This window comes from Lissotriton helveticus, chromosome 4_1 (assembly GCF_964261635.1).
Source record: "Lissotriton helveticus chromosome 4_1, aLisHel1.1, whole genome shotgun sequence".
Classification (NCBI taxonomy): domain Eukaryota; kingdom Metazoa; phylum Chordata; class Amphibia; order Caudata; family Salamandridae; genus Lissotriton; species Lissotriton helveticus.
In genome coordinates, this window is record NC_136063.1 from 1145985263 (window position 1) to 1146273620 (window position 288358).

Below are 288358 nucleotides of genomic sequence, written 5' to 3' on the forward strand. Positions count from 1 at the left end.
AGACAAACATTTTCAAGATGCACACTTCTTTTTGGATAGTGAGTGTTCAACATGTTTGTTTTTAGAATGTCTGTACTTTCAGGGTCAAATTCTGTAAGGTATTTAATTTCTAGAAAATACTTTAACACTCTGTTTCGCGTGCATGCTAGGCCTCGACCCCCCAAACAATTCCTCTTGACTTAGAGTATGAACTAGCTGAACTCAACCGATCACAGCACTCATGGTATCCAATTGCCCTGTGTGAAAGCATCTTTAAACTGAAGCTGTACAATTTCTTTGTTAAAAACTTTTCAGCAGAATTCTCTTTCTGAATTCTTTCATCTCCGTCTTCTCAGATTTTGTTATGTATGAAGTTCCATAATGGGCAACAACTATAGAGTTGTCTGCCTCAAATTAAATAGCCATATTAGCATTCTACATTTTAAGAATGAAAGTATTGTAGACATTAATATATTTCAAAGGCTCATGTTCTTTTCTGGTTGTATGTGTGTTTGGGTGCTTTTCGAGTAAGTGTATGTCTCACTACAAATAAAAAATAGTTGTCCCTTTTGTAATAACTGGTCTTGGAAATCCAAAATCACATTTTGTGTAAAATGTTCATTTTGCTCTGTATTTCAGCCCACTGTACTTCCCACATCTATGTGACTAAAAACGCAGAAATTTCTGTTTCAGGAATTTTTCCACCCTTCCCTTGGGATGCTGCATGTAAAATACTATTCTATGAAAGAAAGTACATCTCTCTCCGCTCCTAATTTTGGTGTATCTTTTATACAAACAATATATAAATATGAGGAGCACCTCTTGCTTGGTACTTTTTACACCAGAAGAAATCAGTAACTACTCTAAGACGTGGATTCTTTTGTTGCAGATGAAGGACAGTCTGGCTTGAAATCTGTACCTGCAACATTTGCAGAATACAAAGAGCAAAGTTCTCCTGGTGTCTTCAAACAATACCATTAATGGTAGAGTTTGCTTCTCTCAAAAAGTCATGTAAGTCATCCCATGCACTCTCTGCACCACTGAGGGTCACAAACTAAGTTGGTGCACCTAAATTTCATAACATATATTTCAGTTCACAATGACAATGATACTAATACTCGAAGGTTCCACGTTGACATGCAATCAGATTCATCAAATTGTAGTCCAACTATATATTTTGTAGATTAACTTCTATCTTAAGAATATGGTTCACAGCGTATGATAGTCTAGAGAAATCCCTTTCAAATAACAGATGGAATGTATATGGAATACTTTGTCATAATCTAGAGTCCTCAAAATATAATTGTATTGATCTATACACAGCTGTTGGAATTTGCACTGGGCAGTCATCATCATAATGTAAGCTTATGCCGTTAGAAATAGTTGTGGAAAACAGCGAGTCTCTAAACCTTTCTACCACACACTCATTGGAGCTCATTTAGCTTGTTACATCTGATACAGTTCAATGGCATCCACCAAAGCCTCTTTTGAATGCAGCGGATGGATACTGTAGTGCCTATATAGTTCAGATCTACGTCTATCCACTTTTTAATTCGTCCATTGAAGGCTGCATTTCTTCCACCATACAACTTCCTTGTGTAACAACATCCAGGGGCATATGTATCACGCCCTTTTCCCACTTGCAAACAGGACGATTTTCAGAATCAGCACGTTTGCGAACGGGAAAAGTCTTTTGGGATGTATCATCCCAAAAGGGCATCGCAAAATAGGAAATCGCTAAATTTGTGATTCCCTATTTTGCGATTGCATTTAAGGAATCACAAATTGCAATCCCTTAAATGTGATGCAGGCTGCACCCAAGTTGTGTGATTTTGGCATAAGAAATCGCAAATTACCACCTACTTCAAGTTGGTGGCAATTTACGATTTCCTGGAAAAATGCAACTTGTCGCATTTTTCAAAGTGGCATGTGGTGAACATACATGCCCTTAGGCATGTATGTGCCCCACATGGCACTGTGCATGTGTGCATATGTGTTTGTGGCACACATACATGCCCTTAGGGCCCTTAGAACATGTATGAGTGCCACATATGCACACATGCACATTTCAGGGTTGCAACAGGGTATCATTTTGGAATCCTTGAAATTGTATGGGCACCTATTGGGTACTCGCAAATTGCGCAAGCAATTCTCATTCATTCCCATTGGCCTCGTGGCCCATAGAAATTAATGGGAAGCCATTCCTTAATAGTAACTCGCAATTTGTGAGTCGCAATTTGTTTTCGTTCTTCCCCTGGTCTTTAAAAATTGATCTCCCCAGGACCTCAACCAGCCTTCGCTCGTCCCTGTCCCCGCCCACCCACCTGGTCTCTTTCCCTGCTTACTTTCCTAGACAGCTGAGACCTAGCTACTTTTGTATGATGCCCGGTGGAGCTACCTCGCGAGCTAGAGGGGAGATGGACTTTGGACTCCCTCCTTTGACTATCACCTACCCAGCCGGACTTCGGGCAAACTCTCCCACATCTTTCCTGACCTTATCTTCTCCCTCTCCCTCTCCCTTGCCCCAACCCTCACCCCTCTCTGCTCCTACGCTTTCCAGCTTTTGTCCTCTGCCCTCACCTGCCCTTGCCCTTTGTCCCCACCCTGTTGGTCTGTAAACTTCTTCCCTCCCCACTTGAAACCGAACTATTTTGTCTGATGCCCGATGGAGCTACCTGGTTTAGCTACAGGGGAGATAGCCCGTGGATTCCCTCCTTGGTCGTCACCTATCCAGTCGGTCTTTAGACAGACTTCCTTTCGTCTCTACTGTTGTTTCTTCCCTTATCCTCACTCTCTCACCACCCCTACCCCCCACTACTTTTCTCTCTCCTTTCTCTCCTCTCCTAATGTATTGCTGATTGTTAGATGTAATGTGCAACTGTTGATCTTTTTCTGTTATATTGTTGAACCACATTGTTGCACTTCCTTTCGTCTCTCCTGTCCTCTCCTCCCGCATCCTCCCTCTATTTATGTCTCTCCTTCTCTCCTCTCTCAATGTATTGAGACTGAACTATTTTGTCTGATTGCCCGATGGAGCTACCTGGTTTAGCTATAGGGGAGATGGGCCGTGGATTCCCTCCTTGGTCGTCACCTACACAGTTAGTCTTTAGACAGACTTCCTTTCGTCTCTCCTTGTTGTCTCTTCCCTTATCCTGCCTTTCTCAACTTCCCGCCCCCTTCCCTACTTTTCTATCTCCTTTCGCTCCTTTCCTAATCGTATTGCCTATTTTTTTGATGCATTGTGTAATTGCTGAACTTTTTCTGTTACATTGTTGATTCTCATGTAAAGCGCTCTGATACCTTTGGGTCTAGCCAGCGCTATTTAAAACTCTTTAAATAAATAAAATAAATAAGGAATGTCAAGGAATTGCAAAATATTTGCTGTCTTTTAATTACATCTCGTTTTGCGATTCTCAAATAGCGAGTCTCTTAAAATTGCTATTTGAGAATAGCAAAACCATTCATTGATACATATGCCCCCTAGTTCTTTGAAATATATATATGATTCTATTCACACCCATTAGTTCCTGTCACATCTTTTCGATTTTTGTGGGCACACTATTGACTGGAATAGTAAGTGGTTCTTCTACATCTCTCTCTACCCCCGCAGTATCAATATTGCATTTAAAATTAAAAGGGAAGTATAAAACTCTACCTTGAAGACTTTTTGTAGCTCAGTTGGTGGCAGTTTCCCTCTCTATACAAACTATTGCTTGAAAAGTATAATTACATTGTATCAATATTCAGCCAGATTCATCAAGCTCAATTGCGCTCGCAAAGGGCCAGATTCTGAGAATCTGGCCCTTTGCGAGTGCAATTTTTGCATTTGGGATTCATCATCCCAAATGCAAAATTCGCTAATAAAGAATTCACACATTTGCGAGGAATTAAATTTAAGGAATCTCTATTTGAGATTCCTTAAATGGAATTCATTACCCATTTTTACATTGCGAATTCGCAATTTTTGGTCGCTATTTACCACGAAGTCTGACTTCGTGGTAAATAGCGAAAAAAATAGAAAAAAGCACTTTAGTGCATTTTTCTCATTTGCATGTTACACACACACATGTCCTTTGGACATGTGTGTGAGCAACACCTATGTAAATTTGCATATCAGGGGTGCTACAGGGTGTCCTTTGGACACCCCTGGCACCCTTGAATTCGCATCCTTATTTGCGATTAGCTAATTGCTAATCGCAAATAAGGAATAACTCCCCTTTCATTCCTATGGGCCTGTAGGCCCATAGGAATGAATGGGAAGTTATTCCTTATTTGCGATTAGCAATTAGCTAATCGCAAATAAGGAAGCTGTAGGAATCGCAATAAATATTGCAATTCCTACATGAATCCCGTTTTGCGAGTCTGTAATAGCGATTCCTTATGAATTGCCATTACAGACTCGCAAAATGGTTCTTTGATGAATCTAGCAGATTGTTTCATAAACACTTTGGGTCTGATTCTGATGCGGGTTGGAAATGCTTCCCTACTGAATCGGGTTGGAAATGGTTTCCAACCCACTCGGATTGGGACAGTCCGACCGATGGAGTACATTGCATCCGGATGCTCCCGGATACGATTTGGTTGGACTACTATTGACTTCAATGGGAGCATATGTTCCTAACCGCATCATATTTGGGCCCTGGGTCATTCCCGATCCAATTTGGAAGGAGCAAATGCCATTAGGAGGCTTCCTAACCGCATCAGAATCAGGCCCCAGGTGGGAAAGCTTTCCAACCCGCATCAGAATCAGGCCCTTAGGTATTGAAGTTACTCTGGGAGTTGAACTAATTCTAATTTATTATGTATTGCTCATGCAGGCACTTTGTTGTCCTCTAATTTATCATAACAATACTTTTGTACAATCTGCTGTGTTGACAAATTGAACCCTTCCTCAACACAGCCAAATTCTAACCACTTATCTCTGTTTTCTTGCTCAGTTTTTAAAAACAATTCAAAGTTTTGAATTCAGCCTACGTAGATGAGTGTGTTACGTCATATTAAAACATAGTTTGGTTTCTCTGTAGAAACTGCATTCAACCTTGCTATTTCTTCTGGCAAAGTTATCGGTACTAATATCTGTGTTTTGTTCCCCTACACCTGGACAATACAATTCCTAAATTTCTCCAGACTCTTCTTCAGGACCAAAGAAACGTTAGTGAATATCTTCACAAACTTTTTCAACCTCTGATACTGTACCATACAAAAAGTGCTTTGTTCTTTTCTCCTAAACACAAAGCTGAACTTTTTAAGAAGTAAAGTCTTCTAACTAAATTTTGCATTTTTGAATGGTGAACTGCAAACATTTGGAAACGATGAAAGGTGCTTGTGAAAACTTTCCTGGACAGGCACGCCAGAGAATGTCCTTGTAAATTGGGATATTTCCTCACTTTGCCCGGATCTGATCCTTGCAACATTGCAATTTTCCGCTTCACATTTTTACCTGGGAATTCACGAAGACAAGTTCTCTAATATATCAGTTGATTCCTGAAAACACTACAAATACTGCTGCTGGCCCATTTATATACAAGGGCATGTCTATGCCTTCCTTATACCTCTTCAACCATCTCTTCCTCTACATTTCTAGGACTCATCCCCTCTATTCCAATTGGAGTAACATCTTTTACCTCATAGCATCCACCACTTGGTTCAACTGCATGCGCTAACGTGTTCTCTTGTAAGTAGCTTTCATTCAATTGAAGAAAGGCTCAGTAATAGACATTTGCTTCCATTCCCCTCTGAAAACTTTACAAAAAATATTTTTATTATGATATCTTTTTTTGGCTTTTTCTTTTCAAAGACAACACTGTTTTATCCAGTGTTCTCATTCTCTTCAATATCAAAATAAGCAGTCTGCTTCACAACAAATGCTTTATCAACTACACTCTCAGTTTACTGCCACTTTGACTTAGCATTTAAAACGACTAGAAAAGCCTTAAAACTCCCCCTTTATTACACATAGGTCACCCAAAGGTAGGCCAAAGGTAGGCCCTGTTATGTTATGTTATTGTTATGTTATTGTAATTTTTATTGCGCACAGATGCTCCAGCTAAGGAGTAGCTGTAACCCTGGGTAGCTCTAAGGGCAGGGTGCTATGTAATTAAAAGATAGGACATGTTCGTTTAAGCTTTGCATGTCCTGGTAGTAAAAAACAGCTACAATAAAGCATTTATTACTGTCAGACCTACTCCTCTCATAGGCTAGCATTGAGAACTCCTTAAAACACATTTCAGCTGTAATTCCTGCTTAGAAAGGAGTAGTTACATCATGTTTCATATCTGTGGAATGACTTTCCTCAGTGTGCCTGCAGCTTGTCTCCAATACACATCTAGGCTGGTTGACATCTGCACTTTGTGCATTCCCTGTAGACAGCTACAAACACAGGAAGGGTAGGTGTGACAGAGGACTTATTTGCATTCATCTGCATTATGATAGACTTCCTTTTAGGAAGGGAGAAAGGGAGTTCACACTTACATCTATATATGCTGTTTCCTGTTCTCACACAAAGGACTAACTACCCCCATAGATAACCTGGCAGACAGAGCTGGGATAAAATTTGACCTGATCCGAAGGTACAGGAGGAGTCCCATATTGGAGGACAGAGAGACCAGCCGAAACCGCATTAACGCAAGCCCCTGCACAGAGAACGTGGCTCTTCAATGAGCACACATTAAAGCACTTATGAGAGAATAGAACAACCTGATGAAGAGACATGCAGCATGCCAACACCAGATGATCAACCATATCAGTGTGTAGAGTCTGAGAAAACCCTCGACTGGAGGTTGTAGGTTGGAGCTAGATACAAACCCTATGATTTATACGTTCAGGAGAGAAACACAGTTCTAGAGTGCGAAAAAGCTCATGCAGAGTACATATTTATGGACAGTTTTAAAGGATGCACACCAGAGATCATCTCTTTGAGTATACTGAGACACTTTGAATCTTCCTGCTGCCTTGTCCTACTCACCGGACTGATTGTTGCTGCCCTGCTGGTTAACGCTGCCTCAGGTGGGGGATTACAGTAGCTTCTTGCGGCCGCTGCCGTTTTCGCTGCCATCAATGCACCACAGAGGGGGACTACACATCACAGAAGCCTTTAGTGGCACAGGAACAGCGCGTCACTGTTCAGCGCCAGGAGGCACTCAAAATCGCCGGAGGCCCCACGCAGCGCGGGACGCGCACGGGCGTGCCCGGGCCAGGGGCGGGCCCGTTCGTGCCCGTCAGCGGCAGGAAGAGGCTGGGCTAGGTCACCCCTCCAAAATTTTCTTTTTGGACTTGAAGTAAGCTGAGCAATCAACTTTGACTTTGGAATTAATGGGGCATTGTTCACACTCTATTGTGCTGGAAAGAGAGTTATTGCTGAAAGACCAAGTTGTGTTAGCTAGTGAGTAACTTTTGCAAATTTGTTAGATTACACCTTAGCCAAGTATATATCCACCGTCATGAGCAAAAACAGACATAGGGGGAGACTGGGGCAGGACTAGTGGGGACCTGAGACGCATTCCTCTCACGGGCCGAATCCATGTTAATACACAAGATTAAGCTCACTGAGCGGAGGCTTTCCTTAGATCCACTAAACCCACTTGCAAAGCATGCTCCTGTGCCAGAGTCCACTGCTATTGTAGTTACGAACCCCCAAACTCCTCAAAGGATTACATCTAATCCACAGGAGGGTACCTCCCCAATCTCCACAAATGGTTAATTTGTCTTGTCCAACCCCACTTTCTTCTCCGCCAACTACTCGCACCAGGGACCTAAGGTCTTCACAAGCCCTTAAAGGCAAAGAACAGTCTAAGAAAAGGAAAGCGCGTAGTGCCCCCAAAACTAGTCATCAGATCTCAAAGCAGGCAAAGAATAAGAATATAGCCCACGGGCTGGGAGGGCCTACGGATATACCGACTGATCTTGACAGTAATAAAGGGGTAGAGGTTAGCGATAAGCGATCTGTAGCAGCGATGGGTCACAACTCTCCTTGGGACCAATCAGATTTTATAAAACAGCTGGAAGAAAGATTATTAGTTCTGTTTAACCCTGTACTGGTGAAACTTGAAGTAATCAACCAAAGATTAAGTAAATTAGAACAGCACATATTCAAAGATCAATCTGTTAATCCTGGGAACAGACATGTCGAAGATCCAGCCGCTAGAGAGACGAAAATCTCATCTAAAACACTGCGCATTGGCACCGCGTGCCCCTTGTCACCATCAATAACAATCCCTCTGAACCCCTCCACACTGTCTGAACCCAAAGGCAGGGAAGGGCCAAAGGGCCCAGTAGGGAGATTACAGGGTTTGGGAAATGCTATGCCCGCAGGAGCATTCTTACATCTTCCACCCGAGGCGAGCTCGTACACCATTATTTTAGCAAATGTCCGAAACTCCAAAACCAAGAAGAGGAGCATTGGTCCTCACTTAGGAACAAGGCACTCCACTCCTTGAATAATAAAACAGGGCTTGGGAACCATCTTTTTAGGGAGTTTAAGATGGTGAGAAGGGTTGCTTGGGTTGGCCATTCTCAAAAAAGCTTGGATGGAGATTGTGTTGTGTTAAGTTTCAGGTCATATGGTTTGGTGTATTTTGGACCAGGCAGCCCCCCCTAGGATCAGTACTGAGGTTATCAGTGTTCTCCCGTTGAGATATTTATAACGATCTGACACACATCAAAGGGCAATAAGGGGGAGGCCAATATGGAACTGGCCAGGATTTACTAACAGTCCAATCCCGATGGCTAATAGATTTGAGGTGCTCAGCACACTGGACGTAAATAGACCGCAAAATCTTAGGGGTGAGTACACCCCAGGGTTTTAGTGAGAACAAAGTAATAAGGACTAACCAGAGATATGAGGTCACTATGTCACCGACAATCGGCGCACCCAAGGGTAATTATAATAATAATAGGGTAGATTATATAGGGGCGTTAAATAGTCCAAATACAGTTCTAAGGCCTGTTGCATCCCCAGTTCCAGGTTTAACTGTCCTAAATGTAACCCCTGGTGCAAGTGCAATGTTGTAATCTCAGTTTTGGCTGTACAGAATCATCATTGGTCTCATGGAACATCGCAGGGTTAAGAAGTAAACTAACATCTCACGACTGGCTTACATTTATAGATAAAAATAATTTCATATTATTTCAGGAAACATGGCTAGTTGAACCGAAGTATAGACAAGGTTATCAATTTTTTTTTAAGCCAGCTACTCTTAGTTTGCGGGGTAGACCAATGGGGGGTTTAACCTGGGTGAGACAGGAAGACAGTTATAAAGTCAAACAGTTGGACTCTGAGAGTAGCGTTATCCTAATAATTAAAATTCAAAGTCTATAGTCTAAGGATCTTTTTATTTTTAATATTTATGCAAGGGGTAAGCCTGGGGGTAAAGCCTCGGACACCATTGCTTTGTTAGATTTGTATCTTAACTTCTATAATGGAAAGGGGAACATTTTAGTAGCGGGAGATTTTAATTGCTGTTTTGAACCGTTAGATAGCAATGACATAGACATCACCCTGGAGGAAGACTGCTCTTGGAACATCCCACAATTGTCCCTACCTCCAATTAAGAAGTGGTCAGAGGCTGCACTCCAGCTTAAAGTCTTATGCCTGGAACAGGGGTTAAGGGCTGTGAATGGAAGAACAGAATCTGATAAGCAGGGAGCTCCCACTTTTAATAACGGATTGCGTAGTAGTTGTATAGACTACATCCTCTTTAATAAAGAAAATGTGTTCTATATTAAGGACATGGTTGTACTGGAAAGAGTTGAAAGCGACCATAATCCGCTTGTATTATCCTTCCAGTTGTTTGGATGTCAGCCTCCAGAAGCCTGTTTAGAGGGAATTGATACTTTCCTCACCAATGATACAAGGAGAGTAAAATTGTCAAACTGCCTCCTTAAAGAGGATCATTTAGTAGAAATGAGGGAGCTGGCCATTGAGGCGACAGCAGACCTCCAGAAATGTGTCACACAGTAGGATATGGTATCTAAAGTTATTCCCATCCATACAAATTTTTTTAACAATCTCAGGGCTTTTTTTTTATAACAAATGTACAAAACTTGAAGAAAAGGCCTAAAACTAGGGAGGAAACATGGTATGGGAAACCATGCAAGGATGCTTACAAAGCCTTGCCTAAGGCTATAAGAACCAAAGATAGGGACAGGATTAAAAATGCCAGGGTGGCGTACAAGAAAGTGCAACACGATGCAAAACGGGCTTCGGATGAACATCACTGGATGGATTTGATTCATGCCAGTAGAGACAGGAATATGGGTACATTTTGGGTTTGGTTAAATGGGGTAAGGGGCATCCTAGGGAACAACCCCTTAATCACGTTTCACCAGATCTGTGGGTATCGCACTTCACGACCCAGTTCGCCCCTCCGGCTCTTGATATACAGCTGTGCCCTGACCTCCCGAACATCCCCAAAGATATTATACCCCTACACTTCAGCAAAACGGAGGTAGAAAGAACACTCAAAAGTGTCCCGAAGGGTAGAGTGCCCGCGTTGGACTGTGTACCAGCTGACTTGTTCTTACATGAGAGGGAAGTGTGGGTGTTTTATATTCTGTCCCTTGCCAATGCTATTGCAAAAGGCTCTCCCATACCAGATACATGGATAGGTGCTGAGATTATCCCGATTCATAAGAAGGGGGTTTGTTCAGACCCAGGAAATTATAGGCCTATAAGCTTAATCGATTGCATCCAGAAGGTGATAGCTAGGCTAGTTTTGACCAGAATCCAAGGTTGGATTGAGGAGGAGGACATTCTGTCTCCTCTCCAGGCTGGGTTCCGCTCACATACGAGCACTATTGATCAAGTTTTTACATTCGTTTTAATTTATTGGCGGGTGGTAATACTTAGTGGAGGCACGCTTTTTGCGGCATTTGCCGACCTTAAGTCGGCATTTGACTTAGTGCCGCGTGCTAAGAAGTGGAGTGTCTTTGCTGAACAGGGTATGCCACTGGATGTACCTGCCTTTTTAAATAAACTTCATGACACAAACTTTGCCCAAGTTCACTGGGGACAGCAAGGAAAATTAACGGATAGGTTTCCCATCTCCAGGGGGGTACGACAAGGGTGTGTACTAGCACCAACACTCTTCTCGCTGTATATTAACAGGGTGATCCAGTATTTTAAGAATCATCCTACTAACGCCCCCAAACGGGATGGCAAGCTGATCACTCTGCTAATGTTTGCAGATGACACCTTGTTAATTTCCAAAACGCGGCAAGGCCTTGAGAAGGCTATAGTGCGTTTCAAGGTGTTCTGCAAGGACTGCGGTCTTACCATTAATGTGAGCAAGACAAAGTTTATGGTGCTGCACAAGCACAAGCTTGTAAGAGGCAGGGTGGTTATGAATGGTGTTATGCTAGAACAGACCCAAGTCTTTTCCTACCTTGATATAACTTTGGGTTCTAAACTAGATTGGAAACCTCATAATAATCAGCTGGCTATCAAACATGCACAGCTAGCTGGTGCCCTAACAAAGGAACTCTGCCTCTCAGCTACAAAACCTATTGCCACAGCGCTCAAAATTTACAGTACTAAAATCAGCGCGTCAGTCCTTTATGGGCAGAACTATTGGGGTTTAGCAATTTAGCATCACTAACGAGCTCCCAAAACAAGTTTGTGAGGGGAATAACTGGCCTTCCACCATCTACTCTTCCGCGCTATTGTTTTTGTTTTTAGTGGGGACATTGACGCAGGCCTCCTCTCTTTCTTCTTTCTCACTGTAGAAAGTCACCGCGTGAAGTACACCCGCGCCACCCTCACCGAAGGGGCATGTTAATGTCCCGCTTTTTGTGAGTAATTCAGAATCCCAATGAAATACAGCATTCTCACTATTTTTCTGCGAGGCAGAGGTTCAGAGCCCTGGAGTTATGTATTACTTACATGACTTTTAAAAGCGGAATATTTAATCCATCACTCGACTGTAATTATTAATATAGGACGAATCAGCCATATGTATAAGGCAAGTCTGGCTTAAATTAAAAGCAGGAAATACATGCGATTTGCCCCGCAATTTACTGGCAGAATTGGCCGGACATGTTGTGATCTGTTTCATAATTTTGAAACATTTTGCACCCATTCACACAAATGAAAATACACTGCACCGTCTTACATGGATGGGCTGTGTTTCCTGTGTGATACACAATAAGTCAGCTCCATTAATGCAGCTTCTCCTTATGTATTGGACCAAAATTTGAGATCCAATTATGTGTCACTGTTTGTCTTTTTCTTCACAGGTTGCTATGATTGTTTCTGCAAATGGCATGAGATGACATGGTTACTGATGTGTGATGATTTTTTCACACATTTTTACATTTAATTTGTTTTTCACATTTAGAGCCTCTCGGGAGGGTACGCCTTAGCGCGCGCACACCACCGGAGGACTAGTTATTAGGTCCTGAAGAATGCTGAGCAAAAAGCAATAAAAAACAGCAGAAACATGTCGACCGATTTTTAGGACTCGGGTTCCCTAACTCAGAACCTTGTTTAGTCCACTCACAATTTTTTAACCAATGCGGGTTGACCATCATTAAAAGTTTTTGACCTGGTTACAACCTACGCATTTTTTAAACTGCACTAACACCACACGTTTAGTCACTTTTAATTTGGGCACTGTTCCACTCACCACATCCTGCTCCGCTGTAGTCAGGCGTTGTAGCACGCTAGGGTGATACTCGGTCACCCTAGCGGGGACCCGATGATGAAGCATGTCACCAATTAGTGGTGAGTGAGGGTCCTTCTAAATGAATAGAGCTCCTCCACTGCAGATTGCTTCCTCTAGAGGGCGAGCTGCGTACCAGATGGTATACTAATGGAACAGGCAGTACCATTTTATCTAAGATGAAGACACAGCACACAAAAGGGGGGTTAATCTATTTAACCATCACCACACATTAAGGGAATCGTGGTTGTTTTTTTAGGTTCTTGTGCCAAGTCACTCCTCTGTTGTTTTTGTACTTCCACCATCTACGCCATTACTGCCCCTCTTTTATGATTTGGGATGCCAGAGACTAGAGGACGTAGCACGTTTTAGACCCGTGGCTTACTGGAGGAGACTGTGGGTCACCCCAGAGCTCAGAAAAACCAAAGGGGATGATGGACGGAGTGTTGACAATACAAACACTCACCCCCAGTCAACTGATCTGGGTTTAATCCATCACCATTCTTTAGTTCACTCAGCCACCCCAGTTCAGACATGGCTATATGCAAATCAGTCTGACCCTGTGCCTTGTGGGAACAGTCCAGCCCGAACTGCCAAGCCATGTCTTCCCTGGACCGGAAACAAGCATCCTGGGACCGGTTTCGGATTCATAATCCTCATCAGCCAGGCTATCTTGAATCCAGTGGCCAAGTGAACAAGGGACTCACGTCTGAGCATACCCTGCCACACTTAGGGCGAACAAAGAAAAACCAAAGGGGATGATGGACGGAGCGTTGACAATACAAACACTCACCCCCAGTCAACTGATCTGGGTTTAATCCATCACCATTCTTTAGTTCACTCAGCCACCCCAGTTCAGACATGGCTATATGCAAATCAGTCTGACCCTGTGCCTTGTGGGAACAGTCCAGCCCGAACTGCCAAGCCATGTCTTCCCTGGACCGGAAACAAGCATCCTGGGACCGGTTTCGGATTCATAATCCTCATCAGCCAGGCTATCTTGAATCCAGTGGCCAAGTGAACAAGGGACTCACGTCTGAGCATACCCTGCCACACTTAGGGCGAACAAAGAAAAACCAAAGGGGATGATGGACGGAGCGTTGACAATACAAACACTCACCCCCAGTCAACTGATCTGGGTTTAATCCATCACCATTCTTTAGTTCACTCAGCCACCCCAGTTCAGACATGGCTATATGCAAATCAGTCTGACCCTCTGCCTTGTGGGAACAGTCCAGCCCGAACTGCCAAGCCATGTCTTCCCTGGACCGGAAACAAGCATCCTGGGACCGGTTTCGGATTCATAATCCTCATCAGCCAGGCTATCTTGAATCCAGTGGCCAAGTGAACAAGGGACTCACGTCTGAGCATACCCTGCCACACTTAGGGCGAACAAAGAAAAACCAAAGGGGATGATGGACGGAGCGTTGACAATACAAACACTCACCCCCAGTCAACTGATCTGGGTTTAATCCATCACCATTCTTTAGTTCACTCAGCCACCCCAGTTCAGACATGGCTATATGCAAATCAGTCTGACCCTGTGCCTTGTGGGAACAGTCCAGCCCGAACTGCCAAGCCATGTCTTCCCTGGACCGGAAACAAGCATCCTGGGACCGGTTTCGGATTCATAATCCTCATCAGCCAGGCTATCTTGAATCCAGTGGCCAAGTGAACAAGGGACTCACGTCTGAGCATACCCTGCCACACTTAGGGCGAACAAAGAAAAACCAAAGGGGATGATGGACGGAGCGTTGACAATACAAACACTCACCCCCAGTCAACTGATCTGGGTTTAATCCATCACCATTCTTTAGTTCACTCAGCCACCCCAGTTCAGACATGGCTATATGCAAATCAGTCTGACCCTGTGCCTTGTGGGAACAGTCCAGCCCGAACTGCCAAGCCATGTCTTCCCTGGACCGGAAACAAGCATCCTGGGACCGGTTTCGGATTCATAATCCTCATCAGCCAGGCTATCTTGAATCCAGTGGCCAAGTGAACAAGGGACTCACGTCTGAGCATACCCTGCCACACTTAGGGCGAACAAAGAAAAACCAAAGGGGATGATGGACGGAGCGTTGACAATACAAACACTCACCCCCAGTCAACTGATCTGGGTTTAATCCATCACCATTCTTTAGTTCACTCAGCCACCCCAGTTCAGACATGGCTATATGCAAATCAGTCTGACCCTGTGCCTTGTGGGAACAGTCCAGCCCGAACTGCCAAGCCATGTCTTCCCTGGACCGGAAACAAGCATCCTGGGACCGGTTTCGGATTCATAATCCTCATCAGCCAGGCTATCTTGAATCCAGTGGCCAAGTGAACAAGGGACTCACGTCTGAGCATACCCTGCCACACTTAGGGCGAACAAAGAAAAACCAAAGGGGATGATGGACGGAGCGTTGACAATACAAACACTCACCCCCAGTCAACTGATCTGGGTTTAATCCATCACCATTCTTTAGTTCACTCAGCCACCCCAGTTCAGACATGGCTATATGCAAATCAGTCTGACCCTGTGCCTTGTGGGAACAGTCCAGCCCGAACTGCCAAGCCATGTCTTCCCTGGACCGGAAACAAGCATCCTGGGACCGGTTTCGGATTCATAATCCTCATCAGCCAGGCTATCTTGAATCCAGTGGCCAAGTGAACAAGGGACTCACGTCTGAGCATACCCTGCCACACTTAGGGCGAACAAAGAAAAACCAAAGGGGATGATGGACGGAGCGTTGACAATACAAACACTCACCCCCAGTCAACTGATCTGGGTTTAATCCATCACCATTCTTTAGTTCACTCAGCCACCCCAGTTCAGACATGGCTATATGCAAATCAGTCTGACCCTGTGCCTTGTGGGAACAGTCCAGCCCGAACTGCCAAGCCATGTCTTCCCTGGACCGGAAACAAGCATCCTGGGACCGGTTTCGGATTCATAATCCTCATCAGCCAGGCTATCTTGAATCCAGTGGCCAAGTGAACAAGGGACTCACGTCTGAGCATACCCTGCCACACTTAGGGCGAACAAAGAAAAACCAAAGGGGATGATGGACGGAGCGTTGACAATACAAACACTCACCCCCAGTCAACTGATCTGGGTTTAATCCATCACCATTCTTTAGTTCACTCAGCCACCCCAGTTCAGACATGGCTATATGCAAATCAGTCTGACCCTGTGCCTTGTGGGAACAGTCCAGCCCGAACTGCCAAGCCATGTCTTCCCTGGACCGGAAACAAGCATCCTGGGACCGGTTTCGGATTCATAATCCTCATCAGCCAGGCTATCTTGAATCCAGTGGCCAAGTGAACAAGGGACTCACGTCTGAACATACCCTGCCACACTTAGGGCGAACAAAGAAAAACCAAAGGGGATGATGGACGGAGCGTTGACAATACAAACACTCACCCCCAGTCAACTGATCTGGGTTTAATCCATCACCATTCTTTAGTTCACTCAGCCACCCCAGTTCAGACATGGCTATATGCAAATCAGTCTGACCCTGTGCCTTGTGGGAACAGTCCAGCCCGAACTGCCAAGCCATGTCTTCCCTGGACCGGAAACAAGCATCCTGGGACCGGTTTCGGATTCATAATCCTCATCAGCCAGGCTATCTTGAATCCAGTGGCCAAGTGAACAAGGGACTCACGTCTGAGCATACCCTGCCACACTTAGGGCGAACAAAGAAAAACCAAAGGGGATGATGGACGGAGCGTTGACAATACAAACACTCACCCCCAGTCAACTGATCTGGGTTTAATCCATCACCATTCTTTAGTTCACTCAGCCACCCCAGTTCAGACATGGCTATATGCAAATCAGTCTGACCCTGTGCCTTGTGGGAACAGTCCAGCCCGAACTGCCAAGCCATGTCTTCCCTGGACCGGAAACAAGCATCCTGGGACCGGTTTCGGATTCATAATCCTCATCAGCCAGGCTATCTTGAATCCAGTGGCCAAGTGAACAAGGGACTCACGTCTGAGCATACCCTGCCACACTTAGGGCGAACAAAGAAAAACCAAAGGGGATGATGGACGGAGCGTTGACAATACAAACACTCACCCCCAGTCAACTGATCTGGGTTTAATCCATCACCATTCTTTAGTTCACTCAGCCACCCCAGTTCAGACATGGCTATATGCAAATCAGTCTGACCCTGTGCCTTGTGGGAACAGTCCAGCCCGAACTGCCAAGCCATGTCTTCCCTGGACCGGAAACAAGCATCCTGGGACCGGTTTCGGATTCATAATCCTCATCAGCCAGGCTATCTTGAATCCAGTGGCCAAGTGAACAAGGGACTCACGTCTGAGCATACCCTGCCACACTTAGGGCGAACAAAGAAAAACCAAAGGGGATGATGGACGGAGCGTTGACAATACAAACACTCACCCCCAGTCAACTGATCTGGGTTTAATCCATCACCATTCTTTAGTTCACTCAGCCACCCCAGTTCAGACATGGCTATATGCAAATCAGTCTGACCCTGTGCCTTGTGGGAACAGTCCAGCCCGAACTGCCAAGCCATGTCTTCCCTGGACCGGAAACAAGCATCCTGGGACCGGTTTCGGATTCATAATCCTCATCAGCCAGGCTATCTTGAATCCAGTGGCCAAGTGAACAAGGGACTCACGTCTGAGCATACCCTGCCACACTTAGGGCGAACAAAGAAAAACCAAAGGGGATGATGGACGGAGCGTTGACAATACAAACACTCACCCCCAGTCAACTGATCTGGGTTTAATCCATCACCATTCTTTAGTTCACTCAGCCACCCCAGTTCAGACATGGCTATATGCAAATCAGTCTGACCCTGTGCCTTGTGGGAACAGTCCAGCCCGAACTGCCAAGCCATGTCTTCCCTGGACCGGAAACAAGCATCCTGGGACCGGTTTCGGATTCATAATCCTCATCAGCCAGGCTATCTTGAATCCAGTGGCCAAGTGAACAAGGGACTCACGTCTGAGCATACCCTGCCACACTTAGGGCGAACAAAGAAAAACCAAAGGGGATGATGGACGGAGCGTTGACAATACAAACACTCACCCCCAGTCAACTGATCTGGGTTTAATCCATCACCATTCTTTAGTTCACTCAGCCACCCCAGTTCAGACATGGCTATATGCAAATCAGTCTGACCCTGTGCCTTGTGGGAACAGTCCAGCCCGAACTGCCAAGCCATGTCTTCCCTGGACCGGAAACAAGCATCCTGGGACCGGTTTCGGATTCATAATCCTCATCAGCCAGGCTATCTTGAATCCAGTGGCCAAGTGAACAAGGGACTCACGTCTGAGCATACCCTGCCACACTTAGGGCGAACAAAGAAAAACCAAAGGGGATGATGGACGGAGCGTTGACAATACAAACACTCACCCCCAGTCAACTGATCTGGGTTTAATCCATCACCATTCTTTAGTTCACTCAGCCACCCCAGTTCAGACATGGCTATATGCAAATCAGTCTGACCCTGTGCCTTGTGGGAACAGTCCAGCCCGAACAGCCAAGCCATGTCTTCCCTGGACCGGAAACAAGCATCCTGGGACCGGTTTCGGATTCATAATCCTCATCAGCCAGGCTATCTTGAATCCAGTGGCCAAGTGAACAAGGGACTCACGTCTGAGCATACCCTGCCACACTTAGGGCGAACAAAGAAAAACCAAAGGGGATGATGGACGGAGCGTTGACAATACAAACACTCACCCCCAGTCAACTGATCTGGGTTTAATCCATCACCATTCTTTAGTTCACTCAGCCACCCCAGTTCAGACATGGCTATATGCAAATCAGTCTGACCCTGTGCCTTGTGGGAACAGTCCAGCCCGAACTGCCAAGCCATGTCTTCCCTGGACCGGAAACAAGCATCCTGGGACCGGTTTCGGATTCATAATCCTCATCAGCCAGGCTATCTTGAATCCAGTGGCCAAGTGAACAAGGGACTCACGTCTGAGCATACCCTGCCACACTTAGGGCGAACAAAGAAAAACCAAAGGGGATGATGGACGGAGCGTTGACAATACAAACACTCACCCCCAGTCAACTGATCTGGGTTTAATCCATCACCATTCTTTAGTTCACTCAGCCACCCCAGTTCAGACATGGCTATATGCAAATCAGTCTGACCCTGTGCCTTGTGGGAACAGTCCAGCCCGAACTGCCAAGCCATGTCTTCCCTGGACCGGAAACAAGCATCCTGGGACCGGTTTCGGATTCATAATCCTCATCAGCCAGGCTATCTTGAATCCAGTGGCCAAGTGAACAAGGGACTCACGTCTGAGCATACCCTGCCACACTTAGGGCGAACAAAGAAAAACCAAAGGGGATGATGGACGGAGCGTTGACAATACAAACACTCACCCCCAGTCAACTGATCTGGGTTTAATCCATCACCATTCTTTAGTTCACTCAGCCACCCCAGTTCAGACATGGCTATATGCAAATCAGTCTGACCCTGTGCCTTGTGGGAACAGTCCAGCCCGAACTGCCAAGCCATGTCTTCCCTGGACCGGAAACAAGCATCCTGGGACCGGTTTCGGATTCATAATCCTCATCAGCCAGGCTATCTTGAATCCAGTGGCCAAGTGAACAAGGGACTCACGTCTGAGCATACCCTGCCACACTTAGGGCGAACAAAGAAAAACCAAAGGGGATGATGGACGGAGCGTTGACAATACAAACACTCACCCCCAGTCAACTGATCTGGGTTTAATCCATCACCATTCTTTAGTTCACTCAGCCACCCCAGTTCAGACATGGCTATATGCAAATCAGTCTGACCCTGTGCCTTGTGGGAACAGTCCAGCCCGAACTGCCAAGCCATGTCTTCCCTGGACCGGAAACAAGCATCCTGGGACCGGTTTCGGATTCATAATCCTCATCAGCCAGGCTATCTTGAATCCAGTGGCCAAGTGAACAAGGGACTCACGTCTGAGCATACCCTGCCACACTTAGGGCGAACAAAGAAAAACCAAAGGGGATGATGGACGGAGCGTTGACAATACAAACACTCACCCCCAGTCAACTGATCTGGGTTTAATCCATCACCATTCTTTAGTTCACTCAGCCACCCCAGTTCAGACATGGCTATATGCAAATCAGTCTGACCCTGTGCCTTGTGGGAACAGTCCAGCCCGAACTGCCAAGCCATGTCTTCCCTGGACCGGAAACAAGCATCCTGGGACCGGTTTCGGATTCATAATCCTCATCAGCCAGGCTATCTTGAATCCAGTGGCCAAGTGAACAAGGGACTCACGTCTGAGCATACCCTGCCACACTTAGGGCGAACAAAGAAAAACCAAAGGGGATGATGGACGGAGCGTTGACAATACAAACACTCACCCCCAGTCAACTGATCTGGGTTTAATCCATCACCATTCTTTAGTTCACTCAGCCACCCCAGTTCAGACATGGCTATATGCAAATCAGTCTGACCCTGTGCCTTGTGGGAACAGTCCAGCCCGAACTGCCAAGCCATGTCTTCCCTGGACCGGAAACAAGCATCCTGGGACCGGTTTCGGATTCATAATCCTCATCAGCCAGGCTATCTTGAATCCAGTGGCCAAGTGAACAAGGGACTCACGTCTGAGGAAGGACATGGCTTTTGTAGTTCGGACTGGACTGTTCCCATGGGGCAACAGGGTCAGAGCTGATTTGCATATCGCCATTGTCTAACCCAGGGTGGTGTGGAGTGCAAAAAAACGATGGATTTGGGCCCAGATCTTTTGACTGGGGGAGTGTGTGACATTGATCCACATTCAGTCCATCACTTGTTGTTTTTGCAATTGCCTCCCTAAGTGCGCTGGGGATGCCCAGACGTGGGTCCCAGGCACTCCACACCACTTGGAGTCAAGCTAGCCGGGCTGAAGAGAGGTGTTACCTCGAAACCGGTCCGGTCCTCGGATGCTTGATTCCGTTCTGGGAAGGACATGGCTTTTGTAGTTCGGACTGGACTGTTCCCATGGGGCAACAGGGTCAGAGCTGATTTGCATATCGCCATTGTCTAACCCAGGGTGGTGTGGAGTGCAAAAAAACGATGGATTTGGGCCCAGATCTTTTGACTGGGGGAGTGTGTGACATTGATCCACATTCAGTCCATCACTTGTTGTTTTTGCAATTGCCGCCCTAAGTGCGCTGGGGATGCCCAGACGTGGGTCCCAGGCACTCCACACCACTTGGAGTCAAGCTAGCCGGGCTGAAGAGAGGTGTTACCTCGAAACCGGTCCGGTCCTCGGATGCTTGATTCCGTTCTGGGAAGGACATGGCTTTTGTAGTTCGGACTGGACTGTTCCCATGGGGCAACAGGGTCAGAGCTGATTTGCATATCGCCATTGTCTAACCCAGGGTGGTGTGGAGTGCAAAAAAACGATGGATTTGGGCCCAGATCTTTTGACTGGGGGAGTGTGTGACATTGATCCACATTCAGTCCATCACTTGTTGTTTTTGCAATTGCCGCCCTAAGTGCGCTGGGGATGCCCAGACGTGGGTCCCAGGCACTCCACACCACTTGGAGTCAAGCTAGCCGGGCTGAAGAGAGGTTTTACCTCGAAACCGGTCCGGTCCTCGGATGCTTGATTCCGTTCTGGGAAGGACATGGCTTTTGTAGTTCGGACTGGACTGTTCCCATGGGGCAACAGGGTCAGAGCTGATTTGCATATCGCCATTGTCTAACCCAGGGTGGTGTGGAGTGCAAAAAAACGATGGATTTGGGCCCAGATCTTTTGACTGGGGGAGTGTGTGACATTGATCCACATTCAGTCCATCACTTGTTGTTTTTGCAATCACCCCAGAGCTCTCCCAGTACGCTCAGGCTTTCCTCAAAGTTAGAGATGCTGATAGCACCCGCAGAATTCCTTGGATGAGAGAGGCCAGGGCCGTTTATACTGCCATGGGCTTGAGTTCATTGTGGGAGAATCCTACTGTTAATCCTTTTCTGCCTAGAAAGGCTTTTAGGGAGCTATTCTGGACGATGGTCTCTATGAGAAGTTTTAGGTCTTGTACTAGTCCATCACTCACAAGAGACTTCCTGGAGCTAAAACATGAAACTGCATACGAAGGGTACTGGGATTTCATCACACTTCGTGGAGATAGGAAACGGTACCACCAATTTAGGGTGGGAATGCTTCCCGTCAACTCTTTCACCGGAAAATGGCATGCTAAAACCAATACAAGTTGTCCATTTTGTCTATCTCAGCCGGAAAGCATAGCACATATTCCGTTTATCTGCCCTGAGTACAAATATCCCAGGCATACGTGGTTGAAGCCCATTAGTCTGCTGAAGGGCATTACAACTGGTTGTGAGGCATTAAGGATACTTAAAACAGATTGTTCAGAACCCACTGTTATTGCTGTTGCTAAATTCTTACATTGGATGTGGGTAATCTGTGCGCGTAAGTTAAGCCAGAACTAAAACAGTTTTAATATATTTATATATATTTATTGCAAAATCAACTCTGTGATGCTTATTGTATTTTGGCCTTGGACTTTTTTTCTATGCTTTTATAGTCTTTCTTTTTACTCTGTTTTTAGATAAATTACTGTGCGTTGGATGGATTAACTTGACTATCAAATCTTTCTGTAGTGCTGCTCTGTCACTCATATGAGAATGGAATGTTTACGTTTTTTTAATATGTACAGTCTTTTATGATATGTATATCAAAATAAAGACTCTTCTGAATTTGAATTTGACCTGTGCACTTCATGAATCAGCTTGGAAGTTACCTCCCACTTCAAATGCACATTTTGGTATAAGTACTGTGTCTCTGACCGCACCAAATTAGTACACCACAGGACCTGAGAAGAACGAGAGCAAAGACTGCTGTGCTGTAAGTATTAACAATTTGCCTTGAATGACTGTTCTGAGAAACTGCTTCTCTGTTTTGCTGAGCTGCCCTGCTGCCTGCTGATCTCTGTCCTGCTAGGGACAAGGAATGGACCCTGAAACTCCAAGAACTTGCTGGCTTGCTGGCTTGCCTCCTGTTTTCTGAAATCTCAGGGATACGAAAGACTTCCAGAAATTCTGCTGGTGCTGTTGGACTCTGTCTTCTGTGAGTCCTACCCTTGTCTGAGGGGCCCCCTCCAGACCTGGGCTTCACACGTAGGTTCTGCAGCTGTTTTGCTACAAAACCAATGCATCATCACCACTGCTCCAGTCTGAACCTACACATCGCCCTTTGATGCAGACCGAGAGGCTGTTTTTAACCCCTTCAGTGCTAATGACAAGGGTAACTCGTCATGGAGTTTCCATTGATTTCAATGGAAATTTAGTGTAAATCATGAGCATGCCTTAGCATCCAAGTGGTTAAAACAGGGGGTACCGCAGCCAGCGTAGCCGCATGACGACGCATTGCCTGCATTTCAACAGAGCTCAACAACGATGCAGTGAACCGAATTTGTGGACAAGATCAATGTATCGTGCCCTCAACATCAACACTGTGCTCCATCCAAGGCACTTCTTTAGCGGGACCAGCGTGAGTCTCGCAAGTGGCCTGCCCACGATTGTGAATGGCCTGACCTTTGAATTTACCGCAGTCCCTCGCGACCTCAAGTAACCTTTTAGCGCTATTGACTTCTAAGCATTGTTTTTGCATTTATTCTTTAAAAGTTCATGTCTCGTCAACTACTAATTGGATTTTTGTCATTTTGTATTTACTATACTCAGATAAATATTCCCTATTGTTCTAAACCTGTGTGGAGTCTTTTTGTGGTGTTTTCATTGAGTTACTGTGTGTTTGTGTGTGTTGCACAAATACTTCACACATTACCCCTGCCTGCTGTGTGCCAAGCTACCAGATGGTGAGCACAGGTTGATTTAAAGTGTGTATCTAGATTTCCATGACTAGGATTGTGGTCACTACTTGGACAGGGTGCAATCTTCTGCCCACTGTAGACCTAATTTCTGACATTCAGCATTGTAAATCTTTCTTTGTAAATACAAGTAGATGTCTGATAAGCAAATAAACAATAGATTTTGATCTACATTGCATCCCATTAAATTACATACTGTAGGCAATTACGTAACTACATAAGTTGTTATGTCAGTATGTAACAGGCTGTGTAAGTCTGTCACTTTGGAAGTAAAAATGTGTTTATGAGTTAGTGTATGGGTGAGTGACTTGGTTGTGTCAGTACTTGCGTACATATCTGAGTGAGTGTATCATTGCTTCTGTGGTACTGTCATTAAATATATGAGTAACTATGTTGGTAAGTGACTGTCTGTCTTAGTATTACCATGGGTCTCTAAATGGGTATGTAAGTACCTTTATGGATTGCTTACTGGCTGTGTTAGTGAGTATTGGGGTATGTAACTGTGTGTGCAAGTGGCTCTGTTGGATACATAAGTGTTGCGCGGGTCTGTGGGTGAATGTGCAAGTGTCTCCTTTGCTGTTGGACTGGATGTGTGAGTGTCTCCATGCTTTTGAAAATAGGTATATGAGTTGCATTATAGTTGGGAGACTGTATGTATAACTGGGTGTATGGGTGATTAAGTGTATGTGTCACTCACTGAAACTTAAAAGTACAAGTCTTACCTTTTAAGTACATGCCACCCTGCCCTATAGGCTACCTATGACCCACTTTAGGGGTGACTTATATGTAGTAAAATGGGAGTTTCAAGCTTGGCAAGGGGTTTTGAATGCCAAGTTTATCTGGCAGTAAAACCGCAGACACAGGCTCTGCAGTAGCAGGTCTGAGACATGTTTAAAGGGCTCCTTGTCTGGATGAGTGACTAGGTGTCTCGGTACTTGAGTACATATCTAAGTAAGTGTATCAGTCCCTCTGTAGGTTATCAATGGATATGTAAGTAACTATGACAGTATATTACTGGATCTCTACCTACACGTCTTCTTTTAGCCTGTACACACTCATAACTTTTTTTTACATCTACTTCTTAAAAGTACGCCCTAATTGACATACCTGTGAAATCTCTTTGCTGTTCTCAGATTTTTATCTAGGTATCACTTAGAATCTCTTGTCAGTGAAAATCTCAAGTCCACTCTGTACAAAAGTACTAATAAAGGCTCCTCTTCCCACCATGCTTTCGCTGATAGCCCTGTACTAAGCAAATTAAAACTTTCCTTTGATATTTTATTTTTGCTATACTAATATTAAATGGTCAATGTTCTTTAAATCCTGTCTAAGACTCCTGTTAAGGTAGTGTTTTTGGGCGGATCTGTGGATCCATTGTGGCTCTCAGCATGGCTTCTTGTGTAAATTTGCAGCAGATCCGCAAATCCACACGGAACCCCATAAAAGCTTTTAATATTGTGCAGTTAATGCTTTGCGTCTATTTTTCACTTTGAAAAAATACATTTCTCTATTACAAAATAGGCACACCCTAATAACCAATGTTTGTACACCACTCTAGTTTTGAGTTTCACAGTGCAGTTTTTTCTGTTCCCTTCCCGTCACCTACTTTTAGCTCCATTTCCATGGTGACTGTGGTTGCAACATTCTCAAGCTACAACTAGGTCAAAAGATCACATTAGTTTCAGTAAGCAGCATAGAAACTTCAAATTAAACCATAGAAGGTGTGGTTGACTGCTTGCAGTTTCAAGCATATCCCTTAACACCATAACCTTTTTTATTCAAAGCCAATCACAGAGTTTGTTGTATTTCTATCTAGGACCCTAATTCAATATTCCTAATTTATGCCCTTGTATGGCTATAATAAATAATATCCTTATAAAGGCATAAGAATCATATCCATATTTAGTTGTAGCCCATGCTGTCAAATTAAGCAAGGCTACTTCCCCAGAGTCCTAGAGAGTACAACGCATTCTTTAAACAAAGCAAACCTCCAGCAACCTGGGAAATCCCCATGCTTCTGTTTTGATTTGTCCTAGAACTCCGGTGAGCACTGAAAGAACGGCCAGTTCTTAGTGACATCTTTATTGACGTCTTATGTCCAACCTTACGTCAAACCCGGCACCTTTCAGGTATAAATATACCAACGTTGCCTTAAGCAAACACACAGTGGTTTGGAGCAGAGCGGCTATCTACTTGCCTGAGAGCCCAGCTGATGCGAGAGCCCACGGACGCCGCCCCTCCCCTTTGACACACTGAGAGAGACGCTGTCTTTTTCTCCAGCCGAGAAAATCCAGCTCCGGTGTTTTCAGCCGCCCTTGCGGGTTGCTAGGATATTGAGTCCTGAGAGAGAGATACCAGACCTCCTTCATTGTATTACCCAGGTACGGAGCTGACTAAACCCTTAAAGAGAATTCTTGACTCAGATTCTTGGCAAAACCAACTTAACCTAAACTGCTACTTATTTACTCCTTCCCACGTATTAGGCTTAGGTCAGGTACACCGGGGTAGGCGTATTTAGAAGCACCAGGTGAGTACGTTAGTCAATGTATTTATGTATGTATATATTTTATCCATTTTAAAGTATCATATGGCTAAGAAACCATATCAATGCTTTTACAGTATTATTTTATAATACTCCTTTTACTGTACGCACTTTACTTTATTTTAAGTATTGCAATTGTGGTAATTCATTTCTCTTGCATGAGAAAGAAGACTGCTCAATAAATAACACCTTTTATTGAAAACGCCCGTCTCTCTATTTCTCTGCACTCTGGTGAAACTAAGTACGCACGATTGACTGAGTGAAATAATTGTCTATTGTTTTCACACGACTCTAGAGATACACTCTTATTCTGAGGGAGCAAAGTTGTCATGTTTTATGGTTGTCAGAAGCTAATCCCTTCTTGTCTATCCAGGGAAGTTGAACTCCTCCTTGTTTATTCGAGAAAGTTTCTAGTGACCTCTGAGCTAGCTGGCAAAACTAATCAAGTCTAATATAGTCAGTGGAGACCTAGTCAACCCTAGTCCTACGTCTACACTGCTGTTTATATTATTCCAATGCGCAGAGCCTATTGGGAATATAGGAATTACACTACATGGCGCCCAACGTTTGGTAAGGCGATAATCTAACGCAAGACATTAGAGTAACTCAGTCGTGCTTTTTCACTCACACCCTTTTTCCCGTAAATACTCCAAAAGACATCTGGAGTGGGTAAAAGGTTAAAATCCGCCGGAACTTGGTAGGATGAGAATCCTATGTATAGTTTTTGGTTTAGTCAACGTTGAAGGATACAGTGTTCCAAAATATTGTGCACCTAATCTTTGTTTCCCTTGAAACTTGATCTGCAACAAAAAACTTTCTGTTAGTAAAAATGACGGAAAGTGAAGACGAAAGGGAGGCAGCTAGAATAGCAGCTCAACTCCTAGCGGATGACACAAGTCTCCAAGAAAATGACCCGAATGTTATAATCATTCCGGTAAATGTAAGGAAAACTATAACTATTAAACTTATAGAAAATGGACTGACATCACGAGGTGGTACAGTCATATTCGTGGTAGAGGCCCATGAATATCGGCAGACAGAGGTATTCTACTCATGGATAAACTTTCCTGCAGCAAACGTTGTAACACACGCATTCCACTATTATAAAATAGAGGAACCTCTGGATGAATACACTCCTTTCGAGGAGGTTGAAATCCCACTAAATTACCAAGAGCACCTGCTCTGGTTTAAAGGCGCCCTAAAACATCAAAATCACATCACCAGGCTCGGTCCACTAGGTAGACCAGGAGCCACGTGGCCGGTTCTAGCCAGCTACACACCACATCCAGACATTGATAAAATGTCAGACTGGGAACTTTTAGCTCAGCTAAAAATACTAATTAAAATACATAGACAATTAGTCCAATATGTAATGCGGACTTCAACGGTCCAACCAGCAATCAACATTCCACAGCTGACCCCTCATCAAGGGAACACAAACAAAATTACACCACAGAACATACAATCATGTCTTGGTAAAGTACCTACAAAACGGGAACAAATTCCATTCTGGTTAGCTCATAAAATCACTCAAATAGAGGCAGTATTTCCTGATACTACGCCTATGAGAAACACAGAATTCTGACTATCTGTCTTCCAATGGGGATCGCACCACATGTGGAGGACTGTGACACTTGGGGGACAGTCTTTGCTTCGATTTACACAAAAACACATGGTGTTCCATCTATGGCGGTAATACCAGATGTGCTAAGACAGATTCAAAATGAATACCGTCCAGTACCTGCTTTAACTCTGGGCATGAAATTACTAAAAGACTTCAAGCAGGTCTCGGCTCTATTGTTAGCCAACATAAAAGGAGAAGCAGCATCTGTGGTGATCCGCCAGAAATTGAAAGAAACAGATATAGCAGAACAACCTTTTGAACTTGCCAGAATCATAGAAAATTCCTATGAAGAACTAGGTAGAGATAGTTTGGGTGGGAAACCAGTAAAACCCCAACTACTTGAAAATCCTGAAAAAATATTCATTAAAAATAATATAAACACTCCAAAAAGGAGTTGGGATGGAAATAAACAATCCACTCCCAAAGAAAAATGGTTCCAATCCAGAGGAAGGTCTCCTCAACGAAGAGATAGATCTCCAGAACGAGGTGACAAGTCTCCCCAGAGGGAGCCCTCTGAGAAAAGATACAACCTTAGAAATAGGGATAAATTGAGAAAACCTGACAGATATCAAGATATTGATACACGTCCCTCTCGATCTTTTCAGACTTCCTCACAGAAATCGGAAAGAAGAGGACGGTCGGAACACAAAGAAGAGCAAGTCAAGTCCAAAGACAAGGAACCTGCTCATCAAAGTAAAAAATTACAATTTCCAAGAAAGAAGGTAGCTAGTATGAAAATAATAAAACATGCCGAGGATACTGAGGACACAACTGAAAAATGGAGAGTGGGCCCAGACAATGCTAGACAGCGCAGCAGAAGTGACCATAGCTCGCAAGATCATGATGAATCTTCTGGAGACAGTGGACACGAATGAATACATTCATGGGGAAACTGCAGATACCAGAGTTAGCAAACCTCATAAAATATATGAAATAACATTGCGTATAGAGGGGGACAAGACTAGGAAAGTAAGGGGTCTCTTTTGGGATAACCTTTCAAAAGGCTATGACATCCTGTTAGCTGAGAAAGACTGGCCACCAGAGTTTGTCAGGGAGTGCCCTCACGGCGAAGAAATGATTATGCCTGCCTTCTCATATCATATTTCAACATATAAAAAATCCATATATGCAAGAAAATGGGCAGTGGCCCAAGCCCCTGCATTATATAAAAATCATTTAGGATGGGATGAGGACTCTCCTCCTCACAAAATCCAGTTAAAATGTCAACCCACTGCACAAAGGCAGTACCCAGTTAAACAAGAAGCTAAAAAGCAAGTCAGGGAGATCTTAGATCAACTTGAATATCAGGGGATGATTGAAACATGCACCTCACAAATGAACAATCCTTTGTTTACTGTCTCCAAGCCAGACGATTCATATCGTCTAGTTTTGGACTACAGACACCTTAACTCATGTTGCAAAACTTTTGCAGTACAAAACTCACACAGTGCAGCACTAATGAATAACATCGTGCACAAAAAATATAAAACAACATTAGACATCTCTAATGGATTCTTTTGTCAAAACATTGCACCTGAAAGCAGGTATTTGACCGCTTTCTCAATAATGGGGTCACAAAACCACTTCTGTCGACTCCCACAGGGATTCAAGAATAGCCCAGGATTATTCTCAGCAAGAGTAACAGAGTTACTACAAATATATGATGATGAGGCATTATCCTTTGTCAATGACATCTATTTCACAGATGATGACCTGGAGACTCACTTGAAAAGAGTGAACACCATAATACTTGGTTTCGCAGCTGAGGGTTACAAATTCAACTTTAAAAAGTCACGAATTGCCCATCTAACTGTCCTATTTTTAGGATATGAATTATCAAGTGAAGGCAAGAGCCTAGCAGACAACTTCTTAGAGAAGTGCTCTGTACTCCAAGCACCAAAAACGCTGAAGAACTTACAAACAATACTAGGTTTCCTGAATTTCGGAAGAACATACATTCTAAATTATGCAGAGAGGGTTAAACCTCTCTATGAATTAATAAAACCTGATTTCAAACCAATCAATTGGACTCAGAAACATACAGAAATTTTAAGATCATTGCAAACAGACATAATAGCTAAAACAAAATTGCAAACACGCGAAAACATAAGCAACCTTGTAATCCGAGTCATCCCAGGAAGATGCGGATTCACGTACCTAACCTCTAATGAGGGAGAAACGGTACCAATAGCTTACAAATCACACTTGTACACACAAGCTGAAATGAAATTCAGTTCTACTGGAAAAATTCTAACTGCGGTTCAAACTGCTGTAGCAAAAGAAAGAGCCCAAGCCAAAGGCAAAAGAATAACTGTTTTAACAGCAGAATCAGCCCTTGAGGCATTAACAAGCCCACGCAATTTGACTGCCGTGGCAGTAGATCCAAAATGGATACAATGGGAAAATTCTCTTGCTGCAGAAGATGTGAAATACTATTTTGACCCGAAAATGAAAAAACTAGAAAATCTAGAATATGAAGAAGAATATCCTCTGCCAATTGAAATTCTGCCTCTCGAACAATACACATGTGTAATCTACATAGACAGATTTGCACAACACTTCGATGTAGAGAAGAAATCCTACAACGCAGCGTGTGCGATTGTTAAAGGTCGCTGGCACTTTGGTAAATTCAGACCATTAATTACCAAAACTGAATCATTCAGAAAATACTCAACTCAGCGAGCTGAAATAAGATCTTTAAAGATGGCGCTTGAAAATGCCGATCGTGAATTCCCGACACTAATAGTGCGCGATTCGCATTACTGCGTCAAGTCTTACAATAATGACATGCAGACCTGGATTCAAAACAGTTACAAAGATGACACAGGTGCTACAATAAAGCTTAAAAAGCTCTGGGAACAAGTAGCTCTTTTACAGAAAGAACTACAAAAGACTCACGTGATACATACACTGAGTCATCGACGTGATGGCGTTCACGTTGCAGGGAATTCATTGGCTCTCAGAGCCACAGCGGAAGCAGTTCAACCGGCTTCCGTAGCCACAAAAAAGCGTTCTAAAAAATACATAGACGGAGAAACAATGCTGGCGGTAAAAGCGTCTTTAAAAGGCGACTATGCAGCATTACCTCTGAACTATCTACTCAGTTATACATACATAATTGATGCAAACTCCGTTCCTTTTGCTCAAATCCCTGGAGTGGGGGATAGAGTAATTCCAAACACGAACAGGAGAGTCTTTTTAATAGCAGACGCACATATGGGATTGGGTCTAAGACACCAGGAGATTGCGAAATCTCTAAAAGAATTACAATCAGAATACTGGTGGCCGGGGATGAACTTGCAACATTACAAATTTGCAAAGGATTGTCCAGACTGCAACCGAGATCGCAGTCATGAACCGACCGGATTATCGCTAGGACCCCTTTGTTAGAAAGCATAAATCTATCTATATGCAGACATCCAGCAGGAGAAATGCTTCCCCATAAACATTTAAGACTAGATTCACTTAAAATGCAGACACCAGCGCTCGGCTGACGCCAGAACTGTTATAAAAGATTTGTGAGTCTTTATCGGCACATACGCAATTGGCATAATACATTCTGACCAGGGTCCTGCTTTTAGCTCTCTGGCTTATAAGGAGGCCATGACCAGCATGGGCATTGCATTGCGGTACTCTTGTCCATTCCATCCTGAGGGAAATGCGGTAGTGGAAAGAAAAAACCGGGACATATAGCAATCTATAACGGCGAGGGTATTAGGTTCGGGTGATGGGTGGGTCCAACATTTAACAAGTGTCCAACGTAGTCTTAATAATCTGCCAAGAAATTCTCTAAAAGGTCTCAGTCCGTACGAACTATTGTTCGGTACTAGAATGCACATTCAGGACCTTGATAGTCACACTTCAGTGGTAGAAGAAAAATGCTTTGATATCAAAGACCGTTTGGCTATCTTACAGGACTTAAATGAAACAAGACGAAACCTGAGCAACATAAAGTTAAAGCAACAGCCAACAGCCACTGAAGAAAAACCACCTGTCCCAGCAAGACCTGTCTGGATTCCAAAGATTGGGGATCTGGTCAGAGAGAAGACCGCGGTATAGAAGGAATTTGGGCCTTCTTACAGAAAAGCAGTACCTGTCTTAGCTGTCAGCGGAACAAGATCAGTTGTACTACCGCCCCTTGCTGGTAAAAAGGAGAACCGAGTTGTATCCATCGACCTGGTAAAACCACAATCATGTGGCCAATAATAAGTAGTAGGCCCAGTGGACTCCCAAGAAATAGCAGACTACCAAAATTTGCTACAATCCAAGAGGTTCAAACTGAGAGACTAATCACATTTGATAAACCTGCAGTGAATAAAAAAGGACTATGCAACAAAGACATGGAACTTATGCCTCTTGAAACCCAAATTGCAACAGTTCGTCAAGAAACACCGGTCTACAACGATGTAGCCTCAGACTATGCTAGTGAAACAAAGAAAAATCCAAAAGAAAATGAAAATCCGGAAGCAATTCCAACAATTGACAGAACTACATCTGGCTACTTCATCAATTTGGATGACTTTTCTGATGATCTAAGTGAACATGAAGAAACGCCAGCAACAAAAACTTTCAAAGATAAAGTAACTGAACTCTTTCATCAACTCAAAGAAACATTTCTGATTTCACCATGGATTGAATTTTGGATTGTGTTACGTGCACTTTTCCTCCTGCTTTGGCTCATCATGGTTTTATGTTTGGGTAGATTCATTGATGGAACATATAGTACAATGGACACAGCAAGTCAGAACATCAACTTGGTCCTAAAGCCTCACACATCCTCTCACATCACAAAAAGAGAACTATCACCAGCGAACATCACAGTCAATCAAATACCCGGTGGGGTAGCATGGGACAAAACGGATTATGAAATGTATGGCCCGATTGAGCTCTTGAAATATCCACATCAGTTCAAGGTTTCATTAAGTGACTTTGTAACACCAAGTACTTTTTCTGATGATTGGGACTTTGAAAATATTAATAATATGATGTCAGATTTAGTAATGTCAGCCAAATTCACATAACATGATTATTTACAGGGTTCTTCAAATTATGAAGAAATGTATTGCTACAATCATTTTCCTCATCACTATTGGCATAAATCTGCTCAACCTAGAAATGTTGTTAATTCTAATCAATGGGAACATTGTACAACACCACCTAAAAGCAGCTCAAAAACGTTTTATGAGAAATTCCCATACTACTCAGGGTTTAACACAAGTGATGCAGAAACGTTTTTTTTTAAAATGTTAAATAAGACAGGAATGAAAACAATGCTGACAAATACTAAATTGATCTATTCTGAAACATTTTATGAAAAAATGATTACATTTGGTTTTGAATTCTGGAAAAAAAACATTGAAACAAAAACCATCTGGGGTACAAAAGAATGGCAGGTCCAAGGTTTAGAAGCATTGTTTAGAGCCTGCATGATCCCAGAACAAATAATATTCTTGAATGACACCATTCAACAGACAACCTGTCTTGGCCTAGCCAACATTAAAGACTTAAACAAACCGTCTATTCCGAAGCCCATACCTGATAGTAATAGCACTACAGATGTGGAGATAGACGTATCCCATATTTTATACCAAAACAGAACACATCCTGATTGGAAGAAATGGTTGATCTGGCCCACAGACACAAAAAACTGTCAAGATAGATTCCTGAACAAAGTACAGGTGTTCAAAATGACCAGGCCAGACCCAAGATACTCCCAGAGACAACATCCAGGGATAGTTACAACATACAGTGTAGGGAAACAATGCCTCGAATGGCTACAAAAATCCACACTGGCAGAAATTAAGCAACACTTGACTTTACTTAAAGACGGTGCTGACTTGCGTGATTTAATTCTGGGACCACGCAAACAGCGTCAAAAACATTTCATAGTGGCCGGTATATACGCTGCATACAAGGAAGCTTGGAAAGTAATGCAAATTGAAACAACAGAAAAAATACAAGAAATTGATCGTATTAATTTGGAAAAATCACTTTCTGTTGTGGACAATGGGTTAACGACTCTGTCCTCCAGAATATATTCACTGGACAGTATTGTATCATCTGCTATTGATATAATAGAGCAGGACCTACTAATGTTACAACATGGTCAGTCCCAATTACGTTCTATTGTACAGCTTGGCTAGACGTTGCAAAATCTGCGTTCAGGCTACGTACCATGGCGTTTAATCAACACAACGTCATTATTCTCTATCTTTAACCTTACTGATAAACAAATTAGTTTGGCACAAAAAGGAGCAGACTATACGATTCTGAGCATTGAAAAACTTGAGAGATTACCATTGACAATGTCAGAAAGACCGTTCATTGAATGGATAATACACGGAATAATTACAATCCCGATAACAACTTTCCAATTTAAATATTGCCAAGAGTGTATACCAGCGGGCCAGTATGAAAGGTTGGGTAAAGGGTACATCAAGTCATCATGGAAATTACCTTATACACACACATGTTACAGTGAAAAGAAAAAGGATGTATTTCTTAGTGGTAAAAATTTTAAAAAATCACTAAGCGGTACACTTCTGTGTCAAGGTATTAACTTGCATGGAGCCTGCGAAGGGTCTTCTAATAACCTTTCAGGGCACCTGCACGGCACTCCTGCAACACAGATAGAGCCATTCTTTAGACAGCTTTCTAAAGGGAGCTATATTCTAATAAATGACCACAGCTGTTGTGGCATGGTGCCAGGGAAAGCCTATCTCGTAAGCGTTAGTTCCATGGTCACTTGCTGTATGCAAGTATTGTATCCAAACAGCACTCCAGACATGGAGGCGGCAATATGGCCTTATTTGAATATCTCTTCTATTCGAATTGATACTTTAAGCAGAATGAAGTCTATTCTTTTACAGACAACTGTGCCTTTGACCTCGTCTAAAGAAACGTATGATCTGCAAGTCGCAAGGACAACAGCAGAGATACATTCCTTATTATCAACAAATTGCCTTGTGCATTTCGTAGAAATGTTAAGCCAAATCCTAAACATGTCAGATACCAGTGGCATCGCACATGTATTTAAGACAATTTTTTTGGGACTGTTAACACCCTTTGAAACAGTTCTGGGCTTTTTTCCCAATTTTGTCCATTCTGTCTTTGGCGGCCTACCTCTACTTTTGGGACTCGTGGCAGGAATTTTATTTTTGATCCTTCTGCTCCGATATGGCAAGCCAAGCCGCAGACAAGACTCCAGCAACGATAGAAGAAACGATCCTAGCAATACGCTACCGGGACCGCATAACTAAAGTCCTTGGATTAGCCTGGCTAAGAGATCTGAATATGACCTGGTTTCTTTCATTCAGACCAATCTGGCAAAATTGCATCTTACCTGTGCTTCGATGTATGCTATGCGGAGAAGAATGCGTGTTGGACGTCTGTCTCACACTACCATCAGCAGTACCATTGGATACAGATACCTTGCTAGGTCCTGTAACGGCTCATGCATTGTGTTGTCCCCAGCGGCTACCTATTCTGATGACGGCATTCGTTGAGACTTCACCACTACGAGTATGTGGCAGTGGAGTACGAGATGAGAGCAGCATCACACAGGTACAACCTTCTGTGAGCATTGCTGATCCTGACATCGATGATAGCAATCATTCTCACACATGCACTGTTTCGGCATTTTCAAACTTGGTCGAACTTTCACCTGATGTCGTATACCAATTTTTTGCGAGTCTGTCTGAAATGATGTTCTCCCCTGAACAGAAAGAATAACTTTTTAAGCAAAAAGCACACAGCGTTCCCTGAACTCTGAATTCGGCCCTCAGCTTTGATAAACAAAAGCTACTGAAAACATTTGGAACTATTTTTTCCCTTGAGAGCGAAATTATTTTTTTCACTTCCAAAATATTTACCTTTTTCTGGCACATGTACTCTGCTTAAAGTAGAACTATTCTTAGAGAACAGAGCTTCTATTTTTCGGAACTCTAGAGACAATATTTTACCTCAGCCTCTAGCACATGTACAGCATTTGTATTAATATGTGATGGAATGGTCTCGACCTTCTTTTCTGTATTCAGAGCCATTTCATGTGTAATTTTCGCATATCGTTCAGCTGATATATATTTTCATTTTAACTGAATGATACCACTGCTTGAAAAGCCTACAGTACCAATACTCATTTTCGTGTATTTACCATATACCATTTCAAATGCAAAGTATGTATTTTAGGGTGGGTTGGAAAACACATGCACCAATATATGTTTACTATTGCTTTGTTTTACAAATGAGGGACATTAGATTGTGGAGTGTGTGTTGTATTTCTATCTAGGACCCTAATTCAGTATTCCTAATTTATGCCCTTGTATGGCTATAATAAATAATATCCATATAAAGGCATAAGAATCATATCCATATTTAGTTGTAGCCCATGCAGTCAAATTAAGCAAGGCTACTTCCCCAGACTCCTAGAGAGTACAACGCGTTCTTTAAACAAAGAAAACCTCCAGCAACCTGCGAAATCCCCATGCTTCTGTTTTGATTTGTCCTAGAACTCCTGTGAGCACTGAAAGAACGGCCAGTTCTTAGTGACATCTTTATTGACGTCTTATGTCCAACCTTACGTCAAACCCGGCACCTTTCAGGTATAAATATACCAACGTTGCCTTAAGCAAACACACGGTGGTTTGGAGCAGAGCGGCTATCTACTTGCCCGAGAGCCCAGCTGATGCGAGAGCCCAGCTGATGCGAGAGCCCACGGACGCAGCCCCTCCCCTTTGACGCACTGAAAGAGACGCTGTCTTTTTCTCCAACTGAGAAAATCCAGCTCCGGTGTTTTCAGCCGCCCTTGCGGGTTGCTGGGATATCGAGTCCTGAGAGAGAGATACCAGACCTCCTTCATTCTATTACCCAGGTACGGAGCTGACTAAACCCTTAAAGAGAATTCTTGACTCAGATTCTTGGCAAAACCAACTTAACTTAAACTGCTACTTATTTACTCCTTCCCACGTATTAGGCTTAGGTCAGGTACACCGGGGTAGGCGTATTTAGAAGCACAGTTGAGTACGTTAGTCAATGTATTTATGTATGTATATATTTGATCCATTTTAAAGTATCATATGGTTAAGAAACCATATCAATGCTTTTACAGTATTATTTTATAATACTCCTTTTACTGTACGCACTTTACTTTATGTTAAGTATTGCAATTGTGGCAATTCATTTCTCTTGCATGAGAAAGAAGACTGCTCAATAAATAACACCTTTTATTGAAAACGCCCGTCTCTCAATTTCTCTGCACTCTGGTGAAACTAAGTACGCACGATTGACTGAGTGAAATAATTGTCTATTGTTTTCACACGACTCTAGAGATACACTCTTATTCTGAGGGAGCAAAGTTGTCATGTTTTATGGTTGTCAGAAGCTAATCCCTTCTTGTCTATCCAGGGAAGTTAAACTCCTCCTTGTTTATTCGAGAAAGTTTCTAGTGACCTCTGAGCTAGCTGGCAAAACTAATTAAGTCTAATATAGTCAGTAGAGACCTAGTCGACCTCAGTCCTACATCTACACTGCTGTTTATATTATTCCAATGCGCAGAGCCTATTGGGAATAAAGGAACCACACTACAAGTTAATTATTTTAATTCTTCCACTCACTGCCTAATTTTAGTTCTCTGCACATCTCTATCATCCAATGAAATATGTTTTTTTATTAGGTACTGTCATCCATTTTAACTGCCTTTCATCTTCAAAGCTGCCTCATTCAGCTGCAGCCTTCTCCTTTATGTTCCTTTATGTTACTATCACGTCCCTCCAAAATAGTCAGAGTGTGGGTTTGAAGTCATAGGTTTGTGTTTTGGGCCAAAGAGAGTGCTAAAAAGAGGAGCAATGAAACGGACTTTGGTTAACGTAAAGTAGACTTTATTTAGTGTGGCCAGCAAGGGCTAAAGTGGCATCAATTGCTGTTTTTGGTTGAAAGCCTTGCGGATTGCAAACATCCAGACTTCATTATCGTGCACTGTGGTGGCAATGACCTAGGTACAATACTGTAGGACTGGAAATCCTAATGAGGGATACCTTTAGTAAATTTATGGCACTTTTCCAACACACTGCCTTGGTGTTCTCCAACATTGGCCAAAGGCAGAAGGGGAAGTAGTCAAACATATTTTGTCCATATGTAGACAAATCCAGGAAACATATCAATAAAACTGTTTCTGCTGTGCTCAGAGACCACAACAAGGGCTATATACAACAACAATGTACGCTTCCATATGGATGTGATATGTAGAAATGATTGAGACATTTCACAGAGAAAGGCAACAGGGTGTTTCTCAAACTCTTGAAAGACTGCATCCTGTTTCGTGTTTAGTTATCATCTACACACCGTAAATAGAAAAGGCCTTTTAGCAAACACTGGTTCATTTTCTTTTCAAATCCTTATTTAAAATGTATTACTTCAATTCGCACAGCCTTTGTGAATCCATGGACCAAAAACATATTTTCAATACAAGGCACCACCTTTAGAATTTGCGACTGAGCTGTGACTCATTCCGAACCAAAAGCAATCCTTTAAAAAAACAATACATTTAATACAATGGGCATTTGTGTGGTTCTATGGGTCTGTGAGTAGATGTATGACATGTTTTGTGGGTTTGTTGACTAAAGGTTTGAGTGTTTCAATGGGTGTGTGAGTGGGTTCGTGAGTACCTGTGTAGGTTTGTGAGTCAGTGTGTAAGTAGTTGTATGGGTGTGTGAGTGGGTGTGTGGGTCACTGGGTATGTCTGTGCTTGTATGTGTGTGAGTGGGTGTCGCAACAGCTGTATGGATCTGTGACTGGGTGTGTCAGTGGCAGTATGGGACTGTATGTGGGTATGTGAGTGGTGTAATAGGGTTATGAGTGGGTGTGTGAGAGGCTGTTTAGATGAGTGAGTGGGTGTAGGAGTGGTTGCATGGGTGTGTGTGTGGCTGTATGGGGGTGTGAGTAGATTTATCAGTGGCTCTATGAGTCTGTGAATGGGTGTGTAGGTGGCTCTATGGGTTGGTGAGTGGGTGTGTGAGTGTAGTAGTGAGTCGGTAAATGGGTGTGTAGATCTGTTAGTGTGTGTGTGTGTGTGAGTACCTGTGTGGGTCTTTGAGTGAGTGTGTGAGTGTGTGTGGGTCTGTGAGTAGGCATGTGGGTCTGTGAGTAGGTCTGGGAGTATCTGTGAGTGGATGTGTGAGTGTCTGTGTAGGTCGGTCAGTGGGTATGGAAGTGTCTTTTTAGTTCCATGAATGGGTGTGTGAGTGTGTGTGGGGGTCTATGAGTGGGTATGTAAGTTTCTTAGTGGGTCTGTGAGTGGGTGTGTGGTTGTCTTAGCAGGAATGTGAGTGGGTGCGTGAGTGTCTGTATGGGTGTGTGAGTGTCTGTATGGGTCTATGAGTGTGTGTGTTAGTGTGTGGGAGTCTGTGAATGTGTGTGAATGTCTGTATGGGTCTATTAAGTAGGTGTGTGAGTGTCTTAGTGGGTCTGTCAGTGGGTGTGCGAACGCCTATGTGGGCCTGTCAATGGGTGTATTAGTGACAGTGTGAATCTGTGAGTGCACATGGGAGCCTCTCTAAATGGGTGTGTGAGTGTCTTACAGGTCTGTCAGTGTGTGTGCAAATGTGTATGTTGGTCTGTCAGTGAGTGTGTGAGCCTGTCAGTGGGTAGGTAATTGCTTGTGTGAGTCTGTGAGTGTGTATGTGTTTTATGTAATAGCAAGAGGGTTTACGGATCTATTGCAGATTCACACGATGGGCCCACTGAGCATCGCAGCAGATCCCCACACATGGAAAAAACAAAATTTTAAGGTAATTGCATCACTTTCATGGGTTCCTCTGTGACCAAGCTAACAAACCCATGAGGTCAGTGTACTACTTCCCAAACCCCTTCAATCACAGCACTCTTAAAGATTGAGGCCCTGAGACCATCCACCAACGCTTGAAATGGTGGCTGTAACTTTTCTGTCATGTTGCGGCCAACCAATCATCTCATTGTTGGTGACACATGGATACGCTGGTCTACCGCGATGGATCCATGATGGATCCACATACCTAGATATCCATATTTGTTTTTTCTTAAATAACTCCAAAACCATTGAAGGGATTTACACCAAAATACAAAAAGGGCTCTTTCTGCACCAAGAGCTAGCTTTCTGCTTTTTGCTAAATTTGGCATCATTCCATCAAGCGGTCCGGGCTGTAGTCATGTCTAAAGTCCCTACTGGAAAGTGCATAGGGAAACATTTTCTTGGTACCCCACTCTTTCTCAGCTCCCACTTGATGAATCACCCCAAAACTTTCCAGGCAGCATCTGAACTTAGGAGCATACTAGTTTGGAAAATGTCATGAAACTTTGTCAAACAGCGCAAAAGTTATTAGCACAACAAAAAACGCTCTTCCGATGGAAACTAAGACCTAACTTTAACTACCTACTGGTGACCGCAAGTAGGTAATATATTAAAGAATATATATATATATATTGCTCCACAACAACCGCCACCTTCCAACGGTCCAGTCACATTTTCCCAGCAATAACGGCACAGGAGATGTTGGTAAATTCAATCTCTTGATTTACCTTTTTATTTGCATTTTGTCATACAGGAACACCCAACATAGGACTCCTATGTGTTTTGGCTTACGCCTTCAACCGGCCAACCCTATTGCCACAACCACTGTGGTTTTTAAAGGAAGTTATCTTTGTCACATGATCCTCCCTCATATCCCTTCAGGAACAACTAGACTCACCAGTGAAAGTTTCAGATCACATCTTGGCCCCCATATTGAAGTCCCCTTCCATCATACAGCCCTATACATCTGCAACCCTTTTATTTTTCCAATTTCCTAATTCAATATGAGATGTAAAATGCAATTGAAACATGATGGCTAAGCTGTTCTTCATATACACACCTTTGGTTTTAGCCCCAATTCTTAAACAATATTACACACTTGCTTTAAAGTACAAGTGCCTCTGTAAACAACCTTCCCCTCTGGTGTATCCACTCTGTAGCAATTAGCACATATTTATAAACTTAATTACACAATTGTGTTTAAAAAAAAAATGTATTTATTTGTCAACAGTAGGATACATAGCAGAAATAAGTTAGCAAATTAGATACTTAGGAGTTTCCATAATGAGCAAAAAGAAGAAAATCAAACAAGTACCATAATGTATATCAATTGAAGCATATTTGCCTCTTAAAATAAATATATGTCAATTAATAAACAGATTTCCATATTGCATTACATCTAGTTAAAGAATGAATTCCCTTTGTTTTAGCCAGTGCTTGTTCCGTATAATATGTTTGTCTGACTATCTGCCACCAATCAGTGACAGAAGGAGGTTTTGGGTTTATCCAGACCCTGGCGATTGCAAATCTTGCAGAGGCCATTAAAATAGAGAATATACCATTTAACTTATAGCTCAAGTTTTTACTACCCAGCATTGTTTACCTAGTTGTTAGAGGTAATTCGATCCCCAGCTTCTGCGATATCACATGACCGACCCTTTGCCAGGATTTCGATAGTACTGGGCATGTTATAAACATATGCAAAATATTCGCAGAATATAGATCGCATCTTGGTCATTTTGTCCGATCAGTAATTAGGTTATTAGATGACCATTTAGCAATTCTTTCAGGCATGTGGTATAATAAGCAAATCGCACTATGTTGTTGCAACCGTAGCTTAGTAGAATACAGTAATTTATCTACCATATTAAGAGCTTGCGAGATCGAAGTAGCCGTAACTGGCTCCCCCAGAATCTTACTCCAGCGATCTGCCAATATCTCTGAATCATCTGATCTAAAAGTAATGAAACATTTGTATGCTCTGCTAATCAAAGACCTGATATTTGCAGCATGTAGACATTCTCATATGTCAGAGCGGGAGACATTCGTCAATTTCAGATATCGGGTAAAATAGTCTCGAATCTGAAGGTATTTAAACTGCATGTTTTCAACGAGTTTATATTGTGCCTTAAGTGCACCAAAAGAAATAAAACCCCGACCATCATAGAGATCCGATACACATGTGACACCACACCTAGCCCAGCCTTTACCGATGGTATCATGGAACACTTCCGGCAGACTTGGATTGTTCCATAGAGGATACTTATCGTGAAAGAATGATATATTACACCTGAGCATGATAGCCCACCAGATAAAAATGCTATCTCGTACGGTACGGTCTTAAATTTGATCCTTTTAAATTAGTTTGAGTCATTAGTTTTATGTTATGTTATGTTATGTTAAAACGGATCTTTTATAGCGCACGGCTACTCCGAGGAGTGTTCCGGCGCTTTGACAAAAAACCCGAGAAAGAAAGTCCAGGGCAGATGCAGGGGCGAGCAGGAAAATTACTGGGTGAAAAGCCATGTCTTCAGCTCCTTCCTAAAAGCCAGCAGGTTGCTGATTTTCCTTAGAGAGACAGGGAGAGAGTTCCAGCATCGAGGTGCCAAGTAACGAAAGGAGCGACCTCCAATTCTAGCCCGCCTGATGGAAGGAACAGAAGCCATAGCCAAAGAAGCCGATCTCAGAGTTCTAAAAGGCACATAGAAGGCCAGACGCTTCCTAATGTATCTGGCCCCTACATGGTGGAGCGCCTTAAAGGCGAGGAACATATTACTTTCCTCACCTAACATTAACCTATGACAAAAAGTAGTAAAGTCAGGGTTAAAAAGACTACGGAAACGCCCGATGAAAGTCGACCAGAAATACATTTTAAAATCTGGAAACTCCAGGCCGCCCTGGCTAAAGGGAAGTTCTATTGCCCTTCGTGATTTTCTATACACCCTATATTAAGCGGCTCATTATGCCCTCTAAATGTTTAAAAAGCAAATTAGGAACTTGTATTGGAATAGAACTAAATAAATAAAGAAACTTTGGCAACATTTTCATTTTTATAATATTGATCCGGCCAATAATACCTAAAGATAAGTTATGCCAGTTTTTTTTTAATGATTTAGCTGTCTCTGTCAATAGTACCTCATAGTTAAGGGAAAAGATCCTTTCTATCTGTGCTGACAACTTGACTCCAAGATAAGTAACAACTGAACAAACCCCCTAGATTGAAACTAAGGGTTTGAAATTAAGAAGAATTTGTGTCTTGGTGGTGTTTAGTTGATATCCCGAGATTAAGCCAAATTCAGCGGCTTCTTTCTCTATTACTTTCAATGCGCCCCAGGATACATAGAGAAAACAGCAATATTGTCAGCAAATGCATTGGCCTACAAAGCATGCATACCTGACACGAACGGCTTAATCACCTGATTATTTTGCAAAATTGACAGAAAAGGCTCTATATATAACGGAAATAACAGGGGTGAAAGGGGACATCCCTGCCATGTACCATAGAAAATTGGGAATGTAGCAGATAGTAGGCCAGAATATATTAATTTGGCACAAGGCCTATCATATAGGGCTTGTACCCACATCTTAAATTGACCACTGATTCCAGCGGCCAAAAGCATAGCCATTAAAAAGGCCCACCCCACTCGGTTGAATGCTTTTTCTGTGTCCAGTAAAATCATACCAAGTGGAATTGACCGTACTTTTCCAGCATCAAATGCAGCTATTGCCATATTAACATGGGCAGTAGTGTCTCTCCCTTGAATGAACCCATGCTGGCGTGGAGATACAAGACTAGGCATAATTGGAGCAAGACGATTCGATAATATCTTTGCAAATATTTTAGCATCTCCGTTAATAAGCAAAATTGGCCGATATGACCCACATTTGTCTGCTGGATTTCCCTTTTTCAGAAAGAAAACAATTTGTGTCATATTCCAGGATTCAGGAACTTTACCATTTGACCTAATATATTCTATAGCCTGACAGAACGGTACCAGCAAGACATCTTTCAAAACTTTATAAAGCTCGAGAGGTATGCAATTTGATGCCAAAGCACTAATTGCTAGTTCTATTTCTTCATTTGAAACGCCTCTTGCCATAGATTCAGATGTTTCACCATCCATGCTAGCTATCGAGCGATTCTGAATATAATTATTTATATCATTCTGTTTTGGTTGGGTTAATGGGGTGTATAGCTTTTGATAGTATGTTGCAAATTGCTCAAGATTTGTTGTGGGTGCTTGTACGATAAGCCATTAGGCCCTTAAACAGTTTTAATATAGGTCTTGGCTTTATCATCTGCTACCTTAAAAGCAAGTATTTTGCCTACTTTCCCCCATATCCATAATGGGTTAAGCGGTATTTCTCAGATCTTACCACAATTTTCTCCCTAAATGTTTTCTTTAGTGCTGACCTTAAGTCAATCAATGTAAGCCCTAGTTGCTCGATATTATCAGTGTCCCGCAGGACTGACTCCCCATGTTGGTCTTCTACAGCACAAATTGCTAAGATAGTCTTTTTTATTTTTACTTTACCATCTTTATTCTGTCTCCAAATATATTGTTGCCTACAGCCCCTAATAATTGCGTTAGATGTATCCTAAACCACTGCAGTTGATGCCGTCCCTATATTCTCTGTAAAAAATGTATAAAGTTGTTCCATGATCATAGCAACATACTTCTCATCCTGAAGTAGGTACCTAGGGAATGTAAAAAGTCTGGCTACCTTATTTTCAATAGGGGTCTGAAAAGTATGAAGAATAGGGCTGTGGTCCGAAGTGACTTTTGGGCAAATTTCCATATCTGCAGACCATAATATTTGATCTGATGCCCACGCTTGATCTATTCCGGAATACGACTTATGTGGGGCAGAGTAATATGTATATCTGGTTTATTGGGCTAGAGCTTTCTCCATACGTCTCAAATCGCCTATAATCGACCCAACTCCCTTATCGCAGCCCGTGTCTTCTGCATCCTATGAGTGGCTCTCTGGTTTCTTGTATCTACCCCGTAATCCATAACACAATTAAAATCTCCCATCACCACCCTCTCCCCATCCCAGTTCAATGGCTCCATATTTATTGTATTGATAGTGGTAGAATCATCTACTTTAGGACCATATAGGGAACAGAAGACAAATATCTTTCCCATTATCACCATCTATACTATAGCCCATCTGCTGCTTTTATCAGATATTGTCTTATCTATAGTACATATAAATCGTTTTTGTTTCAATATAGCCACTCCTCATATGGATACAGATTGTGCTGTACAGACTAGAACCTCAAGCCCTAATTGTTTTAATAGTCCACGATCCTTATAAGAAAGATGTGTCTCTGTAAGCATGATTATCTGAGGATTGTACATTTTTAATTCTTCGGCAACTAATTGCCTCTTAATTCTGCTATTTAGGCCTGCTACTTTCCACTCAAGACATCTAACCCACTCCATTTTGGGAGCTCTTTAGTCCTGTCTTTTTATTCTCCAATTTACTTAATACAGTACAGCTTAGATCTATTCCATTTATACTTTTACTTCCTAGTGTTATCTTATTTTCCCCCAAAACCACCCACACCCCAAACCTCCATTGCAGGCTGACCCACCCCCCTGCTTCTAGACATAGGAATCATCCTCTTTCCCACAGCTGCTGTTGGTTTTGGCAGCTAAATGAGACCTAAACACCTCGACAGCTCCTGAGGCTTACCCACCCCATATTATTTTCAGAATTAGAGAGAGAGAGAAAAAGAAAAAGAAAGAATGTTTACAGAAAAGAGAAAATAAAGGAAAAAACAGGACGTTTTGTGATATCAGCAAATATAATATTAGACAGCAAATACTGAAGCATCCATTCTCCACTGTTATGGCTCCCCCCATTCTGCCAGCTATAGAGTGCTTCCATTGCTTCTATTTAAGACTGGAAAAAGTATGATTCCCCCCCCGTAATGCCTTCAGACGTGCTGGTTCTTGCAAGTATGCTTGTGCCCCAGTAGCTTTTAATGGTTCAGTCAGTTGTTTGAGCTGCCAGCATCTGTCCATTGTCGCCTTACAGTAATCTGATCTAAAAAAAAAGTAAGAATCAATAGCCACCGGTGACCTAAGACTAGCCTTCAGATAAACAGCTTGTCGCAACAAAAAAATGCCAAAATATATCAAAAAGGGCAGAGGGAATTGATTATCCTGTCTATGTTGCACAAATGGTAATCTATGGTAAGCATGGGCGGATCTAGCGGATCTCGCGTACGCGAATTTGCGGATTAACGGATTCGCAATCCGCGACAATACGCGAACTCTTGCGGATTTGCGGATTTTCCTGTTTTTTGTGTTGGCGAGCGTTCGCGCGGATTTTGGGACAATTTCGCAATTGCGAACTTACTTTTCGGCTCGCAACGGCCGCGACTATGTTGTTTCTACGTCTGGTTTATCATCACAGGTTCACAGCACCCTCTGTTTCACCACTGCCACCCTCTGGGACACCCATGCCACCCTCTGGTACATCCTCACTGCCACCCATTAGGTTTGTTTATCACTGTAGTTTATTGGGGTTGAAAAAAGCAAGCACACCTCCCCTACTTCAACTGCCATGAATTAATTTGGGGTTGATTAATGTGTCAGTTATTTTGAAAGTTCCAGTCTGGCTGGCACCTGCTTCCTTCCTTATCTGTAATTTGCTTTCTGTTGCAGTGCAATTTTTTTTCACAGGACCTTTATGGTCTACTTGTAGCTATTCTATGAGCCTGCTGTTTGGGTCATAGCAGGGTCATAGAATAGTTGCAAACTCTGGAGGGGCCCCTCAGGAAGCACTAGAGTGAATGTTACTAATGTTAAGTTTGAACTTTTGCACCTGCTCATTGCTTTCAGTTTTGTTCTGCCGCTGCGTCACAAAAGTCACGCAACAATGGAGGAAAATGAGCCGCAAGGGACTTCTAAATCAGCCCCAACAGACTGAAGTCTAGTCCTTCCTTTAGACACATGGCTATAAGAAGAAATAGTGGTGGTGGTCGGTGGATTGATAGTTTGAGTATTCACTGATCTGCAAGCAGGATGGACTTTGTCTGTCACTTCGCGTGCTGCGGACTGCTGCCTGCCAGGCCTAGGCAAACCTCTTTAGTAGTCTGTTTATTGAGTTACATAGGAACTTTCTAAGTCAACGGTCCGCAAATCAGGCAATACGAATAACGTAGTATACCACATGAGATAGATCCCGTGGAATAGTTGTCTATCTATTTGCTATTTCTCCAAAATATTTTGTTATTGTTCTTTTGAAATGTTTGATTTGGTTGACAAATCTCATCCATGTTTTCTGGTCTTTCTTTCTTTCATGTTGTACATCAGCTCCCCCCAAGGGCAAGAGGAGTCGGACACAGGAGGAGGAGGAGGAGGGTGCTGTTCAGGAGGATGCAGGCCAGGATCGGGCAGGCGAGGGCTCCTTTGCTGGCCCCAGTAAGTTTAAATTTTAATAAAGAGTACCTATTTTTTCCTAGAGTTCCTCATTCGATTTTTTCTAAATCGTCTTTGATCTTCTTGTAGACTGGATATAAATTCTTATCCTGCCTCAAATATGACTCCCTGTGGTATTACTAGATTATTCTTATTAGTCTGTCTGTGTAGCTAACTAAGATTGGACATTTGGCAATTCCATTGGACTCCCATTCTATTCAGCAAGAGCTCTATGCACTGTCTCCTACTGACTAGATAGTGTGGCAGAGTCATTTAGCTTCCGAAGTCACCGATGATTGATCCCCAATGATCTTTAGATTATCCTACGCAGGACAAGAGTACGGAGTCACAGTCAAGAAGTGTCAGAGGCACTCATGCTTGCAAAAATTCCAAAACCTTTAGCTCATCCACTCTAGTCTGGAGGACCAAAAACCACAGAGTCTATTTAAGTTTAAAAGCTTTATTAAAAGTAAACACATTTATTAAAATCAACTTTGTCATAAAACTATTTAACTGAAAACGGAAAAGTGCTTAGTGCTGACGATTAATTGGACACATTTCTTGTGGTCGAGCCGAGCTCTCACCTGGTTTGAACTTGATCCTGGTCGTGTTCTTAGAAGTCAAGCTTCTGTCTGTTAGGAGAAAAAGTGGTGCGTGTTAAAAATAAAAAGCAAGCATTCATCAGTTGTGCATAAAAGTGCAGCAAGACAACAGCCTTCCCTGGAAAAAGGGACATTTTTACTTTAGAGTAGACAGTCACAAATTATTACATTGTATTCTGTTTTTTTAACATTTCTTTATTACTCCTAGACCAAATATTATATAGTAGTGAGTGGTGTATTCTAACATTCTTAAATGTACTTTGTAGGTGGAACATCTGGTGGCGGGGCCAGCGTGGAGGTGGCGGTGTTGGGCGAGGACTCGGAGGACTCTGGGGAGGATGCGGTGCAAGAGCCGGCGGACGGTCCTGTGGGGGTTCGCACGGTGGTGGCGGGAACAGGTAAGCTATATATTCCTTACTTATTGAGATTGAAGACTGCATAGTGTGCTTTCTGCACGGGTGTATTACAAATCAACCAGGTAGTAGCCTCCTCGAAATGTACTCCGACTTAGCTGTGAAGTTTTTGGTGAGAAGAATCCCAATAAGATCTTAGATGAACGTGATGGATGGGATGAACGAAAAGCGAAAGAAGGGTGTAAGTAAGTGGGACGCGAAATTTTATGATGGCTGGCAAAGAAGAACGATATGTGTTTGCTTGGCCCCCGAGGTGGCTGGGAAGGAAAGAATATGGTATGGTGCATGGCTGGGTCAATGATGAAGCAAGGATGGGTGGAAGGACAGCAGCCTGGGTGGGTGAAACAGAAACTGTATGTGTGCGTATACTTTGAATGAATGGATGCCTGGAGCATGGTATTCTCCGACTCTTAGATAGCACATGTGTATCTAGAGAGAGTAGACTGTCGCTGGATGAACTAAGTGTTACCTTGAAGAGCATGTACCACCGCACCCGCACGTCCGTTCCAGTGTAGGGAAGGCAAGGAAAAGAAATTGTAAATGTGTCCAATACTACCATGAATAGTAGCAGTACTTTGTATTGCAACTGCAAGCACAGCATATATCCGGTTATTACGGTGGACACTCCGTACCTCTCTTAATAACTTTAGTTTAGTTGTAGTACGTCATTCATGTGTGGGTGTATCACTGTTCACTCAATATTAAGCAAAGCACCTAAAGTCATCCCATATGTCATCAAATACGTCCCATGTGAAGTGATAGATAATCAAATTATTTAGCTTCTTCATTTTACTTTTCTAGTACTCATTTGCACTGTAGGGTCAAAAGTAAATTAATTAAGCAGTAGCCCTTGTAACAGAGTATTCTCAGTGCCACCCGTAATAGAAAAGTAATAGCTTCACCACCTGCATCTACTGGACCGGTACAGTAACGCCAGTCTGTCTCACTCATCATGGTGTGCAACTGTTTTTCTCGGGTGCAAGTTCACTGTGCTGCCATTCTGCCGGCTTGCATAAGATAACGTACCAATTTTCTTAAACAAGAGAGAAGAAGAAGAATAAGACTGGTGTACTGTCATAGTCGACTGTAATGTAAGTCCATAGTGGTCGTAGAATTTGTTCATTAAACTACCACTAATGTTAGAGCAAGGATGCAGAAGTGGGAGGTTACATAGATACTGTCCTCAATAGTTATGTACTGTGCTTTCAATTTGCTACTTGTACTGTGACCCAACTTTCGGCTCAATCACTTTGTGTTATTAATGCTAAGGAGCATTGGTTACAGACTATGTCTTTCTTTCTTCATATAGTTGCTCCTTCCAAATCGACATCACGGAGGGAGCAGGCTCGAATGGCCCGGCAACGGAGGCTGGATGCCACTGTCGCCGAATATCGGCGGCTGGTGGCCCTGGAGGAGGAGGAGGACACGCAGTCGACCGGTGCAACCACAACATCCTCGACTGGGACAGCTGCATCCTCCTCCGTGACCCCACGGGCCGCCAGCATGCGCAGTGCTCCAGCGGTACGGAGCCGGGCTAACAAAGCCAACCGCCACCGCCAAGCAGCAGAAAGACCAGCTGCCCCCCACAGGAGCTGCAAGGCACGCCAACGCCGCCTAGGAGTCCGAATGTCCTACCTGGAGCAGGAGGTCCATAACTATAAGAACTTGGTGGAGGGCCTCCGCTTCAAGCTTGCCACCCTCCGCAAGGAGTATGATGCCCATGCCGCAAAATGCACCAGCACCCTCCAGTAGTGGAGTGTCCCTTGCCCTTTTTTTAGAGACTTTTGAAGGGTGGGATTTGGGAGTTGGGTTCTTTTTGGGACTTTTCAAAGACAATCGTTGGGGTTAGGGAGGGTCTTGAGGGAGATTATTTTGTTAGGGCTACATAAATATACATTTTTAAACTTTATCTGACCATACCTGTTTTTTACTGCTTTTCAGTCTGGTGGGTGGGGGACGGGGGTGTAACAGTAAGTTTGTTTTCCTGAACAGTCGTAGGACTTTAGTAGTACTACCGTCAATCTCTCGTCTAGTCCTAATACTCCATTATACTACCTCCCACCAAACGCTTATCTTACCTGTAATTTGTGTTAGAAATTAGGGCTAGGCCCAGGGCTGGCTCCACGTGAAATGGGGATTAACGTTGGCAATCCTGGGCGGGTGAAATTTCCTCATTGCGGTGGTACTAGTGGTGTGACACAGTGGCAGTTGCATGCCTATGGAAAAAAAGAAAACGTTTCCTGGTTTGTCCTTACTGTAGCATTACAACGGTTACGGTACGATCGAGAATATAGCAGGTGACAGTACACTAGAACAGTGCCATAATGTAGCCTAACAAATGGTAAAGTATTTGCTTGCAAGTATAACTAGTACTTGCATTGAATTTATTTGACATTGGCTCCTACTACTAGAAGAAATAGTACTGAAGCTGAGTAAGTCTAGAAGATATCCTCGTATTCCTTCACCAGCCTGTTGCTATGACCTTATCCTCCCCAGCAAGTGTGTGGAATTATTGATGTCATTTTAGTCAGACATCAAGCAAAACAACACAGCCCGGGGGAAGAGGGTTAGGGTTTGGAAAATGGATGGGAATGGGGGTTTCTTTTTGGGTAGGTTTTGTTGAGAGAAGAAACAAAATGCACAGCCTGGACAAACAATAATTGAAGATAAAGAAATCTTTGGGTACAAACTAAAGCTAAGCACATGCAGTCACACTCATAGAAGAAAACAATGGATACTGTATCTGTATTCTGTATGTTGTTGGAGTTGTCCTGTTGAATTTGGTAAGTAAGTTGCATGCAGCAAACAATTCCTCTTATTAGCGGCACTCCTCCATTCCAGCTGACGCTTCGTCCATCAATGTTGGTGACCACTGACAGAAGACACCCTGTCCACTGCCTGCCTGGCGGATGTTGACTGAAACCCGGCCTGTAATTATTGAACGGAAAACAGGAAGTGCTATTACAATACCACTGATAAATAAATATAAGGTATGTACGCTGTGTGGTGCAAAAAGTCACACTTTGATTTCCCTAATAGACAGTACAATATTTTTGAAATTGCGTGCTCTGTCTGAGTCACCTTTTTAAGGATAAATAAGTATGGCCAAAATATTATAGCGGATCTTTCCCCTCAAGGTAGGTGTACTGTAAACTGTGTTTTAGAACAAAATTTGACCTTCCCAGCAATGCTCCCACCAAGACCCTTACTAAAGCCAGTCGCAAAAATGTAGAAGACCCCCAATCAGATCTCCAAAAACGATGCCTAGCAGAAAAATGGTGACAAAACGTACTTTGAAAGTAACAGTAGGCCCAAATACACCCTTACCGACCGTGGATTGTATTCAAACCACTTGCAAGCAAGCAAAAGTATCCATAGCCAGCATCGCTCCAAGAGTGCTCTAAAACCCCAGAACTGCGTTGCAATAGAACACCCGAAACACATGCAATCCTGCTGCTAGGGCTAACCCTAACGAACCCTAACTTACAAAAAGTGCCAAAAGGTTTTTCCTTATGGATTTTGTCCAAAACACTTCTATCCGGTATTAGACCTTCCCAGGAATGCCCGAAGACCCGCCAACCCACCCGCAAAAAAGCACGCGACAACACCCCCAAACAGCAAAAAAGCTAAATCTCATACTTACAATATCTCTCGGCCTTCGGTCCAAACGCGCTGTGCAGCTAGGTCATCATCATAACTCCTGTTTTCCACCATGGATTTCCTGAAAAGCAAATGCAATCAAGATTAGACTGTCGCAGCAGTGCTTCGACAGAGACCCCGCAACCCACCCACGAACAGCAGGAAGCCCCCCAAAACGCTACATTGAGCAAGATGTCAGAAGAAATAGCAAAAAAAAGGCTTTTCCTTAAGGATTTTGTCCAAAACACTTCTATCCGGTATTAGACCTTCCCAGGAATGCCCCAGCCAAGACCCGCCAACCCACCCGCAAAAAAGCACGCGACAACACCCCCAAACAACGAAAAAGCTAAATCTCATACTTACAATATCTCTCGGCCTTCGGTCCAAACGCGCTGTGCAGCTAGGTCATCATCATAACTCCTGTTTTCCACCACGGATTTCCTGAAAAGCAAATGCAATCAAGATTAGACTGTCGCAGCAGTGCTCCCAGACCCCAAAACTCACCCACAAACACCCGGAACCCCGCCAAAGAGCACCTCAAAGGCAAGCAAGTCAGCAAAAACGGCAAGAAATTTCCACCTCATATTTGGTCCAAAACACTTTTATCCATTATTAGAGCTTCACAGCAATGGGCCCAAAGCCGTCAACTCACCCGCAAAGAAGTAGAACACCCCCACAAGTGCTGAGTCTTTCTTCATTGGGCGTAATCCAGCACTCTGCTTTGAGGGAAATCGCAGTCTGGAGGAGGAGGATAGAGGAGCATGTTCTTCAGAACTTGTGAACCTGAGGAATGTAGACTGCGGCACCTTCAAATCAATAAGCAAACAAGTGAAGACAGTTCTGCTGATGGTCTTGTTTTTGGGATTAGGTGATTAAAGTTTGAATTAAATTAACTGTGCAAAACAAAGAAAGACAGACACACAGGAATAAAAGTGAATAAGGACGAAAAATAAAGTTATTGATTCATTGTCTCATTTTCAGGGCTCGGTGTCAGGGAATAAGAAGAAGATTTCGTCATCATACTCTGCGAATTCAGGCAGGATGAGGTCAGTGCCACCGAACAGAGAACAAATCCCCTCATCTACGTTGCCGTCCTCCTCGTCTTCATGCGGCGTGCTTTCTCGTACTTTGTAATCTGGTGGTATGAGGTGCTGATTCATCTTGATCATTGTCAGCCGCTCCACATTTTTGGGCGAGAGGCGGCTCCGTTTGGGAGTTACAATGCCACCAGCAGCACTGAAAACACGTTCAGAAGACACACTTGCGAGTGGGCAAGACAAATAGTTTATAGCCAGGTTGGAGAGCTGTGGCCACAATTGCTTTTTGCCATGCCAATACTGCAATGGCTCATCATTAAGAAAGACCTCTGTTGAGTCATTCAGATAGTCCTGCACCATCGACTCAAGGTCATCAACGGTTCCTCCACTTTGCTTACTTTTTGCTGTGCCTGTGACATTTTTTCGAGAACCATCCCAAGCAAACTTAGCCAATCCTCCACAGCAGCCACTGTTACTGTTGTGTGTGGTGCAGATGATCCAGTTGCCGGTGTCTTTAACTGCTGAGAGGTCACTTGTGCCCCAGCCACAGGTGAAGAAGTGGATTCTTGTGACTGGGGATGGCCTGCTGATGCTGATGCTGATGTACTGCCTTCTCCTTCAATAACCTGCCGTTCTTTTTCAAACCTCTTGGCTGACCAGGCTAGCCAATGTTTGTACTTTTGAACATCTTCATCAGCAAAAGGAAAGAATGCTTCGCCTGCCAGCGCCTTTTTGTAGCGTGGATCCAGAATAGTAGCACAAATGTAATGCTGTTCTGACTTGATCTTTTGAAGACGTTCATCACCACGTAGGCGCTCTAATAATTTCTCAGACAAAATAAAAGGGTCTTTTTTTTTTTACATCTTTTTCAAACTCAGAAGACACCGCCATCAGTTGGTGCTCCAGCATGCACAACAATGGGATAGCTTTTCCCAAATTACAGTCCTCCTGGCTGACTGCACGCGTGAAGAACTCAAAAGGACGAAGCATGTCTGTCAGGCTTTTAACTATGTCCCATTGCGCCGCACCCATCCGCAGGTCCTCCTTCTGAGATGTACCCTCTGTTAAGAAATAGTGATTGAGTACCGTATACTGCTCATACAGACGCTCAGGCATGTAGAAGGTTGAGTTCCAACGTGTTGCCACCTCCTGGATGAGTGCTTTCACTGGTATTCGACTTTGAAGTAGCAGCCTCCTCAGATGCTTCCGGGCCTTAAAAGAATGGCTGAAATGGTTGCACATTTTGCGGCAGGTGGCCATTACCGCGAATGCTGCACTGTCTCTATCACTCAAGAATTTTTGAACTACCAGGTTGATACAGTGCGCCAAACACGGCACTCTGAAATAGCCACCCAGCGACATGGCCTTAACTACATTGGCGCCATTATCCGTGGAAACATAACCAATCTGGCGTTTTTTTGGGGATAGCATTTTCAAGACCTTTTTGTTAAACTCGTCCAAAATGTTTTGGGATGTGTGACTTTTCTCCAAGCCAAACATGGCTAGTGTTGCATGTTTCCGAGCAGCTTTAAAAACTTGGTCCGGGTCAACACCTGCGTTTAGCTTTGCTTTAACACCTGAAAAAGAGACCCAGTGTGCAGTGATGCACATGTAATCAGCGCCTGCGCCACTGGTCCACATGTCTGTTGTCAGATGTATTGTGTGAACAGCACTCTTCTGCAAAGCTGCCCCAATCGCCTCCAGCACATCTTCATGTAGTGCTGGAACCGCAACTCTGGCAAAATAGAACCGGCTAGGAACCTTCCATTTAGGGCAGAGCGTTGCCACTAATTCTAGAAAACCTACCGCTTCTACAAAAGAAAAAGGGAGAAGGTCCACAGCTAGCATTTTAGCCAGCTTAGTGTTATACAGACGCGTCAGTGGGTGGTTGCGTTCATATGGCACGTCTGAAGAAAACATGGTTCTAATGTTGCCCTGGACCAAGCATTTACGGGATGATAATGACTTCGTTGACCCAATTTTGCTCGCTGGTGAACTTTTGCGCGTTGGTGTCTCACTCGCTCCAACACTCTTAGTGTGCCTCACATTGGGTGTGCTGCTGACAGGGGTACTGGGTGTAAGGGAAGTGTTTGACACGTCTTCTTCCTCCTCGTCATCATCAGATGCAACATCAACGTTTTCTTGACTTCCAATTCGGGCTTCCTTGATCGCATCTAGGTGCGCAAACCATTTGACAGTGTGCTTTCTCTCAAGATGACCTCTCTGGCCTCCGGTACCATAGTTGGTACCTGACTTACCACGACTAACTGCAAGCTTACAAAGGGTACAAATGGCAAACTTTGGACTTTTTTGGCAAACAGTAAAGAAGTCCCAAACTGGGGACTTGAAGTGTCTGTGGGGCCTGGAGGAGGCGGCGATACTGGTGGTGGTGGTCATGATGCTAATGCCAGATGAAGTGGAGGATCTGGATTGCCCAACTTTTGTACGTTGTGCACTTTCACCGCCACTAATTAAGGTCGAGGTGGATAGAGGTCCCTTCTTGCCAGAAAGAAATATGGAAGCGGTACGAGTTGGTGTACTACTTAACTCCAATGATTGTGGTGGTGTTTCCACTGCCTCCTCGTCGACAACATCATCATCATCACGCTCAGCAGCTTTTCGGGCTAGGGTCAAAATGTCTGTTTGCTGCATGCCCGCTGGAGCTGCAGTGACCTTTATGATGACTGGGTCGTTGTTGTCAGAGTCTTCATCCGCAGCAGTATCCGCCACTTCTTGTTGAGCCTCATCATCACACTCCATAACTCTGAGACTTTGGACGAGCTTCCTTTTACGCTTAACTACCTTTGTCAGATCATGGTGTGCCTCACTCTCAGGCAGTGGTGCTGGTTCCCAATTTTGATCCGTATCATCAGAAGGAGGTGTGCTTGAAGAAGATGTAGACACCACCCTTGATCTATTCCTTGCTAGGGGTGTGGAAGACAATGAATGATCATCAGGAGGAGTGTCTTCCTCAAATGATACCTCGCCTTGATTGTTGATTTCCTGATGTGCCCCTACTTCGGGAGGAACAACTATTGTGGGCACTTGTGACCCTCCATGCACCTCTGCTTGCGCATCTCCTTGCGCTGCCTCTCCTTCCACATGTACTTGGGCTTGTACTTGCACATGTGATTGTTGTTGCGGCTGTGGTTGTTCAACACTCGTCAGATGAGCTACAACAACCTGTGTTGATTGAGGGACATTGCTGCTGCTTTCTTGCGATGAGCCAACATCACTGGTCGATGGTGATTGAACAACTATACTGGCTGCCTCTGCAGCACTCAAGGGCTTGGACTTAAGTTGGCGTGGTGGTGGTGGTGGCACTGAGCCCAATGGAGCGGGGGTGCTGCTGCCAGCTTGGTCCCCAGCAGATCCCGCTGCTGCTGCAGGCATACTTTTTTTTTTACTCCCAAAAAAAGGGGCGGGCGGCACACCAGTCTCCTTGGTAACTTGCTTCTTCTGCTCCTTACTGGCACCTTTCTTGCTAGAGGAGCTACGGGTAACTTTTTTTGGGGCCATCTTCTTCAGAGCAGGTCAGAACAGCAGGCAGCAGTTGCACGAGTTGCAGAGTTGTCTGTGTCCAGACGTGACGTCGCGTGACGTTATGCTGCACACACACACCGCTGCAGGACTTCTTCCTGGCACTGGTGGTTCTCTTGAGTCTTGTGCACCTAAAAGCAATGGAAGACAGAGGAACATCAGTTCAGTTATACACCCCAAAAAATCGACAAAACACAGAAAAATCAGCACAATCCCATGCCATCCATGATGTTTACATTGAAGGCACCCCACCGAAAGACTAGGGCCATGCAAGTATGCAACACTCACTACCCCTGGGCATAATGGATGAAAAGTAGGCAAAATAAGTGCAGGCCTCAGACACTGCCTCTCTTCAAAATGGCCCCTTACACCCCAAGCCAGTCCACATCAACAGTACACCCCAAAAAAACAGAAAAACAGCCAAAAATCACCACAATCCAATGCCATCCAGGATGTTTACATTAAAGAGAGTGAGACCACACTACAGGCACACTCAGTCCATGCACCACTACCCCTGGGCAAAGGGCCCCACCAGCAGCCCCAAAAAAACGACAAAAAACAATAAAATCAGCACAATCCCAGCCCATCCATGGCCTCAATGGTGTTGAAATTCAAGAAGACACCCCTCAAAAACACTAGGCCCATGCAACACTCACTACCCCTGGGCATAATGGATGAAAGGTAGGCAAAATAAGTGCAGGCCTCAGACACTGCCTCTCTTCAAAATGGCCCCTTGCACCCCAAGCACATGTTGCCTGTACCAGCCAGCACTCAAGATGGCCACCACCACCACCCACATGGCCAGTCCACATCAACAGTACACCCCAAAAAACAGAAAAACAGCCAAAAATCACCACAAGCCAATGCCATCCAGGATGTTTACATTAAAGAGAGTGAGACCACACTACAGGCACACTCAGTCCATGCACCACTACCTCTTGGCAAAAGGCCACACCAGCAGCCCAAAAAAACCGACAAAAAACAGCACAATCCCAGCCCATCCATGGCCTCAATGGTGTTTAAATTCAAGAAGACACCCCACAGAAAGACTAGGCTCATGCAACACTCACTACCCCTGGGCATAATGGATGAAAAGTAGGCAAAATAAGTGCAGGCCTCAGACACTGCCTCTCTTCAAAATGGCCCCTTACACCCCAAGCCAGTCCACATCAACAGTACACCCCAAAAAAACAGAAAAACAGCCAAAAATCACCACAATCCAATGCCATCCAGGATGTTTACATTAAAGAGAGTGAGACCACACTACAGGCACACTCAGTCCATGCACCACTACCCCTGGGCAAAAGGCCACACCAGCAGCCCAAAAAAAAACGACAAAAAACACAAAAAACAGCACAATCCCAGCCCATCCATGGCCTCAATGGTGTTTAAATTCAAGAAGACACCCCACAGAAAGACTAGGCCCATGCAACACTCACTACCCCTGGGCATAATGGATGAAAAGTAGGCAAAATAAGTGCAGGCCTCAGACACTGCCTCTCTTCAAAATGGCCCCTTACACCCCAAGCCAGTCCACATCAACAGTACACCCCAAAAAACAGAAAAACAGCCACAAATCACCACAATCCAATGCCATCCAGGATGTTTACATTAAAGAGAGTGAGACCACACTACAGGCACACTCAGTCCATGCACCACTACCCCTGGGCAAAAGGCCACACCAGCAGCCCCAAAAAAACGACAAAAAACACAAAAAACAGCACAATCCCAGCCCATCCATGGCCTCAATGGTGTTTAAATTCAAGAAGACACCCCACAGAAAGACTAGGCCCATGCAACACTCACTACCCCTGGGTATAATGGATGAAAAGTAGGCAAAATAAGTGCAGGCCTCAGACACTGCCTCTCTTCAAAATGGCCCCTTACACCCCAAGCCAGTCCACATCAACAGTACACCCCAAAAAAACAGAAAAACGACAAAAATCACCACAATCCAATGCCATCCAGGATGTTTACATTAAAGAGAGTGAGACCACACTACAGGCACACTCAGTCCATGCACCACTACCTCTTGGCAAAAGGCCACACCAGCAGCCCAAAAAAACCGACAAAAAACAGCACAATCCCAGCCCATCCATGGCCTCAATGGTGTTTAAATTCAAGAAGACACCCCACAGAAAGACTAGGCTCATGCAACACTCACTACCCCTGGGCATAATGGATGAAAAATAAGTGCAGGCCTCAGACACTGCCTCTCTTCAAAATGGCCCCTTACACCCCAAGCCAGTCCACATCAACAGTACACCCCAAAAAAACAGAAAAACAGCCAAAAATCACCACAATCCAATGCCATCCAGGGTGTTTACATTAAAGAGAGTGAGACCACACTACAGGCACACTCAGTCCATGCACCACTACCCCTGGGCAAAAGGCCACACCAGCAGCCCAAAAAAACCGACAAAAAACACAAAAAACAGCACAATCCCAGCCCATCCATGGCCTCAATGGTGTTTAAATTCAAGAAGACACCCCACAGAAAGACTAGGCCCATGCAACACTCACTACCCCTGGGCATAATGGATGAAAAGTAGGCAAAATAAGTGCAGGCCTCAGACACTGCCTCTCTTCAAAATGGCCCCTTACACCCCAAGCCAGTCCACATCAACAGTACACCCCAAAAAAACAGAAAAACGACAAAAATCACCACAATCCAATGCCATCCAGGATGTTTACATTAAAGAGAGTGAGACCACACTACAGGCACACTCAGTCCATGCACCACTACCCCTGGGCAAAAGGCCACACCAGCAGCCCCAAAAAAACGACAAAAACAACATAAAACAGCACAATCCCAGCCCATCCATGGCCTCAATGTTGTTTAAATTCAAGAGGACACCCCACAGAAAGACTAGGCCCATGCAACACTCACCACCCCTAGGCAAAGGGCCCCACCAGCAGCCCCAAAAAAACGACAAAAAACAATAAAATCAGCACAATCCCAGCCCATCCATGGCCTCAATGGTGTTTAAATTCAAGAAGACACCCCTCAGAAACACTAGGCCCATGCAACACTCACTACCCCTGGGCATAATGGATGAAAAGTAGGCAAAATAAGTGCAGGCCTCAGACACTGCCTCTCTTCAAAATGGCCCCTTACACCCCAAGCACATGTTGCCTGTACCAGCCAGCACTCAAGATGGCCACCACCACCACCCACATGGCCAGTCCACATCAACAGTACACCCCCAAAAAACAGAAAACCAGCCAGAAATCACCACAATCCAATGCCATCCATGATGTTTACATTAAAGAGAGTGAGACCACACCACAGGCACACTCAGTACATGCACCACCACCCCTGGGCAAAAGGCCACACCAGCAGCCCCAAAAAAACGACAAAAAACAATAAAATAAGCACAATCCCAGCCCATCCATGGCCTCAATGATGTTTAAATTCAAGAAGACACCCCACAGAAAGACTAGGCCCATGCAACACTCACCACCCCTGGGCAAAGGGCCCCACCAGCAGGCCCAAAAAAACGACAAAAATCAGCACAATCCCAGCCCATCCATGGCCTCAATGGTGTTTAAATTCAACAAAACTGTTGTATCATGCACCCATAACCAACCCTGGTCCTACTGGATACTGTGGCTACCCACAATATAATTTATTTAATGTTCTGAAAAAGTTCCAAAATTGTAGTTGCAGCAACTGTAATGCCCCAAACAAACTTACTTGTGAAAGTTGATTTCTAATCCAAAAGTGATCCAAAGACAGTCAAAAAGGCCTCAAATCCAATTATCCAGCAGCACCCACAAAAAGTAATCCTTCCAGCTCCAGATCCAAATGAAAGTGACCAGGAGATGGACAAAGCACTGGCCGGAGCCTGCTGGACAGGAACAGGAAGTTGGAGACTGTGGGGCACTTCCTTCCTCCCCCCCCCCAAAAATGGACTCCTTGCAAAAAAAAAGGCCATGCAAATGTCAATTTGAGGAGTGATTCTGATAAAAATCATAATTTTCTGAAGGTTTATCCTGTTTGCTGGTGATTTCCTTGTGCAGAATTGCAAAATCTCTATTTCGCGAGTGCGAGATTGTTCCTTTCCGCCGCAACTACGTGTTCGCAATTGCGAACTCTCGCGAGGTGTGCTGTGCAAGGTGGCAAGCCGCGATTACGTATTCGCGGGCGCCAAACGCCCGCGGGATCACGCAGCAAGATCCAAAATGGCGCGGCACTCGCAAAATATGATCGAGAAAAACAACTCGGCAAATGCTTAATGACGGAAAGTGAACGCCGTGCACCACGCCGCGCGCCGCAACCAAGCAAAAAATCCGCCGCGAGCGGATTCACGGATTTTCGACAAATTCGCGAGAGTTCGCGGATTGCGAATTTGCCGAAAATCCGAAAAATCCGCGATCGGAGCGGATTTTACGCCCATGCTTAATCTATGGGCCCTTTGTATCTGGCAGTCCCAATCCCAGTCGCCAAGACTGGGATTGGTATTGGGACTGGTGCTCTGTTGTCTTCCTTCCCACCCTGTTCTGATGCGGCAGTTAGTGCCGTTGAGCGTAGGGTGTGGAAGGTTGAGGCTAGTCCTTCTGCCTTCCTAGGGAGCTAGGTTAGCGGTCTAGTCTTGGGAGGAGTTGTGTCTACATTTTGCGCCTGCCAGAGTCAGCGGCGAGGTCAGCTTGTGAGAGAAGCTGCCAGTCCTGTTTGTGTGCAGTACGGTGATTCATATATTTTAACTTGTGCACTTTCACTTTGACTCTCATTCACTCTTTTTAATAATTTAGCCTTCTCAGCCTGCCTTACTGTTTTCATTACCCTCACCCTTTTCCTTTTGGTTCCTATTACCTTTTGGGGGGCAAAAATGTTTGGACTTTCTCCTGCGGGTACTGGTGGTCTGTTGTCTTCCTTCCCGCCCCGGTCAGACACGGCAGCTAGTGCCGTTGAGCAGAGTGCATGGAAGGTTGAGCCTAGTACTTTCACATTCCTAGGGAGCTAGGTTAGTGGTCTAGTCTGGGGGAGGTGTGGCTACATATTGCGCATGCCAGAGCGGACGCGTGCCGAATGTGTGCCAAAGGCAAGCCCTTCTGCGCCCATCTGCGATCTGCTCGGACCCGGGGCCAGAACCCCTGCCCGGATGGGATCAGCTTGTAGGTACATCTGATCATTTTGTGGTCCCCTTTAGGGTCACACTGCCCCAGTCTGATGTATCGACAAAAATGGGTACCACGAAACCGCAGAGGAAATGGGCCAAATTTTCAATGCCTAGTTTTAATTTGGCCCTACAAAAGGGTGGGCCACCTGGGGGTACAGATATCAATTCTGCATGTGATGCAATTGATAAACGTATACTGGAGGCATTAGATAGTCTTGCTCCTTGGTCCTTGAGAGCATCGGGTAGGCAGCTTAAAATCACACCATGGTTCAACACTGAACTTAGAATAGCTAAATCAGCCTGCAAGTGTCTCAAAAGAGCTTGGAGGAGAAATTTAGATGAGTCTAGGAAAACTGAATATAAATCTACTTTAAAAAAGTATCATGCTCTGATCAGCAAAGCAAGGGTCACTTACTATAGTGACAGGATTGAGACAGCTGAGAACTCTTCGAAGGAACTTTTTACTATCTTGTCACTAGCAAGAGTGACAGCTCCTGACACCAGCTCTGCTGACTCCTGTAATAGGTTAGTGGACTTCTTCGCGGAGAATGTTGGAAAAGAACTATTCTACCTTCCCTGACTCCGCACAACATGGATGTGCGGATAGCGAGAAGACATCCAATATATCAGAGGCGGAATGCCTCTGTGGATTTGTAGCCCCCAGTGGGGACGTACTTAAAGACGTAGCCCTAAGTATTAAGTCAGACTCACATAGAGATCCGGCCACCCCTAAGGTCTTTAAAGGGAGTCTAGTTGTACGAGAGCCTTATATCAGACACCTTCTTGAGCTCTCGTTAACCTCTGGAACTGCCCCTAAAAAATGGAAAGAGGCTATCATGATTCCCCTAAAAAAGAAACCGAACATTAGCATGAGCCTGAAGGAAAATGTACGCCCTATTTCACTGCTGCCTTACTTTGCTAAATTAGCAGAGAAGGTAGTAAACACCCAATTGACAGTTCACATTAATCACCATAACCTACTTCACCCTACTCAATCAGGTTTCCGTGCCACATACACTACCAAATCGGCACTGCTTTTATCTACTGAAACCGTCTGTAGACATGTAGAAGAGGGACCAATGGTTGCTAAAGTCCGTTTAGACCTCTTTGCCGCATTTGATACTGTTGCCCATCATACACTACTTCAGCGCCTAAGGGAAGGAGGTATGGCTGGTAGGGCGTTGGAATGGTTAAGGTCCTTCTTACATGACCGCAGTTTTCAGGTGTCGCAGGAACCCTTCTATTCCAAAAGCGTCAAGCTGGACCAAGGGGTCTCTCAAGGCTCCATACTCAGCCCCACCCTCTTTAATTTATTTATTTATTTATTTATTTAATGGTTTTATAAAGCGCGTAGTAACTCAGAGAGCATCCCAGCGCTGACCTAATTCTCCGAGGGTTTCAGCTGTCTGAAAAGCTTATGTTTGCGGGAAAAGGAGGGTCTTTAAGGTTTTTCTGAACTGGAGGTAGTTCGGTTCTATCCTAAGTTTCCGTGGTAACTGGTTCCAGTGTTTTGCCGTGTGAACCGAAAAGCGACGGCCACCGGTCTTGGCCTTTCTGACTCTCGGGACTACGATAAGATTTTCTGCTCCGGACCGGAGGTCTCTCTCCGCTTTGTATGGGATTAGGAGTTCTTTAAGGAGGGGGGGGCCGTTATTATTGATGGTTTTGTGGGCTAGGCATAGGGCCTTGAAGACGACCCTTTCTCTGACTGGAAGCCAGTGAAGGGATTTAAGGGCCGGCCTGGCGGAAGATCTTCCTGGAGTGCTCGTGAGTAGGCGGGCTGCGGCGTTTTGGGCTTTTTGTAGTGAGTTCAAGGTGGCTTCGGGGGCTCCCAGGTAAATGGAATTACAGTAGTCTAACCTTGCCAGGATTAGGCCCTGAATGAGGAGCCTCCTTGCCGTCTCCGGGAGCAGGGGGAAGACCTTCCTGCAGGCCCTGAGTAGCCCAAAACATGTCCCTGCTGTTTTTTTAGCCTGGGTTTTGAAGCTCATATCCTTCTCAATCCACACACCAAGGCTTTTGACCTCTTCCTTAGGTGTCGGAGGGTCACCTAGGCAACTAGGCCAGAGGTGAGATGGTAAAGAGAGCCCCTTGTGGCCCATCAAGAGGATCTCGGTCTTGGACCCATTCAGCTTAAGTGAGGAGAGGTTCATCCATCGGTGGACCTCGGAGAGGCAGCTGTGGAGATCCGATGGGGCGTGGTGGGGGTGTGAGAGGGTTACGACCAATTGAGTATCGTCGGCGTAGTTGATAATTGATACGCCAAACGAACTGACCCTCTTCTCCAGTGGGGCCATGTATACGTTAAACAGCGTAGGGCTCAAAGATGAGCCCTGTGGTACTCCGCACCGGAGGGGGAAGGTGGAAGAGCAGCTGTCATTTTCCCGCACCTGAAAGGATCGTCCTGATAAAAAGGATTCTAACCATTTCAGGGCTGTGCCCTTTAGTCCGATCTTTCCCAGTCGATGGATTAGGGTTGGGTGATCTACAGTGTCGAAGGCCGCACTGAGGTCCAGGAGGATCACTGCCACTGATCCTCCTGTGTCCAGAATGCTTCTGGCCTTCTCTACCGCTGCCAGGAGGGCGATGTCCGTGCCCTGACCTGGACGGAACCCTGTCTGGGAGACCGCTAAGAGGTTGTTGCTTTCTAGGTAAGATGACAATTGTTTGTTTACCAGCTTCTCTGCGATCTTGCTGTTTCCAGGAAGGAGGGATATGGGCCTGTAGTTGGTGAGGTCCAGCGGGTCTAAGGAAGGTTTTTTTAATAGACCTTTGACAGCTGCCATTTTCCAGCTGGAGGGGACTATGCCCTCCGTGAAAGAGGAGTTGATCAAGGCCGTAAGGGTGGGGATGATGGTGCTCGACACTTTTTTTAGGAAACGGAAGGGTGCAGGGTCGAGAGGGGAACCACTTTTGATTGAAGCCAATGTTGCTCCTACTTCTTCCGTTGTTACGGGGCCAAAGGCATCCAGGAAGGGTTGGGGGTGATCTAGTGACAGAGGATGATGGGTAGCGGTGGTAGTGAGATCCTGCTCTGTGTGGGTTTGATCGGGGGGAGGTATGGTGAGAAGAATTTTTTGAATCTTTTCATCAAAGAAGGTGGCTAAGTTGTTGCATTTAGTTTCAGCTTCTTTGGGGTCAAGGTATTTGAGTGGGGGGTCAGGGGCGTGGATGAGTTCTTTAAGAACCGAATAAGTTTCATGGGCCGAGCAAGCGGCGTTTTTAATTCTGTTCTCATAGAAACTAGTTTTGGTGTTACGGAGCTCTTTTTTATAAGTTTTTATAGAGGAACGGAATGACTCTTTTTGCTCCATGGTTTTTTCCTTCCTCCAGATACGTTCATTCCTTTTGCAAGTCTTGCGAAGAAGGTTGAGTTCCGGGGTGTACCAGGGTGAGGGATTGATTCTCTTGATGTATTTCAGAGAGTGAGTTTTGGGCAGAATGGCATCGAGCGAGTGGGTAATCCAGGTCCTGAATTCTTTGTCCCCTGCTAAGGTGTCATGGGGGGGAGGCGGGGCGCTTTCCCTGAGTTTGGCTGCCCACACGTCTGGTTCCAGTCTCTGCCAGCGTCTGGTGTAAGTTCTGGTTTTGGAGGGTGGAGGAGGCGGAGTGAGGATGTCCCATACTAGGGAGACCAGAAAGTGGTCCGTCCAGGGAAGGGGGATATGGTCGAGCATTCTCAAATTGGGGATATTCGAAAGAATCGGATCAAGCAGTTGCCCTCTTTCATGAGTGGCCCGTGGGTTTTTGAGATCCAGGCCCATTGAGGTGAAGTCCTGGAGTAAATCACTGGCCTGCTTGTCATCGGGGTCCAGGAAATGTACATTCAGATCTCCTAGTAATAGGTAGTTAGTGGTGGTAGTACATTTGATGGACGTCTGGTCGATAATTTTGTTTGAAAAGTCTCCTAGATTGCCTGGTGGACGGTATATCAGTGTCCCTGACAGCGAGGTAACTGGGGATATTTGTATTGTATAATGGCAGCTTTCGTATCCCTTGATGTTGCCGTCAGATGTTTTGCAGGTAAGAGTATCTTTAAGAATTATCGCTAGTCCACCTCCCCTTCCTTCAGGTCTGTTTAGTGAGTACATGACGTATCCGGGGGGGAGTGCTAGAACGATATCTGGGCCACTGCTGGGGGTAAGCCAGGTTTCAGTTAAAAACAGAATGTCTAGGTCATTGTTTATAATTAAAAGGTTCACTTCGTGTGCGTGTTTTACGAGTGACCTGCAGTTAAGTAGGCCAAGGTGCAAACCCTTGGGTGCCGAGTGTTGTTTGGCCGGGTCGCAGGTGTCACAGCCAGTGAAATAGGTGTCTTCCTTCATGATGTGTGAGCAGGCGGGCTGTTTGTTGGGATTTAAGGATAATAAGTCCGCGCGAGTGTAGGACCGGTTGTTGCGGGCCGATAAGAACAGAGTGCCTGGGCCTGTGGCCGGCAGGGCCCGGACGGGCCCAGACGGGCTTGCCTTTGGCGCGCCTTCGGCGCGCTGACGGCGCGCCCGCTGCGCCCGTCCGCTGCGCTCCCTATGCTGGCACATATTTTATGGGGCGTTTGATGGGCGTGGGAGGGGTGGGCGTGGCCAACAGGAGTGGGCGTGTCCCGTGGCTCCTCGAGGTGAGGGATGGCGGCGAGCAAGCGTTTCCTGCACCTAACAGCGCTTAGATCGGCTGATTGGGTTTAGCAGGTAAGCGTCAGGGAGTGAGGGCTAAGTGATTTTAAAAGCACAAAATACAATTTTTAAAAGTTTACAAATTCAATTTTTCCAGCACACAGAACTCCCGGCTTCCGCCTCAGGAGGATTAGGTACAATGCAGCTTCTAGCAGTCAGACGCGCTTTAGTACTGGTGAGGGGTGGGCGTGGCCAACAGGAGTGGGCGTGTCCCGTGGCTCGTGGCTCCTCGAGGTGAGGGATGGCGGCGAGCAAGCGTTTCCTGCACCTAACAGCGCTTAGATCGGCTGATTGGGTTTAGCAGGTAAGCGTCAGGGAGTGAGGGCTAAGTGATTTTAAAAGCACAAAATACAATTTTTAAAAGTTTACAAATTCAATTTTTCCAGCACACAGAACTCCCGGCTTCCGCCTCAGGAGGATTAGGTACAATGCAGCTTCTAGCAGTCAGACGCGCTTTAGTACTGGTGAGGGGTGGGCGTGGCCAACAGGAGTGGGCGTGTCCCGTGGCTCCTCGAGGTGAGGGATGGCGGCGAGCAAGCGTTTCCTGCACCTAACAGCGCTTAGATCGGCTGATTGGGTCTAGCAGGTAAGCGTCAGGGAGTGAGGGCTAAGTGATTTTAAAAGCACAAAATACAATTTTTAAAAGTTTACAAATTCAATTTTTCCAGCACACAGAACTCCCGGCTTCCGCCTCAGGAGGATTAGGTACAATGCCACCTAATCCTACTGGCAGAGATAATAGGGAAGTTTGGTGTCAGTGTGGTGTCATATGCTGACGACAAACAACTGGTGGTGACATTAACTCAAGATTATAATGAGGCAGCCATCAATTTTTCAACGTGTTCACAAGAACTGCCATGATGGATGGCATATAATTGCCTTAAACACAAAGGCAATAAAACATGTGCTAGTGATAGGTAAGGCTTCCTCGATCTGGTCCTCTGCATGGTGGCCTCAGACATTGGGACCAACCCCTCCCCCTAGGAATCAGGTAAAAAACCTGGGGATGTGGTTGAATACCAAACTATCTTTTGAAACTCACACCAGGGGGGTGGCGGGAAACTGTTTTGGGGTCCTGCGTAGTCTCCGGAAGACCTTAGATGTACTCATTATTTCAGCAAGGAAAACTATGGTCCATGCTCTTGTGACATCACGTCTGTACTACAGGAATGTTCTTTACCTAGGAGAAAATATTGAATGTGTACAGAGACTACAATGCATTCAGAATGCTACAGCACATCTCGTTTTAATGCTCCCAAGGAGATCCTCATTCAACAAGGCCCTGGTTTCCCTTCATTGGTTCCCGGTGAGGGAGCAAGTTCTTTTTAAAGCTATGTGCGTCAGCCACCGCATCCTGCAGAAGAAGGGGCCCTCCAATCTGTGTGACCTTCTTACCACGCATGTTCCCATCCGCCGTCTGATATCAAGTGGGACGGGTCAGGTTAGCATCCTGACCATCAAAAGAGCTAGGATGGACGGTCGCTCCTTTTGCTTTTTAGCTGCCACACATTTGAATAAACTCCTGCGGCTGGAATCCTTGGGGAATTTTTTCCGGAAAAAGCTCAAATCGTGGCTTTTCTCGTCTGTTAATCTTCCTGTTTGATCCCTTCTGCTTTACCTTACTGCCTGGAACTGGTTCTAGTCGCAGCGCGGGGACACACTAGCTAGTGTAGCCTGGCGCTTTATAAGCTTGTTTATTATTATTATTATTATTATTATTATTATTATTATTATTCCTATTCTTCTTCTTCTTATTATTATTATTATTATTATTAAGACCCGGAAAAGCCTTCTGTAATATTTGAGCTTTAAAGGCTATGGGGTCTGAACCTTCTTGTCCTTCTGGTATGCCGATTATTTTCAGATTTTGTCTCCTCTGGCGATTCTCTAAATCTTTGATTTTAAGTTGCATTGCCAGAAGCAGGTTATTATGCTTCTGAGCCATGCCAGTTACTTTTACGGTAGCTTCTTCCGTATCAACAACTCTTTGCTGAAGTTCCACTATTTCATCTATCAGTGTCCCGACTTTTGAAGTTACTTCTTTTAAAGACTGTTGCATGTCATGATTGTCCGATCAATCTTGAGCAAAAAGTTCTCTTGTTTCCTCTCTTTGATCTTTAAGGTTTTGTAGAATCAGTGAGAGCATCAAAGTTTCATTTCCTCGTACCTCATTACCTTGAACATTTCCAGATACACGCAAAATATGAGGCACTGGATGATGACCTAATTCCTCAGGCAGTGCTGTTGCAGCCGGCTCCAGACCAGAGTCCATATCGTCTGCCACAACAACTGGCAGCCTGAGTACACCACGAGCTTCATCTGCTAGGCCAACATCTGATAGCGTAGATATTAGGGATTTAACCCCACCTTTTGATTGAACCCACCGCCGTATGGGACTATCCTTTGCTGTTGCTTTTTTAAATTGTGTTGACCGCTCATTACCAGGTGTTTGGTCCACCCGACATAAAACTTTTTCAAATCCTTCATGGTTTTAGATTTAAGATTTTTCTTTCTGATACCTGCAGAGTGTGGAGTTTGTTTTTGCCTTGCCCCAGCTGAATGTTGCAATGTAGAGGGACTTTAACCCTGTTTCTGTGCCTGGTCCATAGCAGGTCCCCCAAAACTAGAAGATGAAATATTAAGAATACCCAATGTTGAATCATTACCGGAAGTAGTAGGGGTTGTAGGGGTAACGGTCTCCTCAGGTGTACTGAAAATACTTTGTTCCATACTATTAGCATTGCCACCTGCCACCCTTGTTTCGACAACACTCATAAGATCCAGACGCAACTACTGATCCAGTTAAATCAGCAGTGAGCATTGGCATTTCCTTTAACGCATCTGATAATAGCCCCTCATTTTTCCCTTTGTTGACAGATTCAGGTTCAGATTCAATAGACACTGCAGCTTGATCCACTATGTTTAACAAGGTACTTGGGCTTCCTCCCTGACTCTAGTAGTTATTAGAAGCCTCTCTCCCGGTAGACTCAGAAGTCATGATGAGGTTTACAATATGGTACAAAAGGGGGTGGTGATGGACGGAGCATCTGAATCAATCAAACACTCACACCCAGTCAAAAGCTCTGGGTTTAATCCATCACCGTTCTTTAGCCCACTCTGCCACCCCAGTTCAGACATGGCTATATGCAAATCAGTCTGACCCTGTGCCTCATGGGAACAGTCCAGCCCGAACTGCGAAGCCATGTCTTCCCTGGAACGGAAACAAGCTTCCGAGGACCAGTTTCTGGCATTCCAGCCATCTTCAGCCCGGCTTGCTTGAATCAAGTGGCAAAGTGAGCAAGGGACTCACGTCTGAGCATACCCTGCCACACTTATGGCGGCCAAAAGCGGTACAAAAGGGGGTGGTGATGGATGGAGCATCTGAATCAATCAAACACTCACACCCAGTCATAAGATCTGGGTTTAATCCATCACCGTTCTTTAGCCCACTCTGCCACCCCAGTTCAGACATGGCTATATGCAAATCAGTCTGACCCTGTGCCTCATGGGAACAGTCCAGCCCGAACTGCGAAGCCATGTCTTCCCTGGAACGGAAACAAGCTTCCGAGGACCGGTTTCTGGCATTCCAGCCGTCTTCAGCCCGGCTTGCTTGAATCCAGTGGCAAAGTGAGCAAGGGACTCACGTCTGAGCATACCCTGCCACACTTATGGCGGCCAAAAGCGGTACAAAAGAGGGTGGTGATGGACGGAGCATCTGAATCAATCAAACACTCCGCCACCCAGTCAAAAGATCTGGGTTTAATCCATCACCGTTCTTTAGCCCACTATGCCACCCCAGTTCAGACATGGCTATATGCAAATCAGTCTGACCCTGTGCCTCATGGGAACAGTCCAGCCCGAACTGCAAAGCCATGTCTTCCCTGGAACAGAAACAAGCTTCCGAGGATCGGTTTCTGCCATTCCAGCCGTCTTCAGCCCTGCTTGCTTGAATCCAGTGGCAAAGTGAGCAAGGGACTCACGTCTGAGCATACCCTGCCACACTTATGGCGGCCAAAAGCGGTACAAAAGGGCGTGGTGATGGACGGAGCATCTGAATCAATCAAACACTCACACCCAGTCAAAAGATCTGGGTTTGATCCATCACCGTTCTTTAGCCCACTCTGCCACCCCAGTTCAGACATGGCTATATGCAAATCAGTCTGACCCTGTGCCTCATGGGAACAGTCCAGCCCGAACTGCCAAGCCATGCCTTCCCTGGACCGGAAACAAGCTTCCGAGGACCGGTTTCTGGCATTCCAGCCGTCTTCAGCCCGGCTTGCTTGAATCCAGTGGCAAAGTGAGCAAGGGACTCACGTCTGAGCATACCCTGCCACACTTATGGCGGCCAAAAGCGGTACAAAAGGGGGTGGTGATGGACGGAGCATCTGAATCAATCAAACACTCACACCCAGTCAAAAGATCTGGGTTTGATCCATAACCGTTCTTTAGCCCACTCTGCCACCCCAGTTCAGACATGGCTATATGCAAATCAGTCTGACCCTGTGCTTCATGGGAACAGTCCAGCCCGAACTGCCAAGCCATGTCTTCCCTGGACCGGAAACAAGCATCCTGGGACCGGTTTCTGGCTAATCAGCCGTCTTCAGCCCGGCTTGCTTGAATCCAGTGGCAAAGTGAGCAAGGGACTCACGTCTGGTCATACCCTGCCAACTCAAGGCAAACAAAGCAAAACCAAAGGGGATGATGGATGCAGTGTTGAACATTGCAAGCACTCACCCCCAGTCAACTGATCTGGGTTTAATCCATCATCATTCTTTAGCTCACTGCGCCACCCCAGTTCAGACATGGCCATATGCAAATCAGTCTGTCCCTGTGCCTCATGGGAACAGTCCAGCCTGAACTGCCAAGCCATGTCTTCCCTGGACCGGAAACAAGAATCCTAAGACCGGTTTCTGGCTAATCAGTCGTCATGAGCCAGGCTAGCTTGAAGACGGTGGCAAAGTGAGCAAGGGACCCACGTTCTGGTCATACCCTGCCAACTTAGGGCGAACAAAGCAAAAACAAAAGGGGATGATGGATGGAGTGTTGAACATTGCAAGCACTCACCCCCTGTCAACTGATCTGGGTTTAATCCATCATCATTCTTTAGCTCACTCCGCCACCCCAGTTCAGACATGGCCATATATACACTTACCTGCATTATACTTTCATTTTTGTTGTAAAGTCATGAATGGTAAAAAACAATTGCATGGTAAAAGAAATGTGTGGTAAAGACAGTGTGTAAAGGCTTATGTGTGGTAATGGATGCATGGTAAAGGCAGTGCATGCTAATAACCACATTGTAATCATGGTTTCCCAGAAGTAATAACTTAAAAACCAAAACTTTGACCTGCTGACCTGATTTAGAGTTTGACTGATGATTTACAGTATCACAGATGTGACGGATAGCCTGTCCATCCTATTACAAGCACATGGCATTTACAAAAAGGGAGACAGGAAATCCGTCGTATTTGTGATGGAGCACCCTTTCACCAAACTCTAATTCAGGCCCTCTGTAAAGAAGTATCACCTTGCTGTAGGACAATATTACCTAAATTGCTCAATTAACTGTAAGGCAACATTAATCATATAAAACACACAAAATACAGTGTTCATGATCTCAGCCTTGATATGACAGACGCAGGGAGCCCTGCTTAGACACACCTGGGGGATAGCTTGTTGCTCGCGGCACCATCAGCGCAACTTGCCGCCACCACCGAGAGTCAGAAAGCCTTACCGCCAGCGCCGCCATCACGGAACTACAACTCCCGGCAGCCCCAGCGGCGGTGCGCACTGCACAAGACCGAGGCAGCGCCAGGAGGCGCATATAATCTGCGCAGGGCTCCGGTGGAGCTGGAGCCCTGCTGGGACACACCTGGGGGATAGCTTGTTGCTCGCTGCACCATCAGCGCAACTTGCCGCCACCGCCGAGAGTCAGGGAGCCTTACCGCCAGCGCCGCCAGCGCCCCCAGCGACGCCATCACGCCATCACGGGACTCCAACTCCCGGCATCCCCAGAGGCAGCGCGTACTGCACACGATGGAGGCAGCGCCATGAGGTGCATATAATCTGCGCAGGACTCCCGCGTCGCGGGACGCGCGTGGGAGAAGCCCGGGACAAGGGCGGGACTGTCTTAGGCCGTCAGAGGCCGTCAGAGGCCATCAGAGGCCGGGCTGGGCCACCCCCTAAAAACTTTGAATCGGACTGGTTGCGGACATTGAAAAGCACTGAAGATGTGGTGCTGGGGTAAGGCCTGTTAACTGTTAACTGTATCATTGCTGCCTCAGGTCTATACAACCCAGGTTTTTTTTTTTGCCAAGTTTTTATATTGTGGATTGAGAACTGTTCATCCCCTATAATGGGAAGGAGACTTGCAAAACCACTGATGGAAAATACGTGTAATACTATGGATACATACCTAGTAAAAGCAGTTAGTGCCCTTACTGAGGAAATTGATCATACTGAGAGATGCCTAACCAGGGGGTCAAGCCTCGGTCAGCATAAGCGAAGTGCCTATTTTTTCTAGCGAAGACAGACTGAACAGTACCGTGCTAGCTGACACTTTTACAGAAGTAACTAGTTTAACTGATGGTGCGATTAACATCGAAGAAGAGCATTCCTGCATTTCTAACACACCTAGATTATGGGTGTATAACGGTACAATGCGGTATAAAACACCGCAGACCATCACAACGCAGGTTTTACAACGCAAGTCGTTACCACGACTTGCGCTGTAGGGTGCTGGACTTAGGAATAGTAAGATTTACTATTCCAACACCAGCCTACGTACAGTAGGGAAGGTGCTGGAATAGTAAATCTACTACTTAGCCTAGAGCGCCCTCCAGCGTTGTAATGGCACTGCGGTGTCATTACCGCATTGTAAAGGATGTTCCCCCTAGATGATCTATCCTGGCCCTTTCCCCCCACTCTTCACCTGTCTCCCTAACTAAAATAAAGGGACACAAAAAAAAACAAGATGAGGGAAACCTAAAGGCAAAAAAAGATAAAAGAACTCCTACACGGGGGGAATATGGTAACCACAAGATCTAAACAAAACCTAGATGCAGCCCATGGTACACTAAATATAGAAGGTATCTTTGACAAATTAACTGAGCTGCTCAGGCCACTCCATGACAGGGTTGATAATTTAGCTAGAGAAGTCCATAAGCTAAGTGGTAATCTTGAAAAAATCAGCCTGAGGACTCAGTAAGGCATGCCCAGGACAGACGCAAACAGTGATAAAAACAGCGAGGTAATTACCCTGGATAATAGAAACACCCCATCGGTACCTAAAACGATTAACACTCACATAGAGAAGCCATCAATAGAACATCTAGGTCCCAGAGTAATACTAAAGAACACTCTATGTTAAATAGAATAACGCCTATCACTGAACCTAACTTTGCCTTGAATCAAAGGGAGAAATTAACCCCAATGGAAGCTACGAAATCAGGCTATTTGTACCCTATGCCCCTCACTATAAATAAGATACCAGCATTTATTAACCTGCCACCCGAATGTGGTGCCTATGTAGCGGTCCTTGTGAATGTGCCAAAACTACGGAAAGACCAAACGGAAAATTACGAAACACTTAAGAATAAAACTCTGCATTGGCTGTCTAACAACTGTGGCTTCCCAATGGGTGGGGCAAATCAGGTACTGTTAACTCAAAGGGTGGGGTGGATTGATCCCCTCGAGAAAAGTTTTGAGGGTGACTGTATAATCATTAACTTTAGAACTCTGGGGTGGGCACGGAATACTCAAGTGCCTCTTCCCCGTCACGATGGGAGTACAATACGACCCTTCTGCCCATAGGGTATTTTTACAGACACCTGATGGCGACTAATAACTATGAATGCTCAAATTGCAACTCTAATTTTAACTCTAACAAAATGTCATCGCTATTAACACCCCCACCTTGTATCACTGTCCCAATTTATAACAGATTCCAGGCACTAAATTCCCTAGAAGACAATGATTGACTTATGTTAGGCCATGGTACAGCTCAGAAATATAATACATCAGGGATCTTGCAGAAGGATGCTGAAGGGGTAGCAGCAGAGTTTTTACCATCTTTTCCCCTAACGTTACAAGACTGTAGGAATTCCTACATAGAACTAGCCACTACCATTACTAGTGAAAGAAATAGTACATTCACAAGGGGGGCAACAAAAACCCCGATACTAAAAACTGGGGAAACGCTTGATATTTCCCATAAGGAGAGCTCAGTTACCCCCCTATGCAAGCCTGTAATTGACAACTCAATGAAGGTTACACCATTGTAACATGGAATATTGCAGGCCTCAGAAAGAAATTAGATACACCATTCTGGAGGGATTTTATCACCTCAGACTATGATATCATCTGCCTGCAGGAAACCTGGTGCAGAGAATCGATTTTCGTAAAGGGTTATACCTCGCACTGGTTAAATGCTGTTAGAGCAAAGGACAGCCTTCTGCTTCTTGTATCCAATAAACTAACTGCATGTAAAATTAAAAGTTGCACAACATTGGATACTCATAGCCAGGTGATGCGGCTCGACTTTCATAGGAGTAAAGACTTGGTTTTAGTTAATTACTACAATAGTATTTTTGACAACAGTAGGGGGTTTACTGTGGAGGCTCTAGGAAAAGAAATTGAAAGGGTGTTGGCACTGTCAAGTAAGCAAGCCATCACCCTTTGGGTCGGCGATTTTAATATCCAAGCATGCCCACTGGCCCAAACTAAGACATGTGGATTTATGAAGGGTTCTGACGTTGATGATAACATCGATCACATGCATTTCCCCCACTGTGAATATGACACAGCTCTAAACACCTTAATTGCGGAACTAGATCTTGAACTATTAAGCTGCACCACGAGAAGGGGAAATATTAAATGCCCACCCTTCACTGGTAGGAATGCCGCTACCAACATTTACCACATCCTGATTTCTTGTAACAGTGATTATTCCAACTTATGGATTACAGAACAGGCCGTAAGTGATCATAGCAGTATCTCTATATCACTGTTATGCTGGAGAAACAAACAACCCAATAATAGTGTTCGCATCTCCAATATTGCCCCTATAAGACCTAATGGCATGAGGATAAAATGGGCTGGTGTTGACCCCCAAAAGATACAAAGAGATGTGGTAATACAATGTAGTAGAGAAATAGATCACTGTCTTAGTGATGAGGCTAATTCAAACACATTGATTTCTAGCTTTTTTAAGATAAACAAAACAATAGAAGGTTTATTAACTAAAAGCTATAGTGTAACAAAACAGGCGCATACCGGATGGTTTGACAAAAATTGTACTCAAGCCTTACGCAGTCTGAAACAGGCCCTAGGCACCAAACCACGAAATATAATACACATTCAAGACTTACGTTATACCTATAAATTAACTATCGAGTCCCGAAAAAAAGAACTTTTTGGGAGACTATAAATAGCCCCTTTTTAAAGAATGATTGCGTACCAGAACTAACTTTGTATGTAAATTGTAATGCATGGATCTAACATTTTACAAATATTTTTCATCCAGATATGGGGGTTTTGGATTTATTACTAACTAATGATTCTACATGGCCTACCCTACCCTTACTAATTAATGTAGAAGAAGTGTATGAAGGGCTATCCAATAGTAAGGGGGGCAAAGCACTGGGCCCTGATGGGGTGCCGGTTGATTTGTACAAAAGTGAAATGAATTTATGGGCCCCGATTTTAGCTAGGATTTTTAACGCCGCAGCACTGGGTCAATTTCTGTCGTCCAGGGGCCAGTCACTAATTATCCCTCTTTTTAAAAAAGGTTTGAAATCAGAAGCACGTAATTACCGTCCAATATCACTGTTGGATTCGTCTATCAAGGTTATGAGCAGGATTCTGTTAAAAAGATTGGAAACCTGGGCTTCAGATAATGATATCCTATCGCAAGCACAATATGGGTTTAGAAAGGGCCTAGGAACCCTGGAGCAGTGCGTCAATATTGACCTCCTCTTTAATAAGTTCACATCAGTGAAAGAGGGCAACATGTTTTTATGCTTTGCAGATTTGAGTAGTGCGTTTGACCTCGTGGACCACTCAATTTTGTGGACTACATTACTTGACTCAGGTGCCCCTAAGAAAATTGCTTACTTTTTAGCAAGAGTTTATGAGAGGTTATGTAGCAGAGTGCGATACGGGCCTGCTGGCGAATGTACCCCTCTTTTTAATGTAAAGAGAGGCATCCACCAGGGTTGCGTTTTGGCCCCACTTTTGTTTTCACTATTTATTAACCAAGTTGACACAACACTAAGACAGATACCTGCGGATGCCCCATTGATAGACGGAAAAGTTGTACCAATTTTGTTATATGCAGATGATGCTGTTTTATTATCACGTACCCCAATTGGCCTCCAGCGACTTATCAATAATTTTGTATTGTTGATTAATGGGAGAAAACTTTTAATTAACAAATAGAAGACCTTTGTTATGACATGTGGGAAGAAAGCCAAGTCAACTAGGACTTTTTATGTATATAACACTAAAGTGCAATCGGTCAAAATGTTTTGCTACTTGGGTGAAACATTCACAGGGAACGGGAAATGGTCACATGAACATGAAGATGTGCGCTATAAAATGAGCACTAACAGTATTTTTAGATTTTCTACAACACTGGGGGATATGGTGGCCATTTACAAATCTAGGTGTGTATCCTCTGCATTATATGGGGCAGGAGTTTGGGGTCATTATTGTGAAAAAACACGTTTGCTGAGTGTACCAACATCGGCTTCCACTGAATTAATACATCAGAAAGTGGGAATCAACTACATTTCAGACTTAGTTGCCCTACCCCCCCTTGCTATTATGGCGATCTATTTGGTCCAAAAACGAAACCCTATTTACGAAGACTATTATCAAATATTGCCTAAAATTGGACCATTGTCCCCGTATCCCCTGGCTAAGATTCATCCACGTACAGTCTTTTGTTTAATTGAATGCAGCCTCAATACCAAAAAAGGAGCTAAAAGTAATTTTCTTTGCTCATAAAAGGGAGGCTCGAGGGAGACTGATTGGGGAACAACCCACCCTTGTATTTTACCAGCAATTAAATCTTAGAAACGGCTTTCAGGCATACTTAACTGAAGTGACAAGAACTTCCCATCGCTTCGCACTGACACGACTTAGGTTAGGAATTGTTCACCACCTTGTGGCTTTTCCAACTATGAAAAAAAGCACTAATTCTGTATGTCCATGTGATAACACATCCAAACAAAGCTGCTGTCATTTTTTAATGTTTTGTAAATGTTATTCTTTTATAAGGAAGTTTCATCTGAAACCTATCTTTTTAAAATATAATGTTCGATCCACTAAAAATGCTATGAAGTTAATGTTTTCTCTGGAAGGCCCAGATATTTGCTTTTATGTTGCATCTTACATTCTAAAATGCACTGATAGGAAATTTATCGTCCTCTAAGTTTATACATTATCTTGCCTTGATTAGACCAATTAAGATAGCACGTTAGCACTTTATAAACTTTTGGTGAAAGTCTTTGTTTATGTGTCTTACACTTAATAACTCATATGGTAAACATATGTTATAATGTTTTAATTTTACTAAATTTAGTATCAGTAGCACATGGCACCTTGTGCAAAATTTGCACGAAATGCATATTGTTCGCATATGGCACTTTAACGAGAAATTTGCACATAATGTATCAATTGTTAGCACATGTCACTTTGGAAAATTTGTACGAAATGTAAATTAACTATACAAGGTACTGTATTGCGACATTTGCACATTATGTAATATAGAGAGCACATGGCACTTATTTGCGACTTTGCACAAATTCTATTTACCTATGTTGTATATAAAGCCACTCAGGTTGTTTAGAAATATTTGTGAATTTAATGTGGGAGGACAACAATAGTATTGTATTTTAATGATTGCTTATATGGTTGTGCTTTACAAACTGAATAAAGCTTTGAAACTGAACTGACAGACGCAATGAAAAATAATGAAACAATCTTTACATGTGAGATTAAATATAAAATACATAGCATCTTTGTGATGACAATTTTGTAAGGAGGTTGGTGGGACATGGACAGACGTTAGACACAGGTAACTGAGTGTTGGTGAATTTTAGATCTGCCACTACTGTGGGGTCTTTTTGATAGACAAAGTCATCCCTTTATTGACCTGAGTAAGATCATAGCAGTTCCAGTGGGTTCTTTTTTATAGATTGGAGGATGTTAAGCAATTTGCTCATGCCAACACAACCAGGAGGGGACTGAAGGATTCAGGCCCGTTTTATGACATCTTAATCTTCAATAGCTTTGCCCCTTTTGATTCAGTAGACGAGAGTGATTGATTCTATTATAGACAGTGAATTTTCTCGGAAACTACACGGTTTAAAGCTGGTGGCCCAATATTCATTCACTGAAATATTGTCTTTGACCGTGTCTGCGTACTATGAGAGGGAGAAATGTACTATGGTAGGGGCTGCTATTGTCCAGGAGAAAAATCTATTTGGGTTCTTGGAATGGTTTCTTGGAATGTAGAAGGGATTATTGGTGAACTGGGTAACAAAGACTGGATACTTTTTTCAAAAGGAACAGTTTCCACTGCTTTCAAATGACATGGACTGTGGATACTTTTCATGTTGATACGTATTTAACATTTTACTCACCTGCAATTCCCTCAAACGCTAGTAGGGCTAAAGGAAAGCTCTCACTTTTGGTCTCACTTCTGTTTCCTAAGAAAATTTTGAGGGTTTGGTCAGATTCACCGCACTATTAAATGTCGGAGCTAGAGTTCATTGGATAATAACATTCACAAGTTTTTGATCTTTTGTCAGACCTGCACACCTTCCTGAATTTGTCCTTTGAGGAAACACATGACAATAATGTCCTGGAGCTGGGCAGCCACCGTCATGCGGAAAATGGAACATTATTTTCAGGTGGCTACTTTGATTTCATGGGTTTTAAATGCAGATTACATCACATGGCGTTTGTGTGTATTTCGATGTACTTATAATGTCTGCTTGAGTGCCACCCATGTGTGCTTCACAAGCCAATGCCAGGAGGTGCTGCAGTTTTCCTAGCTTCTGTAGAAGCTCCTCCTGGAAAGTAAATTATTATAATGCAATGACCTCTGATTACAGCAGTATGTGTACTGTCATATGCAGTCTTCCTGTATGATATTAGGTGAGTGCTGAAAAAATCAAAGATTTCACCTGAATTTTGGTTCATAGGGTAGAAAACGTAGCGCTCATAATCAACATTTTTCTGAGTGGTTTCCTCCTCTTCCGTCTTCCTGGATGCTGCCTTGCACAGGAGAGACTGCTTCTTTCTTCCAGAAGGAAAAAAAACAGGAAGACCAGGACTCTGAGTAATCAGATTACTGGTAAGTAACTGTGGCATTACAAAACAGTAGTCTACCCTCAGTTTGTCAGAGCAACTTCCTCCTCCGGGAGTTCACAATAATGTCTTTGATCTCAGGAGTGCATCAGGACTCTCCTAACCTGTTCTTCCTCTTAGGCTCACATGACTCCCAAAAAACATGTTAACTTCGTTTATCCATCGGTCCCTTCTGTCCTCTCGATTTATGAATCTGAATAGATGCATGTGATGATGTTTGCGTGTTTGCCTGTGTGCGTCTCTACATCCTATCTTCCTCCTACCCCTTTACCATATCCCCTTACCCTTCCTTGCTCCATTCACCTTGTCCCCTATGTTCTTTAAATGCTTTTCTTGATACTTATGTAACTTTTAATTGATGTAAATTGCAACATTATTGTCCCTCATGTAAGGCGATCTGATTCCCTTGGGTCTAGCCAGCGCTATATCAATCAATCAATCAAGCCATTTGTATAGCGCACTACTCACCCGGGAGGGTCTCAAGGCGCTTGGGGAGAGGGGTATGCTACTGCTCGAACAGCCAGGTCTTGAGTTGTTTCCTGAAGGCGAGATGGTCCTGGGTCAGCCGAAGGTGGATGGGGAGGGAGTTCCAAGTTTTGGCAGCCAGGTAAGAGAAGGATCTTCCTCCGGCGGTGGCTCTTCGGATGCGTGGTACGGCTGCGAGGGTGAGGCTGGTGGACCGTAGCTGGCGGGTGGGCGTGTAGAAGGTCAGGCGGTCGTTGAGGTACTTGGGGCCCAGGTCGTGGAGAGACTTGTGTGCGTGGGTGAGGAGCCGGAACGTGATCCTCTTGTCGACGGGGAGCCAGTGCAGGTTCCTCAGGTGGCTGGAGATGTGGCAGCGTCGGGGGACATCCAGGATGAGTCGGGCGGAGGCGTTCTGGATGCGCTGGAGTCTTTTCTGTAGCTTGGCTGTGGTTCCGGCGTAGAGGGCGTTTCCGTAGTCCAGTCGGCTGATGACGAGTGCCTGGGTGACAGTCTTCCTTGTCTCGGTCGGGATCCAGCGGAAGATCTTGTGAAGCATACGCAGGGTGTTGAAGCACGATGAGGAGACGGCGTTGACTTGTCTGGTCATCGAGAGGGAGGGGTCCAGGATGAAGCCCAGGTTGCGTGCGTGGTCGGTTGGCTTGGGTGCGGTGCCCAGGGCTGGGGGCCACCAGGAGTCGTCCCAGGCGGAGGGCGACGATCCCAGGATGAGGACTTCCGTCTTGTCCGAGTTCAGTTTCAGGCGGCTGTCCTTCATCCACTCGGCGACGTCTTTCATCCCTTCGTGTAGGCAGGTTCTGGCGGTGTCGGGGTCTCTGGTGAGGGAGAGGATCAGCTGGGTGTCGTCGGCGTAAGAGATGATGTTGAGGTTGTGCTGGCGTGCGATGGCTGCGAGAGGTTTCATGTAGATGTTGAAGAGGGTGGGGCTGAGTGAAGATCCTTGCGGGACGCCACAGATGACTTCGGTGGCCTCGGAGCGAAACGGGGGGAGGCGGACTCTTTGTGTTCTTCCGGCGAGGAACGAGATGGTCCACTCCAGTGCCTTCTCTTGGATACCGATGTTGCTGAGGCGCTGGACAAGGGTGCGGTGGCAGACCGTGTCGAACGCAGCGGAGAGGTCCAGGAGGATGAGGGCCACTGTTTCCCCCTTGTCGAGCAGGGTCCGGATGTCGTCGGTGGCTGCGATGAGGGCGGTCTCGGTGCTGTGGGTGGCTCTGAAGCCGGACTGCGAGGGGTCGAGGGATCCGTTCGTCTCGAGGAAGCCCGTCAGCTGTCTGTTGACGATCTTCTCGATGACTTTAGCAGGAAAAGGGAGGAGCGAGATGGGGCGGAAGTTTTTGAGATCGGTGGGGTCCGCTGTAGGTTTCTTCAGGAGGGCGCTGATCTCGGCATGCTTCCAGCTCTCCGGGAAGGTGGCGGTGTTGAAGGAGGCGTTGATGATGTTCCGGAGTTGGGGTGCGATGGTGGAGTCGGCCTTGTTGAAGACGTGGTGTGGGCAGGGGTCGGTCGGTGATCCGGAGTGGATGGTGTTCATCGTGCGGGCTGTGTCTTCAGTGGTCACCGTGGTCCAGGTGCGAAGGGTGGCGGTGGGGGGCATTGGTTCGACGGTTGGGTGCGTGGGTGGGGCGCCGAAGCTGTTGTGGATGTCGGCGAGGCGAGGGAGCCGCAGAGGTCTTGTGACGGAGTAATGTCGTTGGTGCCGGTGCTGGGGTTGGAGAACTCCTTGACGATAGTGAAGAGCTCTTTGCTGTCGTGGGCGTTGTTGTCCAGTCGTAACTTCAGGGATTTCTTCTTGGTGGTGCGGATGAGCTGGTGGTGCTTGCGGGTAGCGTGTTTGAGGGCGGTCATGTTGTTGGTGGTCCGGTCGAGGAGCCAGGCTTTCTCGAGGGTGCGGCAGGTCTTCTTGGAGTCCTTGAGGTCGTCGGTGAACCAGGATGCCTTCTTGCTTCTGGGTCTGTTGGGAGGGTTCTTTAGTGGCGCGAGGTCGTCAGCGCAGGCGGTTAGCCACTGTGTGAAGTAACACTTTAATTAAATTTGTTCCCATTTAGTACTCTTTCTCTCTTTGTCTACCTTCCTAGCTCCTATCCCCTCTCCCCTGAATCTCTCATCTTGCTTGCTAGTCTGCCTAGCCCCCTATCCTTTGTGCCCTTTGACTAAGCGCTCCTTCTCCACTTGTTGGGGAAAGATCCAATATTTATACTCTGGAGTCTCAGCGAACCCGCTGAGAGGGTCCACTGCGCCCAGGGAGCCACTCACAGCTGAGGTATGGTATGGCACCCCTTGCCAAAGAACTCCCTCTCCCCTTTTTGGGGAAGGATCCAGAATGTTGGCCTTGGAGAATCAGAGACCCCTCTGAGAGAGTCCACTGTGTAAAGGGAGCCTCCCGCAACTGAGATAGGAAAGTGACTCCACTTCCCCTGGGATCACAGCTTACTGGACTTTGGACGTTGCTTTGACTCGTCTACCGGTTTGTGTTCCCCGTCGCCCTTCCCCTCCTCTTTCCATGCGGTGTCCTTCACCCTCCCCTCCACTTTCCCGCCTTCATTACCTGTCTACTTCCCCATCTCCTTCCCCCTCCCCTTATTCTTTCCCCCTGCCTGCTTTTCCCTTTACGTATTTGTGCTTATTGTTTATCTCGACCATACAAGTAACTATGTTGCCATGCTCTAATACCTTTGTAACTTTTGTAACAATGTAACCTGTAACTGTGATCTGATGCTCATGTAAAGCAATCTGATACCTCCAGGTCTACCCAGTGCTATAAAAAAACTTTTAAAATAAATAAATAGACCCCAAGCTTACGATGAAACACCAAGCTAAAAAAAAATCTGCAAGCTGCCTTGGCATCATGAGATTACGGAGGAAAGTTCTCAAGCTCCTCCCCTTTATAGCCAGGAGAATAATTGTCCTGGTGATGGTGCTGGCACGTCTGGACTACGAAAATGCTTAACTCTTTGGCTCACCATGCTATGTTGGTAAAAGATTGCAGACTGCACAGAATGTGGCAGCTTGGCTGCTCACAGACACACCTAAATATCAGTCAGCCACTAAGGCCCTCATGGATCTCCTCTGACTGCCGGTGGAGAGCAGGGTCCAGTTTAAGTCACTATATTTACTACACGGGATGATAAACAGGAGACTCCCCCCATTGTTAAGATCACTAGCCTCTCTCTTTGTGTCCAATAGGCCTCTTAGATAAGTGTCTGCCCATCTACTCAAGGTCTGTGAACTGACAATGAATTGGGATCAGTAAACTGGGAGAATTAATTCCTGGCAAAAGTATTATATCGAAGATATTCTAATGGATGATAATATACACAGTGAAAATAATTATGAAAACAATGAGCTGAACAAAAGAATTTGAATCCAAAGATCTTGGCATGAAAAAACGTTATTAAATTGTTGTAGTGAACAAGACGTTTGCAGTCTATCACAGCGGTGCACAGAGGAGCCTTCTCCAACGTTGGGGCAGCCTTGTAATGGTCTTTGCAATATTCGACGCTGTAAGGATCAGACAGCGATTCCTCTGTAGCACGCTACAGATCATTAAGTACCGATTAAAGAGATCCACCGGCTAGTGCAAGTCCTACACACATTCATTGTCAGTTCACAGATTCTGTCCACAGGACTTGGCACGCCACAGTTTACACAATGAATTATGATTCGATCACCAACATGACTGACCTCAAGGCGGACACGTTCACCTTTACCACGGATGACGCCAGCAAAATCTATGGAATGATCCAAGAAGATATTGCACCTGCTGCGAATACGTGCAGCGCTGAAAGCAACATTAAACAACTACTCTACTTATTAAAGAAAGAGTCCAATCAGAAATTACATGCGAGTACCCTCGTCAGGTACCATCGGGCCCAGCGGATCCCCAGAGGCCTACGGGTCCCACTAAAACCACTTTTATGCAAGAACAACGTGAGATTTGTTGAGCGATGGTACGCCATCCTCAACAAATGCTCATTAGATTTAATCCTTCTCATAATAGTGGAACTTTCCAAAACTCTGGATGAACTAGCCACAGATATCAAAAATACACGTACTGAACTGACCAATACCATGGAAGCCACAGAACTAACGAGAATGTTAGAAGACATAAACAATCAATTGGACAAGCACACCAGAGAAACGCAAGAGCGCAAGATCCGGAAATTCAAGCAAGACACCATCGATTATAAGCTCGGCGAGGTGTACACTTGGGCAGAAGTGTACGCCCGCCGATGCCCAAACCGATCTTACAATCCATATTCGGAGAATGAAACGTCATCATCGGAAGGAGAGACCAGAACCCAACCCAAAGAGCGGACATCCCGTCCGGAACAGCAACCACCCAGCACATCTAACACTGCGGTTCATTTTTTGGAGCAAGGCCAGGCACAACAATCCGACCCAGGCGGGGCAAAACCCGCAGAGGTGGAAAAAACACCAGCAGAACCCGAAAAAAAGAAGGGCAGCCGCAAGAAATAATGGAACAGAATAATTTGGTGATAAATATTTCATCGTACCAACTGACTGAGGAAGAAACACGCACCTTACAAAAAGGACAGTCATTCGTCCCAACCACCAGGACAAATACATTGGAACTGGAGGTTAGCGCCTTTAAGTTGTTACGCAATATTTGTTTGCGTCATTATTTTCAGAACGTGGTGCCCACACCTATGCAAGAAGAAGACATATTACGAGGTCTCCGACCCCATAGCACATTTATGGCCCCTCAAAGCCACAAGATAATTAACACGTTTGAAAATTTGATCAAACATGAGATAACAACTCTTCCGTTTCAACAATCTATCAAACATGGTAACCTCACCAAGAAAGAAAAAAACACCGTGCAGCAACTAGCGAATAACACATCCATTGTGTGCCAAACGGCTGATAAAGGGGGAGCACTGGTGATTATGGACGCGGCATACTATCAGGAACAGATTTTGGAACACACTGCAGACAGGAACACATATGCTCCACTCCAAAAGGATACAACCAGTGCATACTCTACCATCCTTCACGGGATCGTGAAACAAGCTTTTGACAATGGCACCATCAATGATAAAACTAGACGTTATCTAGCACCAAATAAGCCATCTGCACCAGTCTTCTACATGGTGCCAAAGGTGCACAAACATCCCACGAGACCTCCTCTCCGACCTATAGTGTCTACAAAAGGAAGCATCCATGAGACAATAGGCAAATTTATCGACAAATATTTGCAACCATTCGTTCTTGCCACTTCATCATAGATCAGGGACACCACCCATTTTTTGGTAAAACTCAACGCTTGTACAAACCAGTTGGAGAACCAAGATCTGTTGTTATGTACGGTAGACGTGTGCTCTCTGTTCACGTCAATACCCCATGATCTCGGCATAGAGGCAGTAGAACAAGTACTCTCAAGATCCGCTTTGGACGCAGATTTACAAGTATTACTGATGGAACTAATGATATTCACATTGTACCACAGTTACTTCACCGTCAATGACAACTGGTTTCACCAATTATGCGGAACTTCCATGGGCAATTGTGCAGCACCTTCCTATGCGAACATTTTTATGAAGATATTTGAGGAGACACATGCGTTGAGCCATCCATCCTGGCAGAATCATGGTAAACTATACCTCAGGTTCATCGATGATATATTCATTTTATGGTCACGTACCAGCACGACTCTACTAGAGTTCCTTGACAACTGGAACAAAATCAATGATCTTATTCAAGTCACCTGGAACTATGACAGAAAGAGCATCCACTTCTTGGATGTAGAAATACAAAGGCAAGACGGCAAAATGTCCATCACGATCTTTCGTAAACCGACGGATCGCAATTCCATTTTACATTTTAAAAGCTTTCATCGACCAGGACTCAAACATAACTTACCCTATTTGCAATTATTGAGGGTTAAACGTATAGTATCCTCCAACACGGAAAGTCAGAAGGAACAAAACTTGATGTTGGAACGATTCAAGGCCCGAGGATATCCACAAGAGATTCTTGACAAAGCAGCAGCTCGCTGTGAGAAGGTGAACCGAGAAGATTTACTTCGAGTTAAACCTAAATATGAGGACACACGAATGGTGGTAGTATCCAAGTATTCTATCACAAGCAATCAGTTCAAGAGAATTATTTCCAAGCATTGGCCATTGTTGAGTATGGAACCTGACTTTCAAGGCGCTTTCGCCCAATTACCAATATTTGCGTATACTAGAGGACGGAACCTCAAAGAAATTCTCACAAAATCCAGTGAACAATCACAAACCGTCATATATAAAGGACTTTTGCCATGCTACAATTGCAGCAGTTGTCATAATACTATACCTGGGAACTATACCAACCATCCGATGAAAGACCACAAAATCAAATTGAAAGTTAATGCTACATGCAACTCATTAAATGTCATTTACATGCTGAAGTGCCGATGTGGTTTCGAGCTACATAGGGCACACAGAAAGGAAGATACGCGAGCGTATATCAGAACACAAGAGCAACATTCGCACCAAAAACATTAGATCTACCGTAGCAGCACACTTCCTGGAGAAAAATCATACAGTGGCCCAGTTGAAATATTTGATTTTGGAACAAATTAAACCCGCTAGAGCCAACAAAAATACCCTCTTGAAAAGAGAGAATTATTGGATTCGCTACATGGCCACGATGCAGCCCCACGGGATGAATGACCGGATGGAATTCCTTTGTTACCTTTAACTTGACATCATACACGTTCTATTCAGCAAGCAGTCAAGTTGTTGTATTACATCATGCATATTGTGTATTATTTATGTTACAACTATCATCATTTTTGTTAATTTTATGTTGTACACATTCTCCATTATCAGCATTCCACTCACCATTTGTTAGCTTGCACCGATTATTCACCTCTATTCTGAGACTATTCCATATGTTTCACCACTTTAAGATGGCCTCCATAGAGCTGTAAAGTAACCCATCCGTTTTTAGTGTTTACTAACGTCGACACACCAGCATTAATATCACGCTGCTTAGGCGGCACACAACACCACGGTTTCACAGAGACCACTGCGCGGAATTTACGCTAAGCCACTTCTGTGACAAAGTAAGTACCTCTCCTAAGGACTGCTTTAGCATTTAAACGCAGTAGCATAGTTCACTTGTAATAAAAGCCACACACCATTATGTCTTTCCAGGTAAAGCAGCTGGTTAGATCTTCATTCACGTGAGCCTAATTTCGAAGTTTTTAATTGTTAAATCCCTAGTAAATCCGCCATATCTCTTTATGGTTACACGCCCAAGTAATAGCACGCATCGCATTAATGTTATGTTATTTGTATTTTTATAAGCACATTTATTAAAAGCACATTTTAACTACACGTGCACAACGTTTTAAGAGTCTTTCGTTTTTCGTATTTCGTTTTTTCACCCCAGTCCTTATAGATATGCATGGCACGTTGCACACAAGCAGTTTAAAAGCATGGCACCACATGAAGTTACTGGTTGTTTGACAACGCAATATTTAAGTTAACAGCACTTGCTGTATGAGTTCATGAACGCTGAGATATGTACTGATAGGCACCCACTTTCTTTATTTTGTAGAGTTATCCCCTGATGAAGGGCTGAGGAATAGCCCGAAATGCATTGGGATCAGTAAACTGGGAGGATTAATTCCTGGCAAATGTATTATATCGAAGATATTCTAATGGATGATAATATACACAGTGAAAATAATTATGAAAACAATGAGCTGAACAAAAGAATTTGAATCCAAAATTCTTGGTATGAAAAAAACTTTATTAAATTGTTGTAGTGAACAAGACGTTTGCAGTCTATCACAGCGGTGCACAGAGGAGCTTTCTCCAACGTTGGGGCAGCCTTGTAATAGTCTTTGCATCTACTCAAGGTCCCCAGGACCCGGAGATCGCGCTGGGGTGTACGCTCTATGGGCCTCATTTATGAAAAGTGACGCATCGCTGCGTGAAAACAGCGATGCGTCACTTTTCACTGCGCTCTCCCTGCGACATGATTGATGCGTCATATTTATAATATGACGCATTATGTCGCAAGGAGTTACAGATACGTCAGTATTTCTGACGTATCTGTAGGCGCAAAAGTGACGCATTGCTGGAGTGTGTCACAAAAGTGACGCAACTCCAGCAATGCTTCCTTTCACATGGGGAAAGCCCCATGTGAAAGTGCTTGCGTCAGTCTTACGCCTGCTGTGAGGCAGGCGCAAGATTTTGACGCAACAGCATCCTAAAAGTAACGCAGTGAAATCTCATAGATTTCACTGCATCACTATTACGAGGCTTTTTGCGGGTGAACGCCCCCTCTGCATACATTATACCTGACGCAGGTATAATGTAGCGCAGGGGTTTACAAAGTGACGCATCTGCTTAGATGCGTCACTTTGTAAATAGTGCGCATCAGGAGGCATGTTTTACGCCGCCGATGCGTCACAAAAAGTGACGCATCGGAAGCGCAAAACTCACGCACGGCCTCATAAATGAGGCCCTATGTCTTTTTCTGGCAACCAATTTCTGGAATTCTCTCCCTCTTGAACCACATCTTCTAGAGCAAGAACTTCTTTTCTACAAAGCCTTGAGGACCTGGCTATTTAAGGAATAATGTCATACCTGGGCTGTTCTACAGTAGCTGTGAAAGCACAGGGAGGCCTGCGGATAGGCATGTGCTGTACAAAAACTGCAGAATAGACTAGAATAGAATTTCACATCTCAATTAAATGGACACTAGTTCATTGTGAGCACCACGTCGATTGCAAGTAACGTTTGGAATTAATATACTTTCATAAGGGGAAGCAGCCTTAATAACGAAGCCTTAACAACGACTGACCTGAGCTACGAATCCAAAACAACGACCTTTCTGTGAACCACGACATCATTATCCACGAATAACACGAACAACGACTTTCCTAAACCACAAATAAAATGATCTTCTAACTGGCCAATAGATGGCACTATTGTTATGTGTGTTTTGTTATTATTATTCATAACCATGGGAATCCCAAAAGGAACGATGGAGCCTGGTGCATTCCGTCAAGCCTGACATAAGATAAAGCAAAATTAAGGATAAGACTTTCCCCAAGGGGTGACACTGATAGAGGAAAAGAAATTGAAATAAAAGCAGTACGTTGTACAAATTCGGCACCATGCCCACTGGACATAGAAATCTGGGGAACATAAGGAAAAAGCAAACAAACAAGGGTTTTGTAAAATCATCTCCTTTAAGAAACGATTTAGATGTGTATGCCCTGATGCACTGCCTGTAATCTCTCAGAAGTGTTCATTAGTTACATATATGTATATAGAGAGTCTCTACAGAGAAAATATAAAATCTCTGGCCCATGTCTCCTCAAAAAGAAATATGTGCAACATATGTGTATTTATTTAAATACATGGCGTTGAAAGTCTCTGCTTTGCACTTCTTTGAAGACGATGGGTTATGTTAAAAGTTTCTCCTTGCATCGTTGTTGTCAAAGGCTGTCAGCAAAATAAGACACAACACCGGGGAGAGATAGGATACAAAAACACAAGTAGGTGCGGGCATTTGATTTTCAGTCCTTTCTGTTTCCGAGCAAAAGGCTGCATTTGAGCGAGGATTTTAAATCACTTTAAAATAACACAGCTGTGAATTATTTGCACAGCGTTCCTCTGTTCAAAGTGTTGTATCTGGTGTAATTGGATGGTTTCGTTTTAAAATGAACTGTGAATGGTATTTTAAGGAAATTAGCAAATAGAATAATTCTCGTTGTTTAGGAATTCGTTGTTAAGAATGTAGTGGTTGGGAAATGTTCGTGGTTTATCATTCGTGGTTTAGGAATTCGTTGTTAAAGTAGTAGTTGTTAAATCATACATCCTTTCATAAGATCAAAATATAAATTATATTTATACAAACTGATTAGGTTGCAACTGTATGAGCCTCTGCCTCTTATCTGGTACCTATATAAAATAAACCACCAGGCCCCATTTCCTCTTGCATTGAAAAAATTTTCCACGAAAAACAGTCAGTTTAAACTACTCTTCATGTGTTTGTTAGATTGAATACAAATTGATTAGGATTCAGGGTAAATTGAAAGTGTTAATAGCATATTTGGTAAAGTTGTGTGCAGTGCATTTGCACGAGGCTAATGCTGAAGCATAACCATAATGTGTTCCCACATTTAATTAGAACATTAGGGCCTGTTTAGTCTTGAAATTGATGGATTACGTTTTTAAAATGTATAATATGAAACATTTTCTCCACAAGCTTTCACATAATTAAGCCTGCTTTCCTTTGAGGGCTATAAGATTTGCTTGACTTTCACCTTATTTGCTTACATTAAAATTATTCAGACAAACAGCAGCATTTTGGTGTGGTTTGATTACAACACATTATAAATAATGAACCATGCTATTAATAAAAAACCATCTTCTGCACACATAGCACTCGGTATTTACCATACAGGAGCTTGCTCACAACTTGCGATATCGGAGCTAATGCTATGGTCTTGGGTTTTAAAGCAAAAGCAAATACAATAAATCATCTAAATAGAGAAAATCGTGGACCTTTTCCATGAAAATGAAATGTGCATCCTGAAAATATTGTGCCACAAACAGTCAGAATGGCATACAACCCATCATTTTAAAATGACTTGACACTATAGGTAACTTCATCTGAATCTCTTGTTGGCTAGTTGTTGACACTTAGAACCGTTCATAAAAAAGCATCCTATATATTTAGGGTTACTCGTTTATAATTCTATGTATCCTTTTTTAACTCAACGCTATAAAGATCAATTATTGACACTTCGCTGATGAAACAAGGTTAACAAGTATATTTTGTCATCAACACAATGTTATTCCCTTGTACATGCGATTACAATTTTTATAAGCACAATCCTTGACCACCGTAGTGCACATAGACTTGGGTTGCACAATAAAAATGAATATAGAAATAATGTGTTTATGTGCAAGGACGTGGCGATCCTTTCTTAGTAACACAGTTCCAAACAACATTTTAATGGAGCACTAGTATTATTTAGATTTTTATTGTACCATTTACTCCTGTTCAAAGATATCATTAACTATTTAGAATTATGTGAAGGGAACAGAATCCGTACCCAGACTATTGAAGATGTGTTGACTATTGTGGGAAAATAATAAACCCAACTGTCTCACGTGTTTCCTCCTTGAAAGGTCAACATGTTTTAACCTTCATTTTTAGAGTTGGATGTGGACTTTTTCAGGACAAATGGTGTGGTGAGAGTCTTGGTAATTCCAAAATGTTACACCTATATGATGAAATTATAAGCCTCAATTGTGTAGTGTAACATTGATGTGATGGTGCTCTGACTACCCCTGCTATTTTTTCCCACTGGTAAGTGTTAATTTATTCACTTTACTTCGTTGTGATCATATAGGGGCTGAATCTAAGGCAGCAAAGAAAATATATGAAATTCCTGGGTCAGACTAAAAATGTGTCTGCCAGGCTCAAGAAGGGTAAGCACCTTCTTTTTACTGGCTGTCTCACTTGTTTCTTCAATTCCCTGATTGCTCAGGCAGTGTAAACTGCTAGGAAATATGTTTTATAACCTTCCATCTTTTCCATTCTCTATTGGTTTCCACTTCGGTTTGTGAGGGTTACAGTGCAGAGGCGTTGGAACTAGGGTGCGATAGGTACTGCAGCTACCTCAGATAATCTGCAAGAACTTTAACTCCAACGTCGTGTCCCAAGAAGACTCTGAAATTTTCTTTATCTTGTAGAAATTGCTATTTGTTCAGCTACGGAGGGTCAAGTGTTGGCCTTCTTCCTAAAATAATCTGGTGCAGATAGTTCAAGCATGAAAATATTTGTTTGCCTTTCCTTTCTTTGACTGCAAAGTGAACACATTTTAAAACTTGAACCAATGGATGCTCTTGCTGTGGTACAAAAGAGTGTAAAATAAGAAAGCTTCAGTATAGAAACATTGGGGCATATGTACAAGGAAATGTCGGAACGTGGAGCAGCGCCAAATTTTGCAGCGCCACACTCTGACTTTTCCAAAATGCAGGAATGCCCCGTATTTACAACAATACGGCACACCCCTGTGTACCCCTGTGAAAGGGTACCATATTTGCAAAGCAGCGTTAAGCAACAAAAAGCAGCTTAACACCACTTTGTAAATATGGAGCAGGGCATTGAGCCACAAGAATGTTGTTAAATGTGACCTTCCTGTGGTGCAATACCCTTGTAAATATGCTTCACTGGCACAAATTTACAATGAAATGTCAGAGAGCGGAGCTGCACCAAATTTGGCAGGCCACACTCTGACATTTCCAAAATGCAGGGATGCACCATATTTACAACAATATGGCACACCCCTGTGTTTTACCTAGTGCCGGTGTGAAATTAGCTTCCTAACACCAGAGCACGCCCACTTGCACTATAATGCAAGGGTGCTTGAATTGCAGGGAATGATTGTTTATGTGCCCATAACATTCCATATTGGCTATTTGGTACTTCTATGTGTGCTGTAGAATGCATCACACATAGAAGTAGCAAATCATCATTATTTAATGATTGTTTTTGTACAGAAAGAGACACCTTCCTGCACAAAAACAATCATTAATGGTGTTTTGCTCTTACTATGTGTGCTGCATAATGCAGCTCACAAAGAAAAAGCAAAAATGAGGAGAAATAAAAGTATTTCTCCTTATTTCACCATTCTAAAGCCTGCTTCTGCATGGCATTAGTTATTGGCCCTTTAAATGTACACATCCTTGTAAATCTGGGCCAGCATCAAAAAGCAATGGGTGGTGTGGTGGAATGACACAGCAACACCCATTGCATGCCCCTTTGAAACTAAGCGATGCTTGTAAAGGAGCCGTGTTTACAAGGCAGCATTAAACCACAAAAAGTGAATTATTACCACTTTGTAAATATGGAGAAAGACATAGCACCTCTAAAAATGATGTACTGGTGGAGCTATCCCCTTGTAAATTAACCCCTTTGTCTTCCCTCACATGCAATAATTGCTTACTTTGCCTTCTTCAAAGTATATCAACACATGGTAAGTACAAAGGAAGCACACATCATGATTTTTCAATTTTAGTTATTTCCTATTTTGAAATCAACTATAGAAAACCCAAAATATCACTGCATAATGTATTATTGATAGCACGGCCGTTATCATACATGTTGCCACTTATTTAGAGCAACACAGAAAACGTAACTTCAACAGATATAACTGTGCTTCTTACATAAATTTAGTGGTATGCTCGACTTTGAGATGCAGTATTACTGCAGCTGGTGAAATTGCACTATAAAAAACACTACCAATGTCACATTCCACAAGCAAAAATCTGGAGCCTAAATCTCATAAAGCAGCGGCATTCTGTAATTAGTTTTTATCATTTTCTTCCAAACTAGAGGTTGATGTCTAAAATAAACTACTAGTCTCATGCCATCTTTCCAACAATTAGAAACCTGAGTACCCTAATAATGGGGCATGGCATCGGCAACACAACTACATATTTGACACTGGGCTTCGACACTTCATACAACATGCTTGTTCTTTGATTACTATTACACGAGGCAGAGTACCGTGGTACATTATTGAGGGCTCTTATTTCATTTCACGAGGAATTTTATTTCTCAAGGGCATGTGGCACTTGTGATTGCATAATTTATTTAACACGAGTGTATCTGTGGTTTATTATTTTACAAAACTGCACTGTATTCTTCAAGGCCTTACCTCTTCTGGAACATAACTTTTTTTTTTTTAAACTTTATTTTTCAGTTTTAATACACAATGATCAGGGAATCAATATTAGAGCAGTACATTGTTAGGCGCTTCATCATACAACAATGGTATACTGTGACATGCATAACATAATATTTGGCAACAGTAGATAGATCCTGTCTGCAGGGCAGCGTAGGTTAACAAACTGCCAGTCCCGAATTTCGTAGCGCGCGCTGCATCGCATTTTGCGATGCATGGTGCGCTACGAAATTCGTTTTATTTATTAAATTGTTTACTTACCTGCAATTATCCATATTCCGGTGTTTATCACTGTCCACCCTGCCCCTCCCCCGCACCGCCTACCTGCCCTACCGAACTCCCTCCACAGACCGCAGCTGCTGGTCAGCGATGTTGTGAACTGTAGCAACTCTGTGTATTGTAACAGTTACACAATCCGCAATCAGATGTCTCCCCAGAGATAAGCGTGGTGCAGAAATGTGAGTACAGAGTACATTACTTAACAGGATCTTCACGCCTATATGATGTCATCTCAGCCCACCCCTTCTGGCACAATGCCGCTTTCCACTTGTGTATCAGAGTCCCTGTTTTCTCAGCGATATACGCCCTGTAAGGACCCCATATATCTTTAGGGCGTGAGGTGCTTGGCATTAGGGACGCGTAGACTTCACAATTTGCACTAAAATACGCTAAGCTTCGCAGCCAGGCCTGCAGCGTGGGTGCTGTTTTCTTGCCCCACATTAGTGCTATCTCTCACTTAGCCAGCAGAAACCCAAGGGCCGCAAACATCCTTACTTTCTTGGGGAAGTTAATCTTCTGTAACATTATTTATGATGTTTAATATGTCTGGTGTATCTCAGTGCTTCAGACTGACCTAATTTACAACTCCAGAAGAACTATGTCATTTATCACATTGCAAAGAGGGAAAGCACACGAGAGAGAGAAAGAGAGAGGCCCTTCACTGAGACACAATCCATTTTCTGATTGTTGCAAGCTATTGAGGAAGGTTTTCATAAGAGATCCACATGATTGTAAGAGGTGAAGAAGAGGACTAGCTGTAGGGTGAAACATTTTTCGTTAAACATATTTGCATTAACATGGAGCAGGGGCTGGTAGAAATAATACCTTTTGACTAGGAGGTGGAAGCTCCATAGCGTGGGCCATTTCAATTTTAGACATTACAGTTCCCCAAGTCTGTCATCAACAGGGGCATAGGGAGCCCTCCACTTTAGTAGCTTCAAAGGGGGTTGCCACTGGGTTCCATGGGCTGAGAAATGGTTCCCACTGAACATTAAGTGCTGTTTTTGGGACTGCTCTGTCTACAGATCTAGCGACATTGTGATCATAAAAATTGCATTTAATAATAAATAACACAGGGGTGTAGGAGGTGGCAGACAGGCAAAGGAAAGAGAGAAAGACAAAAGAGGAAATCTCTAAAATAGGGAGAACATAGAGTTACAAATCGAGCATGAGAGAAAGGTCAAAAAAGTAATAGATGAGCGACAAACGAAAGGCAAATAGAAGGAGGAAAGAAAGAATGGGAAGACAAACGGAGAGTGAAAGTAAGGGAAGGACGTAAGGAAGAAGATGGGAAATGTCGGGAGGAAGGATAAACAGACTGATCGATGGAAGGGTGTGAGGATGGATGAATAAGCAGAAGGATCGATAGGTTATACCGTGAATGAGTGGAAGGATGAGAAATGGAAAGATGGAAAACATTGTAAAGATACAAGAGTGAAAGTATGGATATGTGGACACATTGATGGGTGAAGGCATGAAAGGGTAGAAGTTTATATGGACTAATCGATGATTAACTGGTAAGAGGGTCTGCTTGCTTCATGTGCTTGGTGTGAGTATTGTTGTGGTTCAGTTGGGGGTATTTTAATTTTCTTGCCACTCCCTTGGTCATTAATGTGTACCACATAGATTTTGAAAAGATATTACGAGCTTGCTGTTCGACAAATAAAACTGAGTCGGTGGTCGTCAATTGTTTATAGTGATGTAATTTCACAAATAGTTTTTTCACTTAACAATTTCCTCTCTGTAAGCCACAATATCCTATCCCACCACACCATAGCAATATATTGTAGATATGTGCTCCAAGATGCACCATTGAGCACCACTATTGCGCCAAACTAGCCTGCAGCTATTCTTTGGATCATTTGATACACTTTGTCTTCATGGAATACTTCACTTAATCATAGTCCTTATGGCTTCAGTGAGATGATATGATGGCCAACAACCCCATTTAGAAAAGTGTTCGAGCAACACTTATACATTGAGTCAAACCTTGCAATGTGAATGCAATTTATTAAGCTATCAATGGCTTCTGTTGACCTATGGGAACCGTTTTGAAACAGACCAGAGATGAAATAGATGAGCCTTACTTCTCCAGAGAGCTGAGAGAAATGCACGGAAAATGAGAGAATACAATCTTACTTTTTGCCCATATGTGGCTAATGCACAGCCTTGCAGACTCCAGTACTGCACCAAAGAGACAAAATTAAATCTGTACAACGGTTATACACCAATCAAGAAAACCCAGTGGATCATTGGATAAATTACATGTATAACTACCTGTATAGGATATCTCTAGTACATAGAAGTTCTGAAATAGGTTCCTTGCAAGAGTTTTAGACTTGGCCCTTTCTACAGGGTCATCGCCAACGTTTTTGCCTATACCCTCCTGTTTTCTGAACCTGTTTTTGTTGGCTTTAAGGACTCTGCACACTTTACCACCGTTAACCAGTGCTAAAGTGCTTGTTCTCTCACTTTCAAACATGGTAAAATTGGCTTACAACCAATTGGCACATTTAATTTACTTGTAAGACCCTATTAAAGTGGTACTATATGTACCCAGGCCCTGTAAATTAAGTGCTAAAGGTATGTCTGCTTCACGTATTGTGCCACCTGCATAAGTAGCCTTTCAAACATTTCTCAAGCCTGCCTTTGCAACCTGTGTGTGCAGTTTTAAACAGCCACTTCGAACTGGCAAAATTAAAAATGTTACAGGTCTGAACCTTCTGTTTTAATATATATACATCACCCCAGAACAGGCTGTACACAGCTCATACAACAGTGTGCAGTGTATTTAAAAAGTTGGACATTTATTTTTTCCTTTACATGGTCTAGTATCAGAAAACTCTTAAATACATTTGAGTAAGGGTTTGGCCTTTTCAAACCGTTACTTTGGTCAGACATATCATGTTCTTTGTTTAATCATAGTGCTGGATGGGATTATCACACTGGTACTTATCCTGCTGAATGTCTACTGGTAGGCGCTTTTGGGGCATCATTCACTTTTATGTGTACTTGGATCGGCTTATTGTTGGAAGAACTTTTCAAGAATGATGTTTTGGCACAAACATTAGTTGACAATTATGTCAGTGCAATTGTTTTTAGTCTTGAAAAAGTCCTGTGGACGAAACACGTGTCAGCTGCCTTTATTCTAAAAATTGTATATACCATATACAGGATTGGGGTGCAAAAAAATAGAAGAATTTGAAATCTACCTGCCCTCATATTGACTTTTTTACCAAGGAAACTCTAAGAAACAGTAGAGTGTGTGCTTCGGTGCTTTGTGGTCAAGTATTCCGGACTGTTGAACAGCACGACTACATGCACCCCAGGTGTCTGGGTGCTGTCACTGTATGAGCACCACAGAACAGGGGTCTCTCTTGTTATGTTTTGGAAATCTGACATTGCTTTGAACTAGCCCAGATAATCAAGTAGATGTGCAAGCATTTAGCAGAGCCGCCCCTTTTGTTTAATTAAGACACGTCACAAGTGCTAACCAGTGCTAAAGTGCTTGTCCTCTATCTTTCAAACATGGTAAAATTGGCTTACACCCAATTATCACATTTAATTTGCTTGTGCAACCCTAGTAAAGTGGTACTTCATGTACCCAGGCCCTGTAAATTAAATCTACTAGTGGATCTGCAGCACTTATTGTGCCACCCAATTTGGTAGCCTTTTAAACATGTCACAGGCCTGCCATTGCAGCCTTTGTGTGCAGTTTTAAACTGCCACTTTGACCCGGCAAAATAAACATTTTGACAGGTCTAAACTTTCCTTTTAACATATATATGTCACCACTAGAGCAGGCTGTAAACAGCAGAGTGCGGTGTGTTGAAAAACTTTGACACTTACTTTTACTTTTACATGGCCTTGTGGCTGAAATGTCTTAAATTAGTTTTTAACTAGTGCAAGGCCTACCTTTCTCCTTACTACATTAAGTAAGTGCTAACCTTCATTTGGGGTCGAGTTTGGGGTTTAGATAATTGTAATTTAAAACACTCTTTCCTAGAAAATGTCAGATTTTAAGTCATAATTCTGAAAAAGCCACTTTTGGAAAGTTAAAAAACCACAACAAATTGCCAGTACTGACTTATCTTTTTCACACACTAATTTAGTGTTGTGACCACTGTAATCACTAGTAGTAATCACCATGTATTTATTTAATCAGAAACATTTTGTTTAGTTTCATACAAAAAAATCATCAAACAGAAAAGAACAACCAGCACATATCCCAATAATGGAATTTCATTATATCCTCCCAACATCACTATTACACCAAAAATTGGACGCAAACATTGTCAATGTAAAAACAATCCACAAAACACAATACTCAAGACACTTATGTCAGTTCTGAATTTTTTGATTGCCCAATAAGGAGATCATTATTTACAAAATAAGCAAAAATTGTTTCTCTTTTATCAAAGGGGCAGAGCAGCCTAACAACCAAGCAATGGAAAAACATGGGGTGTTGATAACTTATTATATAGAATCCTTTCACCCATCTTTAGAGTGCTTATTTTTGAGTGCTTGTTGGTTGCGCAAGGGGTTAGCGCGTTTTGGACCCCTTACTTATTATGTGTGCTCCCCTCAGGACTCAGAACTGTAAAAAAGGAAGAAAAACAAACAATTTATCTACCTACAAATGGGGGTGGGGTCGCACACTACTCACACACCGGCGGTGTCGCCCCTAAGGACTCTGGTCAATGTAGTAAAGTGTTCGCGAATCGCGATGCATCATCTTTCGATCTTCTGCTATCTTCGCTGTCTTCGCCATCCCTGGACACGTGTTTGGGGGTATTACCCCTCATCAGCAGGGATAGGCCGTGTACTGGGGTTGCCGATGGCTGCCAATATCTGCCAGGTAAAGTACCACTCAGGCGCGTAGGTGCGGGATCCCAGGCTCGTGAGCCCGCTGCTCAAGGGAGCTTTAAAGTTACAAATGGGGGTGGGGTCGCACACTACTCACACACCGGCGGTGTCGCCCCTAAGGACTCTGGTCAATGTAGTAAAGTGTTCGCGATGCATCATCTTTTGATCTTCTGCTATCTTCGCTGTCTTCGCCATCCCTGGACATGTGTTTCGGGGTATTACCCCTCATCAGCAGGGATAGGCCGTGTACTGGGGTTGCCGATGGCTGCCAATATCTGCCAGGTATAGTACCACTCAGGCGCGTAGGTGCGGGATCCCAGGCTCGTCAGCCCGCTGCTCAAGGAAGCTTTAAAGTTACAAATGGGGGTGGGGTCGCACACTACTCACACACCGGCGGTGTCGCCCCTAAGGACTCTGGTCAGTGTAGTAAAGTGTTCGCGATCCATCATCTTTCGATCTTCTGCTATCTTCGCTGTCTTCGCCATCCCTGGACACGTGTTTCGGGGTATTACCCCTCATCAGCAGGGATAGGCCGTGTACTGGGGTTGCCGATGGCTGCCAATATCTGCCAGGTATAGTACCACTCAGGCGCGTAGGTGCGGGATCCCAGGCTCGTCAGCCCGCTGCTCAAGGGAGCTTTAAAGTTACAAATGGGGGTGGGGTCGCACACTACTCACACACCGGCGGTGTCGCCCCTAAGGATCTGGTCAATGTAGTAAAGTGTTCGCGATGCATCATCTTTCGATCTTCTGCTATCTTCGCTGTCTTCGCCATCCCTGGACACGTGTTTCGGGGTATTTTCCCCTCATAAGCAGGGATAGGCCGTGTACTGGGGTTGCCGATGGCTGCAAATATCTGGCCAGGTATAGTACCACTCAGGCGCGTAGGTGCGGGATCCCAGGCTCGTCAGCCCGCTGCTCAAGGGAGCTTTAAAGTTACAAATGGGGGTGGGGTCGCACACTACTCACACACCGGCGGTGTCGCCCCTAAGGACTCTGGTCAATGTAGTAAAGTGTTCGCAATGCATCATCTTTCGATCTTCTGCTATCTTCGCTGTCTTCGCCATCCCTGGACACGTGTTTCGGGGTATTACCCCTCATCAGCAGGGATAGGCCGTGTACTGGGGTTGCCGATGGCTGCCAATATCTGCCAGGTATAGTACCACTCAGGCGCGTAGGTGCGGGATCCCAGGCTCGTCAGCCTGCTGCTCAAGGGAGCTTTAAAGTTACAAATGGGGGTGGGGTCGCACACTACTCACACACCGGCGGTGTCGCCCCTAAGGACTCTGGTCAATGTAGTAAAGTGTTCGCGATGCATCATCTTTCGATATTCTGCTATCTTCGCTGTCTTCGCCATCCCTGGACACGTGTTTCGGGGTATTAACCCTCATCAGCAGGGATAGGCCGTGTACTGGGGTTGCCGATGGCTGCCAATATCTGCCAGGTATAGTACCACTCAGGCGCGTAGGTGCGGGATCCCAGGCTCGTCAGCCCGCTGCTCAAGGGAGCTTTAAAGTTACAAATAGGGGTGGGGTCGCACACTACTCACACACCGGCGGTGTCGCCCCTAAGGACTCTGGTCAATGTAGTAAAGTGTTAGCGATGCATCATCTTTCCATCTTCTGCTATCTTTGCTGTCTTCGCCATCCCTGGACACGTATTTCAGGGTATTACCCCTCATCAGCAGGGATAGGCCGTGTACTGGGGTTGCCGATGGCTGCCAATATCTGCCAGTTATAGTACCACTCAGGCGCATAGGTGCGGGATCCCAGGCTCGTCAGCCCGCTGCTCAAGGGAGCTTTAAAGTTACAAATGGGGGTGGGGTCGCACACTACTCACACACCGGCGGTGTCGCCCTTAAGGACTCTGGTCAATGTAGTAAAGTGTTCGCGATGCATCATCTTTCGATCTTCTGCTATCTTCGCTGTCTTCGCCATCCCTGGACACGTGTTTCGGGGTATTACCCCTCAACAGCAGGGATAGGCCGTGTACTGGGGTTGCCGATGGCTGCCAATATCTGCCAGGTATAGTACCACTCGGGCGCGTAGGTGCGGGATCCCAGGCTCGTCAGCCCGCTGCTCAAGGGAGCTTTAAAGTTACAAATGGGGGTGGGGTCGCACACTACTCACACACCGGCGGTGTCGCCCCTAAGGATTCTGGTCAATGTAGTAAAGTGTTCGCGATGCATCATCTTTCGATCTTCTGCTATCTTCGCTGTCTTCGCCATCCCTGGACACGTGTTTCGGGGTATTACCCCTCATCAGCAGGGATAGGCCGTGTACTGGGGTTGCCGATGGCTGCCAATATCTGCCAGGTATAGTACCACTCAGGCGCATAGGTGCGGTATCCCAGGCTCGTCAGCCCGCTGCTCAAGGGAGCTTTAAAGTTACAAATGGGGGTGGGGTCGCACACTACTCACACACCGGCGGTGTCGCCCCTAAGGACTCTGGTCAATGTAGTAAAGTGTTCGCGATGCATCATCTTTCGATCTTCTGCTATCTTCGCTGTCTTCGCCATCCCTGGACACGTGTTTCGGGGTATTACCCCTCATCAGCAGGGATAGGCCGTGTACTGGGGTTGCCGATGGCTGCCAATATCTGCCAGGTATAGTACCACTCAGGCGCGTAGGTGCGGGATCCCAGGCTCGTCAGCCCGCTGCTCAAGGAAGCTTTAAAGTTACAAATGGGGGTGGGGTCGCACACTACTCACACACCGGCGGTGTCGCCCCTAAGGACTCTGGTCAATGTAGTAAAGTGTTCGCGATGCATCATCTTTCGATCTTCTGCTATCTTCGCTGTCTTCGCCATCCCTGGACACGTGTTTCGGGGTATTACCCCTCATCAGCAGGGATAGGCCGTGTACTGGGGTTGCCGATGGCTGCCAATATCTGCCAGGTATAGTACCACTCAGGCGCGTAGGTGCGGGATCCCAGGCTCGTCAGCCCGCTGCTCAAGGGAACTTTAAAGTTACAAATGGGGGTGGGGTCGCACACTACTCACACACCGGCGGTGTCGCCCCTAAGGACTCTGGTCAATGTAGTAAAGTGTTCGCGATGCATCATCTTTCGATCTTCTGCTATCTTCGCTGTCTTCGCCATCCCTGGACACGTGTTTCGGGGTATTACCCCTCATCAGCAGGGATAGGCCGTGTACTGGGTTTGCCGATGGCTGCCAATATCTGCCAGGTATAGTACCACTCAGGCGCGTAGGTGCAGGATCCCAGGCTCGTCAGCCCGCTGCTCAAGGGAGCTTTAAAGTTACAAATGGGGGTGGGGTCGCACACTACTCACACACCGGCGGTGTCGCCCCTAAGGACTGTGGTAAGTGTAGTTTGTGTTCCGCGATGCATCTTCTTTCGATTCTCTGCTATCTTCGCCATCCCTGGACACGTGTTTCGGGGTATTTACCCCTCATCATCACTGAAAATCGCATACCTCTCTGGTCTGTTCTCCAGACCTACAAAAAAGCCATCCTTGAGGCCAAGACAGCTTTTTATTCTAACAGGATATTAGCGGCCGAGTCCCAGTCTAAAGAAATCTTTGCCATGGTGCACGAATTAGCTTGATCCAACAGATCCACGGCCACGATCCCCCCTTCCCAACATCTATGCAACTCGCTCAATGAATTCTTTCTTGAGAAGGTTGCAAAAATTAAAATTAACATACCCCCTCCCTCACCAACATTCGTCAACCCCTCTCCCCCTCCCACTGCTTCTAAACTGACCATTATTCCTCCACTGACCTTGGACTCCCTTCCCCCATTGCTCCAACGGGTAAAATCTGGATCTCCTCTGGACTTCGGCCCTGCTCACATTCTTAGAGAGATCTACCTAAATTGCCCTGTCCCTCCCCTCACACTCCTTAACGACTCGCTTAGCAACGGTGTTGTTCCCAATTTCCACAAAGCAGCGGTCGTTATTCCAATCCTGAAAAAGCCTGGTGTTGACCCTTCATCCCCTTCCAATTACCGCCCCATTTCCCTGCTACCCTATCTGGGAAAGGTTTTGGAAACTCACGTCACCACCACCCTAAGTGCTCACGTGGAAGCAAATCACTGTCTCTCCCCCCGCCAGGCAGGCTTCCGACCGCTACACTCCACGGAGAAGGTAGTGATTTCGGTAATGGATGGACTTCGCGAGGGCATTGACACCAATCTCCCGCAGGCCCTCATCCTTCTGGACCTGTCCGCCGCCTTTGATACGGTGGACCACTCCACCCTTCTCTCCCGTGTCAAGGCGGCGGGCATAGAGGGCTTAGCCCTTTCATGGCTTGAGTCCTTCCTATGTGATAGGGCTCAAGCGGTCCACCTTGCTGACTTCACTGCCGCCTCCCGCAAGGTGGAGTGTGGCGTCCCCCAGGGTTCATCACTTTCCCCCCTCTTGTTTAATTTATACATTTTCCCCCTCATTTTTATGTTGCAGCAGCTGGAGGTCACGGTGTTCAACTACGCCGACGACCTCCAGCTAATCTTCAATCTTTCCCATTCCCCCTCGTCCGCCCAGAACGTTCAAACCGTTATGCTATTTATTCAGGACTGGATGAACTGCAACCACCTCAAGCTCAATCCAGACAAGACTGAGTTAGTCTTGACTGGAGGTGGTTGCAGTCCATGGTCCCCGTCATTTTGGCCCCCTTCACTTGGTGTTCCCCCACTCCCGGTCCCCAAAGTCAAGACCCTTGGGATTGTGCTAAATTCACAACTTTCGGTGCACTCCCAAGTTAGTTCGGTGGTATCCTCCTGTTTCCTCTCCCTTAGGATAATTAGGAAAATATCCCGTTTTTTTTCTCTCCCGGCGTTAAGGGTCATTATTATGGCTATGGTGCTTTCGCGCCTTGATTATGGTAACATAATCTACAACGGCGCGCTGGCCTACGCCATACACCGCTTGCAGCTAGTGCAGAACCAGGCTGCCCGCCTGATTCATGGATTGCCCAAATACCATCGAGCCACTCCACTGCTGAAGGCACTGCACTGGCTGCCCGTGAGAGAACGATCCCTATTTAAACTAGGCTGCCTCACTTTCCAGGCCAGGATGGGCACTGCCCCCGAGTTCATCAGCTCAGCTATCAGTCCCTACTTACCGGGCAGAGAACTCCGCTCAACCCACATGGCACTTCTGACCATCCCCCGCTTCAAGAAAAAGAAAGCTGGCGGTGCTAAATTTGCGACCCTTGCACCCGTGTTCTGGAACTCCCTGCCCTTGGCCCTTCGTACTTCATCCTCTTATTTAGAGTTCCGGAAAAATGTGAAAACTTTTCTCTTTTCTAGCGCCTTTTCTACTTGACATGAATAACTTCTTCTGCTGCTATCTGCTGGTCGTAATCCTTAAAGCGCCATGAAACCGCTTGGTAAAAGCGCGCTCAATAAATGTTTTTAAATTCAAAATTAAATTCAAATTCAATAAATGTAAAGTCAAGTAAGAAAAACTAAATGGATGCATGATGAAGGTTTATTAATTACTTGATGGTTAATAATAAGTGGTAATTACTTAACTACTACTACACAATTCAAAGGAAGTATTTCTTATATATGATATGAATATGACTTTTGCCTAGGCTGTATGTCCTCTGAGAAACCGTAATACCTGATGTAGCGGGCTGAAAGCTAGCAAAGAAAATTAAGAGATAGTTTAAGTGAACAATCAATTACCAAACACAAGCGTAAAATAAATGAAGAGGAAAAAGGAATCAAAGGAAAATATGAAAATGATACTAAAGTTAATGTATTATCCAGGGCCAAATGTGTAGTGTTATCTCGTCATTCATCCTTGTCCTCCCTTCCATGGACACTGTGACTGATTATATCATTCTTGTGCGCCTCTGGCTGGATGATGATGAGGAGGATTGGTAAGGTAAGTGTGAGTTGTTGATCCACGTATAATAGCGCTGGGTGAAAGGCCGGCCTGTAAGTGTTGATGAAAGAAGAAATGGGGTATTACAAAATAGGTTAACTGAATGAAAACATAAAAATAAATTACGGTGTAGTGCAAAAAAGACAAGACTCGTGAACGAGAAGATTTTCAGACTGAGGCTGCTTGGATACATTGATTAACTCTACTCTTCTAGTTGCACAGCAGTCATCGAAAAGAACAACAAGATAGGAGCCAGCACAGAGCAGTTACAGGGCCACACCACAACACCGGGCCGTGAGTCTGTGGCCCAAACTCCATTTACCTACATTTTTCACAATTTCAGACAAAAGGCTCATACATCAACATAGCATTTTCCAAAATAAAAGTGATTAAATCAATGCGCCAATGTCATTCAATCATACCACTATTCTATTCCACCACTGCACACACATGTAGCCTAGGTCTGCTGTGGTTCTTGTTGATTGGTTATGTGTTTACCTTGTATTCCACTTCCTGAACATATTCCATCAATCATCTCTGATCAAACTGACTGACAGCATGCAAAGATGGTATGGTGGTCATCATCATCATCATCCGGTGTGGCACGTGTATGTGTTCTCCAACAGACCACCAACAGCAACTCAGTCTGTAGTGAGTGACTACGATTAAGTCCAGACTGCACCTGCAGTAGTAGGAGTACAATTGGATACATATTATTAAACAACATGGAAACATTGACCATCACTTGAGACACAAGTCCTTTGTTATTATATTAAACTACTAGTATATTTCTACTTCATGCACATTTGCTCTGAGTCAGCAAGCAGCCAATGCAATGTATGGCATCATTCATTTCATATACCTGTCTTTCTCTTCTTTGTGGCTGTCAGATCACAGATGCAGCATAGTCTTCTGAAAGTGATGACGAGTTTACTGCTCAAGTTCTGACATTGAAGAGTTGTGTATGCCTGCAGACAGAGGTGTAGCCTTAAGACAGTGATGCATTTAAGATTGGAAACAAAACAGAAGATGGCTATAGTCACGTACGTTTCACTTGTTCTGGAGGGACTGTTAGAGGCTACATTATTGCACTATTGTCCATCTCCATCCAATGTATGGCAAGATGGAAATGTATTTAGGGTGAGTCAGGAAGATGGAGCAGGACTCTGATGAGTGGAGTGCACAGTAAATGCTCAGATGTGCAACTCCAATAGGTAATTAAAAGAGAAAGGAAGATGGTGTTGGTTTTGAAGTTTGAGTCAGAAAGACAGATACACACAAATAAGGAAGGGAGAAATAAAGGAAGGGAGAATGTAACAATTTCAAAGCCTAGTTGTCAGGGAAGAGGAGCTCGTCCTCAAACCCTGGTGGTTCTTCTGACAGAAGTAGGTCCTGTAACCCACTAGTTATGTCTTCCGACTCGCTCTCCTCTTCCAGCTCTGATTCACGTATTTTGTAGTCTGGTGGTATGAAGTGTTGATTCATTTTGATCATGGTTAACCTCTCCATGCTTTTGGGTGAGAGACTGGTCCTTTTCACAGTCACAATGGCACCAGCAGCACTGAAAACACGCTCAGAAGAGACACTTGCAACAGGACAAGCTAGATACTTTATCGCCAGCCTGCTGAGCAGTGGCCATTGACTTCTTGTCCTTTACCAATACACCAATGGGCTTTGCTCCGTGAACTCCTCTGTTGTGTCATCCAGATAGGCCTGGACCAACAGCTCAATGTTCATTGGTGCTCGGGTTTGCTCGTCCTCTTTTTGCTTTGCGACAGCAACGGACTTACCCATCCCTTTCTGTAGAAACCAAGCAGCTATTTTTTGCTTGTGTCTGATGAATCAGATCCTGTTGGTGCGGTTGTTGTTATTGTTTGTGTTGGTGACTGCTGGGAAGCAAACGCACTGCTCGCATGCTGTGAAGAAGAACTTGACTCTGTAGGATGCTCAGTAGTACTTGCACTGTATTTGGCTGGCACTGGCAGGCCTCTAATTGAGAGCCGTTCGTTTTCTAATTCAGTGGCTTCCTCGGCTATTACAGTTTTGTACTTGGAAACATCCCCTTCTGAAAAAGGAATTACTGCATTACTGTTCACAAATAATTTGTACCGTGGATCCAAAATTGTGACAGTAATGTAATGTTGATGTGACACAATCTTATTTTGAATCCTTGTATTCTCAGATAAGCGTCCGGCTAAGGACTTCGCCAAATTACATGCTTCAAGTTTTCCTTCAACACATTCGTATGTTTCAGACACCTCCTTCAGCTCTTGCTAAAGCATGTACAACAATGGGATAGCTTGGCCCATAGTACAGTCCTCCCTGCTGACTGCACGTGTGAAGACCTCAAAAGGAAGTAGCATCTCTGTCAGGCATTTAATGAGGTCCCATTGCGACATCTCAACTATCATGGCTTTAATAACAGTTGGATCCCCTGATCTTCTTGACATTGTCATGACATAAGCATTAAGTGGTATGTACTGCTCAAACAGCCGATCAAGCATGTAATAAGTAGAGTTCCAACGTGTTGGTACCTCCTGGATGAGTGCTTTGACTGGCATTTTATACTCACGTTGAATGACCCGTAGCTGCTTCCGGGCTTTAAAAGAATTATTGAAATGCGTGCAGATTCATCTGCAAATGGTCAGTAAGTTGCTGACTTTGCTTTCATTTTTCAGAAAGTCTTGAACCACAATGTTAATGCAGTGTGCCAAACACGGGACCCTGAAATAGCGACCATCTTCCATGGCCTTAACTACATTACTGCCATTGTCGGTGGCAACAAAACCAATGTTGAGGCCTCTTGGTCGCAGCCATTCAAAGACCTTGCTGTTGAACTCATCCAAAATGTTTGCAGCAGTATGCGATTTCTCCATAGCTAACATGGCTATAGTAGCATGTCTGCGAGTATCATTAAAAATCTCAGTAGTGTCAATGCCTGTAGATATCTTGTCTCTAACACCTGAAAAAGAAATCCAGTGTGCAGTGATGCACATGTAATCAGTGGCTTGGCAACTGGTCCACATGTCTGTTGTCAGGTGGATACTATGCACAGCACTCTGCTGCAAGGCTTTTCCAAGCAATTCCAGCACGTCGTGGTGTAGTGCTGGAACAGCAACTCTGGCAAAATAGTAGCGGCTGGGAACATTCCATTTTGGGCAGAGGGTTGTCACAACTTCCAGGAAACCCACCCCTTCAACAAAAGAAAAAGGGAGAAGGTCCAGAGCTAACATTTTAGCAAGCTTAGCATTGTACAAACGTGCTATTGGGTGGTTGCGCTTGTACTTTCCCTCCTGCCTAAATATGCTAACAATGGTACGCTGCTTGGTATTTCGTTCAGTTATGCCCGATGCAGTACTTCGCGTCGCAGACTTCACACCCGTACTCCTTGGTGTCTCCGGGTTACTCTTACTCTGGTGCCACTGAGATGTTGCTGATGCGGAGGATGTGGGATCTACCACTGCAGTGCTGGGGAGTCGGACAGGGGTACTTAGTGTACCACTACCAGATAGAATGTCTCCCTCTTCTTCCTGTTTGACCCGTGGACCTTATACTGCTCCCCCACCAACATTCCAACATTAATGGTTCCTGCTTTTATGAGACGTAGGTGGTCCTCCCACTTGATTGCGTGGTGTTATTTCATATGGGTCATTTGGCCTCCGGTACCATAGTTTGTACCAAGCTTACCACGACTAACAGAGGAATGACAAATGGAGCATATAGCAATGTTCTCCTCTTTTGGGCTAACTGTAAAGAAGTCCCACACTGGGGAGCCTAACTTTTGTCTCCTGCTAGAGGTGCCACTTCCAATGCCAGATGAACTGGAGGTTGTGTGTTTAATTTCACTATGTGGCTGCGCAGTAGTACCACTACCTACTTCTGCTGAGGTGGAACTTGTGCTGGATGTAGGACGCTGCCGGCTCTGTGCAAATGTAAAAATGGAAGCTGGAGGTAGTTTTGGTGTGGCCTGTGTTGGTGGTATGCGTGCTACATCCCTAGTCGCAGCCATTCTCGCTAGGGTTAAAATGTTGGTCTCCATGTCCTCAGGGCCAGGAGTAATGCTTGTGATGACTGGGTCTGACTCGTCATCTACATCATTATCCGGCTGTTCAACATCGCACTCCATAAGTGGTAGGCTTCCTGGAACCTTCCTTTTCCCTAGCCTGGTCTTCTTGGGATGTCTCTCCCTCTCATGCTCAGATTGTTGTGGCTCCCAATTGAGATCAAGATCATCAGAAGGGATGCTTGGCGAAGAACTTGATGGACTAACCCTCCTTTTCCTTGGTGGGGATTTGGAAAACAATAGATCTCCTGCATGAGGTGCTGCCTCTTCTTGCTCTGCATCAGGCTCAATTTCCTGAACTGCCCCGACTTCGGGAGGAACAACAACTACTATTGCCGGTGGTGGTTCTTGAACAACAACTATTGCAGGCGGTGGTTGTGGTTGTTGTTTTCGTTGAACATCTACTATTGCGGGCGGTGGTTGTGGAACAACTACTATTGCAGGCGGTGGTTGTGGTTGTTCTTTTCGTTGAGCATCTACTATTGCGGGCGGTGGTTGTTTAACAACTACTATTGCGGGCAGTTGCTGAGGTTGAACATCTACTATTGCGGGCGGTGGTTGTTGTTCACCACATTTCTGCTGTGTTCCCTCTTGCGTGGAAAGTGTACTACTTTGAGATAGCGATAAGTTCAGGTCAAGCTCAGTATAACTGCTTTCCACCATTAGGCTGGCTACCTCTTCCCCACTCATCTGCCTGGGCCTGGGTTGGTGGCTTGGGCCCACTGATGCAGAGGTGCTGGCACCAGCTTGGACCCCGGTCACTGCTGCTGCAGGCGTACTTTTTTTTTTCCCAAAAAAGGTTTTCGGGTCAACACCAGACTTAAGTGTCACTTCCTTCTTCTGTTCTTCCTTCTTCTTCTCAGCAACTTTCTTGGTCTTGGAGGACCTGGTACCTGCTTTCTTTGAGCTCATCTTCTTCAGATGTCAGCAGCAGCACTCAGTTGCACAAGTTGTTGAGAATGATGTCTGGTCAGGTTAGTCACACCACACGTGACGTAGTACAGAAGGACGTCCGTCTGGCAGTAGAACAGGCGATGAATGATGACAGACACCTCCTCTTCAGTCTTTTGTGCACCTACAAGCAAAGAAGGCAGAACAACATCAGTCAAATGTGGATATTTGTTAGCTTTAATTTTATTTTAATTACTACTAGAAGTATTAGTACACTCAGTAAGAGTAAGAATAGCAAAGAACTAAAATGCAAATTTAGTGGAAGTGGAACTTGTTTGTCCTTAATTTGTGCATCATTTCGATGGATGCAGCATCAGTGACCTGCAACAGATAGCAATGGGGATGTGAACAGTAGTAAGCCAAGAGGAACAATGGCAAGACACAGACCAATTTGACAAAAACAAAACAGCACACTACTACTACAACCACAGCTCCACATGGGCACTCTCATCACAGGTACATGGGTAAAGGCCAGAAAACAATAAACTCAAGCAGGACTATATCCCTCCCTATATGGCCAGAAAAAGGAGGATGCCTGTTACACATCACAGCTTAAAGCAAAAAAGAAAATCCCCATGGCTAAAAGAATTCAAAGTTACACAACAACACAAACAACAAAGGCATTTACAGTTTACACCCAAACAGTTAACTACACCCCAAACACCACATTTGAAAATTCAATAATACATTGCCACCCATGTCCTAAATGATTTTAAATTCAACAGACAAATTGGAAACCGCTACATCAAGCATCCCCGCTGACTACCTCTGGGACTCTAGGCCTACTGGCAGAAAAAATGAAAAGTTTGTAGGCCTGCGGCAAAAAAACTAAAGCAGGATAGAAGGTCACACAAAATGGCCGCCCCCACATGGCCTGGCCACCCCCAAAAACATGAAAAGAAAGAGAAGACAGACAATACATTCCTATGGCAAAAGGACAATGCTTGGCTTCACAAAATGGCCGCCAAGCCGCCCACATGGTCAGGCCACCCTCAAACAACAAAGTACAAAGAGGACAGAAACAGTAAGACAACCTGAGGAGTTTCTTTAGCAAAATGAACAGCATCTACATTTTCGGGAAGGTTTTAGGCAACTCGAGAGATATTGCTCGCGAGAATGCAAATTCGGAATGTTCGGCAGCGCGAACTGTACAAAACGTCGTTATCGCGTTCCCGAGCAAGCACATTGAGCGCGCGAAGAAGACAAAAACTGTAAGGTCGCGTTGTAGCACTGTGCAAAGTTACCAAAACTACGCGAGCTGGATTCTAGGGTTACCTAGTGCGCAGAAAAAGCCATATTATTCAACACCCACCCAAAACCTGCAATTCAACACCAAAAACACATTTTGCTAATCAATCCAAAGCCATCCATGACCTACATGATGTTACACTTAGAACTTAAACACCCCAATAACAGTTGAACAACTTTCATGCATCCATGATGAGGACTCTAGTAGTACCCTTGGGCCTACTGGCAGAGTAGGCCACAAGCTTGGAGGCCTATGGCAAAAACACAGTGGCTACAAACACAAAATGGCTGCCACCACCTGGCCAAGCCACCCACAGAAAGTAAATGAACTCAAGCAGGCCTACACTAACTACACGGACTACTAGGGTTACCTAATTTTACACAAAAAAAAAAATTCCACTACAACAGAGTATGCAATTAAATCCAATGCCATCCATGATGTTTTACAGACACCACAGAAACATGGGTGGACCCTTGGGTACCTCTAGGCCTACTGGATGAAATTTCAAACACATACAACTTGGCCCCTCATGAAAGTACAGGCCTCCCTCAATAATCATTTTTAAGAAAGATTGAGAAGCACAGAAAACTGTAGTTAAAAAAAAACCAAACCAAACAAAGATTTACAGTACACCAATTCTCAATTCTCAAACTTACTTGTAAAAGAAAAGTTCAAATCCAAAATTCCTCAATAAATCCAATTAAATGCTATGATGCAGCAGAGATACACAAATAGTGATCCTTCCAGCTCCAAATCCAAAATGAAAGTGAACACCACATGGACAAAGCACTGGGAGGAGCCTGGTGGACATTAACAGGAAGTTGGAGACTATGGGGCACTTCCTTTCTCTTGAAAAAATGATAGAAACAAAAAGAGGACTACTAGCCCAAAATAATATAGCCAAATCACAATCTGAGGGGTTAAATGAGCATTTTTGAGAAGATTTTAACATGCTCGAGAGATATTCTGTGCCAGATTGCAGTTTCTGCATGTTCGGAAACGCGATCTTTCCACCATGGCGCTGCAAGGAGGATCGCGCGTCCTAATGACATGTTCGCGTGTCCGAATGGCGTTATCGCGTTCTCACAGTCGCATGGGATTGTGCGGCCGGATTTGAAACATCGAAGGGAACACGACCGGGAGAGAAAAGCGAGAAAGCGAACGCAGAAACACGGTAAGTCATTACCGCGCACGCGAGAATGCTATTGAGCGCGCGAGGAAGAAAAACTACTACGCTACGCTGTAGATTGCGAAGTAGTCGACAACTTCGCGCTCGCAGCAAAGTGCGAAGCTGTCAAAAATTCGCAAACTCCGCGAACGGAGCGTAGTTCTACGCCCAGGGTTAATTTTTTTCTTCCTCCAGCACAATATTTATTTCAAATTTTACTAGAGATTGGTCTGAGAAAGAATTGGCCAAAATCTCAGTGTTCAAGCAGCTCAAAGAGAATGACACAAGAAAGAAATCGATCCGTGAAGCGGACTTAAATTGACTAGAGTAATAGGCAAACTCTTTAGCTTCACCATGGACCCTTCGCCAAGGATCAACAAGTTGATGATCCTATTTCATGACATCTATCAACATTTGGGTCCCGGGCTTCATCTGCTTTTTTGCTTTATTTGATGTGTCTAGTTGGAGATCTTATATAAAATTAAAATCCCCCGTAAAATAATTGGGCCCATTGCTGTTCTGGCTTTATCATTAATGCTATTAAGAGCCACAAAATCATTTACCACTGGTGCATAATAATCCACAAAATTCAGCGAAAATGCCATTCATCTTTGCTACAATCCAAATCCATCTGCCATATGGATCTCTTTGCAATTGAGCGATGTCCCAGTTTATCCTTAGTCTGAAATAAATAACAACCCCCCTTATTGCTGCCTGAGCTGAAGCAAGATAGGCCTTAGAGAAAGCTTTGGGGATAAACAAATTAGGCTGATTAGTTTTAAGATGAGTTTCCTGCTGAAACAAAATTTGAGGTGAGAATGCCGCCAACCATCTTATTAATCCACTATATTTTCGCTTGTTCAAGATGCCATTTACATTGATCGATATAATGCAGAGATTATTGTGCATTATTAACACTTTTGCTTTGATCCTGAACATCAGTAAACATACCCTTCCTTCTAGTATAATATTTTAAATAATTCTGCTCATTTTCTTGGGCAAAAGTTTGGAACTCAGAGGACCTATTATTCTCAAGGGAGATCCTTAGGGATTGTATGAACCTTGAAAATGATTTGGCTATCCCCTGGCTCCATTTTGTTAAAGATAATCTTAATAAGATCGGCCTGGGGCATTATTATGATAACCCTGCTAGCATTCATTCCAACATCGAACTGATCATAAAAGATGCATATCATGCTGAATTGAGTCCGTCCACATGCCATTACGGAAAGCGAGGCCACTTAGATTGGCACCCAAACCAACAGCAATTTTATTTGTCTTTTACTACTAATATTCAATTGTGTTTCCTTGTGACTAGATTCCGTATTTGCACGTTGCACTTTCTTCTGGCTTTTCCTAAACAGGCAAGCTGGTGTGAGAAACTGATTGCCTGGCCTTGCAACAATTTAGCCCTACAAAGCATCTTGCACTTTATGCTGTTTTTAAACTCTATAAAGACCCAAGGGCACGTTTTATTAAACCTGTTCTGAGAGAAATTTGCCCCTATTCTTATCAGGAGGGATTTAATTACTTACGATCATTATCTACTGATGCTATCTGTACTGCTAAGCTTAACTTCATTAGAATTGCTTTTTTATTTAGGAAACATTATGAACTGTAAGAAGGAGATGGAGTTTTAAGTGATTTTATTCTTTTTATACATTTTTGTATAGATATGTTGGAAAATGATAGGATGTATTAAAATTCAGCAACCCAGAGTCTGACCTGGGGGAGCTAGTGACCTGGAGGTGGCCATGTTTATTAAGCTAGGCAAAGTACACATTGTTAAAAAAAAAATAACTTTGAGTTCATATTTTGTTCTTTAATTCTAACTATTGTATAGTCTTCTTATGAAAATTCAATTATTCCAATATGTATGTCAAACTTTTATGGTCCGAATGAACCAAATAAAGTTATTTGACTTGACTTGAGTGTGTATGAGTGTTTTTTGTGTGTAAGTATGCATGTCACCCTCTGTATGCATACTTGAGCATGCACACATTAAAGTGTGTGTGTGTGTGCAGGGGAGTGTGCACTTGAGTGTGTGCATGAGTGTGTACCTGAGTGTGTGTATGTACATGATTGTGTGTATGTGTGTATATCAGAGTGCATGAGCGTGTGAGTCTGTGTGCAGAAATCTGTGAGGAAACCTTGCTCAACCCACTCAGCCTTTCATGCATTTGAGGTTAATAAGATGGGTGCCACTGAGTTTGGTAAGAATTAGCATCTAGTATTGAGAACCAAGATACTCCAGGGAGTGGATGTGCACTTCTGCGAATACATGTTATGTGTGTGTGGGTGTGCCAAGAATTTGTGAATGTCAGTGAACATGAGTGTGTATGCGCACTGGCATGTGTGTAAGTTCCTCTCTCTGTCACCGTTGCTTTTGCAGTACCCAGCAGTTCAGAATTGAGTGCATTAGCAAAACTCTTAGTGTGCGAGTCATTAATAGCTGTGTGAATAGCTTTGCCAGGTAACGGGCTGGATGCTTTTGTCCCTGTGTGCCTGTTTATTTATCATTCATGACTTGAATAGTATGAGGCATTACACATCTAAAGGCTTTTTGTAAAGCTCACATGAGTAACCAGGGCATGGAATGCAGTTCTGGCCAATAGGGTTGTTTGTCTCACTGCAATGACAAAAGCAGGAACAACATTATTATTATTATTATTATTATGTGTTCTTATATAGCGCTCGATTACCCGTAGGCATCTCGGCGCTTGCCTTGGGAACCCGTCCTGGCTTCCCCAAGGTGAAAGCCAGGCATCCCGCCGCGGGGGGGGCATAGTGGAGATTAAGCAGGCTAATGCCCAGAGCTGCAGAGTGTGAACCCGTGATTCGAGTAGGCACCGAAACGAGAATTATCAAGTCCGTGGATATTTGGGCTCAAGACCCTGCCGCGTCGGGAATTGAACCCTGGTCCCGGGTCTGACCTCTGCTTCAGGGTCTGCCTCCTCTAACCAGTGAGCCACACTTCTCCCTAACCAGTGAGCCACACTTCATGAGTCACCAAGTCATGAATCCAGAGACACCTTCTCACTGCACCTTACACCATGGAGACTTAGTATACTGCCTGAATAAAGGAAGGTCATGTAAGTGAAACTGATCCAGTGGTCAAGGTAATACATTAGATCTAGAGTAGTTACTGTGTCTGTAGAATTTTCTCTGCTGCATCAGCAAAAGAACCTTTGAGTGCTATTCAGATTTTGGTGGATGCAAAGCATTTTCCAACATTTTTTTTTTTGTAGAGTTTTATATAGCGCGAACTAGACCCGAACCGAATCAGGTATCAGAGCGCTTTACATAGCACAAGTTACATTTTTACATGAGGACACAGACTTTCATTTTTAGGCACGGGGAGATTAAGTGATTTGCCCAGAATCACAGGAGGTTTTGGCGTCATTACCGAGACTCGAACCCAGATCCCCAGGTCCGAGGTCGAGCGCCTTAGCCGTTAGGCCAACTCCTCTCCCCATTGGCTGATGGGCTGATGTACCGCCCTCCCTCTTTAAGTGAATACAAATACATTTAGAATAATTACATTTGTATGCTCCCAAATAGAGAGGACAGGACATCTGTCCATTGTTGGCAAATGTACCCCATCCCCCAAACTGTAAACAACCCCTTTGTTCTTCCTTTAGAACTCTGTGCACATTACCCATGCTAGCCAGGAGTAAAGTGCCAGTGCCACCTACCCATAGTTAAATAAGCTTATGTGATATGGCACATTTAACTTGTGTGTACGTCCTAGTATATGGTGTGGAGAGGGAACCCATGGCTTACAAGTTTAATGCCACTTGTGGACTTGAACAACTATTGTACCATCCAATACATTAGCAGTGCAAACATATTTACACACCTATCCTGTGTAACCTCACTGCTGCAGTGTAAAACCTGAAGGGCAGCATGTCAAAACATCCCTTTTTGACAGGTAAAGACCACCCTTTTAAATATTGTAGTCCACAAGGCAGGGCGGATGGTATTCAAAAGTGGGACATTTACGAAATTTGATGTAGAAAATCAGAGTACAACTTAAAATAATAATAGTGTATCTAAAAAATGGGACCAGTACAAAATATATTAAACCACTGTTTATAGTGCAACAAAATATTCAAGGTGGGACAGGTGGGCATCCTGGTGGCACAACAGTGTGAGGTCTTGCTTAAAATATCTGTTTGATCGACATTTAACACTGTGGTGCACTAAAAGGGGAAACACAGGCAGCCAGGACCATTCTTGTGTATTCCCTGTTTGGGAGCTGTGAGACCCTGGCTTTTTGTTTACCAGACTTCTTTTTCCTAGTTTGTTGTGGGTACAGGGCCTGCGTCTACCTGGAATTTACTATTATATGTGAGAGGCTGCTGTGTACTACCATAGTGCAATCCCCTACACGTCCACAACCCTAAGAGCCTATGTTTAGTGTATTTGATGACTTTATCCTTCTTGAAAATAACCTGTCATATATAATTTGGAGCATGTGTGCAGTAAAACAACAAGGAAATACTGAGACAGTGGGTAGGTTTGCTCCAAGAACCTTTACACTATTAGTTAGGGAGAGTCGAAGAGTCAAATCCACCCACGAGCTACTGCCAGGCATACATGTGGCATCCTAAGATAACCCATTAGAAAAGGTTCTGGACCTGTGGAACAACAGAAGAAGAGTGGGCCTGCTGTATGTAACCTGAGAGGAGCACTGAAAGACCTACTGTCTCTTGTACCCTGGACAAAGAAGTGGACTTTAAAAGTCTGTTGACTGAATTTCTATGTGGCTACAGTGGCAGAACAAGCTTCAAGAATCCTTTTTTCCCCTAAAGTGACTTAGGAGTGTTCCCTTCAGGTTGTTTGGGCACCTGGACAAAGTTTAGAAGTTCTGAAAAACATTTGCTCCATATCCTAAGGTGTACTTGCTGCAAAATGTATCCAGAATGGCAGTTTCATGGCACTGAGTTGAACTATAGCTCTGTCTTGCACAAAGATCTTCACACCACCATTAAAAATAATACCCTTTCTGTGCTGGGACTTATAAGATTTTTTTACTAAAAATTGAAAAAAAGACCATCAGTGGACCAATCTGCTTCAAGTATCTGACCCGAAATCCTCACTGGTAGCCACAATTTCAGCTTAAAACTGAATGGAAAGTATTTTCAATGTAAAAAAGTGACGTCTTATTTTAAATTTTAAAGCTTGAAAAAAATGTATTTGTTATAATTTTTAACTAAGTCATTTTTTTCAAGCTTGAACTTTCATACTTGTAATGGGGAATACTCCACTTGTTGTACCCAACCAGAATTCCTTTGCAGTCTGCCTCAAATCGTGTCTAGATCCAGGTCTACTATGAGCATTGACTATCATTAGCACTTGTGCTCTTTTATGCTATTTCTACTTTAAGAAAAATTTAAAGCATATCTCTGGTTCCTCCTGTTTGATTTTTGTCATTTTTATGTCATTCTGTTTATTTTTGGGGATTTTTATTGCTTGATGTTCTGAATTTATTTCTGTTGTGATACTGCATGTATTTTATACACACTGCCTTTATTGAAGTCTGTCTGCTCTGTGCCATAGCTACTAGGGGGTGGGGCTCTGGTTAATTTAGTGACTAGGAGGATTCACCCTGATAAGAGTTGTGCTTATTCCTTGAGGTGGAAGTCATCCGCCAAAAATCATAATCCAATTTCTTACGCCCCTAAATAGTTCCCTACACTTAGCCATAGTCCTCATAGCTGCCTCCAGCATGCTTGGCATAATGCCTAGGTATTGAGATTTTGCTCATGGAGGACGTTGAGACTTCATGAAGAAACATAGGATTTTGTAACGACTTTAGAAGTGTAGAAAGTACTAATCTAGAAATCCCCTTCCAGACCTAAAAAAATTGATTTATGATCCTAATCAAGAGATTTATGATTCCTTTCTGTTGCCTTAGAAGACACTGAACTTATCCATGTTGGTATAATAAACCCCTGAAGCCTCACACAAAAATATTTGTTTGGCAAGAATCATTTGCCAAACAATGACCAACCTATCAGTGTCTAGAAACAACCAGTAAATTGGGACTGCTAGACTCAGGGTTCACATAAGCCAGACCCTTTGAAAATGTGAATTGTTAACCAGCCCTTTCAAGCTATTGGCCTTGAATTCCAACTGATATAAAATACAGGATAAGATGGAATGTTCCATTTACATTGCACTCACCCTGCAAAAAGAAGGGGGCTGGTTACCTGCAAAGGTTACCCTCCTTTTATCTAACAACCATGAACTGCAGCAGATATGATACCCTAACAATCAGTCAATCAATGCCGCAAAAACATGGGTCCATATTAGTCAAGAGTATAGGGCTCTGAGATGTTCTTGAACTGTCCCTAAGAGGGAAGCCATACTGATCTGCTCTTCGAGAATTCTTTTTAGACCCATGGTTCAAATAAGATTTCGCTGGTATCGAACAAAACAGACCACAGTCAGGGTGCCCTCTCACTCTGTTGTGGGGGCCGCACGCTGGTAATGAAAATGTTCACATTTTGCTACCACACATATAATTACTGCAGATGAAAGCTGGTATTTCAGGACAAAGCTGTGGTTTTTTAATTAAAATAGTAAACGATTGTTTTGGGGAAATTAGTTTATTTCACCAAAATAAAAAGATTACATTTGATAACAAAATATGTATCTTTTAATAAATTAAACAGCTTATGTTTAGGAGTAAAATGACTGTGCTAGTGCTGTCTGAAAACCTAATCTCTCAAGTTAGGGTAACCTGTCTGTTTAATGAACCTATAAATTCTCTTAACGTGATCGATAAGTGCCTACCGGGGCTCTGTGGGCCCATTGTAGTGCCTGAGATTGCAAGATGTTTGTATTTTTTTTCAGCCCTTCCAGGAAGATTCTCGGCTTCAAATTGTGATTACAAATCTACTTGGGAGGGCAGGAAAGGAAGTGAAAGGTAGACATGTAGTGAGATGCTAAGGTAAATAATACACTATATTTGCATTTTATGTACGCCATCTATGCGCTATTTCGTTCTAGAAACTGCTGAAAATGCACCATTATAACAAAAACGTTACGCAGTTTTCTTGGGGTGAGCGAATCTGCAACATTTTAGGGACAATCGGGCATACTGGTAGATTGTGTTGCTCACTGTCTAGAGACTGTTAATATGGGAAAAAGTGGTGTACCAGTGGTGCAAGGGGCTTGTAAATATGCCCCCAGTGACAACTTGATTTACTGCAAGCGTCCACCCTCTTGTGATACCTAATAGCAGCCTTTGAAACTACAATCCTATGCTGCTCACTTTCTTGACACCTAGCATTTGGCAAAGTCAATAGGTCGGGCTTCAATGTGCTAATGGACGGTAAATTCATTTTTTCATGGATTTGCCCACCAGCTTTAACACACTAACGCAAAATCTATACTGGATGCCAATACTTTTTTCCCCAGTCTTGCAACGACCTTGTGTTTTAAAAAAAATCTGTTCTTGCAACCACCTTGTGTTCTTAATAATACCGGCAGAAGAATGGAGTAGGGAACCTGTACCAAAGAAGACATTCGGTCAGCTAGTTGCAAGGACGTTGAACGAAAACCCGTGGCACGGCGAAGTGATTCCGCCTGAAGATATTAGTCAGTGTATTTCAAAGTAATCATGCTGAAATGAAGTCGTTCTTCTCTGCATAATATTCGACTGTAAACATATGGGCTTACAAAAAATCTATTGCTGCCATTGGGGTGTTGATTATTGCGGACGACAGAAGGCGCAGGCCTTCGGGTATCCAATTATTTTCCCTACCTGCACGTTCAAGAGAAACAGTTCCTTTAAATCACACTAGTTACAGTGACAGTATATCCTAATATTATTTGTGTTCCGAATTTAATTATGCTCCTCCGTTAATTATGCCTAACACTCATCTTAAAATACACAATAACGTTTATTTACTTTGACTGCAGTGCCCTTTGTTGTTACCAATGTCTATGAATTTATGTTTCCGCAGCAATTGCTTTTGGATGGCAGAGCTGTGAAGCACTGCCGAGTCTTTCAACTGCTTAATTCACCAGCTGGTGCAGCAGTATGCAATTGTAGCCTCTTCACTAGGTGATGGCCAGGGGTGATATCACTGCGCCAGAGCAGATTAGACGGGCTGATTCGAGGACCTCAGATATTGCGCTTTAGAGAAGACAAAATTGCTGTACTTGCAAAAAGCACTTATCACAATACACATCTTCTTGCAGCTCTGCATTAGAGATTTCCTTGCCACGGTACGAGTTAGCTTTGTTGCCGTCTTCTACTTTTTTTAATATTTAAGACAGATTAAGTTGCCCTGTCCCAGGCAGTTTATTTTATTTTCCGGATGAAATTCATTTCCTTAACGTCTTACCTGATTGTTAGGCCGGCGAGCGCTTTTTCCTGGTACCTGATTTCATTTACAGAGTAAAGCACTTTTTAATGAGAAGCATATTTCATAGAGACGACGGCCTGCTCTGTGGAACACTGTGTTTTGTTCAGGCAAAATTAAATATTTCACTTTTTCAATCAGTTTTAAGGATGTGATTATCTATTGATGCTGTTATCTGAAAAGAATGGAATACCATACCAAGTATGGGATGTGGGGTTTCTGGAAAAAAATGCTACCAATGAAATTCTATGCAATCAAAGTATAGTTTAAAAACGAGACTGTTAGGTCTAACGACATACACGGCGCAAAATGAAAAACAGCACAGTAATACTGCACACCTCTGTGCAACTTACATATTGTACAATTCTGTATAACCCAAATGTAGGGTTCACATTAAAAATAGGAACTCCCTTTCTCGAAGGAAATATATTCAAGGTCTCCACACATATGTTTATAAGACTTGTCTTGCTACATTCTTCTTGTTGTATTATGTAGAAAAGTTCTAAGTAGATTATTTCTTTTCTTTCAGAGATACAAGAGGCTTTGCTGGTCATCAAATTTACTTATGTATTTTGACATGTACTTCACATGATGTAGGAAGAAATTCACTTCATCCCTAAAGGATGGCAGTACGTTCTTCATAACTGCCTCAACTTCACTTATGTTAGGTTCCATCCCCTCTTTAGAAGTAGTATGGCCTATGTAATCAACAGACCCAACACTGACTTGACACTTCACTATTTCAATAGTCAAGCCTACCTCCTTGAGTTTGGCGAGGACTTTCTTTAAAGTTAATTTAATTGTCAGTTTGTGATGCTTCATAAATCAGGAAGGCATCTTGGGAGCACAGGTAATTACTGTGATTTCCCAGATCCTGATACATAATTCTTTGGGAATACAGCTGCTTTGATTCCGGTGGGAGGATATCTACCTACAGAAATATTAGCATTCAACACTTTGCTGCTAGGCCTGGCCACCACCCCCTACAATTCCAATGCTAAGTCTTATTTTGGTATTTGGGATAGCTCGGGGTAAGCCTCCATAACTTTTTGTCCACATAAGCTATCCATGTCCCGTTTGCGTCCTTTTTTCCAGCATCTTGGGTATTCTAAAGGTACCCAGGGTTTGAGGAATCCCCTGGAGTGGACCGATAAAAATAGTTAAAATATAGCTACATTTTAAGTTTTTGGGGAAAAACTGATCTGGATGAAAGTGTCTGTTTTTTCATGTAAATGTCATCAATGAATGATTTGCTGTGCTAAAGTAGCTATCTTCCCAGCCTTCAGTAACATGCAGAGCTGAATAAAAAAAATCAACATTTTTTACAACAATCTTGGCATTTTTCAAAGAGGTAGTCCATTTTTCCTATTTTGTGGTGCTTTTAACCTACTTTGTGATACAAACTAGTGTGAAACTCATGAGTGATCCAGGACAGCTATGTATTTCTTAAAAGTAGACAACGTTCTAAATTCAGCAAGGGGTTATATGAGTAGATCGCTTATGCTTTTCCTCACAGTTTTTCCAAAGAAACCAATTATTGAAATAAATAAATATTGAAAAATAGTGGGGAAAAAGCACCAATTTATGACAATGATTTTATCTGTAACTTTAGTCGTGATGGCTGATTTACAAAAGTAATATACCATTTCATGTGTTAGACCCTAATGGTTGTGGGGATATACAGGGTTTGTAGGTTCTCCAAAAACCAGTGGAACCCAGAGCCAACAACTGAGCTGCTCCGTACAATGATTTCTTATTGTGTACTCAGCATTGACCAATTCATATGGTGAAATATATAGAGTGAAAAATAGTATTAAGGCAACCTATATATTTCTGAAATAGACACATGATTTTGAGTTTAGGAGCATTGGTTATTTGTATCTGAATTTGTGGGTACCTGTACGAGCATATGATTTAAAGGGTGATTTTAAATAGGTCTTCTTTTTTGCACACTGCCTTACATTTGGATGGCACAAATGCATGAAAATCTAACAGGTAATAATAAATATCCTACTATTCAATGCTTCAACATGTCTTTTGATAGAAATTAGACCTTACTTGTATGGGTTGGACTAGTGCCTGAGACATGAATCGGCAAAAAACACAACATTGATGCGTTACATTTGTCCACTGAAAACTGACCTGTTTTTTGCAAAGTGGGTAGCTGAGGATTTTGGGCTCCAGCTCAGTCAGGGAAACCTAGCAAACCTGTATATTTTCCAAAAACAGACACCTAGGGGAATCAAGGATGGAGTGACTTGGGTGGCTCTCACCAGGTTGTTTTACTCAGAATCCCTTGAAAATCTCAAACTTTGACTATAAAAACACATTTTCCTCACATTTCTTTAATGAAAAGTACTAGCATCAGCAGGGAACCCCAAACATCCTTCAACCCAGCATTTTCCTAAGCGTTCTGATATAAATGGTGCCTCTCTTATGTGGGTTGGCCTATAGACCTCAAAAGGTCAAAAAACGCAACCTGGATACTTCACATGTTTTCAATCAAAACTGATCCGTTTTTTTACAAAGTAGGTAGCTGTGGAATTGGGCCCTAGTACAGCTGACACCTATGGAAACCTAGCATGTGCATTTTTAAAAGTAGGCACCTAGGAGAAGCCAGGATAGGGTGACTAGCATGGCTCTCACAAGGATGGGTTTCTCCAGAATCCCTTGTAAACCTCAAACTTGACAAAGAGTTTCCTCACATTTCTGTCATGGAAAACTTCTGGAATCTGCGGGGAGCCGTAACTAATTTTCCACCCAGCATTCCCCTAAATCTTTTCATAAAAATAGTGCCTAACTTGTGTGGGTAGGCCTAGTGTTAGCAGATATTAACATTTCCTGTCACAAGTGTTTTGACGAGGAAAAGGAGATAGCTGCAATTTTTTGGCTGGGTTCCGATGGCCAACCAGGGAAACCTGCCAAACCCAGACATTTCTGAAAACTAGACACCCACGGTAGTCCAGGATGGTATGTCTCACATAGCTCCCACAACGTTTTCTAACCCACAATGCCATTCAAACCATAAAATGCACATTTTCCTTGCATTTCTGTGACGTAAACTTCCAGAATCAGCAGGAATCCACAAAATACATACTAGCCAATGTTCCTCCACTTGTCTCAATAGGAACAAATTAAACCAGAGTCAAAGATAGTGACCCATTGACACTGGTTTGATGCTTGCCTGTCGATGACTTCATGTGCTATGAACTCATTGAGCTCGTCCATTAACAGTTCATTCATCATGTGTAGGGATACCTTTCCCTGTTGCACTTAGGCATATCAACGCCTTGCAACCCATGAAGAGAGGAAGACAGCACACTGTACTACGAAATCACCAATCCCAGGGGAACTGTGTGCATTTATTTGTTGCATAGGATAGACTATGCCTAATGAATTTTACATCTTTTGTTTTTAGCATAATTTTGTGTTGGAAGTTGATTAGAAGGCATAATTGCAGTGAGAAACGTTCAGGTAATTCCTCGCACAATTCTCTTCCAGTGAATGATCCCTCCATCAAAAGAACCTGTGTAGAGTTGTTGGGATTCAGTTATTTTCCCAGTTCTTTCTTATTCTTTCATCCAACTGAATTAGATCCATGGTTAGCTATTTACAACTTCCCCATGGTACATCATCTATTAAAGGAAATAAGCATGTTGACCAACCCTTCCAATAAAACGCTTCCTGAAAAGGGTTGTTGTTGTCTGTCAGGGTAAAAGGTGAGAATGAATCAGCAAAGATAATATTCACTCGCCATTCAAGATTAATCGATGAGATAGCTGACTGGAAAATTCTTGCGGACAACATATTGTCCAGAGTAGGAGAGGATGAAAACAGAGTTGGAGGTAACCAGGACTGCGCCCTGCACAGCCCAATCAATGTCCGTGTACCCGTGAAGAAATGTCACACACTGATAAAAGGTGAGAGTCTAGGTTTTTTCCAATATGCAACTTGGTTCCTCCACTCTCACTATCTCAACCTTCTATCTCTTCACAGGTGCCACACACCAGCACTCTAAATGGCAATTCATGAGAACACTTAACATCATGTCTGCCTAAATGTATCTGATCAATTTGAGTAGTTTCTTTTTCAACAGATCTTCATATATGAGTTCCCATAGCCAGAAACCAGTGGAATACTGCAACTCCTTTGTAGACCTTTCTAGAATAAGAGGCGGTACAGGGATATTTATAGCCCTGCCTTCCATGTTTCAAAAGCACTTAGAAAAACCTAAATGTCCTAATGAAATGTTCCCAAAGACCACTGATATCGAGGTATATCCAGCTGAGGATTAAATATTGAGGTCACTGATGTGCCATAGAGAGTTTCCAACACTTCAAATAATTCGAACACCTGGTCAGAGGTCATATCTATAGGATACAACCCCTGGAAACACATGCATCATTGTTTTGCTACTGCCTTAATGGTAAGACATAGCCAGTCAATTAACTGGTTAACTTCTGGAATAAGCTTTCACCACCAAGGTGAAACTTTGGCCACCGGTGCAGGCAGATTCTAAGGAGCTCACAATGCTGCTTTCCATTGGGTGGCATGGGGACTATGAAATCCCAAAATATCTAGATATGTGCCCCATGTGAAAAGCCTTTCAGTAGGTCTCCAAGTCAAATATAATGGTGTGACAGACAAACTTTCCAGAACCTGCATTGTACTCTAGCATGGACAGGTGCTTAATGAGGGTAAATTTCTCCTTATTAAACCTGTGTGCCTAGATACAATCAAGGATAGTTCTTACTTTTCACTATTCTGCAGACACTTAATATGACACCCACACATCATTGCACTGCATTGTAGGAGTTGCATATATTAATGTATTTTGAAAACTGTTGGTTGTATTTTTTTAATGCAACGAGGTGCACCAAGATAGAACAACCAGAGATATACAGTAGTACATTGAAATCTGTGAGACAGTAGAGTCCAGTGGAGTGAAGTAGATATTATCATCCAGCATTCTTTAGTCAAAACATGGAGGAAGGCTTCTGGCAAAGTGTTTCTTAGAAAGTTTATTTTAAGTTTTCAAAGTCAGAAATGTAATTTGGTTACAGCTGTTAATTGCCATCCATAATGTTTGCAGTTTAGGGCTGAGCATGTCCAAAGGTGGTTGGCAGTGTCTCCGGAGTGAAGGGTCACTGTGAGATCAGATACAGTGATGCTGATTGGAAGTTCCTGTTGACAAAGTCATTTGAAGGCAAATGTAAATATGCCAGCGTTTTGTTCTTCTAGGTCTGAAGGACATTGCATGGGGTTGTGGATGAGAATTTTACCCTAGCAACACCTGTAAGTGAGAGGAAAACATTCAGCGCTGGTTAGCATGCTCCAACGTTTTTCAATTTGAAGTACATCTTGGTGGATTGATTGTGGATTCTTAGAATTTAGTACTTTATAACCCTGTTGTGGCCTTCAAGCAATGTTTGTACGTTTGGGTAAGAGATCATTGTTTTTTTTATAGCTTGTAGAGTGTTCTTCCATAGTGTGGCCAGTGGGGTAAGCATTAAGGGGCATATTTTCAAGAAATTGGTGGAGAGCGGTTTTACTCCAAAATTGTTAATGCCGCTCTCTGACAGTTTCAAAATGCAGGGATGCACCGTATTCACAAAACAGTGGGGCACCTCTGTGTTACCCCTAGCGCTAGAAAAGCTGACTAGATGGCACCCTAGTGCCATTTTGCTAGGGTGCGTGTGCTGAAGGGGCAATTGTTGATGTGCAAGTAGGTGTCCCTTCCTGCACATAAACAATCTTTACAGGTGATTTCAGAATCAAGCACACATGGCAAGAGCAAAATACGAGGAGAAATAAACCATTTCTCCTTGTTTCGCCTGCTTAAGACCAGGTATTCCCTAGCAGTATTTTTGGCACTGCCCTATACTTTGTAAATATTGGGCAGCATCAAAATGCAGTGGCTGTTGCAGTGGAACATCCACTGCAACACCATTGCACTCCGCTTCTACGCTAAGTGCTGCTTGAATAGGGTCATTATTTACAAAAACATGCAAATAAGGCGTAGGAGTAACACCACCTGAACATTGGAAAAAGTAACTTTCTGGTAGCGTTAACTCCTTGTAAATATGCCCCTAGGTGTCTTACAAAGGGGCCAAAACTATGCTTCAGTAATGTTTCTGCACATCTGGTCATGGTCTCATGGATGAAATGAGACGAAAGTTGTAAGACAGAGCAGCTCTCGCAGATCAATACAATTTTCACCCTGACTGACTGTGGGATATGTGTTTGGGATTTACCACATCTCTAATGATATTGGATGCCAAAGGGGTTGTGGAGGATCCATAATTTAGCCTGGGATGATGTTTGGAGCTTGAACATTTGCACAGAGAAAAAAATACTTCCAATTAAGGATTTTCTGAAACAATGGGTGGTTATGAACTGTGACAGTCTTTGATAGTAGATCTTAAGAGTGAATTGAAAGAAGATACACCCAGTTTCAGAGAGACTTAAGTGAGATACATCTACCAAAAAATGGAAAGTGACTGAAGGTCCTAAATCCATGTATAGTTGCATTAATTGCAGCCAAGTTCTGGATACACTAGGTCTTCGAAGTAAGTACTGATGGGCCACAATGTGTTGTCCATTGGCATTGCCTAGTTGTGATAGAATCAAGAAATGGTGACATATATTCTTTGAAAGAATCCAAAAATGGAAAGATGCAGAGTACATATCACATCTGAAAGTAAGTGAATTACTCTCTGGGGCGAAGATGTTGACCCACCTCAAGGAATAATAAAATGAATGTGTCAAGGTGAACCCCAAAGTCATAAAATTAACCTGAACACAACCTCCTTGTAGCTATGGCACACAGCAGACAGGCTTAATGTAGGGCATTGTGTAAACTATTTATGCAGTGCAAAACAGTAATAAAGTCAAAACCCCAAATAATAAAAATCCCAAACCTGTTTAGAAAAACAAGAGTAAATTGAACAAAATGAAATGTACAAATTTACACCAAAATGACAAAAATTAGAACAGGGGTAACTGGCAATATGATTTTTAAAACTTTTAAGTAAAAATATCACAAAGAAGTACTAAGCACATCGGCCCACTGCTCACTGTGCAACTGGAACCAAGCTACACTACACTGATGAGCCCCAATCATAGCAAATTCAGTCTTTGGCTGTTTGTGTTCATGTTCAGGGAGGACCTGGCCTGTCACTTCGGGCTGGACTGTCCCTATTAGACCATGGTCAACACTGATTTGCATATGGCAGAGTTGAAACTGAGATGGTGTGGTGGGCAAAAGAAAAATGGATCAATATCCTACCCAGATAGATTGCCAGTGGTTAGACTTACTGCAAACACTCCTCTCATCACCATTTATATGTTTGATGCATACCCAGAGGTGAGGCCAGGAAGTGAGCAGTCTATTCTTCTTTGTTCACTCCAAAACAGTTATGGAGTAGCTTCCCTCACACTGTGTTCAGAGTCAGCCTGACTAGCATGGACCTTGGTAACAAAGACTTTCCCTTCTTGAGGTTTCTCCTTACACTAAACTCTGAATAAGCAGGTCTCACCTCTGTCCCTTTCAAGTTATTACAAAAAGGGGGATGATGGACGGAGCATTTGAGCAAATCAAACACTCACCCCAAGTCAACTGATCTGGGTTTAATTAATCACCATTCTTTAGCTCACTCCGCCACCCCAGTTCAAACATGGCCATATGCAAATCAGTCTGACCCTGTGCCTCATGGGATCAGCTAGTCAGCAGCAAACTGAATCTTGGAGGAAACTAGCTGCAGACAAAAACATTTCTGCCCTTTGAGACGCAAATATTCTGCACTTAGTTCTTTCGTTAATCCCTTTGACCCCTGTTCTGACTAAATCACAGATAACACTTTGAATATCCTCTGCTTTCTGATCATTTGTTGGAGGTGGACAAGGGGTTGCCACCAATCTCCCAAGTGGATGGGCACTAGGTTTGGTTTTCGTCGCTTTCTCTGTAGACTCGGATTCCTGTTGTGGTTCTCTGGTTTCTGGTATTTTTTGCTGAATTTTTTCAGGCTTTTTCATTTTATATGCCTTGTAGCTCTTGTTGTTATAATGATAAAACATTTGACCCTCTTCACCCATCAGTTTCAATCTTTTGTGAAATTTGTCTTGCAGTATTTCTTCTCAAATTCTCTTCTGTCCAGCCGCAGTTGATGTTACTTTTCTTTCGGATTAGTTTGGCATATCACACATTTTTCTTTGTTGAAGGAGTCCTCAGGATTTGTAGTTAGCAATACTCTGTCAGGAGGTAAAGGGCCTCTGCTACCACCAGCTTTGCTCATGTTTACTAATTTAAATCAACAGAAAAGCTGAAACAAAACCAATATTAAAATAAATTACCAATATGATGGCTAAAAAACATCATTATAGAGCCGCCAATTTGGAAAATGGGGCAAAGATTGCTCTGAGGAGTTATTTTCTGTCTCTATAAAATTACTTGCACCTCATACCCTATGTTTTGACCCCAAAATGAAGGATATATAGGTCTCATGGTTCTTATAATATATACATCCTCACTGCAACACATCCGCCATTTTTGAAAATGTTACCTAGAAATATTTGACCTAGTTTAGCAATGTTTACCCAGGTTAAATTACTTCTCTAATGATACAAAAAGACACATCAAAAATGAAAATCTCTTGACAACATTTTTTTCACTGAGTTTTATCAAGGGGATAGTACTAATAGTAGGTGTGACCTGAGATATCTGGAGTAAAAGACATAAACCACCATGGTTGGGCTCAGTGATTCCTGCCTGCATTGTGTTCCTCTGAAATGGGTTGACATAAGGATTTATATAATCCATTGTGAATTTGCCTCTTGAGCGATTTTAGTGTTCTGAAGAGATTATAACCAAATTAATACTGAATGTTGAGTTTCCCCAAAGTTTGGAAGGAACAACGAAATGTTGACCTTACTAAGATTGAAAGAAAATAGGGGCATCTAATTTTCAAGAGCATCCAGGTACAAGTTCAGAATTAGTATGCTGTCCATGGCATCCCCATCAGGTAGAACTTTGTTGCATTTATGTATTTATAGATGGCCGTATTCTATCCTAATTTCACTGGGTCTGATTATCCAGGTCTAGGTTAGCAAGTATGGTGACCTCTCAGAATTTGGGTCACTCAGAAGGAGTCGTTGTGGGCCTGCATAACTCTATTTTTATGAATCATGCTCTTTTGAAGTTTGAAATGCTGACCATTCACAATGGTTAATCTAAAGTCTATTCATGTGCATAGTTCAGAGGGCAGTGCCTAACAACTGACTTTAGCAAACAGCCCTCAAAGATCTAGGAGAACCAGAATACATAGGGTTTCATGAAAGGCAACATTGCTTCCCATGGTTATGTCTCTTAAACTTAGTGCTGTGAAAGTGGAGTATTAGATACACAGTGAGTAAATGTAATTTGTCAAGAAGTGAAATGGATCCCAAATTTGCTCAATGGCAAATTGTGAATTATCCCAATTATGCAAAGAGATTTTCCCTGAGAAGATGGCAAAATCATTTCTTTGCATTAAACAATTGCTTGCCTAACAAAAATTACCTACTAAAAATAATTAACTCTTCTCAAAGAGCAAGTGAGGGTTTAAAAAGTAAATTGCTAAAAATACAAGATATTTGGAACAAAATCAATTCACTGGAAAAAGATTAGTGTGTGATTTAGTAATCTAAATCTAGCAGATGATGTCACCTAATTCGTATTTTGGTGATTTTAAGACGTATTCATTCATGGAAAACAGCTTTAGTCAAAAATGCAGAGAGAACTTGCAGCCCACATGGGAACTCTACAAGTTCCATTTCTAACAGATGACACTCAGCCCATGATTTACGACCATTTTGCTTCATGGTTGCATCACTTTCTTGTGCAGATACAACACAAAATGTTAATTGTGATTTCTAAAGTCACGCATATCAGATTTGCATTGCCTTTGAGGGGGACTTTTCCCAAAAAGTAATGCAAGGCAGCGCATAGCTATACTTTACATCAGGAAAGCATTCCATGGGAACAGCAGGGGCATTCCCAGACATCCACTTATGGATTTTGATGCAATCCCAGATTTATTAAGGTCAGTAATGCTGGAATTGTGCCAAAATGCCACGCCTCCCTGAACCAGGTGTAACAAGAAGAAATATATATATTTCTCAACATTATCTCATATTTATATGAGTGCTGCATTCTGCAGCACACAAATAAAGAGGATTAATAAGGATTGTTTGTGTGCAGGAAGGCATCCCTGTTTGCACAAAAACAATTCTGCCTGTACTGCAGTCACCGTTGCACCATGGTGCAATTGTGCCTACTCAGTTTTAGTAGATAAGGTACATTTCTGCTGTGTCACTTTCACTCTATGCAGCACAGCCAGTTTGCTTTCTGTCATGCATTGCCTGAAAAATGTATAATATCCCCCTCCACTTTGCTAATTACCCAGCAATTTGCCTAGCCTACACCCCAAATAGGACACATATTTGTGTCTCTTCCCCATAGGTCTCTAAGGCGCATATTTCCTAACAATTTCCTCAGACAGGTGCCGTTCAAAGTGGCACTCTGGCATGCAAACAGACACTAATGAGCAACTTTGCATTGCGGAGTACCAACCCTCCAAGCCTCCATAAGGTATGGAAAGGGGTCATAATGCAATAAGTGCATATTTTGTGCACGCACAGCCCATGACATCACGGGTGTTTGTGCCACTCTTGGTAATACAGTTCGCTCAATTCCTTACTATTCACGGAGATCAACACTGCAGAATTTGACAGTCTTGTGTGATTTTTAGTAAATCTAGACCCATATAATTTACTAAACAAATATCATTGTCGGTTATTAACTGTCATGCCGCCATTGATGCTTGGCACGTGAATTGTTGTTTTTCTTCTTTATTGTCAAGGAAGTGGCATCTCCTTTAGCCAGAATAGTTTATGTTTGTCTTTCTTTACAAGTGCACATCCCAACTTTCTTAGTTCCAATAGCTTATGTTGTGACAGTTGTTGATGTCTCTATCATGTTTCGACAAGCAGGTTGAATAATGAAGGGCTGCTTTTTTAACAGTCAGCGAAGCGTGTGCTTAGAGGAACAAAGTACAATTTTGTAATCTGGCAAGACATCACAGGAGAGAAGAAAATGTATTTTTCGAATAGAGGCTGTGTACATTTTTGAGCTATCGGAAATGTAACTAAGGATTAAAAATCCATTCCAGTAAAGTTATCTGTAAGTTTTAAAATATGAGCCTAGAGCAAGCAAGGATTCTCTGTGTTCCAGCTGTAACATATTTAATATCGGTACACGTTTTCTAAAAACACTAGATGGTGCTAGAATAAAATCAGATTTTTCATGGAGGTTCTATTCAATTTGTAATCTTGCTAAATATATGTAAATTACACATTCCTCCATATTCAAATAAATATGGTTATTGTGATTTTTCGGGGTTCATTCATTGTCGAGATGACAATTTATTTTAGCGCTTAATTTGTATGAACTGTCTTTAGCCTTTGTCTTTTTATGACAATCAGTTTGAAATTGGGTATATATTTATTAATATAATAATGCTTGCACCACACGGTCAGAATTCTTTAAACTGTTGCAGGGATTTCCAACCCTATAATTGAAGAATCACCTTATCATTTTTGCTAATATTTTGTTTAACGGCTAATGCTAAATTTGTGTATTAATACTTTTGTTATTCGTTAATACTGGTGTTTTCGAAGCGATTTCCAGCGTTAGCTTAATTTAAAATTCCATTCAATTGACAGTGAGGGTAAATTGGAAATGGTTTAAAATAATAACTCTGCCATCAAATATGTAGAAGGGAGGGCTGTCGCAGAATGAAATTGCAGCATATGTTTATTTGAAACAAGAATGAGACAGACAAGGAAGTGTTTATGTATATTATGTCACCAGTAGATAGAGTTAGTGTTAGACCTGACACCTTTTGGCGTGGTTCTGCCCCCATCTTTTTGCCTCTGACTCATGTGTTTCGATGCTGTGCTGGATTTCGTTTTGCTGATTAAGATGCTTTGGACACTCTGCCACCGCTGATCAGTGTCAGAGTGTAAGTGCTCCTTCTGTAAATTGTGATATTGATTGGCATATTTGTACCACCACGAAGTCCCTAGTAAAGTGCGCTGTGTGTGCCAGGGCTGGTGATGACAGATGCTACTAGTGGGCCTGCAGCGCAGATTGCGCCACCCACATGAGTAGCTTTAAAATGGTGACTCAGGCCTGCCAGCGCAGGGCCTGTGTGCAGTCAGCGACTGCCATGTCCCCCTGGCCAGTGTCCACACTGGCTAGGCCTAACCCTTCCCTGTCTGTGCACATCAGTCACCCCTATGGAAGGCTCAAGGTACCCCCCTGGGCAGGGTGCAGTGTATGGCTAAGGTAGAGCATGTACTAGTGCAGGTAATATGCTCTGGTAGTGGGCTGCAGCCATTTTATGTGCTCACTGCTGAAAGGCTATCTTGCTCCATAGAGTAACATGGAGGAGGCTGGGCCCATGTGATACCAGCCTATCTTCCCATAGGAACAAGATGGGACATAAGTGAAAGATATCCCTGAACTCAAAATTTAATGACACATCTTTTAGTGAAGGGTGTTTTTAAATCCTGTGTTGGAGAATAGCACTTTTAGAAAGTTGCTGTTCTCTTGTCTAAACCTTTCTGTGTGCCTGGGTTTGTGGAATGCCTGCCTGGTTTGGATGTGACAGGGGGGGCTGCAGAGCCCCCGAGGAGAGGGTCGGAGCCAGCCCGGGGATGAAAGGGCACATCTGCCTGCCTGGGAGGTGGGAGGAAGGAATGCCTGATAAGTACTGGGCTGTGCCGGCCTACCTCCCCCATGTTATCTCCCTCCTGGTGGTCAACTGACACCTCTGGCCCTGAAGCTGACAGGAAGAAGAAAACCAGAGACACCTCAGTGCTCCGCAACCCCCAGAACTGGTTTAGACTGGACCAAGGGCCTCCATGCACAAAGACTTCAAAGGACTTCAAAGACATTGAGGGGTATAAGGAAAGGACCCCTGACTACAGAAGTTTAGATTCTGAAATTCTACAATCAAGAAGGAACCTCTGCTGGAAGGAAGACAGCTAGGGAACTAAAGGAAGACTGCCTTGCTGTGTGCTCTAAGGGCTGACCTGTTCTGCTGTCTAACTGGAAGCTGAGGAGGAGAAAGGGACTTGGCTGTGTGCTGTGACCCTACCTGCTTGAAACTGCCAAGACTTTGCTGTGTGCTGTGTCTGCAACTTGAATCTCCAAGGGCCTGAGAAGAGCTGGCCCCCTGTCTGCAACCCAGGGACATAAAGGTTGCCCAAGGACTGCAAGACTCTGCCGTGCCCCCTGAAGCTGCTGTGTGGCAAGGAGATCGTGAAACTTTGCCGGTTGCCTGCTTAGCGCCCGGGCTGCTCTCTAATCTGCTTGAGAGCGCCGCGCTGACCCAGCCTGTTGAGTGGCCAAGATCGGCGTGTTCATCGACACGCGGGTGTGGGGCTGGCCGGAGACTTGTGGGCCTTCCCAGTGCTAGGCGCACTGAAAATAATTGCCCGCCGTGTCACCGCCGCGGCCCGGGGACCAGGAATACCCCCCCCAAGATCGCCGATCGTTGGGGGAGCTGAAGCGGCGAAGAACGAAGCCGCCGCGCTCCCATTGGTGGAGGGAGCCGAGCCCCCTCACTAACGCCGCGACGGGATTGGCCCGTGCGGCGCAGCGTCATCAGTGGTGGTGGGCCGTGATTGGCCAAGGAGCGGAGCGTCACGGCTTGACTGTCCCGGGAGCCGCTCTGCCATTGGCTGACTCCCGGGTGCACCAGAGGCTCGCCCAGACGCCGCGACCGGATTGGTCCCCGTCCTCGGGACCCAGGGAAGCGTTGCGCGATCACCGCCGGACCCGGGAAGAAGTGATCTGCCCTCGCCGAGGGATTTCCCCGAGTGTCTTCCGCCCCGGACTGCCGTCCCAGCCTTGAGCGCCTCGCCCGCTCCCCGCCGCTCGTTGGATTGTCGAGAGCAGGCGGGGGAGCAGGAGGGACCGGCCGGGACCGGAAGCGAGTGGGTTCTGGTGCCTGGGGGCACACAGAGGAGCGAGGTGGAACCCGGGGAAGAGAAGAGTCCCCGGGCCTCGCGAGGAAGCGCACTTGCAGCGCTTAAAGGCCAAAAGTAAGATTACACGTGGCATTGTTTTCCTTGCTCGTTTTTAGAGCGGATCGAATAGAAATCAGGGGCATTATTTTTAGACCCCTGATTTGAGAGACTTGAGACTATTTCCTTTTTCTGTTCTGAGAACTGCCTATTGACAAGTGCAACCATTAAGAATTAAGTGCAACCCTTAAGATAAAATGCTACGTTTGCTAAAGAAGTGATTATCATGCAACTGCTTCATTTACATGCTGAAACTAGATAAAGCTATATATTTTTATAAAATATACTTACCTGTGTGGTCTCAGTTTGTGGTGGATTGGGGATTATTGTTGTGTTAAGTGCAAATGTTATCCACATTGCCTCTGTTTAGCCTAGACTGCTCGCGCCATGCTACCTAGACGGGTGAGCAGGGGTTATCTCAGAGGGTTATTCCTTCACCCTGACTAGAAGCAAGGGTCCCTACTTGGTCTAAGGTACTTACCTCTACCAACCAGAGACCCCCAGTTCTAACATTGTTGGACAGCGGTGCGGATTTTGAACTAATGATTGCACTTGACCTGCAGTGATTTCTTGTACATCACTAGTCTAGTTTAGCAGAACAGGTTGCGCAAGATTTTTTTTTCTTTGTGGTGAAACCTTTTTATTTGAAAAGGTTAGGAAGCATCATGTCTCAGAAAGCGCCAAGCGTGAGTACAGAAGTGGAAGTGGAATTCGAGATCCAGGAGTTGTTCCTCTATAAAAAGGAGCAACTGAGAAAATTCTGCAAACGGCTTGAATGCTCAGTAAGGAGCAGCGCAAACAAGGAAGAGCTAAGGAAAGCTCTGAGGGCCTGGTGGGAGGCCAAACATGGTGATCCAGAAGCTACTACTGGAGGGGGAGGCACACAGGAGAATGCGTTTGTGTCCAGTGGGGAAGCCAGCGTCTAGGGCCGGCAGCACCCACTCCAGTAGGATTATTTCTCCAGAGGAAGCGGAGGAGAATCAGAGAGCTAGGGCCCATGAGATTGAGCTTTTGAAGCTCAGAGCGGAAGCCGATGAGAAGAGACTGCGTCTGGAAGTTGAGAAAGAGGCGCAGGAGAGAGCGGCGCAGGAGAGAAGACATACTCTCGCTTTGGAGGAAAAGAAGCTTCAATTGGCTCATGAGAGGAGCATGAAGGAGTTGGACATCAAATATAAAGAGAGGGTGTCCAGTTCTAATGGTGGCAGCGCACAACCGGTACAGGCGGGTAAGGTATACATACCAAAGGATCTGGTACAGAATTATCAGAGGGGTGAGGATATTTATGCGTGGTTCAGAGCGTATGAACTTGCCTTAAAGATGAATGAGGTGCCTGAGAAGAATTGGGGAGCAGGATTGTGGAAGCATTTTGAGGCCTCTGGGAGGGATGTTTTAGCACCCTTAGAAGCAAAGGATGCTTTATCCTACTCCGCCATGAAGGAGGCTTTGTGCCTCAGGTATGGGCTCACTGCTGAACAGTACCGCCAGAAGTTTAGGAACTTCAAGAAGCTTGATTCAAGTACTTGGGTGGAGTGTGTGAGTATGTACACGCGTGCACTGGAAGGATGGATGAAGGGCAGCAAAGTTACTGATTATGTGGGGTTGTGTCACTTGATTAGTAGGGAGCACTTAAGTAGTTTATGTGTCCCAGAGCTGCGCCAGCATCTTTTGGATAGCAAGTTAACTGATCCCAATGAGCTTGCTAAAGAGGCGGACCGGTGGACTAGCACCAGGGTCCACAAGGGGGTGGTAAGTACCCCAGCCAAAGGTGGACAGGGTCCCCAGCAGAAGAGTGGGGGGGACACGGGTAATCAAAAGGAGTCTTCTAAAGGGCCCCAAAGTAGTTCCCAGGAGAAGGTGTCTCAACCCCCCAAACCTAAGAAGTCCTGGCCCCATAAGGGCCCGCAGGACAAGAAGACCCTTACTTGCTATGCATGTAGGGAGGTGGGGCACATTGCTCCAAACTGTCCAAAGAAGAAATCTGCACCCACTGGTGCTCCAGCTCCAGCTCCGGCGTTAGCCAGTGTAGCTTTGGGAGGGGATTTGATTTCTAGTGGGGAGGAGGGCTTAGCCTTGATGACCCTTGTCTCTCTAGGAGACCAAGAGATGGCCCAGGAAACCTTGCTGCCCCAAAACACTAAGAAATACGGGCAGAAGGTGACCATCAATGGACAGGAGGTGGAGGCTCTGAGAGACACAGGGGCCAGCGTGACATCTGTCAGGTGTCGGTGGGTGTCTGAAGAGCAAATTGTTCCCAAGCTACTCCGGCCTGTGGTGGCAGCTGACAGTTCAGTGCGCTACTGCAAGTTGGCAAAAGTTCCATTTGAATGGGGAGGAGTCTCCGGTATTTTGGAGATGGTTGTAAGTGATGCCTTGCCTGTAGATTGTCTATTAGGTAATGACCTGGAGAGCTCCCCCTGGAAAGAGGTGGAGCACAGGACTCACTTGGAGATGTTGGGTTTGCCTGCGTGGATCTGTGTGTCCACCCGTGCAATGACAGCCAGAGAGGGCGGTCTAGCAGCACTGGAGCCTGGAACAATGGCCCAGGAACCTGCCAAGAGAAGAAGGGGTAGAGGGCGCGGGAAACCAGCCCCCACTGTTCCCACGGTCCAGGAGGAGGCAGACCCAGAGGGGGATGCCCTGAAACCTACAGGGGAGCAGGTGGCCGAACTAGGGGAATTGCCTGAGCTGTCCCAGTGGCAGCAAGAGGGTGGTCCCTCCAGGGAGGAATTCTGCCAGGCTCAGAAGGAGTGCCCTTCTCTCATTGGTGTGCGGCAGCAGGCTGCCGACCAGGCCGCAGGCCTGGGGTCCAAGGAGCATTTGATCTACTGGGAGGATGACTTACTTTATAGTGAGCCTAAGTTCGCTGAGCCCGGTGCAGCCCGTGTGCTGGTGGTACCGGAGCGCTTCAGGAACTTCCTACTGGGTCTGGCTCATGACGTGCCTCTCGCAGGACATCTGGGGCAAGACAAGACCTATCACAGGCTTGTCACCCATTTCTACTGGCCCCAGATGAAGACACACATCTCTGCCTTTTGTAAATCTTGCCAGACTTGTCAGGCTAGTGGCAAGAGCGGAGGGAAGCGCGTGGCCCCCCTCCAACCCTTTCCCGTGGTGAGCACCCCTTTTGAGCGGGTGGGCATTGACATTGTGGGGCCCCTGGATCCCAAGACAGCCCTAGGCAACAGGTTTATCCTGGTCTTGGTAGACCATGCCACTCGGTACCCGGAAGCCCTCCCGCTCAGGACAGTCACCGCCCCAGTGGTGGGCCGTGCCCTGATGGGGATCTTTTCCCGTGTGGGATTTCCCAGGGAGGTCGTCTCAGACAGAGGGACAAACTTCATTTCTAAGTATATGAAGTCCCTGTGGAGTGAGTGTGGGGTGACATACAAATTCACCACTCCGTACCACCCTCAAGGAAATGGTCTGGTTGAGAGATTCAACCGCACCTTGAAGGGCATGATTATGGGCCTGGAAGAGCCCATGAGGCGGAAATGGGATGTCTTGTTGCCATGCCTGTTGTTTGCCTACAGGGAGGTGCCTCAGAAATCCTTAGGGTTCAGTCCCTTTGAGTTGCTGTATGGCCACCCTGTCAGAGGGCCTCTGGCTCTGGTGAAGGAGGGGTGGGAGAAATCCCGTGGGAAAACCCCTCAGGATGTGTTCAGCTATGTGCTGGCCATTCGCAACCAGACCAAGCGCTTCAGGAAGCTCGCTCAAGAGAACCTGGAGGCTAGCCAGGAGGAAATGAAGAGGTGGTATGACCAGAACACTTCTCTGGTTGAGTTCCACCCTGGTCAGAAAGTGTGGGTGATGGCTCCAGTGGAGCCTTGTGCGCTCCGTGACAAGTGGTCTGGGCCCTATGAGGTGGTGGAGCGCAAGAGCGAGGTTACCTATTTGGTTAACCTGAAGACTCCAAGGCAGCCCCTGAGAGTGCTACATGTGAACCGCCTCAAACCCCACTTTGAGAGGACTGAAGTAACTATGCTCATGGCTACAGATGTTGGAGGGGAGGAGGATAGTGATCCTCTCCCTGACCTCCTGTCAGTCAAGGAGCAAGATGGGTCAGTGGATGGTGTGGTCCTCTTCCCCACCCTGACCCCAGAACAGCAGGAGGACTGTCGCCAAGTCTTGGGTCAGTTCGCCCCACTGTTCTCCCTGACCCCAGGTGTCACCAAGTGGTGCATCCACGACGTGGACACTGGAGACAGTCTGCCTGTGAAACAGAAGTTTTACAGAGTGGCTGACAAGGTCAGAGCCAGCATTAAGGAAGAAGTTTCCAAGATGTTGACGCTAGGGGTTATTGAGCCATCCAGCAGCCCCTGGGCTAGCCCAGTGGTCTTAGTGCCTAAGAAAGCTGCTACCCCAGATGGTACCCCAGAACTCCGGTTCTGTGTGGACTACCGGGGGCTCAATGCGGTCACCAAGACTGACGCGCACCCCATCCCCAGAGCTGATGAGCTGGTGGATCGGTTGGGAGCTGCCCAGTACCTGAGTACTTTTGATTTGACTTCAGGGTACTGGCAGATTGCCTTAACTGACGGGGCCAAGGAGAGGTCAGCATTTTCAACGCCAGAAGGACACTTCCAGTTCCGTGTCATGCCCTTTGGGTTGAAAAATGCCCCCGCCACATTTCAGAGATTGGTCAACCAGGTACTGGCAGGACTGGAGCAATTCAGCGCAGCCTACCTGGATGACATTGCTGTGTTCAGCTCCACTTGGGAGGAACACCTGCAACACCTCACTGAAGTGTTGAAGGCTCTGCAGAAGGCAGGCCTCACTATCAAGGCCAGTAAATGCCAGATAGGGCAGGGATCTGTGGTGTACCTAGGACACCAGGTGGGGAGCGGCAAGGTGGCGCCCCTACAGGCAAAAATTGATACCATTCTGGCTTGGGAACCCCCCAAGACCCAGACTGAGGTGAGAGCCTTTCTAGGTCTCACCGGGTATTACAGACGGTTTGTCAAAGGCTATGGCACCATTGTGGCCCCTTTGACAGAGCTGACATCTAGGAATCAGCCCAGGAAAGTGAATTGGACTGAGGCCTGTCAAACTGCTTTTGACACCCTCAAAACTGCCATGTGCACAGCACCGGTGCTTAAGGCACCTGACTTTTCCAGTGAGTTCATTGTGCAAACTGACGCTTCAGAGCAAGGCGTGGGAGCAGTACTCTCACAGATCAATGATGAGGGAGGAGATCAACCGGTGGCTTTCATTAGCCGGAGGCTAATTCCCAGGGAACAGAAATGGAGTGCCATTGAAAGAGATGCTTTCTCTGTGGTCTGGGCTCTGAAGAAGCTGAGGCCCTACCTGTTTGGGACTCACTTCCGTGTTCAGATCGACCACAGGCCCCTCAGATGGTTAATGCAGATGAGGGGTGAGAATCCGAAATTGTTGAGGTGGTCCATTTCCCTACAGGGGATGGACTTTACGGTGGAGCACCGCCCTGGTACAGAACACGCCAATGCTGACGGTCTGTCCAGATTCTTCCGCCTTAGTGATGAGGACTCCCAAGAGGTTGGGTAGTTCTCCCCACTTTCAGCTGGAGGGGACACATGTTAGACCTGACACCTTTTGGCGTGGTTCTTCCCCCATCTTTTTGCCTCTGACTCATGTGTTTCGATGCTGTGCTGGATTTCGTTTTGCTGATTAAGATGCTTTGGACACTCTGCCACCGCTGATCAGTGTCAGATTGTAAGTGCTCCTTCTGTAAATTGTGATATTGATTGGCATATTTGTATCACCACGAAGTCCCTAGTAAAGTGCGCTGTGTGTGCCAGGGCTGGTGATGACAGATGCTACTAGTGGGCCTGCAGCGCAGATTGCGCCACCCACATGAGTAGCTTTAAAATGGTGACCCAGGCCTGCCAGCGCAGGGCCTGTGTGCAGTCAGTGACTGCCATGTCCCCCTGGCCAGTGTCCACACTGGCTAGGCCTAACCCTTCCTTGTCTGTGCATATCAGTCACCCCTATGGAAGGCTCAAGGTACCCCCCTGGGCAGGGTGCAGTGTATGGCTAAGGTAGAGCATGTACTAGTGCAGGTAATATGCTCTGGTAGTGGGCTGCAGCCATTTTATGTGCTCACTGCTGAAAGGCTATCTTGCTCCATAGAGTAACATGGATGAGGCTGGGCCATGTGATACCAGCCTATCTTCCCATAGGAACAAGATGGGACATAAGTGAAAGATATCCCTGAACTCAGAATTTAATGACACATCTTTTAGTGAAGGGTGTTTTTAAATCCTGTGTTGGAGAATAGCACTTTTAGAAAGTGGCTGTTCTCTTGTCTAAACCTTTCTGTGTGCCTGGGTTTGTGGAATGCCTGCCTGGTTTGGATGTGACAGGGGGGGCTGCAGAGCCCCCGAGGAGAGGGTCGGAGCCAGCCCGGGGATGAAAGGGCACATCTGCCTGCCTGGGAGGTGGGAGGAAGGAATGCCTGATAAGTACTGGGCTGTGCCGGCCTACCTCCCCCATGTTAGCTCCCTCCTGGTGGTCAACTGACACCTCTGGCCCTGAAGCTGACAGGAAGAAGAAAACCAGAGACACCTCAGTGCTCCGCAACCCCCAGAACTGGTTTAGACTGGACCAAGGGCCTCCATGCACAAAGACCTCAAAGGACTTCAAAGACATTGAGGGGTATAAGGAAAGGACCCCTGACTACAGAAGTTTAGATTCTGAAATTCTACAATCAAGAAGGAACCTCTGCTGGAAGGAAGACAGCTAGGGAACTAAAGGAAGACTGCCTTGCTGTGTGCTCTAAGGGCTGACCTGTTCTGCTGTCTAACTGGAAGCTGAGGAGGAGAAAGGGACTTGGCTGTGTGCTGTGACCCTACCTGCTTGAAACTGCCAAGACTTTGCTGTGTGCTGTGTCTGCAACTTGAATCTCCAAGGGCCTGAGAAGAGCTGGCCCCCTGTCTGCAACCCAGGGACATAAAGGTTGCACAAGGACTGCAAGACTCTGCCGTGCCCCCTGAAGCTGCTGTGTGGCAAGGAGATCGTGAAACTTTGCCGGTTGCCTGCTTAGCGCCCGGGCTGCTCTCTAATCTGCTTGAGAGCGCCGCGCTGACCCAGCCTGCTGAGTGGCCAAGATCGGCGTGTTCATCGACACACGGGTGTGGGGCTGGCCGGAGACTTGTGGGCCTTCCCAGTGCTAGGCGCACTGAAAACAATTGCCCGCCGTGTCACCGCCGCGGCCCGGGGACCAGGAATACCCCCCCCAAGATCGCCGATCGTTGGGGGAGCTGAAGCAGCGAAGAACGAAGCCGCCGCGCTCCCATTGGTGGAGGGAGCCGAGCCCCCTCACTAACGCCGCGACGGGATTGGCCCGTGCGGCGCAGCGTCATCAGTGGTGGTGGGCCGTGATTGGCCGAAGGAGCAGAGCGTCACGGCTTGACTGTCCCGGGAGCCGCTCTGCCATTGGCTGACTCCCGGGTGCACCAGAGGCTCGCCCAGACGCCGCGACCGGATTGGTCCCCGTCCTCGGGACCCAGGGAAGCATTGCGCGATCACCGCCGGACCCGGGAAGAAGTGTCCTGCCCTCGCCGAGGGATTTCCCCGAGTGTCTTCCGCCCCGGCCTGCCGTCCCAGGCTTGAGCGCCTCGCCCGCTCCCCGCCGCTCGTTGGATTGTCGAGAGCAGGCGGGGGAGCAGGAGGGACCGGCCGGGACCGGAAGCGAGTGGGTTCTGGTGGGCGCAGGGCGCCTGGGGGCACACAGAGGAGCGAGGTGGAACCCGGGGAAGAGAAGAGCCCCCGGGCCTCGCGAGGACGCGCACTTGCAGCGCTTAAAGGCCAAAAGTAAGATTACACGTGGCATTGTTTTCCTTGCTCGTTTTTAGAGCGGATCGAATAGAAATCAGGGGCATTATTTTTAGACCCCTGATTTGAGAGACTTGAGACTATTTCCTTTTTCTGTTCTGAGAACTGCCTATTGACAAGTGCAACCATTAAGAATTAAGTGCAACCCTTAAGATAAAATGCTACGTTTGCTAAAGAAGTGATTATCATGCAACTGCTTCATTTACATGCTGAAACTAGATAAAGCTATATATTTTTATAAAATATACTTACCTGTGTGGTCTCAGTTTGTGGTGGATTGGGGATTATTGTTGTGTTAAGTGCAAATGTTATCCACATTGCCTCTGTTTAGCCTAGACTGCTCGCGCCATGCTACCTAGAGGGTGAGCAGGGGTTATCTCAGAGGGTTATTCCTTCACCCTGACTAGAAGCAAGGGTCCCTACTTGGTCTAAGGTACTTACCTCTACCAACCAGAGACCCCCAGTTCTAACAGTTAGGATGTAGTTTCCATAGGGAGAGTGTTTTTTCATTTGGCAAGATCTTTGTTGTCGCTTGACGAATACTCGCAAAAATGTAAACCTAGTTTGCCACTCACTTCAACTGCTGTCATTTAAGGTTTTGGGGTGATCTGTCAAGCGGGGGCCGAGAAAAAGGGGGTCTCAAAACGTGTTTTCCCCATGTTGTTTCCCATAGGAACTTCAGTCATGCCTACAGCTGAACTGCTGAACCGAATTACACCAAATTTGGCAGGAAGGTAGCTCTTGGGCAAGAAAACAAACTTTTTGTGAATTGGTGTAAATCTCTTCTGTTGTTGCCCAATTAGTAAAATACATTTCCAATTGTATATAAAAGGACACGGAGAATTGCCAACCCCTCCCAATCTTGTTCTGAGATCTGATTGGCTGCGAACACTTCAAATCAGGAAGTGTTGGCAGCCATCTTGACGGTTTTAGTCCAGTCCTAGACAAAACATTTAATTCTCTGAATTGAAATGAATTTTGTTTGTTAAAATATAATTGAAGGTAAAAAAAAATGATAACACAGTAAATATTTGTTTTGTGAACTGTGTACATTGGATCAAGTACAAGTACTTGATTGTATGATTTTGTTTTGACTCTAAAGCATTCTAGACACCATGCCTCCCAGTGTAGCACAAAAAGGTTAAAGAAGACTAACATATAAATATTAAATTACAGGTTGAGTGCTCCACAAAATAGGTTTTGTTTAATATCCCCCTGGGACCCCACAGGGCTAAAATGCATTTTTTAAAAAAAACATTTTGGCGGATCCATGGATCCCACCGAAATGTAAAAAAAAAGCAAAGTGGGACTCCCATACTTCATTAGTAATTGACCCACGGGAGAGCTAGGTCCCGGGGGAATTTTGATAATAAGAGGGGGCACACAAGTCCCCTCTCCTGTGGCTTAATGATGTCCCTTTTGACCAACACCTCCCAAGGGGCTTATTTGTTTTAAAATGGGGGTTCTCTTGGACCGACCTGAGGGACCATCACCTCCCTGGGGCCACATGTCAAAAACAAAATCGGGGAGCCTCTTGGATCCCCCTCGTGCCCCAGGGACCACCACCTCCCCAGGGCTATTTCGTTGTTATTGGGGGGCCTCTTGGACGCCCCTAGCCCCGGGGACAACCACCTCCCTGGGGCCTAGAACGCTAGGCTGGTGGCAGCTACATGGCTCTCTTGGAACCCTGTGAAAGCAATCTTACTAACGTGCAGTTAAGGGTAGACATTGTTGGTGCTCTGGCGCGATTAAGGCGCCAGCGCGTCTGGAATATTTTAAAGCTGATTTTAAAAGCCAAATTTACTGTTTGAATTTACCTACCTATATGCACTGATTTTCTTCTGTATCCCGCCCTGTTCCATCGCGGCTGGTGCCGTTTGTGTGGAGGGTGAGGCGAGCCGCCATCTTGGGTGGGGCTGGACCGGATTCAGCGGTCTAGTCCTTCCGGGACTGAGGCTACAAAACATCCTTGGGCACAGAGCTCGCGGAGAACGCTAGGCTGGTGGCAGCTACCTGGCTCTCCTGGAACCCTGTGAAAGCAATCTTACTAACGTGCAGTTAAGGGTAGACATTGTTGGTGCTCTGGCGCGATTAAGGCGCCAGTGCGTTTGGAATATTTTAAAGCTGATTTTAAAAGCCAAATTTACTGTTTGAATTTACCTACCTATATGCACTGATTTTCTTCTGTATCCCGCCCTGTTCCATCGCGGCTGGTGCCGTTTGCGTGGAGGTTGAGGCGAGCCGCCATCTTGGGTGGGGCTGGACCGGATTCAGCGGTCTAGTCCTTCCGGGACTCAGGCTACAAAACATCCTTGGGCACAGAGCTCACGGAGAACGCTAGGCTGGTGGCAGCTACCTGGCTCTCCTGGAACCCTGTGAAAGCAATCTTACTAACGAGCAGTTAAGGGTAGACATTGTTGGTGCTCTGGCGCGATTAAGGCGCCAGCGCGTCTGGAATATTTTAAAGCTGATTTTAAAAGCCAAATTTACTGTTTGAATTTACCTACCTATATGCACTGATTTTCTTCTGTATCCCGCCCTGTTCCATCGCGGCTGGTGCCGTTTGCGTGGAGGGTGAGGCGAGCCGCCATCTTGGGTGGGGCTGGACCGGATTCAGCGGTCTAGTCCTTCCGGGACTGAGGCTACAAAACCAATGTGTTTACCGGAGCGCAGCGGATGAGCGCAGCGGGCGCGACGAATGCACGCCGAAGTCGCGCACAAGTCAAGCCCGTCTGCGCCCGTCCGCGGCAGACCGGGTCCCGGGGCCAGAACCCCTGGTCAAACCTACACTTATTCTTCCTCAGATTTGCTATTACTTAGACCCTCAGACAGCGCGGGGCCCGCCTTACCCGCGCATGTCCTAAAGCGCGTCGCTACCTATGGGATCCTGAACCCCGAGCTCATGGCTGATTTACCCACGCGCCCAAATCCTTTCACTCCTCCTTTATCCCTGCCCGGATCCGAGACGATTCTTAAATGTTATTATTTAAATACCAGGTTCATGGTAAAACACCATACGGACATATTTCTTTTGCTTCAGGCTGAGCAACCTGATATTTTACTCCTTACAGAGACCTGGCTTAACGCGCACTTCTTGCCTGACATCTTGGCAGCGGTCCCTTCCAACTACTATATTCTGCACGTGGACAGACCCGCTGACAAAAGGGGTGGGGGAGTTGCTGCGATTATTCACGAGACTCATAAATTCTCTCTTCTACCGTCTCTTGATCTTACAGGATCCGATAGCATGACCCTTAGAATGGACACGAACGGCGGATCTTTACTTTTGGTCCTTATTTACCGTCCTCCTCAAAATATGCCCACTTTCGCGGCATCCTTAGCAGAACATCTCGCCCCCTTAATAATTAGTTACAAGAAAATTGTGCTGCTGGGCGATTTTAATCTCTGGCTGAACTCTACCGAGTTGGACGCTCAGGCAGCTGCACTGAAGGAGACTCTCTTAGACATGAATCTCATTCAACAGATACACCTCCCCACTCATGAAAAAGGGCACAGCCTTGATCAAATTTGGTCACAGAACGTCCCTCTAGCTATTGACTCCATCACCCCCTGCATCTGGTCAGACCATTATCTGATTCATTTTTCTATTACCATCGCTAAGAGCAGAAAACAGCCGTTTCAGAAAGGAGGGAAGGTCAGAATTTGGAAGAAGGCCGACATTTCTGCCTTTCTTGACACCTTAACCTCCACCCTTCCCCTATTAGATCAGGATATTGAAGGGATTGAAGAAGTCTTCTCTAGCTGGCTACGTCAGGCCGCTGATGTACACGCCCCCTGCTCTAACTTCCCCCGCTCCCGCACCTATGACGCTCACAGGTGGTTTACTCCTCACCTGAAAGCTCTAAAGCTTCAAGTTCGTCAAAAGGAGCGGAAGTGGCGAACAGCGTATTCAGAATTGGACAAAGCCAATTATTGCAGGGCGCGAAAGGAATACCAGAAACTCATTCAGAAACACAAAATTGATTACTTTTCAGAAAAAATCCTTCACTCATGCAACAAGTCTAGAGAATTGTTTAATATCGTGGAGAGTCTCAGTGGTAGTGACAGAACCTCCCCATCTGTGTCCCCCACCCAGGATCTCTGCAACACATTAAACACTTTTTTCTTTAATAAAATTTGCACCATAAAACAAAGCATCTCCACCAACTTGCCTCCTTCCCTTCTGGTCGATACCTATTACAATCCTTCTACTTTGGAATTTTTCCCCCCTATTGATGTTGCCTGTTTATCTAAACTTTTCACCAAGGTCAAATCTGGCTCCCCTGATGATATCTGTCCCCCATACATCTTGAGAGAAGTGGGAACCACCATCCCTGAGTGCTTGCTTCCCTTGATGAATAGATCTCTCTCACAGGGTAAAGTTCCTAATAACTTCAAAAAAGCCCTCCTTATTCCCCTGCTAAAAAAAGTTGGAGCCAACCCGCTGGACCCACTTAACTATAGGCCCATATCTTTGCTGCCTTATTGCGCCAAATTACTGGAGGCCCATGTCTGTGACAGCATTTCCCAATTCATAGAAGAATCTAAATACCTTGCGCCCAATCAGGCTGGCTTCCGCCCTTGTCATTCAACTGAGGCTGTCATTCTCTCGGTGCAGAATACTTTGAGGCGGAATGCCGATGAGGGGATCCACCAGGCTCTGGTGCTACTGGACCTCTCGGCAGAGTTCGACACGGTTGACTATACCATCTTGGTCAGCCGTGTCGAGCAGGCAGGTCTCAGGGGCCCCGCGCTGAGCTGGATTCCCCTCATTTATCACCGGCCGCACTCAATCTGTCAGACTGGGTTCTTTCACAGCCCCCACGATTCCTACCATCTGCGGAGTTCCTCAGGGCTCATCTCTATCACCTCTGCTTTTCAATCTATACTTACGTCCCCTTCTGTACTCTCTCAGGAAGGCTAGAGTGACCATCTTCAACTACGCAGATGACTTGCAGCTCATCTTTCCTTTAAACATCAAAGACTCAGTGGTTGAGTTTCAAAACACCATGTCTCACATCCTGAGCTGGATGAGCTGCAGTCATCTGAAACTCAACCCGGGCAAGACTGAACTGGTCTTGCCTGGGCAGAGTGCACTTAGCTGGAACCCTAGTTTTTGGCCAGCTAGCCTGGGAGCCCCTCCGTCTAAGTCATCCTCAGTCAAAAGCTTGGGAATTTTTCTCAGCGAGGATCTCTCCCTGAAAAGGCAGGTTGGCGCAGTGGTGTCCTCTAGCTTTTTCCAGCTGAAGAAAATTAAGAAAATTGCCTGCTTTTTTTCCGCGGAGGCCCTTATACAGATCGTCATTTCCCTGGTTCTGTCCAGATTGGATTTTTCCAACAGCCTCTACCTCGGGCTCCAGGCTGGTGAGCTAAAGCGCCTCCAGCTTGTTCAGAACCAGGCAGCCAGGCTCATTCTTAACCTACCTAAAAGGCAGTCTGTCAGATCAGGGCTAAAACAGCTACACTGGCTGCCTGTCCAGCAACGGGTTGCTTTCAAAACCGGGTGTATTTTATTCAAGTCTCTACATGACTCTGGCCCTCTATTTGTCAGAGACATGTTTAACAGATACAACCCTCCCCGCAATCTCCGTTCCATGCATAAATCCCTTCTCACTGTTCCCTTTTACAAGAGGAAGCGTCTCGGAGGTTGCTGCTTTGACCATCTTGCAGCCACCTTTTGGAACTCTCTCCCCCTTCATCTAAAACTATGCGATAATATCCTTAGTTTTAGACATTCCCTTAAAACTTGGCTTTTTTCCCAGGCGTTCTGCTGAGCCGTCTTATCTCTGCTCTTAATTGGCATGCTGTGTTCCTGTCTATAGCGCCATGAAGCCCCCGGGCGTACGAGCGCTTAATAAATACATATCAATATCAATATCAATATCAATGATTAGTTGGTGGTGGGAGGCCTCAGGTACCCCCTTGAGTGCAGGGGCCACCACCTCCATGGGGCAACGTTTTTGGTGAAGATGGAAGGGGCCCCTCTCCCGGGTTGTTCTGATCTATGGGGACTGCCACCTCTCTGGGGGAAAGCACACCATCAAGAAAGGAGTGGGCATGTGCACCCCTCCTGGGGCCGTAGATGGCCGTGGTGGCCACTACCACCCAGGGACGGCTCCTGCTATATCTCAGGATGCCCACCCCCGGGACATAGCTGTTAGCTGTGGCTTGGCGGGAGCATCACTTGGCAGGAGCCTTACCGCTCCCGCCAAGCCACAGCAAATGCTCTGCTTCCAGCAAGCAAGAGAATTAAAAATGCTCTTGCTTACTGGAAGCAAAACAAAATTGTTGTAGACACAGGGAGCTGCCTTTTCAGCAGCTCCTTATGTCTAAAAGTAATGCCGGGTCCTGCAGGAGGCAAGCAACCAGTAGGGACCAAGGGGGCCTTCAGGGTCCCTCCGCAGTTCCCACTGAAAGTGACTGGATACCCTGGGTGGGAAAAGGGGTACAAAAGGGGGTGGTAAAAAAGGGGGTGGTGATGGACGGAGCATCTGAATCAATCAAACATTCACACCCAGTCAAAAGATCTGGGTTTAATCCATCACCGTTCTTTAGCCCACTCTACCACCCCAGTTCAGACATGGCTATATGCAAATCAGTCTGACCCTGTGCCTCATGGGAACAGTCCAGCCCGAACTGCCAAGCCATGCCTTCCCTGGACCGGAAACAAGCTTCCAAGGACCGGTTTCTGGCATTCCAGCCGTCTTCAGCCCGGCTTGCTTGAATCCAGTGGCAAAGTGAGCAAGGGACTCACGTCTGAGCATACCCTGCCACACTTATGGTGGCCAAAAGCGGTACAAAAGGGGGTGGTGATGGACGGAGCATCTGAACCAATCAAACACTCACACCCAGTCAAAAGATCTGGGTTTAATCCATCACCGTTCTTTAGCCCACTCTGCCACCCCAGTTCAGGCATGGCTATATGCAAATCAGTCAGACCCTGTGCCTCATGGGAACAGTCCAGCCCGAACTGCCATGCCATGCCTTCCCTGGACCGGAAACAAGCTTCCAAGGACCGGTTTCTGGCATTCCAGCCGTCTTCAGCCAGGCTTGCTTGAATCCAGTGGCAAAGTGAGCAAGGGACTCACGTCTGAGCATACCCTGCCACACTTATGGCGGGAAAAGAGCAAGAAGAAAAGAGGCTGGGCCATAGGGGATAGAGTCCCTCGGGCCAAAATCGGCCTGGGGGCTTGTCCCCCTCTCTTAATTGAAGGAAAAAAGTATGGGACCAAGTTGTTGGGGTTGGTAGGGCCAACATTGGGCACGTGGCCACCCACCCCTAATAAAACTGAAGAAAAAAAAGCCAGCGACAAGTTGCGATAGGTCCCACACTCTTTCAACCTCCTGGTGCACTATTAATTGGGAGATGAACTCCCAATGATTCCTAAGGGTCCTTGATGGCCAACTATCCCTCCTGTTACCTCCAGTAAGTCCCACACAGTGGGATTGCTGAGAGGTCAATGGAGGCCCACCCCCTTCTCCACCACTCTAAAAATGTGCCTGCTGGGGCACTATTATTTGGCGGATGAAGTCCCCTTGACGCTGAGGGTCCGTGGGGGCCAACTACCACTCCTGTTTTCTCCAGTAAGTCCCACACAGCAGGATTGATGACAGGTCATCTGAGACCCCGCCCCATTTCCCCACCATTCTGAAAACACACTACCTGATTCATTACTGCTTAGGTAATATAGTCCCCTTGGCTGCTGAGGGTTCTTGGGGGCCAGGGACCCCTCCTGTTATGCTACCTCTAGTAAGTTCCACACTGCTGGATTGCTGACAGGTCTCCAGAGGCCATGCCCCATTTCTCCAGCACTCTGCAAACACAACTCCTGATGAACTACTGGTTGGGAGATGAGTCCCCTTGGCTGCTGAGGGTTCGTTGGGGGCAGCAATCCCTCCTGTTACCTCCTGTAAGTATGACACAGCAGGATTCCTGAGACCTGATCAGAGGCCCCTTCGCCTTTCTCCACCACTCTGCAAACGCAGCTACTAGTTAAAAAACATATATACTCTCTTAAACCAAAGGTTACAGGTATGCTATAATTAGGGAATAGAATTTGAAAAACCTGAAGAATTCACTTTAAAAAACAGAGGTTACAGGAATGTTATAGTTAGGAAATAGAACTTTAAAATACCTTAGAAATTCACTGAAAAAACAGAAGGCTGAGCTAACTATAACTTATGCCCGCAATGCAATGCTGAAGACCTCACATAATGCATCACTCATGACATAGTCAGTGACATCACTGATGACATCTCAAATGTCAGCACTGATGATATCTCTTTTGACATCATCCACAGAACTACACACACCACCATATAGTATATCATATGCCCACTCACATACCCACAAAACCACTCACATACCTATTCACAGACTCACACCAATCTTTACATACCCACTCACTCCTCCATAGAGCTACTCACACAGCAACTTATTCACTTATACAGCCACTCACACAACCATTCACTCACCCATACAGCCACTCATATCACTCAGAATTCCATGAACTCCTCCCCAGTTGTTGTACCCCAGTTCTACATGGCAAAAGCTGGACCTGGCACCTCACGGGTACCAGAACAATGAACCAATCGATATATGACTAGCACTGCACTACATGGTAAACAGAAAGAATTGCAATCCAACCTACTGTATCCAAATGTACTTTGTTATTGTGAACGGAAAAAATGCCAATAAAAATATGTTTTAAAAAAAAGTCACTCACGCACACAGCCTCTCATACAGCCACACACTCACCCATATAGCTACTCGAACACAGACTTATTCACCTACACAGCTACTCACGCACCCATATAGCCTCTCAACACAGCCATTCACTCACCCATACAAGAATTTACAGACTCACTCACACAACCAATTACATACCCATTCACTAACCCATACAAGCACTCAAACATCCACTCACTCACCCATACAACCATTCACACAGACATTTACTATTTATTACAACCACTCACACACCAACTCACTTAACCAAACACTGTCTCAAATAGACATTTACTCACCCATATACCCACTTATACACCCAGTCTCTCACTGATACTGCCATTCAGACACACGCTCACTCACCCATACAATCAATACACCCTCTTAACCACCCACAAAGTCACTTACACCACCACTCACCTATCCATACAGCAACTGACACTCCCACTCAATCACCAATACAGCCACTCACACAACATCTCACTCAACCACACATCTACTCTCACACTCTCTTATACAACCATACAGCTACTAACACTCCCATACGGACACGTACAGTCACACAGCCACTCACATAATGAATGTTAGAAGTAGTATCACTTAGTAGTAGTGCACCTAGTATAATAATTTAACTTTTGTAGTAGGTTAGTATATATGTTTAACACCCATAAACTCTTAGACTCAAAGGGCCATATGTAGGTAAATATATTTTACCGATTCCTAAGTAACGGATTTTACCGATTCGGTATTCCGGAACCGGTAAATGTGAAGTAGAAAAAAATTTGGTAACATTTACCGATTCGGAAAATATCGAAAACATTTTCGGAATCATTATTTACCGAAGCGGAAAATACAGAATCAGAGATTCAAAATTCAAGCAATTGAGGATTCAACCAAACATGTGCAACCACCCCACCCCACAACCAGCAAGTGGCCACACCCATGCAGGTGCAGACAATCAGAACCTTCTGGAGAGCTATGAGCAACTGAGCCACTGGTTGAACTCTGCTGAGAAGAACTGCAGAATGGCAACCCAAGAATCAGAGAGGGAAGGAGCAGACAGAAAAAGGAAGATGAAGTTCAGTACAAGTGAGCTTCAGGTGCTTGTGGAGGAGGTGGTGAAACACCACACTCAGCTTTTTGGAAAACAGTCCCTGCAGGTAGCAGAGGCTGTGAAAAGGAAGACCTGGCTGGCAATCCAGGCGAAGGTGAACGCCATTGGGGTGAGCCCACGTCACATTGATGACCTCAAAAAAAGGTGGTATGATCTCCAGATCATTACCAAGAAGAAGATGGCTGCACAGAGGAAAGAATCCAGTGTCACAGGGGAGGAAGGAGCTGGGCACCTGCCCTCACTTGCCTGGAGCAGCTGGTGGAGTCGACCCTGGAGTCCGAGAGTGTATCTGGGATCAGGGATGCAGACAGCTTAGCCAGAGCTGCCACAAAACAAGGTAAGAAGCATGCACAGCAATCCTCCCCCCTTCCCTATCCCCCTTCCCCAATGTGGCTGTGTGACTCACACTCCAGTACAGGTTTTGGTATACACCACCAATGCATCATGGGAGATGTAGTCAGTGAAACACCCATCATGACAGTCATCATCACACCAAACAACACGGCATGCCACACACACATCTGTCAGAAGCAGTAGAGGACATTGAGATAGTGTGACAGGATTGTAATTTAATACTGAAATACAGGGTTGCAGGACCACTGAGCTAATGTCCATATCTGTCCACAGGAGAGTCATCGCGCAGGACAGTGCAGGAGAAGGAGGGAAGGGCACCCCGTAAGGGAAGGACTGAGGATGCCAGCACAAGTGCAGGTCACAGCACTCAACCACCATCGGCACCAACACTACAGGCAGCTGCACCACCAGAGCCAGCCACAACAGCAGTGCCAGCAGCGATACTACTGATTGATTCTCCACCACAGCAGGCCTCACAAGAACAGTCAGCCTCACCAGCTTCAACATCACCCGTACTGGTAAGGCCCAGGAGGCATACTGTAGCCACTCTCCATGTCATGGAGTTGTCCTCTGAGGACACAAGGGAGGGTGATGTGTAAGTATGGGCACATTTTGCGGATCTGCGGTTCACGAATTCGCGCAAAATTGCAAAAACAGTCCGCAAATTCGCAGATTTTCCAGCGAAATCGCAGATTTTTTTGCGATTTCCATCTACTCAACTGGAGTACTTTCTACTGGCTAATCAGTAAGTGCTACCTCGTTGGGTAAATGTATAGTGCTTTTCCTACACTGCAGCTGCGTAAAGGGCCAGAGGATTTGTCTCCACTGACCATGTGTGCCTTTAACTTTTCCACCGCGCCAAAAGGCGCCGAGGTCCCTTGATTGAGCTGTCCATCATAGTTGGGAAAGGGCGGGAAGATGTTTGATACCGCTAGTGTGTGGTGTGGGGCTTCTATGTGTGTCAACATGCCTCTTGTGTATAAAGGGTCAGAGAGCGAGCAGGGCAGCAGGTGAGGAGAAAGCAGCCTCCTGGTCACAGGAACAGGGATTGCGCTCGAGAAACTCAGGGATGCAAAGACCTCCCTCGGGTATTGAAGCTAATTTTCGACGGCAGATATGGATTTAAAGCACACTTGCCCATCCTCGACCGTGCTCACTAATGCTTTTGGGCTGATTAAAACGTTACTGAATTTGAGCTTCAACTCGAGCACCTGCTTTATTTATATCTGTAAGTGCTTCCTGTAGAGGTTTAATTTTTGTGACAGGAGCCTCGTGCCAGAATGAATCCTGCCCTGCATAGTTATCCACAAAGATGCCACCGTTTTGTGCAATATCTCTACTCAACTGGAGTACTACAGGCTAATCCAGTAAGTGCTATCTCGTTGGGTAAATGATATTGCTTTTCCTACACTGCAGCTGCGTAGGGCCAGAAGATTTGTCTCCACTGACCATGTGTGCCTGCAACTTTGCCACAGCGCCAAAAGGCGCCGAGGTCCCTTGAGTGAGCTGTCCATCATAGTTGGGAAAGGGCGGGAAGACGTTTGATACCGCTAGTGTGTGGTGCGGGGCTTCTATGCGTGTCATCAACATGCCTCTTGTGTATAAAAGGTCAGAGAGCGAGCAGGGCAGCAGTTGAGGAGAAAGCAGCCTGCTGGTCACAGGAACGGCGATTGCGCTCCAGAATCTCAGGGATGCAAAGACCTCCCTCGGGTATTACAGATAATTTTCGATCGCAGATATGGGGTTAAAGCACACTTGCCCAGCCTCGACCGTGCTCACTAATGTTTTGGGCTGATTAAAACGTTACTGAATTTGAGCTTGAACTCGGACAGCTGCTTTCTTTATTTATATCTGTAAGTGATTCCTGTTGAGTTTTAATTTCTGGCCCACAGGAAGCACTTACAGAGTTAAGGCAGGTGCCCCAGTTGAAGCTAACTTTGTAACCATTTTAGAATGGCGCCAGCAAGCACTCTGGCAGCTTGCCGTCGCCATTCTAAAATGGTTACAAAGTTTGCTTCAACTAGAGCACCTGCCTTAGCTGTGCTTCCTGGGGCCAAAAAAAAAAATCAGCCGCGCGCGAATTCGTGAATTTTTCGGCAATTTCACGAGATTCGCGGATCGGGAAATTGACCGAAATTTTTAAATTTCGCGAGCGCAGTGGATTTTGCACCCATACTTAGTGATATGCCAACTGCTCCACTGGAGGAAACCAATGCTGGGCTGCAGTCCACCACCGAGGGTGTGCACACAGGTGCGAGAAGCCGCAGGTTCCAGGAGCTCAGCACAACTCGGCAGGGTGACGGGGTCTTCGGAGGGCTGGAGGCCAGTATGGTTAAAGTGCAGCGCCTGCAGGGGAAGGCCATACAATCATTGCAAACCAAATGCGGCACTTAAACCAAAACATAGGCAATAATTACAGGGGCATCAGCTCCATGGCGGAGGGCATCAAGGAGATGGCAGAGGGAATGCGGGACATGTCCCAGTCCTTGATGATACTATGTGACAAACTGGATGAGGACAGGGCAAGAAGGCGCAAGGAGATGCAATACATGAATCAGCACACCAAAGCGGTAAATCGTCTGTCAACTGCCACTTCCCTGCTCTGCAGGTGCTCCATGGCAATGCAGGAGGGGCTTGTGCACTGCTGCACTGATGTCACCAGGGGGATGGGGAAGGTGACAACCGCACTGGAAGTGCTTCTTACCACCCAGGCAGCCAACGCTGGTGCATTAGTTGTGGGGGAGAGTAACGAAACCACCATCAGGAGCAGCATTACCCCCCTGTCCCAGACACACAGAGAAGCAGCGGGCAGCATGCTGCGGGCCCTGGCTCAGCAGACAGTGGGAAAGGGCAGCTGCAGGCATCCAGCACTGTTGTGCGTGGGCGCAGATGTTACTGCTGCCCACACCTTTATGTACATATTTAGGGTGAAGTAACCCATGACTACCTTTTAAGGTTATCTGCATTTGAATTAGCATGCTGTGTCATTTGTTCTTTGTCGTAGTGGCAAGTTATTAAACTACATCATGAACATACAACGCCTGGCTGTGTCTCCTTACTTACTTAGAAATAGTTGCGGGTGATCTCTGCCCGTCTCTGTCTCCCATCTGTTGCTGGCGCCACTCCTACTGTGTTGGGCTCAGGCTGTGCATCTTCATCATCATTTTCCTCAATATCTGTTAAATCTACTGCTGTTCCTTTCCTAGTGGCAAGGTTGTGCAGCATTGCGCAAGTTGCAAATATTTTACAGCAGATGAGGGGTGAGTACTGACTTGCGCCTCTGCCTTTGTGGAGGCAGCGGAACCTGCTTTTTAATAGCCCAAAGGTGCGCTCCACGACATTGCGAGTAGATTTGTGTGCGGCGTTGTATCGTCTCTCACTCGGGGTTGATGGGTTCAGGTAGGGTGTCAGATTGAACGAGCGGACAGCATATGCACTATCGCCTATGTGGAAAGGAGAGAGCCATTAGTCACATGCACACCAACACCTACATCTGCAGCATCTATCAGGGTGTGTAACAGTGTTTTACCTAGCAGGTATCCTTCTCCAAATTCCCCCGCCGTCAGGCGTGTGTAGATCCCACTGTTCTAGAAGATGTAGGAGTCGTGGGTCCTTCCTGGGAATTTGGCCACGATGTCTGTGATTATGTTGGCAGCATCACAGATTACCTGCACATTTATTGAGTGTGTGGACTTTCTGTTCCTGTAGATGTACTCTGTGGCTGCATGTGGGCAGATTGGGACGTGTGTGCCATCAATGCAGCCGATCACATGTGGGAACTGTGCCATTTGGTAAAAGTCAGTCTTTGTCTTCAGCAGTACCGCATGTGTGTAAGGGAAGCTTATGTAATGATGAATTCTCTGCATCATGGCGTCCAGGAACTTCCTGAAGAAACGGGACAGGCAGCTCTGGGACCCCCCACCTACCGCAGCTTTCACCCCCTGGTAACTGCCAGATGCAAGCAGGTGTAGGCTACGGAGCACCTGCACATGTGGTGGCATGGCGTGTGCCCTTGGTGTTGGGTGCTCCAGGAGTGGGTGCAGGTCCCTTATCAAGTCCAGGATGGTGTGGGGGTGTAGCCTATACCTTTCATGGATCTCTGCCTCAGTAAGTTGGAAGAGTGTGATCCGCTCTCTGTAGACTTGCTCCTCCCGTCTCCAGTGCCTCTCTCCTGCTGCCTGTAGCCATAGCCGCCTTGCTATGACATAGAATGCCGCCATTCTGGTCACACTGTTGATTTTGGGGCCTATTTTATGGCCTGCACCTGGTTACCACCTGCTTTCACTCCATGGTAATTACCGACTCTTAAATACCGAATTTCATGAAATTCGGTATTTTAGAAGTTACCTTCATCTCTAATATCATTTTTACCGTTTCTTATTTACCGATTCGGTAAATAAGGATTCGGTAAATACTGATTTGGTAATTTAGAATTCGGTAATGATGAATCGGTATTTACCGATTCATATTTACCGAATCCTTACTTTTGGCCTCCTACATCACAAATGCCTAAATACTGGTCAGTAACGGCAAAATTACAGAATTTTGGCCGTTACCGACCGGTATTGGGCTACCTACATATGGCCCAAAATCACTTGATGATGTCATCAGTGATGTTGTTTAAGATTCATCAGTGATGACACAGACCATGTCATAAGTGGCACTCACAGACCCACACAGTCACTCACACACCCACTCAAAAACTCACACTGACAGTCACATACATACCCAGACACTCATACAAACACTCACTGGCCCACTTACACACCCACTCACAGACCTATATACTCACTCACTCATACAGCCACCCATAGACCCTCAGACCAGATGGTCACATATCCACTCACAGATACACACAGTTAAACACCATCTCCAAGACCCATAGTGCCCCTCACACACGTACTTACATACCCATAGCACCACTCACACACCCATACAGCCACTCACACAGCAACTCATGCACCCTTACTACCACTCACACAGCCATTGATACACCCATTAACACACTCACTCAACCATTCTTATACCTATCAAGTCTATGACAAACCTACTCGCACACTGACACAGCCAGTCAAACACCGACTCACTCACCCAATCACACTCTCACAAACTCATTTAATGACCCATACTGCCACTCAAACACCAAATTAGAGACCTATACAGCCTCTTATGCACCCACTCACACAACATCACAACCACTGACACACCTTCCAACAGACCCATAGAGGAACTCTCACATTATCTTAGATACCTAGGTAGTCGGTTATACACCTACGGTATTGAATGTGTTGATGTTTCGCATAAATGATTTTGATTAATGAAAACCCCTTGCTCTTATATGTTGAAGGTGTAATTTTGATTTGGGATCCGTGATGCTCAAAACACTAAAATATGACCCATAATTCACACTATGCCAATTTTGGACGGAAGGAAGAGTAGCACAGAGGAGAAGGCTGCTGTAGAATGAGGCAGTGTAGAAGATCAAAGGGAGCAAAAACAGTAGACGGCAAATAGAATCAAAAAGAACATATTTAAAGGGATGGTGGATATGTGCATGGAACTAAAAGTAGATAGTGATTTGGATGAAAAAGTAACTACATCTTTGATTGGTTTTGAAAAAACAATAGGAATATGTTGTTAGGGATATGCTTGAAATTGCAACCAGTCAACCACACCTGTTGCAGTTTAATATGGAGCTGGTATGCTGCTTACAGAAAGTAATGTGTACTTTTGGCCTATTGGTAGGTGGAGAGTGCTGCTAACATGGTCACAATGGAAATGGAGCTCGAAGAATGTGGGGGATGGGAATACAAAGGACTGCACTGTGAAATTCAAAACCAGTGGTGTGGTAACATTGGTAATTAGGAGTGTTAGGCTTTTAGTTGAGTAGCTTTTACAAAGTAAATCATAAATCTAAACTTTTAAAAGCAGATTGTTCTATGAGCTAACGTGTGGATCCGCAGATCAACCACAAAGTTGCACAAGGGGCAGCGCTGAGCGCCGCAATAGATCCATGGAAAAAACAATCAAATTGGGATTCTTCCCAGGAAACTTGTAAAGGGTTAAAGGAATAGAAGTGGTATAACAAAAATAAAAGATGAAAGGAAGTCTGTGATTTGTTAACGAATGGAGTATAAGTAAGTGCATTTGGTAAGGGGTAGCCGGTTTAGCTGCTTTTGTACTGAGAGTGGAGAAGGATTGCCACTGCCTAACTAGATAGTTCCCCAAAAAACAGATTTGAACATAAATAGGAATTAAAGTTGGAGAACAGCAAAAGGCTTTTACAGATATGTTAACTAGATTGTAGTATTAAAAGGTATATTTAGATATAAACACTGTTAGTGTATGTAGGGTGAAAGAAAATGTGTATCTTCTAGACACTACACTAGTGAGGAAAACAGAAGGTAGCTTCGATGAGAGCATTAACTAAATATAGAGTGAGTAGGAAAGGTAAAAGAGCACTTGGCATACTATAAATATAGTGATTTTATTAAGCCAATATAAATAAATCTGTTTGGAATTAGATGTGGATGTTTGCTTAAAGTAAGAAATGTAATAGTATATAATGTTTACCCACTCACACAGTCAGGCAGGCATTTACACACCCAGTTACAGTTCCATAAAACACTTATGTTTCCACCAATCACACAGCCAGACAGTGACTGCCACACTCAGTCAAACGTCTATAAAATCATTCACACACCCATTTACTCACCTATACATACACTTATCAAATTAGTGTCACACTCATACAGGCATTGGCTTACCTACTCACATGCCTGTACAGGCATTCATGTACCCAGCACTCAGACAGTCATTTACACATGCACTTATACACCAATACACCCAGTCACCCACTCATACAGCTACTTACATACCTATATACAAAACCAGGCAGCCACTCATACATCCAGTGAAAGAGCAACAAAGGCATTTACACATACATTCATAACCCCACACAGCACATATCTATCCAGTAGTAACCAACCTAGTTGCACCCACAGTTGCATATTCAAAAAATCTCTAACACAACCATCAAGCAATCCATACAGCAACTTATATACAAATCTACGGACCTACATACTTACTGAGAGAGCCAGTCATGTAGCGACATCGGGGCATATTACCAACAAATAGCAAAATGTATCTCTAAATGCGCTTAGCACATTTTTTTTATCGCTCTCTATCGCCAGATATTATCGCAGAGATAACATGCTATTAGCAACGTTTATCTCTAATGCGATAAAATATCTGGCGATAGCGGCTCAATGCGTGAATATCGCTGGAAATCCAGCGGTATTCAGGCATTAACACGAATGAGGACTTAACCTGAATATCCACTTCCCATTGGATATACAGCTTAAGTCATGGTCTGAGCAGGCGTTAGGTTCTGGTGATAATCACACTTAGCGTGACTTTTTTAGTCGCTCAGCCTGCCTTGCTAATAGGCGATAGCTGTGTTAGCGACTGCTTTCAGTCACTAACAGGTTGGGTACCCCCACTTTGCATGTCATTAGCGATAAATATTGCTGACATGCAAAGTGGGCCCCAAACCGGTCGCTATCGCCTAAAAGCTGTTGCTAACTGCTGTTAGCGACAGTTTGCTAATAGGGCAATAAAATTATCGCCGCTTTAGTGGGAAAAAGTCCAGCTAAAGCGGCGATAGTGCCCTTGCTATTATGCCCCCCAGTTGCCTACATATCCAGTGACAATCCTACATAGGATCTGATAGAGATATGTTCTCAAGTACTGACACTCCTAATCACCCATCCAGACAAGAACCCCTTCAAACATGTCTCTGGCATGCTACTTCAGAGCCTGTGTGTGTAGTTTTACTGCCATGTTGACCTGGCATTTAACACCTCTTGCCAAGATTTTAACTCTCCTTCTAGTAGATATAGGTGATCCCTTAGTTTGGCCATAGTTAGTCCAAAGGGCAGGGTGCTATGTGTTTAAAAGGTAAGACATGTACTTTGAGGATTCAGTGAGTTACATGTACACTTAGAGACCCTTATGCTCAGTTATACATCCAGTCTTTCTGCCATACTGTTACTCACATACCTATGTATAAAAGCATAGACCCGGTAACACACCCAGTTAGAGAGTATAAAACACTTAAATATTCACTCATACACACACAAACACACACACACACACAACGCAGCATTAGGTATGCAACAGTAGCTGAGCCAGTTGCACACACAGTTACATACCCCAACACTCACTAACTCAGCCAGTAAGCAATCCATAAAGGCACTTACACACATATTTACAGTCCCATAGAGTTACTAAGAGAGCCAGTCATATGCTGACATAGTTACTTACACAACCAATGACACACCCACAGAGGGGTTGATACACTCATTCAGATATGTACGTAAGAACTGATACGACTAGTCACCCATCCAGACAAATAACTCTTTGAACGTGTCTTGATCCTGCTACTGCAGAGTCTGTGTGTACCGTTTTACTGCCAGGCAGACTTGGGATTTAAAGCCCCTTGCCAATGTTTAAACTTTCCTTTTCCTACACATACATCACTCCTATACATCCGGTTATATTGCCACCTATACATTCATAAACATACCTATTTTGAAAACCATACAGCCACTGTCACATTCAGCTAAACAATGACAGAATCACTTACACATCCACTCACACACTCCCACAGTACTTATGTATCCTCTACTTATAATAGGGCTACTTGCACACACAGTTACACTACCAAACACAGAATAACACAGCAAGTTACAAATCCATGCAGCCACATATATGCCTTTTAGATGCCCCGGCAGTCATCATTAATATCAAATAGGTTTATCTGAATTAACAAGCAAATCATAAAAGCACAAAGTCATATAATCATTAATACAATGAAAATAAAAGTACTATTTGCAGCTAATATTACATTAATATACTCAAACATATAAATACAATCTAACTAATTATACATTCTTTAAAAAGGCAAATGCTAGATACCTGGACTACTTCTCCTAAAAATTATTTATCCATACTGGTTTCTAATTACTAGTTCCCCTCGTATATAAATTAATACTGCAGAATAGATATGAAGAGTCCGATGAATAAAGAAAGCTGAAACCTTCTCTATAAGAACAAGGGTGATGTGCCATCAACAATGGCAACAAAAAATGTGCTCTCAGGATTTTATAAAGTGCACAAAACAGAATAAAGTGCAAGGTAGTTGGCATAATATCATCAGACCAACCGCATTGATGTGGAAAGGCAAAGAAAATGTGCATTGTGCCCAAACAAAACCTGGTAAAATAAAATCTTTATCGCGGATTCAGAGTTAAATTTAAATAAATTTGCTGCAGATTGGTCAAGGAACAAACATTTATAAAGCACGTCGCTATCTGCTGACTCAGCAACTGCTGATGTTAAGAGCTTGATCGTACAAGGTAAGCCGATCTAATAATAAGCTTTTCTTGAGGGAGTATTTCTATCAGGGCTATCAAAAAAATCTATTAAACCTACTTCATGAAACACACGTTTCAGGTAATAAGCCAAGGAATATTCTCGGCATATGACAAAGTGAGACAATCTCTGATAATAGATCTTGAGAAATCTGGTTTAGCTGAGAGCCAAATCTTTGCCCAGAACAACAAAGGGGCAAGGCCAACGGTGTCCTCAATATATTCCAAACCAAACTCAGAATGGGCAATAGTGGTAGATGCACTTTTAGGTACCATCAAAATCCTTTTGATACATTTTTCTCAACAACTTGAATCTTAGTACCCTTGCTGTAACCCCAAACACCTGCCCCATAAGTGTCAATCAAGAGGCATTTTGATTTATAAAGAATTAATATCTCTTTTACTGGTTTTAGGCCCAGGTTAACTGCAAAACACAAAGTGCTTCCACTGTTCTCGTTGTCTGTTCTGCTCTTAATGCCAATAAAGGGTCCCATATTAACATATCTCCCTTCCATATCTACCCTCTGTCTCACAAGGACAAAAGGTACCCCATGCTTTATCCATATTAACGACCCCTGTGCAAAGGCAGTATAGGAAGTATTGAAAATTTGGCCTTTCCACTTTTCTGCATTTCAGTCACTTCTGAGTTAGATAGGTGTGTTATTTGAACGTGTCGCCTATTCAGTTGGGCATAAATTCTATGGGGTTATGGACAGACCCCATTCCCCGGACATTCCAAGTCAGAATTTAGTATTTACCCAACACAGCCATTCCCTTATAAACAGGTAGTAGGTGATGCCCTTAGGGAAACACATGGAATATATTGCATGGTATAGAGTAGGACACATCAGGAACCAGGAAATCTCCCACAAACTACAACACCCAATACTGGGGCCAACAACTAAACTGTGTTGGTCCAAACACATAATAAATATAACTAATTCCAAACGGTGACACAATGCAGTAACTGCAAAGGGGGGCGGGCACCACGCCAAGCACGGCGCTACATCGGCAACCAGAGCCACAGACATGATGAGACCCTATAATGTATTAACAAGCTAAGCAGAAATCTGGGAAGAAAACACAAATCACATCACTAAGTATGCAATGCAACAGTATTGACCTACATCCCCTCAGCACAGTAGAGCAAATACATGTTTGTAATTAGTCCCTGGATAGCAATTGATCGTATTTTAAGCATATAGATCCTTCACTATCTGTGCGGTGATTGAAGGGAACAATACATCATTACTCCCTGAGTCACACTATTCCGCATTATCATCTGAGTGTTCCAGAGAAGTGAGTTGTGCCTGGTTGCGCTTAGAGGCCACCACCAGCAGCGCCAATCCTTTCTCCAGTAGAGTTTATTCCAGTGTTGGTTTTTTGGTAGATAAAGTTCTTGTTGTTCTAGTCCGACAGGAAATAGCAAGGCATATTGTGGATAAAGGGCCTGGAGTTTTTGCTTCAATGGTTGATAGGACATTCTTTGACGCTGCACTTGCACAGTGTAATCCGGATATGGAGAAATCCGAGTGTATTTGTAAAGTATGGGAGCGTTTTCACAAGCCTTCTGAAGCAAACAATCCTGTTCCTTGAAATTGAGGATACAGGCTATAAGTGGCCTGGGCGGTAGTCCCGCCGCCGGTCTGCTCGTCGTAATTCGGTGTGCCCGTTCTAGACAAAAGTAGTTGGAGAGACCTTCCGGGGCTACATGCTCTTTCAGCCATGTCTCCACAAACCGAGTTGCATTAGTGCCTTCAGAGTGTTCCGGCATACCAATAATGTGAATATTATTGCCCCTGGCTCTGCCCTCCACATCCTCAACCCTATCACAGTTGTTGTTGTTTTTGCATCTGCGATAAGTGGCTAGAATGTTCCTTATGCTCTGGTATAACTTCTAGTGGTGTTTGGGTGTGATCCTTGACCGTTTCAGAGAGTTTATTGTGGTCCGCCCGCAGGAGGGTTAAACCAGTGATAAGAGAGCCGATCCGCTGTTCAATAGATTGACGCGATTCTCTTATCTCCTGGATGATTTGATCCAGCTTGTCAGGAGGGGGTGGCAAAGCTGTCGGTGGAACACAGCTTATCGAGGACATTTGGGAGGCCTAATCTGAGTCGCCCTGAGATGGCAGATCAGATGAGGGCATGTCAGATGGCTTCCCCTTTGTGCGACCCATTGCAGCGTATTACATGTTTATCAATGCTGGTAAGAAGATAAATCCCTGGGCACTCCGACAAAAGCTATTAAAGGTATGCAAAAGTCCCACACCACTAGAAAGGAACACTCCGCTGCAGTAAGCAGTACAGTCCCTCACTACCAGTAATAATCCACATTGAGTTATAGAGGGTATGCACCATTTAACGCCTACTGTGACTACAGACTCAATATTGTGCTAAATCAAGCAAGCGTCCACCTAGACGATTGCCCTAATAGTCAGACAACAGGATTGATCCACTAATCAGGGGCAGCAAACGGGGCCAGCCAAACCAGCAGCCAGTGTCCATTGCAGATCTTAGGTGTGACTACTCCCTCTGCATTACAACATAGCCTCCCCTCAGGTATTTAGGAGGGCTAAGTCTCTGTTGTTGTTGTTCCCCCAGCAGGGGAGGAGGCAGAGGACAGGGTTATAGCAATCCTCTCTCCAGTGGCCCACGCACACCCCACCTCACCTCGGTTACAGGAGGCAGTCAAGATCACCTCCCTGGGGCTCCTCAGTGTCCAGAAACAGTGCCACTTCAGCAGGAAGTGAGGGGGGAAGGTGGGGGAAGGTTAGGGAAAACCATGTCAGTAAAAAATCTCCAGTCAAAGATGCTCCGCAGTCACTCTTCCACAGATCACGGCATCCTGAGAAGGCTGGTGTCTTTCTGCCACCCCGGGTCCGGATGACGCAGCCCGCCCAGAGCACAATGGCGGTGCGTCTTTAAAGATTAAATAAATGCCGCGGTGGAGTCACTGGTTCCCAGGAGGGTGATTAGGTAAATAGGCAGCTCAGGCAGGCCCCCCAGCCGGGGCAGGCAGCGGGAGCAGCTGCAGAAGAAGGCAGGAAGTGCGCATTGCCAAGCTGAGAGGTGGGGAGCAGCGTCCGTCAAGCCCCGGGACAGAGAGAGCCACCCACGCAGAGGGGACAAGCTGCACTTCCCACCAGGCAGGGTGCAGATCCGCAGCAGTCTCCCCAGCCGCCGCCCAAGGCAGGAGAGCAGTGCACTCGGGAGTTGGCTCCCGGACGATTCTCGGCAGGTGGCCTTGTCCGGCACCACAGCGAGGCCGCGCAGTACGCACTCAGGCACTCACAGTTCCGTACGGTGATTGCAGGGCTCCACTCAGCTATTACAGCCGTCGGGTGATCGCTGCGTCTTCTGCCGGCAGATCAGAGGGGGATTGGATCAAATGTACCCCAGATTTCGCTGCTGTTAGAAATGGCATTTCTGGTTGGCTAAGGCTTGCGCCAAAGCCAGGCAGAAACCACCACTCTAGTTAGGGCAAGGGAGTTACACTCCAAGATAATCCCTGCTCACCCCCTTCATAGCGTGACACGAGCAGTAAGGCTTAACCCCGAGGCACTGTGTAAAGCGTTTGCGCAACACACACACAGCAGCAACACACTAGGCACACCACAAAAAGGAACTCCACACAAGGTTATATATAAAAAATAGCGATACAAAAGGGGATGATGGACGGAGCGTTTGAACAAATCAAATACTCAGCCCCAGTCAACTGATCTGGGTTTAATCCATCACCATTCTTTAGTTTACTCAGCCACCCCAGTTCAGACATGGCTATATGCAAATCAGTCTGACCCTGTGCCTCATGGGAACAGTACAGCCCGAACTGCCAAGCCATGTCTTCCCTGGACCGGAAACAAGCATCCTGGGACCGGTTTCGGATTCATAATCCTCATCAGCCAGGCTATCTTGAATCCAGTGGCCAAGTGAACAAGGGACTCACGTCTGAGCATACCCTGCCACACTTAGGGCGAACAAAGCGATACAAAAGGGGATGATGGACGGAGCATTTGAACAAATCAAACACTAACCCCCAGTCAACTGATCTGGGTTTAATCCATCACCATTCTTTAGTTCACTCAGCCACCCCGGTTCAGACATGGCTATATGCAAATCAGTCTGACCCTGTGCCTCATGGGAACAGTACAGCCCGAACTGCCAAGCCATGTCTTCCCTGGACCGGAAACAAGCATCCTGGGACCGGTTTCGGATTCATAATCCTCATCAGCCAGGCTATCTTGAATCTAGTGGCCAAGTGAACAAGGGACTCACGTCTGAGCATACCCTGCCACACTTAGGGCGAACAAAGCGATACAAAAGGGGATGATGGACAGAGCGTTTGAACAAATCAAACACTCACCCCCAGTCAACTGATCTGGGTTTAATCCATCACCATTCTTTAGTTCACTCAGCCACCCCAGTTCAGACATGGCTATATGCAAATCAGTCTGACCCTGTGCCTCATGGGAACAGTACAGCCCCTACTGCCAAGCCATGTCTTCCCTGGACCGGAAACAAGCATCCTGGGACCGGTTTCGGATTCATAATCCTTATCAGCCAGGCTATCTTGAATCCAGTGGCCAAGTGAACAAGGGACTCACGTCTGAGCATACCCTGCCACACTTAGGGCGAACAAAGCGATACAAAAGGGGATGATGGACGGAGCGTTTGAACAAATCAAACACTCACCGCCAGTCAACTGATCTGGGTTTAATCCCCTTTTGTATCGCTATATATAAAAAATAGCCTTTGTATTACCATAAACACATTAGATCATAATCACGCAGATACACTGTGCCAACTGGCACTGGGCAGTATTTACAGGGGATTATATACACAGGACAGGGCCACATGGGCCACCGTCAGAAATAGCACTTAGTAGAAATAGCACTTTGTAGAACATGGAATAATTGTAGCCCTAAATAACAAGTGTAGAACACAACCAGTAACCACTGGCAAAAGGTAGGTACTCACTGCGCAATCCTAACCACCTTAGGCATATATCACGCAGGGAAACATAAACTTACTAGTATAACCTATACTAGGCAAAAAAAAACTCCTAATCATGAAATCACAGTTAGAGGTATCACAGGCATAAAGGCATTGCATATTATGCATAAATCACATTAGGCAAGTATTCTCTCAAGCACAGTAGACAATCACATTGTGCAAAAATCACATAAGGCATAACCATGTACCCCAAGGAAGGGAACAACACTGAACCTGTCCCCAGGCCAACTTGGCCTCTCAGCGGCTCAAACGCCCTTCGTCCAAACAGTCAGGGCAAGCTGCGCAGGCAGCAAAAGAAGAGTGCGCAACAGGGGCCTAAACGTAGCAGCTGCCCACTAAGTGCTGGGCAGCTGGGGCTCAAAGAAGCAACAGTGCCCCGAAAACAACGTGAGAGCCTCGCAGGCTCTAAGTTCCAAAATGTGCAGTACGTGGGAGCCTCGTGGGCTGAATAGACCACGAGGCTGAATGGCTGCATGGGGTAGACTCACGTTCCACAAGGAAAGCAGCGGGATGGGCACCCGCCTCTCTCCCCTCTAGCAGGGGGGAATCCCTAGGTCGGGATTCCCCCGGGGAAGGTTGCCGTGCCGCGCTGCGGAGCCCACGAGCTCCACTTCAGCGGGGCAAATTACAGGCACAAATTAGAGCGCTCCTCCTGGAAATTAAAGCGCTTTGCTGTACGGAGAATACAGCACTCCCAGGGCGCTACAGCAGAAAGGTCCTGTGGGCAAAGTTCAGGGAAGTCCTTCAGAAGGTAGGGGGCAAAGGCTGGGCCCAGAAGCCAGCTCACCGGGCCCTCCAACAGGGAGGCATCACCCAGTGGCGGTGCCTCCTGGCACCCAGCAGCAGCAGGCCCCCCTCAAGTCAGGATCAGACAGAGAACATTTTACAAGGGGTCACAGCTCCTTTTTATATACCTTTTTCCTTTGTCTCAAAAGTCAGGGTTAAGGGAAAACCAGATGCAACTGGTCTTGGAGCACTTTGTTGTGCTCAGCCCCTCTCCCCATTCACAGGACAGGCTAGGGACATCAGACACACCACAGGGGGCGGAGTCAGCATTGTGTAGGGAAGGCCCAGCCCTATTCAGGTCCCAGGTGTACTCCTCCCTCCCATCAAAGGGCAGATCTCTCCATTCACCACCGGGGCAGACCCATCCTGACTCCTGGAGCCAGGCACACCAGCCAGCTCCAGTCAATCACAAGCCAGACAGTCAATTAACATTTACTACACAGACATGCCCACTTCTAGAAGTGGCACTTCCACACTGGATACATAAAATCCGCGCACATCTTCGTGAAGCATTTAATCTCACGAGTTTGCACATACCAAACTCAACCCTGCACTCCCCACACATCATGAACTATCATGGACACACATCTCTCCATGCATTCCTATGGGAGGGCAGGCCAATTTCACAACATGCACTCAGAGTGCGCACGCACTTTACACTGGGACACAGTGTTAAAGTGCGCAGAAGCCAAAAACAACCAACACCAAGTCATATTTAAAAGCTAACAATTTAGGTGACCCTGCCAAAAGGGCCAAGTCCAACAGTACCACTTTTGGCCGCCATGAGTGTGGCAGGGTTTGCTCAGACGTGAGTCCCTTGCTCACTTTGCCACTGGATTCAAGCAAGCCGGGCTGAAGACGGCTGCAATGCCGGAAACTGGTCCTCGGAAGCTTGTTTCCGGTCCAGGGAAGGCATGGCTTGGCAGTTCGGGCTGGACTGTTGCCATGAGGCACAGGGTCAGACTAATTTGCATATAGCCGTGTCTGAACTGGGGTGGCAGAGTGGGCTAAAGAACGGTGATGGGTCAAACCCAGATCTTTTGACTGGGTGTGAGTGTTTGATTGGTTCGGATGCTCCGTCCATCACCACCCCCTTTTGTACCACTTTTGGCCGCCATGAGTGTGGCAGGGTATGCTCAGACGTGAGTCCCTTGCTCACTTTGCCACTGGATTCAAGCAAGCCGGGGTGAAGACGGCAGCAATGCCGGAAACCGGTCCTCGGAAGCTTGTTTCCGGTCCAGGGAAGGCATGGCTGAGCAGTTCGGGCTGGACTGTTCCCATGAGGCACAGGGTCAGACTGATTTGCATATAGCCGTGTCTGAACTGGGGTGGCAGAGTGGGCTAAAGAACGGTGATGGGTCAAACCCAGATCTTTTGACTGGGTGTGAGTGTTTGATTGGTTCGGATGCTCCGTCCATCACCACCCCCTTTTGTACCGCTTTTGGCCGCCATGAGTGTGGCAGGGTATGCTCAGACGTGAGTCCCTTGCTCACTATGCCACTGGATTCATGCAAGCCGGGCTGAAGACGGCTGCAATGCCGGAAACCGGTCCTCGGAAGCTTGTTTCCGGTCCAGGGAAGGCATGGCTTGGCAGTTCAGGCTGGACTGTTCCTATGAGGCACAGGGTCAGACTGATTTGCATATAGCCGTGTCTGAACTGGGATGGCAGAGTGGGCTAAAGAACGGTGATGGGTCAAACCCAGATCTTTTGACTGGGTGTGAGTGTTTGATTGGTTCGGATGCTCCGTCCATCACCACCCCCTTTTGTACCACTTGTGGCCGCCATGAGTGTGGCAGGGTATGCTCAGACGTGAGTCCCTTGCTCACTTTGCCACTGGATTCAAGCAAGCCGGGGTGAAGACGGCAGCAATGCCGGAAACCGGTCCTCGGAAGCTTGTTTCCGGTCCAGGGAAGGCATGGCTTGGCAGTTCGGGCTGGACTGTTCCCATGAGGCACAGGGTCAGACTGATTTGCATATAGCCGTGTCTGAACTGGGGTGGCAGAGTGGGCTAAAGAACGGTGATGGGTCAAACCCAGTTCTTTTGACTGGGTGTGAGTGTTTGATTGGTTCGGATGCTCCGTCCATCACCACCCCCTTTTGTACCGCTTTTGGCCGCCATGAGTGTGGCAGGGTATGCTCAGACGTGAGTCCCTTGCTCACTTTGCCACTGGATTCAAGCAAGCCGGGCCGAAGACGGCTGCAATGCCGGAAACTGGTCCTCGGAAGCTTGTTTCCGGTCCAGGGAAGGCATGGCTTGGCAGTTCGGGCTGGACTGTTCCCATGAGGCACAGGGTCAGACTGATTTGCATATAGCCGTGTCTGAACTGGGGTGGCAGAATGGGCTAAAGAACGGTGATGGGTCAAACCGAGATCTTTTGACTGGGTGTGAGTTTTTGATTGGTTCGGATGCTCCGTCCATCACCACCCCCTTTTGTACCGCTTTTGGTCGCCATGAGTGTGGCAGGGTATGCTCAGACGTGAGTCCCTTGCTCACTTTGCCACCTATTTCAAGCAAGCCGGGCTGAAGACGGCTCCAATGCCGGAAACCGGTCCTCAGAAGCTTGTTTCCGGTCCAGAGAAGGCATGGCTTGGCAGTTCGGGCTGGACTGTTCCCATGAGGCACAGGGTCAGACTGATTTGCATATAGCCGTGTCTGAACTGGGGTGGCAGAGTGGGCTAAAGAACGGTGATGGGTCAAACCCAGATCTTTTGACTGGGTGTGAGTGTTTGATTGGTTCGGATGCTCCGTCCATCACCACCCCCTTTTGTACCGCTTTTGGCCGCCATGAGTGTGGCAGGGTATGTTCAGACGTGATTCCCTTGCTCACTTTGCCACTGGATTCAAGCAAGCCGGGCTGAAGACGGCTGCAATGCCGGAAACAGGTCCTCAGAAGCTTGTTTCCGGTCCAGGGAAGGCATGGCTTGGCAGTTCGGGCTGGACTGTTCCCATGAGGCACAGGGTCAGACTGATTTGCATATAGCCGTGTCTGAACTGGGGTGGCAGAGAAAGCTAAAGAACGGTGATGGGTCAAACCCAGATCTTTTGACTGGGTGTGAGGGTTTGATTGGTTCGGATGCTCCGTCCATCACCACCCCCTTTTGTACCGCTTTTGGCCGCCATGAGTGTGGCAGGGTATGCTCAGACGTGAGTCTCTTGCTCACTTTGCCACTGGATTCAAGCAAACCGGGCCGAAGACGGCTGCAATGCCGGAAACCGGTCCTCGGAAGCTTGTTTCCGGTCCGGGGAAGGCATGGCTTGGCAGTTCGGGCTGGACTGTTCCCATGAGGCACAGGGTCAGACTGATTTGCATATAGCCGTGTCTGAACTGGGGTGGCAGAGTGGGCTAAAGAACGGTGATGGGTCAAACCCAGATCTTTTGACTGGGTGTGAGGGTTTGATTGGTTCGGATGCTCCGTCCATCACCACCCCCTTTTGTACCGCTTTTGGCCGCCATGAGTGCGGCAGGGTATGCTCAGACATGAGTCCCTTGCTCACTTTGCCACTGGATTCAAGCAAGCCGGGCTGAAGACGGCTGCAATGCCAGAAACCGGTCCTCGGAAGCTTGTTTCCGGTCCAGGGAAGGCATGTTTCGGCAGGTCGGGCTGGACTGTTCCTATGAGGCACAGGGTCAGACTGATTTGCATATAGCCGTGTCTGAACTGGGGTGGCAGAGTGGGCTAAAGAACGGTGATGGGTCAAACCCAGATCTTTTGACTGGGTGTGAGTGTTTGTTTGGTTCGGATGCTCCGTCCATCACCACCCCCTTTTGTACCGCTTTTGGCCGCCATGAGTGTGGCAGGGTATGCTCAGACTTGAGTCCCTTGCTCACTTTGCCATTGGATTCAAGCAAGCGGGGCCGAAGATGGCTGCAATGCCGGAAACCGGTCCTCGGAAGCTTGTTTCCGGTCCAGGGAAGGCATGGCTTAGCAGTTCGGGCTGGACTGTTCCCATGAGGCACAGGGTCAGACTGATTTGCATATAGCCGTGTCTGAACTGGGGTGGCAGAGTGGGCTAAAGAACGGTGATGGGTCAAACCCAGATCTTTTGACTGGGTGTGAGTGTTTGATTGGTTCGGATGCTCCGTCCATCACCACCCCCTTTTGTACCACTTTTGGCCGCCATGAGTGTGGCAGGGTATGCTCAGACTTGAGTCCCTTGCTCACTTTGCCATTGGATTCAAGCAAGCGGGGCCAAAGATGGCTGCAATGCCGGAAACCGGTCCTCGGAAGCTTGTTTCCGGTCCAGGGAAGCCATGGCTGAGCAGTTCGGGCTGGACTGTTCCCATGAGGCACAGGGTCAGACTGATTTGCATATAGCCGTGTCTGAACTGGGGTGGCAGAGTGGGCTAAAGAACGGTGATGGGTCAAACCCAGATCTTTTGACTGGGTGTGAGTGTTTGATTGGTTCGGATGCTCCGTCCATCACCACCCCCTTTTGTACCGCTTTTGGCCGCCATGAGTGTGGCAGGGTATGCTCAGACGTGAGTCCCTTGCTCACTATGCCACTGGATTCATGCAAGCCGGGCTGAAGACGGCTGCAATGCCGGAAACCGGTCCTCGGAAGCTTGTTTCCGGTCCAGGGAAGGCATGGCTTGGCAGTTCAGGCTGGACTGTTCCTATGAGGCACAGGGTCAGACTGATTTGCATATAGCCGTGTCTGAACTGGGATGGCAGAGTGGGCTAAAGAACGGTGATGGGTCAAACCCAGATCTTTTGACTGGGTGTGAGTGTTTGATTGGTTCGGATGCTCCGTCCATCACCACCCCCTTTTGTACCACTTGTGGCCGCCATGAGTGTGGCAGGGTATGCTCAGACGTGAGTCCCTTGCTCACTTTGCCACTGGATTCAAGCAAGCCGGGGTGAAGACGGCAGCAATGCCGGAAACCGGTCCTCGGAAGCTTGTTTCCGGTCCAGGGAAGGCATGGCTTGGCAGTTCGGGCTGGACTGTTCCCATGAGGCACAGGGTCAGACTGATTTGCATATAGCCGTGTCTGAACTGGGGTGGCAGAGTGGGCTAAAGAACGGTGATGGGTCAAACCCAGTTCTTTTGACTGGGTGTGAGTGTTTGATTGGTTCGGATGCTCCGTCCATCACCACCCCCTTTTGTACCGCTTTTGGCCGCCATGAGTGTGGCAGGGTATGCTCAGACGTGAGTCCCTTGCTCACTTTGCCACTGGATTCAAGCAAGCCGGGCCGAAGACGGCTGCAATGCCGGAAACTGGTCCTCGGAAGCTTGTTTCCGGTCCAGGGAAGGCATGGCTTGGCAGTTCGGGCTGGACTGTTCCCATGAGGCACAGGGTCAGACTGATTTGCATATAGCCGTGTCTGAACTGGGGTGGCAGAATGGGCTAAAGAACGGTGATGGGTCAAACCGAGATCTTTTGACTGGGTGTGAGTGTTTGATTGGTTCGGATGCTCCGTCCATCACCACCCCCTTTTGTACCGCTTTTGGTCGCCATGAGTGTGGCAGGGTATGCTCAGACGTGAGTCCCTTGCTCACTTTGCCACCTAATTCAAGCAAGCCGGGCTGAAGACGGCTCCAATGCCGGAAACCGGTCCTCAGAAGCTTGTTTCCGGTCCAGGGAAGGCATGGCTTGGCAGTTCGGGCTGGACTGTTCCCATGAGGCACAGGGTCAGACTGATTTGCATATAGCCGTGTCTGAACTGGGGTGGCAGAGTGGGCTAAAGAACGGTGATGGGTCAAACCCAGATCTTTTGACTGGGTGTGAGTGTTTGATTGGTTCGGATGCTCCGTCCATCACCACCCCCTTTTGTACCGCTTTTGGCCGCCATGAGTGTGGCAGGGTATGTTCAGACGTGATTCCCTTGCTCACTTTGCCACTGGATTCAAGCAAGCCGGGCTGAAGACGGCTGCAATGCCGGAAACAGGTCCTCAGAAGCTTGTTTCCGGTCCAGGGAAGGCATGGCTTGGCAGTTCGGGCTGGACTGTTCCCATGAGGCACAGGGTCAGACTGATTTGCATATAGCCGTGTCTGAACTGGGGTGGCAGAGAAAGCTAAAGAACGGTGATGGGTCAAACCCAGATCTTTTGACTGGGTGTGAGTGTTTGATTGGTTCGGATGCTCCGTCCATCACCACCCCCTTTTGTACCGCTTTTGGCCGCCATGAGTGTGGCAGGGTATGCTCAGACGTGAGTCCCTTGCTCACTTTGCCACTGGATTCAAGCAAACCGGGCCGAAGACGGCTGCAATGCCGGAAACCGGTCCTCGGAAGCTTGTTTCCGGTCCGGGGAAGGCATGGCTTGGCAGTTCGGGCTGGACTGTTCCCATGAGGCACAGGGTCAGACTGATTTGCATATAGCCGTGTCTGAACTGGGGTGGCAGAGTGGGCTAAAGAACGGTGATGGGTCAAACCCAGATCTTTTGACTGGGTGTGAGGGTTTGATTGGTTCGGATGCTCCGTCCATCACCACCCCCTTTTGTACCGCTTTTGGCCGCCATGAGTGCGGCAGGGTATGCTCAGACATGAGTCCCTTGCTCACTTTGCCACTGGATTCAAGCAAGCCGGGCTGAAGACGGCTGCAATGCCAGAAACCGGTCCTCGGAAGCTTGTTTCCGGTCCAGGGAAGGCATGTTTCGGCAGGTCGGGCTGGACTGTTCCTATGAGGCACAGGGTCAGACTGATTTGCATATAGCCGTGTCTGAACTGGGGTGGCAGAGTGGGCTAAAGAACGGTGATGGGTCAAACCCAGATCTTTTGACTGGGTGTGAGTGTTTGTTTGGTTCGGATGCTCCGTCCATCACCACCCCCTTTTGTACCGCTTTTGGCCGCCATGAGTGTGGCAGGGTATGCTCAGACTTGAGTCCCTTGCTCACTTTGCCATTGGATTCAAGCAAGCGGGGCCGAAGATGGCTGCAATGCCGGAAACCGGTCCTCGGAAGCTTGTTTCCGGTCCAGGGAAGGCATGGCTTGGCAGTTCGGGCTGGACTGTTCCCATGAGGCACAGGGTCAGACTGATTTGCATATAGCCGTGTCTGAACTGGGGTGGCAGAGTGGGCTAAAGAACGGTGATGGGTCAAACCCAGATCTTTTGACTGGGTGTGAGTGGTTGTTTGGTTCGGATGCTCCGTCCATCACCACCCCCTTTTGTACCACTTTTGGCCGCCATGAGTGTGGCAGGGTATGCTCAGACTTGAGTCCCTTGCTCACTTTGCCATTGGATTCAAGCAAGCGGGGCCAAAGATGGCTGCAATGCCGGAAACCGGTCCTTGGAAGCTTGTTTCCGGTCCAGGGAAGGCATGGCTTGGCAGTTCGGGCTGGACTGTTCCCATGAGGCACAGGGTCAGACTGATTTGCATATAGCTGTGTCTGAACTGGGGTGGCAGAGTGGGCTAAAGAACGGTGATGGGTCAAACCCAGATCTTTTGACTGGGTGTGAGTGTTTGATTGGTTCGAATGCTCCGTCCATCACCACCCCCTTTTGTACCGCTTTTGGCCGCCATGAGTGTGGCAGGGTATGCTCAGACGTGAGTCCCTTGCTCACTTTGCCACTGGATTCAAGCAAGCCGGGCTGAAGACGGCTGCAATGCCGGAAACCGGTCCTCGGAAGCTTGTTTCCGGTCCAGGGAAGGCATGGCTTGGCAGTTCGGGATGGACTGTTCCCATGAGGCACAGGGTCAGACTGATTTGCATATAGCCGTGTCTGAACTGGGGTGGCAGAGTGGGCTAAAGAACGGTGATGGGTCAAACCCAGATCTTTTGACTGGGTGTGAGGGTTTGATTGGTTCGGATGCTCCGTCCATCACCACCCCCTTTTGTACTGCTTTTGGCCGCCATGAGTGTGGCAGGGTATGCTCAGACATGAGTCCCTTGCTCACTTTGCCACTGGATTCAAGCAAGCTGGGCTGAAGACGGCTGCAATGCCGGAAACCGGTCCTCGGAAGCTTGTTTCCGGTCCAGGGAAGGCCTGTTTCGGCAGGTCGGGCTGGACTGTTCCCATGAGGCACAGGGTCAGACTGATTTGCATATAGCCGTGTCTGAACTGGGGTGGCAGAGTGGGCTAAAGAACGGTGATGGGTCAAACCCAGATCTTTTGACTGGGTGTGAGTGTTTGTTTGGTTCGGATGCTCCGTCCATCACCACCCCCTTTTGTACCGCTTTTGGCCGCCATGAGTGTGGCAGGGTATGCTCAGACTTGAGTCCCTTGCTCACTTTGCCATTGGATTCAAGCAAGCGGGGCCGAAGATGGCTGCAATGCCGGAAACCGGTCCTCGGAAGCTTGTTTCCGGTCCAGGGAAGGCATGGCTTGGCAGTTCGGGCTGGACTGTTCCCATGAGGCACAGGGTCAGACTGATTTGCATATAGCCGTGTCTGAACTGGGGTGGCAGAGTGGGCTAAAGAACGGTGATGGGTCAAACCCAGATCTTTTGACTGGGTGTGAGTGTTTGATTGGTTCGAATGCTCCGTCCATCACCACCCCCTTTTGTACCACTTTTGGCCGCCATGAGTGTGGCAGGGTATGCTCAGACGTGAGTCCCTTGCTCACTTTGCCACTGGATTCAAGCAAGCCGGGCTGAAGACGGCTGCAATGCCTGAAACCGGTCCTCGGAAGCTTGTTTCCGGTCCAGGGAAGGCATGGCTTGGCAGTTCGGGCTGGACTGTTCCCATGAGGCACAGGGTCAGACTGATTTGCATATAGCCGTGTCTGAACTGGGGTGGCAGAGTGGGCTAAAGAACGGTGATGGGTCAAACCCAGATCTTTTGACTGGGTGTGAGGGTTTGATTGGTTCGGATGCTCCGTCCATCACCACCCCCTTTTGTACCGCTTTTGGCCGCCATGAGTGTGGCAGGGTATGCTCAGACATGAGTCCCTTGCTCACTTTGCCACTGGATTCAAGCAAGCCGAGCTGAATACGGCTGCAATGCCGGAAACCGGTCCTCGGAAGCTTGTTTCCGGTCCAGGGAAGGCATGGCTTGGCAGTTCGGGCTGGACTGTTCCCATGAGGCACAGGGTCAGACTGATTTGCATATAGCCGTGTCTGAACTGGGGTGGCAGAGTGGGCTAAAGAACGGTGATGGGTCAAACCCAGATCTTTTGACTCGGTGTGAGTGTTTGATTGGTTCGGATGCTCCGTCCATCACCACCCCCTTTTGCACCGAACCTGCCAAAAGGGCCAGTCCAACAGCAGGTGAGTGAAGGGTAATGCGGGTCTCAGCCAGGAGCTCCGCTAGGATGCAGCCGCCATGCTCGGCAGCTAACCACGCCCCCATCTGCTTCTCATCTATACATGGTTTGATTGACGTATCCACCATTGGTATATTTATTTGGTCTGTGAGATCAAAGTATAGTGCATTATCTATGCCCAGGGCCTGTAAATTAAATGCTAGTAGTGGGCCTTCAGCCCTAATGGAGAGATCCATACAAGTAGCTCTTTAAACCTGACTGAGGCTTGTCACTGCTGAGCCTGTGTGTGCACTTTACTGCCACTTCGCCATTTAATACCCCCTGCCAATGTTTAAACTCTCCTCCTTTAAATGTTAGTGACCTCTAAGGTACACTCTAGATAGCCCAATGGGCAGGGTGCTCTGTAGTTATAAGATAAGATGTACTTTTAAGTTTCAGTCACACACACACTTACAGACCCATACGCCCCATTATACAGTCAATCATCCACTTATACAGCAACAAGCATATCTATTTAGAAAACCGTACAGCCACTGTCACATACACTCAGTTACAGAATCACTTACACATCCACTCTCACACTCACACAGTACCTTATATATCCACTTGTAATAGAGCCACTTGCACACACGGTTACACACCCAAACACCCACTAACAGTCACTTATGAATTCATACACTTACATAATCATTTAAACATCCATACAGCCACTAAGACACCCAGTCACATACTGTGAAACCCAATTCACTTCAGGAATGTGAGCAGCTTACCACTGCTAGATAGTGGTAAAGTATGCATGCTTCTCCTCTAAACATGGTTTGGTTAACTAAACCACAATTAGGATATTTCATTTATCTGTAAGTCTCTAATAGAGTGTAATACATGTGCTCAGGGCCTGTAAATAAATTGCTAGTAGTGGTCCTGCAGCACTAACAGTTTGATATATGTAGGTGTAGGGGTAAGTGAGTAGCTGTGGAAAGGTTATTTGATGTCATTTGAGATGTTATCAGTGATGTCACTGACCATGTCATGAGTGATGAAATATGTGAGGTCATAAGCAGTGTATTGCAGGGGCTTAAGTTATATTTGGCTCAGGTAAATAAAACTGCTGAATTTCTATGGGTTTGTACGTGTGCAATGTGAGCCTAAATCTAACGTCCCTGTAACCTTTGTTTTTGTTAGTAAATATGTATGTTTTTTTAACTCTATCTACTAACAATAACGTCCCTGTAACCTTTGTTTTTTTCTTTGAATATATATATATATATATAGATACTCTATTTGGAAGGCAGAAAGCCGGAGTGAATCCAGAGATCAAATACTGTTACTGGGAACACACAGGGACATGAAATTAATTATTTTTATTTTGGCCTTATTCGGCAATTAAACTAGTTTGACTGTGCGCACATATATACCTGCTTTGTTTGTAAAATGAGTACAGCTGCTATTTTGCAAACATTTGAATATTCATTTTGCAAAATGTGCAAGCTTTAAAGACATGCTTATACAACTTATGTATGGTATCTTTTGCTTTGCCCAGGGTCTTGGCTGTCTGCATGCTGAATAGGCCATTTAAACAACCCAATTAGTTTCCACTGTAAAATAGATGCCTGTAAATATCACTTCTTTTCATTATGCCATTAAAATATGTGAGTTTTGCTTTGTTGGATTTGGCCTACAGCTAGAGCAATCAATCGCAAAGCTGGGGAACCCAGTTTGAGTCTCGACAGGGAAGCTCAGCATCCTGTGTTTCTGGACAAATCACTTTAATGTCCCAATGCCTAACTATATGAATGTGTCTGTATGTAACGCAACTGGCGTTCATGTAAAGTGCTCTGATACCTTTGGGTCGAGTTTGCACTGTAATAAACACCATCCCAAAAAAAGGCACTTTAAGAGGGTAAATTTGAATTAACCATGAGTTCCTCTTTTGCGCATCAGGGACTTTTGTGGGCTTGGCTTTCCTCACGATCACGCCATTTATTTGTTTTACCACTTCTTGTCACCATGGATTGCACAGGTGTTTTGATAGATTTCAGTTTTTCCACTTGTCTCTAAAGGTTCCAGCACTCAGGCAAACTTTACATTTTACATTAGGCAATTTAACAATTTATGCTACATAATTCTGCAAACGACTTGCATTTTTTCACCTTTTTTAAAAAAAGGAACAGTTTGCGAATGTAAATGTTGCATATATTTTCAGGTGAAAGTCAGTTAGCATGTAAAAGATTGTCTTGTTCTTTTTTCCAGATGTGAGAAAGTCATTCTTTTTGACCTGATCACCCCCGTGTATTGCTTGATACTGGTGGTAATGACAGCGACTGTGCCTTGGACTCTGCTTACCACACACAGGGACTCGTGCTCTGATTATAAGGTATAGGTTAATTAGGTTTAATTATAAGTGGTACTGAAAGCCTAGCTTCAAGTCACTAGAATATAAAAGGGCATGTAGGTTTAGAGGCCCAGCAGATGTATGCTCTTAATTGTGCACTGCGGTGTTGCCATCTGTCATTTTAAACGCAGTACTGCTTTTCAGGCTGTCTTTACATCACATTTATATGCAAATTCGACTTTGGGTTTAAAGGTCACTCCATGGTACTTCCTAAGTCTCAAACTACCTTATTTTTACATATAAGTTACCCCTAATGTCTTCCCTAGGAGCCACAGGGGTAGGGTGTCTTGTAGCTATAGGCAGAGACATTACAAAACATGATTTATGAGCCCTGGTGAAGGGAAAAACTGCCAATTTCGTTTTTCCCATTGTAGAAAACTAGCTCCATTGGCCAACATTGCACTATTTTATTTAAGTAGAAATATTAACAGGAGAGAGCTGGAAATGTCATTCAAAGACTTAAGTTAATAGCTAGAATAAATTCAACAGCCTGCCAACGTTAGATTTGTTATACTATTGCAGAATTTCTTTTATAGAACTTTCTTGTATGTAAGCCAAAATCCAGCCTTCCAGCTGCCCTCTCCTGATTGGCTAGCCTCTGCCAGGACGAGCCAAGCTGTCTTAAGGATGTGTGAAGTGGCCTGTTAGAAAGACAAAGGATTTCCTGTGGAAGGAAAACCAAAACTGCATAAGCAGAAGGCAGGATGGGGGTGAAGTAGCCAGACTGGTCCTCAAAGGGAGAATGACACTTTGAGACAGCACAGTCTCATCTCCACACAGGAGCCCCTGTAATTAGGTTAGTGAAGGGCCTGGAAGGGAAGTATTTGGGAATCTTTGCCACACTAGTGGGTTGGCTTATCCATACCTAACTCTTCAGGAGAGACTTTCTCCATCTTGTATTTTGGAAAAATAGGGCTTTTTTGGGACAAGAATATGCCACACTAGTGGTCATACCTGAGGGTGGCACCCTGTACCCCATTGGTCAGGGGTGTACCCATGCGTGATACACTGAATAAATGTGGAAGAGTTGCCAAGCAACTCAGATCTGCTGCCTGAAACAACAAGGAAAGAAGGACTGCCCTGCTTGAACTCTGAGCTGCACGCAAAGAATTGCACTCTGATGGACTGCACCTGCTGCACAACCTGACACTATAGCTCTAAGGTCTTTGCCTGGCTTCAAAAGGATCAAGGAGAGAACATCCTGCAAGCTATGGGACAACAGAGCCTACCTGCATCATCGGCACCAAGAGATCCTCATCCTGAGTGCGCACGTAGACTTTTAAGGAATTGGCTAGGTGCAGTCCAGGCATTGTAGCCCTAAACTCTGAAGAAGCTTCTAGCCCCTTGGAGTTATGTTTTGAACACTTAGAACCCCGAAGAGGAACTGCAGGAAGAAGTTCCAGAAGTTTGGAGAAGTTTGAGGCAACTTTTGGAAAAACCTCAATAGGGTGACTGACTCGATGTTGAGAATTTCAAGTTCGTCCCACTGAAAGCTCCGCAGCTGAAGACTTTTAGGAGTTAACCATGGGCTCCCCTGACAAAACCAACAAAGCTGCTGTGAATCTGTACTGCTGGAGAGGACTTCTCTACGTCAAAAGAAAATAATGACCAGGCCTCCTGCTTAGTGTATCGGACCAGTGCTCCACCACAGTCTGCCTCAAACTTTGACTTTCCCCCGGTCAAGCCAGACCAGATGTCCCAAATTGGCACTATTGTTTCTTAAGCACTAGAAAGTGTATATTATTTACAAATTCATATCTCTGGTTCCCTACATAGCACTTTTTTCATTTTGGTGTCTGTTTGTTCATAGAAATATAGCCCATTTTTAAAAAATGGTCTTGGATTTTTATTCTATCTTACTTATGTGATGTATTGGTGTTTTTAGGATTACATCTTTTTTATTGACAAAGAATAAAGCAAATCATTCACACAGCAAGTCACCTACAGCCCCATTTGGGCTGGACGCATAAATCCGATGTAGAGTATCGAACTGTCCCTGAAACATTAACGTGGTGACCTCTAGGTAAAGGGAAGGTACACAACATGTCGACTACAACCCAGAATGGGCCGACCACATGAGGGGACAAACCTGGGGGCAAACTACGCTAAGAATGTTCAATGTACCCAGTGGGGCATAACCATTTTCATGCCAATGATTTGTTGTATGCAGTGAAGGCATAGCATTTGCTCAGGAGCATGAAACTTAATTAACATAAAATAACCTACAGAATTAAACAAGAAATCCCACCCCACCCACCCTCTCTCCTTCTGATCCTGACCGTCTGAGTGTGTGGAGATGCTAGGGAGACCATCATACTTCAGGGGGACAACACCGTGGTGTCATAGCTTCTCCCTAAGTGGGCAGCACTAATTTAAGGATACGCTGGTAGGCTAGGAAGGTCAGTTCTCTGAATTCCTCAGACAGGATATTTATAAATGAGAACTATACTTTCACATAGGTTGAGGAATCTGCACTAGCAGGTATTGACAGTTGTTCCATGCCTAATAGTGTCCAAAGTTGGTGGAGCCATTGTCTGTGTTCTTGAAGTTTATTCAAGCCCCAGTTTGCCAAAAGGATCCTATGAGCAGCATTAAGGGCCCTAGCTATCTGTTGTCCCCTGAAGGACTAGAGCAGGTAGGTTAGAGGGTTGGGACGTCCCAGGAGTATGTAAGCGGGGAATCCTGGGATCTAAGTCTAGAAAGCACCATGTATATCGTTTAACACTAGCTCCTAAAATCTCATAAGCGTGGGGCAGTTCCATAGTAGGTGTATCAGTGACCCGGGATTTCAACTGCCTCTCCAGCACTGTCCATCCCATAGTGCATTCCACTTTTCATGAGTATTGGGGTATAGTACCAGAAGAGGTCATTTTGTAGGCTGTTTCAGTGTGACCCAAGTTGAATGCTGTGTGGTGGGTCCTGTGGAATATGTCCCCCCATTCTTTGTGGGGGAGGTGGTGTCCAAGTTCCACCTCCCACCGTCCTTGTCCAGGCGTATTTTGTGTGTGTAATGTTTTAATGAGGAAGCAATAGATTTCAGAAATTAGTTTCTTATTGTCTGATTTAAGGTACAGCCATTTCTCGAAGGGGGTCATGGGTCTGCTTATGCTTGGGTCTAAGTTGGGACCAAGCACCCAGTGGTGAGTTGTGTGCGTAAACCTGTCTTGCTACGACAATGAATATTGTGATTTGAGATCATACAAGGGAATGAGGCCAGTGTGATCGAAAAGGCAACCCACCTTTTTTGCACCCACCTGCCATCCAACCCTTACCAACATTTGAGGTTAACCCCAGAGGGAATTCCAGAGTGGCGAACAGTGAGGTCATCGGAGAAGGGAACAACGAGAGACCAGCAGAATTCCCCACCATGTAACAGTCTTTGAATGCAGTGCTCGTAACTGGAAACGTGTAGAGATCCCAGGATCTATGAGCTCACGGGAGCCTGACCTCCCTCCAAATGTGTGAACCCACCACTGTTTGGTCCATGAAGCCCCATTGCTTTTCCATCATGGGACGATTCCATTGTACCAGAAATCTCAGTTGGATGGCCTGGTATTTATTGCAAGATATTAGGAACCGCCAAGCCTCCCTCCAGTTGTGTGCTTTGTGGCAGTTGTTTCTGCAGTCTGGGATTCGTTCCTCCCCAGATGGAGAAATCTAAGTTCCGTTGGAGCTGCCGCAGCTCCCCGGGCGGACAAGAGAGAGGGAGCGCCAGGAAAATGGGGCTCGGGGGAGCACATTCATCTTTACTCCCAAGCCAGGATAAAGGCAGACACCGCCATTGATCTAAATCTTTACGGATTGTGGCCCGAGTTTGGAGAAATTAGTCTGAGCTGTTGTGGGAAGGCTCAGGTCCAGCACTATGCCCAGATATGGGTGTGCGGCATTCATATTCTGTGTGAGGAGAGTTGGTTCTGTGACCGGCTTGGTGGTGAGATTCAGAATTTGTGATTTTGACAGATTCATCTTAAAGCCTGAAACTGCCCCAATTCAGGGATGATTGCCACTAGAGAGAAGAGGCGCTAGACAACAGAAAAAATAATATCGTCAGCGTAAAGGTTGATGAGATGCTGATCTGCCTCAAACTTAATGCCCAAAGCCTTGGGGTTATCCCGCAGCCTCTGAGCATATGGTTACATGTATAGGGCAAAGAGAAGTGGAGAAAGTGGGCAGCCCTACCTGGTGCCCCGCTCCACTCAGAACCCCTCAGAACTTATCCCATTCACCCAGACTGTTGCACTGGGCACGCTGTATATGCTGCGTATACAGTTAAAAAACTGGCCTTCCAAACTGAAGTGCTTGAGGGTCTCAAACAGATAGGGCCAGTGCACCCTGTCTAACACTTTTTCTGCGTGTATTGCCAGCAAGAGCGCTTCTTCCTGGGAGCGATGGACTTTGGCAATGAGGTGACACACACGCTTGGTATTGTCCCCGCATTGATGCGAAGGGATAAACCCTGCCTGATCCGGGTCAACTAAGCCCAGCATCAGGAGGTTGAGGCAATGTTCCGGAATGCCCTAAAACAGCTTTGCGTCAACGTTAAGCAGAGATATCGAGTGGTAGGAGCAGCACTGTTCAGGGTCTTTCCCGTATTTCGGGATCACAGAGATGGAAGCTTGCAGCATGGATTCGGTCAGTGAGCCGGTCTCGGCAAAGGAGTTGAAAGGGAGCTACTTCTGCACAAAATGTCTTGTAAAAGTTAGCACTAAAGCTGTCCGGCCACGGCGCTTTTAAGGGCTTCAGTCTTGCGATTGCGGCAATCACCTCCTCGATCCTGATGGGTTGGTCAAACACATCTGAGTCCTGTGCTGGCAGTGTGGTACTCTCACCAGACTGAAGGTAGAGTAATAGGTCTGGGGCAGTTAAGTTATTTCTCATGTATAATTGGTGTAAAATTCCCGGATCTCTGCCGCTATATCTGGGGCATTGTGTGCAATCAGGACCGAATGTGTATGGATAACTTTAACTGTGTTAGCATGCTGAGTGCTGTGTAAGCAGTGAACTAGCATCCATCCCCCTTGTTAGAACCTATATGAAATTTGTGTTGTGAGGTGGAGCATAGCATAAGCAGCTGTATGTTTGTGGATGGACTCAAGTTCTAACACTGTTTTCCCCAGCTCCTCTCTTTTATCCTTTCTAATTTTGTTATCATGTGCTGATTTCGCAATAAGGGTACCTCTAGCAGCTATTTAAGGGCTTCCCACACTGATAAAAGGGGGACCCCCCCAGTGTCATTAACCTCTAGATAGGCATAAATTAGCTGTCTGATTGAGGACACTATATCAGGAGAGTGCAGAAAGAGTTTGTGCAAGCGCAATGGAGGTCGCTGGGAGATGCATGTGGAAACAGAGAAAGTGAAATCTGACACCGCAGGAGAGGCTAAAAAATGGGCCTGGTGTGCGTCTGTCCTAAGGGCTGTGGAGAAGAATGTATAGTCCACTCCACCGGGTGCTGCAGGCGCCAGACATCACGTAACCCACAGTCGGTCAGCCATGCAAACCCCTCCGGAGTGAATGCCCTTGTCTGTCCTATCCGCTGTGCAGAGCAGTCTATTCCCCCATTCATGGCTAGATAGAAGTCGCCCCCTACAAAAAGTGCCCGGTCTGGAGACTGGAGCCCACGCCAGTGCCTTGGTTAAAAAGGCCTCTTGATGCTCGTTGGGAGCAAAAAGAGAGGCGATAATGAAATGGAGCGTCCCTAGCTGCACCCGAAAAGCCAGGAAGCGGCCCTTAATCACAGAACAGGTACCTAGGAGTGACCATCGAAAGCTACTAGAGATAAAAACTGCTACCCCCCCTCTTCCACCTCCCCAACAACCAAAACTGCTGTGGGAACTTCCTAGAATACATTATTTGGATGTCCTGCGCTAATAGGTGCATTTCCTGGGGCAGGCAAATATCCACCTACGAGTGCTCCAAGAGCGAGAGTATCGCCGCTCTTTTAGTGGGGTTGTTAAGGCCTTTCACATACATACTAAGTAGTTTGACCTCCATAAAACACGTGACAAGGAGAGCTAAGCTGGAGAAGGAAAGCGAGCCAGCGGACTAGCTGAACGGTATCTGAGAACTTAAGAGGATGCAGTGGGTGCAGCCACCGATAAGCATACACACATCGCTAACCCCAAATGTCGTCAGTCAGAAGGAGAGCCCAAAAGTGTTACCCCAACCCCTCAACAAAAAACAGAGAGTTATAACAAACCAGTAGGTACACTTGAAAGTCTGAGTCTGGTGGGGCAGCCACGGTGATGGCAGCCAACCCCATTTGTGGTGAGCCTAAGCCTCTGCCCCTACCCATGAATCAACCACCCTTGTTGGATTATGCAATACCTCAGGAGGGGGGATCTGTTTCTTGCTTCTCTCCCCCGGTGAGGGAATGCAACACCTCTGAACTCTCCTTCGCCTTGGCTGCAGGGTCTGGTCGGTAGGGCGTAGATCTCAAGCCGTGCCTGGGGCCCCGGCTGTTCTCTCTTCTGGTCCTCTCCGTCAAAAAGGGGCGGTAGGAGGGTGAGTCAGGGGGCATGATCTCAAAGAGTTTAAAAGCCTCAGACAGGGAGCGTAGCTGCTGGGTCTTACTGTTCAATTGAAAAATAAGGTGAAATGGATGGCCCCAGGAATAGGAGATTCTGTGAGAGCGGAGGTGGCAAATGATCGAACAGAAATCTTTTCTTTTTAAATGTGTGGATGCTGCTAGGTCTTGAAAAAGTTGAAGGGGTGGCTGCGAAATTGCAGCTTCTGGTCTGATCAGGCTGCTCTGAGTATTGCCTCTTTTTCTGTGATGTTGTGGACACAGACCAAGATGTCTGCTGGCGGGCGGGGAAGTGACCTGGGAGGGCCGACTCAGTGACATCCGTCTAGCTTGATGGTCTTAGAAGAGTTTACTCCCATGATGGACCCTAATATCTTCTACACATATCCTTCCAGTTCTGTTCCCTCATCGTCAGTAGGAACACCCCTGTTGAGAATATTGTTTCTCTGGGACCTGTTTTCCAGGTCCTCGGCATGGATCTGCAGGTCCAGCTGCTGGTCCTGCAGGCGGATGACAGAGCACTGGGGGCCTCTGAAACACAGTGCGATTACGCAGCCCGGCTGTAGCCAGTTGTAGGCTGTGGGCTCAATGTTCCATAGGATCGGGAGGAAAATGACCAGCAATAGTCCGGAAAGGCCATGCTCGCTCCCCCTTCTGAGACCACCAAACAAGGGGGAGGTCTACAGATATCAACGGGCCATAAGGCTGAAGGAGGCTGAGCCGAAACTGTTCAAACAATCTCGCCTGTTGCTGTAAGCGAAGTCAGGGCCGGTCCCATCGGCAGCCCACGTGTGTCCATGGCCCAGCAGTGCACACAGCCTACTCCCATGCAGAAGAGAGCCTGTGCCCGGCTTGGCCGCACACACACATCACAGCCACTAGCCTCCACATTCAAATCCGTGCCCTCCCTCCAGGGATTTCAGGGTGTGCTGATGGCCCAGCCACCATCAGGGAAGGCAAATACAGGTGCAGGGAAGTATCAGGGGGGCTGCCCACTCACCGGTGTCCAGCTCTGCTTCAACGTGCCCTTCGTGACTCCCTGGGCATCATGCGATGATTGCATTGTCCAGAACCCCCCATGTACAAGGCCGCTGATGCAGGGGTCTCCAATTCGGGGCATCAGCGTGCCCCTCTCGTAGCACTCGTTTTCCCTCTGGGATGCAATCCACTGACGAGAGGCAGTTCTCAGCCCCGGTGATCTTCGCCTCCGTCTATACCCCTCGGAGGACTGCCGAAAGAGCCACGCAGGTTGTAACAGCCCGTTCGGACCCTTCACAGCAGGCCGCAGCTCCCTCTCCTCGCGGATTGTGCTGATATAAGGTTAATCGGCGCTGCTCATTCCACCAGCCTGCGCCGCCTTCCTTCCAGTGCTGAGGGCTCCCCCTTCAGTGCAATTGACACAGGGGGAAAGCTATTTTCCATGCTTTTAATGGTGTAGGGACAGAGCCTGAGGCAGACACTTCTGCTCATTCTGCCATCTTGGACCGTTTTGGTGTTTTTAAATGATTTACACACCTATCCCCTACGTTATGCCTGCCTGCTTGTTGCCAGCTATCATCTATTATTATTATTATTATTATTATTTAATTTTTATAGAGCGCGTAGTCACCCGTAGGTATCCCAGCGCTAGGATCAGTACACCTGGCGGGTCAGCGGGGAAGAGAGGGAAAGTTTAAGGGAAGAGGTGAGTTTTCAGAAGCTTCCTGAACCTTAAGTAGATAGGTTCAGTTCTCAGATGGTAAGGGAGGGCATTCCAGGGGCGTGCGGTATGGACCGAGAAGCGCCTGCCTCCAGTTCGAGCCTTTTTGACTCTAGGGATGACGATTAGATGTTCCTGATCGGATCGGAGGGATCTGGGGGCTTTATAGGATTTAATAAATTTTTTTAGTCCTGGGGGGCCAGTATTTTGGGTCAGCCTGTGTGCCAGGCAGAGGGCTTTGAACTTTACCCGCTCTCTCACCGGGAGCCAATGGAGGCGCTTCAGAGCTGGTTTGGCCGAGACTCTGGCGGGGGTGTTAGTGAGGATCCGGGCCGCTGTGTTTTGGACCCTTTGAAGTTTGTTCAGGGTTGCCTCCGGGGCCCCGAGATAAATGGAGTTGCTAAAGTCCAGCCTGGAGAGAATCAGGCCTTGAATCAGAAGTTTTTGGGAGTTGAAAGGGAGTAAGGGCAGGATCTTCCGAATTGACCTAAGCAACCCGGCAACCTTTTGTGCCTGTGTTGTGAATAATAGTTCTTTGTCGAGCCAGACGCCCAGGCTCTTCACCTCTGATTTCGAATCCGGGAGAGGGCCTAAGCAGGGGGGCCAGATGTTTTGGAGTGAAGTGGGTCCCTTCTGACCAAGGAGGAGAATGTCAGTCTTTGCTCCGTTGAGCTTCAGAGACGATCTGTTCATCCACCGTTGTATCTGCGTGAGACAGTTGTAAAGGTCTGCAGGTTGTTGTTTAGGGTGCGAGAGGGATACCACTAACTGGGTGTCGTCAGCATAGCTGACGATGCTCACTCCGAACGGAATTACAACCTCCTCCAAGGGGGACATGTAGATGTTAAATAATGTGGGGCTCAGGGAAGAGCCCTGAGGCACGCCACATTGGAGGGGGATGTCGGAGGAGCAGGTGTTATTCTCCCAGATTTGAAAGGAGCGCTGACTCAGAAAGGACGCTATCCAGGACAAAGCCATTCCTCCGACGCCGACGCTCCTAAGTCGTTGGATAAGGAGCTGATGGTTGACGGTGTCAAAGGCTGCGCAAAGATCGAGGAGGATCACTGCCACTGATCCCCCTTCGTCTAAGAGTGCTCTTGCCTCCTCCACTGCCATGAGAAGGGCGATGTCGGTGCCTTGCCCGGGGCGGAATCCCGTCTGTGAGCTTTTAAGACAGTTGTTGTTCTCCAAAAATTGTGAAAGCTTCCTGTTCACCAGTTTTTCCGCGATTTTACTCGTTCCCGGGAGGAGGGAAATAGGTCTGTAGTTTGCCAGGTCGGCAGGGTCAAGGGTAGGTTTTTTTAGTAATGCCTTGACAACTGCCGATTTCCAGCTGGGGGGGGCAACTCCTGATTGGAGAGATTTATTGATAAGGTCGGTAAGGAGGGGGGTGATCGTGGATGCTACCCTTTTGAGGATACGTAAGGGGGCAGGATCTCTGGGTGATCCGCTTTTGATGACTTGCATCGTGTCTTCGACTTCTTTAGCTGTCACCTGTTCCCAGGAAGTGAGACATGGGGGGGTGAGAGGTGTGCTAGTATCTTTTCCCTCGCTCGAAGTCGTGGATGGAATGGAGTCGAGGATAATTTGGATTTTCTCCTTGAAGAATTCCGCTAGCTTGTGGCATTTCTCCTCATCAGTTTTAGGATCTGGGGGATCTCTGGGTCCCGGGTCAGGGACTTTGAGGAGTTCTTTTAAAATGATAAAAGATTCCTTACTGGAGCTTGTGGAGTTTTCTATTCTTTCTTGGAAGAAAAGACTTTTGGTTTTACGGAGGGCAATTTTATAGTTTTGTGATGCGATTTGGTAAGCTTTCTTGTTTTCATACGATTTGTCCTTCCTCCAAGAGCGTTCCGTTCTCTTGCACTCCTGACATAGAGATTTAAGAGCCGGAGTGTACCAGGGGGCAGGAGCCAATCTTTTAGTATGTTTAAGAGTGGTGGTATTAGGGAGAAGTTTATCTAGAGAGGATGTGACCCAGAAGTTAAGAAGTTATTGAGCAGGGGAATCATTTATTGAGACCATGACTTACCTTTTTATTGAGTTTGTGGCTTCATTACTAGGGGTAGGTCCCTACTCATCACTACTAGTAAGGCACTTTCCAACACCAGCACATTGTCGACAAAATGCTCATGGCTCCACTAAATGTAACAGGTAACGCAAATCAAAAGATTTCAACAAAATTCCCTGTGCAAACAAATTTTCTGCCTCACCTCTAGGTGTTAGCACTGGATAAAGATTATGTTTGAGGATTATGAGATTAGAAATGGGATGAGAGAACGATGCAAGAACAGAAAATTGTCTGGGCAGTGCCACTCCCAGTGCAGGGCCTGCTCACTCTGATGTCGACCTTTCTACACATATTTAAATTTCTGGGAAAATGGGAGAGTGAAAGTCATAACCACCAGCGAAACTTTCTTTAAAAGAGTCCAGGGCCTGGCTCAGCCTTTGGTAGCGTTTCCGTTCTCTTAGCCCCACCTGCCTACATCCACTCTATCTGTCTTGAGTCCCTGACCAATGGAGTTTAAAACATCATCCAGAAGGCAACGCACAGGAAAGAGCATAGCTGAGTACCTATCTAGCTTAACCTTGCCATTTCAAGCCATACGCTCCTTCTTGATAATCTTGCTTGAATATTGATAGCGTACCCCAATGAAAAACACTTCACATTGAAGTGGAACGATAGTAACTCTGTTACATCATAATCTTATGACGTAATGCCTGATCCCATTGGCTTCCCAATCAAAAATCAATCTGTCTCTATCGGAGTCATATCAAAGGGATGATGACCCTACCATGAATTTGGCATCCAAAGGAGACTGAAATCAGCACGTACACCAACTTTGGAAAAAAGGGAGAGGGCACTGTCTAGGATCTAAAATCCCTGATATCCTATATGCTGGCTCTATCTGATATCCACTGGCAACAAGATTTTGTTTAAGAGTGGGTGTCATTTTATGCTGCCACCACGAAATGTGAAACATATTGTACTTTAGAAAAACATTTATAGAAAAAAAAAAGTCCACGGAAACAGAACTATTCAGCTTTAGGAAGTGACCTTGCAACAAGAACCCCAAGTCAAGTATATAGTATGGAAAGGTAGAATCATTTTCTGCAAAATTTGCAGGGGCGGATCCTCCACTAGGGCGGAGGAGCATTGCCCACTTCTTCTGGCAGTGCGAGAAGCAGAAACATAAAATGGTAATAACTTTCCCTTATTACCTTTTTATGTTCATGTTAGAAGTGGGATTTTTGGCAGGCTAGGGCATGTGACAAAGCCAAGCAGAGGCCACCACTCTAGTTAGGATAAGGGACTTATACTCCTAAAATAACCCCTTTTTCACCCCCTTGGTAGCTTGGCACGAGCAGTCAGGCTTATCTTAGAGGCAGTGGGTAAAACATTTGCACATAACCAACAGTAATACACTGTAAGCACTACAAAAGGACACCACACCAGTTTAGAAAAATATCCACTATTTTACTATGCTCAAGACAAGCCCAAAAACGATAAAAATTCACAATACAGTATTTAAAAATTCACAGTTAACAAAATACACTTAAAAAACAGTTCCTAGATGTTGATAGCTCCGTCCGGGGCTATTACGGCGTCATGAGCAAACAAATCCAAATAGTTCTGGCTGACCTCTGCATTGCCGGCCAGCTACGGTGTAGGGTAGACCCACAAACAGTAACTTTTACAAATGCAGGACGTTGGCGACCTCTCGCTGAGCTTCTGAAACATGATGTCTGCAGGCGTAGGATCCGGAGGTCAGTGCAGGAGTCATCTGGGCCCTCAAAGCCACAGGCGTTGCAGGTCGAGCTCCTCTCTGTTGGAGTCAGGAGTGCTGGCGTCGGCAGGCGTTGTGTGCTGCAGTGCGAAGTGCAGTGGTGCGGTGCCCCCAGGTTACGGTGCAAGCAGCGGATTGGTGGCTGCTTCAGATGGCGTAGTCGGTGAGACCGGGGTCGCGGTGCAAGATGAAGGCGGTGCTCGAAATGGTGCTGGCAGGTCACGGTGCAAGCAGCAGCGGAGTCGTTGCTGAAGCGCTGTCGTATGCTGATGAACTGGAGTCGATGGCGCCGGCGTAGGTAGGCCAAAGTTACAGTGCGGGATGAGGGCGGTGCATTGTGTAACTTTACTAGCGGTGCTCTCGAACCACGGTGCAAGCAGCGGCATAGATTTTGGCGTGGAGCGGCGTCATCGGGGAGGCCAACGCGTCGTCGTGAAGCGAGGTGGTGCGGAGTGCGGTGCGCACAGGTCGCCGTGCGAGCAGCGGCATAGTGACGGCATCAGCAGGCATCGTTGGTGAGACCACGGTTGTGGTGCAGTTATGCGGCAGTGCCCTCTGTGAAGCCTTCAGGACACAGAGTCGTTGTAGACGTCATCGGGTTGCTTTTCTTCTGTTGCAGCACAAAATACACAGTCCCCAGTGCTGAGGGCAGAAGAGCTTGAAGTCTTTGCCGTTCCTGAGACTTCTTGAACAGGGGGCAAGCTCTATCTCAAGCCTTTGGAGAAACCCACAAAAGTAGATTGCAGAAAGTTCAGTCCAGTTCTTTCACTGCCCAAGACAGAAGCAGCCACTGCAGGTCAACACAGCAAAACACAGAGCAAAGTGGTAGTTTCTCCTCACACCTTCTCCAGCCCTTCTTCTTGGCAGTCATCTTGATCCAAAAGAGTTCTAAAGTTCAGGGGTCTGGGCCCCAGTATTTGTATCCAAAAAATCTTTGATCCTCTAGGCAGAGGGTGTCTCACCAGCCTTAACCAGGTTTGCCTTCTCTGGTATAATTTCCTGGCAGGGGGTGGAGACGGCATTGTGAGAAGCAGACCAGTCCCTTTGAGGTACAAGGACATCTCCTCCCCCTTCCCATATCGCACCCAGGTCTATTCAGCCCTTTCCTGACCCACCTAGACTATCTGGAGCCCATCCTGCTCCCCCAGACTTCTGTCATCCAAAACCCAGACAGGCAATCCACATTCTAGCAGAGGCACACGGGATGACTGAGCAAGAAAATACGTACTTTCTAAAAGTGTTACTTTCAAACACAGAACATAAAAATCACCTTCACTAAAAGATGCATCTTTAGATTTTGAGTTCAGGCATACTAAATTTTATTTTCCTACCTAGTTCCCAGGGCCCGTTATGTTTATAAGATGTTATAAACATACTTCCCATTCTGTCCTATGGGGAACAGGTAGCCTTACCATAGTGAAAAACGTACACTATGCCTTTTCTCCATGTAAGCTGCAAATGACCTCCCCATAAGCCGCTGGCTGGGCAGCGTCCCAACCAATCACAACAGCATTGTGATTGGCTTAGGGGAGGGAAGGAGCCTGGCTGCCTGCTTCTGCTTCCTGTTTTTGGAGAGCAGGAGAGCAGAGAAGACGCTGGACATGGCTTGGCTGGAAAGGTATGTTACATTTTTTTAATTAAATCAAATCACCACCTGCACGGCCCCTATTCCCCATGCGACCCCCCTCCCTGCACGACCCCCCCACCCACAAGTCATGCCGGCCGCGACGGAACAGTTGTGAGGCTTTTTACAAACCTTTGCAAGATATGCACCCTCTACAAAGGCTGCACAGTTTAAATGGCCAAGAATAAAATTGTAATGCAGGATTTGCCGGTTCGTAAGCATCATGTTGCCCCATGCATACCTTTTGTAAGAATTTCTACCTGCAGGCGAAACAGTGCAGTGTTTACAAAACTTTGCAAACGTTCTGAAGTGTAAACTTTGTAAGCCTGCAGGTGAAACTAATTTCTCCAACCACTGCTCATGTACCTACATTGAGTTTTGCCCCACATCAGCCATATGGTGCTGAAGTTATCTAACCATGAGAACAAGTATCTTCAAAATTGTTTTAAACGTGACAATAGGAAATTGGGAAATTGAGATATGGGTGTAGGAAATAGGGAGTTTCTCCTTGCCAACTCACCGTCATTCATTTTTTGTCCCAAGTGAAGCCTAAATCTGATCTAGGCTGTCAGTGCAGCCTGATTGGTCACTACATAAAAAACAACTTAATTATAATGGTGCTTTGAATCCTTGAATGCCTTTTTAGGAGATTGAGATGATTGCTGTCAAAATACGTCCTAGTGGCATATACTAACACTGTAATTTGGATGCGTTTTGAGTTTGTCATCGTCACTGTCATCATCTGTTTTTTGTAGGGTGAAAGTGAACCCACAGAGGGCATCCAAGCATGAAGAACTAGGATTCAGGGGAACCAGGAGTCAGAAAAAGAAACTTTCTAGACATTTCCCTGACTACTAATAAGGTAGTAGTATTGTGCAAAGGCAGCAACATGGAATTCCAGTGCATATTGACATGCTATATGAAAGATTTGCCACATGTACAGGCTGCACAGACCCTTTTCTCCCAAAGTTGCTGAAACATCTGTAATTGGGAGCATTGCAAGGTAGGTTCGGTAAAGTGAATGATGCATAAAGGTTAAGGAACTGAAGCATGTTCGGGAGGGAACCAGTATCCATTGAGGTCTTCGGAGCACTAGAGAGGTATGACTTAGTAGATAAAGAATGTGTTTTATACAGTAGTTATAGGAGGCCACTTTTTTGTTTTAAGATGTTTGTCGAGGGAGGGGGTAGATTTGAAGAAAAGCTGCAAAATATTGACTTTGCCAACTCGATTAATAAACGTATTCCCAGTTTGGCTACTCTTGTAAATCTTTTCGATTTGAAAAATCTTTTTAGAAGATGATACGAGGGGGTCAGTTTCGCAAGTATCGCGTTTAAGAGAGCTAGTATTCATCGACGGGTGAATGAAATGATGGCAATTCATTTGTGGACCTAGTGGGCAGGTGTTAGTTTGCTCATTAAAAGTTGGTGAAAAGGCTTCACATGAATATTTAAAAAGACGTGGTTATCTCCTTCTAAGAATGATCTATATCTATTCTAACTCTCCTTGTCGTCAAAATAATTTGCCATATGTTCCAATGCAGGTAATGAATGAGCGAATGGTCAGAACAGTAACTGTATTTAGCAAGGTTCACTTTAGTCGGAGCAGCGTACCATGGGGAAAAAGCACACAAGAGAGTCCAGATATGGGCAATTTCCCTACTCGTAATGTAGAGGAGCAGCAATACCCACATAGTAGCTTTTTGATGCAAATAATGCAACACGTGGAACATTATTTTGTTCACGTACCGTTGATCTTTGAATAAATGTGTCCTTAGGAAAAACTGTGGCCGGTCATTCTCAATTTAGCTGAGGCAAACTTAGAAATCCATAGCGGTCTATATTAGTTTGCTGCCTTAAGATGTGCAGGGAGCAGCTTTCTTTCTAGATGTTTGAACATTGATACACTTTATTGCCTTGCCTATAAACTGGACAATTTGACTTAACATTCAAGACCCAACTCTGACCTTGACTATTGAGCCCAAGTACAAGCCTCACACAGATAGTTGCGTGCATAAGACCAGCCTATGCCTCTTGGAGTCCTACAATAAAGGCTGTTTAACTAGAGAATATTTTTAAGAGCTCAGATTTTACAAACTGACGTCATTTGTGGGACGGCTGCCTGCAGATTTGAAAAAGCATGTCTTCCCCTACCTTTTACCCCTTCAACTAAGCGCTCCGAGTTGGTAGTAATAAAGCATGCAGTATTTCACAAAAACCTTGAAATACATTGAATCACAAGGACCAATCAGTCCTTCACCTCCCCTTTCTATTAATGAATCTAGCAGGGTAGTTCGAATCGTTGGGGCCACACTTACTCTTTCCTTGCTCAAACCTTCACCCAACACTTTGAACAGTTCAAATGGGAAAAGAGCAACATGGACCTTAATTGAAATAACTATCTTTAATATACAGCTCTCTGCAGCGCTTAATATACAGCTCTCGACAGGAGTTTCACGAGGTATGTTGTGTTTAGCCTTGGGGATCCAAGCAAGATTACATCAATTCAAACTGCTGTTGCTTCCACCTGGTCTAGGATTAGCCCTCCTAGAACTTCTGGAGAATGGATATAAATGGTACAACCTATTTGGAATCTTCAGTTCTGAAACTAAAGCATGACTGTTGGACTTGGCCCTTTTTGCAGGGTCATTCCTGAACTGTTTGCCTTCCTCCTGTACTTTCTCTGACCTGTTTTTGTTGGTTTTATGACTCTAAGTACTTGACCACTGTTGATCAGTGCTAAAGTGCATATGCTCTCCCTATTGTAACATTGATGTATGGATTAGTGAATCCATGATTGGCTGATTTGGTTTACTTGTCAAAACCTAGTACAGTGCACCAGGGGTGCCCAGGGCATGTAAACCAAATGCTGCTGGTGGTATTGCCGCACTGGTTGTGCCACCCACAGAGGCAGCCTGTAAAAGTGTGTATAAGGCTTGCCATTGCAGAGCCTTTGTGCAGCCTGGTACTGCCATGTTAACTGAGCATGTGCATCCACTTGCCAGTCCCTAAATCTTCCCTTTTCTTCACATCAGACACCCCTATGGTAGGCCCAAGGGCAGGGTGCATTGGAAGTACAAGTAGGGCAAGCCCTGATGTGTGTGGCATGTCCTAATAGTGAATTACAGCAATTTTCGTTTTTCACTATTGCAAAGCTACCTATTCCCCATGGGCCAGAATGGACAGTTAGAATATTACATCATATAATCCTAACTGACTCAGGGAACATGCAGAAATTCGAGTTTAGTATGCCTGAACTCAGAAAGATAAAATACATCTTTTAGTGAAGTTGATTTTAACATTCTGTGTTTGAAAGTACCACATTTAGAAAGTATTTTCTTGTCTAACTATCCAAGCCTGCCTCTGCTAGGTTGTGTATTACTTATCTGGAGTTTGTGTGAGAGGGGCTGGGGATTCCAGGAGACAGGGTGAGTCAGCCCAGTGGTGAATAGAGAGATCTGCATCTAGATGGGAGGGAGGAGTTGCACCTGGGACCTGAATAGGGCTGTGCCTTCCCTCCACAATGCTGGCTCCACCTCCTGTGGTGCGTCTGATGTCTCTGCCCTGCATTGTGAAAACAAAGAAGGAGTAATGTAAACAGAGTGCTCCAGGGCTGATCAGAACTGGTTTGGACTAGCCTTCAGAGAACAAAGAGAAACTGTGTATAAAAGAGGGGTCCCGAACCCCAGGGAATTAGATCACTTTTGGTACAAGAAGAAGAAACCTTTGCTGAGGAGTGGCACCCGAGAGACTGAGGAGAGACTATCCCTAAGCTGAAGTGCTGCTTGGGGGATTGGCCTGCAGTGGTTGCCTGACTGCCAAAGAAAGGAGAGAGGAACTTTGTGTGTACTTTCATCAACTCGTGTAAGGATCTCCAAGGGCTTGAGTACAGAGCTTGCCTCCTGCTGAAATCTCAGGGACAACAGACTTCACCCACCAGCTCCCCAAGAGTTCTTTTGAAGTGCCTGCACTTGTGCTGGACTTTTTGAGGACTTGCGTGTCGCAAGGAGATGGAAGTGCGACTCAAGATCAAGAAGCGTGTCGCCGAACTGCCGCTTCACAACACGAAGCACCTTGCATCGCTGAAGAAGAGGATCAACGTCACAGCAGTCACCGCCGCATCACCAGGAAGCGTGTAGCAGGAGAAGAGGATCGGCGTTGCATGAGACGCCACCGCATCTCCGAGAAGCGCGTCCCAGGGCCTGTCGCGACTCATCGCCAGAGAAGAGGATTCACATCACATCAGATACCGCCACATCATCAGGAAGAGTGTCGCGGCTCGCATTGTTGTGGAAGCAACTTGCATTGCCTGGGGAGAGGATCGACGTCGCAGCAGGTGCCGCCGCATCACTGGGAAGCGTGTCGCAGGGCCTGTCTTGGCTCGCATCATGTAAAGCATCTCGCATCGCTGGAGAAGAGGATCGATGTCGCCATAGACGCCGCAGGATCACCGGGAAGCGTATCACATCAAGACGAAAAGCGCCATCTTTGTTTCTTTGCAGCAGATCTCCAATGCATCACCGTCCTTGCGTGTAAGGGACTACCTCATCACCTTTCCTGCAATACTTTTGTTGCCCTGCGAGTCGCATCTTAAGGTACATTGACTCAAAGTGTCGCATTTTAAGATCTAAAGAGAACTAAGCTAATTCTACCATTTTAAGTACAGTATTGTGGATTTTTGTCGTTTGTGGTCTTGTGTTAAATCTATGTAAAGAATACTTATTTTTAATATACAACTGTGTGTCAATCTGTAGTGTTGTCACTTGATTACTGTATGTGTTCACAAATGCTTTACACACTGCCTCTGAGATAAGCCTGTCTGCTCGTACCAAGGGGGTGAGCAGGGGTTATTTTAGGAGTGTACCCCCTTACCCTGACTAGACATAAGGGTCCCTATTTGTTACAGGTACCTACCTATGCCAACTAGAGAACCCCAAATCTAACATTGGTGGTCAGCGGTGGGATTCTGGACTTGCATATGTGACTCATGTACAGTGATTGGTAAACACTACTAGTGAGTGCAGACCAAAACGTAACCACGTACTATTTTTCCCTGTTTCCATTTGGAATTTGGTTTTTGGAACTCTGGTTAGTTGTTGCACTTGTTGGACCTTGTCAAAAAGGAAGTCAACTTTTCTCACCCGTACATCTACAAGACAGAGAGTTAAAAGTATTTTGCAAGGAGAGGGGGCTGCCTGTGAAGAGGAGATCCACAAGGCAGGATCTTGATGCAACCCTGTATAGATATGCGGTGCTACGCTAGGAAGCAACACTAACAGATGACTCTGAGGAGGATTCTGAGGGGGAGGATCCCCAGCCAGAATACCAAAAGGGTTGTGGCCCTAAGGAGGAAACATTGTGGGAAATATTGGCTCATGAAGAGAGGAATCGGATTTGTGCTCATGACCAGAGGCTGAGGCAGCTAGACCGGTGAGTGCAAGGAAATTGAGCGAGCCTTAGCTGCAAAGAAAAAGTGTGTTGCTCAGGAAGTGTGGGCTTGGCTGAGTTGGAGGTGGAGTCCAGCTCAGATGGTGGCAGCAAAACTGAGTTATCTAGTGCTGAGGGAGCAGTACATACACCCAGAGATGTGGCGCCTGACTTGAAGGAGGGGGATAACATACAACAGGAGGTTCAAGGACATGAGGTAGCTCCAGTAATGCGCAGCGTCCCTGATGAAAATGGGGAAACTGGCACAGGGGTTCATGGTCCTAGTGGTGGAAGGGACACTCTACTGACTCTAGATGAGAGGTGCAGGGAAAGGGCTTCCCACAAGGTTGAAGCCCTGGTATATGAGTGTGAAGATCACCTAGAAGAGTGTGGGTTGAGTAACAGAGACCGTCAGATACTGTCTTGCCAATCTCAGGAGAGTGGTGTAGAGTACATGTGCGAGGCACTGGATGGTGAGGTGATGGATAGTTTGGTTAACCCCTGTGGCGGGCTCTGTGCTCCAATTGTGGGAGAGCATATTGTAAGTACCTGTTTTCCAGAGCTATGCCAACACCTGTTGGAGAGTGAGCTCTCTGACCCCGGGGCGCTTACATTGGAGGCAGACCCTTTGGTTGATTCCATAGGGTTTGGAGAGGCATTGGGGAGTGACCCTGTGGGGAGTGGCTCAGGTATCTTCCCACCCAGAGTGGTGGAAGTGGTTCAGAGTAGCCCATCTAGGTCCTGTTGTAGTGGGAGGGGTGTAGGGGCTGACGTCCTGTCTCAGTGGAGAAGGAGTGACTGTGGGGCTGCGTGTCCCAAGGTGCCCGAAACCCAGTCTCAGGGCCTGAACAGTTCTTTAAGGGAACACCAGGTGGGGAGCCTAGACTGTCCCGATGGGCCGCCCGTTGAGGGGGGTCCCCTAGTGTCTGGTGAACTGGGAGTGTCTGTAAGCAGGCCTCCATCAGTTCTGGTGTCTGCAGGTGCCGCTGCTAAGCGGAGGGTGCAGAAGTCCAGAATGAGGGGTGAGAGGGTAGAGAGTCCCCAGTGGAAGAATCAGTGGGTCAGGGGCCAGCCACAAGGGCTGAGTCACCCACCAAGGAGTGACCATGGTGAAACCACTTCTGTCCTGCAGGATCTTCACGCACTGTCAGAGGGACAGGAGTTGGGAGATCTGCGCCAGGCAGACTGTCACATGACACATGAGTTATGTGTCACCCTCAGGGAGGGTATATGCACTCCCCGGGTAGTCCTGGTTTTGCCAGGCAAGAGTTCAACCGCAAGGGATAGTCCCTGGGTTGGAGAGCCAGGTTTGGGTGTTGTCTGACCTGGAGGGTGGTACAACTGTAATCAGTGTCCTTACCCATGTTGCTTCTAGGGGTACCACTCCAGTTGGAAGGGTGCAGTGCTCTGATAGGGGGTGCAGAGGGAGAGAGTCCTCGCCTCTGACCCTGGTGCAACCTGAGGGTTTAGACCCTAGGTTGGAGGGCCAGGTTCAGTATGTCCCCCTGACCTCGAAGCCCAGTTGCAGGATAGAACCCCTGAACTGGTGGGAAGAATTGTGCAGGACACTTGCTACAGGCCCCCTGACACTTCTGGAAGTGGGTACCGCTCCAGGTGGGATGGTACAGAGCCCCAAGGAGGAGGACCGGGTGTGGGAGAGGCCACCCCAGTCTCTGGTCCAGCTGATGGGTACAGGCCTGGGGCTGGTGGGTCAGTGTCAGGATGTCATACCTGACCTGACAGGAGGGAGAGTGGACAAAGGGTGCCAAGCACCTAGGATTACTGCCCCTCGCTTTCAGATGCCACAGAGGTTTGAGAGCCCTGCGAGGCATAAGGATTGGGTCTCATGACTGACTACTGTCAGTGGCCACTGCGGCTTGCTGTCTGTCTGTTGGGACACACCTGTGTGCAAGCTAAGGTTAGGTGCTGCACAGATGGTGTCCACAGAGGAGGAGAAGTGTTCCACAGGGTTTAGCTTGGTGGGCCCTGAGAGTATGGACAGAGGAATTGAAATGCGTTCAGATTGGCGTAGAGCTAGAATATGCCCCTGCTGTTGTGGGCCAGGTCCATGTTCTATTGCCCACAGCTGGGAAGCCCATCAAGGTAGTGATTGTTCTACCCTGCGTTTTGGTTGGAAGGGGTTGGTTTGGACTTGGCCCTTTTTGCAGGGTCATCTCTGAACATTTTGCCTTCCTCCTGTACTTTCTCTGACCTGTTTTTGTTGGTTTTATGACTCTGGGCCCTTTACCACTGCTGATCAGTGCTAAAGTGCATATGCTTCCCTGCCGTAAAGTTGATGTATGGATTAGTTGTAGGAGAGTAGGGTCTGCTTCCCATGGTTACCCCCACTTTTTGCTGTGATTCTCTGATTTTTCGACTTTAGTGTGGCTGTGGACCTACTAATCAGGCCCACAGCCCTTGTGAGCCCCTGTATAGTGTACCATAGGTACCCAGGGCATAGCTGCACCCTAGGCCTACCAGGGGCTGCAGCATGTATTGTGCCACCCCTGGTTTGCCTTCCAAACTGACACCACAGGTCTGTTCCAACAGGCTGGGTAAGGTGGTGTAATCACCCCTTCCTTAGATATAGTATACCTATATCTATATATACATATAGTCACATATACACCTGTAAGCCACTCCTAAGGCAGACCTCGACAATCCTGGAGGTAGAGTGCTTGGTTTTATGTGAGAGGGTGCCCCAGCATGAGCCCAGCCCCTCTGCAACTTTCGGAACCATCTCCTCATAGCTGTTCTATGATATAGCCATACCATATACTCTTAAGAGCATTATAATGCTTGTGGTTAATGCTAACTTTGGTTTGGCTTTATCAAAACATTTTGGGTAAGGTGTCAAACACTTTGGCATACTAACCCCCCTGCCAGTCCTGGCAGCGGGGGTAGCCTTCCACCCTTCTAGAGGGAGACGACATGTAGTTACTGGTTTACCCGGTTAATGTTAAACAGAGCCTCAGCATCACAAAATGGATGCTGCTGCCACAGACAGGAGTCTGACCTCCTGTTGCTGGACGAAACTCCAGCAGGGAAGGCCTGGACAATAGGTTTCCTGTCCAGGGCCGTGCTGGCACCTCCCCAGACAGGGTTTTATGTATTGGGGCAGGGGGGCCTGCATTCAGTGAATGCTTTCCAGACACTGCCTGGAGCACACTAGGTGCCCCATGCATTTCCCAGTTCCACCCGGTTGCTGGGGCACTCTGCCTCAGCTCTGGCACAAAACTGGACAAAGGGAAAGGGGTGTAACCACCCCCTCCCCAGGTGCACCCATAGGAGGGAACTTAAAGGTAGTCCAGCCCCTAAACTTAGTATAATTATAGGTACCCAGTCACTTGGACTTTAGATTACCCTGGATGAAATTCTGAAACATATATCCTAGACCTTAGACATTCCATTTCGACTGGAAGACGGAAGACATCTTCCTTGTGGCCAAGGAGTGACCACCCTATTCAAACAGGAACCAACAGCAACTTTGCCAGTCTGCATTTTTGAGGCTCCCGCTGGATCCAGAAGAATCTGTGAAACAGGACATAGACTTTCAGACATCTCTGACCCAGACCTTTGTTCACAGCAAAGCTGAGACCCATGGCGGACACGAGAGACGTGGGACCAGAACTCCTGGACATCCTGCATTTTGCAAGCTGCACTCACTTCACGAGGTAACTCGAAGTCATGCATTGGGATGCTTGAAGCCCCAGTCCCGAGCACTGATTGCACCGAAGCTCAGAGATTCCCACTCAACAAGTGACCCGTGGGCCTTGCTTTTGCATTTCAGCTGATGCGTCTTCCCGGTTCCTAGTCCATTGGCTAGTGAGCCCCTGGAAGACTCCATTTTGAATCTAACTTGGTTTCCTTGTTGCTCCAGACCTGCTCCAGCTTTCCTACGAAGGAAAAGCGCCACAGACTTTGCTGGTCTGCACCGAAGCCAATCTCGACATCCTGCGTGGGTTGCGTTTGCCAAGGCTTGTTGGGTCCAGTCCGGATACCGACACCACAGTCAACTAGATCCTTTGTGGGACAGCTCGAACCCAGCCTGGTCATCATCAATGCCTCCTGTTCCTCGTGGCTGAAGAGAAAAACTTCACATCTTCACCTGAAATCACCCGACATCTGGTGGCATCTTTCTATCGCCGCCCTGGTCACAGGCAAGTGACCCAGACTCTGTCCATTCTGCTTTTTAGGTTCTACAGATCTTCGATACGCCCTTGGATCCACTCGGACACTTTTCCCCTGGTCGCCTGCAGCACTTCTTTGCAGCTCTCGATTGAAAACGACGGCGAAACCCGACACGAAAAGACACCTATGCAACCGGCTTCCCTGGGTTAGGTAACACGAGTACTCCGGGGCTCCCATGGGTCTTGACTCTCAAAGTGTCCTCGTTTAAAAGGGTTCCATCGTAGTCCATCCGGAAGTGTCCTTAAATTGTATATGTGTAACTTCTTCGTTCCCCATAGAAAGTCAATGGAAACCCACGCCTGTGTTTAGTCGCTGCACGCGTCTCCTGTGGGCCGCCTACTTCCTAACCTTTGGTTGTTTAGAGTACCCCCAGCGAGCCCACAGGCTCCAGGTCTGCTTTCTAATTGTCTCGTGGTTCTTATACCACTATTTTAGTATATGGTTTGTGAGGCCCCTAGGGCATAACGTATACTGTGCAACTTATCGTATAGTAACTGAGTAACTTGTATTGTACTTTTAACTCTGACTTCATAAAGAGTCCAGAGGGGTTGTGTTTAGAATAAATACATATATATTTGATATATACCGTGTGTGGTGTCCTTTCATTTGGTACTCAAGGGATTATAATTGGTAAAACAACTTGCTTAATACGCTCTCTGAAGTCTTAGCCTGATGACTGGTGGTCCATGCTACCACGAGGATAGCTTTACTTTACAACCACCATCAATAAGGGTCGATTACACTGGTGCAAGGTGCCCATTAGAACTTGTGGACATCATATGCAAGGCTAACTTCTCACATTAGTGACTCCATGATTGGATGATTTGGTTTACTTGTCAGACCCTAGTACAGTGCACCAGGGGTGCCCAGGGCTTGTAAACCAAATGCTGGTGGTGGGCTTGCAGCACCGGTTGTGCCACCCACAGAAGCAGCCGGTAAAAGTGTGTCTAAGGCTTGCCATTGCAGAGCCTGTGTGCAATCTGGTACTGCCATGTTAACTAGGCATGTGTAACCACTTGCCAGTCCCTAAACCTTCCCTTTTCTTCATATCAGACACCCCTATGGTAGGCCCAAGGGCAGGGTACATTGTAAGTATAAGGTAGGACAAGCCTTGATGTGTGTGGCATGTCCTAATAGTGAATTACAACCATTTTCGTTTTTTACTATTGCAAGCGACCTATTCCCCTTAGGCTAGAATGGGCGGTTCGATTATTACATCTTTTAATCCTAACTGACTCAGGGAACATGGTAGAAATTCAAGTTTAGTATGCCTGAACTCAGAATGATAAAATACATCTTTTAGTGAAGTTGATTTTAACATTCTGTGTTTGAAAATACCACTTTTAGAAAGTAGGTATTTTCTCGTCTAACTATCCAAGCCTGCCTCTGCTAGGTTGTGTATTCCTTATCTGAAGTTTGAGTGACAGGGAATGGGGGATTCCAGGAGATAGGGTGAGTCAGCCCAGCGGTGAATTGACAGATCTGCATCTAGATGGGAGGGAGGAGTTGCACCTGGGACCTGAATAGGGTTGTGCATTCCCTCCACAATACTGGCTCCACCTTCTGTGGTGCGTCTGATGTCTCTGCCCTGCTCTGTAAAAGGAAAGAAGGAGTCATGTAAACAGAGTGCTCCAGGACTGACCAGAACTGGTTTGGACTAGACAAAGGCCTCTCTGCCTTCAGAGAACAATGAGAAACAGGGTATAAAATAGGGGTCCCAAACCCCAGAGAATTAGATCACTTTTGGGACAACAAGACAAAACTTTTGCTGAGGAGAGAAACCAGAGAGACTGAGGAGAGACTATCCCTAAGCTGAAGTGCTGCTTGGGGGATCAACCTGCAGTGGTTGCCTGACTGCCAAAGAAAGGAGAGAGGACCTTTGTGTGTACTTTCATCAACATGTGTAAGGATCTCCAGAGCTTGCCTCCTGCTGAAGGATCAGGGACAACAGACTTCACCCACCAGCTCCCCAAGAGTTCTTTTGAAGTGCCTGCAGTTGTGCTGGACTTTTTGAGGACTTGCGTGTTGTAAGGTGCTTTGAGCGCGACTCAAGATCAAGAAGCGTGTCGCCGAACTGCCGCTGCCGCTTCACGACAGGAAGAACCTTGCATCGCCGGAGAAGAGGATCGACGTCGCAGCAGATACCACCGCATCACCGGGAAGCATGTCACAGGAGAAGAGGATCAACAACGTAGCAGAGGCCGCCGCATCACCGGGAAGTATGTTGCAGGGCCTGTCACAGCTTGCGTCATTGTGGAAGCAACTCACATCGCCAGGGGAGAGGATCAACGTCGCAGCAGACGCCGCCGCATCACTGGGAAGCGTGTTGTAGGGCCTGTTGCGGCTTGCATCATGTAAAGCATCTCGCATCGCCAGAGAAGCGGATCGACATCACCGCAGACACTGCTGCATCACCGGGAAGCGTGTTGCATCAAGAAGAAAAGCGCCATCTTTGTTTGTTTGCACCAGATTTCCAACGCATCACCATCCTTGCGTGTAAGGGACTACCGCATAACTTTTCCTTCAACACTTTAGTTGCCCTGCGTGTCGCATCTTAAGGTACATTGACTCAAAGTGTCGCCTTTTAAGATCTAAACAGAAATAAGGTAATTCTACCATTTTAAGTACAGTATTGTGGATTTTTGTCGTTTGTGGTCTTGTGTTAAATCTATATAAAGAATACTTATTTTTAATATACAACTGTGTGGTGTCCATCTGTAGTGTTGTCACTTGATTACTGTATGTGTTCACAAATGCTTTACACACTGCCTCTGAGATAAGTCTGTCTGCTCGTGCCAAGCTACCAAGGGGGTGAGCAGGGGTTATTTTAAGAGTGTATCCCTTTATTCTGACTAGACGTAAGGGTCCCTAATTGTCACAGGTAGCTACCTATGCCAACTATAGACCCCCAAATCTAAAAATGACTTTATGTTAGAAAGGAATGTTTGCTTGTATGCAGGATGACTCAGTGCCCATGTTCTCCTCTCACATTCATTCGGATGAATGACGTTACAACGCATACTTTTACAACGCCTACCTTTACATCGCATTTTTTACAACGCATACCATTACAACGCATAATGCTTTTGGGCGCTGGAAAGTGAATAGTTTAATTTACTATTCCAACTCCAGTCCCCGTGGATAGTAGGGAAGGTGTTGGATAGTACATTAAACCTATTCCCTATCCTAGAGCGCCCCCAAGCACTATGCATTGTAATAGTTTGCGTTGTAAAAGTTGCGTCGTAATGGTAGTGCGTTGTAAAAGATTCGTTGTAAAGGCTGTTCACCATTCATTCACTGTACATGCACACATGAAAGGCATTTAAGGTGAGTGTGTGGCAGTTAATGAAACTGACTTCAGGTAAGGACCAACACAATATGACCATTAAAAGGGAAATGACTTGCCTGTGAATATCAGCCCCACAATCATGGATGTATGTGCATTTGGTGAATTTCTAAATTATAAAACCATTGTTGATGATTTTCGTGTGATTATCTGGCAATATGACAATAGGTTATAGTGCTCGAATGTTCTCCTTTATTTTGTATAGTGGGAGATCTCATTTGTTTCTCCTCTTTCTCTCACAGCCTCCTCCCAATCTCTGTCTTCCAGTCCTATCCCTGGCTACTGTCTCCCACATGGCACTGACTTTGGAAACAGAATTCAATTCAGTATTTATCTCAGTGTTGCTTGTGTGTTTCGTCACCAAAAGCAAAATCTATCTGATACACTTTATTTTACTGAAGGCATTCATAAAGGTATTAAATCTCAAATTGTCAACAATTATTCTCAACATCTCTTTTTTCATGAATGCATTCCTGTCATTGCACAAGGCAAATGAGTAATAAGTAACAAAGGCTGAGGAGATCTGAAATGCCTGAAATCAACTCAAGAGTCGTCCTCCAAGAGAGAAATGTATAAGAAATATTAAATTCAGCCATAGGTTGGTAAGCCGACAAATCTTCTACACATGGTCCTAACAAAAGGTTACGGAACATGAGAACCAACATTCACTGTTGAGCGTTTTTGGAATATGCTTGATCTGTAACTCACTGCTATAGTTAGACATTGCAATAGATAATTTCTAAAGCTTACCCCTTTTATACTTTAAATTTACTTTAAGGAAGAATTATGGGGGAGCTTGTGAGTTGAGCCGCAAGATGGAATCAACTGAGGAGGCTCTGCTGGTCGGGATTATTATCCGTCAATACTATGACCATCCCACCACAACATGCAGCTGCTTGGGACGAGACTGTGCCCCTGAGGGGCTGGGTGACTTGCGCATCTCTGCATTTCCCCGCTTGACCCGGGAGTCAGGAGGAGACAGTGTGGCTGCGCTTGTAGCCTCGAGGCCCGGACATGGAGAGTGGCCTACCTAAGTGCTGTGGATTCTTGGGCTGTTCGACGCGGCAGGCAAATCTGATGGCTTTGAGGAGGCATTCAGAGAGGATCCCTCTCTTTGGACGTTCACCTCACAGATGGGCCTCTCCAGGAGTGTGTACTGCAGGGTGGGCCTTTTCCACGTGGAGGAGCTCCGCTGACAGTCTGGCTGCACCTGACAACAGAAAGGCCATGATCTTACCTCCGTTGCCATTGCTGATTGGACTCCCAACAGCACTGGCCCTTTCTGGACAGTGACCTGATGGGATCAAAATACTAGCTTTGGGGCATGTGATCCATGCTGCTGGAGGGGCAAGTGTGAGGCATCTTCATTGCAACTGGAACCCTTTCCCACATTATAAAGCCATATAAAGATATATATAGAGAGCCTGGTCTGCCTGTGCCCGCATAGTAGTCAGGCTTGACAGGACTTTTATTTGCAGACCAAAGAAGTGACTTGGTCCCTGGGATTGAATAAAACGGGCCACTCAGAGACGTCTCCTGTCACAGCTGCAGTGCTCTCTGAAGGCTATGGTGGCCCAATGCTGTTAGATGCTGCTCTATCCTCCCAGTATAAATGTCATGAGACCTTGAACACTTGCAAATCTATCAAAGGACAGTTGATGCCTTGAACTTTGCTGCCCTTATGCCTCAGATTTGCAAGGTATATGTTCTTGAATTGCTATCAATAGTACTTGGAGCTTGAAGACTTAATCTACATCTATCAACAGGCGCACTGCACTGTTGGTGAACCTCAGCTTCAACATGGGCAAACATGATCAGAGCCTAATGAAGCTCTTACTTGAGAGGAAGGCGCACTTCAGACGGCCTGACTTGGAGAAGAATGGTGACCGCGCTTGAGTTGACTTAGAACCTGAAATAAAAACCCTGCTGACTAAGGTAAGATAAATCCTGCACACCGGTGATTCTAAAATAGACACCCTCACCAGCAGGCTGGACTGCAAAAGCAACAGGGTGGACAAACACGACATCCGCGTTGACCAGCTGGAGAGGAGCTTATCCAAAGAAGATGATAGCATGACCCAAAATTAACAAATGCTGTGGATGGAGAAGGTCCTGGAGGTTATTAAGGCTAAGAATGAGGACCTAGGGGCCCACTCCTGGAGGAACAACATAAGGATCTTGGGCCTACCCAAGTATAAATCAATAGGAAAAATGGAACTAATAGAGGATATGGTCATAATTTTCTTTGGTGAGTAGTTGACTGGCATAATCTCAGTGGACCATGCTTGGATCCACCCTCCGCCAGGAGTGCTGGCATGCCCAATTAGTGGCCACCAACTGCACTATCAGGATCGGTATATGATCTTACATTTCTTGAGAGATTCTAGAGACTTGCAGTACCAGGGAAACTAGGTTTCCATGTATCTTGCTATCACACAGACTGTCCCCTGAACGCCCGCAGAGATTTTTTTACAGGCAAAGAGACCTCTTATGAAGTTGGGCTTGCTCTATGAACTCATGTACCCAGCCAAACTGGGAGTAATGGCCCATGGAAAACCACATCGGTTTACTGAACTTAAGCTGTATCTGAGATTCAGTTGTAAACAAATCTTTTGGATGGTGAGAGACAACACTGTCCCTTCACTGAGGAGATAATGCATGTGAAGACACAGTTAAGGTCAACCAGACAGTTACTCCTAGTGAGACACAGGAGTACTTTGACTTGATACAATTGCTGTGGCTAGATGATACACGCAGGCAGTATGTGGATGTCCCATTCAATATGGAGGACATTTTTGGTGTGATTCAGAGCATGACTAGTGGCAGGACCCCAGGCTGGACTGCATCTCTACCCAGTTTTATAAATAAATGTGCTGAGCTACTAGCTCCACACTTACTATTTATGTTTGAAGAGGCCAGGATCATTGGAGTGCTCCCTCCAACAGTGAGGGAGGTGCTTTTTGTCCCAGTGCTCAAGTGGAATAAACCCTCCAACTACTTTGACTCTTACCCACCTTTGTCGATGACCCATATTGACAACAAGATACTGGCAAAACTCCTTGCCGACCCCTTGCTACTGCTCCTCCTACACATTGCTTGACCCAATCAGTCTGGCTTCATACCCGGTTGGTCCATTGCGCATAACCTGTGCACCCTCTTCACAGTCCTCCATTCCTTATCTCCTGATCTCTGAGCCGTGGCTGTTTCGTTGGAAGCTTTGAAGGTGTTTGACTTCCTGGAATGGATCCACCTGTTCAATCTCCTAGGTGTATAGGTCTCAGCCCTGGCTTCCTAAAGTGGATAGCTTTGCTCTACCTGCACCCTGATACCTGTATTTGGGTAAATGGAATTGGCTCATCTATGAATCCGGTCAGTAGAGGTATGCAGCTGGGCTACCCGTTGTCCCCGGTGCTGTTTGCGATTGCCCGTGGAGCCCTTGATCACCTGGTTAAGACAGCACCACACTTAGCGTGACCTGAACTTTACATCCCGGATAATTATTGTCTCTGTGTACACTGACCATGCCATGGTTTATGTACAGGAGTCTGAACACAACCTGTAACTGTTCTTCTGGAGTTTATCAGATTCATCAGACTGACTGGGATCACTATCATCTGGGTTAAGTCGTCATTTTCCCCCTGACCTCAGCCATCCCGAGATTTAATGTGAATTTCCCCCTGAAGTGGGCTGACTCCTCAGTCATGTACCTGGGGGTATGTATTAGCAGAGACATTGCCAAGCTCTGGCGAAAGAATTATAGAAGGGCTGCCTCACGGCTAAAGGAGTGGGTCCTGCGATAGTTTATTTTTGCCAATATTGATGACTGGGAAAGTGGTTATAGCCAAAATGATGATATTGCTTACATTTCTTTATCATTTCATTAATATCTCCATACCCTTCACTAGCAATTTTCTTAATCGACTCCGGTCCTTCCAGATAATGCTGGCCTGGGGTGGGGAACAGCTGAGACTGGTATGGGAGAAGTTGACACTACACTTCGACCATGCAGGTGTTGGTACTTCGAGCTCTATTTTTACTGCTCACTGGTGTAGTTCATGCACCAGATGATCCATCCGGGATTGCACATCCTCACATAACAGTTGAATTAAAAAAAACACTGTCCCATGCCCCGTGCCCTTTGATCACTGTTGTCTGTGCTGCACTGAGGTACCTGAGGTGTAGTTCGGACATTATGGGCTATACAGTGAGCGTGTGGGATTGTCTTCGCTGTAGGGCTAGTTTGCCACTTCTGAATTCAGCAGATTTGCCACTAGCAAGAAATCCAAGTATTCTCCTGGATTGACATGCTTGCCAGCAGCTGCATTGCACGAGACTGAGGGTGATGGCAGACCAAAGAAGTAACTTGGTCCCTGGGATTGAATAAAACGGGCCACTCTGAGACTTCTCCTGTCACAGCTGCAGTGCTCTCTGAAGGCTGTGGTGGCCCAATGCTGTAAGACGCTGCTCTATCCTCCTAGTATAAATGTCATGAGACCTTGAACACTTGCAAATCTATCAAAGGACAGTTGATGCCTTGAACTTTGCTGCCCTTATGCCTCAGATTTGCAAGGTATATGTTCTTGAATTGGGATCGATAGTACTTGGAGCTTGAAGACTTAATCTACATCTATCAACAGGCACACTGCACTGTTGGTGAACCTCAGCTTCAACATGGGCAAACATGATCAGAGCCTAATATAGCTCTTATTTGAGAGGAAAGCGCCCTTCAGACGGGCTGACTTGGAGAAGAATGGTGACCGCGCTTGAGTTGACTTTGAACTTGAAATAAAAACCCTGCTGACTAAGGTAAGATAAATCCTGCCCACTGGGGATTCTAAAATAGACACCCTCACCAGCAGGCTGGACTGCAAAAGCAACAGGCTGGACAAACACGACATCCGCGTTGACCAGCTGGATAGGAGCTTATCCAAAGAAGATGATAGCATGACCCAAAATTAACAAATGCTGTGGATGGAGAAGGTCCTGGAGGTGATTAAGGCTAAGAATGAGGACCTAGGGGCCCACTCCTGGAGGAACAACATAAGGATCTTGGGCCTACCCAAGTATAAATCGACAGGAAAAATGGAACTAATAGAGGATATGGTCATAATTCTCTTTGGTGAGTAGTTGACTGGCCTACTCTCAGTGGAACATGCTTGGACCCACCCTCCGCCAGAAGTGCTGGCATGCCCAATTAGTGGCCACCTACTGCACTATCAGGATCGGTATATGATCTTACATTTCTTGGGAGATTCTAGAGACTTGCAGTACCAGGGAAACTAGCTTTCCATCTATCTTGCTATCACACAGACTGTCCCCTGAACGCCCGCAGAGATGTTTTACAGGCAAACAGACCTCTTATGAAGTTGGGCTTGCTCTATGAACTCATGTACCCAGCCAAACTGGGAGTAACAGCCCATAGAAAACCACATCTGTTTACTGAACTTAAGCTACATCTGAGATTCAGTTGTAAACAAATCTTTTGGATGGTGAGAGACAACACTGTCCCTTCACTGAGGAGATAATGCATGTGATGACACAGTTAAGGTCAACCAGACAGTTACTCCTAGTGAGACACAGGAGTACTTTGACTTGATACAATTGCTGTGGCTAGATGATACACGCAGGCAGTATGTGGATGTCCCATTCAATATGGAGGACATTTTTGGTGTGATTCAGAGCATGTCTAGTGGCAGGACCCCGGGCTGGACTGCCTCACTACCCAGTTTTATAAAAAAAAATATGCTGAGCTACTAGCTCCACACTTACTATTTATGTTTGAAGAGGCCAGGATCATTGGAGTGCTCCCTCCAACAGTGAGGGAGGTGCTTTTGGTCCCAGTGCTCAAGCGGAATGAGCCCTCCAACTACTTTGACTCTTACCCACCTTTGTCGATGACCCATATTGACAACAAGATACTGGCAAAACTCCTTGCCAACCCCTTGCTACTGCTCCTCCTACACATTGCTTGACCCAATCAGTCTGGCTTCATACCTGGTTGGTCCATTGCGCATAACCTGAGCACCCTCTTCACAGTCCTCCATTCCTTATCTCCTGATCTCTGAGCCGTGGCTGTTTCGTTGGAAGCTTTGAGGGGTTTGACTTCCTGGAATGGATCCACCTGTTCAATCTCCTAGGTGTATAGGGCTCAGCCCTGGCTTCCTAAAGTGGATAGCTTTGTTCTACCTGCACCTAATACCTGTATTTGGGTAAATGGAATTGGCTCATCTATGAATCCGGCCAGTAGAGGTATGCAGCTGGGCTACCCGTTGTCCCCGGTGCAGTTTGCGATTGCCGTGGAGCCCTTGATCGCCTGGTTAAGACAGCACCACGCTTAGCGTGACCTGAACTTTACACCCCGGATACTTATTGTCTCTGTGTACACTGACCATGCCATGGTTTATGTACTGGAGTCTGAACACAACCTGTAACTGTTCTTCTGGAGTTTATCAGATTCATCAGATTGACTGGGATCACTATCATCTGGGTTAAGTCTGTCATTTTCCCCCTGACCTCAGCCACCCCGAGATTTAATGTGAATTTCCCCCTGAAGTGGGCTGACTCCTCAGTCATGTACCTGGGGGTATGTATTAGCAGAGACATTGCCAAGCTCTGGCAAAAGAATTATAGAAGGGCTGCCTCACGGCTAAAGGAGTGGGTCCTGCGATAGTTTATTTTTGCCAATATTGATGACTGGGAAAGTGGCTATAGCCAAAATGATGATATTACTTACATTTCTTTATCATTTCATTAATATCTCCATACCCTTCACTAGAGATTTTCTTAATCGACCCTGGTCTTTCCAGGTAATGCTGGCCTGGGGTGGGGAACAGCTGAGACTGGTATAGGATAAGTTGACACTACACTTCGACCATGCAGGTGTTGGTACTTCGAGTTCTATTTTTACTGCTCACTGGTGTAGTTCATGCACCAGATGATCCATCTGGGATTGCACAACCTCACATAACTGTTGAATTAAAAAAAACACTGTCCCATGCCCCGTGCCCTTTGATCACTGTTGTCGGTGCTGCACTGAGGTACCTGAGGTGTAGTTTGGACATTATGGGCTATACAGTGAGTGTGTGGGATGGTCTTCGCTGTAGGGCTAGTTTGCCACTTCTCCATTCAGCAGATTTGCCACTAGCAAGAAATCCAACTATTCTCCTGGAATGACATGCTTGCCAGCAGCTGCATTGCATGAGACTGAGGGTGATGGCTGACCACCACTATTGTTCTGCTGTTGGATATCTAAACTGCCACCGCGTGTACGCTCCAAGACGTCTTTTTTTATCATAGGCTGAGTGGTGCAAACAGACAGGCACATCCCACTTTTTCCTGGGAACAAGTTTGGCCCCAGGCCTTAGACTTACTCCTGACATCATCATTTTCCTAGCAACGGATTATTGGACTCTACGCTACTATGCCGGCAAAGCCCCTATCAATGCACCGCAGGCACTTGTGGAGTGGAATCATGACCTTTGCATTGACATCCCAGAGCATCAGTGGTGCTACTGCTGTGCCCACACTAGTACCCTCTCCCCAAATTATAGAATCAGTACTATACACCTTAAATTCCTACATAGACCATGCCACACTCCTCTTGAACTACATTGTATAATCCTTGTGGGGGACACTAGATAATCCTAGTGTGAAGAGGGCTGGATTCCTGGCTTGGTTGTGCCCAAACATAGCAGAATATTGGGACCAGATACTCAGGGCTATGGAGGACATAATGGGCATTGCGGTACCACGGCTGCCTCTGTTGGCTATCCTTGGATATATTGAAGATGTACCGGCCAGTGTCCATAAACTCACTGGTGTGGTGCTTCCGCTGGTGGAGAGGCAGGTTGATCTGCACTGGAAGATCTCTGCTTTGCCCACATTTCACAGTTGGCTAGCAGATGTCGCCTTCTGCCAGGAGCAACAGGGAGAATACTGGTCCCTCATGCTGGCACCAGCATATTGAAGGATATCTGGGCATTGTTTTAACTGTACATAGAAACCAGGTCTGCTCCTTGAGCAGTGAGACGATGCATTAAGATCATATTGAAATGGAGGGTTTAGCTCACTGAACAGTACAGACAGTTGACTGTAAGGCACACACCCTTCCTACTGTGCCCATATAAATTATCACTGCTTATACTCTCCTCAGATAAATTACAATCTGAAACTGCCCCTAACACCTGAGACTCACTATATATGCCCATATATATAACTAATGCAAAAAGAAGAATTGATACATTTATATACAATTATATATAACTAAGCACACATCTTGATCTATTTCCATAACTTCAAAGAGGAGATATCCATGAAATTTGTAGGTTTTTGTTGTACAATTTATTGAAAATGCTAATTAGATTTTATTGGAACATTAAAAAAAAATAGAAAGGTATATATTTAAAAAGCGAGCAGACTGCCAACATAATACATCCTTACCTTCTTCCTGGTAACCCTTAAAGCATTGATAAATAATATAAGCATAATTCTCATCTCTTTGAAAATATTACCTCCTGACTAATGGTTGCTGTGATACTTTCTCTTATAGTCATACTGCAATGTCAGACTCATCACTTAACACACTACTTTTTACATTATATTCAGTGACATTAAGAACAGGACTTGATAAAAGGCATCCGTCAGTTCCTGGGAGATTAGTTGTACCAAGGACATTGATACATATATCATACTTCATAAGCACTTGTGCATAACCTTTGTCAGCCGTTCTTCCTTTTTCTGTATTGGACTTCTATGGACTGTTATTGCACGTGCTTATATATGATTATAATTAACTAAATAATTGGGATTTACTTATAAATTGGATTGTGTTATCAGAAAAATGCCCAGGTTTCAGGATGGGCGTGAGGAATTAGCCCAGGACCTATTTGGTACTACCAATGTAAAAATGACACCAGTTACAACATCAGTACCCAATACTAGTCTAAAGATGATGTTTATCAAACTGGAAAGATTACGAAAACAAGAACTGAGCCGCTGGTAGGATGGGGTCACCCTTGAGCAATATTTAAAGAACAAAAAAATCCCAAGTGGCCTACGAATTTTAATATTTCCTACCTTTGAGGATTTAAGTGACGATCACCTAAAGGAATGGGAAAGTAATCTGGAAGGGGCATCTATAACTATGATGCAGATTCTCATAAAACATGCAACAGAAAAGGGTGAGAAATTGGTTTTAGAGATTGAGGCTCTGGAAAAAGAGATTAATGAGATGCCACAAAAAGATATCATAGAAAAGAACTTTGCTATCCTTAAAACCGTCATGGAAGGACATCAAGTCTTAAAAACAAGAACCTTACCAAGATTAAAAGGGATGATAGAGACTATCGAGACGGTAGAATTTATACCTTTGCAAAGAAGTTTGATAATGTCCAGGGAACGGATGATACAGGCAAAAAACGAGCTAGAGAGGGTAGAGATGATAGTGTTGAAACTATTTCAACCAGTAATGTGTCAATTTCATCTGCGAGCAGCTCGGCCTCTATCATTACACTGCCAGATGTCCCTTTAGACGAGGGGGCCACTTCTTTTCAGAAGGAACTGTCCAAACTCCGAATAAGCAACAGATTACAAATGAAAAAAGACCAAAAAAAACAAGGAGAGGTGGCAGGAGGACAAAGGGTAGATACAAGAAATACTCAAAACAACAAACAAGTAGTGGCAAAGAAATCCAAGAAGTGAGGTGTCCTGTTGAAACAGGTGCTATCCTTCATCACTTAAGTACAGATGTGGAAAATGTGAACCCTAATGACCGAATGTGTAATGATACTTGTTCTAATTTGAAAATAATTAATTTGTCTAATAAACTATTAAATACTGATGAAATTAATGTTCTGTGTAAAGGACTTAATTACTGTCCCACTCAAGATGGGGATTTGGTCAAAACACATATAGATCTTTTCAAATTTGTGAGAATACCTAAATTAAAGGACTATTTTTCAAATAGACCATATGAACAACAGGTGACATCACAAGTAGATCTAGGTGGTGGGATGCATTCTATAGGGGAAGTTCGAGGTATCCATTGCTTAATGACATTAAATGATGAAGATGGGGACGTGGATATTTCTACAGTAATGGAGGAATTAGAAATCCCCCAGGCTTTGAACATCGATAGTGGATTCCATCCAAGATCTAAATTTATACCTACACATTCCTATCACCGTAACATCGATGTATTTTTTGATAAAGTTACGGAGGATCTATACAACCTAGAACTCCCTAACAAATATGTCACTAAAACCCCCCATAACATCACTGCAGCAGAAAGATTAGCCCTCAAAAAACTCAACATGGATACGAACATAATTATCAGAGAGGCTGATAAGGGGGGAAATATCGTCATAATGAATCATACAGATTACATGGGTGAGATCAAAAGACAATTGGATAACCCTGATTTTTACAAGGAGATTAGTAACAACCCAATCCCCAAGAGTACCATCATGATTAATACTCAACTTATTGAATGGAAAGATATGGGACTCCTCAACGAGGAAGAATTTAGATACTTGAGGGTGGATAGCCGTTCCTTCCCCTGTATATATGTACTCCCTGAGGTACATAAGGGGGGTAATTTCCCCCCTGGGAGACCTATAATATCAGGAGTCGGATCCCCTACTGAAAACTTTCACAATTTGTTGATCGAAAACTACAGAAACTAGTCCCTAACCTACCATCATACGTTAGGGACAGCAAAGATATTTTAACAAAGTTTCGTGATTTTGAGTGGTCGGATTACCTATCCTTTGTAACCCTTGATGTAGAGAGTCTCTACACGTCCATAGACAAAGAACTTGGGATTAGAGCAATACGCTCATTCCTAGATAGGGATGAGGCATGCCTATATGAACATAATGAAATGATCATCTCTATGATTGAAATAATTCTGTCCAACAACTTCTTCTTATTTGACAATCGTTGGTACCAGCAGGTGCATGGGACCACAATGGGCTCCAAGTTTGCTCCCTCTTACGCCTGCCTCTTCATGGGGTGGTTTGAGAGGGAGCATGCTTGGGGTCGGGATGCCTCCCCCTGGACCAATAACATCGTGTACTGGGGAGGTATATCGATGACGTTATATGTCTTTGGTCTGGTTCCATTAGACAATTGGAACAATATGTAAATTTCCTTAATGACAACAGTTTTAAAATCAAATTCACCATGGTGCTTCATAAAGAAAAGATCAATTTCCTCGATATCCAATTTTACATCAAGGATGGTAGAATCAACAGCACGCTGTTTAGAAAGGAAACAGCGTGCAATTCGGTTCTGCATGCTGAAAGTGCACATCCACCATCAGTTAAAAATAACATCCCATATGGAGAGATGGTTAGAGTTAGACGAGCCTGCAGTGAAGAGGGAAATTTTGATTCAAATATTAGAGAAACCATCAATAGATTCACCAAGAGAGGATACAAGAAGGAAACACTTGATAGATCTGAACATAGAATTAAAAGTCTAAATAGAGATGATACCCTAAGGAATAGGGACAGGAGTGGGAATAGGCGTCAACTGGCTAGATTCGTGACCCAATATACCACACGGAGTGGTGCAATTTTTAACATCCTGCGAAAACATTGGTATCTTTTACAAGAAATCACAGGTTTAAAGGAGCATATTGAAAATAGGCCATCAGTAACCTACAGGAGGGGTACTTCCTTAAGAAATACCCTTTGTCCAAGCTATGTAACCACGCCAAAATCTACCCCGATATGGTTTCCGGATAGGCCACAAGGCTTTTTTACATGTGGTACATGCAATGTTTGTCCGATGGGGAAAAATAAGACTTCCAGTTTCAGCTACAAATCAAATATGAAACACAGTGTGGATTTCTTTATGAATTGCAATACCACACATGTGGTCTATGTTCTTGGCTGTAGATGTGATATCATATATGTTGGTAGCACAGTACGTGCGCTGAAACTCAGAATACAGGAACATAAACGCGCAATAAGAACTAAAGATATTAGATACCCCATAACGAATCACTATGCAACCGAGCATCCAGATGACTTAGACTTTTGGTTCCATGCAATTGACCATGTCCCAGTACCTAAAAGGGGTGGCAATAGAGAACTTCTATTGAGGCAAAAGGAAGCGAGATGGAATTGTCGTCTTAAGGCCATTAATTTAGGCCATAATACCGATCATGAGATGCATCACTTCCTATGACACCTGGTAATACTAATTGTACTCTCCCATTGGGCTCAAGGGAGATTGTGTACAGTATTCCTGTAGCTGTAATGGATTCGTTTTCTTCGATATTGGTATATGAAGGCATTAGGCGTAAAATTGGTATGGGTTCAGTTATCCCTTTCAAGGGATTAATCCAACTGTGGAATGATTACGATGACTTGTTCTTTTTGATGAAATGAATTTTTTCTAATTTACCTTGTTCCTTCCATGTTGTTTTTTTTTCTTTTTTTTTAAAGCTTTTTATTTTAGCTCAATGGCTTACAATTTCACTCAAATGGGAACAACATGCCTAACGAAAAAATCAAGTTAAGTCTAACAACTGTTGTTGGGACTATAATAAGTAGGCACACATTTGCTTTGTCCGTATTTGTAATTCACTATAATCGGCAGATGTAATTGTTAGTATTAGACATGAGAGGCTCCACATAAGTTCGCGTCTTCTCTTTATTTTTCAGTGTTTGTTGATCGCACATGGTTGAAAAAGAGAGACTTGTAAAAATAATGATAAATACTTGTTCTGGTTACCTATATATTGACCGCACATTGTGGAGAACGAGGGATTGCTATAAATAACGATGTGAGTAAGTACGAGTTGTTTATATATTACTAACATCTAAATATGAGGACTTTAGTAAGTTTCATTTTCTATCGCGTAGTTCCAATGGCAAGGTATCGCAAATTGAAAAAGCTCATCAATAGAACGTATGCAGTATCACTTCTTGTCCATTACAAGATGGTGCCTGGAGAGGCACACACTATCACGTGACTTGCATGGGAGCGGATGTTTGTTCACGAGATGGGCGGTGACAAGATTAGCCTGCCGGGATATTTAAATGGAATGCTTTTAGTAGCTCGGTTTACTCTTTAATTTTCCAAACATGGAGATTGCGGTAAGACAATAATCGGGGAGCGGGCTTTGAATAATAAATAATAAAAAAAACTTTTTTGAGAAATAATGCGACCTAAGTATGAGACGAGTGGTGAACTATGCACATGGTGCTAGACTTGTAAAACGAAGTCACTCGGGTTACGGATGTTGGTATTTTTATAAAGTGGTGTTATGAAGATCGAGAGAGATGTTTGTCATCTTACCGAATATTAGAATGGTCCCGTCTTCGTATTTACTAACTTGTCGATATGCCATTCCTGTAATCGTAATATCGATACTGAGCATTATATTAACTTACATTTGGATATTGGTACCAAACTTCCTTTATTGGGATTTTGGACCCAATTACTTTGTAGTAACTATGTCCTTACTAGTAAACTGGTGCACCCATGTTGAACGGCTATTTGTTTTGTTGTTGTTTGATTTAGAGCGAGTGACCGCCATTAGAACTATTCCATAAGCTATTACACGACAGGAGACACATTCTTTGTCGGTCCTAAATATAAGGTGAGAGTACAACATATATCTTCAACATAGCTCTTACCTTGCGAGATTTATCCATATGTCGTATATGGTGTACACGGATATTTGTCACTGTCACGAGGAAGTATGGCTTATACCAGATAAAACTCTGACCGCGATATTAGTTACTTTTTGATCGCTCTGATCTATGTATCTCTAAATAAATCTATAACTGATACATGACCCTTGATCTGATTATATTTACAAAAACCTAGTGTTTGTTGGGGAATTAAATGCTTGTTCTCCAATGCTGGTAGATATTAGTGATTTTTCACTGACATTAGGAAGATCAGCATGCTATTGTCAGAAATATTGTCTACCATTTTGGGACACATACGGAATTATCGATTGTGATCGATCTTGCTATAGGACATATACGGAATTATCGATTGTGGTTTATCTTGCTATAGCTGTTTTGATGATTTGATACAGACTCGCTTGCAGTGTACTTGAAATATTGCCAAAGAAATATATTGGCCTTCTATTAAGTGGCCTGCCAATTATTACTTCAGTTTCCAAAAATTGGTCTAACTTACAGGGATTTCCCCCTTTTATAATATAGGTAAGATGAGCCTCTCTTTTGTCTTCTGCTGTTACATTTGTACGGATTGGATATAGTTCGCATAATGTGAACTATTATGTGAAATGGAGTCGTAGATATCGCAAATCTAATGGGTTTACTGTTATTTATTCTGTCAGGATATTATTATTCTGAGGCATCACTGGTTGTGAATTATTAAATATGTCTAGTCACATACAATATGCATGTCGTTTTTCTGATTGTCTTAAAGGATGTATTGTCTGAAATGCACTGTTGATAATATGCACTCTTCCCCTTGTGATTTTATTAATATACTTTTTCCTATGATATAGAAATTGTCATTATGTGATTTTATGAAGACTTTGTATATGTATGGAAACGTTCATAATGGTTTAATTTTTTCCAAAATGTATTTAATTGTGCAATCATGTAATGGTGTTTTGAGCTGGGCGTTTTTCACTTGTTTTTCTTTGTGATTTCTGTTTTGTATTTTTCTACATATTGGTGATTTTATATATTTTTTTGTTATTTTTTTGTTATTTAATTTTAATTATTCGTTTTGGATTGTTTCAGCCCTGACAAAGTACCTAGAGAACGAAACGCGTTGGCTGAGGAGTTTGTTTTTGATTGGAAAATCAATAAAGGAATTATTTAAAACGAATTGGATGCTGTGGATACTCTTCTCTGGTGCACCGTCACTTTGTACATGATTAATGACTGTCCATTTTACATTGACATAGTGCCGATTAAAAGAAAAGTGGACAGGAGACATGTAGAGGAGGAGGATGGAAAATGAAAGCAAGGGATTGCCAGAGAAGTGTGGGAACTATAGGAAGAGATATGGCCTAACATCTCTTGCTCAGTAGTCTGTGATTCTGGGCAAATCACTTGGGGCTTTGTTTACTATACGCGTTATATGTGCGATGCATCATGCATAGGTGAAGGAAATACCTATGAGTAAAAAAATATTTTCCTCATAGATATGCCATTCTCTGGGAGGTTTGCAAACATTTGTAAATTTTAAGTAACACTGCACAAGATTCTGTGTTGCATTCCATTTCTTTACAAATCCATGCAAGGCGGAGCCAATAGCCCCTGGTGTGGCTTTGTAAATGTTGGTGAAGCCCTTGTGCTGTCATTGCGTTTCCTTGCATGATGCAAGGACAATATAAAGACTTTGTAAATCTGGGCCCAAGTCTCCCTGTGCCTTAAAAAATGAATCTGACCATGTGAAATGTATTCAGGTGCTCATGTGAAGCACTCTAATTTTCTTGGCACAGGCACATGTTATCTAAACTGCAAACAAATTGTGAGAGCAGAAACACAAAAAAGAAATGACTGGACTTGAAGAGATGGGGAGAAGGGAATAAGAGAAATCATGAGGAAAGAAATAGACAATTAAAGAAGAGAGAATGTGCAGAATGTAGGCAGACATCTGATTGAAAGCAGAAAAGGAAAGAATGGCAGTGTTTGTGCCCATTGTCCATATTGCTTCAAAATGTTAATCACATGAATTAGAAATCAATGGGATAGAAGGATTGAGGATCTGTCACTAGGAAGAAACCAACACATTTCAAAATCTGCCTTTGCAAAATAGAAAGAAGGTAAGCCAAATTCCAAAACACACTGCATAGGTAAAGCACCTACAAACAAAGGTTGCCTCTATAGATGTCAACTTTATATACACGAGAAGCTTCTTTCATAACCAGAATCGGCCACATTTGTGCTTTGGTCCACCTCACTAATAGACCAGACATATCAATAGACGCAACTACAGAAAAAGCTTGCTAAAACAGGTAGCTGATGTCAGGTGTGGGTTGATTGAGAATGCTTGGTGATAAAAGCCTATGCCTTATCACATTTCAGTATGTGCTTTTGCCAAGTTTAATTCCACTATTGGTCATATATTGGGACAGAGTTGATATTGTAATAGCAAGGACAATGGTAGGATCCAAGGGCCCTAAGCCCACTGCCAGCCAAACACTCAGAGGCACAGCTGTAATTTGACAGGCGGCACCTTCTTCTGTTTAGTTGGCTGAATTGTTGACTTTGTGGTTGTGGGCAACTTGAAAGTGCCCCTTTCCCAAGAACCTTTGTAAAATTAAAATAAAAGTGGGCCAGGATTACAGGAATCCTTTGTACTTCTACTTTGTCAAGGAGGAATGTAAGGTGGCAGGACCTTAATGTGTGATAAAAGCTTGCAGGAAAGCTCAGTGAAATAAGATGATAAGATGAAATGGTGATGGAATCAGCCAAAAGACTGGTATGGGAGAACTGACAAAAAAGTGTGGTGCAACAGGGGGGATTGCTGAAATGAAGAGGAGAGGAGTTTGAGTAGATATATGATGCAAGAGAAAAGGCTTAAGCCTGAGGAAGAGTAAGGGCTCTGTCATGGAGGATGATGGGGAAGGGATGAAGTGAGAAGGATGCTGATGTTAGTGCAAAACTATATATACACACTCTAGGTGAAAACTACTTCTAAGTTTAATTTCGGAGGGGCTGGGCCCATAGAGAAATGCAACATGAGCTTCCCTAGGTAAACAAGGGTGTTAGAGCAAATACAACTTCAGTGATATCTGCATTCCTTCATGTACTTTAGCTTTGGTTATATTTCTGAGTCAGCTGATAATTAGATTCAGGCTTTGAACTATCCTGCAACTCCAAGTAATAACTCTGCTCGCCAGCAGTAGATTAAAGCCAGCCCCACATATTAGGTCCAGCGGAAAGAATGAGGTTTGGCCCTGGTAGTGGAAGAGGGTAGGGGCGTAATCTGGAAAAGTTATTTATACTCCCTCTGACTGACAAGCATAAGAATTATTTTCTCAGGAAGCCAATAAGCGTCAATAGGAAAGAAATCAAACCTTAATCTCCAGTCTCTCCAGGGGACCCAAGACCCCTTTTAAGTTTTTGTGGGAAAAAAAACAGTTTGGCAGTATCAAATAGGGGTGGGTTTATAGCTCTTTTGAGAGCAGTGACCATTTGAAGTCTTCCTTAAAGCACAGCGTTTCCTCTCTTGGGTCTACAGAGACCTGTGATGTATAGAATTGGGGCATAACCAGTGTAGCAAAATCAATTCTGAAAGTTCCAAAAAAGATATCTGTGTGTCTTATGGGTCACCCAGGATGGTCATATTTCTCTGGTACATCTCAGGATCAGATCCCATGCCTTCTGTCACCATGTTGTGCCAAATGTAATTACATTTCACTCCAGCAGCAGGAACAAAGTCCTTCCCACACAAGTGAATAATTAACAGTGCTTCACCCAGCTCCAGTGGAAGAATGGGGTGGGAATGATCTGCACCAATCAATCAGTTGTCACACTGTACCAGGGATGGGCTTGCCCAAGACCACTAAACAAAGGAGGAAGCCTAGACCTCTGCAGTCAACATAGGAGGGGGCTCCCCTTGAAGATTTGGTGGGACAGGCCTCGCAGTGATGTCAATAAGGGGCAGAGCTGAGGCCCCCACATCAGATGTGGCAAGTGACTCCTTGTTGGGGCCACATTGAAATGTACCAGCAGACTGTGCAGGAAGGATGGGTCTGGGACATAGAGTTGATGTGCTACCCCAGGATAGGTCAGAGGTGCCTCATTTCTGGACATTCCACCCCCATTTAGTAGGTCTTGCACAAAGAGGAGAGCTTTCTTTTGGTTGTATGTTTCTGCTGGACACTGGGAATGGAGGTGGCAGCCATGGACAACTGGAAGGAGGAAATCCCTGATATCCATGATATCCATCTGGACTAAGGGCTCTGCCTGCAGTTGCTCTTATGTGCTCTCCCCAGGGCCAGGGAAGCCAATCCCCTTACACCCCCTAAGGTCTAGTTAGGGGGAAGACTGGGATTCTGCAAAAAGGAAGAGAGTTGCCAACAGGAAACCAGGACAAAGGCTGGTGCAGGGAGCCAGTGGAACCAGCTTCCCGCAGAGGTAATTTGCCTTAGGGGCCTGGAGGCCTAAGGAAAGTGTTCCAGATTGCCAGGGCTTTCTATCAGGAGCCAAATGACCCCAAAAGCATGTAAAACAGTTGAGCAGGGTTTGAGATGTCAGCAGGGAAAGGAGTTGAGTCTTTGCCCCATCCACGATCATAGAGCATGTGGAGCCCTAACTCCCAATCTTTGAAACACCCCCAGGGTGGGCCAAGACCCTGGTGTAGCTGAACAAAGAAACTTTTTTTTTCAATGCCGGGATGGGGTGTTTGTGTGGCCACCCTCCCCAGCGTCCAGAGTGCCTGGGGAGACCAACTTCCAAGTCAGCTTATCGATGGAGACCTGCGACCCCAAATCCTGGACCTCGATGGCAGAGGAGAACGTGGAGCACAGTGCAGCCCAGAGAGGAGAGAAGAGGGGGTGGGGCCTGGAATAACTTCCTGGGCCCCAGTAGCAGCTAGATGAGCAGAGGAGTGCTGCTGCACTACCTCCAACCAGTGGTGGGCTTGGCCTGCTCCCCGTGCCCCTGGCCAGGGGGAGTGGGCGGCCACCAGAGAACCAGCATCCTTCCAACTGGAGCAGACAGGGAAGAAGAGACCATTTGGCCCCTGCGGCAGCATGGAGGAGTGGTGACTGTGCTGGGAGCCGGCGTGGCAGTGAGGAATGGGCTCTCTCAGCTGCCCCCAAAGCCTGGAGACATGGGAGTGCCTGAGTTGGGCTGAAGACGGCTGTAATGCCAGAAACCGGTCCTCGGAAGCTTGTTTCCGGTCCAGGGAAGGCATGGCTTGACAGTTCGGGCTGGACTGTTTCCATGAGGCACAGGGTTAGACTGATTTGCATATGGCTATGTCTGAACTGGGGTGGCAGAGTGGGCTAAAGAACGGTGATAGGCTGAAGACGGCTATAATGCCAGAAACCGGTCCTCGGAAGCTTGTTTCCGGTCCAGGGAAGGCATGGCTTGGCAGTTCGGGCTGGACTGTTCCCATGAGGCACAGGGTCAGACTGATTTGCATATGGCTATGTCTGAACTGGGGTGGCAGAGTGGGCTAAAGAACGGTGATGGATTATACCCAGAACTTTTGACTGGGTGTGAGTGTTTGATTGGTTCAGATGCTCCGTCCATCATCCCCCCCCTTTTGTTCTGAGTTGGACTAGGCACCCTTAAATTTAAAAAAAGGCCGCACAGTAGGAAACAAAAAAGGAAACAAAGGCAGTGGTTCTCCGTGGATCAGAGAGAGAGCCGCTCATCCAATATGCACTGCCCCGGAAGATCGCCCCATAATTCCCTGCTCATTTTCTCCCATCATGGTGGCCCTAGGACGTGGGGACACCATCGAACACTTCAAAAAAGATACAAAGAAGCTGCAGGAGGGCAGCAACTTCCCTAAGGAGGCCCAAAGATGCTTTTTTAAATGTACTGATCCTAAGTGTGTAGGGTCTCCAAAAAATGGACCAACCCAGGATTTGGCTCTTGTTTTCAAGCACTCCCCAGTCTGGAGCTCTTTAGCTCGGAGTACAGCACCCTTTAGGGGCTAAGTTTATGGTAACAGTTATTGTGGTCAAATGCGTCTAAAGCAATGTGTTGTACAACACCCTCTAGGAGTGAAGTATTCAGTTACATGCTGTGTGATCATCACATGATGCCCACTGGGGGATGTTTTTATAATTGCATTACCAATGATTGAAAATATATAGAAAACACCCAAAAATGTTCATTTTTAAATGCTTTATTAAAATAATTATGTTGACAGTGATTACTGATCAAAATGCACATGCTTTATTTACACCTGATTATCTTTGATTAATGCATTTACTCCTAAACGAATTTTTTTTGACACGTAGTGTGTTGATCTTGACCCCATTAGTAGGAAAGAGGTGATTATGCAATGTCATCAAATGCTATTTCCATAAGCCCTATGTATATTTGTAAATACTGTATAGTTTTGAGTAGAATGTGTGTGTAATAAATGTACTTTACATTTTCCAGAAGAAAATGCACAAACTGGACAATTATTTATTGAGTGTTTTTATTGCATGCTAGCGAATGGTGATTACTTGCCCACCCCCCCGGCCCCGGGCTTATAGATACCCGCAGTACTCTTATCCGTTATTCCTCCTCTCAGTTGCGGGAACTTAACATGCCCATCACTAATTCGCACTGCTGGAACTTGCCACCCCCCAGTTGCCTTGTGTCCGCCCCTGCCCCATGTCCCGCTTGTAACTATACCCTCCCATGTCCCACATCCTCTGCTCTTAAGATCTGCCCCATACCTAAGCGATATTTTCGCGCTGCACTTATCAACGCCCGCTCACTCCCGAAACACAGCTTAGAAATTAGGGAATTTATTGTAAATCAGGATCTGGACATCTTGTTTATAACTGAGTCCTGGGGAGACGCTGCCTCCGGCCCGGATTTCTGTTCAGCCACACTGGAGGGTTTCTGTGTGGTAAAACAGGATAGAACCACGGGGAGAGGTGGTGGCCTAGCCATTATTTATAAAGGGGTTCTGCAATCTAAAATCGAACCCATTCACCGACTGAATTGCGAAGCCTGTACTTTCCCCATTACTCTTAATTATAATCAAGTTTTTAAGGGAATTCTCATATACCGCCCCCCAGGATCGCATACCCAATTCCTGTCGACTCTTGCTGAACTTACGGAACTTTCTTTGGGCCATTCGGATTATACCATTCTAGGGGACTTCAATTTTCACCTTGAAGTCGCAGGGGACAAAGACACCATCCAACTGACGTCCGACCTACTCGCAGTAGGATTACAGCAGTTGGTGGCAGCCCCCACCCATCAGGCAGGCCATACGCTTGATGGTTTGTTCACCAATAACCCTAACATCTCACTATCCACAGTTCTTCCCGTAGTTTGGTCAGACCACTTGGCCGTCATCTTTACTTTACTGGCCCATAACCCCAACCCCTCGCAATCCACTTCTCGCACCCCTATCAGCACTAGAGCCTGGAAAAACTTGGACTACTCTCTTTTGTCTAATATTCTGGCTAGATCCTCCTATGAGGCTTCACCGCACCCTACGCTACAGTCCAGCAGATACCAAGAATGGATTCTGGATGCCATTAATCAAGTAGCCCCAGCTAAAACCATTATCTCCAACCGGGCTACACCCTCCGCTCAATGGTTCACAGAGGACCTTCGGCTACAAAGGCAGTATTGCAGGAATTTGGAAAGGCGCTGGCGCAAGCACTATAGCCCCCTGGATAAGCAAACTTATAAAGATGCACTAGCATTATACAAGAAAGCTATAACTAAGCACAAAAGTGCTTTCTTTCTTGCCCAGATTGAGCGTGCCCAGAACTCAGCCAGAAAACTTTTTCAAGTAGTAGAGTCCCTCTCCAATCCCCCGACAGGGCCTCCTATCGAACCCACCCAAGATCTGTGCAATGCTGTAGCTACATTCTTCTTCACCAAGGTCATGAACATCTATTCATCTTTTTCTCCCTCTACTTGTTTGGAGCACACTGACCCACTCCCCCGTCCCTCCCCACTCACTTCTACCTTCTCCAACTTTCACATGGTCACGACGGACCAGATTAGCAAGTTAATCACCTCCATTAAATCTGGATCTCCACTAGATCCCTGTCCCCCTTCTATACTGAGTGCTCTAACTGAGGTCATCACCTCTCCACTCACGGACTTATGCAATACCATCTTCCAGACAGGTATATACCCTGAAATCTGGAAAAAAGCATTCATCAAGCCCTTGCTAAAAAAGCCTTCCCTGGACCCCGCTGACTCTGCCAATTACAGACCTATCGCCTGTCTTCCATTCCCGGCCAAAATATTTGAAGCTATCATGAACACACAGCTTTCGGGTTTTATCGATTGCCATCAACTGCTAGATGATACCCAGTTCGGCTTCAGGAAGGGCCACGGCACGGAGACGGCTTTGATAAAGGCCTCGGACGAGATCAGGACTATAATGGACCAGGGTGGGGCAGCGGTCCTCATACTCCTGGATCTGTCCGCTGCCTTTGGCACGGTCGATCATTCCATCCTGATGGACCGTGTCACAGCCCTGGGGGTGACCCATCTTGCCAGGGATCTCATTGCTTCGTTTCTGGCCAACCGCACTCAGGCGGTAAAACTGGGCACTTTTTACTCGCCCATCTTCACCCTTCCGTGCGGGGTGCTCCAGGGCTCCTTGCTAAGCCCCACATTATTCAACATATATGTGGCAGATCTGGCGAGAGTTATTAAAGCACATGGACTCCGCTTAACCACCTATGCGGATGACACCCAATTGGTGTTGGCGGTTCACAAGGATGGACCAGCCGTGGCCGCAAGATTTCAGGAGGGGATGCTGGCCATCAACTCATGGATGTCAAGCAACTTCTTGAAGTTAAATTCGGACAAGACCGAGGTGATGACCTTTGGCAACCTTTCTCCGGAATGGTCCTCCATCTGGTGGCCCACTGAAATGGGCCCACCCCGGTTGCCAAGGTCAGGAACCTCGGCATCATGTTCGATGAGAAGCTGTTGTTTAAACACCACGTGAATACGGTGGTCTCATCGTCCTTCTTTACCCTTAGGAAAATCAAAAAGCTGTTGCCGTATCTCCCTTCAGGGGCAGGGAAAACCTTGATCACCACTCTCGTTTTCTCTAAATTGGATTACGGCAACGCCCTCTTTCTCGGCACGCAAGAACAGATCCTAACCAAACTACAATCATTGCAAAATGCAGCGGCCAGAATTTTGTTAGACATTCCTAGCCGCCGCCCCACCTCGCTGGCCATACGTCACCTGCATTGGCTAAGAGTCAAAAGCCGGATAAAGTTTAAGGCACTATGCATCGCATATAAAGCCATCCATGACTCAGGACCCAGGTTCCTCAAGGACGCCTTCCGGATCTATTCTCCTCAAAGATCCCTTCGTTCAGCTTGCACCCACCTCCTCTCCGTCCCACGCACCAGAACCACTAGCTGGGGAGACAGACGCTTTTTAGTGGCAACCCCCAGGCTGTGGAATACTCTTCCTTTACACATCAAAACTAGTCCTACTCTTATCATTTTTCGTAAACTCTTGAAAACCTGGTTATTTAATCAATGATACATCTGGTAGCTCTCCGCCCTAGGCAGTCTGATATGTGCCGAGACATCCCCGGGTAGTTGTGCGCAATGAAAATCTCAAAAACATAAACATAAACAACCCCTTTCCTTGAGTAGCCTTTGGACTGCTCTACATTGCTACTTTGTGTGGGTCAAATGCTACAATTTGGTGTCTGGTTCCCAGTAGAGAGCAAATGTGAAACCATTGCTTGCGCAGGCCACGTAAATAATAGGCTGTTTTCTTACAGAGAGCAGTTGAAAAATCAACACCTTAAATGATCGGGAAAATTTAGAGCAAACACAAGGAGATGATGGATGGAGTGAAGGATTCAAGCTAACCTGGCCGATGAGGGGTGTTACCCCGAACTCGGTCCCAGGATGCTTGTTTCCGGACCAGTGAAGAACTGGCTTGACAGTTTGGGCTTGAATGTTCCCATGAGGAACAGGATCAAGACTGATATCCATATGTCTGGGTCTGAACTGGAGTGGCAAAGTGAGCTAAAGAACGATGGTGGATTCAACCCAGGTGTTTGACTGGGGTGAGTGTCTGAAAAATGGCAGTGCTCTGTCCATCATCCCCTTGTGTTTCCCAGGAATATTTAGCGGAATAAAATGAACTGGTGTCTAGAGCATTTGGTTTGCAGAACACAAACAGGAACAATCAAAATTGGCCCCTTGAATATGGATAAATAAGCCTTGTTGCTATCCCTTAAGGAGGAGTCTATGTAGTAGGCATCAGAGCCAGAGAAATGCATTACATACTGGGTGGTTTTCCGAAGTACGCTTTTGGGGTCCCTCAGATTCATGCAGCAGTCAAGCCCCAATTTGGGACACATGATCTGCTACTGGTGAATACCAATGCCTCAGTAGTCAGCACACCTTGAGTGTCTGGTGCTTCTATCCCCATTGATCTTTACATCAGTGCTCTGTTTGGTACTTTGCAGCACCCTGTGATGAACTGCCTTCTTCTCTCTGTACCAGAGTCAGGGGAGGGCAGACAAGTGGTGCACATGTGAGACATCCCAGACAGAACAAAGATCTGGTTCTCACAATGTTTATTCTTTTTTAACCTTCTTACGAAGATGTATTTATTGTCAGCTAATGTATATAGTAATATCAGTAATTATTGTAAGTGTTGGTGAATCTACTGTCCTGTACCCATTATACATTGATGTTCAAATCAAATGAATAAAGTTTCTTGACTGAGACCTCTGGTTCTCATGCCAGCACAGGAAAACAGTGTCAGCTGGATGGTGAACCAGCTTGGCTGTGCTGGTTTGGGCTCTCACTCTGCCCTTGGTACTAACATGATTCTTAGAGCACCAGAGGAATTGCAGGGGAATTCACATCAATATGAATTAGATTGCACTCAAGAGCATATGTAAACAGAAAAATAAACAAAAATGTATGATATCCCAGGCTACACAGCAGCTGCATCAAAGGTCTGGGAGGAGCAGCATTGGGTCAAAGTAGCACCCCATAGCAGTTTGTGGCATTAATTTGCAAATGTTGTGGTGCTCACAGCAGAGCAGGAGCACCACTAAGAGTCCTGAACACTTATGTTGAGGAACCTAGACGATTGATGTGCCCCTAGACGAATCCCATTTAGACTTTTGCGGTTGCTACCCTAGTCTTCCTGATCCCTGAGTCCTTGGCCTGGGAGGAAGTTGCATGGGACTTTTAGCCTTATATAACTTGGGTGTAAGGGCCTTAGTTTTATGTCTGAGTTGCTTTGCAGCTTGTGTAGAAGCAGGAAAAAGATTCAGATACTTTGCAGTATTGAATATTTAAAGGTTTATTGGGAATTGCAGTGTTAACCATGGATCATGGTACAACATTTTTTAGAAAGGCAGTACCTGGCTGACAAATGTTGCTATTGGTTGACCTCATATTCTCGTTTTTAACTGCTGTGGGAACACCTTGACAAAACCTGTAGCCCTGCCTTCATAGCCTTCATTTCCTCGGTGGTATGAAGCCTATGGTTGGTATTGTAGCTTTTGAATTTAGGACTTGCTGGTGCACATATCATTAGAGGGACCTCCAACATTGAAAGATACAGAGTAATTCAGGGGCTTACCTGTCCTGTGGGTCCTGCCCGTAGTGTGGGTCCCAGGTTGGCTATGAAGCACTTTAGAGGGTGTCCGTATAGATTTGTGCATCTGTCAGTTTGTATATATTTTTATATTTGTGCATGATTTATTTATTGTTGTTTGCTGTGTTTCCTAGGGCTGACTCTCCAAAGACCCCACTTGTAACTATTGTAACCCAGTACACCTAACGTTTTATTTTAGTTTTAGCACTAATTTACATTTATTTGTATTTGTATTTACTTTGAATTATTTAATTTAACATTATATCCAAAGGTTTTTTTTGTTAAGACCCTACCTCCTTTCTTTTCTATTGTGGGTATTGCAATATCTGTGGTTGGCTATGTGTTGTGTTTGACTTGCTTCTGCTCGGAATTGGAGTACATTTCCTAGTATTTTGGCTCCATTTTGCCTTTAGTAACTTTGGAAGTGCAGTTTGTAAATAATAATGGGGTTATTTATTTTAGGGTGGGTGCACATCCCTCCCTGAAGCAACCCCTATTGCTGCCTTAACCTCTCTTTGCTCCTCCCTAGACCCCGCCTACTTTGTAGTTAGTACACCACATGTTTTAAACCACTTCCCCATGTCACTCCCACATTTACTACTAAGGCCCTCATTGCAATGTCAGTCAGAGTGGCCTCTGACCAAAACAGTTTCCTGGAAGGAACCGCCCGACCATGGGCCGGCAGTTCCGACCAAGCACATTGGATGTGAGCGCACATGGTGCAGTCGCAAACTTCCATTTTTCAATGTGAGCTTGTGCAGCAAGATAAAACCTCCAGCAGCACAATCTCCCATTGGAAAATTGAAATTTTTTAAAAGTTCTGCACCGCCTGGCCGACACCTCACTGTGCAGGGATGTTAAGTGCCCCACAGGGCTAAATAGTAAGCACTGCTAGGGGCCCCCAAAGTCAGTTTCGGCCAGCCAATCTATGTTGGAAAGGCCTGCATGGATTGGCTGTCAGAAACCAACATCATAATCTCAATGGCAGAAATGTCATCCTTAAGGGATTATGAGTGCTTTCTGACTGACCGATGGCCGGTTTAAACTCCGACTTCCCTCATCATAATACGGTGGTCAGACTTTTTTAAACCTACCATGCCAGTCGGAAGGCATCCGACCAGTGTTCGGAGGCTTTCCGACCACCATTGTAATAAGGCCCTAAGTATTAATCTTACATGATCATTTCATGATAAAGATAAGAGCGGTGAAAGTGAAGATTTACCTCCATAGGTTTGTGAATAGCATTTTGTACTACTTTAGTAGTGCCGTGCAGTACTACTAAGCATACTACAAAATGCAGTTTGTGACTAGGCTCCATACTCTCTCAGTTGGGATAATAAATGGTGTCAACTCAAGATCAAGAGATGTTATCCCATAACTGACAAAACATCGACAGGGAAATCAAAGTCTTTGGATTCGGGGTGAAGAATTTGTAAAGCTGACACTTAAAAATGCTGGAACTAAAAAGTGCTTGTTTGTAGATGTATTGACTGAACATGGAAACATTCAGCAGCCCTGACCACAGTAATGTTTGAAAGGTTAATAGGTCTTTCTGTTGGATGGTGCATGGCCATTTTAAGATGGTGGTGTGAATTGTCCAGCTATTTGCAGCAACAAACAAGAATCCTCAATTCTAGCCTGCTATGGGCCATTTTTTTTGTTATGCATGGAACTGGGGGTAAGCCATGAAAGATCTAGTAGTGATGGTTTTAAAATGATGTGAGAGGTGTGCCACTCTACTTTGAAATAATCAATGTGTTTTTACTCGTTAATTACAGGTAGCTTGCCATGCCTCATATTTGATAAGGCTTGAGATGGCACGTGTTTCCTATTAACAAGAAACTATCACTAACTGCATTTCATATGTTTTTGTTTGTTAAATACCTGCCTTGTGTCCAAACTACCCTCTGTGACTACTGATTGGATAGTTTAGTGGTATCCTTATAAATGCCATGCCAAACTCATCAATCCACAACAATTTGTCCAGAGGAAAGGCTGTCCAAGTGAAGGAATGTGCCCACCCATGACCATGTCCAGGTTTGACGCAAAGGGGTGGTGTTACAGGAGTGGTCTGTAGCAGTGAAGTACTTGTGTGGCTGACCTGGTACTAGGCTGGCTTCTATGCACAGAACATGATCAAGAACACTAAATGTTTGGACAGTAGAATGGACAGACCTGTCATTTGACAACAGGCAATGTTAGCTGGGTCTCTCATGCAAGCAAATTATCGTCTTGGCACAGTGGTTCACAAGCAGATGTGATTGGCCAATTATCTGGAGATAAATCTGACAGTTCCAAAGGAGGGAAGGCCTGGGGTTTCCCTCAAGGGAGCATCTGAAGACTGACTTATTCATTTGAGGAAGGCCTGGCTCTGATGAGCACTTCCAAATATGACAATGATTCTCAACCAGGGCATCCTATCAAACCAAATCCAATTGGTCACAAATCTAGGAACAAGAAGTGCTGTGCTTAGATCTCAGTGTGTGAACAGGCATCACTCATTCAATGTCTGTGAGATCTAAATAGGAGAATCTTGGGGACTTGGAGTCTGCCTGAGTGCAGCAAAGGCTGTTGCAGTCACTCACTTCTTTTTCCCCCCCAAGGCCAGGCCACCAATCATGCTTTGTAGGATCCTTTATCTTGGCACACGTATGTCACCTGTTCCCCTATCTTCCCTCTTGAGAGTCTGACATGCGGAATGGCCAAATATAAGATAACATGACTGTGATATATGGCAGACTAAAGGTTCCACAGATTCATATGCTCCATGCCTTTCCTTAGCCCGGGGACGCCCTTCCCTGGGCCAGATAGGACCAATATGGGCATGTTATCCATCCAGTAAATAAATTCCTGTCCCAGTTCTCTTGCTTTGGCATTCAACTGCACCTTTAATTCAAATGTGGGGATTCATGGAATTGGGCATTTTACTAAACCAAAGAAAGGAAACTTCAGTAGTTCCTCTACAACGACTAAGTAATGAGAGAAGAACCCAAATTGTGCCCCATTATCTTCTGTCATAAATAACATGGGGATCGATTTTTTGAAGGATCGCCAAGAAATTGCCCCCCTGCTTTTATGGGACAATATCTAGCTGTCTGAGGAGCTAGTGTTCTCCAGAGAGGTTATTAAGGATTGTATTACGCTTAATGGAGCACTTTCTATTCCTTGGCTCCGATTTATAAAGGACAGTTTCTGTAAATTAGGTTTGAGAGATTATTTTGATTCCCCAGACAGCATCCCTGAAAATGCTAAAAATATTATAAAATAGACCCATTCTGCAGGGGCGAAGATATCCCATTCCCACTCTGACGTAACAAGCCACTTTTGTTTATCTTTGAATTACCAGCAATTTTACCTAACGTTTACGATAAATGTACAGACTCGATTTATATTACTAGATTACGATTACTTACCCTGCAAATTTCTTGGTAGCTTTTCCTAAACAATCAGGGTGGGAAGATAAACTGGAGCCTTGCCGTTATGATAATTCGGCAGCTCAGAGCACTGTGCACTTTATCCTATTTTTTCCCCTGTACAAAGCACAAAGACAAAGAGTTTTAGGTCCGATTTTAAAAGAGATTAGGCCGTGTTCCTATATTGAAGGGTTTTACTATTTATCCTCACTGGCCACACATGATATATGCACTAGGGTTTCCAATTATATAAAAGTAGCTATGGCGATTAGATTAGGAAACTGTAATAGGCATTTCTAATGAAGTCGATTAGTGTAATTCCCTAAAAAAATCAAATTAAGCACTGATGTATTGTTATGGAGGGAGCCGCATTCCATTGTTGTGATAAGTGTCATGTAACATGGACTTTAATTTTACCAGAAGATTGTTTTAAGGTGTATTTTGTTTCACATTTTGTATAACAAATTGATATGCATAAATTGTTTACTATGCTACTTTGTATTCTGACCACTGAAATAATAGTTTGTTATGATGATTTTATGAACTTTTATGGTTTCATATGAAACCGAATAAAGTTACTTTGACTTTTGACTTGAGAGATGAACCCACTTCAATTTGAGCACCCATCAACTGGAAATGTAACATACCAAAGATGGCCTTCCCAGAGAGCTCAATTCCTTCTTATTAAGCACTGGATTGGGGCACAAGTCTTGTAATGTGCTGCAATTCCAGCAGCATTTCGGCACTTTACTGGTCTTTGAAAAATCAAGGGGTTAGGATAAATATTGATCTGGATAGTAGGCATATACATGGCATGTCTCCAAAGTAAACCTGCTCTCACATGTTGAAATAATGTATGTAAGGCAAGGGCCCAAGTAAGAGTTGTACTTTTATTGATACGTATTGGCTGTAAGGCAGGCATGCTTTGTCAGACTGCATGACAATGCATGACGGTGTGTGTGGCATTTCTAAGTTGTCCTCAGGGTGGTGACTTCTCTTGACATCACTGACCGGGAGTTTTCTGTTAATCGTCCCAGCCATGCCACTTATAGGGCTGCAGGCATATTTTCCTCCTAGGCCTCCCCCTACCCTCTGAGCTAGAACTGGTGTGCACTAGTAGAATATGACTGTTTAATTATACCTCAGCACTGTGATGACTTCTTGATGATGCTGGCAATATTTCATTTCTACCAAGTGTTACTAATGCTAAATTATAGTTGTTTAAAGAAACATGATCAAACAATGGGATTAATCAAGACTCTCGAATAACGTCAGTGAGACTGATCAGTTAATGAGGGCTACGAAGTAGCAACATCAGAATACACAAGGGGGCGATTCCGATTCGGGAAATAAATTGTACGTACGATTCGTATCCGGAGCCCTCTCCGTACAAATCATACCCGTCCGTACGAATCGCGTAGTAAGATCCGTATTGCGTCAATCATTCCGAATCGTCACGGAAAAGCACACATTCACATACACACCGTACGGTGCGTACACCCCATGATCGCAGGGGTACGGTGCACACCCCTGCGATAATGGGATGTACTCACCGTACCCCGTGATGGCAGGGTGTAAATGAGAGAAGAAGGAAATACATTTTCAAGAATATAAGCACAAGTGCACAGAAGTTGAAAGAGCTCAGGTGGTGAGGAGAAAAGAATAGAACATCACCTAGAAAAACCTCTAACATTAGTTGTTGGCTAAAGGAACCGCTCTGCTTAGATACCCTTGAATTTACTATATTTTTTTCAGAAACTGCTAAATTTCTCCGTTCTGGGAATTGTTGATAAAAAACTTACCATTGACTATAAGTATTTTGGTAAGCCAACCACCCGTAAATTGCACTTCTTTTGGCACTTGGCACATGGAGTAGGACACGCCCACTACGATGCCATGCCCCCCCTTTACAAACATTATTTAAAGCGCGCTGATTCACGAGGGCGCTGATAACGCTATTCCTCCTGAGGCACAGCCGGGAGTGTTTGTTTGTGTATCTGATGACTTGTTTTTAAACTTGAAAATTGCTTTTTAATATTCACTCACCCCCTACCTGTTACACGATTGCTGTGTGCAGGCACCTGCTTCTCACACTGAAACGAGCGTGGGAAGGGCGAAAATCGCCGCTTTTGATAAACGCCATTCTCCTCACACGGAGTAGGACACGCCCACTACGAGGCCACACCCCCCCTGCATTCCTTACCTATAAAGATGTGCATGTTCAGGAATCGCAGCGGACGAGCGCAGCGGGCGCGCGATTGCGTGCCGAAGGCGCGCATAAGGCAAGCTCGTCTGCGCTCGTCCGTGCCGAGTCCGGGCGCAGGGCTACCCCCCCTATACCGCAAGTTTCAGAGCACAGATACTATAGCGCCGATTTCCTCTACAGCCTGCGGCCTGCTGCCAATATCTGTTCGCGGCATTCCTATCTCGCCGACGCCTTGCCACTTGTTTGCCCCACATGCCATATCCCCCTTAACAACAAACCTAACCGGGAACTGATTCACGACTACCGCATGTTCCTACTGAACTGCCGCTCCCTGCCGAAACACTGCGCCGAAATGGCACTGTTAATAGAGGAACTGTGCGGGGGTTGTGCGGAATGCACTCCTGTTTCTGCCATTTAATTCATAGTTTAACTTGACGTACTCCAATGTGCGTGCTATTTAGTTGTAGTGTCATGCCCATCAGACACTAAAATAGTTAACCACAGGAACATGGGATGAGTCTACGCCCCAAACCAAATGCACTGCGATATGTGCTACCTTCAGCGTTACTTGCTTTCTTTATTCATTCGTTTTGACTTTTTATCCATGTTCTCATTTGTTTAATGCAGTTCTTTTTCAATTATCATCCCTTTTAAGACTTAATCTGCCTTTTCCCAGGTTTCTACTGTTCTGTCTGTGCCACTCGGGGCCTCTTGAAAGAACATGACTAGTGCAGGGTTTTTCGTAATTCACAATATGTGGGAGGGTGAATATTGTTGGCGAAAGCAAAGGAGAGCGTGTGGCTTTTAATGATACTCGGCAGTGACCCCCGAAGAAGGGCTATATCAGCCCGAAATGCATTGGGTATTAAATAAACACTGTTTTTTACGAAAAACCCTGCACTAGTCATGTTCTTTCAAGAGGCCCCGAGTGGCACAGACAGAACAGTAGAAACCTGGGAAAAGGCAGATTAAGTCTTAAAAGGGATGATAATTGAAAAAGAACTGCATTAAACAAATGAGAACATGGATAAAAAGTCAAAACGAATGAATAAAGAAAGCAAGTAACGCTGAAGGTAGCACATATCGCAGTGCATTTGGTTTGGGGCGTAGACTCGTCCCATGTTCCTGTGGTTAACTGTTAATAGAGGAACATAATCCAGATATTCTGTTTCTGACGGAAACTTGGCTGACATCTGAGTCCGACCCTGTGGTTGTAGACGCTCTCCCGTCAGGTTTCCATATCAGCCGGCTAGAGCGACCCAAAGGGAGAGGAGGAGGTCTGGCAATTATTTACAAAGAACACTATCACTGTAGAGTTATTCCGGAAAATATCCCGGACTGTGAGAGTCTTGCTTTTAATATCGAACTCTCATCCAACAGTTGTTTCTCAGGTACTCTTGTCTACCGCCCCCCTGGCCCCTCAAAGCAGTTCCATGGTAACCTACCATTAAATATGGCCGAACGAATCAGCACCACATCCAACCTCACTCTGCTTGGAGATCTCAATTTGCATTTTGACTCTCCACTGGACCATATAGCCGTTACCTTAGCAGAGGATCTAGCAGCCCTGCAACTTACCCAGCGTGTCACTACCCCCACCCACGTAAAGGGTCACCTGCTGGACCCTGTTTTCAGCAACTGCCCTGATCTCCAAGTCGGTCCATCTATTCCTTTGCCATGGACTGACCACTTCTTGGATCCATTCAGTTGGACCACGGTCAAACCTCCATTGACGGTACCCACCATCAAGGTCACGCGAGCTTGGTCTCGCCTTGCAGTGGATAACTGGGCTACTAAACTTGCGAGCACCCTACCCCGTGATCACGAGGATCCTGGCCTAGCCAACCAGGCCTACGTCAACTGGATCACGCAAACCCTAGATACCACACTCCCTATAAGGAAGACTACACTGAAACGGCCCCATAAAACGGCCCCCTGGTACACGGACTCTCTGAGGGACAAGAAACGTCTATGTAGAAGACTGGAAAGACGTTGGCGCTTGGATTATGCGGCGGACAAAAAAAACCACTACCACGAATCCCTCAGCGAAAACATAATGCAAGTAAAAACAGCCCAGGCCACATACTTTTCCGATAGAATAGTGATGGCCAAATCGAAACCAAAGGAGATTTTTCACATTATAAAACAGTTAACGAAGCCTCCCCCCGCCGTGCAGGTTGAAAAGTCTACCACCCACTGCAATAACGTTGTTGAGTTCTTTTACCAAAAAGTAAATACCATCTACTCAGCCTTTGCCCCCTTATCAAAAACAGTACCTCCCCTGTCCATCCCGATAAATCCACAGCACTTCACCCCCCCCCCACCTTCCCAACCCACTTTGACTCACTTCCCCTTACTGGATCTCATAACTCTTGAATCCCTAGCAAAGAGAGTCAAATCCGGGTCTCCTGATGACCCAGCCCCACCAGATATAATAATGGCCGCCTCTCAGGTCACCCTACCTATAATTAGGGAGTTACTAAATGCATCAATCATCTCTGGCATGGTCCCGGCCGTCTGGAAGCAGGCCAAGGTCAGAGCTCTGCTGAAAAAACCTACTCTAGACGCAACTGACCTGGCCAATTATCGACCCATCTCCCTGCTACCCTGGGTGAGCAAAATCTTAGAGAAACATGTAAACCATCACCTAGTAAACTTTTTGGAGAGTTTTCACTTGCTAGACCCCACACAGACGGGCTTTAGACCGAAACATGGGACCGAGACCGCTCTCCTCATGGTCACCGAGGAAGCGAGAATAATCCTGGATCAAGGAGGATCAGTGGCAGTGATCCTCCTTGACCTAAGCGCAGCGTTCGATACGGTCAGCCATGACACTCTGCTGCACCGTATGTCCTGTGCTGGGATTAAGGACAAAGCCTGGTTATGGTTCAAGTCCTTTCTAGAGGACAGATCCTTTAGAGTCTTCGAGGGTGAGTCTATCTCTTCCAGTAGACCTCTGAAGTGTGGAGTCCCCCAGGGTTCCTCTCTGAGCCCTGCACTTTTCAATCTATACATGAGGCCACTGGCTGAGGTCGTCCGCCCTTTCGGGATTAAGATCATCTCGTATGTGGACGACACGCAGCTGGTGGTCTCACTGACGCAGAATGATAACCTGCCTGCGTCAGGCGGGCTCAGAAAGTGCCTTGAAGAGGTGAAGACCTGGATGTCCTCTTCATCCCTCAAGTTGAACGGGGACAAGACGGAGCTGATGCTCCTAGGCCCCCCGGATCTTCGCCTTCCCGATGCCCTATGGCCCCCGTGTCTGGGCCCTCCACCATCTCCCAAAGACAACATTAAGAGCCTCGGAGTTTGGCTGGACAGATCCCTATCGTTCAACACACAGGCCACGAAACTGTCAGCTACCTGTTTTGGGATCATGAGGATGTTAAAGAAAATCTTCCCCCTCCTCCCCATGGAAGCCAAACAGGTGGCTATACAAGGGCTTATACAATCTCGCCTTGATTTTAATAATGTCCTTTATCTCGGCGCCCCTGAATACATCCTGCGCAGGCTGCAGACAGTTCAGAACTGTGCAGCCCGCTTACTGCTGGAGATTCCTCGTAGACACCCAGTAAGGGCCGGACTGGCCAGCCTTCATTGGCTACCAGTTCGCCAAAGAATTCTCTTTAAGGCAATGTGCATTGCCCATCAAGCCTTCTGGGACACTGGTCCAATTATTACTCGCAACCTAGTCACTCACTACACACCCAACAGAAGTCTCCGCTCCAGCCAGACCTTTCTAGCCGTGACCCCTAGAATAAAAAGATCCAGGTGTGGCGGTAGGACCTTCGCCCATAATGCCTCCAGGACATGGAATGCTCTTCCACTTCACCTAAGAGCCAACTCCAACCTCACCTCATTCCGTAAACAGCTTAAAACCTTTCTTTTTAACTCACCCATTTAACCCTGTCCCCCTCCCTGTGCTCTCCGGATGGTTCTGGTTATCATCAGCGCTTGGACGCCTCAGGGCAGCAATTCGCGCTCTACAAATATAAATACAAATACAAATACAAATACTTGGCATGTGGCATGGGCTTTGGTGCAGACTCTGTTCACATGTGACTCAGTGCTCCATTTGGAAGCTGTGAGCACTTGTTATTATTTGTTTGTTTTTTTCACATCCCTTTGCTATTTTTTCACCACATCCAAGTTCTTGGTCGGTTTTTCATTTACTTTTTGTACTGGCTTTTTTCTTTGTGGGACTGTGGTTGGATGTCACAGTTGCTCACACACTTTTTCTAGGTGATGTTCTATTCTTTTCTCCTCACCACCTGAGCACTTTCAACTTCTGTGCACTTGCACTTATATTCTTGAAAATGTATTTCCTTCTTCTCCTCTCATTTATGCTGTGGCATTTATAACATATCTATGTGGTCTTTCTCAAATATACTAAAGTATGTTCATATTGTATGCTATTACAGCCCTGAAGAAGCCCATGTTTGGGCGAAACGCGTAAGGTGGTCTCATCATTTGCATACCAGTGACATCTGAAAATAAAAGACCAATAACGGCACAAAACTAATGTCATCTCACTGATTGTGTATACTTATTTTGTATCTATATGTTGACTCTCATCTACCTAGCTCTTGCAATTATTTCTGTGGTCTACGGGCAGCAGATCATTTGAGGTGGGCAATATACATAGATAATATAGTGACTAGTCCTGGTAGTGCGGTCTCCTAAGACCCAGCTGCTTGGTTCTGTATAAATCTGACAACCTAAAATATACATAGAATTAGAACACTACGGCATAATTTGCAATTTGGTAACATGAGTTTAAACCTCAATAACATTCGACAGATTGTTATTTATTTACTCATTAGATCAGAAAACATTTGACAATATCTCACAGTTTCTACGAGAAGCATGAAAACTACGTAATGTACTATATGATATTGCGATTTACTAAATAGCAGAAGCAACAATGTTCGATGATAACAGACACATTTTGTATGTCATATTATTTAGTGTGTGAAAGTGTAACAATCTGGGGCATATTATCAAGCATGTTATCCCGACTTTAGCGCCCCTTTCCGGTTCTAAAGGGGCACATTTTTTCACAGGCTATCAACAAGGCCAGGCTAACATGCATTAGCGCATGTTAACCTGCGATAGCAGCCTATCTTGAAACGCAGCAATAAATATCGCTAACTGTTTGCATAGTGGGTGCTCCCCACATGAACTGCATTCAGAAGGTCGCTATCACAACTTCGCTGTATTAGCAACACAGCCCTAGACCCGCAAAGCGATCAAAAAAGCTGCTCTAGGTGCAGTTATCGCTGCAATCTAACACCTATTTCAAACCTGAATTAACCATCCTGAGGTGGGTTGGATGGTTAATTCCACACATGACTAACATCAAGCTGTTCATTATCGCCGCATGATTATTGCTGGAATTCCAATGTTAATGCAGCTTATCGCCGTCTATCGCTGGTTTAGGCATCGCCTGTCAGCAAAGCGTTGCTAATACGCCGCTACCACAGCGATGTAAACCAGCGATAGACAGCGATAAATTAAAACGCGCTAAGCGCACATTGCGATAATTATCGCAATCTGTTGTTAATATGCCCCCATGAGTTTTAGGAATACCACATTTGATGTGGCAGTGGGAGCTGTCCAAAATGTATCTGTTTTTTTTAAATCAAATATACGTTCTCATCTTTGCGGTCACATTTCTTCCACCATTCTATCCAGACAACAGGACCAGTTATCAACTAAAACTGCATGTCCTGTTCATTAAATGATTTCGATGATGGCTACTTGACTCTGCACAGCATGGTCACATTGTGACATCCCTCTCACCTTCGATTTCACTACTCTCTCAATCTTCGAGTTTTGAAAAGTGTTTTTGTAACAAATGAAAATGTTAAATATGCCAGACTTGAAGGCATCAACATGTGGTGTAAAATGAGGCGCAACTTGGAGTTCCAGGTTCCGTGACAACTGATGAAGAAGAGAGGCCTTGATAGCCAGGTTCTGGCGCTAGCGGTATGCAGAAAAGGCAAAACCTCTTGAGAACTTCCAATGTTTGTTAATTGTTAGTTCTAGCTGGAGACTAAGGGGTATATTATCAAGGGGTTTATCTCCGCTTTTTTGGCTTTAAAAGCCAAGAAAGCGGAGATAAAATTATCTCCCTATTACCAAGCTGTCGCTAACACCAGTTAGTGACAGCTAATAGGAGATAGCGACCATCTTGTGCCCCGCTTTGCATGTCAGTGATATTTATCACTAATGACATGCAAAGTGGGCGTGCCAAGATGTTAGCGACTGGAAACAGACGCTAACATCGCTATCTCCTATTACCAACTTTTGGAGATATTCGCGCTAAGCGCGAATATCTCCAAAAGCTAACACCTGCCCTGAGCAGTTCTTCACCATGTTATCCAATGGGAGGTGGATAACATGGCTAAGAGCATTTGCTCGATAATGCATGAATATCGCTGACTTTTCAGCGATATTCATGCATTGCGGCCGTTTTTTATCGCATTTGCGATAAACCTTGCTAATAGCAAGGTTTATCTGCGATAAAAATCGCCGATGTGCGGCGATAATTTTTGTCTCTAAACAAGTTAGAGACAAAAATTATCGCTAGTTGTTGGTAATATACCCCTAATTTCGCTACCATCAATAGTTAATATAATCATATAAATAGCTTAAAAGAAGTACGGAGAGAAGGTGTTTGGCTTGCTGATCGGCCTCTTTACAGCAGCTCAGCATTTGATTGGGAAGGAGTTGTATTAGTACACCATTGCAAAGAAGATAGAGGGGTATATTACCAACAACTAGCGATAATTTTTGTCTCTAACTTGTTTAGAGACAAAAATTATCGCCGCACATCGGCGATTTTTATCGCAGATAAACCTTGCTATTAGCAAGGTTTATCGCAAATGCGATAAAAAACGGCCGCAATGCATGAATATCGCTGAAAAGTCAGCGATATTCATGCATTATCGAGCAAATGCTCTTAGCCATGTTATCCACCTCCCATTGGATAACATGGTGAAGAACTGCTCAGGGCAGGTGTTAGCTTTTGGAGATATTCGCGCTTAGCGCGAATATCTCCAAAAGTTGGTAATAGGAGATAGCGATGTTAGCGTCTGTTTCCAGTCGCTAACATCTTGGCACGCCCACTTTGCATGTCATTAGTGATAAATATCACTGACATGCAAAGCGGGGCACAAGATGGTCGCTATCTCCTATTAGCTGTCACTAACTGGTGTTAGCGACAGCTTGGTAATAGGGAGATAATTTTATCTCCGCTTTCTTGGCTTTTAAAGCCAAAAAAGCGGAGATAAACCCCTTGATAATATACCCCAGAGTGCTCTCAAATATGATTGCCTCCTCAGAAGATACCAATCTTCAGGATGCCATGTATATCATCCCAGGTGTCCTCTTCCACTACATCTTAATCCCATTGCGCCCCAGCAGCATCAGGGCTGGCGTGAAGGGGTATAACACCTTGGGAATCCCCTTCACGTCAGACGGCTGCTGCCTCTAACCATCATGACGTAGCAGCTTGTGCACACTGGATTTATCCTCTAGTGAAGTAAATACATCCTCTCCTGTTCCTTCTCTTATGCAGCCACAATTTCTCTGCTAGTGGCAGGTGTTAAGAAGAGGTGCTCCCGGAAGTCCCCAGCACACTTCATGACACGGGCATGTCCCAGAGGAAGCGCATTCAAAGCATTGCTTCCTCGAAGGGCGTGTTGTCTTATTTCCATGTCTCTGCCACAGCAATAGCAATAGCATGGTGAGGTGGCCTGTGGGAAAGCCTACCCAGGGCTGGTATTACGACCCATGGAGGAGCAACATGAGGAGGAGTCCGATTGTGTTTGTGTGCAGTGTTTCTGTGTGTTTTTTTTCTCGGTGCCCATGTGTGTGTGGCATTCACACAAGTGCCCATATGATGTATACAATTAATGTATGTGGAGGTGAAATATGAGGAAGTGTATGTGCATCTCTATGTGTGTGCAGCGCACAGATTTACACAAACACACACACATAACGTTGGTGCAAGTGCTGAGCATATTAGGTGATCACCTAAAGGAACAGGGTCTGCATTCTCTGCCCTTCACTTCCCTGCTCTCCTTCTCTCCTTTCTGTGCTCCAAGGTTATATTTTACTCAGTAAGGTATCTTACTAAGCCTACTGCTTATGCACTTATGCCATCCAACTTGATAATTGATTCATCAGCTGTTGCAGCATATGCAACAAACTTAGCACACATAAAACAAGCCAGATGCACGGAGTCTGCTCACTGTTACCAGAGAACTGAATGAATACTCTGTGTGGGGCCACTGACGCTCCCTTTAAGGGCCATTGGGCCCTGCACTGTTAGGCGCTACTGACATTCATTTATAGATTCTTTGGTACATGCACTCTTGAATTACAGTAGGCAATCGTGGCATCTGCTATTTCCAAATTTAGCTGTAGAAACTATAATCTGAAAAACCAAATGGTACTACATAAAAAAAGAAGCACAGTAGGCTGGATAAATCATATGAAATGTATGTTAATTTTGTGGGAGTAACACAAGGACGAAAAAAATGAAGATAAAGGTACGCAGACAGTTATTCAATAGGAGGAGTTTGGTTGCCTTTGTTTACAATAAGTAGACAGTATGCAGCGATATGTTAAAGAAAATGGGCGCTTGTGCTTGTGTGGTGAACGGGTAATGCGGCAGCCATAGTTGTCTAAAACAAATAGGTACATTGAGGCACTTCAAAGAATCCAGTTGTTAGAAATGGGGTCTCTAGTTGGCAAGGGTTTGCACCTTTTTCCAAGTAGGGACCCTTCCTTTTAGTCAGGATAAGGGAGTTGCCCTCCAAAAATAACCTCTGCTCACCCCCTTGGTAGCTTGGCTCGAGCAGCCAGGCTTAGCTTAGGAGCAGTGTGTAAAGCATTTGCACATAACCAACAGTAATACAGTTAAAGCACTACAAAAGGACACCACACCAATTTAGAAAAATATCCAGTATTTTTATATATCCAAAACAAGACCAAAAATGATAAGAAAAACCTACCATACTGTTCTCAGAACATATTCAGTAATCAAAATAGACTAGAAATACAGTTCCTTGAAGTCAATAGCTCCGTCTAGGGCGACCACGGCATCGTGAACAACAAATCCAAACAGTTCTGGCTGACTGCGGCGTCGTGAGCCAGCTATAATGTTCGGGAAGACCTGCAAAACAGTACCTTTAGAAAGGTAGGGCATTGCCAATCTCTCGATGAGCCCTGAAGGACTGCTGTGTGCAGGTGTTAGATCCGGTGGACTGTGCCGGAGTCTCTGGGCCCTTGACGTCACACGCGTTGCAGATCGAACTCTTCACAGTGGAAGTCTGGAGTGCCAGCATCGGAAGGCGTCTGGTCTGCAGTGCGAAGTGCAGCGATGCGGCGCGCGGAGCCCGGTGCTGCGGTGTGAAGTGACACGGTGCTCGTCGCGATGCTGGCAGGTCATGGTGCATGCAGCAGCGTAGTCGTTACTGAAGCGCTTTCGCCGGCTGACGAACTGAAGTCGATGGTGCACGTGTTGGTAGGACAAGGCTGCGGTGCGGGATGAGGACGGTGAGTCATGTAACTTATGAGCGGGGCCCTCGAACCACGGTACAAGCAGCAGCGTCGATGTCTGCATGGAGCGTTGTCATCAGGGATAGCAGGGTGACGGATTGAAGCGAGGCGGTGCGGAGTATGGTGCACACAGGTCGCGGCCCTCAGTGGTGCCTTCAGGACATGAGTTGGCAGCAGCATCGTAGATGGCGTTGGGTTGCTTTTTCTTCTGTTGCTGCACAAAACACAGAGTCCCCAGTGCTGGTGGAAGAAGAACTTGAAGTCTTTGCTGTTCCTGAGACTTCTTGAAAAGGGGGCAAGCTCTACCTCAAGCCCTTGGATAACGCTTAAAAAGGAAGTTACAGAAAGTTCAGTCCAGACGTTTCACTGCCCAAGATACAAGCAGCCACAGCAGGCTAACACAGCAAAGCACACAGAAAAGTAGTAGTCTCTCCTCACAGCTTCTCCAGCTCTTCTTCTTGGCAGTCTTCTTGGTTCCAAAAGAGTTCTAAAGTTCTGGGTTCTAGGCCCCAATATTTATACCCCAAATTAGTTTGTCCTCTCAGGCAGAGAGTGTCTGTACTTAGTCCAATCCAGTTCTGTCCTCTCTTGCCCAGCTTCCTGGCAGGGGATGGAGACAGCATTGTGGAAGGCAGACCAGGCCCATTCAGGTGCAAGGAAATCTCCTACCACTATTCTAAATGCAGCCCAGGTCTATTCAGTCCAGGCCTGACCCATTAGACTCTCTGGAGCCACTGCACATCCCCAGCCCCTTTCACTCCAAAGCCAGAGAGTCAATATTCATCCTAGCAGAGGCACACAGCATGGCTAAGCAAGAAAACACCTACTTTCTAAAAGTGGTACTTTCAAATAAAGAATGTAAAAATCACTGATTTCAGGCATACTAAACTTTATTTTCCAATCTGGTCCCAATGGGAAGTTATATTTATAAGACATTATAAATTGATTCTCATGCTTCCCTATGTGTCAGATAGCCTTTTAATTGTGACAAACGACATTGGCTGTTTTTCACTATCAGGACATGCCACACACATCAGGGCATGTCTGACGGTTCACATAGACTTCACCCTGCCCACAGGGGTACCTTGGGCCTATTTTAGGGGTGACTTACATGTAAGAAAAGGAAAGGTTAGGCCTGGCAAGTGGGTGTGCTTGTCAAGTTAACGTGGCAATACTAGACTGCACACAGGCAATGCAGTGACAAGTCTGAGTTACCTTTGAAGGGATGCTAGTGTGGGTGGAACAACCAGTGCTGCAAGCCTACTAGCAGTATTTGATTTACAGACCCTGGGCACACAAAGTGCACTGTACTAGGGACTGACTAGTAAATCAAATGACCAATCCTGGAATCACCAATCCACAACAACAATTTACAACAGGAACTCTTGCACTTTAACACTTGACAGCAGTGTGAAATTGCACAGAGACACTAAACCAGCAAAAACAGAGTCAAAACTGGGAGGACATAAAGCAAAAAGACAGGACAAACATCCCAAAAGATGCCAGGTCTAACAACTGTCACAAGATAATAAGGGCCAGATGTACGAACACATTTTCCCCTAGACACATCTGGCCCTAAATAACTGTCAGATATCAAATCATTGTCTCTTTTGTCCAAGCTTTTCAATTCATCGTTACTTCTCGAGTCTCATTAGTAATATACCAGCCAGATATTGAGTATGGATTTTTAACGCACAATTCTAATCATAGTTCTTTTTACATTTGTCTAATATTGTTTACCAAATGTCATTGTCTCCTGTTGTGAGTTTTATCATATTTAGAGGTCTAATATATTTCACTGATAAACTCTCTTCTCTGCACATAAGCAAAAGATGCTGCTTTTGATAAACCTTCCTAAAGCTATTTCTTCATAACAGAGCCTAGCAGCAGCTGTCCGCCATTTATTTTCAGAAGTACTTTCCTTCAGATTCTGACAAGTAGCTCCCTACTTCTGGGAATAACATTAAAGTACTAGTGAATCAGCATAAATGACACTGTTCTATCTTTCCCAGAAGGCTCATAATTCAGAAGCAATAACCCCGAAAATGAATTTCCGTGCGTGCTGTGGCTTCAGGAACACAGAGGCGTTAAGTTCAGTTCATGGAGAAAGGTTGACAAAAAGGTTAAATCATGCAGATTTTGTCAGCAGATGACAGGGGAGGATAACATTACCTAATCAGTATGGAACCTATACATGTTTCAATCCACATTGCTACGTTGGTTATAGTATGGAACTGAAATATATATAATAGCTCAAATATCTGGCAAAAGTATTGTGTCCCGAATATCCTTCGCAAGAATTCCGCACCAACGAATAATAGGATCGCCAGTATTCTGACACACTTTCAACAAACAAAAGCCACTCATCACCATGTGGCTATTTTTGCAACATCCTTGCTCAACATTTTGTGTTGCAGATTTTATGGATGCAATTTAGCTAATGTGTACATGTCCTGACTGAGAATCACAAAATAGGCAGGTGATATGTATCCTAAAAATTTTATAATTGTCAAAGGAAGGAAATGATCACAAGCAGATTGAAGGTGACACGGTAATTTTAAATAGCTAAGAGACTGCGACACAGGGATTTGTATTCCATTTGAAGGATTAGGCCTGACCCAGGAACAAACACCTCGTTCACAGAAACACTCTCGGATGAAAAAAGCAATAATAAAATCGTGTTAGGGCTACTGCAGCAACAACCACATGCAATGCAACATACAAGTTAGAACAACTTAACAGACTCATATATGCCTTTGAATATTTATATAGTGAAAATGTAGACCTGAGAGAATAGTAGCTCCCTGCAAGCAGGGGTTGCCACAAGTTAATGTGGAGAAGAATACTTCTGAGATTGTGCATGAGGAGCCTGGGTGCCGGAGGAGATACAGTCAAGAAATACTGAGCTAAGGTTCAAAATCTTCTGTGGATATACGCAGGTGGTTAAGGGTCTGCATGTGGTAAAGGAATGTGACGTATTCTTTGTTGTGGTGGAATCTGAGCCCATTTCTAAACTACAACCCAGACAAAGAGAAAGTCGGCTATGGAGAAAGTCGCTAGTGAATTAATGAAGAAGGCTTTCATCTGTTGTTTTGTGTTTTGTAATGGTGTAGCTACAATCTGATAACATATTTACTTCAAGTGTTGCAATTTTTCTTTCGGTGCTCTGATTTCTTAGTAATTGCTGCTTTGTATCCCAGGGCCCAAAATGTATGGAAATTGATGTGAATGAGGGTTGCACTGATGCCATTTGTGTTGTGGTTGAAGAGGTTTTTTTGGGGATGGTAAGGTGGATGTAGCGGAAATGACTATACTAAAAAACAAAAGAGGGAGTGAAGAGGTAAAGAAAATAGAAGGTGGACTCGTCCTCCTCAATATGTTGTAGAAAAACCAAAAGGAATCCACCTTGGATAAAGCAAAATGAAGATATCCTTCCAAAGTATTTTATCACTATGTGTGAATTGTGTGTACCCGCCTGATTTATAGGGGAAGACAATGTGCTGTTAAAATAACCCTCTCCCACCAAAAGCACACTTGATGGCATTCTTAATCATTGGATTCTTCCTGCTGCGGGACATGGCGTGCTACAACCAAAGTAGATGCAGGAGCACTTAGAAGTCAATATACTATGTGTAATCCAGGAGTGAGAGTGGAAAGATTAAACGTGTAGATAGTGTAGCGGAAATGACACTTATACATCTGGTGAATGAACTGCACAATGTAAATCCAGTGAAGGCGGCGACTGTCCCAGCTTCTACAGTTGACCAAAATGTGTATCCTTGCAACATGTTGAATGTGAGCAGGCCTTCTCTTCTACCATATTCACACATAAGCAACCTGTTTAATACTTGAGTTCAGGATATCTGCTGCATAGAACCTCATCCAGTGACAGCCAACCATGATGTCATTCACATATATTGGGAACACAATCCACACAAAGTGTGCACAGAACTAATGTGTGACCTCCAAGTCCAAAATGGCATTCTGAATCTGGTGGGAGACAAGCACAAATATTACCCAATTCTTGCTTGACAATTAGACGTATCACATTTTAACTTTACAATGCAGTGGTAGGATCTGATGTTCAAAGGTGAAATAGGTCTGCATGTTGAGGTACACTCCTTTAGAACTGTGAAGAGGGCATGTCATACTTACAATGCATGATGGCCCTAACAATGAAGGTGCAACCAAAGGTAGGCACGGCATTTCACCTTAATTGTCTCCCTCCATCAAATATCAGCAACATTCTAATAGGCGTGTGCCTATTAATGTGATATCTCATTGCTATCAGTGCTGTGTTAACAGCTGCCAATTGCTGCTGGTGACCAGGGGCCCGCATGTAAAGGTTGAAAGCGCCACATGTGGTACACTGGTCATAAATTGCATAGCACATGTCTAAACCAATAATATATACATGTTAACTTATTGATATCAGCCTGTGGTCTTGAATTTGGACATGTATGTCTCATTACAGCTCCTGGCAGGATTTCCTCAGTGCCATCCCGGGTTATGCGAGACATCCTTACTGCAGCAGTCAAAAACACTCTCACCTGTCTGTCAGAAAAACATGCCATATAGTGTTTCAAAATATGGATTCCCAAATCATCCACAATGATAAACTCCTTGCAGAAGGACATTAGCAGATTTAGCCCTTTCTGCATAGCATCTGTAGTTGGTGTGTAAAAAGTTCCCTACATAATTAGTCAGTGATGTGTCTGTCATGTGTGACTGATTTCATATAAATCATGCAGATCATTACGTATGGTGTCACTTCTTTCTCAAGCTGCTGGATCGAGGATTGCATCTTCTGCTACACATACGAGGAGCCAGGTTCAGCAGCTGACATCACAAGGATCTCAGACCAACACAAAGCTGTTGCTGGAGGCGTTGAGTTTGCTTTGCACATCTGTAATCAACACGTCAGTACTACGGTGTGAGCTGTCAAGTGTAGGTGTACCCATACCAGGTCACATGTGCATCATCCATTGATGCAAGTTCATTTGAATCAACCCTTGTGCTGTTCCACATAATATACTAGGGCAATTCCTTATCCTGTTACAACCTATGTCTTCCGGGTGCTGAGGATGATGAGGACATTGGATCTTCCACCATTGGCGGCGGACGAGCAATAAGAGGGGAGAACCCAATTTTCTTACAAGCAACCATTCCAGCTGCCAGTAATGTGCATGAGGAGGAAGGGGAGGAAGTGCAGGAGGAGGCAGAGGATTTGGAGGAGGATGAAGACTATCAGGCCCATAATAGAGAGGATAGTGAGTCAGATCCCCAGGCCAGCTTAGTAGTCCCACTGGGAAAAACATCAAAGGCCATACCAACTCCACACTGCAAAGTACCTCATATTCCATCCACCGGGATTGGCTGCCCCAGCACTCAGCTAACCAGCCACAGCTTTCACATACCCACCACAGCTATCACTCTCTCACAGCTCTCACATCCAGGTCAGATGTTTTGGTTCCCCTAAACACTCCTCCCAAGACCGTGCATTCCATCCATTCTCTTCACCATCTGAAGGACCTACTACCACTGGTGAGGTGCAGGTATCCCCTTGAACCAAACTCCTATTTATGGTCTACGGCCTGCCACCCTCCGCTGGTGGACCTGGAGATAATCTAAACTAAGTCTTGGCAGAGTTTGTAGAGTTCTGCGAGTGGCAGTGTGTGTTAGGGTCATGCCATTCCCAGTGATTTTGGGCGCCGGCTGCTTGTCCGGTGATGTAAAATCATCTAGAATGGCACCATGTGTAGCACAAGAGGGCACAGCTTCCTTTCTGCTGCTCAAGTAGATTTTTTACTGCTCAATAAGCAGCTTTCTCAAGGTGAACAGAAAGTTTCTCAACACAAGTGGTCGCAACTTGCCAAAACAACTCGCATTGAGAATTCCTTCCATTAGGTTGAGTATCTTTGCTCGCACTCTCCAACTAGACCACAGTGAGCGCGAGTGAAGAAAAATCTTGCTGGGAGGTGTACTTTCCTTGCTTGAGCCCACTAACTTGACATTGTTAAACATAAGTGAGAAAAAACTCAGCTCCACTTCACTTCGCAATGTTTCTGGGAACTCTACGAGCCCCGCGGGGATGCAGAACATTCCACAAAGTCTGCAAATGGAGAAGAGTTAACTACCCAGGGTTAGTATAAACAGATATTACATGCGGAGTGAGGTAGCAGATGGCCATGGTGGCTAGTGGGAGGAGGAGTTCTTTCAATAGTAGGCTGATGTGAGGCAGGACATTAGTGCCAAAGGGGCTACTCCATCATACATGTCGTAGGCACTGCAGGACATGCACCAAATCTCTCAGGTGGTGGACAGATTGACCAAGGTGTTTTCCAGGATGGATACATCTTGGCAAGACATGTCAAAGAATATAAATGACATCATATACTTCTATAGGGAAGAGAGTGCAAGCCACCATGCCTTGGCCATGAAAATGATGGGGGGCATGCTGAAACTCATCCAAAGTATCCCTTCATGGTCAATACATGGGCAGGATCCAACACATCTACATGCAGCACATCACACACACCTACCAGTACCACAACCTGGACAGGCTTCCAGCAAATGTTCACAGCCACTACCACCCTTGCACACACCTTCTACTGCATATCCACTATCATCCCCTGTCCAGATACCTCTACCATCTGTACTGACACCAACATCCTCTGTCCAGGCATCACCCTCACCTGTACAGGTAGACGCACAAAAACACCAACCCGTACCTCAGCAACAACACAGCAAGTGCTCTTACTCACAGCGATCATCAACACCACATTAGCGAAGTCACAAGAAAGATACCTCATGATCACTGTAATATGTGATCCACAATATATGTCAATAAATAATGTTTCTCACAAGTCAAGACTTAGTTGCGTATAATTTGTTGATCATTACTTGTTTACCCTTGTGGTAGCCTACAGATGTGACGATGAAGGTGTATGAGTGAGACAATTAAAAGTGCTGGACCATCTGTGTAACAAGCTATCATAAGCAAAGCAATTACCTATTCCCAAGGTATATTTCCTTACTTTGCAAAACAGCCTTTACAATGAACTAAACAAGATAGAGATAGTTTGACCCAAAAAATACTTTATTTATCTTTGAATAGTGAAAAAAATTATATTCCAAAAACACTCTGTTGGGAAGAGAGAAAGGAAGTCATCTAATGTTCTTCACTTGGAATGCACAAGGGGACTCGGAGGGGGTTGGAAACAATGAATAAAACTTGTCAGGAAGCGTCAGGGGAGTCAGTCTTTATATAAGGGGCAAAGAAAATTCCCAAATTCAAATTATTGTCCAGTCAGTCGAGTCCTCCTGGTCACCCTATTTTTCCATGATGTGGAGATCCTTTGCATTGGACGCAGGCTCCTGGATAACTGGTGCAGAACCAGACACAACACAGGGTTGGGATACATGAGGGGTGCAGGGGAAACAGTGTGGGGTTACTTACAGGGTGACACATTGAGTTGGTTTGGGATGGACATTGGGCAAGGGCAAAGAACATGACTGCACACAAGGAAGTGACACTGGCATTGAAGGTGGCCATCGATCTTGCATGATATCAGAACATTCACATTTCATTACATAGCTGCAGTAGGATACAAGAGATAATGTCTGGCTGCCCCTTATGTGTCCCATCACTTCCTGAGATGCAGCCACTGGAGTGCCAATACAGGGAGGGGTTAGGGTCTCACATGAGGAGTTTGGTATGTCAAGGTCAGAGATTCACCTCAGGTCTTCAAGGCAGCATCTTAAAAGGGGACTAGTGGCAGGGCATGCAGCTTGAGGCTCCAATGGAATGGTGGTTCTAATGCCAGGGAGGGGTTGTTGGCAAGCCCTGGTGGTGATGAGGCCTGCATTGGCATCTCTTCAGCAAACAAAAGGTCTTGACTTTCAGGATGAGAGTCGATTTCCTCCTTTGTGGTCTGAGGTGTCCAGTTCGACGCCCCCCCCCCCGCCATGATGTCCTCAGCCTCCACCCAGTCTGAAGAACTTTAGTTAAGTTTTGCCTTTGTCTGGTTGGGTGCATAACCCCTGCCTTCTGATGTTGTTGGTCCCTCTTCTTCCTCTTCCTCTTCAGTGCTGGAGGGAGGCAGTGGCCGCCGTCATCCCAACAATGTCCTGCTCTGCCCCTGGTCCTAGTCCTGTTGGTCCTCATCAGATGGGCCCACTGAAATTGAAGACAGCACATTATGTAGTAGTTGTACATGGAAGAATGACACACATATCTACATGAACCAAGTGCAGACTTTGTTCTCCTTTGATCTCACTATCAAATTAGAAGATACTTGGAGCCTAAAGTATGTGCATATTCAGTGAGATGTCCTGATTTGACTCACACATTTAACAAAACAAAGAGGGAACGGAGAGGTTTGTTGATTCCGTTTCCCCACCCGTAACAAGAATAAACAAAAAGAATCCACAAGGAATTATTTGTGTGGTCCCTACAGTGGTGGGGAACACACAGTGTTCTTTAAATACCCCTCACACACCAAAAGGGCCCTTGGTGTCATGCTTCATCATAGGGGTCTTTGCATCCCTCTACGGAATGCGGTGTGCTACTAACCAGCTACTACGCGGGAGAAGTTACTTGAGTTAGTTTCGTACATAACATAGCCATATAACTCCACATTCTAACAATACACAGTTCCGCACGTAGCTCATATACAGTGTTCTGCAAAATATTCACAGTTTTGTCCCATTCCCGCCCTATTACCCACCATCCCTCACCCCTCATCCAATCCTGAGTCATCACCTTCATTATCTACTGGTGGATCACAGATACCTCCCCTGTAATCATTCCATGTCCCCCATATTTTGGTCCATTTTCTTGGGCAACCTCTGTTACTAAACACTGCCCTTTCAGTTATCATAGCCTCATCCATGTCTCTGCTCCAGTAATCCCTGTTTTTTTTTTTTATTTGTGCATTTTTTTATATTTGCATATGATCCCTTCACGTGATACTATGAACTGTCACACTGAACTCTTAGCCTCTGCCAACACAAAAGCACGTGAGGCTTCCTGTAGGATGAGCCTGTACCGTTTAAAGAGGGTTTTTCCTCCATATATTTAAACAAGTTTCATACCTCACACAGTTTTTAATACAGCATTGCTTGAGTTATGTTTCTTTTAATAGCACCATCAGTGCTTTGCACCCACATCATTATTTCATTTAGAAGGCATTATTCGCATGCTCGCTATCATTGACGATAGAGTTTCGCCAACACTCATGGCAGAGTCAGCTGCCATCTTGTTGGAATGCATTTAAGTATGCGCATGCGCACGACTACCACGGCCCTCCAATACGCATGAGCAATACATTTGCTACCCAATCTCGGGCATACAATGATGATCGGGTTTAGGCAGAGTCAGCAGTTGTCCAATACGAGAACGGACGCGGGGGATGACACCGAAAACCCGGTTATACCATATAAGGTATTTGACATCACCAGGCGCACACAAGCCCAATTATCCAATTAACGACGGTACTTATACCGATCCCACCGTGCTCCACATTTAACCACTGAGCCGCGGACGGGATGGTTGGGACTGGAGTATCTTCTTAACTTGTAAGTATGGCATAGCCGAGGCCGCATTCACGAACTTACCCCTGGACTCCTAAGATGTAAGTACCTGAAGAGTAAACATATACAAAGCCTATATGTTTCTTTTTCTCCTGATTGTACAGTTTTCTCATTGAGCAACAGATCCCTCCGTGTCGCAGGCTCATGGCACATTTCAACAACTGGTAAAAAGTATGTCTTTTCTCTACCAGATACTTTTTCCACTGATAAACATTATAATGGATATAGGACCATTTCATCAGATGTCCTTCTATATAGAGTGTGTGTTTCATGTTATGTGACTGTATGTTTTGTACTTGTCATTTTTTACAGGTCACTGCACCGGAATAGAATGACCTTTTTTGTCTAGAAAGTACTACTGTCACTTTTTTTAGGTCACTATATAAACATGCTGGATGTTACAATATGACTACCACATATTTTTTCTTTGTGTTCTTCCCCCTTCTTTCCATTTCAGGTCCTCATTGTAGGTACTTCCTGACAGTTAGCAAGTGAATAGGCACATTTAGCGTATCACTTAATTTAAAAAAGAAATATATGCAGTGGAGGTTATTTACCCCTTTTTTCTGACGTGAGTAAGGTGGGGATCTGTGCACCCCGTCCTGAAGAAGAAGCCAAGCTTCGAAACATGTCGACGCACGAGTGAGTTATTGTACAATAATTACAGTAATACCTCCGTCACACCCTTTTAATAGTACCAGCATGGAGATAGAATAAAGTTTTTTCCAACACTCACATGCCAGGTACCTTTTTAACACCCACACGTAATTTCACTTCTGACCCCACCACTCACATATTGTCCGAACCCCTTACACAACACACATAGAGTTTACAACAGTGCCCCCGTTTAGTCGCTGGTTAGTAGCACGCCGCATTCCGTAGAGGGATGCAAAGACCCCTAAGATGAAGCATGACACCAAGGGCCCTTTTGGTGTGTGAGGGGTATTTAAAGAACACCGTGTGCTCCCCACCACTGTAGGGACCACACAAATAATTCCTTGTGGATTCTTTTTGTTGACTCAGACATCTTTCTTGGATACGCTTCTGTACTGACCATCCCTCATCTTCAGCATTCTTGTAATCTGTGGCTCCTGTCATTGTTACATAGTCATCTTCCAATGCCAGTCTACAGAAGGAGGTGGGATACAGTCCAGATGGATATATGCACACCTAAGCCTGGTTCTGGGATGAACCTGCAATATGTAGTCTCAGCGGTCTTACACTTACTAACAAATGTCATCTGCTGTCTAGCATTGTATGACATAGCACAAAGGCTGATTTGGGTATACATATCCAAACTAGGGCTTGGATATGAGCTTTGCTAAGAGGTGAATCTAAGTACTTGATATTCCCTTGACAACACCTGACATACTACATTACAAGTGCCACATTCAGCATTTCAAGACTGCTTAGTTGGTGTTGTTCCCTGGTCAACACGTTTGGCTAGTTGTTACAGCTACCTCGACAAGGCCAATGTAAAACCAGCCACTGTTGGGCAGATATGTGTATTTGGACCCCCTTGGAGAATATGGTATCGCTTTAGAGTTACACAAGGTTCTCAAAGTCAATCTTAATTCCATGGCATATAATAATCTGTCTTAGTATGAAACCAAAGACACTCAAGGCCTGAAACGTACTGCCCTCAATACCCAAATGCCTCTCATACACACACCAAGCTGAGTCTGTGCCATTCCTTACACAATGCACACAGCAGTTATAGGGATCTTTTTTCACCAGTAATGGTCATGCCAGTGCTGTTTTGCATTCAAATGAAAGTGTGAGAGTCATTTCCCCAGGTGGGTTCCAAATACTACAAGTCCCAGAATGCACTGTAGTTAGTGTATTTTATGTGCTAAAATCAGCAAAGGGATTTATAAAAACTTCATCATTTTCACAGATTACATGAGAGGAGACATGAAACCCACGATGGTACAACTCTGTTATCCCTCACATCATACTTTCTGGTACATTTCCAAATAATGATCTTACAAGGTCTCTGCTGCTCATGCTCCACAAGCTGAGCATGTAGGGTCAGCCAGGCTGCCCTCGGCATACTCCTGTACAGTGACGAAAGGTGGGCTTGTGCACATGGGGCTGGGGGGACTGGCACAAATTGTCCTCGGCCTTCAGCCGGGCCCAGCATTTCAGGTCTTCCCAGTGCTTAAGGCATGCCCTGGCGGGCTGGTAGTATACACTCACTGCACTGCAGTGCTCCGCTATGGTGGTCCAGATTCTGGTTCATGCTGCATTTCTCAGCTGGTCCTCTGCCCCCCAATACAGCCGAGGAAACTTATCAAGCACCCCATCTGCTAATTTCACCAATTCCCTTTTGTTGAAAGCGGGTGCTTCCTCCAGATCCTCAGCCATGTTTGGAGCAGTTTGGTTTCACAGAGCAGCAGGATGGCAGAGATCTTATCTGGTAGTGAGAATGACTCAGAATGAACATAAAGGTTGCCAGCATTTTCCTGTCATGTATTTCCTGCCTACAATTTCCTGTATGGAACTGTAGAGTTTTTGCCTGTTTTCAGATTCTCTGGGTTGGGTGTGGAGTTTCAGTTGTTAAACATACTCTCAGCATTCGGAGTGGAGACTCTGCATATGTCTGGAGACTACAAAAATGGGGGGACATTCTTAGTTATTGGGAACTTGAGATAAGATATAGGAGAGTAGGGCATGAACATCAGTTCTGGGAGGGAAGAGGGTGTGGCAACACACTACATCACATCCCAGCACAGGTTGCCCCTTTGCATTATGGTACATGCATTCCTCAATTAGCCCTTCCTTTAAAACACACTGTAGTGTTTCACCAAAGTCAGGGGGAGCAGTGCTGCACTTCCATGGACACATAAGGCCTGATTCAAAAAGGGGCTCATCACTCATGGTGAAGGCCCCTCAGTAGTAGGAGAGCTGGTACACTTGCGGGCAATTCCTCCACTATGAGACTGAGGTGCCCTTTGGGAATTAGGACCATACATGTGTTTCGGGACTTCCTCCTTCATCAGTAGGGAGCAGCACTTCCAAAACTCTTTCATCAGAGGAAGGTACACTCAGCAATGTTAATTTAAATCAGGGTCGTCCACACCTCCAACCATGTATATCTCCCTTCTGGCTACACTGTTGCACCCACCTCCAGCAACATGGCTGCCAGACTAGAGGACAGGTCAGCCAACAAATCTGTGATACTGATAGTAACATACTACCTGAGTGGGTACATAATAGGTACTCTCTTCATTATGTGCATCTGGACAAACTTATGAGTGCTGCAACACTCAACAAGCTATGGCATCAATTGACTGCTTGCTGCGGGGTAGTATGTCTTTGTGCCTGCAATAGGCATAGATGTCCCATGAACATAGTGTGTGTGTCAGTACAACATTAGCAGTTCTGAAAGCGGCAGGTACTCCATGTCATACATCGCACATTGTACCTCTTGATTTGACTTGAAATTGTAGGATACTTTCTTAGGGGTACAATACATCTGTGTGTGTGATGCATTTAGTATTACACCCTATCCAAATTACCTAGTTATTTGTATTTGGGGCCAGTAGGTGTTAGTCAGAATCATGAGGGAGACAGTTCACACAGCTTTGCCAGGTTACCCAGATCTGTTAATTTCATGCAGATCCAGAAACCCGCACACCGTGCCCTATGTTCTGCGCAATGGCCCAGTTGCCCAGATTCTGACCTAGTTGAGGGTCCAGAGGTATGTGTAGCCATGGCTCAAAGCTACATTGTGCAAGACACAACAGGCTACTATGATCTTTCACAGAACTTCATAGGATTACAGCAGCACCTCCCCTGTATGGTCAAGACAAATGAAGCACGATTTCAGAAGACCAAAATTGCACTTTATAATGTCTTGAGTACGTAGGTGTGCCTTACTGTACATACGCTAAGGTACACTAAGGTACGGTGGCTGCATGTCTACATGGTGTGAGGAGTTGAGGGTAGAATGCATATCCTGAAACATCTCAGAAGGGAAATTAGGGAACTTGATTACACGCCTCTCTTGCAGCTGCACAGTACATGATGTATACTATGGTACATACAGTGTATATGGCATGAGGATTTGTGTTGTAAAATGGTTGTTTATGTGACATAGCATTTATGTATGACATTTATACATCTCAGATTTGTGTTGTGCTCGGTACTTACCCAGTATCAACATGTTGCCAAAATCTCCAGTTGCTATCCGCCGGGCAAGTAGTAACTTGCGGAATATAAAGCTGTCACAGGCAGTGCCTGGGAACACTGCATGCAGATCAATTAATCTACCACTGCCATCACAGACATCCTGCATATTGAGAGAATGCAATCCGTGTCTGTTGCAGAAGATGTATGCAGTGTGGTGAGATGGCTGGAGAGCCACATGGGTACAATCAATTGCACTATCTTCAACAAGGAGCTACAGGGGTTCTATAGCAGCCAGGTCAAGCCCCCACTCACTGATTCAACACAACTGTATGACCTGATGCTGTTTTTTTAACAGTTCTGTAAGGATTTCCATGTCTGTTGTAGCACCCACCTTGGTATGCTACCTGGGCAGTTAGTAGGCAACACACTGTCTTTTAAAGTGAGCAACCCCACGGCAAGGAATAAAGAGGTAAAGCCATTGGTGGTGCAGCTCGTTTTTAATTCCATATAATGTGGTCTTAAGTCATAGGTCCACCTTATTTTGGATCAGTACGGAGATACCTCTCCGTAGCACCAGCACATTTACTAGTGGTGCACATCTTTCTTTCACCATCACAACACTTCCTCTTTTCCGTTCTTCTTTATTATTTTTGGATGTGGTAGTGCTAATGATAAGAACCTGAATCCACTGGTGAGAACCAACCAGTGGATTCCCATGGTGTTACTTCTGTGAGGTACTCCACATCTTTTCTCACATTTTTTTCACATCTCTGGTGATTTATTTCTAGTTATACACTACACTACACAGTAGGATGTATGAAAAGGGAACAGAATATCAACAGGGATTCGGGACAAGGGACAGAGTATATATACTAACTGCCCAGGTAACACGCCAAGGTAGGTACAATACACATTGAAGTAATTACAGAACTGTTCAAAAACAGTGTCAGGTCATACAGTTGTGTATAATCAATTGCACCCAGCACACGTGGAAAGCAGGAAATGAGGTAGAAATCCCTAGCTACTTTTTCCTTTCCCTCCAGTGTATGGGGCATTCGTATATGGAGGTGAGCTGTCCTGTTGATGCAGCTCATTAATTGATGCATGCATTGGTACTGGCTTACCTGAGAGATACCCAGAAGGTCACTGGAGACCCTTTAGAACGAAAAATGAAGAAATGAAGAGTTGCAAGGATCTTGACCTAGGCTGGGATGGTGTGGGAGCGATGCCGGACATCTAGACACGTTCTCCACTGGCCATATTGTGTCTATGCAAGGTTGAAGCCCATCTGTATTCTGTATCGAATACCCTAATCTATGGCTTCTAAGACTGGTACACATTCCATGAACTCTACAAAAGTCTGGGTTAGATGGCTTGAAAATTGAGGCAGTCCTCAGACACTATGCCTGTAATCGTGCAACATTGTTGAGTTAAATTAACTGTTCCTATTTGCAAAACACCTCTCTTCTCTTATTTGTTGAATGCATTTTATGTTCAAGCAACGTTATCATTCACTCACTCCAATATATGTGCAATAGCACCAACCAAACATGAACACTGTCAATGTAAGACCTGAACTTCCCGCTACAGCAAGGGCAGTTCACGTCGACCGCCAACATGAAGGTCTACCAATGATCAGATCCTTACGCTACAGCAATGAACATCCACAATGCAGGATCTGCTCTTTGCACTGAAAGCCTCCTCCTTGCAGCCTCCTCCAAGGTGAACAGAACTCTTTGTGTTGGATTTGAGAAGGTAACTCTTCACCAGGACTAACCTGGATACATCTATCCGACCCACACTCCATCATGGTTGGCCTTACCTTGTGGCTTTTCTTCCGTCTAGAATGAGCAAATTAGTGCATGTGGCGCTTTTTGCTTCTAGGCGCTATTTTTACTAACAATTAAAAATTGAATATCTCAAGTTCTATTGATTGAATTGGTTTTGTTCTGGTATCATTTCATTTATTAAAATGCACTCTATTGTTTCTAAATTAATTAGGAATTTTCTTGTATTATGCTTTCACTTTATTGCTGTTTGTATGCTGCATAAATACTTTACACATTGCCTCTAGGTTAAGTCAGACTGCTTTGTTTCAAGCTACCAGAGTGCTAAACCCAGGTTAATTTGCTGACTTTGTGGTTATCCTCACAAGAATAGTGGTTGATGCCTGCTCGGAGTTTCCATTCCACTCAATCAATTACCCAATTTCTCACAGCGATGTCATACACAATAGTCCTGAGTCAGTACATTTCCACAATTCTTTGCAAGCGGCAACACACATGTTGTCGGAATTCATGCTGCTGTAGCTGCTTTTAGTAGAAGCATGTAGCAGCATTATGAAAATGGAATCTATTAAAATGTTCTAGGGTTGCACATTTATTTTTAGCTTGCACCAGCTGGGATTAAAGTAGTGGTCACAGTTTAAATTGCCAAAGTTAAATTGCCATAAAATGTATCAAGTAAGAGGTGAAGCTACAAAATGATCATTTTAATAGCCGTGTACATATAATGGACACCATAGTGCGCTGTGACCATTACACAGTATACCTTGAGCAGCTTGGGTACAAAGTTCAATATTTAAAGTATTTAAATAGTATAGCAAATCAATAGGTTCCCCAATACTGATTGCTTAGTAATCCATTTCTGCTTGTGGGTCCACACCATACGTTTTACACATCACTGTAGTAATGTAGTAATGTAGTACTCTGGTTTCATGCAACCTTCCCAGTAATTTGCAAAATTGAATTTACATACAAGTTAAGAAGTATTAAAGCTTTATTGAACAGCTCCCCAGCATGGCCTTACAATCGCTGCCTTCCCTCCAACTGACTCTTCCTTGAAACAATACAGGCCATACATTCCAGATAGAATGTGTGGTAAGAACATTCTGTGTAATGCAGTGGCAGCCAGTGAAGTTCCTTCAGGGTGAGACTGTTATGGTGGTATTTCCTCCAATCTTTGATATATCAAACAGTGCCTTTCAGGTCATCAGCATGTTGTTTATTTTACTTTTCCCTGCTCTATTTAAACACTTTTTTAAATTCGGAGTTTGTTCCTACTTGGCAACTGATTCTTTTTTATTTGATTGGTTAAAGCTTTAGTTGAGGCTGGGATTTATTTATTTTGACTTTGTATCAAATTTGCATTTTGAAAATTTCTTTTGGGTAGCAAAAAAAAAGCTGCTGAACCTGAAGCCACCAACCAAGAAAGTGTTATTCCATTTGAAGAAAAAATTGACAAAAAGGACTGCTCCAAACACAAGAGGAAAAGTTTTGAAGCCCCCAAAAGTGCAATCAAAACCAAAAACGAAATGTAAAATACTGAATAAATTATTAAACCACTTTTTAAAATTATACATCTAAAACACAGACACCAATCCTGAAGAATTGGAAACCAAACATTTGGAAGAAGTATAACCACTGAGAGAATGTTATAATCTAAAAAATAAATGGATGATGTTAGACCTGGCACCATAAGCGGGGGTCTCCTTTCCATTTGTGTCCGCTGTTGCCTCCTATGTTTTTGCTATGTTTTATCTGGTCTAGATGCTTTGGGCAATTTGCCACTGCTGTTCAGTGCCAAGGAGCAAATTCTCTCTATTTTAAATTGTTGTAATGGATCAGTGCCTCCATGATTGGCTTATTTGATTTACCTGTCATACCCTAGTACAGTGCACCACGAGTGCCCAGGGCCTGTAAATCAAATGCTTCTGGTGGTCTTGCTGCACTGATTGTGCCATCCACAGAAGCAGCTCTGGCCTGCCATTTCAGAGCCTGTGTGCAGTCTGGGACTGCCATGTCGACTTGGCAAGTGCACCCACTCACTTGCCAGTCCCTAAACCTTCTCTTTTCCACATGTTAGTCACCCCTAAGGTAGCCCCAAGGTACACATATGGGCAGGGTGCATTGTATGTGAAAGGTAGGACATGCCCTGGTGTGTGGCATGTCCTGATAGTGAATTACAACCAATTTTGTTTTGTACTATTGCAAGGCTACCTATTCTTATAGGCTAGAATGGGCAGTTTGAATATAACATCTTATAATTCCAGAAACAAAATCAATTCCTTTAGCTACAGTCACTTAATTCCCAGCCACAATTAGTCTTTGCAGTATTCTTCTCAGTGTATTTTCTTCTTGGTACTGTATTCTGTATCTTGTGCAAGACAATTACTGTTTTCAGTTCTTTATCAAAAGAACAGATAGCCACAGAATATGCTAACACGTTTTTTGTCCTCTGGATTTAACCAACGACTCCTTCAGCGCTAAGACAAACAGATAGATAACTTAATATTAATTCAAAACTAACCATCTCATCACTTGGATCTGGCCAATATATCTGGTTTATATTGGTAATGTTAATAGCTTAGTTTCATATTAATTTTTATTTTTATAACAAATTGAGGTACAAAACATAAGGTTTTAGGAATGGCTGCAGTAAAATGTGGCTTTTTATTGCCGCGGGATACTTCAAAGAAGGCACCCATAGGGAATTGTATGTCAGGTGCTTATTCTTTAGTCCTACTTTTATGCTGACTGAGTGGTAGTGTATAAAAAGCCACTGTAAGATGGCGCCGGTGCAATACGCCAGGATTCAACTCGGAGCACTCTCTGGATTGAACACGAGTATTTTAAGGTATGAGTGTATGACTCTTATAGTGAGGTCTTATACTGTATTTGGGTCTAATAAACGCTCATTCTGGGAGAGTGGGTTCCTATTATTGTTTAATGTATATTTGTAATATTATGAGGACTAGTTAGTGCCGAATAGTAATGTGTTTTATGGGATACCGGACCAGTCCTAATAAAATGTCTAATTGAGATGCACTTGTGGCTAGCTTAAGTCAATGTCAGATGGAGTCTAAACTAATGATTGGGTATGTGAGTATTTATTCACCTCTAATGGAGAAATGCTTGTTGCGTTTTTGGGTTAATACCAGGCGTATCCTTAAACCTACGTTTGGGTATGTGAGCATATTCTTCATCTTAATGGAGATGCACTTGTGGTGTGTTCATGTTAATACCAGACGTCTTCTACATTAATTTTTTGGTATGTGAACATATGGTTAAGTCACTTCTTCACTGCCCTTTGGGGCTAGTAGAATGCGCCTTTCATATATCCAAGCTATGGGACCGGATTAGCTATTTTTAACTTCTGAATACGCCCGCACTTATCTAATATTAAAACTATGTGCTTCATGGGATTGGAGTAGCTCATTTGATTGTTCTGTTCTCCACTGCACTCAGTTGAGATGCCATATGATGCACTTGATGGGGTCTGAATAAATTTGAATAATATTGTTATTCTTGTTAATACTTAGAAACAGGATTTGGATAGAATACATCTATTATGATATGGAGAGTGATTGACACAATATTTTAAAGATGTTTTTTCTGACCTTGCATGTTTAAAGGAATTTTCAGGACAATATCTGTTTATATTTGCTGCTTCTGACTGATGACAACATTCTATTATCCTACTGATATCGCCTCAAGTGGTGAGCGTTTCTCCGTATGTGGGTCTGTTTTTTATACATAACTGACCTCTGTTATTCTTGTACCTAGGAGAATATGTGTGTTTGGTAATTGATATACTTCATTCATGCATTACCACAGGATTCACTTGAATTTTGACCCTATGAAGTTTGATTAACGGCGGTAGCCATCAATTCCAAAGGTTGCATTGGATATCGCAGTTGGCGCTGAGTGTGTAGGATTTGGCACATGATAGATATGCATGGGGCATTTAATCCTTTCTGGTTTACACTTATGTGTTCTAGTACTTTTGTTGGGATTTCACTAAGTCCTGTTTTGGTTACTAATTTTGGGATTCTCTTTTTCATTTACTTGTTATCCTATTTGTTTATACCTTTAGGAATCTTTATACAATATTTTTCTTCTGCACTGTTATATGTCTCTATGGACTGGAGACTGTGCACTGGGCACTGGTATTTACTTTCATATTTATTCTGGTGACGGTTCTTCCTTTTGACGTAGGAGGTGATGGTTAGTTTTTAATTAATATTAAGTTATGTATCTGTTTGTCTTAGCCCTGAGGAAGTCTTTGGGTAAATCCAGAGAACAAAACATGTGTTGGCATATTCTGTGACTATCTGTTCTTTTGCGGAAGATCTGAAAACAGGAATTGTCTTGCACAAGATACAGAATAAAGTACCAAGAAAAAAATGCACTGAGAAGACTACTGCGAGGACTGATTGTGGCTTGGAATTAAGTAACTGTAGCTCAGGAAATTGTTTTTGTGTCTTGTTTTAAGTTTGTAGACTTTGTTTACACTAATTACAGCGAAGGATGGTCATTGCCCAATTCCCTTTTGAGTTCTGTCCTAGTAGGAAAAATTGTCTCTAATTACAGGTTTACCTAACTTTGCGCAGCTTATACCCTACCACCCTTTTCTGTACGATCTTATAATCCTAACTGACCCAGGGAACCAGGTAGAAAAAGGAGTTTAGTATGTCTGAACTCAGAATGTTAAAATACATCTTTTAGTGTGAGTGTTTTTTACACTCTGTGTTTGAAAATACCACTTTTAGAAAGTAGTTATTTTATTGCCTAACCATCCAGAATGCCACTGCTCGGTTTGTGTATTACATGTCTGGTTTGTTAGTGACAGGGGGCTGGAGAGGGCTTTGGCTCCAGCAGTGTGATGAGTCAGGGCTGGGCTGAATGGGACCTGGGTTGAATAGAGAGTAGGGGGAGGAGATTTCCTTTCACTTGCCTGAGCCTACATTGAATAGAGAGTAGGGGAAGGAGATTTCTTTTCAGCTACATGAGCCAGGTCTGGTTTCAACAATGATTTCTCCACCTCCTGCCAGGAAGCTGCACCAGGGAGGACAGAACATTAGATCACTTCTGGGAGTCAAGACAAACCTCTGCCAAGGAGAGAAACCAAGGAAGCTGAAGGAGTATACTGCCCCTGCGCTGGTTACTCTTTGGGGTTGGGCTGTGGTGGTTACTTATTGCCAAAGAAAGGAGAAAAAGAACTTTGTGTGTACTTTATTATCTGGAGGAAGTTCTCCAAGGGCTTGAAGCAGAGTTTGCCTCCTGTTAGGAAGTCTCAGGGACCCAAAGACTTCAACCCCAGCTCCCCCTGAATTTTCTTGCTGGGAATTCTACCTGTAGAGATGTGCCTGCTGTTGTTTTAGGCCCTCTAGAGAATGTGTGTCGCTGGGAGCTGGAAGTGCGATGCAACAAAGAAGAATTATTTACAACATTCCCCAACACACGTGGGATTTTTAACAAAATTAATGTAACAACAGCAGCAAAGTAAGTCAACCAGAATATATGGTCACAACGCAAAACAAATATTTGGAATCTTCAGTCTTTTATTCTTTTCTTGATCCTTTTTTAATGTGAGTTACTGTGACTGGTTGAAAGCCCAAAGCCAACACGTGTTTCGTCGCCTCTGTTTAATGTGCATTTCAAATCTCAATTGGCTTTTCTCAGTACTTATCAACGTGCAGTGATATTGCCGACCCACACGATCCTCCTGCATGGGTAAATGTCTCTATTGGGGTATTCAATATCAACGTTCCTTATACAATATCTTGTAGCCAATGTCTAGTTTGATAGTTCTCTCATCTGCAGTTCCCTCATGCCGGCATCCTCGAGTACAACACAGGCATGAGGAAACTGCAGACAAGAGAACTATCAAACTAGACGTTTGGCTACAAGATATTGGACGTTGATATTGAATACCCCAATAGAGACATTTACCCACACCGGAGGTTCTTGTTGGCTTTGGGATTTCGACCAGTCACAGTAACTCACATTAAACAATGACTATCTTTAATTTTGTTATAAATCCCACGTGTGCTAGGGAATGTTGTAAATATTTACGTTGCAGCTTATATCGCAGGAATTAGGAGAGGTGGGTGGTTCTCGTCTCCTTGTAGCACCGTCAGAATATTTTCAAAAAAAGATGAATTAGTGAATATTTCCGATGGCGTCTTCCCTATTTTTAATACCACCATCTTCTTGTGTTTATATATGCAACGAGGAAGAAGCATGTCACCCCCCGCCGCTGTTGCCGTCGCATCGCCGAAGAAGCGTGCTGCAGCTGTTTGCTGTCGCATCGCCAAAGAAGCATGTCGCATTGCTAGAGAAGCATGCTGCTCCGAAGAGGTTATCGTTGCATCACCGGAGAAGCACGTCCCAGGGCCTGTCGTGGCTCAAGAAACCACTGATTTTGCCACACAGCCGTCGGGCGTGCACCCATCATATCCAAGTTGTTGCATCGCATCAAAGACGCCATTTTGTGGCATCACACAGGTTCGTCACACATCGAGGCGCCATCTTGTCGCATCGTAAACGGAATGCAGTTAGAAACCTATGCATCACCTCCCCTGCGCTGCAGTAAGGAACCGATGCATCACCATCCCTGAAGCAAGGAACTGAAGCATCACCTGCCCTGCGACCCTTTTGTTTGTATTGCGATATGCATCCAAGGTACTTTTAGAGTAAAGTGGAGCACTTAGCATCCACAACTGAACTAAGGATTACTTATTTTTCTACAATGGTGTGGTGTCCATGGGTAGTGTTTTCACTGTATCTCTGTATGTGTTCACAAATGCTTTATACCTGAGATAAGCCTGCATGCTCATTCCAAGCTACCAAGGGGATGACCAGGGGTTATTTTGGGAGTGTAGCCCCCTTACCCTAATTAGAAGCAAGGGCCCTTACTTGGTCAAAGGTACCGACATCTGCCAACTAGAGACCCCATTTCTAACAGATGACAAAAAAGGCCACAGTTAAATAACAAAATAGATTTATGTAAATATAAATTCAACCATTAGGTCAGGTCAAAAATATTTTTTTCTGCCACAAAGAGAAGACATTTAAATGATTCAAGAAAATTACAATGACTTAAAAAGATTCCACATGTACGTTTAAAAATCAGAATCGGACAGGTGACAATAGGTAGGACTAGTGATACAGACAAATAGAAAAAAAGCTTGTTATTAAGAACCAACACTGAGCGCCATAATTGAAGTAAAATTCAACGGGTAAAGTGTAAAAGGAATGAGACCGTAGCTTGGTAACCATTAATATAATAAGCATAATTTATCTTTAAAATATTTAATTCAGCATGTTTCCTTTTCTATAGTAAACCACGAAAAAAGAAGAAACATGAAACATAGAAAAACAAAACCTTATAGACCTTCCACTACCAACAGACTTAAAAAGGAGAAGAAATTATAAAATGTAAGTTTAAAATATGAAATATGTTATACTTAAATATAATTTCTTTTTGTATAACTCTTTTTATTAAATAGTTGTCTAGCATCTGGCAGTACATTGATCAAATATAATCAATTATTTTACATTGTTGTCATCTCTACCCACCATGATTATGAAGAGAGCACTAAACTAAGATGTCCTGTGGTTGTTGGATGACACTTGGTCCAGACTACAGCACATTGCAACTATTTTAAAAGGTCGGACATATCAAACAGATACGCTGTCAACTGGAGGAAGACCAATCATCCGCCCGAATAGAAACCTTTAGATTTGGGTTCTAACCCATTATGAATATATATTATTAACCGAGAGTGTATACGTTCAGTCTTGAGAAAGATGGTGTAAAATAGGAAACCATTGAAATGCGTCGACGCCTGCGTACCATAAATCTATCAAATTTTGATGTTACTCAAGATGCTGACAGATTGTAATTCATCAGGGTTCATCTTTAAAATGTATGATATGGATATGGTTCCCTATGACAAAAAGTAGTGTCTTTTCATTTTACTCTGTTAAGTTTTTATTCTTTTTGAATTTGTTATTTTGATCATAGTTGTTGCAGCCATATGTATATTGTTCTTTGGGTATTGTCATTATTTCACAATATGCATTGTACATGAATTATGTTTTTAAGCTCATAAAAGAAATCATTTTAATAAATTGTTTTTAATTTGTATTCACTTCTTATGCGTTAACACAGTTTTTTTTTTGTCAGAACAGCAACCCTCAATATTGTATGTACGTGGTTTGAAGTGAGTGAGGAAGTGATAAGGTGTGCTAAAGTAATTTCCCAAGGATATTTTCTTGTTAGTTTCTGATTAAACCCTAGTCCTTCGGATTGAAAAGGGTCCCTCTCAATTTGTGATAACAGTACATTTTGAAAAAGAGTGTTTCCACCTCATAATCCCCTTGACTCATAGCTCCCCCTAATAGTTCACAGGCCTCTATATTGTGCCCATTTACCCCAGAATTTGTTCCATCTTTCCAGGCAACCCATTCCCTGGAAAACCACCTTTTCAGCACTACAGCACCAGTCCAGGTCCTCTTTCCATTTGGTGGTTGGATTAATCTCCACTCCCTTGCAATATTTTGTTTGGCCACAATGCCCGCTGTCATGAGCCATGCCTTATCATGTTTTAGCCATTTCTCATTCCCCAACACACCATTTTGCTTCTGCAGGCACAGCCCCCTCTGTTACTTCTGACATAATTTGTACTACTTTCTTCCAGAATTGTTGTATCAGTGGACATGTCCACAGGATATGAAAGAAGGTCCCTATTTCTCCACAACCATGTGCACATTGTTCATTGTTGCTACATCCTATCCAGTGTAGGAATACTCTGGAGGAATATGATCTATGGAGCACACGTAGCTGTATCAATCTGAACCTTGCCCTAATCGCAACCTCCCTCAGACTCTGTATCGCCTCTCTACAGTCATCATCTTCTAGAGTTCCCTACGTCTTTTCTCCATGCTTCTTTAATTGTTGCTAGGGGGTCATGATAGTTATTCATTACTTTTTAAATATACCAACAAGACAGCTTTCTTGAGCGTGGGGTCTATTAGTAATCAATCCTCCAGTGGGTTATATTCTGGTATATGTGCCCACTCAAGGACATGGCTCCCCAGGGGCTGTTTAAGCTGTAAGTATTGAAGGAACTCTTTGTTGTACATTTAGTATTCCACTTTCAGGTCCGCAAACCATATCATTGCATGCCTCCTCCATATGTTTGCCCAGATATTCAATCCCAATTGTTTGCTATTGTCAGTAGCCCTTTAGGTGCCCCACTTCCCGCAGGTGTTCAGAGTGCCAGAGTGGCATTCGCCCAGTCAACTTATCTTTCCGCCCCAAGAATGTGTTAGCTTCCCTCCATACCTGTAGAGTCATCTGGGTATATGCAGGCAGTTCAGCGCTCATTCGCCTGTGGTACAATGCAGCGAGGTATCCTCCTTCTTCCATATAATAATGACAATGAAATTAAGGAAATAGTAATTATTTTGTCTTAAGCAACAGCTCACAAACTCTCACCCAAAGCACAACCGTGATGATGGATAGCACTTCTAAATCATGTCCTACTCCTCCATTAATACACATTCATACCATTCATGGCCAATATCAAAACACAAGAGGTTCTCTAATAAACACACTGCTACCTAATAAACAGTCTTCAACTTATAAATAGCTTTTAACAATAGTCAAACAAAAACAAGCAACACCTTTTTTCACAATAAACAATAATAGACTTCGAGTATGCAATGACAAACACAGTCATTACAACGTCTGCTCAAATAGCCATACACAAGTGCTTTTGACACTTTGATGATTTAATACCTTGAAAAGACCATATTGAGCTACCTCAAAAGGGTAACACTTGGATTTGAATACTCAACATAGCTGAAGGTACATTTCAAATACAAAAAATAATCATCCGATCTTTTGTTCCAACTGTAGAAATAAATGATAAAATATGAATTACTCCTAGAAACACCCTTCCACTGAACTAATAAATAAAATACACTCTTCTTTAACTTTATTTCTAAGAGACATGAGCTGGATTCCTGGACCACTTAGTAATGTGGGTGTATGAAATTTGTGCGATTTGCTTTCACATAATTAAAATACATTTTGGCAAAATTGTGCAAAATTATGCATAATTAAGTGAAAATCAAATCGATATTTTTACACTACATATTATTGGCTATATGCATACTCATATCGATTTTTGGGGCTAGGACGCATTTAAATAAAAGCTCTGTGAACAACAACATTCACATTCTGTGTTGTCCCTGTAATTGCAGTACATTTTTCCAATAAATGAGGCGAAATTACACAAAGTGGCATAATGGCATAATTTCAGGAATTTTGTGTAACATAATGTAAGTGTAACATAAAATTCCCAAATTAAGAAGCATTACTCTGGCCTAATTTAAATTGAATCCATGTCTAGTTAGGACACATGCATCAACTCGGGTTTTGAAGTTTACAGGTGGAACGTCAACAATAACAAACTTTCACAAGAAGCAAAGAAGGAACAGTTCTGTGGAAGTGCGGCACAATTACTTCCCAGGAACAAGCAACCCTGCAATCTATGAATTATGATTTCTGAATAACACAATCCCTAACACAATTAAAGACTAAGCTCTCAAAACAAACAAGACAGATGTATGAAATTCTAGCTAGCATAGGACTGTTTATTCCCTAATATTCAGAACTACACAACTTTGAATCAATAGCAGGCACAGTCACCATAGCCTAAAAATATGTGTATATGTTACAGTCAAAGTGTGAAATCCCGGTTTTGTATAGAATGCCTAGGTAATGTATAGAATGCCTGATAGTTTTCAGCAAACTATGAAATATAAGTTTTTTGTGAAAATGTTACATACTTTTCCTAGGCATTCTATAGAATTCCTAGACATTATACAGAATGACCAGTACCATTTACACAAAGTGTTAAAAGGCCACAAACAAGATGAGATTCCTAGGCATTCCGCAAAGTGTGAAATCACGGTATTGTATAGAATGCCTAGGTAATGTATAGAATGCCTGATGGTTTAGAGGCAAACTAGGAAATATACGTTTTTTGTGAAAATGTTACATACATTTCCTAGGCATTCTATACAATTCCTAGGCAATATACAGAATGACCAGTACCATTTACGCAAAGTGTTAAAAGGGCACAAGATGAGAAGCCTTTATTAATTAATACGCATTTGAAACTGAAAGAACAAAACTAAGAAATAAAGCACAGGATATTCTTACTGGAAAATAATGAAAGCAGAACTGAGATTAAAGTACTTGTTACACTAAGAAAGGCCAGAGTAACACGTGGAATTGTACTCACTTTTATTCTTCACACAAAAACACCTTCTATTTTGGCACTTTGATCTTGTACATACATTTCACGACTTAAAGAAGAATGCAAACAGAATATTGTTATCGGTGAAACACAAAGCAGAACTGGCATGACCTACAGGATGCAAACAGAATATTCTTACCGGTAAAACACAAAGCAGAACTGGCATGACCTACTTGTTGCAGCACAAAAACACCTTCTATTTTGGCACTTTGATCTTGTACATATATTTCACGACTTAAAGAAGAATGCAAACAGAATATTGTTACCGGAGAAACACAAAGCAGAACTCGCACGACCTACTTGTTGCAGCACAAATACACCTTCTATTTTGGCACTTTGATCTTGTACATACATTTCACGACTTAAAGAAGAATGCGAACAGAATATTGTTACCGGTGAAACACAAATCAGAACTGGCATGACCTACCTGTTGCAGCAGGGAAGGCTAGAGTGACATTTTGAATTGCACTTAATTTTTTTTTTCACACAAAGGCACCTCATATTTTGGCATTTCGTCTTGCACATACACCTGACGAATCCTTGGCCGCTTCCTGTGGACTGAGAAGTAGCTGCAGATTGGAGAGGTATTTTGTGGTCAGGAATGTCTTCAATTCTCATTAAGTTCTTTGGACATATGGTGAATTGTGATCTGGCGTAGAGTTGCTTCAAGATTCATTGTGCAGTTCCAAGTCGGTAAAAGCCATCTTCCGTCACGTTCATAACAACTGCCAAGAGATTGCGTGAGTCGCCCCGCCCTTTGTCGACTTCGGGAATCGGAACTCACACAGTGGCACCCAAAGGCACAGGAGGAATTTTTTTGTCAGAATCCCTTTTGATGTTTTTGGCCTGAATCTCAAGGTACGATTTCAATTCCATTTTACTTTGGATAGCTTTCTCAATATTGAAGCAAACATTGCACAAAATGCTAACCCCATAACCTTCTACTTCGTCGCCGTCATCATCTTTAGGAGAATGTCCACAGATGGCATGAACGTTTCGGCCACAGTTACGACATGTATGAGCACCGCTGGTTTCTTTTAAGCAGACACAACAGATAGCGGAAGAAGAAGGATTTTCGGTAACCACGGAAATGGAAGGCTCTTCGATAACTATGGCTTCATCACTGTTTTGGTTTCCTCCATCATGGATTGCATTCTCAGCTATGTCTTCTTCAGGGAGCTGTGCCTCTTGCATTGATTAATCTCGTCTTTCTTCCTGCTGTTGTGTTGTTTGTGCGCTCTCTATTATTTTTTCGAACTCTTCCTCAGTCTCTACGTCTTGTAAAACGTTGTCAGGCAGGGACGATGTCGAGAGACCTACTCTAGCTTTGCGGCCGAACAGAGCTTCGTATGATGACCTCTTAATCCTAGAATGAAAAGCTCTGTTCTTCATAAGTTGGACGAACCGCAATCCCTCACTCCAGCAGCTAGTTTCTTCATCTTGCATCCAAGTACACAGCATAATTTCAATGTCCGTATTAGCTCTTTCGATGCTCCCCTGACTTCTTGAGTGGCGCGGCTTACCATGGACGATCTTCAAGGTGGGCCAATACTCCTTTAGGCTGCTTACCACATTGTTTCCAAATTCCCAGCCATTATCAGACTGTAGAATCGTTGGAGCACCAAGCAACGTAAATATGTCGACGAGCTTGTAGGCTACTTCTTCCGCTCTCTTTGATTTCAGAGCCCTGAGAACTACAAACTTAGTGAGATGATCTTGGTACACCATTATAAACTTGTACTCTCTGTCAGGATGGGACTGAAAATCGATAAGATCGACCTTACAACGGGAGTTGAATTCAGAAAAAAAACATTGGCATGACCACAACACCTTTTTAAAACCTTTTTGCTTCTTCTGGCAAGGCTCACAAAGGTGAATGTACAGCTCAATATCATGACAGGTAATGTTCTTATACTTGGGTGAAAGTTCTTTCAACATCCTGTCCCATCCTCCATGACCAATAGCCGAATTGACCTTATGGAGTACGTCAAATAACTCGGAGTCCGCGACGTAAAACTGAATAGCACTCGTACCTTCTTTAACAGGATAGATCAACTTAGTCGTATTCTCGACCATAATTACGTCTTAGTGTTTCATCAGCCAATAGTCCCTTGGTTCCTTCCTAATGGTCGTCTTAGCCTTTTTCACATCGTCCACTGACTTTTGGTAACTGGTTTGGGTTAGGAAAACACCGATTTTAGCAGCATTGGCTCTTACTTGAGATAATTCATCACAGAACCGTCGTTGCATGTCAGCATGGCGTGATTCCTGTCTTGGCACTACACTCCCTTCCGACATGGTGATACAAGAACCACGGGAAAGGATGATGGCAGAGCGTCTGTGGAACCTCCGCCGGATGCTATACACGACCTCAGACCCTGCTTGCAGGCAGGTTGCTCCCCACATCACCGCACAGCTGCCACCTGCTCTTTGCCTGGTTACTTGTGCTGTCTCTGCCCCTCGCTTGCTGGAAACTTGTGCTGTCTCTGGGATTAGGTGTATTATATACTTTATTTTATAACACTACCGTAGATTGGGGGTCAAAAGGGAAAAAGTTTATAGACTAATTAGTGTGTATTCCCTTGACATCAATTATATACCACAAAACACACCTATAGTCTTGTGAGCTATGTACAGACCCACGACCAAAAGGTCGTACTAATATATTATAACACTACCGTAGATTGGGGGTCAAAAGGGAAAAAGTTTATAGACTAATTAGTGTGTATTCCCTTAACATCAATTATATACCACAAAACACACCTATAGTCTATAGGTGTGTTTTGTATTATATACTTTGCCGGCAGACAATCCGGCAAACTATACAATGCCTAGGCAATGTATAAAATATCAATCATTTCATACTTTGCCGTTCGATTTTCAGGCATTCTATACATTACCTAGCCATTCTATAGAATGCCGGATTTCACAGATTGCCGGGAGGGAATAAAATGGCGGGATTAGGCGTATTATATACTTTGCCGGCAGACAATCCGGCAAAGTATACAATGCCTAGGCAATGTATAAAATATCAATCATTTCATACTTTGACGTTCGATTTTCAGGCATTTTCAGGCCTTCTATACATTACTTAGGCATTCAATAGAATGCGGGATTTCACATTTTGACTGTAACATATACACTAATAAACAAAACTAAACCCAAAACGTAATGCTTAACATTCCAAAAATATATTTCTCAAACATATAATAATAGCATTTATTTAAAAACTAACCAATTAACAAATATTTTGAAACACTTCCCACCCTGTTACCCTTCAAACGCAATGACCTACCAATAAAATTACATATTAATAATAAAATATCAATTAATAAATTAAATTACATTATTTTAATAGCACTTATGATAAAGTTAATAATTCAAATAGAATTATAAACAATACAACATTAAAACAGATATATTAACCTGTGCTGTCTCTGCCCCTCGCTTGCTGATAACTTGTGCTGTCTCTGGGATTAGGTGTATTATATACTTTGCCGGCACACAATCCGGCAAAGTATACAATGCCTAGGCAATGTATAAAATATCAATCATTTCATACTTTGCCGTTCGATTTTCAGGCATTCTATACATTACCTAGCCATTCTATAGAATGCCGGATTTCACACATTGCCGGGAGAGAATAAAATGGCGGAATTAGGCGTATTATATACTTTGCCGGCAGACAATCCGGCAAAGTATACAATGCCTAGGCAATGTATAAAATATCAATAATTTCATACTTTGACGTTCGATTTTCAGGCATTTTCAGGCATTCTATACATTACTTAGGCATTCAATAGAATGCGGGATTTCACACTTTGACTGTAACATATACACTAATAAACAAAACTAAACCCAAAAAGTAATGCTTAACATTCCAAAAATATATTTCTCAAACATATAATAATAGCATTTATTTAAAAACTAACCAATTAACAAATATTTTGAAACACTTCCCACCCTGCTACCCTTCAGACGCAATGACCTACCAATAAAATTACATATTAATAATTAAATATCAATTAATGAATTAAATTACATTATTTTATTAGCACTTATGATAAAGTTAATAATTCAAATAGAATAATAAACAATACAACATTAAAACAGATATATTAATTAAAACAACAAATTAAAAAATAAATAAAAATCTTAACCAATTTATATTACTCCCCACTATACTGTCCTACAAACTCAACTATTTGCAAACAAACAGAATAACAAACATCTAATAAAATACTAAAAAACAATTACCTTACAAATATATATGTATAATAAGTTGACATCACATAAAAATATGCTGTAACAAAATGAATATATATCTTTACAATGGTGTTAATGTATGCAAAATATTTGCATTAATAGTTCTTTGAAGTAAAAAAATTATTGGGGCTCATTACGATGCCAGTCGGACAAGCATCCGATCGGCATTGCAGTTGAAGCGGAACCGCCTGACTAGTAGTCGCCGGTTTCACCCCTATATTCCAATACAGCCACCAGTGTGGCAGTCATAAATGTGTCTTATTGAATTGCAGCTTGTGCTACGGCCTGGAAAATAACTGCTTGTAAAGGCAATAGACATGGTCCCTCTCTAGTACATTTTCATGTACTTACAGAAAAACGTGTGTCTCACCTTGTTTGTCCTATGCCTTCCTAATCCATTATGTCTCATTTATTCTATTCCTCCACAATTTCCAGTCCATGCTGATTAAAAGAAGTGTTGTCACAGTATTGCATTTGCCCATTCATTGAGTTAAGTGGCCTTCTCTTGAGGAATCCCTCATGTTCAAATGTAGACTAGATTTTGTTGAAGAATTATTTTGCCTCATAAAATAATCTGTGCAGAAGGTAGGACATATAGTCCCACATGTCCTCTATCTGCGAAAAGTCTTAGAAAATGCAGCACTTAAACATATTAAAAGTATAAGTTAGCTTCAATAAAGACTTCTCTGAGAAACGGGGCTAATTGATCAGTGCCCCATATAAAGATAACGCTGTACAACCAAATTTTGGAGGAAGGTACTCCATCAGAAATGTCCTTCTTCTTTCCAGTGCCTTACGTCCAAATTCACTTGAAAAACTGTGGATGGGATATCAAGTCAAGTCAAATTAGTCTTTATTCAAATTCAAATTCATAAAAGACATATATACATTTAAAACAAAAATCCAAACGTTTAAAATCATTTTCATGATTCACGAGTTTACAGAGTTCAGAGGTCCCTTAAAAGTTCCAAAGTTGCCGAGTCCATTATTACTATGAATAAATAAATTAGTAAATTATCATAAAATCCGGGGTAAAAAATATCGTCCATGCACCCACTTTTAAAAAACCAGGTTCGTTAAAACAGATGAGTATGTTCCTGTCTCATTGTGCATCATGCAGTCAAACCCTGTGCTCGAAGGAACCACATGCCGTGTAGGAATTTTGATATAGCAATTATACAGAAATCGTTCCCATCCGTTCTTAAAATCCTAAGAGCTTCTGTACCAGAAGTAATACCCAACAAATGGCATGTCGGCTTAATCCATTTATGTCTCAGGTTCTTGTATGTTGGGCAAATGAAAAGAACATGGGCAACGGATTCCACTTGTTCAGGACAAAACGGGCAATCCTTGCTTGTTCCAGTGCCCCATTTGCTAGTAAACGATTTGATTAGAAGGGTACCTATCCTATATTGATGATACCATTTCCTATCACTTGGGACTGTAATAAGATTCCAATATTTTTCGTATAGTGGAACATGTTTGGTCTCTAAAAAGGCCTTAGACAGTGAATTACTCGTCAAAGACTAGAATCTTTTAATCATCACCATGTTCCAGTACAATCCCTTAAGTTCTTTGCGTGATGGTAATGAGGAACTGGTTGGATTAAGCCACAGCTGGTTTAGTCCCATATCACTCAGGACTAACCTGACCTGCTTCAGCCAAAGGATTTTTCCTGCTCCAAATGTATCCCTGACCTCCAGAAGGGCATGGGCATACTCCAATAGTTCCTCTGTGACCCAAAGCCTCCTCCAATATGCCACTGGTCTGAAACGGGCTATATCCTCCAAGAATTGGCTGCCCAGATCATAATAGAGCGGTATAAGAGGAGTAGATTGTGGTAAACCCGTTATTGACCGCATAAATTTGTTCTGGGAGGTCGAGAGAGCGGAGATATTGCTGAAGCCCCATCATTCTGCTCCATATAGGACTGATGCTGAAATTTTAGTGTTGCATATTTTCAATAAAGGGGCTATGGGCTTTGAATAAGATTTTCTAGACTCCTTGAGTAGTGCCCCTGCCAGTTGGGCATGCCTAAGTAACAGCATGTCCACATGCGGGGTCCATTTTAGTTTGGAACTTAGGGCCCTATTAGGATGGCGGACGGACCTGCGTCTGTCCGCCACCCCAGAGGTGGAGGGACCGTCCGCATGGGCAGCGGCGGTCCCTCCGTGCAAATTAGGATGTGACCGCCACCCTGGCAGTCACATCCTGTATGTTTAACATTGCGGCAGGTGCTGCTTGAAGCAGTACCCGCCGCAATGTTAAAAATGAAAGCAGTGCATTTGCATGCACAAAGCGGCAGGCACCACGCGGTGCCTGCCGCTTCGTGCATGCAAATGCAGGGGGGTACCATGGGTGCATCCCCCACCCCCCTTCACCCCTGGGGCCCACAACGGGCCCCCATAGAAAAGACCGTATGCCTTCCCACGGCGGAAATGCCGCCGTGGAAAGGCATAGGACCGCCTACATCCTAATATGCCTGGCGGTGTCTGATAGACACTGCCAGCCATGTTAGAGCTTTTCCGCTGCGGTCGTAAGGCGACCGTGGCGGTAAAGATGCGGACGGAAAATATATCTCCCAGCCATCATAATCTGGTGGGGGGTCTTTTTCCAATCCGCAGCGGTGGCTTTCGCCGGCCCGGAGGATGCGGATTGTCCGCTATCATAATCGGCCCCTAAGTGTGATGCCCAGATATGTAAATATATTTGCCTGCTCAAGTGGAACATTATTCATAGTAGCCTTCCCTATTACTGTTTTTTGGTTATGGAGAACCATGAACTTGGTTTTAGCTACGTTAATTCTAAGGCGGGAGTCTTTGCAGAAAGTCTCAAACCGATTTATGGCCACCTGAAGACCCATTTGGGTGTTTGACAGCAGCAGGATGTCATCGGCAAAAATTAACAGGGGTATTTTTCTACCATTTAAAGTTGGAGCATCGGTAGGATGGTTCTCAAAGTAATTTATAACCCTGTTAATGTATAATGAAAATAGAGTTGGTGCCAATACGCACCCCTGTCTAACCCCTCTTTCTATATTAAATCTGTCAGTCACTTGGCCAAACTGACCCCAACGGACTTGGGCAAAATTACCTTCATGTAACTTGATCAAAAATGCGAGCAAGTCCCTTGGCATCCCCTGATCGGCCAAGACTTCCCACAACCTAGATCTAGGCACCAAGTCAAATGCCGTTTAGAGGTCAACAAAGGCGGCATACATTTTCCCACCATTAAGAAGGACTACATGCCAATAAATTAAAACGAATCTAAAAACCTGGCTATAGTACTCTGGTGTGCACGGAACCCTGCCTGTAAGGGGGATAAAATGCTGCATTTGTCGATCCAGGCTTGTATGCAACTCAGGACCAACCTGGCGATTACCTTCTGTAAGCAATCTATCAGGCTTATGGGCCTGCAATTACCTGGGTCAGATCTATCCCCTTTTTTGAAAATAGGTAAAATCTCTGCACCTTTCCATGAGTCTGGAATAGGGGCGCCCTTAGCAATGGCATTTGCCAGGATCAGTATGTATGTTACCCAGACCTTCTTGTTATACAAAAACAAATCAGCACGGACACAGTCGATCCCTGGGGCTCTACCACTGCGTACACTGTTGAGGGCAGCTTCTACTTCCTTTCTGGTGAAACTAAAGTCAGAAGTACCAATGTGGTTAACCACGCACCCTTGGGATGAAAGACATTCTTCCAGTCCCATAACGAATTGTTTTTTGTAATGAGACACACAATTCTCTGGGGGTACATGGTTAATTTGTGGTTTACCGGTACAGCCCCTACCCCATTTCAGGAGGTGCCATTAGCCTGCCATATTCCTATCTAAGCTGGCTCCATATAATTCTAGCCAATATTCTTCTTCCCATTCTTTTTTGGCTATATGTTGGACCTGGTTATATTCTGCACGAGCTTGTAGGATATTGTCCCTATTCTTAGTTCGGATGGCCTGGGATAATGCTTTATAGGCCACCCTACAAGTATTACCATACCAAGACTCTACAGAAACATTAGCAGTAAATTTATTTTTAGATTTATCAACATTAAAAAAACTTTCAGTTTATTAAAAAGATTATTATGCACAAATGCAACTTTGGACTCGTAGCCCGGTGTGTCTTGGCAACCTAAGAGATCTTCTATAGCTTTGCATGCCAAGGCGTTAATGGCCACTAGCTTATCCTCCTTTAGAATAATTTTGGACCACTTAACCCATCTCACATCATTGCTTTGTAAAATGTCAACTCCCACTGGGGAACCCACATCAGGGGACTTGATCAAATGGGCCATCTGTAATAACAGAGGATTGTGGTCACTCTCCACCCTGTCCTCTATTCTCATGTCTACGAGATTTGGCCAGAATTCCTTGTTGACAAGAATATAATCAATCTGACTGCTTCTTTGACCAGAGCTAAATGTTACAGAGCCTTCCCTGTCAGACACAGTTCTACCGTTAGCTGCTCTAAGACCATACTCCACACACAACACTTTAAGTTGGATGGCCGCCTCCGACCATTTCTTTATTGGAGCCAAAGTTAGTTGGAGGATGTCCCATAAGGCATCTTCTTCCTGCTCCAGGTCTATGTCGTTTGAATCTAAAGGTTCAAACGTACAATTAAAATCACCAGCAACCACTATGTCATTTATTCCTGTGTACTGATTGAGAAAGGAATCCAGGAGGGCGATGGTACTAGAATCTTTCCCACCAGGTAGAGCTCTTGCGTACACATTAACAATTATTAGGTCCCTGATCCTGGGTCTTCTAATCTTAACAGCCATTATGTCCTTCCCTTCCATACCCAGCTCTTGGACTGTATATCCATCTAACTGCCTTATCCAAATAACGAGACCCCCCATTGGTCTCCCTCTATGTGCTGCTGTGGCGGGTTTATAAAAATTAATGTATCCTGGTCTAAATATCGGATCAACTAACCACGTCTCTTGAAGGACTACAATATCATTAGAATCAATAAGCGACTGCCAATCTAATGACACTAATTTGATCTTTAGGCCAGCTATGTTACAGGAAATAAGGTGAGTGTTACTGGCCTCCTTTCCATTATCTACACCTTGCGCGGGTACACTCTGACTTCCCGTTCCACTAGTGTTGGACTTTCCCCTTGCTGGGGGGAGCGCCTCTTGTAAAAAATCTACGGGACATACTACAACTTCCGAAGAATTGATAGAACCCCCTGCAATGCCGTGAGACAGTCACTTCCTTTTCTAGAGTCAGTACCTCAGAATACGGGTTTATTGAGAAAACTACAACATCCTTTACAACAGTCTCCTTACCCATCATACCCTCTGTACTGGCAATAAATCCCTTGACTTGGGTATTGTGTTGATATCCATACTGGACATAATCATACTTGAGGGGACCCTTCGCTGCGGCCACCCCTGTTGCTACTGGGCCCGTGATAGAAACTAGGGGTATGTAACCCAGTCAGTCGTTAGCATCCAATGTGCTCAATCCCTCATATCTATTGAAGGTTGGAACATTGTTGATAGTATGACCCATCCATTGACCCTGTTACCTAAAGGGATCCCCTCCGATTCCTGGGCAGGTGCGATAGAAGTACCCACAGTGGTAAAACACTTATGGCATCTTCCCTAACCCTTGGAGGTGCGGCCTTTGCTAGGATACACCCAACCAACTTGCGGGACCTAAAACTAATGACTATACTGTCCCCTTCCAGGCCTTTAATTAATTTGCCCACCCAGGCCACTCTTCTAACCATCAAAAAGTTTTCAAATAAATGGTTTCCAAACCCCGTTTTGGTGTCCAAAAAGTGTAGGGCCTTATTTTTTAATGTGGCCCAATGCTCGTCCTCACCTGCCGTTGTGGGGGAGCATTTGCCAGCACAATGGTATAGGGTGTTGCCTCAGGAGGGAGATCGAGGAAAACCCTTTGTGTTTTGTCTCCCATACCCTCCACTGCTGCTCCTATGCTTGTGCTATGTGATGTCTGATTGGTCCTTTGAGCTTCAGATGACAATAATGACGGGGCGGGCGTACTAATTGGTGGTGGCAATAGGGGAATACAATTGGGGGGAACCCCACTAGCCTGGGATTGGCAGTGGAAGTTGACGGCAACTTGTATTCCAACCCTTTGATGCTCCATTATTTCGCGGAGACCCCCCCTGGAAGATTCTTTGTTGGTTTTATGAGGTGATCTTCAATTTTGTTAAGCCTTTCATCTATGGCATTTAATCTACATAGTAGTGGTTCCATTAATTCCGCGAATAAGGTTTTGAGCTGTGTTAATGTGGCATTACCAATCTCTCCCATGTCTAGGGCTTCTTCCCTTGTGTGTACTAATGTAGTAATTACCAAATCAGACCCTCCCCTGATTAGGTCTATACTGTTAAGTTTAGCCAATTTCGCTGCTTGTGAGCTCGTTCCTGGTGCTTTACAGGCTTTCCTTTTCTTGTTTTCTGTAGCTAAACTAGGGGTAGGTGGTGCCTTCTTTTGCCTGGTTCTAACCTTATTGTCAGGTACCTTGGCTTTACTTATAGACCTAAGGTCTGTTGAAATGGCTGACCGAGAGCCACCGCTTGACAGTATTGGGGAGTGAGAGTACCGTGTGTTGCCTGAAACAGGGTCATCTAGTGTAACTTGTCCAGGGGGAAGGCTTAGTGGGTCAATTTCATGCAATAGCACACTTTCCGACTGATTAAAAAAGGCATCCAGGGTCCCTGCCACCCCAACCCCCGCTTTACGTGTTAATTTACTCATAGGTATGCCACTTTAACGTAAACACAATAAGCAGTGATACCCACAAGCAGAACAACTCAACGTTATGCACACAAGGAGGTGCGTGCTGCACCTCTCTGGCCTACCAAAGGCCTACCCGTTCAAACAGTATACAAAAGGGTGAGCTACTCGCTCTTGTGGTGTGCACTACCACTACCCCCGTTGTTCCCAAGGGGTGATTGTTTGTTGTCCAAAACTGAGATTCCACTCATTGTGGGTTGCACCACCATCCAACAATATCTCAAATGTCAATAGATTTAAGGAAAAAATGTCTATCTAAAGTATATTTGCTTTTATTCTTCTTTATTCATGTTACATCAGGCAGCCAACACGTTTCGATCAAAAGAACTTCGTCAGGGCTGTAAAGACATTTAAAAACACATATATAATAATATATACAGATATCAGTTCTTCTATCCTGGCAGTTTACTGCCAGTACAACAAGAGCTAATAATTTGCAAAATTCCCCAATCCTAAAAAACACACACAAACTTGTGATACGAAACATAATTGTGTATATGTCCTAAAAACACACATTAATTTATGATACAATACATACTTCTGTATATGTCCAAGCCTACAGTTGATATTTGCTATTATGTATACAGATTTCCCCTTTCTTATTTCTTACTTATTTATAAGGCATTTTGCAACCTATAACACATTATCTATTCCTCGTTCATTTCAGTAATATGGCCTGAGTACTTTGCAATTAGACAATATAAATGTTGCGCCTTCATACGAGGAACAGATAGTTGTCATCACAATCCTGTTATAAATTTCCACATTTTATCTCTATAAAACCAGATGACATGTTGTATTGCAATAGCCTTGTAACATTATAGGATGTCCTATATACTCCAGTCCATGTTCACCTTAGAAAGTTCAAAAGAACAATGCTCACAGATATCAGTTTCTAATCAAATACTTCAATTACATTGAATAAATTTGACCTCATTTTCTCAAAAAAGGAGTCCTAGTGTTAAAAGCGATGTACATTTTCACCCAGCTTTTCCCTTAATTATCAGTATATGACAAGACCTAATATAAGGCCACATCTAGAGAGCCTCATGTCACATTGTCAAACTCTGAATCACAATTATGGCTGGTTCAAGTAGCAAATGTGAAGGATATTGTTGGGGCTGCATATATATTAATACGAAAAATCTTAAATGGGGCTAGTATCCAGGGTGGGAGAGTATACGTCCCTATTACCAAGTATCATGCAGTTAAAATTACTTACAATATTGAGTAGTTGTTAAAAATAAGTAAGTTTATAGTATTAAATGGTTAATATTAATAGATAACTCTGTGCACGTCTTACCGTGTGGTCTGTGTCCTGTTTCGCACAGACTTCTACTTCTGTACTTCCTGTGCAGTAATCGGTAGGTATATTTACGGCTTCTGTGCCTGTATGAGCAGAAATATAGTTTATACAAGGCAATTATTATTGGTAGTTATTTAATAATTTTCTACTGCCCTATCCTATCAACAAGCCAATTTAGCCATAAGTGTACTATAACGGCTTATAAGCCGTTATAGTACACTTATGGCTAAATTGGCTTGTTGATAGGATTGGGCAGTAGAAAATCCTATCAACAAGCCAATTTAGCCATAAGTGTACTATAACGGCTTATAAGCCGTTATAGTACACTTATGGCTAAATTGGCTAGCTTATGGCTAAATTGGCGTGCTGCGGGAAGGCTGGGCCGGTTATGAGGGCCTCAGGCGCCCTCTCGCGGCGTCACTTCCTCTGCGCCTTCCCCACATACTTCTGGGGCTTGTAGTCTATTTGGTCCTGCCCACACACGGACAAAGAACACGCCGCGCAGTTCCCCTCATGGCTTCGGATGGCTGAGGTGGCGTCTCTGGGCTCCCGCTTCCTTGGCTATGCACACAGGTTTATTGTCCCGCGCTGCGGGAGGGCCAGGCCAGTTATGAGGGCCTCTGGTGCCCTCTCCCGGCTTCACTTCCTCTGTGCCTTCCCCACAGACTTCTGGGGCTTGTAGTCGATTTGGTCCTGCCCACACACGGACAAAGAACACGCCGCGCCGTTCCCCTCACGGGTTCGGATGGCTGAGGTGGCGTCTCTGGTCTCCCACTTCCTTGGCTATGCACACAGGTTTGTTGTCCCTTGAATGGATATCTTGAATGTTAAATCAATCACTAATTTAGAATTTGAAGGACATCTGTATGGTTGACAGCTTCATCCATCATTAACATTTTATCTCCTGGCTCTTGCTCTCTTAAATTAAAGCAGAGAAAGTTTCCTGACCCTATGGCAGATCAAACAAGCCTCTTGAAGCAGCAACTATTGGTCACACTTGAAATCCTGCTATGAGAACAGCTTTATTAGGCTGTGTTCTACTCTATTGGACAGTTAAGTTCCCCTTTCAGGCTCAATAGTACTTGCTTCCAGAGTCAGTATTCTTGTGAACTCTATCCCAGGCCTCATCCAGGAGAACAAAGGGAATTATGCACAGATTAGATGGGGGATGCAAGGGCAATTGACTGAGCGCATCCCAGTCAGCAGTGGAGTACGAGATGGCTGTGCTCTGGCTTCCACTCTATTCTCCCTGTACATCAATGGCATGGTTAACTTCCTGCAAGAAGAGCAAGCCGATGCACCAACCTTGGGGGGTGACAAGGTGCCAATTCTTCTGATTGCAGATGACACCCTGCTGGTGTCGAAGACCCCAGCAGGGTTGCTGTGACTGCTTAATAGATTTAATCTCTTCTGTGACACCAGGAGGCCAATCATTAACACCACAAAAAACAAATGTATGGCCTTTAACCCCCACAAGTCCAACAAAGGCATCCCAATGTTAGGAGGGACTCCCTTTAAAAGAGTTGGTACTTTTGATTATCTCGGTGTTTGACTTTCAGACAAAATGTTGTGGAAGCCTCACCTAATCAAGATGTTATTAGGCCATAAGCGAGTAACGGGGTCCCTAGGAAAGGAACATCACCCCTCAGTACACCGTTAGCTCCAGCTCTTCAGGTCTATGATTCAAAAGCAGTTAGCACAGCTCAGCTTTGTATGGAACGGACTTGCGAGTATTCAAACAAATTCCTGATCTCTGCAGATCTGAGCAAAAATTCCTAAGAGACCTTGTGATGCTGCTACAAAGCATTCCTCTTACTCCCCTAATGCTTGATATGGGCAGGCGTTCCATTGGTGATATAGCGAGGCTACGCCCGCTGCTCTTTTGGCTCGCATAAGGCGGACCCGAGTTCCTACCTTATGGGGAGGCCTCATATGAGCTTTTCTGGCTTTTTAGACACAAGAAATAAGGTAGGTTGGATCACCAACACTAGGAAATCGATATCTACACTAATGCTTTAACGCTAATTGGCCAAGAGAGATCCACCTGCAACATGGTGCTTAAACAACATTACTGGGAATGGGTGGAACAGCAAGAATCAAGTAAACCAAACCAGGGGAGACTTACTACAAAATGTTATCTCCACAAACAGACCAGATATCTGGAGCCCTACCTAGACATAATTCAGGTCCCCTGAGACAGTATGTTGTACATCATTTTAGATTTGGCACGCTTCCTGTCTGTGAGGTAACAGCTAACTGGCATCCGTGCAACCCAACACCAAAAGATTGCCCATGCAACAAGGACAAAGTGTAATCCATTGCCCATGTCATGTTTGCGTGGCAGGCTTACGCCAAACCGAGTTCTAAATAGCTAAAACTGATCTGCCGGCAATTGGGCAAGTGAAACCATCGGGGTGCCTTGCGCATTTTAAGATCAGATTCCAGACCAAGTTTTGCTTGTGGAGTGGCAAAGTTCTTAAGTCATGCAAGGCTTATGAGAAGGAAGGCCCAGACAGGAACGTCAAAGTATCCAGTAGGATGAGGTTTACATACACTTGCCCACGAGTTTAATTTATGCGTCAAAAAAATGCTATGCACATGCACTTTATTGTTAATAACTAGTCGGCAATTTTGCCTAGAGAGGGTTGGAAAAGAAATTAAAAGGACTGCTAACTTGGTCTAACTGAAAATACTGTGATTCTCCTCCTTCCTCTTTCATTCTGTTTTAAGTGTGTGTTGCCATTGTAATGTTGTGCCAAATGTTTTTATTACTGATTTACTGAGTCCTACAGTGCTCTTTCGCAGTAGCTGTAAATCATGATAAATTACTTTTTTTAACTGTTATAAGCTGCTGCATGAACTTTTTATTTTTATATTAATTTTTGTATTATCAGTGGCATTTTTTCTACAACATTCATGATAATAGTTGTCGCA